General features: G+C 41.4%; 3 protein-coding genes and 2 long non-coding RNA genes across 5 annotated transcripts; 2 read left to right on the forward strand and 3 right to left on the reverse strand.

The window, feature by feature from the left end:
* Positions 1–99,495: 99,495 nt before the first annotated feature.
* LOC117518741 lies at positions 99,496–105,226 on the forward strand. Its single transcript, XM_034179960.1, has 3 exons — positions 99,496–100,310; positions 103,095–103,208; positions 105,037–105,226. Exons 1-3 carry the CDS (start codon positions 99,560–99,562, stop codon positions 105,132–105,134), a joined length of 963 nt encoding a protein of 320 aa, XP_034035851.1. The 5' UTR covers positions 99,496–99,559; the 3' UTR covers positions 105,135–105,226.
* Positions 105,227–113,133: 7,907 nt separating this feature from the next.
* psmd1 (proteasome 26S subunit, non-ATPase 1) lies at positions 113,134–226,665 on the forward strand. Its single transcript, XM_034179961.1, has 25 exons — positions 113,134–113,338; positions 114,774–114,817; positions 138,232–138,305; positions 141,210–141,379; positions 141,849–142,057; positions 142,355–142,498; positions 144,670–144,896; positions 149,473–149,533; positions 149,657–149,785; positions 150,741–150,829; positions 150,929–151,007; positions 151,109–151,282; positions 161,062–161,173; positions 161,468–161,664; positions 162,334–162,429; positions 164,445–164,509; positions 179,764–179,878; positions 188,306–188,422; positions 190,406–190,508; positions 213,190–213,359; positions 214,606–214,698; positions 215,036–215,122; positions 219,571–219,738; positions 224,717–224,873; positions 226,520–226,665. The coding sequence occupies exons 1-24, from the start codon at positions 113,323–113,325 to the stop codon at positions 224,861–224,863; spliced, it is 2,886 nt and encodes a 961-aa protein (XP_034035852.1). The 5' UTR covers positions 113,134–113,322; the 3' UTR covers positions 224,864–224,873; positions 226,520–226,665.
* Positions 165,480–167,548, reverse strand: LOC117518744. The gene is made up of 3 exons (XR_004563061.1): positions 167,210–167,548; positions 166,922–166,925; positions 165,480–165,777 (listed from the first exon to the last, which is right to left on the reverse strand). It is a non-coding gene; the product is annotated as an uncharacterized LOC117518744 (long non-coding RNA).
* On the reverse strand, positions 167,607–174,356 carry htr2b (5-hydroxytryptamine (serotonin) receptor 2B, G protein-coupled). Its single transcript, XM_034179962.1, has 4 exons — positions 173,688–174,356; positions 172,659–173,285; positions 169,374–169,574; positions 167,607–168,599 (listed from the first exon to the last, which is right to left on the reverse strand). Exons 2-4 carry the CDS (start codon positions 172,918–172,920, stop codon positions 167,644–167,646), a joined length of 1,419 nt encoding a protein of 472 aa, XP_034035853.1. The 5' UTR covers positions 172,921–173,285; positions 173,688–174,356; the 3' UTR covers positions 167,607–167,643.
* LOC117518746 lies at positions 213,545–229,028 on the reverse strand. Its single transcript, XR_004563062.1, has 3 exons — positions 228,952–229,028; positions 224,072–224,073; positions 213,545–213,556 (listed from the first exon to the last, which is right to left on the reverse strand). It is a non-coding gene; the product is annotated as an uncharacterized LOC117518746 (long non-coding RNA).
* Between the last annotated feature and the right edge of the window lie 41,887 nt (positions 229,029–270,915).

Here is a 270,915-nt window from a genome sequence, read left to right on the forward strand (position 1 = left end):
CTGCCACATTTCTCCATGTAATGTGGAGTTGTGTCAGGAAGGGCATCCGGCATAAAACTTGTGCCAAATCAATATGCAATATACCTTAAATTTGTTGTGGTGACCCCGTTTGAAAAGGAGGAAGTAGCCGAAGGGATTATCATGTTAAAAGTCAAGTGGCATCTGTGTACGTGGATGTGTACATGCATGCATAATTTTATTTAGTAAGTTCAATGTAAGTACATAATATAATTGTAAATACATTAAAAATACATGGATGCCACTAGAAAGTGAAAACACTTATTTATTGTGGTCCATTTAAAAAAATCAAATGACAAAATGGAAGTAACAAGAGCAATGTGAGATTTCTGACATCCGTCAATTTGGATGTGGCTCATCTTCAAAATTCAGTGGAGTTTTCCATGCCCTAAATCTAACTGTGGTGCAAATCTGGTGAGAATCTGTGAAGTAGTTTTGAGGTAATCTTGATCCAGAATCCGGATCTGGATCACCTCCAAAATTCAGTGGCGTCTCCTATGCCCTAATATCTATCTGTGGTGCAAATTTGGTGAGAATCCGTGAAGTTGTCTTTTTTTCTTTTTTTTTTTGTAATGTAATCCTTCAATGCCTATATAAAGGAAATCTTGATCCAGAATCCAGATCCAGATCACCTCCAAAATGTAATGGAGTCTTCCATATCTATCTGTGGTGAAAATTTTGTCAAAATCCGTGCAGTAGTTTTGACATAATCCTAACAGTCAGACAAATAAATAAATAAGTAGAAGCTGATGATTTTATTACTTCCTTGGTGGATGTAATAATAATAAAAATAATAATAATTATTATTATTATTATTGTTATTATTATTATAGTAGTGTGTATATGAAAACAAAAACCTAAACAATGTATAAATACATTTAGACAGTAAATTAACATTAAAAATTTATGCAATTAACAGGAAATAAGAGGGTTGAATCTGACAACCTAGCATTACCATAAAGATAAACTGTGTTTTGGTCTGTTTCATATATGGCAATAGCAGATGGCTACCCCACTGAGTGTGGTCTGCTTGAGGTTTCTTCCTATAGTCAAATAAACTTTAGAGAGCTTTCCTTATTACTGTCACCATCTGCTTGCTCATGGGGTGGGTAAGGCCTTGATTTTGCTCTTGGGTAGCATCATGAGATAACATGTTTTTATTTGGCACTGCATAAATAAAATGTACTGACATTGTATCCATGTAAAATCAGTTATTTAGATTATTGGTAATGTGCAAACAGGCAGCACCGTGGCTCATTGGTTAGTACTGTTGCATCACAGTGAGAAAGTTCCAGGTCTTGTTCCTTACTTGGTCCTTTCTGTGTGAGGTTTGTTTGGGTTTAGAAAATAAATGAATAATATTCAGAAATGGCCTTAATTGAAATACGGAACAAAACTTTTCTTAAGGGTTAATTGCTTTTTAACTAAGAATTAATAAAAAACCTCCGCATATGTTGAGAACAGACCACCTGTGAAAACTGGTCTACGTCTCAGCAGACGTCTTGAGAGTTCCTCATAAACTGTGATTTTCTTTTACAAGTTCCCCCCTTTCTCCCTGGTCTGGATCGTAAGAGAAATTAGTGAAGCCACTGGGCCTCTCTGCTTTATCAAGTCAATCTCTCAGTGTGGTGCTGTAAACTTTTCATCCTGACCCCTGTTTCGGCAGACTGAAAGCACTATGTTGGTAAAAGAATCATGAAAATGGAAATGTAGGGGGTAAGTATGGGTCAGCCAATAGGGCAGGCCTGAATGTCAAAGTGTCCCCCAGCAAGATGCTGAACCCCAAACCTGCTCAACCATAGGGCACATCAGCCTACATAAAACACCTGAACCTGGGAAAAACATGTGCAAAGGAAGGAAAGAATAAAGGAAAATTTGAAAGAAAGTTTTCCATGTGTGGGAAGCGTCTCTACGCGGTGTGTAGATTAGATTGATGTCCCCCTAAATTTAATATATACATTTTGGCAAGATCTGTTTCATGTTAATCATTTGAACGATTCCATCTGTTAATAGGTACTGTCAAGTCAACACTAGCTTGTTAACCAGAATTGGGAAAAAAAATCTACCAAAATACACATTTTAGCTTGTCATGTTATGTAGTTTCACAAAACTCTCCCCTGCCGCAATAGAAACTGTTCTTAACCCGCGCATGTGTAAGTCTCAGTTCGGTTTTACTCGCAGTCGATTTGTGGACCCCGAAAATTTACTGTATAATATACTGTTTTTTTTGTTTGTTTTGTTTTGTTTTGTTTTTTGTCAACTTCATTAATTAGTAGTTTCAGATAACGGGGCTCACCTGTACTACTACAGTATGTTTTAAGATAGTACAGCATGGAACAACTGCATTGCATTCATGTCATTACCTGGCTAGCAACTAGCCAGTGCCTCGATCATGACAATGGCGCTTTGTCCTACATTAGCTAGGTAGCAGGAGGCAGATAATATATTTTACTACTATTGCTACTATTAAAAATAATAATTATAGTCATCAGGTAATGTCAAGCTACTATTGAATCACTAAATAGTGTAACCATGACATTGTGATGTTATATATTTGTGTATGATTCACTCCACACCACACTGAAAAAACAATAGTTATAGCATGAGAATATTATGCAAACACTCAATACTCAAAGCCTTGAAGGAATATTGTCCAAAATTAGAAGAAAATCGAACAATATAGACTGGTTTGTTACTGGTGGCTCTGTGGCATGAGAGTTGAACTACCAATCTATAGAACTAGGTTTGATACCAAGAGTGTCTACTTTAGGGTACCTGTCTGTGTCCTTGGACAAGAATTTTGATTTTCTCTCTCTCTCTCTCTCTCTCTCTCTCTCGCTCTCTCTCTCTCTGTCTCTCTCTCTCTCTCCTAGTAGTAATGCTTGACAGTCTGAGCCTTTTGTTTTGGACCCCAAAATGCAAGGTTTGAAAGGGATCTGTCTCAAAAGTCCAAAGTGTGCCACAAGTGTAGACAAAAAGGGTGGCAGGGCTGGGTGCGGCTGGCACAAGAGGTGCGTGAATGAACTAGCAAGGAGTGGAAGAATGAGCCAGTGTTTCAAACTGCTCAGGAGTGGATAATTGATTGCAGGAGTGAGAAGTCAATGGTCAGCCACGCACAGCCAGTGACTCACAAGACAAACAGATAAGTGTGAAATCCTTACAGGTTTAGAACATCTTCCTCGCATGCTGGTGACCATGAGTTAGAACTCTGGGAAGGATACTACACAGATTATGTTGGTGCCATGACCCAGATGAGAGTAAGGATTTGTGTCTGTCCCACACAGAGGGACAGGCACAAAGCAGATTGCATAGGCAGAGCCTCTTAGGCCCTAGGAAGGTGGATGGGATGGTGTCAGATGGTGTGAACTCACCCATAAAAGGTAGCTTTTTTGAGGATGGTTGGCACTTGCATTTGCTACCACTGTCTCCAAGACACAGTGGCTAAAACATTTACACTCCTAGAATCTGTTAACTGTCACCAACAACAGGAAAATGAATAGCAAGGGAAAATCTAGTAATAGCAAAGCATCTTGAAAGCACACTGACTACCTTGAGAACTACAGTGTAGCTGGTATTTGCCAGAACTGGCCAACAATCCCGAATTTCAGTTTTAAACAAGAAGATGCCCACATTTCACATTACTTTCAATCTGTGGAGATGGACCGATTGGCAGACTGAATGGTTGTCATTCAGAACAAAAGACGGTTCTGTGGTGTGGTGGAGCCGGTGACTCGTGGCACTGGCTCATGCTCCCAGACCTGACCTGATCTGCAAACAATATACTGTACATATTGGCAGGTATCAGCATGACAACAGCATTAATGCATTAAGTTCATCAACCTGAGCTTTGACAGAATGGTGCCCACTAACACTGTCTTTGTACCAATTCTCTGACTTCTCTACAACAAATGTCAGTACCACAGACACTTGGCAGGCTAAAGTGGGCCACTTTCTTCTATAGAGGCCAGTGCACGACAAGCAAAAGAGAACCTTTATAAACTAAGCAAGATGTAATGCAGCTTTTTTATGCTCATTCTGGGCCTGTGATAGCTGCGGTAGCATGGATTTGTATCCCAGCTACACTGAAAGGGCTGCTGAATTGGACGGCGCTTTAAAGTGAAGCAAGAAAGCTCTGGAAAATCAGCCCTCAAAGGCACATTTCAACTGGAAAGCATTTCTTTTAAGCTGTCACTCCTTGGTAGTTGACAATCCTATTATGGCACCAACTTATTGTAATTAACAGGGTGACAGGTTATATGGGGGAAAACACATTTATCACACCATCTAAGGTCCAAAGAAGTTTGTTTGGGAGCAAATAAACTCCCAAGCAACCAGATCACACTTTGCATTGACATGTGACTGATTGTACCCAGAAGCCAGTTTTCCTTCTCTCTCTGTGCCTCCATCACTTCACTAGCAGGCACTACTTTAAAGAGACGTAATGGAAAATAGGTTTTATGGCTTTTCTTTTCTCCCATTTTTAGGGGTCAGAAAAACGGAGCCTTCAAAGAAAATCCCAAGGAGGTAATGATCCCTCACCTCATCAAACCCTTCTGCTAAAGTCTAAATACGTCTAACACTGAAATTGTGGCCAAAGCCTAATATAAATTCACTAGGAAAGGATTGTGAGGGGACAGTCCAAACGCTGCTGTTTATTTGCCTGAAAATAAGAGGATTTATCTCTTTCTTCTTCCCTCTCTCCACAACGCGAAGCGTTTGAAGGGGGAACAGATGAGGACTCCTGGATTGGTGCAGGATGCCAGTCAAATTCTGGACCAGTGATACAAAGGCCCCTGTGCTTTATGGGTAAGAAGAGGTTATTTTGCTGCTCTCCCTGGGGATGATGCAGAATGACCTTTGACCTCTGAGCTCATACTTGTTTTGGCATCACGATAATGGCTGAGCTGTTATTTAAATTTATTAATTTATTAATTTAATTTATTAATTTTCTTGTCGTCATATTTTCAGCAGGCTCTGGTATTATATGAGGCACTGTCGCCACTCAAGCAAACACGTTACCCTATGCCAGTCCTTCTCAAATAGTGGGGCACGGTGCAATGCCAGGGGAGGCGCGTGTGACCGCGGGGAACATGCTATTTTTTTCCAGTACTAGAAAAAGTGTAATTGCACATCCACTACAGTACGTGGCAGTGGCGCTCTCATTGTCAGAGTGTGCGCAGGGAGTATTGAAGACTCTAGCATAATGGAACACAGCTCTTATGTGGGTTTTTTTTTTTTCCTGAGTAAGTGTTCTGATCAGTTTGAATTCATTATTATTTATTGATCTTATCTGGGGTGGTGGCCAAGTGGTTAATGTGCTTGGTTTCAGTGCAGAAGGTTCTGGGTTCAAATCCCACCCCTGCCACATTTCTCCATGTAATGTGGAGTTGCGTCAGGAAGGGCATCCGGCGTAAATCCTGTGCCAATTCAACATGCAGGTCCACCTTGGATTTGCTGTGGCGAACCCGAGTGCAAACAAGGGAGCAGCCAAAGGGACTTACATTATTTATTGATCTTATTTAATTTTGTTTTCAGTATCAAATGGCAGTCGGTCAGAAATGTTTATAGTTTCAGGATTAATTTTTTTTTTTTTCATTTCAAGCAAAGTGATGCAATTTTTTTTCTGTTACAGACTAAAAAACAATGATAAAGTTATTCTTTGCTGAAAGTTGATCTAGAGTTCTTTCTTTTTTGTTTTCATTAATGTTAATAAGGATACAATGTTATGCAGAGGTGTACTTATAACAATTTTATGGACAAATTATCTTATTTATAGTCACGGCAGAGAGTGGTGTGGGGGGTGCGAAATGTTTTCTTCTTCATGGGGGGGGGGGGGGGGGGTAACAGAAAATAATTGAGAAGCACTGCCGTATGCAGACTTATGTCAAGACAGGGTCAACGTGCAACAGGACAGTCGTAGAAATCAGGCATAACACATATATAGCCATTACAACATTTTGATAGATCTAGTACTCAAACAGACATAGACGGAATAGGTTTGGAGGAGCTCACATGACCTAAATTCTTTTCTCGTCCCATTCTCCTTAAACATGTGAAGTTGCATTATGAGCGAAATCCAGTGTAAAATTTGTGTCAACCCAATGTGGCACCCCACACCAAAATACAAAGGCAATAGGGCAGCGCAGTCTTGTTTGAACCCTGTGTGATATCGCGGGATTTCACCACTTATGGGGACAGATGCTCCCGTCGTGTAATATATACACAGCATAACTTCACGTGGGAAAGGAAAATGGTGTACTGTTTTGTTTTTGGCTGCAGTCACCGAAGCAGTTGCGAAAGTGCAGTTTTTTTTCAGTTCCCAGTGGAGAAGGGAAGACGAGGTGAATGTGAGAGGTCGTGTCTGTAAGTGTTAGCCTGCACAGCTAGTCAGAGTAACTCCGCTCTCTCGCCTGCAAAACTGCCTCGACATGTTTGAGCTCCGGGTCATAAACAAACCACAACACATGCCCACTTTCAACCGCATTGTCACTTTTTCTTTGCATTTTCACTTTGCTTGTATGTAATTTGCCCAAAAACTCAGAGAAAGTACCATGTTTCTTTCCCAATAAGTAGAGAAATTACATCATATGCATCATATTTTACCCCTTCAGTGCCCGCCCTCAAACGAGACTGCGCTGCCCAATAGAAAAATATAGAATTGCCATCTCTGAAGTTACCTTTTAGGGGTTTTTCTCCTTAACATGTCAAAGTGTAGGGCTTGTAAGGTCAGAGGTCATACTCTACAGGTTGTATCTGTTACATCGCTTCGATTCTTTGATCTCTATTCTGGGCCTGTTCCCTGTGGACCTCTTTTGTTACAAATGAAAGTGCTGAAAAGGTCAAAATATAAAGAGCCAAACTCCTGACAGTCATATAGATACTCCTTCAGTGCCCCCCCCCCCCCCCCCCCCCAAGCAGCTGTGTATTACAATCATCACTCATCCTTTCAGAGTTTGTCTGTTGAGACTTTATAGCTGTGCAAAAAAGAAACTTGAGATCATAACTGTTCAGTGGAGATATTCCCTTATCCAAATTTTTCTGTGGTTCTGTCATTACGTTTAAGGCTGTATGTATCTTATTTTGTTTATATCTGCTGATTTGTTTCTTTTATTTGCACTTGAGGTGGGCTTCATAGATAATTGGCAAAGCTTCTGGGGAAAACCTGGTCTTGTTAGGAGAGACGGCATCCATCCCACTTTGGATGGAGCAGCTCTCATTTCTAGAAATCTGGCCAATTTTCTTAAATCCTCCAAACCGTGACTATCCAGGGTTGGGACCAGGAAGCAGAGTTGTAGTCTTACACACCTCTCTGCAGCTTCTCTCCCCCTGCCATCCCCTCATTACCCCATCCCCGTAGAGACGGTGCCTGCTCCCAGACCACCAATAACCAGCAAAAATCTATTTAAGCATAAAAATTCAAAAAGAAAAAATAATATAGCACCTTCAACTGCACCACAGACTAAAACAGTTAAATGTGGTCTATTAAACATTAGGTCTCTCTCTTCTAAGTCCCTGTTGGTAAATGATATAATAATTGATCAACATATTGATTTATTCTGCCTTACAGAAACCTGGTTACAGCAGGATGAATATGTTAGTTTAAATGAGTCAACACCCCCGAGTCACACTAACTGTCAGAATGCTCGTAGCACGGGCTGGGGCGGAGGATTAGCAGCAATCTTCCATTCCATCTTATTAATTAATCAAAAACCCAGACAGAGCTTTAATTCATTTGAAAGCTTGACTCTTAGTCTTGTCCATCCAAATTGGAAGTCCCAAAAACCAGTTTTATTTGTTATTATCTATCGTCCACCTGGTCGTTACTGTGAGTTTCTCTGTGAATTTTCAGACCTTTTGTCTGACTTAGTGCTTAGCTCAGATAAGATAATTATAGTGGGCGATTTTAACATCCACACAGATGCTGAGAATGACAGCCTCAACACTGCATTTAATCTATTATTAGACTCTATTGGCTTTGCTCAAAAAGTAAATGAGTCCACCCACCACTTTAATCATATCTTAGATCTTGTTCTGACTTATGGTATGGAAATAGAAGACTTAACAGTATTCCCTGAAAACTCCCTTCTGTCTGATCATTTCTTAATAACATTTACATTTACTCTGATGGACTACCCAGCAGTAGGGAATAAGTTTCATTACACTAGAAGTCTTTCAGAAAGCGCTGTAACTAGGTTTAAGGATATGATTCCTTCTTTATGTTCTGTAATGCCATATAACAACACAGTGCAGAGTAGCTACCTAAACTCTGTAAGGGAGATAGAGTATCTCGTCAATAGTTTTACATCCTCATTGAAGACAACTTTGGATGCTGTAGCTCCTCTGAAAAAGAGAGCTTTAAATCAGAAGTGTCTGACTCCGTGGTATAACTCACAAACTCGTAGCTTAAAGCAGATAACCCGTAAGTTGGAGAGGAAATGGCGTCTCACTAATTTAGAAGATCTTCACTTAGCCTGGAAAAAGAGTCTGTTGCTCTATAAAAAAGCCCTCCGTAAAGCTAGGACATCTTTCTACTCATCACTAATTGAAGAAAATAAGAACAACCCCAGGTTTCTTTTCAGCACTGTAGCCAGGCTGACAAAGAGTCAGAGCTCTATTGAGCTGAGTATTCCATTAACTTTAACTAGTAATGACTTCATGACTTTCTTTGCTAACAAAATTTTAACTATTAGAGAAAAAATTACTCATAACCATCCCAAAGACGTATCGTTATCTTTGGCTGCTTTCAGTGATGCCGGTATTTGGTTAGACTCTTTCTCTCCGATTGTTCTGTCTGAGTTATTTTCATTAGTTACTTCATCCAAACCATCAACATGTTTATTAGACCCCATTCCTACCAGGCTGCTCAAGGAAGCCCTACCATTATTTAATGCTTCGATCTTAAATATGATCAATCTATCTTTGTTAGTTGGCTATGTACCACAGGCTTTTAAGGTGGCAGTAATTAAACCATTACTTAAAAAGCCATCACTTGACCCAGCTATCTTAGCTAATTATAGGCCAATCTCCAACCTTCCTTTTCTCTCAAAAATTCTTGAAAGGGTAGTTGTAAAACAGCTAACTGATCATCTGCAGAGGAATGGTCTATTTGAAGAGTTTCAGTCAGGTTTTAGAATTCATCATAGTACAGAAACAGCATTAGTGAAGGTTACAAATGATCTTCTTATGGCCTCGGACAGTGGACTCATCTCTGTGCTTGTTCTGTTAGACCTCAGTGCTGCTTTTGATACTGTTGACCATAAAATTTTATTACAGAGATTAGAGCATGCCATAGGTATTAAAGGCACTGCGCTGCGGTGGTTTGAATCATATTTATCTAATAGATTACAATTTGTTCATGTAAATGGGGAATCTTCTTCACAGACTAAAGTTAATTATGGAGTTCCTCAAGGTTCTGTGCTAGGACCAATTTTATTCACTTTATACATGCTTCCCTTAGGCAGTATTATTAGACGGTATTGCTTAAATTTTCATTGTTATGCAGATGATACCCAGCTTTATCTATCCATGAAGCCAGAGGACACACACCAATTAGCTAAACTGCAGGATTGTCTTACAGACATAAAGACATGGATGACCTCTGATTTCCTGCTTTTAAACTCAGATAAAACTGAAGTTATTGTACTTGGCCCCACAAATCTTAGAAACATGGTGTCTAACCAGATCCTTACTCTGGATGGCATTACCCTGACCTCTAGTAATACTGTGAGAAATCTTGGAGTCATTTTTGATCAGGATATGTCATTCAAAGCGCATATTAAACAAATATGTAGGACTGCTTTTTTGCATTTACGCAATATCTCTAAAATTAGAAAGGTCTTGTCTCAGAGTGATGCTGAAAAACTAATTCATGCATTTATTTCCTCTAGGCTGGACTATTGTAATTCATTATTATCAGGTTGTCCTAAAAGTTCCCTAAAAAGCCTTCAGTTAATTCAAAATGCTGCAGCTAGAGTACTGACGGGGACTAGAAGGAGAGAGCATATCTCACCCATATTGGCCTCTCTTCATTGGCTTCCTGTTAATTCTAGAATAGAATTTAAAATTCTTCTTCTTACTTATAAGGTTTTGAATAATCAGGTCCCATCTTATCTTAGGGACCTCGTAGTACCATATCACCCCAATAGAGCGCTTCGCTCTCAGACTGCAGGCTTACTTGTAGTTCCTAGGGTTTGTAAGAGTAGAATGGGAGGCAGAGCCTTCAGCTTTCAGGCTCCTCTCCTGTGGAACCAGCTCCCAATTCAGATCAGGGAGACAGACACCCTCTCTACTTTTAAGATTAGGCTTAAAACTTTCCTTTTTGCTAAAGCTTATAGTTAGGGCTGGATCAGGTGACCCTGAACCATCCCTTAGTTATGCTGCTATAGACGTAGACTGCTGGGGGGTTCCCATGATGCACTGTTTCTTTCTCTTTTTGCTCTGTATGCACCACTCTGCATTTAATCATTAGTGATCGATCTCTGCTCCCCTCCACAGCATGTCTTTTTCCTGGTTCTCTCCCTCAGCCCCAACCAGTCCCAGCAGAAGACTGCCCCTCCCTGAGCCTGGTTCTGCTGGAGGTTTCTTCCTGTTAAAAGGGAGTTTTTCCTTCCCACTGTAGCCAAGTGCTTGCTCACAGGGGGTCGTTTTGACCGTTGGGGTTTTACATAATTATTGTATGGCCTTGCCTTACAATATAAAGCGCCTTGGGGCAACTGTTTGTTGTGATTTGGCGCTATATAAAAAAAATTGATTGATTGATTGATTGACTTGACATTTTAACTGGAAAGATTTATTGTTGTCTTAAAGTTTTATTATGTTTATAATGCTATAGAAATTGTATTATTACTATTATTATATTAGATAATGTTACGATAATGACCCTTTTGTAGCACTTTCATGATTGAACAGACAAATGGACGGAAGGACGGGAGAGTATAAAGATGCTAAAATAGTCAAGAAGTTTGAAAAATTTCATTGTATTTTAAAGGTGGTGTAGAGTTACACTGCTGTCACCTCTGTGTATATTTACTGGCCATTTAGTTCAAGGTCACACTCATAAAATTTGACATTGGTTTTTATCAAAATATTGTTACCTCCATCAACAAAGTTGGAGTAGGTTATGTTATCACCCCTGTTTCTTTGTGTGTTTTTTTTTTTTTTTTTTTTTTGTGAACAGCCTTGAGCCCACAATTTTTCATATATCATTATGAAATTTTTACTGAAGATTCATATCCTGATAGGCAAGAACTGATTAAATTTTCAGGGTCATAGGTCAAGGGGCAAAGTCAGAAAAAACTTGGAAAAATGAAAAATTCTATCTTTAACATTGTACGAATTTTCAAAAGTTCATATTTCTGTCAAAAAAGGATCAAATTTCTTTCAGATTTGAGTGCGCTATGTAGGATGGTATCCTTGACTGACAAAGTTTGATCCGGACAGATTAAAATTACAGATTTTGTGGCTATTTAAAATGAATGCCATATAATGTATATTTTACATTATATCTTAATCAAACATGCCCCAATCACTCTCATATTTGAAAGTGGGGTGCAGACTAGTACTCACCATCACCTGACAAAGTTTGACCCAGATCTGCTCTAGATTGTGGATATTTGAATTTAATATCAAAATGCCTATTTGGTGTACATTTTGCATTATATCTCAATCAAAAGGGCCTCAGTCACTCTCATTTGAGACAATAAGGTGCAAACTGGCACTATCAATGAATAGACCATTTGAGCCGCATCTGATCCATATTGTGGAAGCCCTTTTGATCTATATTTTGTATTATATTTTAGCTTATGAAAAGCAAACGAATTTGACCTTGAAAAAAAATTTTTCCAAGGTAAAAATTTGTGGAATTGGAAACTAGTGTTGGCAGTTTGTGTTCTGCAAGCGCGGTACTCTTGTCTTGCGTTGTTTTACTGCACCATTAAAAGATATTCACATAGAGATGAGAATCTTTTTAGAAGGTGATCATTGCTGTTTTAATCTACAACTAACACAAACCAGCAAGCATGGCCGATTTAGTAGTCCTCTGGACTGCCTGGAATGAAATATAGACATGGAACTTACTCTTGATGTTAACATTCTTTTGAAATACTCAGAATAAAATATTATAGCATTTTAAAGTTACACAGTAAATTAGCAGAGTTAAAATGATTTTCCACTGATAGAATTTATTTAACACTGAGAGAGCTAACAACAATATGATAAAACATATTTTACACTATGATAGAACTAATTTAACTGAGAAAGAGCACTACAGATGCAACATTTACTCTGAGAGTGCTGGTGGAGAAGTATAGAGAAGGCCAGAAGGAGTTACATTGTGTGTTTTTCTATTTTAAAACAGCTCCTCAGTTTTTTGACAGGTGGCCAAAAAACAGTTGTAGTATGATGTAAAAATTCTGGAGTGGCAGAGAAGTATGTGAGGTGGTGCTTGATATGCACAAGAGCAGTGTGACAGCAGTGAGACGTGCAGCAGGAGCAACAGATGCATTCAAGGTGGAGGTGGGATTACATCAAGGATCAGCTCTGAGTCCTTTCTTGTTTGCACTGTGATGGACAGATTGACGGATAAGATCCAATAGGATTCTCTATGGAGTATAATGATTGCAGATGACACTGGGATCTGCAGTGAGAGCACAGATCAGGTTGAGATGAGCCTTGAGAGTTGGAGCTATGCCCTGGAGAGATGGGGAAAGAAAGTCAGTAGGAGCAAGACAGAGTACATGCGTGTGAGTGATGGAGCATGGTGGAATAGCGTGGTTGCAAAGAGAAGTGTTGGTGAAGGTAGATAAGTTTAAATACTTGGGGTCAACTATCTAAAGTAATGGAGAGTGTGGTAGAGAGGTGAAGAAGAGAGTGCAGGCAGGATGGAGTGGTTGAAGAAAGGTGGCAAGAGTAATTTGTGATAGAAAGATATCTGTAAGACTGAAAGGGAAGGTTTAAAGGACAGTAGTGAAACCACCTATGTTGTAAGGCTTAGAGACAATCACGCTAACAAAATGACAGGAGGCAGAGCTGGAAGTGGCAGAGCTGAAGATGCAGTGATTTTCTTTGGGAGAGATGAGGATGGACAGGATTAGAAATGAGCATATCAGAATTACAGCACAGGTTGAACAGTTTGGAGGTGAGACTGACATGGTTTTGGCATCTACAGAGGAGGGAACCAGAGTAGGGAGAATGAAGCTGAGGATGAATGGAGCTACCAGGCAGGAGTAGATGAGGGAGGTTTATGAATGTTCTTAGGGAGGAGATGCAGGTGGTTGATGTGTCAGAGGAAGATGCACAAGACAGGTTGAGATATCTGCCATGGAGACCCCTATCAGGAGCAGCCAAAAGAAGAAGATTTTATTATATGGTAGAAATGATTTAACAATGTAAGTGAAGAGCTGGACAGTTGTTCCACAGCCAGGATGGAGCCTGCATTGTTCGTCTTCAATCTGATGTTTGACTATCAACCAAACCTCCTTTCCAGCACCTGGAGACTTTACCAGGGAGGCTGAGTAGTGTGATGCCCCTGTCGTTGGCACACATTCTCTGCTCCCCTTTTTAAAATCTCTCTCTTTTAGCATTGTCCCAGACCTCCATGCAACGTTTAAGAGACATCTCATCCAAGACAGTCCCTCCACACCCAGAGCCTTCAGCATTTCTGGATGGATCTCATCACCCCCCGGGGCTTTACCACTGTGGAGTTGTTTGACTACCTCTTCACTCTCACGGGGATCTTGGAGGGGGCCTGGGAGTATGCCTGTCCAGCCTACATCTGTTTTGTGATCTTGGAGAAGGCATATGATTGGGTACCCCAGGAGATACTGTGGGAGTATGGAGTGAGGGGGTCCCTTCTCAGGGCCATCCAATCTCTGTACTCACAAAGCGAGAGCTGTGTTCAGGTCCTCAGCAGTAAGTCAGACTCACCTTGTCACCAGTGCTGTTTGTGATATTCATGGACAGGATACTGAGGCATAGCCAGTGGGAGGAGGGTCTTCAGTTTGGTGACCTGAAGGTCTTATCATTGCTTTTTTCAGATGATATGGTCCTGTTGGCATCATCAGTCTGTGACCTCCAACACTCACTGGATCGGTTCGCAGCTGAGTGTAGAGCAGCACAGGGGCCATAGTTCTTAGCAGGAAACTGATGGATTGCCTACTCCAGGTAGCAAATGAGGTCTTGCCCCAAGTGAAGGAGTTCAAATACCTCGGGGTCTTGCTCAAGAGTGAGGGGACAATGGAGCATGAGATTGGCCAAAGAATCAGTGTAGCAGGGGCGGTATTGCATTCGCTCTACCATACTGTTTTGATGAAAAGAGAGTTGAGTAAAAAAGGCAAAGTTCTCGCTCTACTGGTCAATTTTCATTCTACTCTCACCTATGGTCATGAGGGTTGGGTAATGACCAAAAGGACTAGATCATGGGTACAAGCGGCCGAAATGGGCTTCCTTAGGAAGGTGGCTGGTGTCTCCCTTCGAGATAGGGTAAGAAGCTCAGTGATTCGTGGGGAGTTCGGAGTAGAGCCACTGCTCATTCGCATTGAAAGGACCCAGCTGAGGTGGTTCGGACAACTGGTAAGGATGCCCCCTGGGTGCCTCCCTAGGGAGGTGTTCCAGGCACATCCACCTTGGAGGAGAACCCGGGCAAGACCCAGGACTAGGTGGAGAGATTATATCTCGCACTGGCTTGAGAACACCTCAGGATCCCCCAGTCAGAGATGGATAATGTGGCCCGGGAAAGGGATGTTTGGGGTCCCCTACTGGAGCTGTTGCCCCTGCGACCCGATCCCCGATAAGCAGCTGAAGATGAATGAGTGAGTGAGTGAATGAGTGATTTAACAATATGGTAGAGCCAATTTAGCACATATCATAGAGTTGACAAAAAGATGGGACCATATTCACTCACCACAGAGTCAGTTTACATACATTGTGTATCACAGACACACCTGGAGTTTTTAGGAACTTATCCTAAACTGACCAGTTGGTGCCCTTTTCAAAAAAAAAAAGTTTTCAGGTGTTTTGTGAACGCAGTTTCAGAGTCCACCATATACTGTAGCTCACCAAGATGCTATAAAACATTATTCTGATCTGTTGTGTTGACCTCTGATGATAAACTAATGTGGCAAATTCTTGAACCGAAATGTCCAATGAGCCAATTGTAACACATGGATGGCAGATTATGCAGGAGATCATAGATTCTTACCATCTCCATGCCCTGTGTATGCTGCTGCGAAGGTGCCGTTGCACATGTATGTACAGTCACACATGAAATATGCAAACGTGCAGGTAATATTTCTCACTGGGAGACTCGTTGGCTCGATGCCGTCTCTGCGCCTGTGTAGTTGGGCTCAGTGATTTACATTGTGTGTGAAAGAGAGCGGCTGGCTTGTCTCAACGCAAAGCGCTGCGAGGGAGGGAGAAGTGGCCTGTAATGAATTGGTGTTAATGAGCTGTTAATTCTGCTGCAGCTCCAGTAACCTCGACTGCCTATCCTCAACGGGTAACACAAACATACTGTATAGTCACATACACACAACGCTCTTCATGCATTTGCCGAGATCCAAGTGCACATACAGACATCACGTCACCTGCAACAGGCGCGCAGTTTTTCTCACACGCACTCATTCATACAACTGCATACACACAATCCATTCTAACACATAGTCAATCAGCTGCTCACTCTGGGGTTAAACGGGCTCCTGGCTCACAGGTACTAAATCTCGCTCATGCTGACAACCACTTGTGGATGGTGCACATCCAAGCTGCCTGCTGAGCAGATCAGAGTCAAATAACATTTGTGAACAATTCTCAGTGTTGGTTTTTCCCTGTGCAGTGAGCCAGGTGAAAGAGGTTTAACATACTGGCTTTAACAAATAAGGTGAAGTGTCAAACTGAAAGGTTTTTTCTGACATTAATCTGTGATCTATCATATTTCCCTGTGTTCTAATCCCCACATGTCTAGCAGCTATGGTATGTATACTGAAACAAGTAAAACTGTATGTACTACGCAATGATATTTCGTTTGTGAGCTGCTATCTTTTAGTATTTTGGGTTTGATTTATTGTCAAATTATAATTTCATCAGGTTCTGATCATTAAATAAAAACTACTGCATGCAGAACAATTAACACCAACATCAGAATACTGCACTGGGTCTGTGTTTTGATCCCATTTTGTGGTATGTCATTTGTTCGTGTACTGTTGGTGTGTAGTTCTGTCTGTGTTCTTTGGTTTGGATTCCATTGTATTCACTCCCCTGTCCTTGTCTGGTATGTGTGTGTGCTCCCCGTCCCTATCTGTGTCCTGTTGTGTTTGGTCCCCTGCCTGGTTCTGTGTCTACATCATGTGTTTACTGTCTTCTGCGTGTGCTTCTTACGTATTCCGTGTGTGTGTTTCTCCCCTGCCAGTCATTCCTGTGGTTCCTCCTGGCAGTTTGTCCATTGTCCGTGCCTGTAGTCAGTCTGTTTTTTGTTTTTGTGAGTGGTCATTATGTTCCTCATGTCTTGAGTTCACCATGTCCTTGTGTTTTCTTGCTCATCAGTTTTCATTTTGTACTTCAGCAGGTGTACGTACCTTGTATTCTGTTCACTGTTGAATTCCACATTGATTTTGGACTTGTGTTCCTGGATTTAGTTTTTGGCTGTGGTTCAGTTCTTTCTGTAGGTGATTAATGAATGCCTCTTTTCATGTGTTAGTTTCATGTCAGTTTTGTCTCTGTTGCACTTACACACTTTTTTAGCTCCACATTGCTTTTCTGTTCTTGACTTAGGTTTTGGTTTTTGTACTTTGATTGCCTTTTTTCATGTGTTAGTTTGTCTTGTGAGTTTTCCCTTATGTTGCACTTTTTACACCTTTGAGTTCCATGGGTGTGTTTACTTTTGTGTTCTTAGGTTTATATTTTGGTTTTGTTACTTCCGCTGTTGTTTTTTGTTATCTCTGTTGTTATGTTTTAGTTCCACTTACCCTGAGATGTCTAAGTTCATTTCACCTTTTGGTTGTTTATTGACCTTTGACCTCATCACACACCTGTCCTCCATTTTGTTCATCAGCTGAGTTAGTATTTAAGCATGCAGCACCTGTGTCTTTGTTCATTGCTGGTTTTTTCATGTTGGTTTTGCGTTTGGTTCTTGCTATGATTTTTCATATGTGACTATTTTAAGTTCTTTGTACCTCCTGCGGGCAGCACGGTGGCTTAGTGGTTAGCACTGTTGCCTCACAACAAGAAGGTCATGGGATTGATTCCTTCCTGTGGCCTTTCTGTGTGAAGTTTGCATGTTCTCTCCGTGTTTGCGTAGGTTCTCTCAGGGTTCTCCGGCTTCTTCCCACATCCAAAAACATGCAGGTTAGGTGGATTGGAAACTTGTCCATAGGTGTGTGTGCATGCCAGTGTGAATGTATTTGTTTGTCTATATGCGGCCCTACGACAGACTGGCGTCCTGTCCACGGTGTACCCCGCCTCACGCCCTATGACTGCTGGGATAGGCTCCAACCTCCTCGTGACCCTTAATTGGAGTAAGCGGTTGAAGATGAGTGAGTGAGTGTACCTTCTGCTTCTGCTATGTTTAGTTTTAGTGTTTTGTTCATCCCTTGTTTCCTTCATGCTGAATTTTGTTGTGTGTTAGATTTTGTACTCTTGATCCCCTGTGGCTGTTTTTTTCCACTTCTTGTATGTGTCATCTTTGTGGTCTATCTCCTGTCAGTGTTTGGAGTCTCTTAGTCTTGGTCCTCATCCTCTGTCCTCCGTCCTGGGCTTCCTGGGTTTTGTTGTTTTTGTCATTATGTCTTCTGTATGTGTTCTGTGGTTTATCATGTTTAGTTTCCCTGTTTGGCACTGTGTACACTTTTGAGTTCCATATTAGTTTTGTGTAGTTGTCGTCTTGGTTTGTTATTTGATTATTGTGTTGAGTTTGTGTATCATTATCATGCTGTCTTTTAGTTCCACTATCCCCTGGACTGTGGTTTAGTTTTGTATCACCTTGTATGTGTTAGTTCTTTCTGTATTTCCATGTGGACATTGGTGACTCTTGCTTGCCTCTACTGGTGGTTGGCTCTCACTGCGGTATTGTATCACTTCCTGTTCCGGAGCACAGCGGTGTTTTGCTGTATCTGTTAGCTGTTTAATCTGCGCAGTTAGATTGATCTAGATAACTAGATTCCGATTTGTTTCAGTGTAATCTTCATGTGCCTTAACTAAAGCACTCCCTCTGCTGAATCACCTCTAAATTATTTACACATTATTCACTTTATGTGTTTTCAGGAATCCGCTAGCTTAGCGCAGCTACTAGCTCTTAGCCGATTTAGCATGATGGCTTCTCCTGTCTCTCCCGCACTTTTCTGCTTTGGGTGTGAAATGTTTAGTTATTCCTCAGCCTCCTTTAGCAGTAATGGTACTTGTAATAAGTGTAGCTTATTCGTAGTTTTGGAGGCCAGGCTGGGCGAATTGGAGACTCGGCTCCGCACCGTGGAAAATTCTACAGCTAGCCAGGCCCCTGTAGTCGGTGCGGCCCAAGGTAGCTTAGCCGCCGTTAGTTCCCTTCCAGCAGATCCTGAGCAGCCGGGAAAGCAGGCCGACTAGGTGACTGGGAGGAGGAAGCGTAGCCCTAAACAGAAGCCCTGTGTACACCGCCAACCCGTTCACATTTCTAACCGTTTTTCCCCCCTCGGTGACACACCCGCCGAGGATCAAACTCTGGTTATTGGCGACTCTGTTTTGAGAAATGTGAAGTTAGCGACACCAGCAACCATAGTCAATTGTCTTCCGGGGGCCAGAGCAGGCAACATTGAAGGAAATTTGAAACTGCTGGCTAAGGCTAAGCGTAAATTTGGTAAGATTGTAATTCACGTCGGCAGTAATGACACCCGGTTACACCAATTGGAGGTCACTAAAATTAATTTTGAATCGGTGTGTAACTTTGCAAAAACAATTTCGGACTCTGTAGTTTTCTCTGGGCCCCTCCCCAGTCGGACCGGGAGTGACATGTTTAGCCGCATGTTCTCCTTGAATTGCTGGCTGTCTGAGTGGTGTCCAAAAAATGAGGTGGGCTTCATAGATAATTGGCAAAGCTTCTGGGGAAAACCTGGTCTTGTTAGGAGAGACGGCATCCATCCCACTTTGGTTGGAGCAGCTCTCATTTCTAGAAATCTGGCCAATTTTCTTAAATCCTCCAAACCGTGACTATCCAGGGTTGGGACCAGGAAGCAGAGTTGTAGTCTTACACACCTCTCTGCAGCTTCTCTCCCCCTGCCATCCCCTCATTACCCCATCCCTGTAGAGACGGTGCCTGCTCCCAGACCACCAATAACCAGCAAAAATCTATTTAAGCATAAAAATTCAAAAAGAAAAAATAATATAGCACCTTCAACTGCACCACAGACTAAAACAGTTAAATGTGGTCTATTAAAAATTAGGTCTCTCTCTTCTAAGTCCCTGTTAGTAAATGATATAATAATTGATCAACATTTTGATTTATTCTGCCTTACAGAAACCTGCTTACAGCAGGATGAATATGTTAGTTTAAATGAGTCAACACCCCCGAGTCACACTAACTGCAAGAACGCTCGTAGCACGGGCCGAAGCAAAGGATTAGCAGCAATCTTCCACTCCAGCTTATTAATTAATCAAAAACCCAGACAGAGCTTTAATTCATTTGAAAGCATGACTCTTAGTCTTGTCCATCCAAATTGGAAGTCCCAAAAAACAGTTTTATTTGTTATTATCTATCGTCCACCTGGTCGTTACTGTGAGTTTCTCTGTGAATTTTCAGACCTTTTGTCTGACTTAGTGCTTAGCTCAGATAAGATAATTATAGTGGGCGATTTTAACATCCACACAGATGCTGAGAATGACAGCCTCAACACTGCATTTAATCTATTATTAGACTCAATTGGCTTTGCTCAAAATGTAAATGAGTCCACCCACCACTTTTATCATATCTTAGATCTTGTTCTGACTTATGGTATGGAAATTGTAGACTTAACAGTATTCCCTGAAAACTCCCTTCTGTCTGATCATTTCTTAATAACCTTTACATTTACTCTGATGGACTACCCAGCAGTGGGGAATAAGTTTCATTATACTAGAAGTCTTTCAGAAAGTGCTGTAACTAGGTTTAAGGATATGATTCCTTCTTTATGTTCTCTAATGCCATATACCAACACAGTGCAGAGTAGCTACCTAAACTCTGTGAGTGAGATAGATTATCTTGTCAATAGTTTTACATCCTCATTGAAGACAACTTTGGATGCTGTAGCTCCTCTGAAAAGAGAGCCTTAAATCAGAAGTGCCTGACTCCGTGGTATAACTCACAAATTCACAGCTTAAAGCAGATAACCCGTAAGATGGAGAGGAAATGGCATCTCACTAATTTAGAAGATCTTCACTTAGCCTGGAGAAGGAGTCTGTTGCTCTATAAAAAAGCCCTCCGTAAAGCTAGGACATCTTACTACTCATCACTAACTGAAGAAAATAAGAACAACCCCAGGTTTCTTTTCAGCACTGTAGCCAGGCTGACAAAGAGTCAGAGCTCTATTGAGCCGAGTATTCCTTTAACTTTAACTAGTAATGACTTCATGACTTTCTTTGCTAATAAAATTTTAACTATTAGAGAAAAAAATACTCATAACCATCCCAAGGACATATCGTTATCTTTGGCTGCTTTCAGTGATGCTGGTATTTGGTTAGACTCTTTCTCTCCGATTGTTCTGAGTTATTTTCATTAGTTACTTCATCCAAACCATCAACATGTTTATTAGACCCCATTCCTACCAGGCTGCTCAAGGAAGCCCTACCATTATTTAATGCTTCGATCTTAAATATGATCAATCTATCTTTGTTAGTTGGCTATGTACCACAGGCTTTTAAGGTGGCAGTAATTAAACCATTACTTAAAAAGCCATCACTTGACCCAGCTATCTTAGCTAATTATAGGCCAATCTCCAACCTTCCTTTTCTCTCAAAAATTCTTGAAAGGGTAGTTGTAAAACAGCTAACTGATCATCTGCAGAGGAATGGTCTATTTGAAGAGTTTCAGTCAGGTTTTAGAATTCATCATAGTACAGAAACAGCATTAGTGAAGGTTACAAATGATCTTCTTATGGCCTCGGACAGTGGACTCATCTCTGTGCTTGTTCTGTTAGACCTCAGTGCTGCTTTTGATACTGTTGACCATAAAATTTTATTACAGAGATTAGAGCATGCCATAGGTATTAAAGGCAGTGCGCTGCGGTGGTTTGAATCATATTTGTCTAATAGATTACAATTTGTTCATGTAAATGGGGAATCTTCTTCACAGACTAAAGTTAATTATGGAGTTCCACAAGGTTCTGTGCTAGGACCAATTTTATTCACTTTATACATGCTTCCCTTAGGCAGTATTATTAGACGGTATTGCTTAAATTTTCATTGTTACGCAGATGATACCCAGCTTTATCTATCCATGAAGCCAGAGGACACACACCAATTAGCTAAACTGCAGGATTGTCTTACAGACATAAAGACATGGATGACCTCTAATTTCCTGCTTTTAAACTCAGATAAAACTGAAGTTATTGTACTTGGCCCCACAAATCTTAGAAACATGGTGTCTAACCAGATCCTTACTCTGGATGGCATTACCCTGACCTCTAGTAATACTGTGAGAAATCTTGGAGTCATTTCTGATCAGGATATGTCATTCAAAGCGCATATTAAACAAATATGTAGGACTGCTTTTTTGCATTTACGCAATATCTCTAAAATCAGAAAGGTCTTGTCTCAGAGTGATGCTGAAAAACTAATTCATGCATTTATTTCCTCTAGGCTGGACTATTGTAATTCATTATTATCAGGTTGTCCTAAAAGTTCCCTAAAAAGCCTTCAGTTAATTCAAAATGCTGCAGCTAGAGTACTGACGGGGACTAGGAGAGAGCATATCTCACCCATATTGGCCTCTCTTCATTGGCTTCCTGTTAATGCTAGAATAGAATTTAAAATTCTTCTTCTTACTTATAAGGTTTTGAATAATCAGGTCCCATCTTATCTTAGGGACCTCGTAGTACCATATCACCCCAATAGAGCGCTTCGCTCTCAGACTGCAGGCTTACTTGTTGTTCCTAGGGTTTGTAAGAGTAGAATGGGAGGCAGAGCCTTCAGCTTTCAGGCTCCTCTCCTGTGGAACCAGCTCCCAATTCAGATCAGGGAGACAGACACCCTCTCTACTTTTAAGATTAGGCTTAAAACTTTCCTTTTTGCTAAAGCTTATAGTTAGGGCTGGATCAGGTGACCCTGAACCATCCCTTAGTTATGCTGCTATAGACGTAGACTGCTGGGGGGTTCCCATGATGCACTGTTTCTTTCTCTTTTTGCTCTGTATGCACCACTCTGCATTTAATCATTAGTGATCGATCTCTGCTCCCCTCCACAGCATGTCTTTTTCCTGGTTCTCTCCCTCAGCCCCAACCAGTCCCAGCAGAAGACTGCCCCTCCCTGAGCCTGGTTCTGCTGGAGGTTTCTTCCTGTTAAAAGGGAGTTTTTCCTTCCCACTGTGGCCAAGTGCTTGCTCACAGGGGGTCGTTTTGACCGTTGGGGTTTTACATAATTATTGTATGGCCTTGCCTTACAATATAAAGCGCCTTCGGGCAACTGTTTGTTGTGATTTGGCGCTATATAAAAAAAATTGATTGATTGATTGAACTTGTAACTGTGACCACGAACGTTAACACTTACCCTTATATCAACTTTTTTTGTGTTTACGGCAGGGGGGAACAATGAATTTTGCAATCTGTATACCTCATTGATTAATGCAAATGTTTGCTATGCCAAACTGTAACTGACACAGTGAAAACTTTGCATTCTTTTTTCTTAAGGCTACTTTCACACGTGTCACACCAGAGTATTGGTTTCATCTGACCAGAAATGCATCAGGAAGAGGAAAAGACATAAGTCTATAAGTCATGTTTATTATTGAAACATGGTGCTACTACTTCATATACAAAGAAGCAAAATTAATTGAATTGGCATATTATGTATTTATAACATGAACACCACATCAGCAAGCAGAAGCTAAAAGGCTAATTAATGTTATTGTACCTCGCACAAAGAACTCAAGAATAAATCGCATCTTGTCACCACTGAACAGACAAAAACATCAGGAACAAGCTAAATGTGTGCACATTTGCCTCACTAAATATAAATAAACCATTCAATTGAGCATACATTTTTTTTTTACATATTACAGTTAGCCTTGCCTTAACCTAGCCATCCTCCTCATTATTGTTCTGGCAATTTCCCAAAGTGCAAACAAGTGTAGCTGTTAGCATCTAGCTTAATGGTGCATTACCTCCACTTTCTACACCAGAGTGCAAGTTACATAGTAAGTACTGCATTCCAATTAGTACAGACAGTTGCCCAATTCCTGATCACCTTTTTAAAGTCCCGCTATATGGAGCCATAATGCAACTGAATGTCCTTTATTGGGTATTGTTGTATTGGGTATTTGGATGTTATCTAGCTGAAGAAGTCTGGATGGGGTAGCCCTTCTACTTAAAGTGTGAAGCAACATTATATGTGGTGCAAATATTTGCCAGAAATGAATCACTTTGCTGCTTCTGGATCACGACACTCTGTCACTTTGGGGGCATTCCTGACGTCTGGCTCAATCCCTTCTAATGCAGAATGATACACACTGTGCCCGAGAATGTGTTTTGAACACAAAATGATATAAATTATACTTATTAAATGAGAATTTACGTAGTTTTGAAAGGCACTGTTATGGGCCTTTCACATTGAACACGCTGGAAGCTTCACGCAATGCATACCAACGCTTTAACGCATCCGACGCGTCCGACGCATGACGTCAGACGCTTCGCTTCAGAAGCGGCAAGGGGGCGGAGATTGCTATGTCACACTCTGGCTGTTTCCACAACCTGAAAAAAGTTCCGCGATCGCCACCGTTGAACCACAAAAAAGCTTTAAAAAACAGCAGTAGAACGATTCTCCCATCACCCTGCTGGGAGAAGCTTTTTTCAGCTACTTTTCGGAGTGACGCCGACCGAGGGAGGACTGACGACTTGGTGGGATATCGATCGAACCGCGACAGCGGGCCGACCCGCATGGAGAAGCCGGCCTTCAGGCATCATTCCTGGGCAGACCGAGGCAGGCAGCCGGGGGGATGAAGCAGACCCACTCAGTCCGAAATCTTCCACTTTTTGGATATATGCGAAGTCCCAGTTTGCCAAACGGAGTTTAGTTTAGGTGAGAATATAAAAATAAAACGTGATGTTTACTGCACTGCTATGAAGGTTTAATGATCGGCTAATGTTAGCTTAGGCTTTTAGCACAGTTGATCTGAGTGAACACATTAATTTGTAAATGGTTCAGTCTTTTTTATTTTTACCAAATAAAGCTACAGCTTTAAATAACTTTTTTCGGGAGTTTTTTTTTTCTTTTTTTTTTTATATATAAACTGTTTAGTGTTTCTTTATATTTAAAGAAATATTTTTATTTGTCCCAATCAGGAACATTTGCTGTGCAGACAACCAAACTTCCACTGATGAGCTGAACACCATGAAGTCCAGTCAAAAGAAAACATCTCTGCTCTTCAAAATAGGACAAAAGTGTCTTCAGCAACACCACCAGAGTTCAAAGCTGCAGAAGAGACCTTCATCTGGTCCAGAGAATCCAGCAGAACATCACCTGCTTCTAAATAAAAGGCTCTTTCAACAACAACTATTTTATTATTTTTAAAAAGCTGTTTCATTTTATATTTTAACAATAAATGAAAGGATCATTAAAAATGTCCACGAATCAAAGTCAAAAGACATTTGCACAGGTAGAAGCTCTCCACTTATTGCGCTCAAATTCATATTTTAGAAATGACTCTGTCCTGATAACAACATTAAAGGCAATTACATATTTTGGCGAAATTACAAGTTGAAATGACCATTAAAAAAATTCATCATGAGGTTTATGTCACAGAAATCCTACTTTACAATCACACTGCAGTCATTGTTAAATTATTTCCTGTTGCATTTATAATAAACATTTGTATTTATTTACAGTCTCTGTTTTTCTGGTTGAAATGAGATATAAATAATCTACCAGACTTAAAAAAAAATGTACAAATTTCCATGTTATTTTGTTTAAAAAAAAATGTCCAAGGTTCCTTATGTTAAACAAGAAATGATCTAATCTGAAATAACAGGTGGTTTTAATTTACAGATGAAAGGTTTCTAAAGAACCATTTATTGATTTTATTTAGCTATTTTAATTACAAGTGTTCTGAACTTTTTTTTAACAGTAATCAGAAATTCTGAGGTAACAAACAACAAAAAAACATTTCCAAGGATTTTTCTTCTTAAAACTGCTCTATAAATGAACAGTCCTGTGACACGTTTCTGTTTTTGTAGAGATCAGTGGTTTCTGCCACTAGTCTTCCGTGTTTTGGCCCGACGCGTCATTCCTATTGGACAGTGCGAAGCTAAATCATGGCTTAGCGCATCGAAAGTTGGATTGGATTGAACTTTGACCGCATCAGCCTGCCGACAGGCTGCAATGCGCTCTCCCGTCAGAAGCGTCGCTTTCGCTCTGCTTTTGTCGCAATGCTTCTGACGCCTCTAAAAAGCAACGCGTCTCATTGAAAATAATGCTTTTTTGACCGATTTTTGACGCTTCTGACGCTTTCAGTGTGAAAGGCCCTTTATACATTTTTACGAGCAAAAAATGAAGTGTGGAGGTGAGATGACCCCCAAAGTACACATGGCTCACAACTACAGACACGAGGCTGCTGCTTCAGTGATCCACAACCAGCAAATTTTCACGTCAGAGATAAATGCGTGCAGCAATTAAACAGCAAGACATAACACACTGACATTTTCTACCCAAGTAAGTAAGTATTTTCTTGCAGGAATGAGTGAGTGAGAAAAAGCATGCACACCACCGAGACCGGATGTTTTGATTCCTCTGCTGATCACAAGGATGGCTGGATCCGGTCAAGCTTGTGGTCGTTTGTAGACAAATCAGTCTTTCCATTGGTACCAAGTATTAGGTTATTCACGCTGATTATGAGAAACAGCAGTGCAAATACTACAGCAGTGAGCCGGAACCGGTAATGATCCAGAACTGGGCAAGTGACTGTACACAGAAGCACTTAGTTACGTATGCAGATGGTACCATCTTGTGGCCAGAGATGATAATGCAGGTTTTTTATACACAAGTCACTCAGAAATTGTTGCAGGACCAGCCAAAGAAGTTTTCTTTTAAGTGTTTTATGCTCCAGAAAATATCATAAATTATCTCCCTTTACACATTTCTAATATACAAAGGAATAAAAAACATAATTCATGTGAAAATAGAAAATCTTAAAGGGTGCATGATTTTGGAGATATTTGTTAGAGTTATAAAGTATTTTGAATGTGTAAGCAAGGCCTTTTGTACTGTAGTAAGATCCCAAATGCAGTGCAGCTCTCTGCACCTGCACAGCCCTGTCTTTGAGCTTTGTGGGGATGCTGAGTTAGGTAATGCGTCGTCCCACTTCTTCAGCCTCACACATAGTGTTCAGAATAATAGTAATGCTATGTGACTAAAACGATTAATCCAGGTTTTGAGTATATTTCTTATTGTTACATGGGAAACAAGGTACCAGTAGATTCTCACAAATCCAACAAGACCAAGCATTCATGAAATGCACAGTAATTGCACAGGATTGCTAAAAAAGCAGTTTGAACATAATAGTTTTGAGTTTGCAGCGTCAACAGCAGATGCTACTATTATTGTGAACACCCCCTTTTCTACTTTTTTTTTTACTAATAGCCCAATTTCATAGCCTTAAGAGTGTGCATATCATGAATGCTTGATCTTGTTGGATTTGTGAGAATCTACTGAATCTACTGGTACCTTGTTTCCCATGTAACAATAAGAAATATACTCAAAACCTGGATTAATCTTTTTAGTCACATAGCACTACTATTATTCTGAACACTACTGTACGGCAGTGTTGCACAGTGTATTCCCTGTGCAAGAAGCCAAGTACAGATTAAGAGCTTGATACTTTAACTTACATGATGGCGTGCATGCATCTGCAAGCATTTTGCAGTTGTAACTCCTGCAAATGTGTGCTCCCCACTTTAAGTCTGTCAGAGGTAAGAGGGTAATTAAAGGAGGATGCTGCTAAGTGATTTTGGAGGCTTCACTGGAAGAAACAAGGCCGCGAGCAAGGTGCATTAATAGTACCACATAGCATGAGCACTTTACAGCTACCAGCTGGTCCAGGTGTTAGCCTGTGACCGTACATATACGCGCACTGCCTGCCTCATTAAGACTGACCTTAACAGCACAGCTCTGTGTGGTTGAGAGCAGACGCATTTTCTCTTTGCAGATTGTGGAAGCGCACATTAAAACGCTGACTTGCCTGGAAAGGGAGGATTGGTTTTGGTTGTCATGCTCAGGCATTCAAGTCACTATTTGTTGTGGCATATAAAATAACCCCAGAAACAGCTGGCATGTTTATAGTGTCTCTTCACAACGCTAGACAGAGTTTTACAGTCTGATGTTTACAGTCATCACAACCACCAAATTTGTGTTACTGAGCGAGCTACGTTTTACTGTGTTGTCTTTGTTCTCAAACATAGACTCACTGACACAGGCATCGGCCGCATTTTTACTACGTGATATTTGAAGTGGGCTGTGGTATATGGAAGACCACAGAGAAGCGGTTCTTGGTATGTCTTACAATAATTTGAGGAGCACGTGTGTGTGTGTGTGTGTGTGTGTGTGTGTGTGTGTGTGTGTGTGTGTGTGTGTGTGTGTGTGTGTGTGTGTGTGTGTGTGTGTGTGTGTGTGTGTGTGTGTGTGTGTGTGTGTGTGTGTGTGCGTGCATGTGTGAGTTGTATACAGAAATCTACAATTTTGATCCCATCTACACCAAATTTGGTGGGCGCCTTCTGGGCACATATAAAATATGTTTTATTGCTCATTTAACAGAATATTGACTTTTGGGGTTTTGACCTGTCTAATTTACAACAGTGTGTGTTCCTCTACTCATCTGAGGTACTTGTGCCAGTTTCCACCAAAGATGCTATGTGTATGTAGGTTGACCACAGAATTGCCCTTAACCCTCAAGTGACTGAGTGGTGTCATTTATGACCCCGGGAATATATTTTTGTGCACCATTTTTCTAAATTTAATCTGTAAAAAGTTTCCTACTATGAATTTGTCAATCTATTTGTCCTCCATTTGTTCATAGAATTTTGCAAGGATCGGCCAATCCGTGTGGCAAGTATAATCCAAACTTGTATGGGGTCACTTATGACCCAGGGAAGATCTATGAGATTTTGGACATTATAGATTTAGATGGTATTGTAATTTGGTGATTCTAATCAATATGTTTTGCAAGGAAGCATGGTCAACAGACCTAGGATAGCAAGATTTACAGCTGCACAAGCATTGAGACTGATTCTTGATGTCCAGAGTGAGGATGAAAAAGATGATGGACAAATATATTTCAGACCAACCAGACATCAGTCATTTGAGTGAAGGTCAAGGTTACTGGGGTGAAATGACAGATTGCCATAGTGATTATTGTGTTCATGCCCACAGGTACTGTTACCTTGTCATGCAAAAATAAAAATAAAAATTCTCTCCACCTTAAATAATTCTCTAAAGTAAACACCATAAAATCCAAGGGAGCCATTTGAACAAGAAGCAGACCAGTGAAATATTGATTACAGGTGTATTATTAATGCTTCATCACGAGGACAGGCTGTGATCAGGAATTACTGAGATGTGTTGACTGAGAGAGGTGGGGAAGTGAGGGGGGCAGGGGTGGGGGAGCCTCCACATGCAATAATTGTAATTTTCCCATAAGAAGCTTAACCAGCACCAGAAAGGAAGGGGTGTAGTACTACAAATAAGGAGCTCCGTTGGGGGAAGGAGTACTAGAGATTAGTGTGTTGGGCACCGCTTATCCTTCTCTCCTCCACTCCACCATCGTCCTGGCACTCTTCTCCCCACCCCCACTCAGGCCAACATTCACCTTAGGTCAGCCATATCTAATGTTAACAGGCAGCTCCGCAAACAAAGATACACCCCCACTTCAGTTCCCATTCCACCCCCAGGTCAGCTAATGAACATTATACACTGGTTCATTGGTTTTCTTGGTTTCCCAGGAATGTAATTCATAAAGTAATAGTTGGTGGTTTACTCTACATCAAATGGACTTGTTGGTTTTCAAGATGTTTCTCCATTTATCCAAGACTTTCTATTGGAAAACAAAGTCACTCTGTTCAACAAAAGCACACATAATAAGAGTATCTCTTGAGAGTCATTAAAGTCTACTTGTCTCTAGAGGATCGTTTGGTGTGCCTCCTCATGGGTGTCTGAAGTATCAATAAACGTCATGGGGAGTGTCAAAAGACCTGCATTATCATTTATAGAGAGACTGCATCTTAGACCTCGAAACAGCTGAAAGAACACTTTTCCAATTTCACATAGAAGAGGTCCTGTTGAGGCATCATCAGGCTGATGCTTATCCTCACATAAGGTATCATGAAGCAGCTCTCCTTGGATAGAACGCCAGACTATTGCAGGCTACAACCCCCAGCCAAGGTCAGTGCCCACTTACAGCTGGGTGGACTGGGACAATGCACATGAAGTGCTGACCAAAGACACAAACCGGTCGCCTGAGGAACATACCTGAAGCAAAACCTCAATCTATTTATTGGTAGATCATCTCCAATCCCACAGAGTGACTTGCTCTGTGGGATTGTCAAATCAATATGGAGATCATAAAGTTAGAAGTCCAATCTGGACATGGGCGAACTGCTGGGGCAACTCCAAACAACTCCAAACAAGAGCAGCCAAAAATCTGCTATGTCTATGAACAATATAATAACCTATGGACATTCTGTCACTTGCCAGGAGGTTAGTGGATATGCCTACCTTCACAAGCATCACTTAAGTTATGGATGGTTGGTGGTTTCTGGATTAACTGATGAACATTATGAGCAAATTAAAATTTGCTAACAGATAGACTGTGTGGCTGAAGATAGTACCAAAACGTTTCACTGGTTCTACAAATGAATGACGCTAATTCAAAATACCACTCAGGAGTATTTCATAACCTGTTTAGATCACTGTTCTGTTGTCCATATCAAAAAGAAGATGTCACTAAATGTGCAAATGCTAGACTTGTATGTGCCCACATAATTCTAATGCCAAAATGTTTTATTGGTTGTACAACTTATTGATAAGCATTGTTTGTAGCTATCTTAAAATACTGCTATGGAGTGTTGTATTTCAAACCTTTTATGAACATTGTACCAGTGTCTCTATGAAATGGAAGAATTCATGAGCTATGCTAAATTGGACCGCAGTACTTAGCCGACTGATTCAAAACAAATGCTTTGAAATGTTCCACTTGATTTGGTGTTCAAACATTGAACAAAGTGGTTCTTCATGCACTGCCGTTAATTAACACCAAATTCTATTCTACACCGTTAATTAACACCAAATTCTATTTGTACATAGCATAGTGTTAGGGATTATGGTTAGGTTTAGGGTTAGGTTTTAACTTAGGTTTAAAGTTGCTTCACTGGTGTATATGATGACCCCATTGCAGAGTACGAGATGCTGTGGTGTAAGTGGTAGAGCATTAGGCTTTTGAGCCAGTGGCACTAGTTCACATCACAATTATGTTTTGGGTTTTTGTACTTCAAGTATTATGTGAAGTATGTGAGCATTTTATATTCAGAGGCTGCAGTCAACTTATGGTCTGTACCTACACGACCAAGTGTTGGTGGTCGATATGAGGGAGATGATAAAAGTATAAAGTTCCATGAGATGCAATCCGTTTTTAATGTTTACTTTTCCAGTATGTCCTCAGACAATGAAGATGCTGAATGCACAAACCAAACATTAGCTTTGTCTTTCAGCCTAAATGCCCACAGGACTTGTGCTTTGATCCCAGCATGAATGTGCCTATTTGTGCCGCTGCTAAAACGACTAACAGGAAGTCCAGCTCGGGTTATACATTTGATGAGGCACCGAGTTTCTGGAAGTGGTTTTTCTTGAGGATTTAGATCTGAGAAGATCCAGTTAGCCGCAGACTGTCTTTGTTTGCCATTAACCCATTTTCTCTTTGATGGTTTTGAATGTGCATTTTATTTAAATGCAACTGTATACTTCTCCCAGCAAAGTTGAAAGCGGTTAATTATGTTGCCATATTATGATAATCTGACCACGGACACGTCACTAGAAACACATCAGAGGTATGCAACTGCTGAAGCAGCGTGGATCCACGTTATAATCCGACGAGTCCGAGTTCATGCTTTACTGTGCATTTTGGAAGACAGTGCGTAGAAACACCACCGTCACGTTGACTGGAGGTAAATGCATGTGTGGGCGTGCGTGGATGAGTGGACGGGGAATCTGAGACGTGCAGGAACACGACACAGTTCCTCCTGCGTGTCCTCACAAACAACACTGAAGCAGCATTAACGATAAGCACCTGGATTCCCACACGCTACCACTTAGGGCCAATTGGTGCTAACTGATAAATTGGGATGAATGAGAACTAGACTGCAAGTCCGGCTGAATGAACCCTTTTTTTCAGGATGTAAAAGAGAAGTGGGATGAAGAGATTCTTTATCCTGGCTGTGTGTTCATGTGAGAGCAGAAGGCACGTTTTGGAGAGAATGGGGAAACAGAGAGAGTGGGACACTGTCTTTCCCAGACAGTCTCTGAGAATCTGTCACACTCCCACGTGTCTGGGCTGGTGTGTGTATAGGTGTGTGTGGGCCACCGCTCCACTCCACATGTGTCCGTGTTCATCCCCTCTTCGCAACATCAACCCTTCGCTCCCTCAATCCGGGGCATGCTCCCCACCGACTTTGATGCTTTTTTTATGCGATACGTACAACAATAATCTTCTTCATCCTGCTTAAAGAGCAGCCATGAGAAGAAAAGCCCTGCTCTCGAGGCTTCGCTTCATCTTTTGCCCCGGCTCTTCAGCCACATGAAATCAGTTCACCCGCACTGCAGTACGGTTCAGCTGCAACTGAAAAGAAACAAGGGATAAATCCTTCTCATACGCCACAAAACAACACTGTAGGCTTTTCGGTGTGACTGCCCATAAGGAAAAGGCTCCTTTCTGTCCACGGCGGACACAGTCGATCCATCTGCTCCCCACAGATGTTGACAAAGTTTGTTGCGGGTTAAGATCGCTTCGAAAGACCATTGTTCTCCTTATATCTTCTCTGTTATTGAGTTTTTCCTCTCTGTCTAGATGGGGGCCAGAGGTAGAGAAGGGAGAAAGCGCTGAAAGACCTCCCGATGGCAGTCGGTGCTCCAGGGGGTCTTTCTGCCTGGAAAGACTCCACCAAAAGCTTTCATTGTGGTGTCCAGCAGGCAGCCGCCAATGGCTGTACGCTGGAAGTATTGTGCTGCTGGACAGACTTGAATCCCTCTCCAGAATGGGGTCAAAGGTTAGCCATCCTGCAGGCTGCTCCGTACCTGCCGTGCCCTTTCTCCCCCCCCCCCCCCCCACTCTTACAGACACCTACAAACAATGCAATCCAGTCAACATGCTACTAAACACACTGTAAAGGTGCGCTGACACTTGCACGACTTTAATGCACGCACTTGCACAACCTGTGTCGTGCACGAGAGTAAACTCATCTTTAATGGGTGTAGACTGAATGTAAGAGGGGCACCGGCGCGTGCAGTTTCACAAAGAGAATTTTGAAATGTTCAAAAAATCTTTCACGCATAAATGTCATGCAACGTGGTGCGATCTGCTCGCTGACACTATGTGCAGCTCGTCAAGTGGAGTAATGAAGTAAACAGAAGGAGTGGTTGCGTCAGCACACCACATCTCGTCTGAACAATTATAATGAGCTGTTAAATCTATCATAAACATACTTTTACATCTGCACACAAGAAGGAAAGAACACGCAACTGTTTAACCAAGCCATGACAATGGAAACATGACAAATAATTACCTTTTGAAATGGCTCCAAATGCTTTCTCCAGCTCATTCAGCCAATGCGCACAAATGGCTGCCGCTGGAGCACTCCTCTGTCATTCAGGAAGTGATTACAGTCCTTTTCAGCAGTCAGCTTGCAGAGAAAATGATTAGTCTGCTACGAAATAATGATTTTATATATGCAGCAGCCAGCGCAGAGTGCATGGCAGCCGGTGAAACAAAGCATGATGTCCAGCTGGGAACACAGCGGGTGGGATCATCATGACAACGTGCGTGCAAGTGCATGCATCAAAGTCGTGCAAGTGTCAGGGCACCTGATTTAGATGTGGCAGAGCAGAGAGACAGTGCACTCTTCATTGTTCAATGAATTGCTAATTTAATTAACAGGTTCGTGAGAGGGAATAACAAGCACCCAGGTCTCCTCACTGCGATCTCAGTACTTCACCTTGATAAACATCTTATCATCAGCACAAACAAAAAGCTTTGATGACATCTCACCTATCATCCTGGCTAATGTGGGCATGACTCATATGATAGTGAGTGTGTATACACACACACACACACACACACAGAGAGAGAGAGAGAGAGAGAGAGGTGAATGTGTGGCTGTGCTTGTGTGCATATGCTCGTAGTTTGGTTTTCGGAGACAATGGGATGCTGAAAGACCAATGTCAAGCATTTAGATGTGTGCTGAGCCAGATCCGGCCCCTATCTCCCTATCTTGACACCACCTGTGCATCCAGGGAATGCTTGTTCTCATGCCTCCATGCACCGTCAGCATTACAAACACAAACATCTCGCTCTGCTTATTGCACTGTCCTGTCAACAAACTATGGAATATGAAATTGGAATCCTTGACAGCCTCCATTACTCCAGTCAACAGAGCACAGAGGTCAGGTGATCACCTCTGTCTGTTTGCTGCATACAGACTAAAAGGTCCAATTATTGACAATCTGTAGTGAATTGTCTGAAGTACGTAGAGCAAGTGAAACTGATGTTTCCAGTTCCATTTTGCCTTCACACATTTCATCTCTCAGTTAATCATGAGTGTGTTTTGGGTGTAACATGAATTACACCAATCAGAGTGTCATCTGTCATTGCATTTAAGAGCTATGTACACTGGAACAGGCTTTCCTATTAAGTTTCACACAGCTCCCTGAGGTAAAGTGTCTCATTCCTAGAACACCTGCTCCTCCTCCATCTCCATCCAAATGTCCATCTATGTATCTCCTCTGCCATGGCCAGCACCGTGTATTTATGTGACTAAATTGTCCTCAAGCACCCAAAACAAACAGCACTGCACAACACAAAAAGCAGACAGAGTAAATAGACAGAGGCAGAAGACATCTAGCAGGTATTAATGCTTCGTATTTTTAAACTCTGACAAGGAGGTAATATTTTCACCAGTATATGTATGCCTGTTTGTTTGTCTGCCTGTTTGTTTGTCTGCAGATTTCAGGTAAATCTGCAGTGTAGATAATTATCCAATAATAACTGATTAAATTTTGGAGGTGACCCCAGGATATATTTTGCATATATTGGCATAGAGAAATTTAACTAAGGCATAGAGAAATTTAACTAAAAAGGTTGGGACAGCATGCTGATATTTCACGCTTTATTTTTGTGCTCCCGTCATGAAATGAGTCACATTTTCATGACACATTTTTTTAAGATTTGACTATTTCTAGCCCCCTCTCCCCCTTCCCCTAATCATAACCATAACCCCCAGTGCCCGCTTTACCCCACATGTCGTGCTCCCATCACAAAATTAATTTGTCACCAAAATTATCATGACTGTATCCCAAAACATAGATTAATTTACATTTTGAAATGCCATCACGAAATGGTGTGAGATTGGGTTGATAATGTCCTAGAAAATGAGGAATTTTATTTTGAATTTGATCTGGAACATATTTTCCACAACATATGAAATGTATTTTATTTTTCTTTTCTTTTCTTTATGGTAAAATGTTTGCTTTCACTTCAGTTTCATTTTAGCTTGATGACTGCAGTACAAGTCATAGGACCTCTAGTGAACTAGTAAAAAAAAGAATGCAACTTATTCTCTGGAAAACAGTGTAATAATGGAAGTCAATTATATATTACTGGTTTGCAGGAGTATGCACTCTCTAAGTGCCCTACTGTTTTAATATTTGTCAATTTGTAATTGTGGAAACAAAACAAAACTCTGTTCTAGCTGTCTGGATATCATATTAAACTTTTATTGGTAAATTTACTTTCGAGCTGCAAATTGTCTCACAAAACTTTACAAGGGGTTCTCCTCTTGATCTCTACCACTATCTTTTTACATTCCTTTATTTGTTAACCACACTTGACTGGCTAAACTGGAATGTGGAACTGCATAGTGATTTAGGTGAGCAGTGTTCACGATAGCAGATTGGTGCCGGTAGTCACCACTGATTGGTGCTGTCAGTGGTGATGTATGAGTGCAAAGCAGCATCTCTAACCCCAGATTAACAGTACCTTCACCCTTTCTTTGGGCGAGGCCAGCGCGCCTCTTAAACCCTGACCCCCTGTCCCCTCACGCCACCACAGGGGGTCCACCATCACTACTTTGGCCTTCGCACTCTGCAAGATGCCACATTGTCTTCCCTCTGGACCCATTGTTTGCGGTGCTAAATAATATGCCTTTTATGTTCCTCAGTTCTCACTCTCAGCCCTGATGGACTCCTAAAGTTGATACTTGAAGTGCACAGTTTGGGTGCTGTTCCACCAAGGAAGGCTGAACAGGTACACCTGCCCCCAGCTGGTAGAAATTTGTCTTCCTCTCTGGGTGTCTTTTAGGCCGTGTCAGCTACAAGGCCCCTGATGGGAGATTTGTTGGTATGATAACTCGATCAGACTTCAGGATGGATGATATGTTGGCACAAAGCCAGTCAGCAGACCCAAGGAGGCATTAGTTCATCTGCTTAACCTCGCATCAGCAGGCAGCAATTAGTGATAGTAATTGATGAACTCGTGGTGATACTACCAACCTGGTCTCACGGTAAGTCGTAATTCAGCAGCACGAAATATACATTAATCTATTGGTTTGTGATAATGTGACGAAAAGCGCCTCATTTTCGTCACGGCAGCACAAATTCATTCTAATTCATTCCGTGATGGCTGCACAAAATTAAAAGTGAAGTGGGGAGGGGGGTCGGGGTGGTTATGGTTAGGGTTTGGGGGAAGGAGTAGGGTTAGTAATAGTGAGTTAAAAAAAAAACTGTCACGAAAATTTGACTCATTTCGTGATGAGTGCACGAAAAAAAGGTGAGACTGGGTTGGATGCTACAAGCAAATTCAGTAAGGTATATCTTCTATTATACATTCAAAATATAAGGTAGAACTCTACTAGTGTATACTAAGGTACTATACAAATGGTGACTGGTTTGGAAAACCAGTCACCATTTGTTTTATTATAGATCTGTGTAGTTAATAAATTTATCTTTACAATTGTGTGAAAATTTTGCTAAGTCATTTTTTATTATTATACATCTGACTGAAATCCTTTGTTTTGATTGGCTGATTTGCGTGTAATAATTGCAGTACTTTTCACAATAAATCATCTGAAGTTAACAATAGCCACATTATTGACTGATTCTGCACCATTTCGGGCAACATTATGAGTGTGGACCAATTTTGTCATAACGGGGCAACGTTTCGTGCATGCGCAGGGGTGATGCGTTGCAGAAGACATCATGGCGGAGAGCAGAAGCTTTGCATCTGTGGATACTGATGGGATAAACGCAAAATTAATTATTTGTTTCTAGTAAAAATAACCAATAACCCGACCTTGGGCAACAATGATCCCTGACATTCCATTATGCTGCCCTCCAAACGAGTCACTGTTTGTATATTCTTTTTATTTTTGGTTATTTTTTACTAGAAACAAATAATTTATTAAAATTTACTAGAAACAAATAATTCATTTAAATTTCATTGTTCAAACTCAGGATTCCCCATAATGTCAATACCCTTATCCTTAAGGTACCTGGATATGCCGTACCGCAGTGAGTTCATGATACTGTGTTTCAACCTCTGGCCAGACTTGGAGCGCACTGATGCGTAGAACTGTCCCAGTTCATGGTCGAGTGTGGCAGTGGGAAGCGTCTTGAACTCGTCGGGTGAAACACCATGCAAATCTTTCCCGTCGTCCTTCGCTAAAAACTCCTTGAACAGTGCGGACCTTTTCTTGATACTTTTCGCGGTACTCTCACTGTCTTTCTTGGATAGAAGAGCATTTAACCCTTCAGTATCCATGGACGCAAACCTTCTGCTCTCCGCCATGATGTCGCCTGCGATACATCACCCCTGCGCATGCACGAAACATTGTCACCCCGTTATGACAAAATCGGTCCACAATCACTCATAATGTTGCCCGAAATGGTGCAGAATCAGTCAGTAATGTGGCTATTGTAACTTTGGATGATTTATTGTGAAAAGTATTTCTATTATTACACGCGAATCAGTCAATCAGAACAAAGGATTTCAGTCAGATGTATAATAAATCTAAATATCTTATAAAAAAAAAAAGTAGAGCCACTTAGGTGCCTGGTCTTGAGAACAAGGGATGGTATGTTGAAAAGCTTTTTTATCCCATGGGAACTTTCCCAACCCACCTAAGTGGCTCAGGAATATGGACAGCATGTATATAAGTGACATATGCTCAATCAGGGCAATAAACAACATATACAAGAAATATAGTTACTACATAATATTATAAGAGTTAGCTCCTGAAACCTAAGTGTTCATACAGGAGAAGATTGAAGTATACATCTACCTAGTCTGTAGACTTGTTGTAAAACTAAATTATAGCTAGTAGGCTAAGTATATATAAATCTGGTTGTTATTATAGAAACAGAAGCTATGATGTAATATGTCTTAGGTTTCTATCTAAAGTTCACCCTGCTAGCTAGGTTATGGATTGCTACTATAGGAAGACAAAATCCATACTCTACATGGTTTCTAATAGAAACCCCAAACTTAGATACTATCTATTGATATCTATTAAAGAACCCTTTAAACTGAAGAACCATTAAAAATCTACACCATATAAAATAAAAGTGCTAATCTAGAGAGTAGGCTAACTATAGCCAGATGAGCTACCGTTAATTTAGCCATTAACTAGCCTAGCGTACCTTGCTAGCCAACAAAGCCAAACAAAGCTGGTAACTGGCGTATAAAGCATAATAGCATTGCTTCATCCTACAATAACAGTCATAACAACAAATGCAAACAAAAGTATGTATTAACGTTAGCTTCCCAAAGAGAACAGACTATGTTGTTAGCTATGACATATCTTCTACGCTTCAGTCTTGTCTCCTTTGGGGTTGAGGTGCATCGAAATTAAGCAGCTGGAGTAGCTCTTACTTTGTGTATTCATCTTTTTGTACTTCAGGGCATAATTTCTCCAGCTGTTTACTGAAAGCACAAATGGTCTGTCCAAATATTTTGGTACTGAAGGTGAGACTGCCCACGGCCACTGCTATTTCATTTTGCTTGCCATTCAGAAGAGGGCATTCAATTCATACATAGAAGGCCTTTCAATACTTGACCTTTTTGATTGTAGATTTGCATCACAAAACTCGATCACACAGCTGAAGGTCCTCTAACATGTTCTGCTTTTACAATATTCACAGGAGGGAGGAAAATGTAATAAGGCTGTTACCTTGATAATGGGTCATCTCCATTGTTAACTCCTGTTTCATATCTGCACATTTTCTGTTCTTTATGAATCACAAAGACAAATTCTAATGGGATTTTTATTCATGTGTTCACTTTATATTTTATTCATGAAATTACTGGAAAGAGCTACCTTGAAGGTCCAGGAGAAAAATACGACAAGCGTTTCTCAATCCATGATGAAAGACTACTTTGTGTCAATGAACAACTGCCACACATTTGAGCACAAATGTGAAATAAGCAAAACTTCTCATTGAAAAAAAACATGATCTTTGTTGTATTTATGGCATATTTTGGGCTGTACCAAAGGTAAGATGCAACATTTTGTCAACATTTAACACAAATGTGCTTCAAACAAAAACATTTGCTTACTGTCATGTTTGCTAATGTTTCCTGTAGATTTTATTCCTCATTTTTATCTGACAAAGTCACAAGATTTTTCAATATAATGCCATCTACCAATATTTGTTTTGTTTCCAGTGGCCACAGAAAGCCTGCGATTAGCAACAAGTCTTCACAAGTAACTGGACAGACCTGTCTGCCGAATCAATCGATTGTAGCACTTGAGAAGCTGAGTGAGGTATCGGAGTGTCTGGGTGTGAGATGGTCGTGGATCAAGACTAAGATCTAGGCTTTCAGTGACACCCTAGACTCAGCCATCAGAAGTGTATCTGTTTGCAGCAATAGTATTGTTCTTGTAGAGTCGTTCAGTTACCTTAGCAGTGACATTTATGTCTCTGGGTCCTCTGCCTTTAAGATCGGGAGATGCCTGGGAGGAGATTATGGATTCACAAGGTTACTGGAAAGAGGTGTTTGTTAATCCCAGTATCTTTGCAGGAAATTGAAACTCCAGGTCTTTAGGGTGCTGGTGCTTCCAGTCTCACCTTACGGTTATCAGACTTGGATGCTAACTACTGACCAAAGGTAATAACCGGATTGGTTCCAGGTCCCTTATGAGGATCTTTTAGTATCAGAGGAACCAGATAAGACACTAAGCTATGCTAACAGGCACATCAGTCAAGATCGAGCTGGTGTGTGAGGTCCCAAAAGTGGACCATCCCTGGGCCAGATCATTTTGCCATTCGAGGAATTGTTGTAATCTGCCCAGGCCTTGAGTCAATTCTAATGACCTTTGACCTGGCATGAGGCATGCTATGTGCGTTTGGTCTGATGTCTTCAAGGCACTGTCATGTGAAGGTACCCCCCCCAGCTTCCATTTCTTCTTGTCAGTCTGTAAATGTCTCCTGTGTCTGGGCTCATTAGACCAGAAAAGTTGCTTACAGTGGATTGTTTGTTCTTGTAAACGTCTCAACCCTGAAGGAGAGACAGCCATAAGAAGGACCCAATTCCTGGAGGACACTGAGATCTCTCTCTGTTTTCAAAGACCTGCATCTACCAGTTAACTTGTGACCCAGTGACCTCTGACTCTCTGTGAATCCAAACAGCACAAAAGCTGCATCCATACTACATGTGACCTGAGGCTCAGGATCTTGTTTATGTGTATTTATGTGACTAAATTGTCCTCAAGCACCCAAAACAAACAGCATTGCACAACACAAAAAGCAGACAGAGTAAATAGACAGGCATATTAATAAAAATAAATAAATAAATAACAAGACTTAAAAAAAATTATGACATTCTTAGAATTAAAAGAAGGAATAATGATGTTTGACTTGTGTGGGGTAAGTGGAGAGTGCAGGCAGCCAAGGCCAATAGTCCACTCTGCTGTGCAGAGGCGGGTAACAAAACGCTTCAAGTAACACGAGATTCTTTCTTTTTTAAAGAAAGGTCATTTTTTAAAGAGGAGCAAGCACTTTTCATGTTCCTTTTTTAAGCCAGTATTTATACTGTTACTCAAGAGATTTTTGGGGGGGATGGGGCAGTAATCTTTTTACTTTAGTACACTTGGTGTGATGCCTTTGATACAATGTGTGTGTAAATCAGTCAGATGCAGCACACAGCATCTCCCCGGGTGGATGAAAAGAAGCACCAGTTGTTTCTGGACTGATACTGAAGTAGACAGAAGGCAGAAAAAGAGGCACCTAGAGGCAATCCATGGTCACATCTGACCACAGTTTTAGTCCAGATTGTGTGTGTGTGTGTGTGTGTGTGTGTGTGTGTGTGTGTGTGTGTGTGTGTGTGTGTGTGTGTGTGTGTGTGTGTGTGTATATATATATATATATATATATATATATATATATATATATATATATACACGTTCGGGTGCATTTGTTTTCAAATTGTAATATTTCTTAAATGTATTTTTGTATATATATTAATAATCTAATGATTATTATATACAATTTTAGAGAAAGAGACAAAAAGAAATAGATCACTGTGCCAAGGAGGGAATCTCTTTAGGGTCAGTGACCCTATGGCCTTGTTTAGAGTGTGTTTCATAAATGTTAAAAAATTAATATATTTGCAGTTTAGTTGAATAATAAATTGAATTTTGTCTCTTATTTGTTTTTGTCTATAAGCACATGCAATATCAATATCAGTGCTCAGATGACAGTAGCTTCTGGGAAAGGTGCAAGTTGCAATAAACTGTGATGCCAAGCGCTAAGGATACATGCTATTCAGTCACAGCAGATGAAACTTTTTTTACTACTGAGCAAACATCATTGTTAGACTTTTTTAGGTTCAGTGATTCCACGGCGTGTAGATGTTATGGCGTCAGTGACCCCATGGCCTTGGTGGAGGTTTGCACTCTCTGAGTGCTTCTAGTTTTCAGTGTACTGCAAGTCAATGCACACGATAGTTATAAAGGTCACATGTTTATTATGCGCGAAAGAAAAGTGAATGTTCTGTGCATCATACTTTAAAAAGAAAAGGAAGTGGTCAGCAGCTTTGTTTTAACATTGATATGAGTAGAAAAAAATGTCATTTTCAGGCATCCTGAAGGGTGTTTGAAGGTATTTTATCAACCAAACCTTAAAATAAATGTCTGATCCCATGTGGCACTACGATACTTTACATGAATTTAAATGTTTATCCCTCTTAAAATGTCTGTTTAAGCACATTTTGTTCATGTGATTGTGTGTATTTCAGACGGGAGCCATGTGAGAGGTGTTACGGAAATGTTTCTAGATACGATCTCAACAGATTTCTGTTGTTCTGTTGATTTATGGGACCCAAAGAGGCACAGTGGCTGTCAAAATGATGAGGTGTCATTTTGGATAAAACATTCTGCCAAACGGTGCAGTGTAAATGAGGTGACACTGCACGTGGTTTCATACTTCAGAAGTGCTGCTGATGTAAAATTTGTCAAACGGCCCAGAATTCCAAGAAACTCCCCTGCCTCTGTGGCTGTATGGTTTAAATCCACCACGCTCATGCCTGAAGCTCCTCCAGGCTTCTGAAGCAGCGACTGTGTCGGCCTACTGACGTTTAAGTGACACTTGAGACAGACCGTTAAATTGCGTAATATCTTTTGAAGGGAATTTTGCTGACATCTCTGGTTCGAGTTGTTTCGGTGAACAATTCAACAGCTAAAGTCTTAACAGATGGCACGGCGGCGTCCGTACATACCCATGATGTACTCTGCCACCTATGTGTCACGTCTCTCCAGAAGTAAGTCACATTTGCTCAGACGCAACAGCGAAATTTGTTGTGTTTTGACAAGCGGTGAATATGACGTCTGTCTCCACCACTCGCTGCGTCCCGCCACGTGCTGTGGAGCTGGTGATAGAGGTGATAACACACATCCCGTGATGCTTCAGTCATGAAGAGTCAGCTGAGCTTTTCTTCGGCCTTCACTCAGTCACTCATCTTCAGTCGCTTACTCCAATCAAGGGTCATGAAGGAGTGGGGGGGGCTGGGGCTAGAGTGCCTGGAGCCTATCTCAGCAGTCACAGGGCGCGAGGCAGGGTACATCCCGGACAGGGCGCCAGTCTGTCACAGAGCCATCTTGGAGTTTCAGAGGAGACAAATAAAAACCAGCAGTTTCAAGGTGAAGATGCTGCCCTCTTGTGATTTTATTTTTTACTGGTGTAGAGAAGTAGATTTAAATCAGAATTCTTGTACACTCCTGCCATCTAGAGGCCATGTTTAACTGTTAATGCTGTTCAAGAAACTATTTGGCTGAGGAGTCATAGAGCTCTAAAAAACATTTAACGTCCACACAGACTGCAGTTTCCTCTCTGAAAGTACTTTAATGTTGCATTTACAATATGCCAAACAAGTAAAGTTATCATTGTGATAATAACTAGAATGGCACTCCTGCCATCATCTTTAATCCTGATCAATTATCTTTGATGATGATCCCCGATCTTAATAATTGATATTTTATCATTTTACTGAGCTTTGATCCTTACCTCTGAACCTAGATTCCGATGGCTGCACTTTAGTCCTAATCGCACATCTTTGATCTTGCATCTGTGATCATGTTTCTGATCTTTGACCACTACACTTAGATTTTGATACAGAGCTTTGATATTGATGGTTGGTCTTTGATCCTGATCTATGATCTTTATCTTTGATCTTTGACCATGTTCCATGACCTTTAATCCACGTTTCTAAACTTCGATTCTGTATACTGATTACTTGAATTTTTAACAGATCTCTCATCTTTGACTATGAACTTTGTTCCTGACATTCGAGCTTAGATTATTGTGGATCAGGAAAAAAGGAATGATTAAAGGAATGATCTACCCCTATCCAGACTTCCTTGACTCAAGTTCTACATCTCATGTACTGGGCAGTACAACTAGAAAGAAACATTTTTTGAATTGATGATTTTTTTAGTCGAGAGGGAAAGAAGTATGTATCATTTCATTTTGGATAATTTAAATGAGATTGTTCAGGGCCCGACCCATCGGGAGGAGGCTCCGGGGAAGACAAAGGACACGCTGGAGGGACTACGTCTCTTGGCTGGCTTGGGAACGCCTTGGGGTTCCCCCGGAGGAGCTGGGGGAGGTGTGTTTGGATCGGGAGGTCTGGGTGGCTTTGCTTGAGCTGCTGCCCCCGCGACCCGACTCCGGATAAAGCGGAAGAAAATGAATGGATGGATAAATGAGGTTGTCTATTGACCCCTTAATAAATATAAATCAAAATATTGAACAATGCATTTATTTAAAAAATGTTGTTGTTGTTGTTGTTGTTATTATTATAAATGTATTCTTCAATATTTTTATATTTAGTAATGGGTGAACAGAAAATTGAACAAAATATTGAGAAACACCGTTATAATTTACTAAATATCAAAATATTGAACAATGCATTTATAAATAATAACAATGTTATTATGAATGTACTGTTCAATATTTTAATTTAAATTTAGTAAGGGGTCAACAGAAATTTTTACAAAATATTGAACAGTACGTTTATAATATTAATATTATTAAATCAAATTAATTTTATTTATATAGCGCCAAATCACAACAAACAGTTGCCCCAAGGCGCTTTATATTGTAAGGCAAGGCCATACAATAATTACGGAAAAACCCCAATGGTCAAAACGACCCCCTGTGAGCAAGCACTTGGCGACAGTGGGAAGGAAAAACTCCCTTTTAACAGGAAGAAACCTCCAGCAGAACCAGGCTCAGGGAGGGGCAGTCTTCTGCTGGGACTGGTTGGGGCTGAGGGAGAGAACCAGGAAAAAGACATGCTGTGGAGGGGAGCAGAGATCAATCACTAATGATTAAATGCAGAGTGGTGCATACAGAGCAAAAAGAGAAAGAAACACTCAGTGCATCATGGGAACCCCCCAGCAGTCTAAGTCTATAGCAGCATAACTAAGGGATGGTTCAGGGTCACCTGATCCAGCCCTAACTATAAGCTTTAGCAAAAAGGAAAGTTTTAAGCCTAATCTTAAAAGTAGAGAGGGTGTCTGTCTCCCTGATCTGAATTGGGAGCTGGTTCCACAGGAGACGAGCCTGAAAGCTGAAGGCTCTGCCTCCCATTCTACTCTTAAAAACACTAGGAACTACAAGTAAGCCTGCAGTCTGAGAGCGAAGCGCTCTATTGGGGTGATATGGTACTATGAGGTCCCTAAGATAAGATGGGACCTGATTATTCAAAACCTTATAAGTAAGAAGAAGAATTTTAAATTCTATTCTAGAATTAACAGGAAGCCAATGAAGAGAGGCCAATATGGGTGAGATATGCTCTCTCCTTCTAGTCCCTGTCAGCAAGGGCGTAGGTTTGGTCTCAGCTTTGATAGGGACAATACCACCCCCCCTGCCCACCACCACCACCCCCTAACCCACTCATACCGTTAGACACACAAGTACAGCATAATACATAACATATGAGGCTTGCCTCTACTGGTGGTTGGCTCTCACTGCGGTATTGTATCACTTCCTGTTCCGGAGCACAGCGGTGTTTTTCTGTATCTGTTAGCTGTTTAATCTGCGCAGTTAGATTGATCTAGTTATCTAGATTACGATTTGTTTCCCAGTGTAATCTTTACGTGCCTTAACTAAAGCACTCCTTCTGCTGAATCACCTCTAAATTATTTACACATTATTCACTTTGCGTGTTTTTAGGAATCCGCTAGCTTAGCGTAGCTACTAGCTCTTAGCCGATTTAGCATGGCGGCTTCTCCTGTCTCTCCCGCACTTTTCTGCTCTGGGTGTGAAATGTTTAGTTATTCCTCGGCCTCCTTTAGCAGTAACGGTACTTGTAATAAGTGTAGCTTATTCGTAGCTTTGGAGGCCAGGCTGGGCGAATTGGAGACTCGGCTCCGCACCGTGGAAAATTCTACAGCTAGCCAGGCCCCTGTAGTCGGTGCGGCCCAAGGTAGCTTAGCCGCCGTTAGTTCCCTTCCAGCAGATCCTGAGCAGCCGGGAAAGCAGGCCGACTAGGTGACTGGGAGGAGGAAGCGTAGCCCTAAACAGAAGCCCCGTGTACACCGCCAACCCGTTCACATTTCTAACCGTTTTTCCCCACTCGACGACACACCCGCCGAGGATCAAACTCTGGTTATTGGCGACTCTGTTTTGAGAAATGTGAAGTTAGCGACACCAGCAACCATAGTCAATTGTCTTCCGGGGGCCAGAGCAGGCGACATTGAAGGAAATTTGAAACTGCTGGCTAAGGCTAAGCGTAAATTTGGTAAGATTGTAATTCACGTCGGCAGTAATGACACCCGGTTACGCCAATCGGAGGTCACTAAAATTAACATTAAATCGGTGTGTAACTTTGCAAAAACAATGTCGGACTCTGTAGTTTTCTCTGGGCCCCTCCCCAATCAGACCGGGAGTGACATGTTTAGCCGCATGTTCTCCTTGAATTGCTGGCTGTCTGAGTGGTGTCCAAAAAATGAGGTGGGCTTCATAGATAATTGGCAAAGCTTCTGGGGAAAACCTGGTCTTGTTAGGAGAGACGGCATCCATCCCACTTTGGATGGAGCAGCTCTCATTTCTAGAAATCTGGCCAATTTTCTTAAATCCTCCAAACCGTGACTATCCAGGGTTGGGACCAGGAAGCAGAGTTGTAGTCTTACACACCTCTCTGCAGCTTCTCTCCCCCTGCCATCCCCTCATTACCCCATCCCCGTAGAGACGGTGCCTGCTCCCAGACTACCAATAACCAGCAAAAATCTATTTAAGCATAAAAATTCAAAAAGAAAAAATAATATAGCACCTTCAACTGCACCACAGACTAAAACAGTTAAATGTGGTCTATTAAACATTAGGTCTCTCTCTTCTAAGTCCCTGTTGGTAAATGATATAATAATTGATCAACATATTGATTTATTCTGCCTAACAGAAACCTGGTTACAGCAGGATGAATATGTTAGTTTAAATGAGTCAACACCCCCGAGTCACACTAACTGTCAGAATGCTCGTAGCACGGGCTGGGGCGGAGGATTAGCAGCAATCTTCCATTCCAGCTTATTAATTAATCAAAAACCCAGACAGAGCTTTAATTCATTTGAAAGCTTGTCTCTTAGTCTTGTCCATCCAAATTGGAAGTCCCAAAAACCAGTTTTATTTGTTATTATCTATCGTCCACCTGGTTGTTACTGTGAGTTTCTCTGTGAATTTTCAGACCTTTTGTCTGACTTAGTGCTTAGCTCAGATAAGATAATTATAGTGGGCGATTTTAACATCCACACAGATGCTGAGAATGACAGCCTCAACACTGCATTTAATCTATTATTAGACTCTATTGGCTTTGCTCAAAAAGTAAATGAGTCCACCCACCACTTTAATCATATCTTAGATCTTGTTCTGACTTATGGTATGGAAATAGAAGACTTAACAGTATTCCATGAAAACTCCCTTCTGTCTGATCATTTCTTAATAACATTTACATTTACTCTGATGGACTACCCAGCAGTGGGGAATAAGTTTCATTACACTAGAAGTCTTTCAGAAAGCGCTGTAACTAGGTTTTAGGATATGATTCCTTCTTTATGTTCTGTAATGCCATATAACAACACAGTGCAGAGTAGCTACCTAAACTCTGTAAGGGAGATAGAGTATCTCGTCAATAGTTTTACATCCTCATTGAAGACAACTTTGGATGCTGTAGCTCCTCTGAAAAAGAGAGCTTTAAATCAGAAGTGTCTGACTCCGTGGTATAACTCACAAACTCGTAGCTTAAAGCAGATAACCCGTAAGTTGGAGAGGAAATGGCATCTCACTAATTTAGAAGATCTTCACTTAGCCTGGAAAAAGAGTCTGTTGCTCTATAAAAAAGCCCTCCGTAAAGCTAGGACATCTTTCTACTCATCACTAATTGAAGAAAATAAGAACAACCCCAGGTTTCTTTTCAGCACTGTAGCCAGGCTGACAAAGAGTCAGAGCTCTATTGAGCTGAGTATTCCATTAACTTTAACTAGTAATGACTTCATGACTTTCTTTGCTAACAAAATTTTAACTATTAGAGAAAAAATTACTCATAACCATCCCAAAGACGTATCGTTATCTTTGGCTGCTTTCAGTGATGCCGGTATTTGGTTAGACTCTTTCTCTCGATTGTTCTGTCTGAGTTATTTTCATTAGTTACTTCATCCAAACCATCAACATGTTTATTAGACCCCATTCCTACCAGGCTGCTCAAGGAAGCCCTACCATTATTTAATGCTTCGATCTTAAATATGATCAATCTATCTTTGTTAGTTGGCTATGTACCACAGGCTTTTAAGGTGGCAGTAATTAAACCATTACTTAAAAAGCCATCACTTGACCCAGCTATCTTAGCTAATTATAGGCCAATCTCCAACCTTCCTTTTCTCTCAAAAATTCTTGAAAGGGTAGTTGTAAAACAGCTAACTGATCATCTGCAGAGGAATGGTCTATTTGAAGAGTTTCAGTCAGGTTTTAGAATTCATCATAGTACAGAAACAGCATTAGTGAAGGTTACAAATGATCTTATGGCCCCGGACAGTGGACTCATCTCTGTGCTTGTTCTGTTAGACCTCAGTGCTGCTTTTGATACTGTTGACCATAACATTTTATTACAGAGATTAGAGCATGCCATAGGTATTAAAGGCACTGCGCTGCGGTGGTTTGAATCATATTTGTCTAATAGATTACAATTTGTTCATGTAAATGGGGAATCTTCTTCACAGACTAAAGTTAATTATGGAGTTCCACAAGGTTCTGTGCTAGGACCAATTTTATTCACTTTATATATGCTTCCCTTAGGCAGTATTATTAGACGGTATTGCTTAAATTTTCATTGTTACGCAGATGATACCCAGCTTTATCTATCCATGAAGCCAGAGGACACACACCAATTAGCTAAACTGCAGGATTGTCTTACAGACATAAAGACATGGATGACCTCTAATTTCCTGCTTTTAAACTCAGATAAAACTGAAGTTATTGTACTTGGCCCCACAAATCTTAGAAACATGGTGTCTAACCAGATCCTTACTCTGGATGGCATTACCCTGACCTCTAGTAATACTGTGAGAAATCTTGGAGTCATTTTTGATCAGGATATGTCATTCAAAGCGCATATTAAACAAATATGTAGGACTGCTTTTTTGCATTTACGCAATATCTCTAAAATCAGAAAGGTCTTGTCTCAGAGTGATGCTGAAAAACTAATTCATGCATTTATTTCCTCTAGGCTGGACTATTGTAATTCATTATTATCAGGTTGTCCTAAAAGTTCCCTAAAAAGCCTTCAGTTAATTCAAAATGCTGCAGCTAGAGTACTGACGGGGACTAGAAGGAGAGAGCATATCTCACCCATATTGGCCTCTCTTCATTGGCTTCCTGTTAATTCTAGAATAGAATTTAAAATTCTTCTTCTTACTTATAAGGTTTTGAATAATCAGGTCCCATCTTATCTTAGGGACCTCGTAGTACCATATCACCCCAATAGAGCGCTTCGCTCTCAGACTGCAGGCTTACTTGTAGTTCCTAGGGTTTGTAAGAGTAGAATGGGAGGCAGAGCCTTCAGCTTTCAGGCTCCTCTCCTGTGGAACCAGCTCCCAATTCAGATCAGGGAGACAGACACCCTCTCTACTTTTAAGATTAGGCTTAAAACTTTCCTTTTTGCTAAAGCTTATAGTTAGGGCTGGATCAGGTGACCCTGAACCATCCCTTAGTTATGCTGCTATAGACGTAGACTGCTGGGGGGTTCCCATGATGCACTGTTTCTTTCTCTTTTTGCTCTGTATGCACCACTCTGCATTTAATCATTAGTGATCGATCTCTGCTCCCCTCCACAGCATGTCTTTTTCCTGGTTCTCTTCCTCAGCCCCAACCAGTCCCAGCAGAAGACTGCCCCTCCCTGAGCCTGGTTCTGCTGGAGGTTTCTTCCTGTTAAAAGGGAGTTTTTCCTTCCCACTGTAGCCAAGTGCTTGCTCACAGGGGGTCGTTTTGACCGTTGGGGTTTTACATAATTATTGTATGGCCTTGCCTTACAATATAAAGCGCCTTGGGGCAACTGTTTGTTGTGATTTGGCGCTATATAAAAAAATTGATTGATTGATTGATTGATATGACGACATAATGCTGAATAATTTAACACTTTATTTACATTATTAAGTGTGTAGGCAAACAAACAAATAGCTTAAATAACAAAACTGCACCCAAAATCACAAATCTATTCTATAGGCCTACACCTGAGAGAACAAGACAACAAAAAAAAAATACTTGTGGACCTAACAAAAAAAAAAAAAGTTTTTGCAACCAAGATGTATAATCTATTCTCTTCATCAATAATGCAGTTATAGGTATCTGGCAACCTAATTTGCCAAAAAAAAAAAAAAAAAAAAAAAGGGCTTTCCAATGATATATATGGTGTATTACGGTAAACGTAAGCCTGTGATGTCATAACGCAGAGGAAAAACACGGAAGCTTCACACTAGTGCGCCGCTGATTCTCATTACCGTAAGTTCTCATGTAAGCCCTCACTCTGAAAAATTTCAACACTGACAGCAAGCCAAGAACCCGTGCTTTCCAACAGTATGCTATATGTTGCATATATTACGGTAAAGTGCGTTCGGTGACTTTTGAAACGAGGGAAAAGTATGAAAAAGAGCGCAAAAGTGACAGAGACAGACAGCAAACATAAATGTAGTAATTTTTTGAGGAAAAGGCAGGGTGTTAGTGTCATTTGTTAAGTGTGGCGCACAGCTTTGTTCGCAAGCCCCCGCCCTTCTTGTTTTTCTGCACCGGAGCCACCCATCCTCTGCGCTCCTGGACCTCCCACTTTACAAATTAAGCACTGACTGCCACCACGAGATGCGCTTTGTTTACGTTCATGTGAGAAGAACGTGAGCCAATGAAATTGCAACATGGGTAACCCTGTCACTCTGGCACATCGAAAACACAAAACGTGACGACTAAAATTATAGTATCGAGTTCGCAAAAAAATATTGAATGATTTTGTTATATCAAAAAATGCTAAATATTGGTAGGGACTATTTTGCCATCCCAAAATATTGGTTGTGACTTGTCCCTATGGTCCATATGCAAACCTACGCCCCTGCCTGTCAGTACTCTAGCTGCAGCATTTTGAATTAACTGAAGGCTTTTCAGGGAACTTTTAGGACAACCTGATAATAATGAATTACAATAGTCCAGCCTAGAGGAAATAAATGCATGAATTAGTTTTTCAGCATCACTCTGAGACAAGACCTTTCTAATTTTAGAGATATTGCGTAAATGCAAAAAAGCAGTCCTACATATTTGTTTAATATGTGCATTGAATGACATATCCTGATCAAAAATGACTCCAAGATTTCTCACAGTATTACTAGAGGTCAGGGTAATGCCATCCAGAGTAAGGATCTGGTTAGACACCATGTTTCTAAGATTTGTGGGGCCAAGTACAATAACTTCAGTTTTATCTGAGTTTAAAAGCAGGAAATTAGAGGTCATCCATGTCTTTATGTCTGTAAGACAATCCTGCAGTTTAGCTAATTGGTGTGTGTCCTCTGGCTTCATGGATAGATAAAGCTGGGTATCATCTGCGTAACAATGAAAATTTAAGCAATGCCGTCTAATAATACTGCCTAAGGGAAACATGTATAAAGTGAATAAAATTGGTCCTAGCACAGAACCTTGTGGAACTCCATAATTAACCTTAGTCTGTGAAGAAGATTCCCCATTTACATGAACAAATTGTAATCTATTAGATAAATATGATTCAAACCACCGCAGCGCAGTGCCTTTAATACCTATGGCATGCTCTAATCTCTGTAATAAAATTTTATGGTCAACAGTATCAAAAGCAGCACTGAGGTCTAACAGAACAAGCACAGAGATGAGTCCACTGTCTGAGGCTATAAGAAGATCATTTGTAACCTTCACTAATGCTGTTTCTGTACTATGATGAATTCTAAAACCTGACTGAAACTCTTCAAATAGACCATTCCTCTGCAGATGATCAGTTAGCTGTTTTACAACTACCCTTTCAAGAATTTTTGAGAGAAAAGGAAGGTTGGAGATTGGCCTATAATTAGCTAAGATAGCTGGGTCAAGTGATGGTGTTGTGAAAGTGTTGTGACACGGACCCACAACAGGGGGCGTTAATGAACGGACAATGGATAAGCCAAAAGCATCTTGTGGTGGTGGGCCAGCAGTACCTCCTCTTCAGCGGCCCACACAACCCCCGGCCCTTTCGACGGACGTCAAGGAGCCAGCGTACCGTCCACGCGGGCTCCCCGTCGATGATCCGGGCAGGAGGCGGCGCTGGTCCCGGGGCACACAGTGGTGAGGTATGGCAGGGCTTGAGTCTTGACACATGAAACACGGGGTGTATCCGCAGTGAAGCTGGCAGCTTCAGCTTCACTGCGGCCGGACTGAGGACTTAGAGTATGGGAAATGGTCCGATGTACCTGTCCTTTAGTTTGTGGGATTCCACCTGCAGGGGGATGTCCTTAGTGGATAGCCAGACCTCCTGCCCGGGCTGGTATGCAGGGGCCGGGGAATGCCGGCGGTCTGCATGGGCCTTAGCCCTCGTCCGGGTTCTGAGCAGGGCAGAGAGGGCAGAGATGGTCACTCCAGGCCGTCGGGTGCGCGGAGGTCATGCAGCGGAGGGCCTGCTCCAGTTCCTGGTTCGTCCACTCTGCCTGCCCGTTCGTCTGGGGGTGGTACCCAGATGAGAGACTGACGGTGGCCCCCAGTTTCCTGCAGAAACTCCTCCAGACCTGGGAGGAGAACTGAGGACCACGATCCGAGACAATGTCTGATGGAATCCCATGCAGACGCACGACGTGGTGGACCAGGAGGTCTGCAGTCTCCTGGGCCATCGGGAGCTTCGGGAGGGCCACGAAGTGGGCCGCCTTGGAGAACCGGTCCACTATCGTTAAGATGGTGGTGTTGCCCTGGGACGGCGGGAGCCCATGACAAAGTCCAGGCCAATATGAGACCAGGGGCGACGAGGCACGGGCAGAGGCTGGAGGAGGCCTTGGGCCTTGTGGTGGTCGGCTTTGTCCCTGGCACAGGTGGTGCAGGCCTGGACATACTCCCGGACGTCGGCTTCCATAGACGCCCACCAGAAGCGCTGCCGGACCACTGCCACGGTCCTTCGCACACCTGGATGACAGGAGAACTTGGAACCGTGACAGAAGTCAAGGACCGCAGCCCTGGCCTCTGGTGGGACGTACAACTTGTCCTTCGGACCTGTCCCCGGGTCCGGGCTCCGTGTCAGGGCCTCCCGGACGGTCTTCTCCACGTCCCAGGTAAGGGTGGCCACGACAGTAGACTCTGGGATGATGGTGTCAGGGGGGTCTGACGGCTCGGTCCTGACCTCCTCTTCATGCACCCGGGACAGGGCGTCAGATCGTTGGTTTTTTGACAAACCGATGCAGGAAGTCCCGCAAGACGTCATTAACCAATGCTTGGAACGTCGCGGGCGCATTGGTGAGGCCGAAAGGCATGACCAGGTACTCAAAGTGACCTAACGGGGTGTTAAATGCCGTCTTCCACTCGTCTCCCTCCCAGATCCGAACCAGGTGATAAGCATTCCAAAGATCCAATTTCGTGAAAATTTGGGCTCCATGCAGGGGTGTGAACACTGAATCCAACAGAGGTAACGGGTATCGGTTGCGAACCGTGATCTCGTTCAGCCCTCTGTAATCAATGCATGGACGGAGTCCGTCGTCCTTCTTGCCCACAAAAAAGAAACCAGCACCCATCGGGGAGGTGGAGTTCCGGATCAACCCGGCAGCTAACGAGTCCCGGATGTAGGTCTCCATTGATTCGCGTTCTGGACGTGAGAGGTTGTACAGCCTGCTGGACGGGTACTCAGCGCCCGGTATCAAATCAATGGCACAATCGTACGGACGGTGCGGGGGCAGCGTGAGTGCCAGATCCTTGCTGAAGACGTCAGCAAGGTCGTGGTACTCGGCTGGCACCGCCGCTAGATTGGGGGGGACTAAAACCTCCTCCTTAGCTGTCACACCGGGTGGAACCGAGGATCCTAAACACTCCCGGTGGCAGGTTTCGCTCCACTGAACCACAACCCCAGACAGCCAATCAATCCGGGGATTGTGTTTTAACACCCATGGAAAACCCAAAATCACTCGGGAGGTAGAAGGTGTTACATAAAACACAATCTCCTCCCTGTGATTCCCAGACACCACCAATGTCACTGGCTGTGTCTGGTGTGTGATTAGTGGAAGAAGGGTGCTATCTAGTGCCCGCACCGACAATGGTGACAGTAAGGCCACTAGAGGGAGCCCAACCTCCTTTGCCCATCTGCTATCCATCAGATTCCCCTCCGACCCCGTGTCCACCAGTGCTGGGGCGTGAAGGGTTAGATCCCCACTCAGGATCGTGACTGGGATACGTGCAGATCGTCGGGGTCTCCCCACGTGGGTGTTATGACCCACCCTTAGCCCAGTCTCTAAGGACGAGTGCTGCTGTTTTGACCGTTTGGGGCATTCTCTCTGTGTGTGCTCGGTAGAGCTGCAGAGAAAACACTCTCCACGGATCAGCCTCCTTTGTCTCTGATCTGATCGCTTTTTGGCCCTGCTCGTTTCCATAACAACGTCAGCAGGGGGAGCTGTCGTCACGTGGAGAGCCCTGGCAGCGGAGCGTGGGGAAGTCGGCTCCCTTTCGGACCTGGGAGGAAGAGGGACGGCTTGTGCCTGACCACGCCCTTCGTCTCGCTCCCGTCGGTGTTCTGTTAATCGGTTGTCTAACCGTATAACCAGGTCGATAAGCCCATCTAAATCCCGCGGCTCGTCCTTCGTCACCAGGTGCTCCTTAAGGACCAGAGACAGTCTGTTTACAAAGGCGGCTCGCGCTGCCGCGATGCGGAAGTTGACTGCATACTTCGCTGCGCTCCGACGCCCCTGCCGTATCGACAGCAGCACGCTTGAAGCGGTCTCGCCTCTATGAGGGTGGTCGAACACCTGTCGGAACTCCCTCACAAACTCAGTGTAAACCGTTAGGAGCCGTGAATTCTGCTCCCAGAGCGCCGTAGCCCAGGCGCGTGCTTCTCCTCGAAGCAAATTTATAACATAAGCCACCCGGCTAGCGTCTGACGCGTACATGACGGGACGCTGTGAAAAGACGAGCGAGCACTGCATCAAGAAGTCCGCGCACGTCTCCACACAGCCTCCGTACGGCTCCGGAGGGCTTATGTATGCTTCAGGGGAAGGTGGGGGGGTTCGTTGAACGACCAGCGGAATGTCTGTCTCTGGCACACGGTCAGCAGGAGGAGGTGCTGCAGCAGCGCCCTGAGCATGCGCTTCCACCTGGGCGGTGAGAGCCTCCATCCTACGATTGAGAATAATGCTCTGCTCGTTAACTAAGTCCAACCGAGCGGTAAAGGCGGTTAAGATGTGCTGCAGCTCACCCAACACGCCTCCTGCTGGCGCCTGTGCACCTCGCTCTTCCATTGGCTGTTCAAGCGATGGTTGACGCCCCTCGGGATCCATGACGCTGGCCGAGAAATCCTGTTGTGAAAGTGTCGTGACACGGACCCACAACAGGGGGCGTTAATGAACGGACAATGGATAAGCCAAAAGTAACAATTTAATGTTGTGAATCGCACAACGACGTACAGACAATAACAATACGGTGGACTGTCAATTATACACCAGGTGACGTGTGGGCAGGCTCGACGATAGAAGACGCCTGGCGAGAGAAGAGCCGGATCCCACACAGCTTCCACCACCAACGGAGCTGAAGAACACCGGAGCCGCCAAGCCCTGCGCCCCAGGTGGCCGCTGTCTTCAGCAGTCAGACCCGGTACTGCTGGCAGAGAACAGAGACAGTCCTGATGAGTGTGAGTTCACACACTCAGTAATCCGACAGTCTGTATACAGTTAGGAGGGAAAACCTCCACCTCCAATCACACACTCGTGCAGCTCCTGAGATAACCACTTATCTGGGTGGGGTGGGAGGCGAAGCCGTCGCAGTCCACACCAAACGCCAACTCCGCAGACAGGGTATACGTCCCAGGAAAACGGCTGCAAAAAGAGATCAGACTAATACTTGAATTAAGGTTTAGCAGAGAATTACCTGAATGGTAGCTGATTTCTCGGCGGGGAGGTGGAGTTGCAGTCCGGCCTTTATGGTGGTGGTGATGAGTAGTGGATGAGTGACAGCTGGTACGGATGATGAGTGACAGCTGTCACTCCCGGTCGCTCCGACGCCCTCTCGTGCTTGAAGCCCGCACTTCAAGCAGGGCGTCATCTTGTGGTGGTGGGCCAGCAGTACCTCCTCTTCAGCGGCCCACACAACAGATGGCTTTTTAAGTAATGGTTTAATTACTGCCACCTTAAAAGCCTGTGGTACATAGCCAACTAATAAAGATAGATTGATCATATTTAAGATCGAAGCATTAATTAATGGTAGGGCTTCCTTGAGCAGCTTGGTAGGAATGGGGTCTAATAGACATGTTGATGGTTTGGAGGAAGTAACTAATGAAAATAACTCAGACAGAACAATCGGAGAGAAAGAGTCTAACCAAATACCGGCATCACTGAAAGCAGCCAAAGATAACGATACGTCTTTGGGATGGTTATGAGTAATGAATAAGTAAGTTATTAGAAATGTATTGTTCAATAGCTTGTTCTATATTTAATAAGGGGTCAACAGCCAATCTCATTTAAATTATCCAAACATTCTCATGCTGACAGAAATTATATATATACTTCGTTCCCTCTCAGCTAATGATCATTTCTCAATTAATTCGTTTATTTATTTTTTAGGTGTACTGCCTGGCACATGGCAATGCAAAACATGTCTCAATGACCACTCAAATACAACTTCATTAAAAATAAATAAATAAAAATTAATGCAACTACATTTTCAACAGGAGACATTTAAAAGACATTGTGCAGTTTCAAATGTAAAAACATGACACGGTATTTAATAAATAGAAATTAATTTATATATAATTATGAATTTAATAAATATAAAAATATTATTTATGATTGCATATATAGACGGTATCTAACAACTTTTAAATATCTTGTAATGTTTTAGGCATACGAGTATATTGAAAAGAAAACGTATTTCCTTTATTTAACAATTTAATACAAAAGAAAAACACATTATATTGTTAAACACTTGTAAAACTTAACAGTCACCTTCATTAAAATTTAATCCAAAGTTTGATCGGATGTTTTGTGACGATTAAAAAGTTATCAACAAAATGTACTGAAGCAGAATCACTTCAAATCCCTGCCTTGACTGCTGCGCCCTCTTCTGGACGAAATCTTTATTTACAGTCCTGGACTGAATTATTAGTACCCCTGAATTTTAAGCGTGTCCAGAAATAAATGCAAATGAGCCAGTGTTGGACAAATTAATGTGTAATATTGAATAAAATATCCAAAGTTAGTAAAAAAAAATCCTTCATATAGTAAACAAAAGATTATAGCCACACAAAGTACAACGTTATTAATTAACACTTTGTGATTCAGTTACAGTAATTCATGATTTTCACAGCCAGGTTTTTTTTTTTTAGTTAATAGGATGTATATATGAATATGAAGGCCAGGTTCAAAAATATTGTATATTGTATAGTATAGTATAGTGTGTGTGTGTGTGTGTGTGTGTGTGTGTGTGTGTGTGTGTGTGTGTGTGTGTGTGTGTGTGTGTGTGTGTGTGTGTGTGTGTGTGTGTGTGTGTGTGTGTGTGTGTCACTTTTAGTGCTTACTGCAGCGTGAACACTGTGGTAAGTCTCAAAAACTGAGTGACTGTGCAATAAGGAGATGAGCGAGGGAAGCCACCAAGACACCCATGGCATCATTTCTACTGCTGTGAGTGGAGAAACTGTGCACAGTGTAGCGTTTGACTGTTGTGTAACTGGTTTAATAGCTTCGTGGTACGGTGGCACAGAGAAGGTTTTTTTTTTTTTTTTTTTAAAAACAAGTCAGGAAATATCAGATGCATTTTCCCAGAAGTCACATGGGAGGCTCAGGCCTAGATTTGATTTGTTTTATTGTATAAAAATCCTGAAGTGTCGCACCACTGTACAGGTGATGATGCAACATGCAGTAACTGCAGAATTCACAGTTTCTCCACTCACAGCTGCAGAAGCACATAGTACCTCCAACAAGGTCGAATGTTGCTTAAAGCATATTCTAGATCCTGGATCCAAAATATGTTCCAGATCAAATTCAAAATAAAATCCCAAATTTTCTAGGATATTATCCATCAATTTTTATCAACATCTTCTCACAGCTTTTTGAGTTAAATGTTACTATGTGCCAAACATTCTAAATCTCAGTCCCAGACTATATATTCTAGAATCTAGATCATTTCCAAAATTGAATCGCTTTTTTTCCCCTGGAACATTAACTGTCTGCTCACCAGGTATCAGTGAATCCATTCATTACACAGTACAAAGGCAAAGCAGGGTTTTGTAATTGGTCCTGTGTGTTTATCTGTAAACAAGAAAAAACATCTGGAGGGGTTTTCACCAAACTTGCAGAGATTATCGCATGGGCAGATATCTCCAGATGATTAACTTTGTGAGAGGATCAGACAAAGTTCAAGGTCAACAAAAAATGGCCCAAAATCCCCCAACATATTTTCTGTTATATCTCAGCAACCAGTAGGGCTACAGAAAAGATCTGGGGCCTCATGTACAAAGGTTGCGTACGCACAAAAACATACCATATGTCCTCCACACAAACGTTCAGATGTATCAAAAGTGAAATGACCATGGAAATGTGCAGTGCGCCACACCAAGTTCATGGCTGGCATATGTACATTTCTACAGCTATTGTTCTTCTGCCGACACATAGAGGGGATGCAGCAAAACCATTAATAGTGTGGAAACAAGAAGTCATCAGAGTGATGTGCACATCAGAGACACACTGATGAACAATTAGCACACCTACATGTTGCAATTACATGGGTGGATATATACTCAACAAAAATATAAACGCAACGCTTTTGGTTTTGCTCCCATTTTGTATGAGATGAACTCAAAGATCTAAAACTTTTTCCACATACACAATATCACCATTTCCCTCAAATATTGTTCACAAACCAGTCTAAATCTGTGATAGTGAGCACTTCTCCGTTGCTGAGATAATCCATCCCACCTCACAGGTGTGCCATATCAAGATGCTGATTAGACACCATGATTAGTGCACAGGTGTGCCTTAGACTGCCCACAATAAAAGGCCACTCTGAAAGGTGCAGTTTTATCACACAGCACAATGCCACAGATGTCGCAAGATTTGAGGGAGCGTGCAATTGGCATGCTGACAGCAGGAATGTCAACCAGAGCTGTTGCTCGTGTATTGAATGTTCATGTCTCTACCATAAGCCATCTCCAAAGGCGTTTCAGAGAATTTGGCAGTACATCCAACCAGCCTCACAACCGCAGACCACGTGTAACCACACCAGCCCAGGACCTCCACATCCAGCATGTTCACCTCCAAGATCGTCTGAGACCGGCCACTCGGACAGCTGCTGAAACAATCGGTTTGCATAACCAAAGAATTTCTGCACAAACTGTCAGAAACCGTCTCAGGGAAGCTCATCTGCATGCTCGTCGTCCTCATCAGGGTCTCGACCTGACTCCAGTTCGTCGTCGTAACCGACTTGAGTGGGCAAATGCTCACATTCGCTGGTGTCTGGCACGTTGGAGAGGTGTTCTCTTCAACTCTATGCGAAGGAGATGTGTTGCACTGCATGAGGCAAATGGTGGTCACACCAGATACTGACTAGTCCCCCCCCCCCCCCAATAAAACAAAACTGCACCTTTCAGAGTGGCCTTTTATTGTGGACAGTCTAAGGCACACCTGTGCACTAATCATGGTGTCTAATCAGCATCTTGGTATGGCACACCTGTGAGGTAAGATGGATTATCTCAGCAAAGGAGAAGTGCTCACTATCACAGATTTAGACTGGTTTGTGAACAATATTTGAGGGAAATGGTGATATTGTGTATGTGGAATACGTTTTAGATTTTTGAGTTCATCTCATACAAAATGGGAGCAAAACCAAAAGTGTTGCGTTTATATTTTTGTTGAGTGTAAAAGCATGCACAAAGTGATGAGGAAAATGGTACTAAGTAACAGTGGCTGCATTAGTGTTGTCAGAGGACTTTGCAAATGGTGCAATCCAACGTGAGCGTGTATTCAGGGAACACGAGGAGTTACTTGCAAATGATGATAATTGGCTCATAAGGTGATTCCGATTACCAAGGCCAGTGTTACTGGAGTTGTGCGCAGAACTGCGGCCGGCCCCAGAGCGTAATACAATGAGGGGTTGTCTGTGCCCACACAGGCGTTGACCACGCTGGGGTTCCTGGCAACAGGGTCGTTCCAGCGGGATCTGGCCAATCAGACAGGAGTGTGCCAGTCAATCTTGAGCTGAGCCATGCCAGCTGTGTGGACATAGTAAGTAAGTAAGTAAGTAAGTAAACTTTATTTATATAGCACTTTTCGCAGACAGGGGTCACAAAGCGCTTTACAAGGTAAAACAATAAAAATATACAGTAAAAATACACACTCAGTACTAAAAGATTATTGGCCTTGAAAAGCCTGTTTAAAAAGTAGAGTCTTTAGTTGCTTTTTGAACATCTCAACAGAGTCCAGGGTTCGCAGGGACAGAGGGAGTTCGTTCCAGAGACGAGGCGCTACGGCTTTAAAAGATCGGTCTCCTCAAGTTTTAAAGCAGGTTCGAGGAACCATCAACAGGTTCTGACCTGAAGATCTGAGGCTGCGGGCTGAGGTGTAGGGCTGAATCAAGTCAGCAATGTAATCAGGAGCCTGACCATGTAGTGCTCTGAAAGTCAAGACCAAGATTTTAAAATTAATTCTGGAGGCAACAGGGAGCCAGTGGAGGGATTCAAAGATAGGCGTGGTGTGGGCTCTCCTGTTGGTGCGGGTCAGAAACCTCGCAGCAGAGTTCTGGATCATCCTAATGTCATCTGGTACATCATATTCCAACATTAAAGTGCAATTTGCAGCGAGAGCTGGTTTTCCTGATGTAATCTGAGCAATTAACTGCACACATATTGCTATAAAGGTTACCATGATGAATTTGTTCTTGGTAATAGGAAACCATTTCATTCCATCAATGTACAAACCATATGTGATGCGCAATTGTACTGGGTTGGGTTGGGAACAGGCTACAGGCTAGCACAATGCACAATGGCTGGCTGCCTAATGAGTATACAGGGTGGGCCAATAAAATGTTACCACTTTTGTAATCCAAATGTGAGGAGCGTGGATTGAACATGTCATCAATTATTGAACTGTGCAGAAAACAAGGGACAAAGTGGGAAACCTTTGATATCAAATGCTAATTTGATGCTTCTGTTACAAGTCTGTAAATAAAATTTTCGAATAAGTTCTCATGTCAAAAACTTGTGTACGATCAAAAAGTGGTAACATTTTATTGGCCCACCCTGTGTAGTGTAGTTGTGTAACTGTTCCGAACGTAAACCAGGGTGGGCACATTTGGGCATGTGCGCATTCAAATATGTTTTTTGTTATTATGAATGTGTTGTCTTTTTCTTGATGGTGAAACTAGAGCTGCAGAGCTTCTAAACAGGCCCCTGATTGTCTCCCTGTGTTCAGTATTTGTCAATAAACACATGTGTATAAAGTTGTGAATGTCACACACTATTGGCCAAGGCGCACCTCATTTCTTTTAACTTCAGTGCTTGTGCGCTGCTCTGAGCCCACAGCATTTACAGCCTCACACACACGCACCCACTAACTTTATTTCCGTTTCATGGTTATTCGATTTGACAGGGTACCTAATGAAATATCCCGGCATGTCTCCACATCATTTCCAGTCATCAGTAGCTCACACTCGGTATAATTTCTTTTCTGTGTTCATGTGGAATTATCGGACGGAGGGGAATCCCACGTCCCAGGGCCTGTTTACATGAATTTGCATGTGTGCTCAGTTCCATGTTCAGTGGGATGTACAAAGGGAACATGCTTGGATCCATGCGCACGCACACTTTGATACATCTGGATACTTTTGTGCATACGCCAGTTTCTGGGTTTTAGCGTACGCTGTGTTTCAGTAGTAAATCCATGAAAGTCTTTGTACATGAGGGTTGAATCAATACCAATACGGTCAACTCAGACACAACCCTGACACTCCATAAAGTTCAATTATAGAGTGTTATAATTAAACTTTATGAGTTAAAACTAACCCTGAAATGTTTAACTCTGAGACTTTAACACTCCTGTTTCTGTTGCATATTCTCTTTTTGGAGAGATTAACAATATCTTGCAATGGAATGATCATTTATATGTTTAGGGGAAGGGAGGTTTGTTTTGAAATAAATGCTGTAGCATCCCAATATTCTGCCTTAACTTTGCTCACCACTCCCTTTACTGGAGGTTTTTCTTGCAGACAATAGAGACAAAAGCTGAAATCTAACACTCATTTTTTTCCAGGACGACCTCTCGTTCTACTTCCCACAATTTTTGAAAAACATCCAGTATTTCAGATAATACTCTTTCACAGTCACCAAGATGAAAGCTTGGATTGGAGTTCTGTTAAGAAGCTTTGGTCAGTTACTTTATTTACTGCTAATTGGCACCATATTTGTTGGTAAGAAATTTACATTTTTAAATTAAAACCTATCCTTAAACCCATCAATGTTAAACCAGTTTGTTGGATAGTGTTGTGTGCTGTATTGTTGCATTGTTTTTGTTACGTTGAGATTATATAAGAGAGATTGGGTTTTAGAACCAACAGCAAATATTAAATATTAGTTATTTATTAATTATTTGTTTATTCTAAATTTTTATATTAGCAATGTAGCTGTACTTACACATCTGGCCAGGCTCACCTTTGATTTTGAAAGTCATTCTTGGAAATTTAAAGCAGAAATTACAGTATAAACAATTAAATAAAGATAAAAACTTATAACAGTGCGCAATTCCTTCATTATAAACCTGAATAAGTTGCCAGACCACAACAAATGGAAATAACAAGAGTACCTTCATTTTTAAGTTTATGTACTCAAAAACAAGATGTGACAAGAACAAAGGTTACCTAAACTCAAATGTATTGTTTAATTAAACATAACTCTGTTAATTGTTACATCAACTTATGAGCATAATAATGCAGCACCCTAAAACAACTGAAGCATCTTACACTGTAACACAAGGAAGCTCTCAGTTATTAAGCCAGAGACCTTCTGTGTTGAAGACAATCTGTTCAACTGTATGCACTAACGTATACATATATTTCATTGATTTTGTTTTCCCTAAAGTTCAAAATGTCTGACAAGGACAGACCCTTAATTTTGAAGTTCATTAGATGTTTTTTCATTAGATGTCCTTTTTGGTTTACTGAGGCAGACTCAAAGATGGTATTTTTGCTGGAATCAAACAACAAAAGAAAAATAGTGTGTATTATACAGACTGATGTGGAATAAGTACGGTTTTGGGACTTTGGTGCAGACTGTAAAGCATAAAACATGATGTTCTGAAAGTGGAAAGTTAAGGTGCCAATCTTCCAGTGTCTCTCAATTCAGAGGGTGCATCCTTTGAAAGCGGCTTTCTACGAAGTTCTGGCATTCCGAGAACATGTAAGCTGAACCAACCTTTCTGAAATGAGCCCATGGAGCATTTTGCGCTCATGTCATTAGCTTATCCCACTCCTATCTACTGTTGCATAGCAACCTTGACCAGGGTTGCCGAAAAGGGAGACTAAGAAGAAGGATTCTAGGGGCCAATGATTGACGGGCCCAGAGAGGCCCCTAATACAATTATAATACTGACAAAATAATATGACACTCAGTTACAAACTTACAATCACATATATTTTATTAACGTTGTATTGGTAACACTAAGTGTATTTGTTTTGGAAACATTTCTCACTGCTCATTACCCCCACCACTGTATTTACGTAAAATGGTTCAGTCCGCCTGCTCCCTCAGACTGCTACAGAAACTTTCACAGACAGCAAGTGCAGGAGGAGAGGCAGGACAATACTGTAAAGAGCAAAAAAAAAAAAAAAAGGTTAGAAAGAAGAAAAGGGTCAACAGCATATCACCCAGTTTTTCATAGGCAAGGTGGGTTTATGATGGAAAGTCCTGGAATGTTCGCCTGTTGTCTGTTCCTAACTTTGTCCATAAAGCGCCGGTCACAACCCACCGTGCGTTGCTTTTTCGCCGTACATTTTCTGCGGATGCCACGGCCACTACGTTTTTGTGAAAACGTACTGAGGCAGTAGCAAGAGGAGGGAGAGAGTACGTTCAACGCACGTCTCTAGGAGTGTAACGATAAAGAGAGTTGACAATAAAGCAGTGTGTGTGTGGGGTCGGCTTTTCTTTTTTTCTTTTCTTTTTGTGTGTTATGAGTGAGACCGGAGCGGCAGGTGTTTTTCAGCATCGGCGATGCATGAGCATGTCCAGCCTGTTCTTGAAAAGCAGAGGTGAGACGAAGTCACCATCAAGTCACTTTCAAGTCATGAATCAGCAAGTCCCAAGTCAAGTCTCAAGTCATAATGACCACCAATTGTTTGCAAGCTGACTTGAGACTTGACTTGGGACTTGCAAACTGATGACTTGAAAGTGACTTGATGGTGACTTCGTCTCACCTCTGGTGAAAAGTCACACAAGGTGTGAAATACTGATACAGGAATATATTCACTACACACTTGATTACCAGCATTTTAAATTTCAACTAAATTCTAATTTATATATGTATATCACAATCTTCAAGATCTGATACCTACAATTTAATTCCATAGTATGTGGTGAGTAGCCTACTGCCTCCGTACGGATTTGGTTAATTCAACAGTAATTGAATGAAAATGTGCTGCTTTGAATCTGGACTGAGACAGTACTCACAGCGTGTATCATCTGTACTGCTGGTGAATCCGCAGCCTGACCGCATCGAAAGTTCTGCATGCACTAAAACCTCTACGGCGTGTCTGCGTGCTCCTAAATTCGTACTGAGGCAATACTTACGACGTACAGATCTCCAAATTTAGCCCACGTTTTTGCAAGTAGACTGCACGCACGTGCAAGTACGGCGGGTTGTGACCACGGCTTAAGATAGCTCACTTTTCTCCCCATGTTAGCTCATATTTCTGAAGTAACTTTGGATTATTTAACTAAAAATGTTGTTTTAGTTAAATAATCAATGCAGGCAAACGTTTAGCAATCTGTTCTGGTCAAAAAAATGACTCATGTTCTGCACAGACACATCAGGAGCAGCAGCACGTCAGTCAGTCAGTCCCCCCCCACCCCACCTGAACAAGCCCAGGAACCCTTGAGGTGAGCAGCTGTGTGTTGAATTAATCGATTATTATGGAGAAAAAACATTAAAGAATAAAAATAATCATTCTGAAATTTTTAATAAAGCTGGTAGTCTATTTATTTGAGGATGACCTGCCAACCTCTGGCTTTGCAGTAGGAACAGAGAACATTTCTATTGCGTGCAGACTGGGTGATTGCTCTCAATCCAATCAGAGAAATGTTTACATTTTCTTGAAGCCAGGAGATTAAATGGCAACAACCAGCCTTATATATGTATTTTTGTCAGTCTAGAGTATCAGTCTTGCAGCAAATATTTGAATTTCAAGCCTCCGCTCCTCTTTCCATGAGAAAAATTCCTGTAACAGTGGAATGTGCCATTCATTTCCAAACTGGACGCTGTGTTTTATCCGGGACGTCGTCTGACTAGCAGAGGAATTGTGAAAAGACGTGGACATCAGCACTTTTTTGGCACATTGAGACAGACGTGCGGAGGAATTCCACGCGTCGCGGCGGTGCCGCATGGCGCAAAGCAACGCCGTGATGAAGCCTCACGAGACATGTTCTGGCATGTCCAGGCACATGTCGTGGTTCGTCTTTAGTCTTCTCGGGATGTCGTCTTTTAGATAACACAAACTAATTGCAAGTGATATGCTAGAAAAGGACACAACACTTTAGAATAATTCAGCCTTAAGCAAGATAAAATGCACAGAGTTTTTAAGTTTATTTAAGCCTTCGACACAGAGCTTAGACAAACTGAGTCCTCTAGAGAGACTGAATATGTGACAACCGCGCTCATCTATTTATTGGAGACCCGCGGGCATCGCTCCTCCTTCGACTTTTTTATTTATTTCATTCCCAAGACATGGTTTTCTATTGGAAGCATCCTCTAGTGAACCCTAAGCAGGTGTTAGGCCATTATTTCAATGTGACAAACGCTCCCATTAAAACGTGAAGGATTTACAACTGATTTTTTTAAAAGACCTTCAGCCACAGGTGCAGCTGGCCTGAGGCCCCCCGCACGTGGCCTCAGCCACAGGTGCAGCTGGCCCGAGGCCCCTCGCACGTGGCCTGCGGGAAAGCACCTAAGAGGCCTTGGAAAGCCCCTGACAGACTGAATGACTAATAGAGCCCTTTTTTTGGGTTGAACACCTGCTAGTTCAACCAGAGGACATACAGTTCAGATCAGGACACTTGATAGTTCATCATAGTTCAAATAAGGACCTAAAAATTCTTCTACAGTCCCTCCTCTGGGACTCGAAAGAGTCCCATTACATCAACTATACTGTTGGGTTGTTTACTGACAAGACATCCTCATTTGTGCATTGCAATAAAAAAGAAAAACACATCACTCGAATTACTGATAACTCTGGTGCGGATATAAATATAAGTGATACTTCACACGGTAAATATATTTAAGTTTAAGTGCAGGTGAACCTACCTACTAAGGCACAAGGTGATCAATTAGCTGGATTATATCAACGCAAGGTGACATTCAAACATTGAGTTTTGGTGTAATTCAAGGCACTTCAATGGCCACATAAAACAAGTTACAGCAACCTCTTAATCATGGCAAATCTTCTGGCATCTATTGTCTCACTCAACCAGAGGCTCCAACCCATTATACTTGGTTCTACATATTATTTTGTTAAAGCGTCACACATTTATTATTTAAATGCATCAAATAACCCCTACGTTACCACTATTTAGTCAACCAATCAAGAAACTATTCTAAGGTTAGCGCAGCTATGTCTAGTTAAATGATAAACACCATAAATGGTTTCCCTTCATGTCCGTCCTTAAGTCATTTGCCTTAGTCAATCATATAATGGTTTTCATTATAGGCCATTTCTCAACATTCTCCACTTTGTTTTTCTTCTTTTTCAGCTTGTTTTCTAATGCCCTTTTTGGCCAGACGCCAAATTTAGGCGATGCATGTCTCTTGAGGCATGCTATAATTTAAGAAAAAGGGGTCCCTATGGTGCATCTTTACTACTAAATCTACAAACACGCCGTGTAAGGGTCCCCTTTTTATAACTTTGCAATGTGATATCTAAGTGTACGCATTTAGCTTTATCTGTGTTACGCAGATGATGGTAAGGACAGACATTTACCCGACCTTCGTTACTAACATATATCCTTCTTTGTTTTTATTTACACTCAGATTTCTGAAACCAGTCCGCAATTCAAACTCAAGAACCAAGATCATAGTCCGTGTTCAGTGCCATTACGTCAGTCCGCGCTCCTCAGCATTTACTCAGCGTCTGAAGTTTTGGGAGAAGTTGGGGAATATGGGGAGGTTGGCCTTTCAGGGGTAGTGGGGGAAGGATCAGGAATTCTGGCTTTCAGACAGTTGTGCAGTTCTCTGATGGATCTTTCCAGCTCCTTGTGCTGCTTGGCCAGGTTGTACAGGGCCCCCAGAGAATTCTTGCCCACATTCAGGGTGGTGGTGGCCAGCCCTAGCTGTTCCCTTTCCATATGCTCCATCATGCTGGCTAGCATGTCCATACTAGACTGAAGACCACACAGTTGAGTATGGAGGCCCTCCTGAGCACAAGAGATGTTGGCATTGTCACGGTGTATCCTTAACAGGTATGCAGCTGTCTGACTCAGTTGTGGCATGATTTCCTCAAATAGCCCATGGGGAATGTGATTTGTGAGGGGCAGGAGCTGCTCCAAGATTTTTGGAACAGACTCTTGTGGAAGACGAAGCTCTCGAACCAAGATTGCCATGTCCTGTGGGGTGACCATGACCAGATTAAGGTTGTGCAGTCCAGGGGACAGGAAGTACAAGGGGGAAGGCATTTCGTGTGTGGGGGGAGTATTGCTGATGTCGCTCGGGCAAGTAGCTGGGACACTCTGGGCATTTAGCAGCCTGTACAAAGCTCCCCTCTGTCCTGGTCGGTGAGTTCGACTAAGGTCCACCCCTGCTGATCCTCCTCCAGAGGTACTGGGCTGATCGGAATATCTCTCCTGCCTTGGGGGTGGAAAGCTGGGGACAGGTCCTAGCAGTGAATTGGGTTTAGGATGCACTCGGGCGGTTGCTGCATATGGCCGACCTTGGCTGCCTCCCCTGGAGGGTATCATTGCCACTGGCACATGTGACTGTCTCCATGGCATCTGCGGAAGGGGTGTGTTCCTGAGTCCAAAGGGTCCTTCAGGTGATGGTGGAGTCCTTGGGCCGACTCTTGCTGCAGGCAGATTCTGTGAAGCCGTCATCGCCAGGTGCTGGAACGATGAAGATCCTTCTGTTGCCAACTGGTTTAGCTGCTGGATGGATGGCGGCTGTGGCGACCAATCATGGCTCGACCATCCCTCCTGTATATCCTCTTCTCCAAACAGTTCTGAGAGTCCAATCAGACTTGATAGAGGCAGATCAGGCATAGGTCCCTGATCAGGGGAGTCTGGTCTCTCAGCCATACTCCTGTGTCCTAGTAATATACATATACGTTCATTATTACAGCTCCATGTCATTCTGTCAGATATTGTCTATCCTATCCCTCATTTTTGTGGGTGCATGTGTGTGAATGTAAATGTGCGTGCATGTCTTCTTCCTCGTCTACAATATCACCAAGCACGGTCCATCCCAGTCCTCCCTATCTGGGGTATACGCCACAATATTAGGGAGCTGGGGGCTGTCGGGGAGGATAATTGGTATTTCATCCATTTCCATATATTCTGGTTCTCTGTCTGTTTCGTTTGTGCTTTCTTCCAGGGCTCGGATGGCTAACAGTGGGAGCTGTCCTACTGTGGATGAAATCAATTTATTGACCAGAAATTTTATCAAGGGAATACCACAACATATTACCAGCAAGACCGCCACCCCTGTTAGTGCCAAGACTACACCTATCTGGTATAACCAGTCTTTCCATGATATCCACCCTCTCCTTAGAGCCCCAAACAGTGAAAACAGTGGGCCAATATTCATTCCATTCCCTACAATGTATCCAGAATCGTCAGTTTCATTTCTCCCTCCTATGGAGTTACTTAACAGTTCCTGTTGCATCTCTTCAAGTGTGATTAAGAGCTCTGTCAAATTTCCGTCTTCCCCTGTACGCATGGGAATAGCTGTGCAACATTCGGTGGCTTTGATCATAATACAAACTCCTTGTTCATCAGCCATCATCATCTCGATAGCTAATCTATTTTGCATTGTCATTAGCGAGGTGGCGTGCAGTTGTTCGGTTAAGGCTCCTACTGCTGCCAATGTCCAGTTCAGGTATCTTTGCTGATTATACCACAAGTAATTAATCCACTGCACCTCCTGGAACCTAGAACGGATTTTTGGAGTAACCCTGAACAGAGCCAATGCCCATCCCCATTTATCCGCGTCTTCATCTGCTTTAACTCTGCTACTGTCTATGGCTTCTAACTGTCGGGGTATCCCTTCTGGTATCCCGTTTCTTACTGTGACGTTGTAGTCTGTTTTAAGTGTCATTATTCCTCTTTTCTTACGAAGTTTCTGTGGCATGGGTTGTATTGAATTTGGCATTTCAATTACTGTTATAGCTCCTGTGAGCATCACAGGAGCACAAAGGCCTTTCCAATTAGGGGACAGCGATGACAGGAGTTTCCTTCTTTGTCCGCATATCCAAAAGATGTCAGCTAAGGGTACCATTCCCTTAGCTAAATTTGGAGTAGATACCCATGAAGCATGGGTGAGATTCAGTCCAATTACAGACCCCCCTGTGGCCGGTACTATTTGTTCACACTGTATGCCTGCTACTGGCAGGGTGTGACAGACGGTAATGTTCCATGCTGTTTTGGCCGGTTTGTATTCTTGCTGCTTTTGCATACACTGTATGTGGTGTTTTGGCTGGGTCGTCCCTACCTGCCAATCGCTTATGTATTGTGCTACTAAGCCTTTAGCTATACAGAATGGGTGTATCATCCCTTTCTCTATTTTAATCATAGGTGGAACGGTTCCTTCTGTACTTAGAGGCACTGGACAAAGTTTACTGTCGGCAGCATATTTTTCATCACCTACTGCCATTTTCATAACACATTGTGTATAGCATTCTGCTTGGTCTGAGTTATGTTGGGGGCTCCTATAACAGTTGTTGATATCAGGTAGGGGTTTAGCCTGAGGTATCACACCTTTCCGGTGACAGGCTATGCAAGGCTTTTCACTGATCTGCCTAGCCGAAAATTTCAACCATTGGTAAAATAAATTGGTCTTCAACCCTTGTGTGCGGGCTAGGTCTGTACTGGGATCCCATCTCCCTAAGTGACTGCTTGTTTCTAGGCTTCTAATTGTCCTCTTTTTCCTTGGTTTGATTTTTACCCATTTTGTGGCTTCATGTACTGTAACAGTTACGTCTTGCTTGGTTTCCCTGCATCCTCTTTTATCACAAATTACCTCTATGTTGAGTGTTCCCTCCTCTTCACATTTGATGCTAATGGCTTCGCCTAATATGTAATCCCCCAGCTTTCCCTGTATTCCTATGTTCTTGTAGGCTTTTGATTTAATGTATACCAAATTATATGTTTTTCCTGTGTTTAGAATGCCTTGTTTAGCTGCTATTGCGGCCATGGCCACGGCACAGTCCGTTGTATGTTTTGGATGTCTATTTTCTCCCATACTGACCACCAGTAGTATTGTCAATCCCTTGAATAATTCCTTAATCATTGCTCTGATGACTGTTGAGATGTGCTACTAGATGTGCTACTGAGTGAGCCGTCACTAGATGAGCTGTCACTAGGGATGTGTGGTGTATCTGTGCTTTGTCTGGGTTGTACTTCCTGTGGTTCTTCTGTCGGTAAATCTACTAAGTTGCTGTCCGAGTCTGATGTCTCCTGTGGCCTGTCTATCTGTCGGTCTGTATTTCTGTCTGTCTGTTGGCCTGCGTCTCCAGTTGTTTCTGAGTCTGCATCTGAGTCTGTCGCTGCTCTATCTGGCAGGGATCCACTACTCTCTGAAGCTGTGCGTCGTCTTTGTTCAATCAGTCTCTGTGAGCGCCTTGGCCGGTGTTCGCCTGGCTGCAGGGAGGCGTGGCCTTCCCTCGGTGCTTCTTCTGGCTGCAGGGAGGCGTGGCCGTCCCTCGGTGCTGCTGTAGGGTCTCTGGCTTCTCTTGCTTCCCCCCTTGGCCCGGCGGCTCTGCCAAGACGAGCTTGCCGAGGCCGCAGGGGCGCTGGGCCACCAACCCTACAGCAGTGGTTTAAATGAAACCAAGTGTCCTTACCATCTACTTTGACTGCTGTACGTGAGGCAAGAATAACTTTAAAAGGACCTTCTCGGCGGGGCCTGTCCCACTTCTTTTTGAACACTTTGACGTAAACCAGATCACCAGGCTGGATGCTCTGATTTTCGAGTGGAATCTCTGCTTCTCTGTCTTCTGTAGCACCTTTGACCTGCAAAAAGATAGTTTTGTGTATTTGGGTTAACTGTCTCAGATAATTATGCCATTCGTCTTGTAGCTGCTCCAGCGATGGTCCTTCGTAGGGTCCTCTCAGGTATGGAATAGGCATCGGCCGACCTGTAAGAGCTTCAAATGGTGTCAAATGGGTTAGTCGGTTAGTTTGTGAGCGCATTGACAATAAAGCAAGCGGCAACGCATCCAGCCAGGTTAGTTTGCCATTGCTGTCTGCTATGATTTTTGCTAGTTTGTTCTTTAAAATGCCATTAGCCCGTTCCACCGCCCCATTTGATTGAGGGTGATAAACACACCCAAATTTCTGTTTGATACCCAATTGTTTGAATGTTTCTTGTGTAACCTTGGCTACAAAAGCCCTACCGTTGTCAGATGAGATAGTATCTGGAATGCCAAATCTTGGAAAGACATCTCGGCACAAGAATTTGGCTACCGTTTTATGGTCTTGATTTGCAGAGGCTACTGCCTCAATCCATCGGCTGAATCTGCATATCACTACCAAAACATATTCATTTAACTCGATTTTCAGCTCCCATGTCTATGAAATCCATCATAAGATGTCTGAATGGCCCATCAGGGACCGGAATGTGGGCTAAAGGGGCTGTGAATGATTTCCGGACATTGTACTGTGCACATACCTCACACTCATTCAACAAACGGTCCACTGTAGCTGCCATATATGGTGACCACCAGACAGCTTTTAGTTTGTTCATAATTTGGACTCGCGAACAATGATCGGGTCCGTGGGCCCAAATGATTGCATGTCGTAATAAATTGGTGGGTAACACAAAATGTCCATGACTACTGCTCCACAGCTTGTCCGCTGGCCCCTGACTGCATGTCTCAATAGCGCCTCGTTTAACCCACATTCGTTTTTCTTCTCCACTGGCCCTACTTTGAGCCACTATCAGTGCGTCAAGTGAAACCAGTGGGGCACAATCTCTGATGGTTAGCAGGGGAAACATATTTTCCCCTTGTGCTCCTTTGCGAGCTGCGTCATCTGCTAGGTTGTTACCTTGAGCTATGATGTTATTATTCTTTTGATGACCTGCACATTTAATGATGGCTACCTCAGACGGTAATTGGAGAGCTTGTAACAGTTGGGAAATCGCTTCTCCATGAGTGACAGGGGTGCCATCTGCTCTCAGGAATCCCCTTTGTTTCCAAATGTTTGCATGTACATGACATACGCCATAAGCGTAGGCTGAGTCTGTGTAGATATTAACACGTTGATCTTTAGCTATCTGGCAAGCCATAGTTAAGGCTTTGATTTCTGCCAGTTGGGCTGAACAAGGCTGATCAATTCCTTGGGACTCCAGTAATTCAAAGGTCTCGCCATCCGTGTTTAGTTTAACAATCCCCATACCTGCATGCAATCCCGTGGCATCCCGAAAGCATGAGCCATCCACGAACAGGGTTAGATCTGCATCTATGGCGTGATTATACAAATGTTCTCTGGCTCTCAAAAATTTCTCTGTCTCTGCCACACAGTTATGTGGAGTACCATCTAACGGTGTGGTCAATTTGGTGGCAGGATTCACCGTGTGACAATGTTGTATTGTTATTTCTGGGGCGGACAACACAACTTCATATCCAGTGCGTCTAGCTTGTGTTAAGACAAAACGTTGACTGGTTAGCAGGGCATGTAACTGATGCGACGTGTACAACGTTACTGCATGTCCCATGATTATGGATGATGCTTTTTGAAATGCAAAGGCAGCTGCTGCTAGACCCTGATAGCATGGTGGCAATCCTGTTTCAATGTTGTCAAGCTTTGTACTATAATAGGCCAATGGTTGTTTTCCTTCATTTGTTTCCTGCATTAGTACAGCACATGCATATCCAGCTTTTTCAGTAACATACAAATGGAAAGGTTTCCCATAATCTGGGTTACCTAACGCGGGAGCAGATTGCATGTCTGTTTTTAGGGCCTCAAAAGCTCCCGTTGCCTCATCTGTCCAGACAAGGAGAGCTGCATTGCTTGTTTGCCCCACTGCTCTAATCATGGCACGCAAAGGTGCAGTTTTTATAGCATAATCACAAATCCATGGCCGACTGTACCCTGCCATCCCAAGGAATGAAAGCATCTGTCCCACTGTTTGGGGTTTGGGAGCCTTGATTATAGCCTCCACTTGGCTTGGGGCTATACATCGCGTGGTCCCACACAACTGTCTTCCCAAGTATTCTACTTGTTGTTTGCAGAACTGCAATTTGTCCTTACTTACTTTATGACCTCCATCTGCCAATGCATGCAATACAATTAATGACTCTTTTTCACACTGTTCTTGAGTCTCTGATGCAATAAGGAGATCATCCATATATTGCACCAATGTACTGGGTATGTCAAGGTGCTGTAAATCTTCAGCCAGGACTTTGTTAAAGATGGCTGGGGACAGGTTCAGTCCCTGAGGTAGCCGTGTATACGTTAGCTGTTGTCCCAGAAATGTGAATGCAAACAAATGTTGTGAGTCTGGGTGCACAGGCACACTGAAATAGGCTGAACACAGATCGATTACCGTGTACCATTTTGCTCCAGCAGGGATGCTTGATAGTATAGTATGCGGATCAGGTACTATAGGTGCATCCATTTCTATTATTGCATTGATAGGACGCAGATCATGTACCAGCCGATACTCTTTGGTATTGTTTTTAGGGATAGGGTAGATAGGAGTATTGCATGGGCTTGCAGTTTTTATTAAAACTCCAGCTGCCATTACTCCCTTAATTACTGGTTTTATGCCTTCAATAGCCTGAGGTTTTAATGGATACTGCCTTTGGTGAGGCAGTTTTGCTCCCGGTTTTACTTTTATTTTTACTGGTAAGGCTGTTTTTACTAGTCCTACATCCGTTTTGCTTTTGGACCACACCACTGGTGGTATTTGCTCTAACAATTTCTCTTGTTGGGCCGATAACACCATCTGTCCCTCTGGTCTAGGATTGAGCTCCACTTTTTGAGCTATAGCCTCATCATTTACTTTTAAATTAATTCGTATAAACTGCTGGTCTTTTGACAGATGTACTTGTGGACTTTCCATGTTTTGCCATTCTTCAACTTCTGAGGCTGTCTTTACCATTGGACCTAGGTCATGGGATTCGTACTTTTCTGAGACTAAAAGGGTCACATGAGGCGTGGCATTCGGCACTTGATACCATTGTTGTTCATCTGAAGTTAGCTTGACAGAAGCTGCGGCCCCTTGGGGGCCTAAATAAATTTCTGCGGTGGTTATGTGAAACAGCCGTTGATTCATCAATGCATCCCAGCAGCATGCATAGTCAGCCTGTTCTTGTTTGGCATCGAACATCAGGGTGACATGTAAAGGTAAACTAGGTGTATATACTGCTGCATAGTGTTGTTCTGCCCAGGGCTTCCATTTTTCCCATTCCAGTTGGAGATTTGAATTTTCTGGTTGTAACTTCAGCCAGTATACCATGGGTTGCACAGGTCGGACCTTGTTTTCCATGTCCATAAGCACCATAATGGTGGCGAGTGCTTCGTCAGGAAAGTGTATTTGCAGTCCTTGATGGGTACACACTATCTGGGTTTGTAGCTTACATAAAATGTCTCTTCCCAGCAAATTCACAGGTGTATTTTGTGAGTATAACAGGGGTGCTTCAATTGTTTTTCCTGCAATCGTTACAGGAAGTGGGCGTGTAAAAGGTATTATTTGAGTTTTCCCAGAGAAGCCGATGGTCTTAATTACAGACCCAGAGAGGGGGAGATGAGCGCCCATTTTCCCTATGCAAGAGTATGTTGCCCCTGTATCCACCATGAAAGGGAAATCTCTGTTTTGTATATTAACGGTGACGGTTGGCTCTTCCTTAGGTATCATCGAAATAGCCAATGCCACCGTTTCCCCCTCTGTCTTCTCTAGGCCTCCCTATTGCCAATAGGCAGAGGGTCCAACCCAAGGTCGGGCCGGACAATTTCTCATTCGATGTCCAGGTTGTCCACAGCTCCAACACTCATTAGAGGGTTGATCCCCTATTGGGGGTGTTGGTCCCATAGGCGGTCCCGCTTGACTGTTCCTGGGAGCTGAGTTTTGGAATCTGCTTCCAAATGAAGGTTGGCGAGATCCTCTTCGCCACCCTCCTCTTTGACCTTGAAAGTTCCGTGACTCTCCTCTCCACCCATGACTGTAGGTGGGTCCATTTCCGGGTGTGCCAGTGCTATGGTAGTGATAGTGATGCTCCACTGGTGCCGAGACTTCTCCTGCAGCAGTGCTCCCTGCTGCTCCCTGGGGGCTCTGTGTGGCTGTTACCACAGGTGCCTGTATGGTGGCAGCAGTGTTTGCCGTAGGGCCTGTGTTTGCCGGCTCAGAAGGAACAGGGGTCATCATTGGTGCCTGGGTCTTTATTTTTTCTTTCTTGCCTTTGGTTAGTTCTCCCAACTGCATCTGCACCAATTTTTTCGTCAGGGATTTTGCTGCATCTTCTTCTTTTTGTTTTTCTTTCTTGTAGATTTCAAGATGGTGACAAATATGCTCAGAGTATAAAGCCCAATTCATTTTCGATAGTCCCACGACTCCATCTAGGGCTTTCTGAACCTCATCTGGTAGAGCCTTTTTTACAGTTATTTTAAACAGGATTTCAGTTGCTGGAGAATGGTTCCATGCATTTCCTGTTTCCTCCGCCCATCTCTTCTGGAATCGGTGCAGGAACTTCTTTGGGCACTCTTCAGGTGTCCACTCCTCATCATCCAATTTAGAGGGATCCAAGACCTCAGGGTACTTTCTTCTCAGTCCTTCCCACATGGAGTTTCTATAGCGATTAAAGGGGACTTCATCATGTTGATTAGTGCCCATCATTTGTGTTAGTCCAACCTTTCCTGCTAATTCTTCAGTGTCATGTTTTCCCATGACATGCATTAGCAAGCCTTTTATGTCACCTAAAGACAAGGTTACCCCTGCAGTGCCTTCTTCTAAGGCAGTTATCCATCTCCCAGCTCCTTGGGTGATGTCTGGCAGCCTGTTGGCCAGCCCCACCATGTCTGTCCAGCTCCATGGGGTATACACATGATGACCATTCCTGACCACCAGTGGGCATATGAGGTCTTCGTCCTCCTCTTCTTCTGTGGGGGCTCCATACTGTCTTCCAGATCGAGTGCGACTGACTGGTTCCAGGCAGTCTATCCAGTTGGTTATATCCTGTTCTAAAGCCGCTATGTCTTTGGCTACACATTGTTGTCTTTGCCTGAGTCGGGCCTCTTTTGCACTCTCAATGACGATCTCACCAGAAATTTTTCGGGTGGGTGGCTCTATAATGTGATTCCCTTGATTGGGCGTCGATTGTTGTAATATTCTTCTTTCCTCGGTGTCCCTATGTCTTTGTATTCTTTCCTTCGCTAGCCGAAGCTGCTCAGCTAGTTCTTCATTATCTCTTCTGGCCAGATCCAGTGTGTCACAGAAGCTCTTGTGCCACTCTTCGGAGCCTCTATAGCCTGTGAAGGTCCAGTCGGCTGACTTATGGTGGGAGGGGACGGTTTTCAGTGGACCTCGATGTACAGGCGGAGCCTTCAGGTCTCTCTCTTTATCCTCGTCTGCCTCCGTGTCACTGTTATTTGTGGCCCCCCTGCTGGTCGTGGTGAGCGACCACCTACTTTCGGACTTGGAGACCTTGTATGATCCATTTGACAGACTGAGGACCTGTCTCCTTGTGGCTCTCGAGCTTTTAGTGTCAGTGTGAATTTGCCCTCCACATCCATGCCTTGGTCCTCTTCATGAGTTCCTAATACAAATTGTCCAGCTGTCTTTCCCATATCATGACGTTTATATGGGGGTGGCTCTGCTTCCCAGCTCAGTGCACTGGCTTTAGTTTCTTTGGATCTTTCCTCTGTCATTTTTTCTCTTTTCTGCTGTAGCCTCTGCGCTTCCTGCTTGAACAAGGCCAAAACTTCTTTTTCTTCAGTGCGTTTTTTGTTGTTATTCACGTTCTTCTGCTGATCTTTAATTTCTTTTTTCTGTATTTCTACCGCAACTGCTTCACACATCACCGGATCAAATGATCCCACCAAAGGCCATTGCCTGCCCCCATGTGACCTTTTGTGCCACTTTCTCATACATTGGTTGGCCTTAGTGCGTTTTCCTGGATATTTTCTTAGTACTAAGTCTAGCGGGGTACTTTCCCGACCTTGACCTTGAGAGTTACCCATGTAACCCTGACAAACGCTATGTGAGGTGTTTCTATGGTGTTCTGGTAGTCCCTCAGGGGCTGTCCTGATCCAGACCAATAACTTGCCGGCTGTAACACCTGTTTTGTATTTTAAACCCTTAAAAGGATTAAATTTCCAACTGTTATGCCCGTCTTCTTTTTCTTTAACTAAATATGAAAATTTACCTGTTTCCCACCGAACCTTCCTTGGGACCACAGTCAGAGTCAACCTAGGAAACAGTTCTTCACCTGGATCGGTTGGCAGTGTTATTAAATGATTTAATGGTATGCTAATTTCTTTATTAAGATCAGCACAAAGCAGCTCCAGCCACGGGGTTAAACCCTGATGCCACAGATGTCTTATCAGCAGCTCCCAATTAATTAGAGGGAATTGTTCTTTCTTTTGCTTCAGATTGATTACCTTAGTAATCTGCCATAATTTCTGATTGATCTCTTGTTCGTCCTGCCAATGTTCTGCTCCTACACTGTCAAAATAGGTCCTTTCCAGCCAAAAATGTGTCCTGATTCCCTGGGTTTCGATGTCTCCGTCAGTCAAGTAATGTTCTGGGAGTATTATTTCATCATCACTTAAGTCTCCCATCAATGACTGTCCCAAGCATTGATCAGTCTGTCAGCTTTTTCACTATAATCTAAGCTTTAACTCTTTTGATTTATAACCAACTTTATTTCTTTACTCCTCTTACAACCCTAACACTTCCTAATGTCTTTGCTCCCGACTTTCTATTTTTCCTTCTAGTTTTTTTCACTTTCCACTTCTCTTTTTCGCTTCTCTCTTTTTCTGCTATGTTTGTTTATTAGTTTTCTTTCTTTGAAATAATATCTACCTTCTCTGTATTTACATAGCAGTCTCTTCTCCTGTCTTTTTCTTCACTGTCTCTGTTTCACACGTTCCCCTTTGCCTGTCATGCACCTCCCAAGTCCTCCTGTTGGGTCTAAACGCCTCCTCCTTCTCGTACTCTTTACATTAATCTTGTATGTCAGCCAGCCTGCAAGCCCTCACAGCTTTGCCTGCAACTCCCCGCTTACTCTCCGCTCTCCCACACACCAATATTCAAAAGCTTTATACACAAAAATTATTAAAAACAACTTTCTATATATCTCTATCTAGACTTCTGCCACCCTTTACTCCGCGGCTTTAAACAACCTTTTTATTCACTTAACACCAATGTGTTCTGTTTAAGTATGTATCTCTTCTTCACGTTAGACAGCTTCTCCGGCGCTGCCAGCAACTCATATATTATTTTTTAACAAGCCCTCTTTGAGCGTACAATATTTCATTTACTTCTACGCCTTACCGCGCCTCGCGTGCGTATCCTGTGCTTAATATATTATTTTTCACAAGCTCTTCTCTGAGCATACAATATTTCATTTACTTCTACGCCTTACCGCGCCTCGCGTGCGTATCCTGTGCCTTTCTGCACTTTCTTCTACTTTTTTCCCCACTTACTGAGCTCCTCGTGAGCTTAATGTGCCTTTGCACTGAAAATATTCTCTTTTTCTTTTCTTACAAAAAACTCATATTACTGTGTACTTAATTACTTATTCTTCTCCCACGCCCCACAAGCGTGTATTTGGTGCCTTACTGCTCTATTTTCTGCTTCATTAATTCTCATGTATTCTGCACTAACTCTCTATTTATTTTATTTTTTTTTATAATTTTTCTCTTTTCTTAAAAAATTACGTCCTTTATTGAGCTCTTTTACTTACTGTCAGCTGTGCTACTTTGCACTTTTCTCTTTAAATCTCTTTATCACGTACGGTATTTCTACTGCGCCCCCTCAGGCGCTTATCTTGTGCACGTATTCTCTGTTAAACTCTTTTTCTCACTTATTTCACTTCAGTCTCTGTTAAACTCTTTAAATAACCTCGTATTATCTTGTACCTATTTGTCAGTATACTCCCCTAAATTAACCCCTACAGCGCATGCTATCAGCCGGCACATTAATAACGAATTTCAACACCAATTATTCCCCAAGCATCCAGGTTAGTTCTCCATGCACTCTTTTCCGCACCAGAGTTCATGAACATTCCTGACCTTTCACTCACACAGACATTCTTTTTCCCGGGAACAGACACACCTTCTGAGCATTTTATCTACAAGGCCTGATAATTTTCAATCTTATCTTTTTTAGTCTCTTATCAATTTTCTTAGTCCAGGTTCTTTTGGGTAAGAGGCAATTAAAAAAATATCACCTGTCAACTTGGGCGGAAATCCCGACTCACTCCTCCAGATCGTGCAGAAGTTACAAAAGGTTTCTGCTTACCTTTTAGTCGTGATCACTGTTATTTACGGTCTGGAGGGATGAGCTGGACTGCCCCAGGCTGCCGGAATGCCCCTGGACCCTCCTGAAGCTGGCTCGCCAAGTTCTGTCGTGGTTCGTCTTTAGTCTTCTCGGGATGTCGTCTTTTAGATAACACAAACTAATTGCAAGTGATATGCTTGAAAAGGACACAACACTTTAGAATAATTCAGCCTTAAGCAAGATAAAATGCACAGAGTTTTTAAGTTTATTTAAGCCTTCGACACAGAGCTTAGACAAACTGAGTCCTCTAGAGAGACTGAATATGTGACAACCGCGCTCATCTATTTATTGGAGACCCGCGGGCATCGCTCCTCCTTCGACTTTTTTATTTATTTCATTCCCAAGACATGGTTTTCTATTGGAAGCGTCCTCTAGTGAACCCTAAGCAGGTGTTAGGCCATTATTTCAATGTGACAAACGCTCCCATTAAAACGTGAAGGATTTACAACTGATTTTTTTAAAAGACCTTCAGCCACAGGTGCAGCTGGCCTGAGGCCCCCCGCACGTGGCCTCAGCCACAGGTGCAGCTGGCCCGAGGCCCCTCGCAAAATAATAAGGTCGGATACTTTTCTAATAGACCTCGTATACTCAAAAATGTAATTAAAATGTGTAGTTTTATGAAAAAACAGTATCAAAACTCAGTCACACCACTCTCAACCGCAGTCCTAAAATGTCCTAACCCTAACCCTAAAATGGAACAAACAACCATAAGTTTACACACATGGCTGAAATGGGAGGTCAACGCCACCACATCACCTACCAATCAATACATCGTAGGGTGGAACATTAACGCCGCACAGCCGCAGTCAGTGACTGACAAAGAACGATATGCCATGAGCCACCGGCAATAACACTCCCATGACTCCCTGCAGGCAAAACAACGAAATAAACACCTAACATACAACTTCAGAAAACTGCAGCCTATTTGTCACCACAGGAACACGGATGTAAGAGACAGCAGATCATGGCACAAGGAACAGCCTCCAACAAGGGAGAGACAGACAGGTGCTCTCCACTTGCTTTTATGCAAGCCTTCTCCAGCAGTGATTGGGTGAAACCAGACACCAGCTGAAAGTCACCAGAGCCAATTACTTAATCCCACTTCATAAACATTACGTATTTATAATTGTGCATATTGTTTTTTTCCTTAATTCACCAACCATTCTGTCTTTGGAAAAAATGTGCAATAACTCTTGGGATTGTTTGGGCCATGAAGGTTACATCTGTTGTATCCTTCATTATGGGGTAGCTGCATTCCAAGAAGCCTTCAAAATGAGGCATCTTAGTTGCACCACCGACACATACGGTCAGTGAATGCACCCTTCAAAGGATGCATCCCCTGGATTGAGAGCCAGTAAGAGTGTCACTAAACCCCAACATGCAGAATCCCAGTTCTATTAAGAAGCAGTGCTAAATCTGCAATTCTAAAGGCCCCTTCACACATAGTGCGAAGTTTGGACGATGTTTGGACAAATACAGCGAAACAACACGAAACAGTTCAAATTTACGCACCACGAAACATCGCGCCGATGGGCAGGCTTGCACGATCCTGGTGCAAGAGCTTGTGCACGTGATAGTGTATTTTGAGCAGGAACAGTGCGAGGTGCACCCCATCGCAAGGCTTATGTGGAATAACTAAAAAATAAAACCAGCCGGTACCTATGGGACCACATCACATCGCTTATGTGGAATAAATAAAAAAATTTAAAATAAAAAAACATATCACCCACTGGACGCGAACCCGCACCTTCCAAAAGCTCTGATTACCAGTCAGCAACTTTACCAATGAGCTATGGAGCTGTCCTTTGAAAGCTGCCAGAATATGCCTCATATCAGGAAGGACATGGAAGTATTACAAAAAAAATTTAAATCACACACCATATAAAAACACAGCATTTATCAAGTGAGCAATACAAATATGATCTGTCTGTTCCTCAGGTGATGACCCATGGTCACAGACATACAGTCATGAAATGACATGAATGAGAAGCAGTGTGCTCTGATCTGACAGTCCGTTTCAACCTGGGGGGCTGTCAGTGTCTGCTCCATGTGCGCCATCGCTTGCTGCAGCTTGTCGCCACCACGGCGATATATGTTTTTATTTATGTCCATGTAAGTACAGCAATCAGACACACACGCCTCACAGTGGACAGTCGTTAGTCCATGTCTGTCCAAACAGAGTAGGTGTTGTCCAGCTGGGATGTCCAGAATGACATATCCCCACAGCTTCTTCTGTCAGAAGCCACGCCTCCTGTGAGTGGAGCGCACACACCCACGTGTCAGTGTGTGTTTGCAAAGTCACACTCGTGGGGAACTTAGACAAATTTCACAGCAGTATGACAGTGATTGCTTGCAGTCTGTTATTGTGCCAAGAGTGCGACTGGCCACACATTTTCTAAGTGTCATGTGATGCGAGCAGTGTTAGATGTTCGTGTGTGTCACCTCGAATTTGGCCGACACCTGCCGCAAGAGGGTGTAATGGATTCACACAGCGCACACGCTGTCTTTCAGCCGCTGGTGTGCGCAAATAGTTGTAGCAACAGGTGTACGAGGCGTTAGAGGCAGGAACGATTCCACACGTTTTGCATGAAATTCCTGCTTCCTGTGCACGTCGACTAAACTTGGCACTATGTGTGAAGGGGCCCTAAGGAATGTTTGAATATTGAATTTTTGTAATTAAAATTGTTAGCTTGAAACAACTCAAAATATGAATTAATTTCAAAATTTTAGCCTAAATCAAATGATGTATGTAACTGTGACTTCAAATGTTAATCAAAAATTACATAACGCCTAAATAGATCCTTGTTATTTGATTTGTGGGCTGTATGTCATGTGACATGGATCATTCATACCATTTGCCATTGTGTTCCATTTACCATGCAATTTTGCTTCTATTTAGCGTGCAATTTTGGTACTATACGTTTTGTGCTATTGAACGCCGCAACCACCACTCACTCACACTAGCGGTGACGGTGCTTAGCTTAAAAACAAACACTGGCCAGACACGGTGCCCAGACTCGCTGGGTAATGGATGGGAAGGCTGAATGCACTGAGGGAACTCAAGAGTGAGTTCTGGGGGCAGGCTCTGGCAGGCGCCATAGGACCAAGAAGGGCATAAGTCCCTTTTCACTTATTAATTATTAAAATATCAAATGACAAGGATCAATTTTAGGCATTATATAAAACAAATAATGAATGTTTTTTCCTTCGTGCAATGGAAAGAATATTTCGTGAAGGGAAAGGTGGAATGTTCTGTTCAATGAAGCGCACTCATAAACATTTATTATTTGTATTTTAGTTAATCAGTTACCTCAGATGTTTCAACTTATTTAGGTTTACAGTGTTGAATGCACTAAAAAAATAATGTGATATTCATCACATAACTGGAATTTGTTGTTTGGTACGTAAAACCTAAAGGTATTGTATATTTGATTTAATAAAGCTGCATAAAATTGATTAAACATCAACTTTTATGTTTGTTTGTATCATGTGAGATTACAGATAGCATTAGAGATTTTATGTCAGCATTTACTTTGTTCAAGCTTTACTAACAAAAATGTCTTAGGCTCGTACATCACTGTTTGCAATCACCTCCAGCACTTCAAAAGAACTACAACTCCAGCAGCATTCCTCCACAACAGGTTACCAATGTGTTTGGCCAAGTTACACTAAAACAGCATTCCATCACTTTAAGTACTCTGTCTCACTTTTTAAAGCCTAAAATTAAAATATCATGAGTAAATGTCTTGCATTTTGTCTCCACAGTCACGCTGTTGCAACTGCAGTATGCGACCAATGATACAGAACATATTAATCAAAGGAGAAGAAGCCCCAACACCACTGCAGACTACACTTTGCCTTCAAAGATCCTGACTGCCTCTCAACTCTCTGCCCTTAGAGATCTTGTTTCACAGAAGAAAATCACAGGTGATGAACCACATGGTGTAACTCCACTAGTACCAGACTGATAAAAATAAAAGTGCATATACACTTCTGATGGCCAAGTCCAGGAAGTCATTAAACATCTCAGTGGCATCCTGTGGGATATTGCAAACACAAATTAGTTGTTGATGTGGCGCATCAAAGTTCACCAGACTGTAATTGGTTTGTCCTAATTATATGCAGTTTTATTTAGTGAGTTATAACTTAATAGCATTTATTGTTTTTGTGTTATGATGTTAAATTGGAGGGGATGGACTCACCCATCTACTATATCACCTCACTCACTGCATTTTACAGGAAGCATGACTAGGCTTAATTAAAACACACTTTGGTATAATTGTTAACTTCCTTGACACACTTAACTATCCCATTACAGAAAACTCCACCCATCCTCTTCTTCCTGTAATTTGCACAGTAGGAAGTATTTGTGATGAGATATTTGTGTGATAAAACATCTACTGTAGGTACTGTTGCCTCATAGCAAGAAGGTTGTGGGATCACTTCCCACCTGGTCCTTTCTGTGTGGAGTTTGCATGTTCTTCCTGTGTTTGCGTGGGTTCTCTCCAGGTGCTCCAGCTTCCTCCCACTTCTAAAGAAATGCAGGTTAAATCTTCAACTTTAAATTGACTGTAGGTGTGAATGAGTGAGTTTGTCTGTCCAGTGCATCCGGAAAGTATTCACAGCACTTCACTTTTTCCACATTTTGTTATGTTGTGAATGAGTGAAGTTTTTTCACTCAAAATTCTAATCACAACACCCCATAATGACAACATAAAAAAAGTTTTTTATTTTTTATTTTTACAAATTTATTAAAAATTAAAAAAAAAAAAAAAGAAAGAAATCACTTGTACAGAAGTATTCACATGCTTTGCTCAGTACTTTGTTGATGCACCTTTGGCAGCAATTACAACCTCTAGTCTTCTTGAATATGATGCCACAATCTTGGTGTACCTATCTTAAGGCGGTTTTGCCCATTCCTCTTTGCAGCACCTCTCAAGCGCCATCAGGTTGAATGGGGAGCGTTGGTGCACAGACATTTTCAGATCTCTCCAGAGATAACTGGATTCAGGTCTGGGCTCTGGCTGGGCCACTCAAGGACATTCACAGAGTTGTCCTGAAGCCACTGCTTTGATATCTTGGCTGTGCACTTGGGGTCATTGTCCTGCTGAAAGATGAACTGTCACCCCAGTCTGAGGTCAAGAGCGCTCTGGAGCAGGTTTTCATCCAGGATGTCTCCGTACATTGGTGCATTCATCTTTCCCTCAATCCTGACTAGTCTCCCAGTTCCTGCTGCTGAAAAACATCCCCACAGCATGATGCTGCCACCATCATGCTTCACTGTAGGGATGGTGCCTGGTTTCCTCCAAACATGAGACCTGGCATTCACACCAAAGAGTTCAATCTTTGTCTCATCAGATGGGGGAATTTTGTTTCTCATGGTCTGAGAGTCCTCAGACCATGAGAAAGGCTCATTAAAAGTCTGCTAACGAGTCTTTCATTGGATTCAGGTGTGTTGAAGCAGGGAGACAACTAGGGCTCTCGAGGACCAAACTTGGCCACCCCTGATCTAGGGTTTCCGTTGTCGTATTTTGCTCTTCACAATGCGGCACACATTTTCAATGGGCGACAGGTCTGGACTGCAGGCAGGCCGGTCAACTGCCCGCACTCTTTTACTACAAAGCCACGCTGTCGTAACGTGCAGAATGTGGCTTGGCATTGTCTTGCTGAAATAAGCAGAGACGTCCCTGAAAAAGATATTGCTTGGATGGCAGCATGTGTTGCTCCAAAACCTGGATGTACCTTTCAGCATTGATGGTGCCATCACAGATGTGTAAGCTGCCCATGCCATGGGCACTAGTACACCCCATACCATCACAGATGCTGGCTTTTGAACATTGTGCTGGTAACAATCTGGATGGTCTCTCTCCTCTTTTGTCCGGAGGACACGATGTCCATGATTTCCAAAAACAATTTGAAACGTGGACTCATCAGACCACAGCACACTTTTCCACTTTGCGTCTGTCCATTTCAAATGAGCTCGGGCCCAGAGAAGGCGGCGACATTTCTGGATGTTGTTGATGTATGGTTTTCGCTTTGCATGGTAGAGTTTTAACTTGCACTTGTAGATATAGCGACAAACTGTGTTAACTGACAATGGTTTCCTGAAGTGTTCTTGAGCCCATGCAGTTAGATCCTTTACACAATGATGTTGGTTTTTATGCCGCCTGAGGGATCAAAGGTCACGGGCATTCAATGTTGGTTTTCAGCCTTGTCACTTATGTGGAGAAAGTTCTCCAGATTCTCTGAATCTTCTGATTATATTATGGACTGTAGATGATGGATTTCCTTGCAATTGAATGTTGAGAAACATTGTTCTTAAACTGTTGGACTATTTTTTCATGCAGTTGTTCACAAAGTGGTGATCCTCACTCCATCTTTGCTTGTGAACAGCTGAGCCTTTTGGGGATGCTCCTTTTACACCCAACCATGACACTCACCTGTTTCCAATTAACTTGTTCACCTGTGGAATGTTCCAAACAGGTGTTCTTTGAGCATTCATCAACTTTCCCAGTCTTTTGTTACTGCTGTCCCAACTTTTTTGAAATGTGTTGCAGGCATCCATTTCAAAATGAGCAAATATTTGCACAAAAACAAAAAAGTCTATCAGTTTGAACATTAAATATCTTGTCTTTGTGGTGTATTCAATTGAATATAGGTTGAAGAGGATTTGCAAATCATTGTATTCTGTTTTTATTTACATTTCACACAACGTCCCAACTTCATTGGAATTGGGGTTGTACATGTGATTTGTTATGTTTTTATATTTAATAGATTTTCAAAAATCTCAAACTTTTTCACATTGTCATTATGGATAGATAGATAGATAGATAGATAGATAGATAGATAGATAGATAGATAGATAGATAGATAGATAGTCATTACAAATATATATATATATATATATATATATATATATATATATATATATATATATATATATATATATATATATATATATATATATATATATATGAGGTCTGTTAGAAAAGTATCAGACCTTTTTATTTTTTTCAAAAATCATATGGATTTGAATCACATGTGATTGCATCAGCCAAGCTTGAACCTTCGTGCGCATGCGTGAATTTTTTCACGCCTGTCGGTTGCGTCATTCGCCTGTGAGCAAGCTTTGTGTGAGCAGTGGTCCACCCCTCTCGTCGGATTTTTATTGCGAATAAATGTCTGAATGATTTGGAGGTTTGCTGCATCAATTTTTTTCCAGAAACTGTGAGAGACCTCCAGGTGGACACCGTTCGGAAAATTAATATGGCTTTCAGGGATGATTTTATGGGGATTATACAGATTAAGGAGTGTTACTGCCGCTTTAAGGACAGCCCACAACTGCTGAGAGCGCGGCGCGCTCCCAGTACGATCGACATCGCTCAGACCCCGCTGAAACAACCAGATCATTTCCAACATGAAGGCTTTGTTGATCCGGGACCTCGTCTGACTTTCACAAAAAGGCAGAAGGAGTGAACATCAGCACTTTTTCGGCACATTCCACTGTTACAGGAGTTTTTTTCATGGAAAGAAAAGCGGAGGGACGCGCCACGGAGCCGTTCATTACGCGGCACAAAACCACCTCCGTGTTGGTCTCACAGGACGGCTTTGAGGTGGCTTTCAGATGGATTCCGGTTGCTTTTCAGTCATGTGATTATCCGATTGTGATTGTGCATGAGCTGGACATGCCCCAACATGTCCTGGAAGGCTTCATCACGGCGTTGCTTTGCACCATGTGGCTCCACCGTGACGCGCGGAACTCCTCCGCACGGAACTCCTCCGCACGTCTGTCTTAATGTGCTGAAAAAGTGCTGATGTCCACGTCTTTTCACAATTCTTGTGCTAGTCAGACGACATACCGGATCAAGACAGCGTCCAGTTTAGAAATGAATGGCACATTCCACTGTTACAGGAGTTTTTGTCATGGAAAGAGAGCGCGGTGGAGCCGCATGGCGCAAAGCAACGCCGTGATGAAGGCTTCCAGGACATGTTGGGGCATGTCCAGCTCATGCACAATCACAATTGGATAATCACACGACTGAAAAGCAACCGGAATCCATCTGAAAGCCACCTCAAAGCCGTCCTGTGAGACCAACACCGAGGTGGTTTTGTCCCACATAATGAACGGCTCCGTGGCGCGTCCCTCCGCTTTTCTTTCAATGAAAAAAACTCCTGTAACAGTGGAATGTGCCAAAAAAGTGCTGATGTCCACTCCTTCTGCCTTTCTGTGAAAGTCAGATGAGGTCCCGGATCAACAAAGCCTTCACGTTGGAAATGATCTGGTTGTTTCAGCGGGGTCTGAGCATGTCGATCGGCGCTGGGAGCGCGCCGCGCTCTCAGCAGTTGTAGGCTGTCCTTAAAGCGGCAGTAACACTCCTTAATCTGTATAATCCCCATAAATCATCCCTGAAAGCCATATTAATTTTCCGAATGGTGTCCACCTGGAGGTCTCTCACAGTTTCTGGAAAAAAATTGATGCAGCAAAGCTCCAAATCGTTCAGACATTTATTCGCAATAAAAATCCGACGAGAGGGGTGGACCAGTGCTCACACAAAGCCTGCTCACAGGCGAATGTCGCAACTGACAGGCATGAAAAAACTCATGCATGCGCACGAAGGTTCAAGCTTGTCTGATGCAATCACACGTGATTCAAATCCATATGGTTTTTGAAAAAAATAAAAAGGTCTGATACTTTTCTAACAGACCTCGTACATTTGATTGTTTATGTACGCTAAACTTTAAGACAGTCCGTCATCCGAACTGAGGCAATGTGAATGTGGGATGCTGCAGCAGAGTCCCGCGCAGCCACCAGCTCAGGGGGAGTGGCAGGGCGGAGGCAAGGGGGTGGTGGGAGTGTTGGAGATGGGGCGTGTGCCGTGTATGCAGATGAGATGAGTTCATATTAGTCAGATGAGTTTGTATCAGTTTCTGTCAGTGTGTGCATAATGTCTGGAATTGCTTTGACAACATCAGATTGTCAGGGAGGGCATAAGATAAGAGGGCAACCGAATGGTTCACCAAGGCCATAGAAATTCTTCTGGAGGAAAACAGCAGGGTGTTTTGACCTTCGAAGGCTGAGAAGCCTGCCATGTTTATGGTTAAGCAGAGAACACATTTACAGCTCCTCTAACCGACCAAATCCAATTTATGAGTATGCCCTGGTTTCCGACATCTTCCTTTGCAAGGCATACATCTGCTCTGAGATGTTATCCAACTTACATCTGAGTTCAAGGGTTAATGCAGTCTGAGAATGTATCGCCTTGCCCAACTCATTAATCATGACAGACAGGTGAGGGCTCGTGGTTTTGGTAGCAGCCGTCTTGCCAATTCTCCGGTAGGTCAGGGCAGCACATAAACCAATAAGTGCCAGCCCTCCCACAGTCAAACCAAATATAAGTAAATCTTCCACGTCCTCCACAGAGAGTGGTGCCAAGCACGCAACATGCCACTTCTCCCAGATGTCGAGAACATAACCCGCAAGGTAGGTTCCATCTGGGCAGGCGGGGTCCCCCAGCCCTGATTTCCTTGTTGAAAATGGTGTCAATAGCATTCAGAGACCAGCTGATCAATTCCATGGTTAATCCAAATATAGTTTGAAGAATTCACAGTCCGGTGAAGTAGGGACTTTGAAGGTTGAAGCAGAGATAGAGGAGAGAGGAGGAGATGCAACCGCCCTCACCAGAGTCCACAGGTAAAATTCTGGGGTATTGTGTGTAAAATTTTGAAAAAAAAATAAATAAACAAAGAAACAATTTAATCAATTTTGGAATAATGCTGTAACATAACAAAATGTGGAAAAACTGAAGTGCTGTGAATAGTTTCCAGATGCACCGGATGTGGCCCTGCAACAGACTGGTGTCCTATCTAGGGTGTACCCTGCCTCTTGCCCAATGGCAGCTGGGATAGACCCCTCCATTTGCTTGTGAAACAGAGGCTCATGCTATTGCTTGTCACAAGACAAGGCAAAGGAGCATGAATTCCCATCACCAAAGCAATGATAAATTGAAGCAAATCAAAATCTTCATTGGCCGCAGCACAGTGCTACAACTTCACCACTGTATGACACTAAATCCTTCACACTGTACCCATACTGTTGTCTTGTATATCTTGTATGCAGACAAAAGCCATCCATTTGTTCGCTGCTGGGGGAAAATGGTAGATTGTTAAAATAAAAAAGTGCTTATAAATATTATTTGAGAAGGTCTGAAAATTTTTTATTTATTTCAAAATAAATATTTGTAAGTGATCAAACACTTTCCCATCAGAGATAGGCGACTGACTATAGAAACTATCAATACACCTCATCACCACAGCTCATCTTATACCTATCATTTGATCTGAGCACAAAGATAATCACAGCAGTAATGACATCACCTGCCAGAGAAATTCATATAAGATTTTCACTTTTTTGCAGTTCGTTTAGGCCTCCGTGTCACTCTCACCGGTCCAAGTGATCTCCTTGATTCTCAGCACCTCTTTTCACGGTACAAAAAGGTCAGTATGAGAACTACTGTTGACCTTCACAATTTGAAGTCACTCTATCATCTGTGACAAACAAGTAATACACAAAATGTTTAAAGTGGGTCATACTGTGCACAATTTTTTCATCAAATTTCAAACAAATTCTGAAAACTCTATGTTCATGTGGAAACACAACGGGAGTAAGCAATAGTTAGAGCTGTAATCATTCATTACCCGTGGCCATCAAATATGGCCATCGGGTATTGCAAAGGCTTTGTGTCCGTCTCTCTGTCTGTGCTCAGCATAAGTCCAGTTCTATTACTGCCAGTCTTCAAATTTACAGGGAATATTCTAGGGACACAGACCTTGGACAAGTTCAAAGATGGCTAACCTTGACCTATTTAAGAGGTTAAAAAGTCACATTCTGTTTCAGTCTGTTCAGTTTTTGTTTTTGTTTTTTTTGAATGGCGGACATGACAGCCAATCAGAGTAAAGCTGCACTGTGACGTCACTGGCTGGTCTCTCCAAAATTGCTTCATTTTGTGTGTTTATATACATGTTTCTGTTTTATTATGTAAAAGGTAGCGAGAAATAAACACTTCTAAAGCTGCAAAGGCTGTTTTTGGAACCTAATAATACCGCTGAACTTATTTACAAGACATTTCGTGGACGTTAGCATGGTGATATCACAGGCTGGTAGCTAGCTGCCAAACTCTGTTTTGTTTGTGTGTAAATATATCGTCTTTGTCATATATTACGCGCGAAGTGATGCGAAGTGATGCCCAGCGGCGTGTAGCTTGCTCATGGTACAGGGAGTCCCAAACAGAAAGTGCCAAATTTTGAGTCCACAGTGAAGCAGTCAGTATCAAATGTTGAACACTTCCTGGATTGACAGACAAGATCTCATGGAATCTCGTGGGAATACAGTGGCAAGTTCACACTGAAACAGGAAGTGTCAAATTTTGAGCCCATAGTGAAACAGGAAATGTCAAGTGTTGAACACTTCCTGGATTGACAAGACAGGAGATCTTGTGGGATCTCACGGGAATTCGATGGCAAGTTCAGACTGAAATAGGAAGTGCCAAATTTTGAGACCACAGTAAAACAGAAAATGTCAAATGTGTTTAACTTTGGAAAGTTTTTGTTGGGAAAGTGTAGTGACACGGACCCACAACAGGGGGCGTAAATGAACAGACAATGGATGAACCAAAAGATAACAATTTACTGTTGTGAATGTGCACAATGGAATACAGACAATCACAGATTTAGAATCCAGTCAATATACAAAGGTGGCGTGTGGGCAGGCTCAAGGATAGAAGACGTCTTGTCCAGAGAAGAGCCAGGTCCCACACGATTTCCACTGCCGATGGATCTGGAGCACACTGGAGCCACCAAGTCCTGAATCCCCAGGTGGCCACCGTCTCCAGCTGTCAGACCTGGTACTGCTGGCAGGAAGCAGAAACAGTTTATGGTGGGTGAGTGCGCACCCAGCAAAACAGTCAGCAAACAGTTCAGTTCCTTTTGTGGGGAAATCTCCACCTCCAACACAGGAACAATAAACGTGCAGCGCATGAGTGACTACTTATCCGAGGAGCGAAGAGCGTCGTCTCCTCCACAAACCCAGCTTCCAGCTGCAGATTAGTCAACAGGTACGCCTGCAAAATATTCACAACAAAAGTGTGCGTACGGCACCAAAACTACGGCTGAGGGTTTTACCTGACGCGTAGAACGATATCTCGGCAGGGAGGTGGAGTTGCTGTCCGGCTTTTATGGATGGATGGAATGATGAGATGATGAGTGGCACCTGCCACTCCCGGCTGCTTCCTCGAGGCGGCTGCGCCCTCTCGTGCCTGAAGCCCGCACTTTAGGCAGGGCACCCTCTGGTGGTGGGCCAGCAGTACCTCCTCTTCAACGGCCCACACAACAGGACCCCCCCCTCAACGGGCGCCTCCTGGAACCCGACCAGGCTTGTCGGGATGTCGTGTGTAGAAGTCGGCCAGGAGGGCCGGGTCCAGGATGAAGCTCCTCTTCACCCAGGAGCGTTCTTCGGGTCCATACCCCTCCCAGTCCACCAAATACTGGAACCCCCGGCCCTTTTGACGGACATCCAGGAGCCTGAAGCTGGGAGTTTTAGCTTCACTGCGGCTGGGCTGAGGATCTTGAGGATCTTGAACGGTCCAATGTATCGGCCCTTCAACTTAGGGGACTCCACTTGTAAGGGGATGTCCTTTGTTGAAAGCCACATCTCCTGCCCAGGCTGATATGCAGGGGCCGGGGAACGCCGGCTGTCTGCATGGCCTTGGCCCTCGTCCGGGCCTTCAGCAGGGCAGAGCGGGCGGTGCGCCACACCCGATGGCATCTTTGTAGGTGGGCCTGGACCCAGGGGGCACCGACCTCTCCCTCCACCATTGGAAACAATGGGGGCCGGTACCCCTGTTGTTTTTTTGCTGTTGTATTTAATCCTCTGTAAGGTTTCTGTGTAACTTTTTGTTTGTCTCATTAAATAATTTGTCTCATTAAATTAATTTTTTAAATAATTTTCATTGTTACGCAGATGATACCCAGCTTTATCTATCCATGAAGCCAGAGGATACACACCAATTAGCTAAACTGCAGGATTGTCTTACAGACATAAAGACATGGATGACCTCTAATTTCCTGCTTTTAAACTCAGATAAAACTGAAGTTATTGTACTTGGCCCCACAAATCTTAGAAGCATGGTGTCTAACCAGATCGTTACTCTGGATGGCATTTCCCTGATCTCTAGTAATACTGTGAGAAATCTTGGAGTCATTTTTGATCAGGATATGTCATTCAAAGCGCATATTAAACAATTATGTAGGACTGCCTTTTTGCATTTACGCAATATCTCTAAATCAGAAAGGTCTTGTCTCAGAGTGATGCTGAAAAACTAATTCATGCATTTATTTCCTCTAGGCTGGACTATTGTAATTCATTATTATCAGGTTGTCCTAAAAGTTCCCTAAAAAGCCTTCAGTTGGTTCAGAATGCTGCAGCTAGAGTACTGACGGGGACTAGAAGGAGAGAGCATATCTCACCCGTGTTGGCCTCTCTTCATTGGCTTCCTGTTAATTCTAGAATAGAATTTAAAATTCTTCTTCTTACTTATAAGGTTTTGAATAATCAGGTCCCATCTTATCTTAGGGACCTCATAGTACCATATTACCCCATTAGAGCGCTTCGCTCTCAGACTGTAGGCTTACTTGTAGTTCCTAGGGTTTGTAAGAGTAGAATGGGAGGCAGAGCCTTCAGCTTTCAGGCTCCTCTCCTGTGGAACCAGCTCCCAATTCAGATCAGGGAGACAGATACCCTCTCTACTTTTAAGATTAGGCTTAAAACTTTCCTTTTCGCTAAGGCTTATAGTTAGGGCTGGATCGGGTGACCCTGGACCATCCCTTGGTTATGCTGCTTTAGACGTAGATTGTGGGGGGGTTCCCATGATGCACTGTTTCTTTCTCTTTTGCTCCGTATGCATCACTCTGCATTTAATCATTAGTGATCGATCTCTGCCCCCCTTCACGGCATGTCTTTTTCCTGGTTTTTTCCCTCAGCCCCAACCAGTCTCAGCAGAAGACTGCCCCTCCCTGAGCCTGGTTCTGCTGGAGGTTTCTTCCTGTTAAAAGGGAGTTTTTCCTTCCCACTGTTGCCAAGTGCTTGCTCATAGGGGGTCGTTTTGACCGTTGGGGTTTTTCATAATTATTGTATGGCCTTGCCTTACAATATGGAGCGCCTTGGGGCAACTGTTTGTTGTGATTTGGCGCTATATAAGAAAAAAGTTGATTGAGTTGATTGATATTGTGCAGCCCTACTTTCAACCAGCTGAACAGTTTGAATTTACATCTACATACAAAAAAATGTGTAAAGTGGCAGGGAGTTAAAAGGGGTGTAGTTGGAGGGTCTGGAGGCGAAGCTCCCAGGAAACTGAAGATTTTTAGCTATGCTAATGCTGTCCAGAATCATTATCATTTACTGAAAAAAAGCCTGAAGGACCTAAATTACATGGTGAGATGCTGAAGAACTTTGCTTGTTATGTCCGCGACATACATACGTATTATGTATATGTATATGTGTACTTTTTGGTTTGTGGCTTTTTACGACAGCATTGTCCGGTATTTGTCAACCATGGGCAGATTTTTTTGTGCCATTTCCGGCTTGTGGCTTCATCTACCATTGGTTTGTGGCTTTTTACAGCTTTTTACGACAATGTTGTCCAGTTTGTGGCTTTTTGCCCTATGGGCAGATTTTTTTGTACCATTTATAGATTGTTTTGTGCCATTTCCGGATTGTTTTGTGCCATTTCCAGTTTGTGCCTTCATCTACCATAGAGCGAGTTTTCTCATATTATGTAAAAGCTAGCGAGAAATAAACACTTCCAAAACTGAAAGTGCTGTTTTTGTAACCTGATAACACCTCTGGAGTCATTTACAAGACATTTTGCAGATGTCAGTGCGCATGCTAACGTCCGCTAACTCAAAGCTAACTTCCAATGGAGTTAAATTTGTCTCATTAATACCTGCAAATGAACAGGGTGATCTACAAATATTGCTTGATTTGCACACTTTCTGCTCTTAAAACATAAATATTGTTTTTGATTGATTGATAGAGGGACTTTATTGAATGTGTACAAATTGTACATTAAGACAAGAAGATATTAATAATTAATTAAACAACTGCAAATTTCCCTGTGGGAGGCTTCCCAGGGGATCAATAAAGTTGTATGGAATCTAATATAAAGAACACGATACTGATATGGCAGAGGGTATTCTAGAATTGTGTTATATTTTAAATTTTTGTGACATATGTCATGGAGGTCCGTATCTGGACTTGTAGTTGTTCTTTGACTCCTACAAACCAGCCTACAACCAAACTTTGTGTGACACTCCCACATACTTTGTGGGAGTGAATCGGCCCCCCATTCTGACAGACATGGTGATGAAGAGTTCCTTTTGTTTGATTGTTTGTGATACATCACCTCTGTGCCTATGGGGGATTATTTGTGTATTCATTTTTGGTACATTCTTTATTGTGCATGTAAGATGTTGATGCATGTAGACACAAGGGCTCCTCTCTGTCTCAAAACCACAGTGTTTACATGTTTCTCTTCATGTATTTATCACATTTGTCCATCTCAAGGCGCATGAACAGTTGTGAGTTTGTGCTAGACATCGGCATGACTATAATTTGCAAGTTTCCAGAGCCTCAGATTTCTCCTCCTGTTCATTACGTCGCTGACCTCGACCGCTGGGGCCTGTGATTTTTTTGTTTGGCTGGATGGTTGTTTTTGCTGACGTGTTGAGTCACAAGACTTTACCAGGTTGCAGTGGAATGTTATCTACAGGACATGCACATACAAAACAAAACATCAAAATTTCATAAGAGACGAAACTGAATTTCTGCAGTTCTATCATTTAAAGCTGAGAAAAGTTGCTGATGCACTGTTGTTGTTGAAGGCAATGGAGCTCATGTTCAGTCATACAAGTAAGGGTGGTCTCCCATTGGCAATTTTTAATATCAAATTGTGTATGTTTCTGACGCAAAAATTAGAATTAAGTACCCAATCGGGGCCTGAAAACAGGTTTTGTGAGCAGTCTGAAAGTTTTAAGCATTTTTTTTTTAAATTGTGATGTCCAGTTAAATTATGATCTACAAAATGTGAATAGTGGAATTTAACAGATGCAGAGCAGGGGACACTTGTGTAAAAGTAGATGAAACTAAACAACCAGCTACATTATGTGTTAATTGGGACCCACTGTTCTCTGGACAGAAGCCTCCTCCTCCTCTGCAACATGAAACCCATGAAAAGCATTTTACAGTCTTCAACAAAAGACATTTTTGACATGTTAATGAAGACATTTCAGGTTTTTCGATAAGTGTGGGTAAAATGGATGTTGAACTCAACTTGACAACTCAATCAACTTGTAAAGTTGAGTTCAACATCCACAACTGTAAGAGCTCTTTATGTTAAAGAGAGCTAGCAAGTGGACATGACTAAATGAGGCTGCAGTGCTTTAGAGTGCGTGGAATAGGAATCATACATGGTGTATTTGGCAATATTCAGTTACTACACTAAGGTAATATGAATTTTGACGATTATTTTTATAAAATTCAGGTCTGATTTTCTCAATTTTGAAATAGGAATGGAATGGAAATTAGCCGAGCAGCCAAGTGTGAAGCGTCCGTGATGAAAATCAGCACCTCCAAATCCGAGGCCATGGTTCTCAACCGGAAAAAAGGTGCTTTGCCCTCTTCAGGTCGGTGGAGTGTCCTTGCCTCAAGTGGAGGAGTTTAAGTATCTTGGGGTCTTGTTCACGAGTGAGGGACGGATGGAGCGTGAGATCGATAGACAGATCGGTGCAGCATCTGCAGTGATGAGGTTGCTGTATCGGACCGTCGTGGTGAAGAGAGAGCTGAGTAGGGGGACAAAGCTCTCGATTTACCGATCGATCTACGTTCCGATCCTCACCTATGGTCATGAGATTTGGCTCATGACCGAAAGAATGAGATCGCGAGTACAAGCGGCCGAGATGAGTTTCCTCCACAGGGTGGCTGGGCGCTCCTTTAGAAATAGGGTGAGGAGGTCGGTCACTCGGGAGGAGCTCGGAGTCGAGCCGCTGCTCCTCCACGTCAAAAGGAATCAGATGAGGTGGCTCGGGCATCTTTTCCGGATGCCCCCTGGACGGCTCGCTGGAGAGGTGTTCCGGGCACGTCCCATTGGGAGGAGGCCCCGGGGAAGACCCAGTACATGCTGAAGGGACTACATCTCTCGGCTGGCTTGGGAACGCCTTGGGGTTCCCCCGGAGGAGCTGGGGGAGGTGTGTGTGGATCGGGAGGTCTGGGCGGCTTTGCTTGAGCTGCTGCCCCCGCGACCCAACTCCAGATAAAGCGGAAGAAAATGGATGGATGGATGGATGGATGGATGGATGGATGGATGGATGGATGGATGGATGGATGGATGGATGGATGGAAATTAGGACCAAATATCAGAAATGGGTGACCTCCCTGAGACAGTATTTTCTGGTAGTTAAATTGTAAGATATGATCAACATCGTACTATAATCATACAATTTGAAAAATGTTTGTGTGTTTGTTCCACTATTCCTCTGAGGTGATGGGCCAATGGGGCAGTGCGGTCTCCTTTGAACCCCTGCGTGATATCACAGGATTTGACCACTTGTAGGGACAGCCTACCGTTGCACCACACAAACACAGCATCACTTCACAGGGAAAGATGGTGTACTGTTTTGTTTTCGCCTGCAATCACCGAAGCAGTCGCGAAAAGTGCAGTTTTTCTCATTTCTTTTATCGTGCCCCTGTTCTGTGGAATGATCTCCCTGCGTCAATAAAACAATCAGATTCTGTGGAGACTTTCAAGTCCAGACTTAAGACGCACTTATTTTCCCTTTCATATGGCTAGCATACTGGTACAGTTTTGTTTTACGCTTTTTACTCTTAATTCATGTTATTAGTAATTGGAGCTGGCCGCAGCCTCAACTTCACCTAAATTCTGGGTCTTTTAGTGAAGCTTAGGGCTAGCGGCCGGCGATCACCTTAGTATTTCTACTGTTTTTCTTGTTGATTAATGCTGGCAAATTATACAGTATTTCTTGTCTTTCTGATGCCTGATTCTGTTTTTTCTCTCTGTTTAAGGTGCAGCTCCATCCAGAGATGGGAGTTGTGTTCGTGTTGGCGATCCTCCTGTCCTGTGCGCCAATTGCATTTCTTGTATATTCGTCCATGAATTGTTCTGTGAATTATTTCTGTAATTTATGTTTTGTAGCACGGCCCAAGCAGAGGGTCACCCCTTTGAGTCTGGTCTGCTTGAGGTTTCTTCCTCAGAGGGAGTTTTTCCTTACCACTGTTGCTCTGGGGGTTGGTAAGGTTAAACCTTACCTGTGTGAAGTGCCTTGAGGCAACTCTGTTGTGATTTGGCGCTATATAAAGGAAAATAAATTGAAATTGAAAAATTGAAATTCCCAGTGGAGAAGGGAAGACGAGGCAAATGGGACAAGTTGTGTCTGTAGGTTTTGGCGCAATTTAATGTGAATAATGAGCCAGACGAGTGACTGGCCGATAGTGCTGCTGTCCCGGAAGTACCATATGTTCTTTCATTTTAACCCTTTATCGCCCACTCTTAAATGAGACTACAGTGCCCAATTTTCACCAAACTTGGCACACACATATGGAGGTGGGTTCTGGAATTACCCAGGCAAGATCAAATTTGGGACCAATGCCATGACTGTCTGTCTCTCAAACTCCTCCTAGGTCCTTTTACTGATTTCAACCAAACGTGGTTGGTCAGTGTCTGTTGTACCCAAAATTGTCATTCAAAACTAATTTTGGCAAGCTCGATTAATTAGATTTTCAATCCATTTCGTACAAAATGTGGCACACAGATGGATTCCAGAAGTACCCTGGTTAGGTCAGCCTGAGGTAAATCACTTGGGTGTAGGTCAAGCTAACTGGGGTCAAATGTCACATTGCCATCTTTATGCCCATGAGTACTATTACATAGTACATGGAATATCAGCAAAACCATAACTGTGGTCACTTTGGATATAAGAGAGGTCAGGAATTAAACAAGGTGATGAATATGTGTACTGCGGTGAGGGGCAAACATCAATAGATACACACTGCCAAAGTAATCTATGTCTGGACAGTCCAATGGTCAAAAACTGAACCCTCTCTGTTGGTTTTACTCACACTGTCTGGTTTATCATTTATTTGTCAGTAAGCAATAAGACAATCCCACCCACGCTGGCCTACTGCAGTGACAGCCTGTGATTTGGGCATTAATTCATTGACCCCAGTGGAATGTCAGACTGACAGCACCTTTTAATTAAGGTTCAGACCTGATTGGATTTTAGGATTATAGGTTTAGGAACTCAAGTGGCTGTTGATGCGGTTGAAGATTTAAGGTTGAAAAGAATATTTGTTCTCACAAAAAAGCGAGCATAGCTGAGCTCAACCTCTTGTGGCTGAGAATTTGGTCCTAATTACTGCTTTCTTTCTTTCTTTCTTTCTTTAAGCTGGCCATCTACAGTCTTCAAGAAAAGGGGGGACTGTTTTCCATGCGGGTACTGGGAGTAAAGCAAGTGACCTCCACACCCTGAGATTTTATCATCCACAGGCCTGTTTAATTATTTATTCAAGGAATGTGGAAGAAAACTCCAAATATAATAAAAGTCATATCACTGTGATTTTGATTCTGTTTGCGTGTTTAATTATCTCTTCTTTTACTTTCTGCTAGGTATGAGATAGATATCTGCATGGTGGTGTTTAGTTTATTGTGGATCTCACTGTTAAAAATTAACTTTACAATCACCGCTTTGATGTTGCTTGCGTCAGACTGCCCCGCCCATCAAACAGAGCAGCCAATAGAAAACACAGATTCAGGCCCTTTGTCCACACCCTCCCTAACCAGTGCTTCCTTTTGTCCATTGGACGGTTTCTCTACACCACACAAACACCGGTTTGACAACTCACTCCGATTTGCGCAGCCGTAAATGCGCAAATGATGGCAGACGCGGCGTGCATGGAGGACACGCTGGCCGAGGAAGAGAGGGAATTTGAGAATATGATCACGCTGATCGGAGGTAAAGAGAGGATCCTTTTGGTGAGCAATGCTGGCAAAAGTGAGGAAGAAGGTGGTGATGAAGCCGGAGTACTGCAAGAGTTCATCAGCGACGTGTTTCACGGCAGCGTCAGCGCGCGCCACGGTCCCTGTCCTTCAAATCCCGAGGAGACGCCGAGAGGAAAACCGGTTTGTTGCGAGTCCACATCTGTTAAATGTGACAAGGAAACGATGAGAACCGATCCGGAGAGAAAGCACGGGGAGGTGGAGATGCAACAAGCGCAGCCGCCGCGTAATGGGAACGGACGCAGAACCGCCGCGAGGAGCGCAAATACTTATAACCAAAAGCGAACGATAAACTCTGCTCTCATCGTCTTTATCTTCACACAGACATTTCTCAGCAAACACTTCAACAAGGTGTGCTTGAAAGAAATCTTGAAAGACGTCATAGCACGTGTGAAACGTGGGAGCAGCGCGCGTTGGCCAGCTCTGATTGGATTAATACGCACCAGAGTGGAGAGCGCAGAGACGCGTCAGTGCGCGCAGCTCCTGGAGCGGCTCATCCGCTCGGTTTTCAGCAAAAACTCTCCAGAAACTGTATGGGTGGGTACGTTTATTCCAAAGACAGAAGACACAGTGCTGAGCGTCAAGAAAAACGCCTGTAACGTTGTACTGTCGTCGCAAACAGCAGGTGTGTCTCCAACACCACAAGTTGTTTGATCACTGTAATCACAAAAAAATACACAGAGCGTTTTAATGTTTATTTTCTGACAACATGAAGTTAATCCATGCAATCAGCCAACTGGACAACCATAATGATGTTTAGTGAATGTTTCAGGTCACATGTCATGTTCTACACTTCATCTTTTAATTCAGTTCACATAATACAAAAATGAACATTATTCAAGCAATAAAATAATTCTGACTCCTTGAGATAAAGTCACACTTTCACACCTTCAGTGTTAATTCAACTCACATGTAAAAATTAACATTATTACAGCATTAAAATAGTTATGACTCCTTCTGAGTTAAAGTCACTCTTATCATCAGTCTTAACTTCCATTCGTATTAAAACTGTCCCTGAGTTTATATACAGTGAGGAAAATAAGTATTTGAACACCCTGCAATTTTGCAAGTTATCCCTCTTAGAAATCATGGAGGGGTCTGAAATTTTCATCTTAGGTGCATGTCCACTGTGAGAGACATACGCATAATCTAAAAAAAATAAAAAATCCGGAAATCACAATGTATGATTTTTTTTAAATATATATATATAATTTATTTGTATGTTACTGCTGCAAATAAGTATTTGAACACCTGTGAAAATCAATGTTAATATTTGGTACAGTAGCCTTTGTTTGCAATTACAGAGGTCAAACATTTCCTGTAGTTTTTCAGCAGGTTTGCACACAATGCAGCAGGGATTTGGTCCACTCCTCCATACAGATCTTCTCCAAATCTTTCAGGTTTGGAGTTTCAGCTCCCTCCAAAGATTTTCTATTGAGTTCAGGTCTGGAGACTGGCCAGGCCACTCCAGGACCTTGAAATGCTTCTTATGGAGCCCCTCCTTAGTTTCCCTGGCTGTGTGTTTTGGGTCATTGTCATGGTGGAAGACCCAGCCATGACCCATCTTCAATGCTCTTACTGAGGGAAGGAGGTTGTTTGCCAAAATCTCACATTACATGACCCCATCCATCCTCCCTTCCATACGGTGCAGTCGTCCTGTCCCCTTGGCAGAAGAGCACCCACAGACTATGATGTTTCCACCCCCATGCTTCACGGTTGGGATGGTTTTCTTGGGATTGTTCTCATCCTCTAAACATGGTAAGTAGAGTTGATTCCACAAAGCTCTATTCTGGTCTCATCTGACCACATGACCTTCTCCCATGTCTCCTCTGGATCATCCAGATGGTCACTGCTGAACTTCAAATGGGCCTGGACATGTGCTGGCTTGAGCAGGTGGACCTTGCTGCCCTGCAGGATTTTAAACCATGACAGCATCATGTGTTACTAATGTAATCTTTGTGACTGTGATCCCAGCTCTCTTCAGATCATTGACCAGGACCTCCTGTAGTTCTGAGCTATCTCAGAATCATCCTTACCCCACAAAGTGAGATCTTGCATGGAATCCCAGACCGAGGGAGATTGACAGTCATCTTGTGTTTCTTCCACTTTCTAATAAATAATCATAACAGTTGTTGTCTTCTACCAAGCTGCTTGCCTGTTGTCCTGTAGTCCATCCCAGCCTTGTGCAGGTCTACAGTTTTGTCCCTGGTATCCTTAGACAGCTCTTTGGTCTTGGCTATGGTGGACAGGTTGGAGTGTGATTGAGTGTGTGAACACGTGTCTTTTATACAGGTAACAAGTTCAAACAGGTGCAATTAAAACAGGTAAAGAGTGCAGAATAAGAGGACTTCTTAAAGAAAAATTAACAGGTCTGTGTGAGCCAGAATTCTTGCTGGTTGATAGGGGATCAAATACTTATTTGCAGCAGTAACATATACAAATAAGTTATTAAAAAAAAAAAATCATACATTGTGATTTCTGGATTTTTTTTTTTTTTTTTTTTAAGATTATGTCTCTCACAGTGGACATGCACCTAAGATGAAAATTTCAGACCCCTCCATGATTTCTAAGTGGGAAAACTTGCAAAATCGCAGGGTGATCAAATACTTATTTTCTTCACTGTAACTGTCACTGGTTTTGAGTTGAAGTTACACTTCAATACTATTAAAATATTAACTCTAATGGTGTCGATTTTCTGATATTCACAGTGTTCCTTCTTATGTTAGTGTTTTCCCCCCACCAATGCCTTTAAATGACAAATTGATTGGGCATTGATTCTAAGAATACAGAAGCACAGCTACTGTCACAATAACATAACACTTCTCACAGTATAACACCAACAATGCTGAAATAACATTTCACACATTAAATATCCCAGAACAAAATAGACTTTGCTAGAACTGCATTTAGTCCCACTACAGATACAGGTAAACTGTCAGGATGTTAAATAATCTCTATTGTCGCACAAATCACGTGTATTAGAAGTGAAAAACTTTGTCATATGGTTAATTTAACATGTATAAAAGTGTTTATTTGGAGTGAGCTCAAATGCAGTCCTGAGAGTGTCTATTTTATTTAGCAAAATTTACTGTGTAAGAGTTAAAAATCAACTCTGATGACGGCTTTGAGATTTTAACACTCACCTTTTTGCTGTGTTGGTGTTAACAATAGACTTGTTATTGAGTTTGTTAAGAAAACTACACCTGCATGTATTCAAACTACCTTAAACAATTTAGAGTAAATCCCTGCCAGAACATGGAGATTTATATTGTAGAAATAGTTTGTGACCCGTCACAAGGCCACTTTGTTTTAATGACAAACACATCATTGTTATAGTGATCAAATACTTTTTTATTTTACAAACTCACAATTTAAAAAAAAAAAAAAATACTTATTATTTCCTTTCCAGACAATGCTATCAATAGAGGATCCCTGCTCTCCTGGCCATTCCGATGCTTATTCTGGACCCAGAGAAGAGGAGCCAGAAATGAGGCCAACAGCAATTCAAATGTTCGTCAAAAAGGTAGAAGCATTATTATGTTGTTCAGGACTCGAGCAGGATTTACGCAATGCTGTTTCTCTTGTTCCTGTATTGCCGTGGGGGGGGGGGAATTCAGATCGATAAATACTTGAACGAGGAATTACTTTGCTATATGTACACCACAACATTGTGCTTGCAGTGTAGACTTTTATGGGGCGCATTTGTAAAATTAGAGGTGTTTTCTTAGCTGTTGGGGTGTTTTTTGTTTGTAATTATTAGCACAATTTTCTTAGTTTTTATCATAGTTTTTATTATTATTATTATTTTGAACATCACAAGCAAGATTGTCTTGTCAGACAAAATGCAGACACAGCTCCTACTTTGGTCATATAGAGAACGGCTCACGTGTCATGATGTTCAAGGACGGGATTTCAAGGAGCATTCAGGGGCCGGAGGTGACCTCAGAGTTGAGCTCTAGTGTTGTAGAGGTTAGTTTTCGCTGTGCGTTTAAAGGGCATCATTTTAAAAATTTGTATATACAGCAGCCTGTTTTTTTTTTTTGTTTTTTTTTAAATAATAATATTCCAACATCCAGATAGTTGAGGCGGATTGATCCAGATATCAATAACGTCAGTATAGATATTGATCGATACCAGTGTACTGAAATTGATACTTTAGTGTCAGTTTCTGTCTGTCTGGCTGAGTGCTGCTGCTTTCAAGTACCGCTCCTGTCGCAGGGCGGAGCAAGCATACTTTGCTCCTCCTCGCCCCTCGTGTTTTGATGTTCTGACATGTGACTCAGCTCCGCCGCCAACCTCTAACCAAAACCTCTGTTCTGCACAGGAGGACAGGGCCCACAGAGGGGCTTCTGGGAATATTTCTTTGAACTCAAGGTTTGGGGGTTGTTTGGTTAGTTCCACTTTATTTATTGTATTTTTACTTACTGTTTTTTTTTTTTCTCAAACTCAGGAAAGAAGTGCACTAAAGAGGAGCAATTTTGTTTTATTTTTTTGTATTGTATTTCCTGAACACACTTGAAATTCTACTTGTTCTATAACGTTTGTTGTGGAGTGATAATTTTGTACACTTTATCTAAGAAAAAATCCAGAAAAGAATCGCAGTGAAGGGAGAAATTTTGCTAAAGTTTTTTTTTTGTGTGTGTTGTAGTTTCTGAACACTCTACCTGGGGGAAAAAAGAAAATAATTTGTTTTAATTTGTTCTGGAGTGATACTTTTGTGCACTTTGTTTATTAAAGAAAAAATCCAGACATGACAATGCATGGGGAAAATTTGTTTTCTTATTGTTCTGTTGTTTCTTAATAAAAACTTATATTATGATAACAAAACATTTTCTCTTTGCCTATAAACTCTGCCCAAATTCTGTCCTGGGTTTTCACTAATGAATATTCCAAAGGGAAAAAAAATCACAAAAAGACTTGAAGGTCATAAAAATTCATTCAGATTTTACAATTTAATGATGCATCCACCTTAATTATTACAAAGTATCAATTATTACAAAGAGGAGAAATTCACATGTTACGTCAGCTCTTAAAAAACACACAAGATGGGTGCAAGTAGAGGAAAATGTTCATCAAACAGCGTGTGCAAGATAAGCAATAACACTACAGTGAATACCGGCCCTGTATTCACTTGGGAGCTGATCAATACCAAATCTTGCAATATTGCACACCACTGCATCCAGACGTGCAATAGCACAGGGGTTCACATAGTTTTTCTTGATGGTCAATTATCTCAATATAGGTTTATAGAGGGTGACAATATTTCAATCCCATATTGATAACAGAGAACTATCAGAATTCAGCTCTGTTGCATTGTAACAACAATTACATGTAAAACTTTTGTTTTTCAGATGACACAGGAAGCAGTGAGGAAGGTATTCCTCTGAAAACCAGTCATTCCTGTGCTGCAGCAATTGTGAATGAAGATTCAGGTGAAAAGGATGGCTAACTTCACTTGGCATCATGTTGCATCTGGTCACAAGAAAAACTGCCCTTGTGGTGCTTAAATGTCATGTTATTTATTAATTTGGTTTTTGGTGTTCTCAAGCAACTCTATCATTTACAAATTACATGTTCATAATTTTTCATAACTTAATTTTTTAGATTTTTGCAGTGTGCAGTGATCATTAACATGACTGTTTAGTTTTGTTTTTGTTGTTGTAGACTTCCATGATATGCGCTTGTCCATTGTTTTAGTACTGGATGAGATTGGAGTTTTGTTGAGAGCATAGTACAAAGTTTACACAGTATCAGATAAACACATCATTAAAATAACTTATGGTTTTGACATGATCATTGTATTTTTTTTCAAGCATTTGTATTTTGTGTAACTGTAACTGACTGAAGCCTGCTTTCTACCTTTTAATGTATTTATGTAGGCTCTGTTTCACCAGTCATACAGTATCAATATGTAAATAAAGATATTAAGGTTGCATTAACAAGTACGATTGTTTTTACTAGAGTAACAGTACTGATCAGTGGGAAACTAGGTTAAATGGACTGCATTTATATATCGCTTTTCCATCTGCATCAGACACTCAAAGCGCTTTACAATTATGGCTCACATTCACACTGACACACACACTGATGTCAGGATGCTGCCATGCAAGGCGCTCACTACACATTGGGAGCAACTTGGGGATTAAGGACCTTGCCCAAGGGACCTTAGTGATTTTCCAGTCAGGCTGATGATCCTCTGGTCTCAAGCCCAATGCTTAACCACTAGACCATCACCACCCCTCATTTCATTTGGACACTAGTGGGACAGTGGGCAGGTTTCTCTAACAGTTTAGATTTTGTTCATGTTCTCTGTGATTAGCAGGATCAGCACAGGATTAATGGATTAAGTGAATGTGTCTGTAAAATCTCTGTCAGTAACTTCATAAAAGCTACTGCATATTAAGCTTTGAAATTTTAGGCTTTGATGAATGCAAATGAGGACCAGTGATCCTCCTAGTTTGGGCCACGTTGGCCTTTTTGAACACGTAACGATAATAAGAGCAGTCTGTCAAGTTGCTCATTGCGGTGTCCTGGTGGCTACTAGAGGCTGCCGTTGCTTGTGTTAACGGAACCTCATTACCTACAATAAACTATAACAGATTGTCACCACCATGTGTGTCTGCCTGCTTGATGATATATTTAAAAACAAAAAAGTCTCTAGGTACAGAAGACATACCCCAAAACATGAATTATGCTGGTACAGCAAAAGAATTAAAGAAATACAAGAAATTTTTAGACACGAGGGAAGAATTTCAAGCCTTGTAGACCAGTTAGTATGTTAACCAGTTGGCCATAGCTGCATAAACTCGAGGAAAAACAATGGCATGGGAGTTGCCAAGTGATGATGATCAGCCAGTTACAGGCATTCTGTTTTCCATACCTGTAGCCACTGGCATTTAAAAATGGTCAGAATCGAATGTATTGCTAAGTAAGTTCTCACATACAAGGACTTTGATCTGGTGTCATTGGTGCATAGTAATAGTGCATAAACAACAATAAAAAGAAAAGGTAAAGAAAAAAACTTCTGTAAGAAGTAAAGGAGCCCTGAAAATGGATGGCGCTGGAGTGTTGGGCCCATACCTGGCCGTCACTGGTGACAGGGACCGTGAGGGCTATGCCGTGACAAGTAGAGGGTCACCGCGGTGCACATGGAAGCCCAGGGCGCGGGCCCAGGAGGAGCTGTCACAGGTGCAGATCTTGGTGGTAGTAGCAAATATTCAAACAAGAACTTTGAAGGCTGAAGTGGAGAAGGGTTCCATGTGAACAGCAGTTGAACATGGGTCAGTTGGTCCTAAGAGATGGGCGAACACCATTTGGAAGGGCGGGGCGATGGCCTACGTTGCCCCTGGCCGATCAAAAGGAAGTCAGGTTCAGATCCCGGAATCCGGAGTGGCGGACCATTTTCCTTCTATCAGCTGGGAGTAGAAGGTCTGCTTGGCAAGTTGGCCATCATGTTGCCCTAGAGCAGGGGTGCTCAGGTTCGGTCCTCGAGAGCTACCTTCCTGATACTCTTAGTTGTCTCCCTGCTCCAACACACCTGAATCCAATGAAAGGCGCCTTTCATTGGATTCAGGTGTGTTGGAGCAGGGAGACAACTAAGAGTATCAGGAAGGTAGCTCTCGAGGACCAAACTTGAGCACCCCGGCCTGCCCTATAGACACCTCTGTGTGGATTTGTTTAATGTGGGAATGTTGTTGCATGCCGACAAACACGTGGTCCTTGACAGATCCTTAGCCTAGTCAAATGGCTGGGAAATTGGAGATGATCGGGGTCTGAGGACCTACTGTAGCCTTCATATGCCTTCACAGCCATTGTGTTACAAGCCATCACCTCCTCCACTTGATTAGTGGGGCAGCATAGCAAAACAATTGTTCCTTTTGTGATAAAAGCATGGATTTTGGCACACATGTTCTAAATGAACTGATGTTTATTTTCACATATGGAGCCATCTTGGAGCTGACCTTTAATGAGCTTCATGGGTTAACATTTTAAAATGCTCCAATCATGTTGAAAACTATGCCACATTATTTGTCTGATCATAACGATTCCAAAAAGGTATAGTTTGGACTATCAGTGATTGAATGCTCTGGAGTTATGGGGTAAAAATGGCAAAAATGGTGACAAAGATCAGTTTCAGTTTGTGCACGAGTCAAAACTTAAAGTTGCTACAATTTTGGTAAAAATTGATGCAAATTATTGGTTGAAATAAAATTATTAATAAATGGAATAGTTTTGACTGTGATGAATGCTTGGTCTGCAAAGTAAAGGTCAAACAAGGTCAACGTCCATTGGATTATATGACGTATGACATATGTTACCCTGTAACATAACTAAGCATGACAGATGGTGCAAACTATTCCTTTTAAAAATGCTATTAACTCAACCAATAATTTGCATCAATTTTTACCAAAATTGGAGCAACTTTAACTTTTGACCCTTGTACAAACTGAAACTGACCTTTGTCACCATTTTTGCTGTTTTCATCCCATAACTCCATGGAATTCAGTCATAGATAGTCCAAACTATACCTTTTTGGAATTGTTATGATCAGGCAAATAATGTGGTATAGTTTTCAACATGATTGGAGCATTTTAAATTTTGACGCCTGTGTAATTCTTTATTGACCCCTGTAGAGTTAACGCTTTGCACTAAAAACAGCCACTTGGCGGCGATAGAGACACTTTGGTTTCCAGCGCTGCTGCTCTGTTGCATGTATAAAGTTTACGTGACAGACCAAGTAAATTTTGTGTACATCTGTCAAAGGGAGGCGTTAGACAAAACTAAAGGATAGTTACCCCATCCCCGTAGAGATGGTGCCTGCTCCCAGACCACCAATAACCAGCAATAATCTATTTAAGCATAAAAATTCAAAAAGAAAAAATAATATAGCACCTTCAACTGCACCACTGACTAAAACAGTTAAATGTGGTCTATTAAACATTAGGTCTCTCTCTTCTAAGTCCCTGTTGGTAAATGATATAATAATTGATCAACATATTGATTTATTCTGCCTAACAGAAACCTGGTTACAGCAGGATGAATATGTTAGTTTAAATGAGTCAACACCCCCGAGTCACACTAACTGTCAGAATGCTCGTAGCACGGGCTGGGGCGGAGGATTAGCAGCAATCTTCCATTCCAGCTTATTAATTAATCAAAAACCAAGACAGAGCTTTAATTCATTTGAAAGCTTGTCTCTTAGTCTTGTCCATCCAAATTGGAAGTCCCAAAAACCAGTTTTATTTGTTATTATCTATCGTCCACCTGGTCGTTACTGTGAGTTTCTCTGTGACTTTTCAGACCTTTTGTCTGACTTAGTGCTTAACTCAGATAAGATCATTATAGTGGGCGATTTTAACATCCACACAGATGCTGAGAATGACAGCCTCAACACTGCATTTAATCTATTATTAGACTCTATTGGCTTTGCTCAAAAAGTAAATGAGTCCACCCACCACTTTAATCATATCTTAGATCTTGTTCTGACTTATGGTATGGAAATAGAAGACTTAACAATATTCCCTGAAAACTCCCTTCTGTCTGATCATTTCTTAATAACATTTACATTTACTCTGATGGACTACCCAGCAGTGGGGAATAAGTTTCATTACACTAGAAGTCTTTCAGAAAGCGCTGTAACTAGGTTTAAGGATATGATTCCTTCTTTATGTTCTCTAATGCCATATACCAACACAGTGCAGAGTAGCTACCTAAACTCTGTAAGGGAGATAGAGTATCTCGTCAATAGTTTTACATCCTCATTGAGGACAACTTTGGATGCTGTAGCTCCTCTGAAAAAGAGAGCTTTAGATCAGAAGTGTCTGACTCCGTGGTATAACTCACAAACTCGTAGCTTAAAGCAGATAACCCGTAAGTTGGAGAGGAAATGGTGTCTCACTAATTTAGAAGATCTTCACTTAGCCTGGAAAAAGAGTCTGTTGCTCTATAAGAAAGCTCTCCGTAAAGCTAGGACATCTTCCTACTCATCACTAATTGAAGAAAATAAGAATAACCCCAGGTTTCTTTTCAGCACTGTAGCCAGGCTGACAAAGAGTCAGAGCTCTATTGAGCTGAATATTCCATTAACTTTAACTAGTAATGACTTCATGACTTTCTTTGCTAACAAAATTTTAACTATTAGAGAAAAAATTACTCATAACCATCCCAAAGACGTATCGTTATCTTTGGCTGCTTTCAGTGATGCCGGTATTTGGTTAGACTCTTTCTCTCCGATTGTTCTGTCTGAGTTATTTTCATTAGTTACTTCATCCAAACCATCAACATGTTTATTAGACCCCATTCCTACCAGGCTGCTCAAGGAAGCCCTACCATTATTTAATGCTTCGATCTTAAATATGATCAATCTATCTTTGTTAGTTGGCTATGTACCACAGGCTTTTAAGGTGGCAGTAATTAAACCATTACTTAAAAAGCCATCACTTGACCCAGCTATCTTAGCTAATTATAGGCCAATCTCCAACCTTCCTTTTCTCTCAAAAATTCTTGAAAGGGTAGTTGTAAAACAGCTAACTGATCATCTGCAGAGGAATGGTCTATTTGAAGAGTTTCAGTCAGGTTTTAGAATTCATCATAGTACAGAAACAGCATTAGTGAAGGTTACAAATGATCTTCTTATGGCCTCAGACAGTGGACTCATCTCTGTGCTTGTTCTGTTAGACCTCAGTGCTGCTTTTGATACTGTTGACCATAAAATTTTATTACAGAGATTAGAGCATGCCATAGGTATTAAAGGCACTGCGCTGCGGTGGTTTGAATCATATTTGTTTAATAGATTACAATTTGTTCAGCTTTCAGGCTCCTCTCCTGTGGAACCAGCTCCCAATTCAGATCAGGGAGACAGATACCCTCTCTACTTTTAAGATTAGGCTTAAAACTTTCCTTTTTGCTAAAGCTTATAGTTAGGGCTGGATCAGGTGACCCTAAACCATCCCTTAGTTGTGCTGCTATAGACGTAGACTGCTGGGGGGTTCCCATGATGCACTGTTTCTTTCTCTTTTTGCTCTGTATGCACCACTCTGCATTTAATCATTAGTGATCGATCTCTGCTCCCCTCCACAGCATGTCTTTTTCCTGGTTCTCTCCCTCGGCCCCAACCAGTCCCAGCAGAAGACTGCCCCTCCCTGAGCCTGGTTCTGCTGGAGGTTTCTTCCTGTTAAAAGGGAGTTTTTCCTTCCCACTGTAGCCAAGTGCTTGCTCACAGGGGGTCGTTTTGACCGTTGGGGTTTTACATAATTATTGTATGGCCTTGCCTTACAATATAAAGCGCCTTGGGGCAACTGTTTGTTGTGATTTGGCGCTATATAAAAAAAATTGATTGATTGATTGATTGATTGATTTGGTCTTGGATGGTTTTAATTACGAGGTCTATTAGAAAAGTATCCGACCTTATTATTTTTTCAAAAACCATATGGATTTGAATCACGTGTGATTACATCAGACATGCTTGAACCCTCGTGGGCATGCAAGAGTTTTTTCACGCCTGTCGGTTATGTCATTCGCCTGTGGGCAGTCTTTGAGTGAGGAGTCGTCCACACGCTCGTCGATTTTTTTCATTGTTTAGGAATGGCTCAGAGACTGTTGCTTTGTTTGATAAAAAATTTTTCAAAACTGTAAGGCACAACTGAGTGGACACCATTCAATAAATTCAGCTGGTTTTCGGTAAAAATTTTAAGGGCTGATGAGAGATTTTGGTCTGGTAGTGTCGCCGTAAGGACGGTCCACGGCGCCTGACGGCGATCTGCGCTTCGAGGCGGCAGCGTCTCGCCGTTTCAAGTTGAAAACTTCCACATTTCAGGCTCTGTTGACGCAGTAAGTCGTCAGAGAACAGAGAACTTTCAGAAGAAGTCGGCATGAGGAGTTTATTCGGACATTCCATTGTTAACGGTCATTTTGTAATGAAAGAACGTGCGGGCAGAGTCGCATGTCGGGCTGGACCCGGCCGCGGGGGGTCGCGGCAGGAAAAACACCTCCGTTGGAAACCTTAACGGACAAGTTGGAACATGCCCAAGCTCTTAAACAATTTCTCAGTTACTCACTTGTTGAAAGCCATCAAAAGCCGCCTGAATTTTACAAATGGTTTTCAACACGGAGGTGTTTTTCCTGTCGCGGCGCACACAGATTTGCGTCGTCGTCACGGAAACGACTCGGCGAATTTGCGCGCACGTTCTTTCATTACAAAATGACCTTTAACAGTGGAATGTCCACATAAACTCCTCATGCCGGCCTCTTCTGAATCTTCTCTGTTCTCTCACGACGTCCTGGGTCAACAGAACCTTAAATTAGGATGATTTCAGCTCGAAACAGCCAGACAACGTCGCCTGGGAGCGCTGCGCGACGTCCCGCTCCGTGGGAAGTCCTTACACCGACAGAAACACCCCATAATCTCTCATCAGCCGTTAAACTTTTCACAGAAAACCAGCTTAATTTCTCGAATAGTGTCCACTCGGATATTCCTCACAGGTCCAGAAAATTTTTTGATAAAGCAACGCGCGCCGTCTCGAGCAGCGTGTGAAACAAAGGAATTCAGCCGAGAGGGCGGGACCACATCTCACTCAAGGCCTGCCCACAGGGAAATGACGTCACCGACACGCGTGAAAAAACTCACGCATGCGCACGAGGGTTCAAGCATGATTGGTGTAATCGTATGTCATTCAAATCCATATAGTTAAAAAAAATAATAAAAGGGTCGGTTTATTATCTAAGAGACCTCGTATATATGGTTTTTACAGACACCCTCTCTACTTTTAAGATTAGGCTTAAAACTTTCCTTTTTGCTAAAGCTTATAGTTAGGGCTGGATCAGGTGACCCTGAACCATCCCTTAGTTATGCTGCTATAGACTTAGACTGCTGGGGGGTTCCCATGATGCACTGAGTGTTTCTTTCTCTTTTTGCTCTGTATGCACCACTCTGCATTTAATCATTAGTGATTGATCTCTGCTCCCCTCCACAGCATGTCTTTTTCCTGGTTCTCTCCCTCAGCCCCAACCAGTCCCAGCAGAAGACTGCCCCTCCCTGAGCCTGGTTCTGCTGGAGGTTTCTTCCTGTTAAAAGGGAGTTTTTCCTTCCCACTGTAGCCAAGTGCTTGCTCACAGGGGGTCGTTTTGACCGTTGAGGTTTTTACGTAATTATTGTATGGCCTTACCTTACAATATAAAGCGCCTTAGGGCAACTGTTTGTTGTGATTTGGCGCTATATAAATAAAATTGATTGATTGATTGATACATCCAGCTACTGGAGAGTGCCTTCGAGAATGCCGGTTTATAATTGGGAGTCTCATCTTAATACATTTCTATCTTTTTGAATATATTGTTAACTAGACCATCTGTACTTTAAAACCATCTTTACTTCTACGAGGTTGTTGGTTCGGATGAGAATAAATTAGACAATGTTATTTTTTTTTAATCAGGCGTTAAATTCGTTGTCCACACGGGCAGGTCCTTCAGGTGGGAGACTTTGCGGTGTTGGACAAAAAGAAGTTAGCAGCGGTAATCTTGGTTTTGCTGTAGTGTTTTTTCAACGTTTTAAATATTTTTCTTCGTCGTCTCAACAAAGACGATTCCCGAGTTATATTGTATCTCTAATATAGTGTAGCTGAGGAGGCATTAACTAGCCAATCATGATAACATCTGCTGGTAAGTGTAGAAGTTGTGCTTATTTTGCTAGCCGTAGCAACCATTGATTTAGCTGAGTCACAGAGCGGCAGTAAGCTTTTAAATAGCTCCAAACAGGAAAAAAAAAAAAAAATCTGTCTCCGAAGGTCTTCTTCTAATATGTTTTGTCCTTATGTCAGTTAAGTGTAGTTTTAATGTATTACCTTTATTTAGACGTGGCTTTTTTTTTTTTTTTTTTTTTTTTTGCTGATCGTAAAGTAATTGCACAATGACAGTGGACCTGTCAAATAAATGGAAACACATAGGAGCTCTTGTATACCTACATTATTTTTCGTCATTTCGTTATAAGTTTTGGATTAATGGCTCCCTCGTTGGTTGATAGCCTTGAAGAGTGAATAGCCATAGTATACAGACAAGAATGAACGTTGAGTGTGTTTACAGCAGGGACTTCCATTAGTCCATATTAATTTTTCATATTCATTTACACATCTTTCAGGCCATGTTATATCACTTTTTCTTCTGATACCTCCAGCACCTTCATCAGTTTCTTTGTTCTGTCAAAAATATATTTATTGCAGTAGCTGAAAATACAGTTGTTTGAACAATTTCAGGGAAAGTGTATTGCTAGATCACTGGGCAAATGAGTTAGAGCCATGTTTTAATTCTGAAAACATGCAGTGTTGTTTGGGAAGTGGCAGTTTGGCAAGCACAAAAGCCTCCAATTTGGTCCACTTTACAAAACTGTAAAAACATATGTAGTGCCAGTTGCTATTATAATAAGATAAACAAGACAGAATTCAAGCATTTTTCTGATGTAGTTGCTTTATGTTGTTTTCTTTATGCTGCTACTTCTTATTCCCTGCTGGCCAAAGGCCCGAAGGAGGATTATGTCTTGGCGATTTCCATCCGTCCATCGTAAAAAGGGTATAAACGTTCTGAAATCAACTCTCACATTTTAGCAGGAATTTCGTGAAACTTAGCACAAGTTCTTGTTATAGGTTGGTAATTTGCATATTATTTTGTTTGAGTTGGGCCCATTTTACCAGATTTATGGCCCTTGACTAGAAAATCTACACCCTTGTCAGTTTCAGGAGTGGGTGCCTGCATTCTGAAATGAACTCTGCTCACCTTTTAGGAGGAATTTTGTGAAACTTGGTACAATTCCTTGTTATAGGTTGGTAATATGCATATTGTAATATTGTACAAGATTGTCACATTTTGGCAGAGTTACAACTCTTGATTAACAAACCTGGACACTGCCAGTTCCATGAGTTGGTGTCTACATTCTGAAATTGACTATCACATACCTTGAAATGTCATAAGATTGTAGCAAGCACTTGGCATTTGCCAACAGGGAATATTGTGCTCTCAGAGCACTCTTGTTAAAATTATACATTGGCTTTTCCCCCAAGCAAATACTATAATGTTGTTTATTTTAAATATTAATGTGTTACAGCTGGAATAATTTCACTCCTTGATGAGGAGGAACCCCAGCTCAAGGTAAGAGACACACAGGTGGATGACAAATGAAAAGGAAAACCCAAACAAAGTGCCTTGGTAAAGTTTGGGTCACCACGTCAGGGCTCTGCTTTTAGCTCCAGTGGTCACTTGCCATGCCAGGCTAGTTGTGGGTCAAATCTACTTGTTGCATGGTAAGTAAACTAATTTAACCAAATAATCCAAGTGTTTCGTAATAAGTCATGACCTCGTGAAGCCACTCACCTCTCTTGAATATTCAGCTTTGCTTCATTCTCGTAGTCTCTGTCCAGCTCTTTAAACATTTCTGTGAAGAAAATAGACTGGTTATCAAATCAATCAATCACATGTACTTTATTGTTCTCACAGGGAAATTTTTATTGGGCATAATAGGCCAATGGTCCGTGTAATCAAGATCCCTTTGGATTTTTGAAACCATGACCTACATCTGGGGTGGGTGCAAAAATTCTGTCAAATAAAAAACCTGTGGTACCCCAAACAACATATTTATTTTGCAAGCATGAATTTTGAGCGTTGGTGAGAACCACTGGCCCAAAATGTCAACATGCATCAAGTAAAAGTAAGTCCCTTCGGCTGCTCCCTTGTTTTCATTCATGGTGGCCACAGCAGATCCAAGGTAGATCTGCATGTTGATTTGGCACAAGTTTTACACCGAATGCCCTTTGTGATGCAAATCAGGGGTTTGAACCGGAAACCTTACGCATTGAAACAAAGTGCACAAATGTGCATCAAGTATGTTATAAAAAAAATAAAAATAACAGCACAGAAAGCATGCATGTGTTTTGTGGACTTGGAGAAAGGTGGATGATCAGGTACCCCGGGAGATACTGTGGGAGGTGCTGCGAGAGGATGGAGTGAGGGGGTCCCTTCTCAGGGACTTACAAAGCGAGAGCTGCGTTCGGGTGTTTGGCAGTAAGTAGGACTCGTTTCCACCCCCGCCACGGCTGCCCCTTGTCACTAATCCTGTTTGTGATATTCATGGACAGGATATCAAGACGTAGTCGAGGGAGGAGCGTTTCCAGTTTGGTGGGCTCAGGGTCTCATTGCTGCTTTTTGCAGATGTGGTCCTGTTGGCTTCATTGGTTCCCTTCCAGCAGTTCCCTTCCAGCAGATCCCGAGCAGCCGGGAAAGCAGGCCGACTGGGTGACTGTGAAGAGGAAGCATAGCCCTAAACAGAAGCCCTGTGTACACCGCCAACCCGTTCACATTTCTAACCGCTTTTCCCCACTCGACGACACACCCGCCGAGGATCAAACTCTGGTTATTGGCAACTCTGTTTTGAGAAATGTGAAGTTAGCGACACCAGCAACCATAGTCAATTGTCTTCCGGGGGCCAGAGCAGGCGACATTGAAGGAAATTTGAAACTGCTGGCTAAGGCTAAGTGTAAATTTGGTAAGATTGTAATTCACGTCTGCAGTAATGACACCCGGTTACGCCAATCGGAGGTCACTAAAATTAACATTGAATCGGTGTGTAACTTTGCAAAAACAATGTCGGACTCTAGTTTTCTCTTGTCTCTGGGCATCCCAAAGACGTATCGTTATCTTTAGCTGCTTTCAGTGATGCCGGTATTTGGTTAGACTCTTTCTCTCCGATTGTTCTGTCTGAGTTATTTTCGTTAGTTACTTCCTCCAAACCATCAACATGTCTATTAGACCGCATTCCTACCAGGCTGCTCAAGGAAGCCCTACCATTAATTAATGCTTCGATCTTAAATATGATCAATCTATCTTTATTAGTTGGCTATGTACCACAGGCTTTTAAGGTGGCAGTAATTAAACCATTACTTAAAAAGCCATCACTTGACCCAGCTATCTTAGCTAATTATAGGCCAATCTCCAACCTTCCTTTTCTCTCAAAAATTCTTGAAAGGGTAGTTGTAAAACACCTAACTGATCATCTGCAGAGGAATGGTCTATTTGAAGAGTTTCTGTCAGGTTTTAGAATTCATCATAGTACAGAAACAGCATTAGTGAAGGTTACAAATGATCTTCTTATGGCCTCAGACAGTGGACTCATCTCTGTGCTTGTTCTGTTAGACCTCAGTGCTGCTTTTGATACTGTTGACCATAAAATTTTATTACAGACATTAGAACATGCCATAGGTATTAAAGGCACTGCGCTGCAGTGGTTTGAATCATATTTATCTAATAGATTACAATTTGTTCATGTAAATGGGGAATCTTCTTCACAGACTAAGGTTAATTATGGAGTTCCACAAGGTTCTGTGCTAGGACCAATTTTATTCACTTTACACGTTTCCCTTAGGCAGTATTATTAGACGGCATTGCTTAAATTTTCATTGTTACGCAGATGATACCCAGCTTTATCTATCCATGAAGCCAGAGGACACACACCAATTAGCTAAACTGCAGGATTGTCTTACAGACGTAAAGACATGGATGACCTCTAATTTCCTGCTTTTAAACTCAGATAAAACTGAAGTTATTGTACTTGGCCCCACAAATCTTAGAAACATGGTGTCTAACCAGATCCTAACCCGGAATGGTATTACCCTGACCTCTAGTAATACTGTGAGAAATCTTGGAGTCATTTTTGATCAGGATATGTCATTCAGTGCGCATATTAAACAAATATGTAGGACTGCTTTTTTGCATTTGCGGAATATCTCTAAAATTAGAAAGGTCTTGTCTCAGAGTGATGCTGAAAAACTAATTCATGCATTTATTTCCTCTAGGCTGGACTATTGTAATTCATTATTATCAGGTTGTCCTAAAAGTTCCCTGAAAAGCCTTCAGTTAATTCAAAATGCTGCAGCTAGAGTGCTAGCAGGGACTAGAAGGAGAGAGCATATCTCACCCATATTGGCCTCTCTTCATTGGCTTCCTGTTAATTCTGGAATAGAATTTAAAATTCTTCTTCTTACTTATAAGGTTTTTTGAATAATCAGGTCCCATCTTATCTTAGGGACCTCATAGTACCATATCCCTGAGCCTGGTTCTGCTGGAGGTTTCTTCCTGTTAAAAGGGAGTTTTTCCTTCCCACTGTTGCCAAGTGCTTGCTCACAGGGGGTCGTTTTGACCGTTGGGGTTTTTCCGTAATTATTGTATGGCCTTGCCTTACAATATAAGGTGCCTTGGGGCAACTGTTTGTTGTGATTTGGCGCTATATAAATAAAATTGATTGATTGATTGATTGGCTTGTGACCTCCAACACTCATTGGATCAGTTTGCAGCTGAGTGTGAAGCAGCTGGGATGAGGAACAGCGCCTCTAAATCTGAGGCCATGGTTCTCAGCAGGAAACTGATGGATTGCCTACTCCAGGTAGGGAATGCAGTCTTGCCCCACGTGAAGGAGTTCAAGGACCTTGGGGTCTTGTTCACGAGTGATGGGACAATGGAGCGGGAGATTGGCTGGAGAATCGGTGCAGCAGGGGCAGTATTGCATTCGCTCTACTGTACTGTTGTGACAAAAAGGGAGCAGAGCCAAAGGGCGAAGCTCCCAATCTACTGGTCCATCTTCATGTCTACTCTCACCTATGGTCCCGAGGGTTGGGTCATGACTGAAAGATCTAGATTGTGGGTACAAGCGGCCAAAATGGAGGGTGGCTGGTGTCTCCCTTAGAGAGAGGGTGAGAAGCTCGGTCATCCATGGGGAGCTTGGAGTAGAGCCACTGCTCCTTCGCATTGAAAGGAGCCAGCTGAGGTGGTTCTGGCATCTGGTAAGGATGACCCCTGGGCGCCTCCCTGGGGAGGTGCTCCAGGCATATCCAGTTGGGAGGAGACCCCGGGGAAGACCCAGGACTAAGTGGAGAGATTATATCTCCATACTGGCCTGGGAACACCTCGGGATCCCCCAGTCAGAGGTGGTCAATGTGGCCTGGGAAAGGGAAGTCTGGGGTCCCTTACTGGAGCTGTTGTCCCCGCAACCTGATCCTAGATAAGCGGTTGAAGATGAGTGAGGAGTGAGTGAGAAAGCATGCAGTTGACTTAAAAAAAAAAATACTTTCATCAGTATTTATGGATTTTATTATTAAATAAGCAAATAAAAATGTTGATCAGTTACTCCATTTCACCATCGCTGCTATCCTCATCAGAATCTTCTTCACTGCCATCATTGTTATCTAAAGTACTGCACACAGATGTCTGCATTTTTGCATTTAAATGATAAATGGACTACACTTATAGCGCTTTTCCATCTGCATCAGACGCTCAAAGCACTTTACAAATTATGCCTCACATTCACCCTGATGTCAGGGTGCTGCCATACAAGGCGCTCACTACACACCAGGAGCAACTAGGGATTAAGGACCTTGCACAAGGGCCTTTAGTGATTTTTTTTTTTTTTTTTTTTTTTTTTTTTTTTCCAGTAATGCTGGAATTTGAACCGAGGACCCTCTGGTCTCAAACCACTAGACCATCACCTCCCCATTTAGTTTATTTATTTAAATTTTTTTTTTTTTTTTTTTTTTTTTTTTTTACAATTACCAATGCAGTGCACAATTTCCATTACACATGCAATTACATTAAATTACAATTAGGGTTCTCGCCAGCCCAATTGAGCGTGTAGGGGGCCCCTACACTGTGATTTTGATCCCCTACGCTGAGACTCAACCGGGGGAGCCAGGGTTTTAGGCAGCGAGCCATCCATCTGTCATTTGGATGGTCAGTTTTCAAAAAAGATGGCAGAAAACAGTGGACAGCTTGCTCAAAGCCGTCTAAAATGCAGAGTTTTCTGAAGGAGCTGTCTGTGTGTGTGTGCGCAGTCAGCTGGCTGCAGAGTACGGGTTCCTGAACAGAGGCATGAGATGCTACATTCTGCTGAGAAATCGGTGCACAGGAGACGGTGAGCGCGGAGCAGAGAGGGAGGATTTAAATCCGAGTGTGAAACAACAGGTTAAGAAAAAAACATAAAACTGTGGAGCTGCGTATTTCTCGCTCCACTTTCTCTACCATCACGGTACTGACGGTACATCGTGTTCTGTGTGTGTGTGTGTGTGTGTGTGTGTGTGGTGTGTGTGTGTGTGTGTGTGTGTGTGTGTGTGTGTGTGTGTGTGTGTGTGTGTGTGTCAGCGACAGTTTTACCAAAATTCCTTTAAATAAAATCACCCATATGTGTGTTTTTAAAAAACAAAAAAAAAAAACCCTGTCCAGTGGTCCTTGTGCGGTCATGATATTGCAGTGAATGCCGCACGAGGCAAAAGATGTGCTCAGCTGCCGCCCGGCCCGACAAGACCCTCTCACGAACTGCCATTATTGCAGTGGTAGCGGGAAGTATAAAAATCACAAAAAAATCTCTTCAGTGTTTAAGATGAACACAAATCAGTGTAAAATGAAGCTGTACCGGTCTTCTTGAGAACTCTGACTTTTGCTTCCATTGCTGTCAGAATAAAAACTGTTGCTTTGAGACTTTAATTTTTTTCTGAATTTTCTGGACACATTTAAAGAAATCTTTTTGAACAGTTGAGCACAGCTAAAACACTTAGACACTCATCTTCTGATCAAGGACTCTGTCTGAACTCTCCAGGACGGGTGTAAAGATCACCTTTTGAAGAATTTCTGCACCTACTACTACTACTACTAATAATAATAATAATAATCTTAGCAATTCTTGTCCTACTTGTAATTTGTGTTGTGATAATGTTTGTTGCCGCCTGGCCTTATTCCACCAAAAGCTCTGCTGAAACAAGTTGGATTGCTGCCAAACTTGAACAAAGAATGTATTATTATCATGGCCTTTCAGATTGGATGTATTTGAGTTGAAGTTTTGTGCCACCGTCGAGTGCAGGCTAATTTCTTTATGTTGCGTATCTTCAAGGCTTCATCTTTGCTGCCATGATTGTTTTTGGTCATGCTAACGTTTTGTGGACCACAAGAGTTCAGCATTGTTGCCGATGTCATGTCTACTGCTTTAACAGAAAGAAGAAATCCCTGTCAGACAATTCTTTCTGGTGGCCACAGTCTGAAAATAAAATAAACTTAACACTTACCAATTCATAACAAAAGTAACACCACAACTTCTTTCTGTTTATTGGCGGATTGCAGACCATCTTCAGAGGTCCATACCTCCACCTACTTTTTCACAGTGTGTGGAATAATGACAGTAATTATTTAAATCTATACAGTACAAAAATGTGAAACAGTATAAACTAATCAAAATATCAATCAATCAATCAACTTTTTTTTTATATAGCGCCAAATCACAACAAACAGTTGCCCCAAGGCGCTCCACATTGTAAGGCAAGGCCATACAATAATTATGAAAAACCCCAACGGTCAAAACGACCCCCTATGAGCAAGCACTTGGCTACAGTGGGAAGGAAAAACTCCCTTTTAACAGGAAGAAAACCTCCAGCAGAACCAGGCTTCAGGGAGGGGCAGTCTTCTGCTGAGACTGGTTGGGGCTGAGGAAAGAACCAGGAAAAAAGACATGCTGTGGAGGGGGGCAGAGATCGATCACTAATGATTAAATGCAGAGGATGATGCATACGGAGCAAAAAGAGAAAGAACAGTGCATCATGGGAACCCCCCCCACAGTCTACGTCTAAAGCAGCATAACCAAGGGATGGTCCAGGGTCACCTGATCCAGCCCTAACTATAAGCCTTAGCGAAAAGGAAAGTTTTAAGCCTAATCTTAAAAGTAGAGAGGGTATCTGTCTCCCTGATCTGAATTGGGAGCTGGTTCCACAGGAGAGGAGCCTGAAAGCTGAAGGCTCTGACTCCCATTCTACTCTTACAAACCCTAGGAACTACAAGTAAGCCTGCAGTCTGATGAGCGAAGCGCTCTAATGGGTAATATGGTACTACGAGGTCCCTAAGATAAGATGGGACCTGATTATTCAAACCTTATAAGTAAGAAGAAGAATTTAAATTCTATTCTAGAAACCAACAGGAAGCCAATGAAGAGAGGCCAACACGGGTGAGATATGCCTCTCCTGCTAGTCCCGTCAGTACTCTAGCTGCAGCATTCTGAACCAACTGAAGGCTTTTTAGGGAACTTTTAGGACAACCTGATAATAATGAATTACAATAGTCCAGCCTAGAGGAAATAATGCATGAATTAGTTTTTCAGCATCACTCTGAGACAAGACCTTTCTGATTTAGAGATATTGCGTAAATGCAAAAAGGCAGGTCCTACATATTGTTTAATATGCGCTTTGAATGACATATCCTGATCAAAAATGACTCCAAGATTTCTCACAGTATTACTAGAGGTCAGGGAAATGCTATCCAGAGTAAAGATCTGGTTAGACACCATGCTTCTAAGATTTGTGGGGCCAAGTACAATAACTTCAGTTTTATCTGAGTTAAAAGCAGGAAATTAGAGGTCATCCATGTCTTTATGTCTGCAAGACATCCTGCAGTCCAGCCAATTGGTGTGTATCCTCTGGCTTCATGGATAGATAAAGCTGGGTATCATCCTGCGTAACATGAAAATTTAAGCAATACCGTCCAATAATACTGCCTAAGGGAAGCATGTATAAAGTGAATAAAATTGGTCCTAGCACAGAACCTTGTGGAACTCATAATTAACTTTAGTCTGTGAAGAAGATTCCCATTAACATGAACAAACTGTAATCTATTAGACAAATATGATTCAAACCACCGCAGCGCAGTGCCTTTAATACCTATGACATGCTCTAATCTCTGTAATAAATTTTATGGTCAACAGTATCAAAGCAGCACTGAGGTCCAACAGAACAAGCACAGAGATAAGTCCACTGTCCGAAGCCATAAGAAGATCATTTGTAACCTTCACTAATGCTGTTTCTGTACTATGATGAATTCTAAAACCTGACAGAAACTCTTCAAATAGACCATTCCTCTGCAGGTGATCAGTTAGCTGTTTTACAACTACCCTCTCAAGAATCTTTGAGAGAAAAGGAAGGTTGGAGATTGGCCTATAATTAGCTAAGATAGCTGGGTCAAGTGATGGCTTTTTTAAGTAATGGTTTAATTACTGCCACCTTAAAAGCCTGTGGTACATACCAACTAACAAAGATAGATTGATCATATTTAAGATTGAAGCATTAAATAATGGTAGGACTTCCTTGAGCAGCCTGGCAGGAATGGGGTCTAATAAACATGTTGATGGTTGGATGAAGTAACTAATGAAAATAACTCAGACAGAACAATCGGAGAGAAAGAGTCTAACCAAATACCGGCATCACTGAAAGCAGCCAAAGATAACGATACATCTTTGGGATGGTTATGAGTAATTTTTTTCTCTAATAGTCAAAATTTGTTAGCAAAGAAAGTCATGAAGTCATTACTAGTTAAAGTTAATGGAATACTCAGCTCAATAGAGCTCTGACTCTTTGTCATCCTGGCTACAGTGCTGAAAAGAAACCTGGGGTTGTTCTTATTTTCTTCAATTAGTGATGAGTAGAAAGATGTCCTAGCTTTACGGAGGGCTTTTTTATAGAGCAACAAACTCTTTTTCCAGGCTAAGTGAAGATCTTCTAAATTAGTGAGACGCCATTTCCTCTCCAACTTACGGGTTATCTGCTTTAAGCTACGAGTTTGAGTTATACCACGGAGTCAGAACTTCTGATTTAAAGCTCTCTTTTTCAGAGGAGCTACAGCATCCAAAGTTGTCTTCAATGAGGATGTAAAACTATTGACGAGATACTCTAACTCTCTTACAGAGTTTAGGTAGCTACTCTGCTCTGTGTTGGTATATGACATTAGAGAACATAAAGAAGGAATCATATCCTTAAACCTAGTTACAGCGCTTTCTGAAAGACTTCTAGTGTAATGAAACTTATTCCCCACTGCAGGGTAGTCCATCAGGGTAAATTTAAATGTTATTAAAAAATGATCAGACAGAAGGGAGTTTTCAGGGAATACTGTTAAGTCTTCTATTTCCATACCATAAGTCAGAACAAGATCTACGATATGATTAAAGTGGTGGGTGGACTCATTACTTTTTGAGCAAAGCCAGTAGAGTCTAATAATAGATTAATGCAGTGTTGAGGCTGTCATTCTCAGCATCTGTGTGGATGTTTAAAATCGCCCACTATAATTATCTTATCTGAGCTAAGCACTAAGTCAGACAAAAGGTCTGAAAATTCACAGAGAAACTCACAGTAACGGCCAGGTGGACGATAGATAATAACAAATAAAACTGTTTTTTGGGACTTCCAATTTGGATGGACAAGACTAAGAGACAAGCTTCAAATGAATTAAAGCTCTGTCTAGGTTTTGATTAATTAATAAGCTGGAATGGAAGATTGCTGCTAATCCTCCGCCCCGGCCCGTGCTACGAGCATTCTGACAGTTAGTGTGACTCGGGGGTGTTGACTCATTTAAACTAACATATTCATCCTGCTGTAACCAGGTTTCTGTTAGGCAGAATAAATCAATACGTTGATCATTATTATATCATTTACCAACAGGGACTTAGAAGAGAGAGACCTAATGTTTAATAGACCACATTTAACTGTTTTAGTCTGTGGTGCAATTGAAGGTGCTATATTATTTTTTCTTTTTGAATTTTTATGCTTAAATAGATTTTGCTGGTTATTGGTGGTCTGGGAGCAGGCACCGTCTCTACGGGGATGGGGTAATGAGGGGATGGCAGGGGGAGAGAAGCTGCAGAGAGGTGTATAAGACCACAGCTCTGCCTCCTGGTCCCAACGCTGGACAGTCACAGTTTGGAGGATCCAAGAAAATTGGCCTGATTTCTAGAAATGAGAGCTGCTCCATCCAAAGTGGGATGGATGCCGTCTCTCCCTAACAAGACCAGGTTTTCCCCAGAAGCTTTGCCAATTATTCTATGAAGCCCACCTCATTTTTTGGACACCACTCAGACAGCCAGCAATTCAAGGAGAACATGCGGCTAAACATGTCACTCCCGGTCTGATTGGGGAGGGGCCCAGAGAAAACAACAGAGTCCGACATTGTTTTTGCAAAGTTACACACCGATTTAATATTAATTTTAGTGACCTCCGATTGGCGTAACCGAGTGTCATTACTGCCGACGTGAATTACAATCTTACCAAATTTACGCTTAGCCTTAGCCAGCAATTTCAAATGTCCTTCGATGTCGCCTGCTCTGGCCCCCGGAAGACAATTGACAATGGTTGCTGGTGTCGCTAACTTCACATTTCTCAAAACAGAGTCGCCAATAACCAGAGTTTGATCCTCGGCGAGTGTATCGTCGAGTGGGGAAAAACGGTTAGAGATGTGAACGGGTTGACGGTGTACACGGGACTTCTGTTTAGGGCTACGCTTCCTCCTCAGTCACCCAGTCAGCCTGCTTTCCCGACTGCCCGGGATCTGCCAGGGGGGAACTAACGGCGGCTAAGCTACCTTGGTCCGCACCGACTACAGGGGCCTGACTAGCTGTAGAATTTTCCACGGTGCGGAGCCGAGTCTCCAATTCGCCCAGCCTGGCCTCCAAAGCTACGAATAAGCTGCCTTATTACAAGTACCGTTACTGCTAAAGGAGGCCGAGGAATAACTAAACATTTCACACCCAGAGCAGAAAAGTACGGGAGAGACAGGAGAAGCCGCCATGCTAAATCGGCTAAGAGCTAGTAGCTACGCAACCTAGCGGATTCCTAAAAACACACAAAGTGAATAATGTGTAAATAATTTAGAGGTGATTCAGCAGAAGGAGTGCCTTAATTAAGGCACCAAACAGGCCATGAAGCAGCACAGGTAACGCACGACAACAGCGAACGCACGACAACGGTGCTAAAATAAAATAAAAATCAACTAAACACGCTGTGGAGCAGCACAGGTAACGCACGACAACAGTGCTAAAAAAAATAAAAACGAAAGCGTTAGCAAGCTAGTTAGCTTGCCAACGCTGATGAAAGTTAGCTGATAAAAGTGCTCCGTCGCGATGTTTCGACCGTTAGAGGTCTTCCTTAGGCGTTGGAGCACAGTAAAAAAGTAAAAAGGTAAAAAAAAAAAAAGTCTTGAAAAAGACTTAGTTCAAAGTCCAAAGCAGCAGGTAGCAGTCTCTGTGTAAACAGTCCCAACAGAGAGCCAAAATTCTGATGCAACGTCTTCCTTGATATGCAATAAATACTTAGGAAACGGCACAAATAGTCATTTTAGCACAGTCACATTCACAACCTAAAATGACAGCATTGACAATCTGATTCCAGTAATGCGTTTACATTTTTTAAAGAGAAATACACTGACAGTTTTGTAACTACTTTTCATCCAGGTGAAGACAGATGCCTATAATAGTCATAATAACAACCCTTACCTTTGTGAAGCACCTTGGGGTGACATGTTGACATTTGGCATTATGTAAGTAAATGGTATTATTATTCTTATTATTGTTATTAATGAATATATTTTTAAGTAAGGCTGGTATGATTTAAATCACTGTAAAAAAAAAAAAAAAAAAAAAAAAAAAAAAAAACGTAAAAAAAAAGATCAAAAATTATTTTTTAGAGTGAGTTGCTTTCATTAAGACACTGAGTCCCAGGGCCGTATATAGGAATGTGAAAGGGGGGGGGGGTTCAAATCTTGAGTTGGGGGTCCAGTGGGCCGCAGGGCCCCCGGTGGGGTCGAGGAGCAACGCACTCGTGGGGGGCTCAGGGGGGCAAAGCCCCCCGAAGCAGAAGCTTTTTGAGGATTTTGAGGGGTAAAAAGCTACATAAATTTTATTTGAAACCCAAAATGTATCATTTTAGGAAATACATTTTTATATACAAATAGTCCTTCCTTGGGATTGGATCAGTTGCCATAAGAACCACCCAGGAAGAACCAAGATAACATTAATGGAAACTTTATACCTGCCTGTCGGTTGCGAATGACGTGAAAAAACTCACGCATGCGCACGAAGGTTCAAGCTTGGCTGATGCAAGCGCACATGATTCAAATCCATATAGTTTTTGCAAAAAATAAAAAAAAATTTCTAACAGACCTTGTATTTAGCAGTATTAATATTTGTGTTTACATTATGAATATGTACGTTATGTATTAAAATAGTGGTATTTAATTTGGCGACCTTGTTTAACTTGCGAAATTCGCATAATCAGAATCAGAAGAAGTTTATTGCCATTGCCAGTGAACAGGATTCACAGACTAGGAATTTGCTTCAGTACAATGTTGCAACATTAAGAAGAGATAAAATGCTAAGATAAAATATAAAATATGTGTCAAAATAAGATAAAATCTAAGATTAAAAAAAAAAAGAAATATGAGAGGCTGTGTGCCACAGAGAAACACAAAAAACAGTGCAGTGGGAGGAGTGCAATTAAAAACCAAAGTACACTGTCTAAAGTGACCCGTGATAAGATGATAAAGTGACAGAGTTAAGCTTAAGGTGACTGAGTTATGAGGAGTTCATGAGTCTAACGGCAGAGGGGAAGAAACTGTTCTTATGGCAGGAGGTTCTGGTCCGGATGGACTGTAGCCTCCTGCCCGAGGGGAGTGGTTTGAACAGACTGTGTGCAGGGTGAGAAGGGTCAGCTGTGATCCGACCTGCTCGGCCCAGAGTCCTGGAGACGTGTAGGTCGTGGAGAGATGGAAGGCTACAGCCGATCACCTTCTCAGCAGAGGCCACAATGCGCTGCAGTCTGTCTGTCCCTGGGTGTGGCCCCGGCGTACCACACCGTGATGGAGGAGCAGAGGATGGACTCGATGATGGCCGTGTAGAACTGCACCATCAGCTGGACAGGCAGCTTGGCCTTCTTCAGCTGCCGCAGGAAGTACATCCTCTGCTGGGCCTTCTTGATGAGGGAGCTGATGGTTGACTCCCACTTGAGGTCCTGGGTGATGATGGTGCCGAGGAAGCGGTGACAGACCACAGTGGTGATGGGGCTGTTGGTGAGGGCGGGGGGGCTGTGGCTTTCCTGAAGTCCACGATCATCTCCACTGTTTTCTGGGCGTTGAGCTCCAAGTTGTTGCTGCTGCACCAGGTCACCAGCCGGTCCACCTCCCTCCTGTAGGCAGACACATCCCCATCCGAAATGAGTCCGATGAGGTTGGTGTCGTCCGCAAACTTGATGAGCTTTACAGAGTCGTGGCTGGGGGTGCAGCAGTTACTGTACAGGGAGAAGAGCAGAGGGGAAAGGACACAGCCCTGTGGAGATCCTGTGCTGAGAACCGGAGTGTTCGAGACATTTTTTTCCCAGCCTCACACGCTGACTCCGGTCCGTCAGGAAGTCTGTGATCCACTTGCAGGTGGAGTTGGGCACGTGGAGCAGAGAAAGCTTGTGCTGTAGCAAAGCTGGAAGGATGGTGTTGAATGCAGAGCTGAAGTCCACAAGCAGGATCCTAGCGTAGGTTCCTGGGGAGTCCAGGTGCTGCAGGATGGAGTGCAGAGCCAGGTTTATGGCGTAATCTACAGACCTGTTGGCTCTGTAGGCAAACTGCAGGGGGTCCAGGAGGGGGTCGGTGATGGACTTCAGGTGGGATAAAACCAGGCATTTGAAGGTCTTCATGACTACAGACGTGAGAGCCACAGGCCTGTAGTCATTAAGTCCAGTGATGCGTGGTTTCTTGGGGACTGGAACTATGATCGAGGACTTGAAACAGACTGGAACATGGCATGACTCCAGGGAGGTGTTGAAGATCCCCGTGAAGACTGGGGCCAGCTCATCAGCGCAGTGTCTCAGGGTGGCAGGAGAGACACAGTCTGGGCCCGGGGCCTTACATGGATTCAGCCTTTTGAAATGTCTCCTCACGTCCTCCTCTTGGACCGAGAGGGCAACAGGGGGAGTGGGGAGGGCAGCAGTGAGAGGGGGGAGGTCCAGAGTGTTTCAATATCCAGTTGTGTGGGGGGTGGGGAGGTGTGAGTCCTTGTCTTCAAAGCGTGAATAGAAGACGTTCAGGTCGTTGGCCAGCTTGAGGTCGTCAATAGAACGAGGTGCTTTGGGCTTGTAGTTGGTGATCTCTTTCAACCCCCTCCACACAGAGGCCGAGTCGTTGGCAGAGAACCTTTGCTGCAGACGTGAACTGTACATGGATTTAGCCTTTGCCACCTCCTTGCTAAATCTGTACTTTTCACCTGTATAGCTGTCTCTGTCTCCTTCTCTGAAAGCCACCTCTTTCTGCTGACGTAGCTGCTGGAGTTTAGGTGTGAACCAGGGCTTGTCATTGTTATATCTCATCTTGGTACGCTATGGGATGATGCTGTCTTCACAGAAATGAATATATGACGTCACAGTGTCCGTGTAGTCATCTAGACTGTCTGTTGAAGCCTCAAACATATCCCAATCCGTGGTGGCCAAGCACGCGCGTAGCTCCTCTACAGCTTCATTGCTCCACACTTTAGACGTCCTCACAACAGGTTTAGAAAGTTTAAGTCTCTGTCTGTACGTGGGGATCAAGTGGACCATCACATGATCTGGGAGTCCCAAAGATGCACGGGCCACCGCACGGTAGGCGCCGCTCACTGTCGTGTAACAATGATCTAACGTGCTCCCTTCTCTGGTCGGGCATTTAACAAACTGTTTGTATTTTGGTAATTCCTGACTGAGATTCCCTTTGTTAAAATCACCGAGAATTATAATAAGAGAGTCCGGAAAGTCTCTCTCCACGCTCATAATCTGATCCGCAAGCGCACGCTCGGCCTCGTGCACGTCCGCGCTAGGTGGAATATACACAGAGCAAAGTATGAAAGAGTTAAACTCACGTGGAGAGTAGAACGGTCTGCATAATAAATCCCACGCGAATATTTGCACCTTTACAGTATTTGCAACAGGAAGGAGAAGCTCCCTTTATTTCTCAGCTTATACATACAAACATGTTTTTACAAACCATACAAGTGTAATTGTGTGTCTACATGGGTATTTACAAGCCTACTACTCTGTTTGATATCAGAGGAGGATAGGGACCAGGGAGCAAAAATTCTCAACCCCCATGAGAAGAGTTTATCTAGCAGTTTCCCCTTTCATCACTTAAGGGATTACTCTGGCGGAGGAAATTGAAACTTGAGGGTGTGTGATAATAGCTGTGTAACAGTTAGTGCTTGTTGCTTATTATCAATGAAAAGAAAATGCATAACGTTGATATCCAGATCAGAAAAAAATCCACAGAAAAAAATCAGCAGAATTCTCGCGTTCGTTTGAACCCCCCTGTATATACTGGCATGTGTCCAGAGACTGATACTGATATCACCCCCTACATTGCTAACCTTCCCCATATGACTCAGGATGTCTGAGTCAGAATGTTTGTCCTTCTGTTTGGTCAACAACTGGGAGGGATTTAAAAAAATCCCTTTACTTAAAAATAAATTAAACATAAAGGAGCAGTGCCCTGCGATAGGCTGGCGTCCTGTCCAGGTTGTACCCTGCCTTACACCCTGTGACTGCTGAGATATGCTTCAGCCCCCTGTGACCCTTAATTGGAGTAAGTGGGTATAAAAATGGATGGATAAAGGAGCAGTTTGGATTGCTGTGTTCTGTGCAAGTTCACTATGGAGGAAACTAAAAGTATCGGATTGGGACTGTATATTAGCAGATAATATGAAATTTACTTAGATTGGTGACTCTTCTGCAGAAATCAGGTGCAGCTTCTTTTCCTGCTATATATGCTACCATTATGCTCAATTTTTAAGAAATATAATCTTTCTTTTCATTGTTATGCTGATGTTCAGATCTGTCTGCCTTTAACATCAAAATCCAGTGACTCCGTACAGACATTGCTTGATTGTCTAATGGATGTTAAGTCCTGGATGACTGCAAATGTTTTGAATTTAAATGAAAACAAGACTGAAATCATAATGTTTGGATGTAGGCCATCAGACTTTTCTGCTGGGCCCCCTTACACCAAACATCTGGTCATCAGTGAAAAATCTTGGTGTAATATTTGATAACCGGCTGAAATTTGATCCCCAGGTTAGTTTGACTATGAAACACAGTTTTTGTTTTTTTCATTTGCAGATTTTATCGAAAGTAAAAGGGTACCTGCCACGTAACACACGACTGGATTCCTGTAACTCACTGTATTTTGGTCTGGACCACTCACTCTTGCACCGCCTGCAGCTGATACAAAATGTAGCTGGCTGTCTCCTCGCTGGCAAACACAAGGGTGAACACACATCCCCTGTCCCCATATACCTTCGCTGCACTGGCTCGCGGTTGCTTTTATAATAGATTTAAAAATGTTACTTGCTTTTAAAGCTCTTAATGGCCTAGACCCCAGTACTTGACTGAGCTCCTCCATTTCTATGCCCTTGCCAGAGCAATGAGATCTGCGAATCAACTGCTACTGGTGACCTCACAAATGAGGCTAAAAACTAAAGGTGACAGACTTTGTGGCAGTGGCCCCTCGGCTCTGGAACAACCTGCCCTGACACATCCGCTCTGTGGGTTTGATCAAGGTTTTAATTCTTCCTTTAAGACACACCTCTTCTCCCTGGCTTTTGATCAAGTTTAAGTGTACTTCTGGCAAAATTTTACAACCGCAATTCAAATGACATTGGGATGTTGTGTGAAATGTAAATAAAAACAGAATACAATGATGTGCAAATCCTCTTCAACCTATATTCAATTGAAAACACCATAAAGACAAGATATTTAATGTTGAAACTGATAAACTTTTTTGTTTTTGTGCAAATATTTGCTCATTTTGAAATGGATGCTTGCAACACATTTCAAAAAAGCTGGGACAGGGGCAACAAAAGAGTGGGAATGTTGATGAATGCTCAAAGCACACCTGTATGGAACATTCTACAGGTGAGCAAGTTAATTGGAAACAGGCGAGTGTCATGATTGGGTATAAAAGGAGCATCCCCAAAAGGCTCAGCCGTTCACAAGCAAAGATGGGGCGAGGTTCACCACTTTGTGACCAGTTGTGTGAAAAAAATAGTCCAGCAGTTTAAGAACAATGTTTCTCAGTGTTCAATTGCAAGGAATTTAGGGATTCCATCCTCTACAGTCCATAATATAATCAGAAGATTCAGAGAATCTGGAGAACTTTCTACACGTAAGCAGCAAGGCCGAAAACCAACATTGAATGCCTGTGACCTTTGATCCCTCAGGCGGCACTGCATTAAAAACCGACATCATTGTGTAAAGGATCTTACCACGATGGCTCAGGAACAAGTCTTCAGGAAGAAATCTGTGGGTCACAGAGCTTTCTCTTATCATGCCCCTGTTCTGTGGAATGAGCTCCCTGCGTCAATAAAACGAGAGTTACGACTGTAACTATGGTTCTATGAATTCCGGATGACCGCCAGAGGGCGGTGCTTTAGCACCTGGATAACTACATGTGCGCAGCACAGAGGTCAAGAATATATACCAACAAAGTCACACCATTAAATGTGACCTGGGTGACGTCACTGGTTGTCTTTATATACCAGACGCACCCAGCGCTCGCTTCTTTTCGGAATTAACTCGCAAGACTCTGAGTGACAAGCAACTCTGGCGGTCATCCGGAATTCATAGAACCGTAGTTACATTCGTAACTCTCGTTCTATTTCATTCCTCCTGACCACCAGAGGGCGGTGCTTTAGCACCTGGATGACTTAATACCAACAAGGTCACGAAGAGTCACACTCACCTCACATCAGCAGTGGGGAGTGGAGGCAGACAACACCGCCGAAGTCACCGCAGGAGGAGCAGCCACATTCAGTCTGTAATAGCGGGCGAAGGTACAGGACGAAGCCCACGTAGCAGCAGCACAAATATCACTCAAAGGGACACCTCTCAGTGCAGCCCAGGAGGTGGACACCCCTCTGGTGGAATGGCACGTAACCTTAGGAGGCTGAAGACCTCTGGACCTGTATACTTGTAAAATGGCATCCACGACCCAGTGCGAGAGTCACTGCTTTGAGACAGCACAGCCTCTTTTGTGATCACCGTAACACACAAACAGGGCATCCGTTTTCCAGATCCCGGAGTCGCACTAATGTACTGCTTCAACATTCGGACAGGACAGAGGGAACCTGAAACAGATAATCCTGGATCAGAATGCAGGACATACACAGCCAAGGAAACTGGCTGGTTAACATGAAAAGTCGAAATTCTCTTGGGTAAAAAGGACGGATTAGGCCACAGCGTAACCTCAGATCCGTCAGAATTCCATCGCAAACAGTCCCCAGCGACTGATAAGGGCATGGAGCTCTCCCACCCGCTTAGCCGAAGACAGTGCAAGTAGAAAGGCAGTCTTCACTGACACCCATTTAAGATCAGCACTTTCAACTGGTTCGAAAGGGGATAAGCTTAAACCTTCCAGGACTAGAGGAAGGTCCCATGAAGGTACGCGTGCAAGCCTTGGAGGCCGCAAACGTAGAGCACCTTTCAAAAAACGACACACTAAGAGGTGTGAACCCACTGACCGGCCATCAACGTAGACGTGCCGGGCAGAGATTGCAGCAACATAAACCTTCAAGGTAGCGACAGAAAGTCCTTTCTCCAGCAGTTCTTGTAAATATTTGAGGAGAATAGGCACAAATCCAAATCCTCCCAGGCCAGAATGGAGCAACCAGCAGCACCCTGTGGCTGCTCTGATCTATCCTGTGCAGTGTCAACATCAGCAGCGGGAGAGGAGGGAAGGCATAAAGGAGGCAATCCGGCCACGGGTGAGCCAGTGCATCCTGCCCCAGTGGACTGTCTGGTTCCAAGAGGGAGTACCATCGTGGGCAATGTGTCGAGGTGCTTGAAGCGAAAAGGTCCACTTCCGCTGCACCATATTTCTGCCAGATCATTTGGACCACAATCGGGTTCAGTCTCCACTCTCCCGGTGGTGGTTTCTGTCTGGAGAGTAAATCCGCTGCGCTGTTCTGTACACCGGCAGATGAACTGCTCTGACACTCTGAAGGCGAGGCAACGCCCATAAGAGAAGCTTCCGAGTTTCTGCCAATGAGTGATTGGACCTGGTGCCCCCCTGATGGTTTATGTGATAGACTGTTGACGTGTTGTTCGACCGGACAAGAGCATGTCTTCCTCTCAGGGCTGGGAGGAAATGCTTGAGAGCCAGTCGCACAGCGCGAAGCTCCAGCACGTTTATGTGTTGGAGTCTCTCCTGGGGACTCCAGACACCCCTCACCATCCTGTGATTCCACACGGCCCCCCAACCTTTGAGTGATGCATCTGTAACAACCACCTCTCGGCGAGAAGGAACAGAGCCTAGAGGGACACCCTTGCAGATGAAGTCCACATTCCACCAGGGTTTGAGGTGCAAAAGGCACTGGTTGGAGAGTCGTACAAGCTTGTGCTGATGCAACTTCGAGTTGAGGCCTAGGTTGTTGATCCAAATCTGTAGGGGACATAAGAACAGAAGTCCCAAAGGTACCACTAGCGACATTGCAGTCAATTTGCCCATCAACCGGAGCAGCAAACCAAAAGGCAGCGTCACAGCCCGTTGAATGTGTGAGACGAGACGAATTACATCGTCCACTCTCTGCAGGGATGGCGATGCAGTCATAGTCGGGGAGTTGATGGCAATGCCGATGAAGGTCGTTTGTTGACTGGGAACAAGAGAACTCTTTGCAAAGTTCACTGTGAGTCCTAAATGAGAGACATGGTTCAGTAGAAGAGCTGTGTCGTTGTGCGCCTGCTCCTGAGTCGGAGCGCAGACAAGCCAATCGTTTAAGTAGGGTAGGAGTCTTAATCCAAGAGCTTGCAGTGGGGCTAGTGCTGCAGCCATACATCTGGTAAATGTACGAGGGGCAAGAGACAGGCCAAAAGGAAGCACCCTGAATTGGTATGCCTGACCTTCGAAAGCAAAGCGGAGAAACTGCCTGTGATGAGACGCCACTGGCACATGGAAATAGGCGTCTTTTAAGTCAACACTTGTGAACCAGTCTCCTGGTGTGATAGCTTGAAGGACGTCTACTGTACGGAGCATGCGAAACTGCAGCACTTTGATATAACGATTCAGACGTCGGAGATCGAGGATAGGACGAAAGCCGCCATCCTTCTTTGGAACAAGGAAGTAAATTGAATAGAATCCCTGAGCTGGTCTGATCTGTGAACTGGCTCTATGGCCCCCTTCTCCAGGAGTTCCAAAATCTCCCGTTGTAGGGCAGCAGACTGCACCGAGTTGGAAACAACAGTCATCCTCACCCCATTGAACTTTGGAGGACGACATCCGAACTGAATTCTGTAACCTTCGAACAAGGTTGAAATGACCCATGGGTCTTGAACTTGAGCCTCCCAGTGGCTGAGTTGATTTCGTGAAAAACGGCTGGGGGCCAAACATTGGCAGTCAGACCCGACCACCTCTGCCTCGCATCCCTGAGGACCTCTGGGCGTGATTACTGGAAGCTCTGCGAAACCGTTCAGTTCTCGGGGGTCTGCCTGTAGGCTCACGAAAGGCAGGCTGCTGGGAGAGCTGGCCCTCAACTGCAAAAGCACGTGCAGCTCTGGGGGTCGGCGGAAGCCTGGATGTAGAGTGAAAAGCTGTAGCACGTCTGACTGGCTGAGGTCTGGAAGATGGTCAACAAACTGTTGCCGAGATTTACTAGCCTCAACAGCACGCTCTAAAGTTTGTTGGGCCGCAGGTCCAAATACTTGGCCTGGAAGAACCGACAGCGAACGGAGTGTGCCTCTGCAGGATTAGGTCATCAGTGACCCTACACTGAGGGCGTGGGCAGCGGGCATCAGCTGGAGCCACAACCAGGTTCGCAATAATGCTGTCAACGGCGGACATACGGTTCAGACCATACTGCGCTGAATCACACATAGAGCTAAGGGCTCTGCAGTCCTGTGATAGATGGGTCAATGATTTGGGGTCCGCCCAACATCGGTGGAGCTCCTCGATATATGGTTGTGAAACTGGAACGTTGAACTCAGGCTTCTGAGTGACTTTGAAAAAGGCACTTAAAGCGGTGGTTTCCGCAGGGGGATTGTCGACCCCAAGCCTGGATAAAGCCAACTGAACAGCTTGCTTGACAAAGGATAGTCCAGGTTCGGTTTGCGGCATGGACTCTGCCTCGGAGGTATGAGAGCCCACTAATGAATGGCTTGGAGAAAGACTCCTCTCATCCTCCACACAGTTTATATCACTTGTCATGTACAAGGAATCAGTTGCAGCAATAGACACGACATCGTCCTCCTGCTGAGTAACTACATTGGTCTGATCAGCCTCATTAGGGACAGCAGGAACTGTCACTGCATCCTTAGGCTGTAGATTCAGAAGCAAGGACTTAATCTGAGCAAACTCAGAAGTCAACGTTTCGACCTTTTCAACCAAAGCATGGTCATGAGTAACCTTCTTAGCAGAAGGGGCTCCTGCATGTGGGCGTTTATGGTGATTTGGGTCCTTCCTGGGGCTGGAGGCCAAAGTCGCACTAGATATTCCACTTTCCAATGCCGCAAGTCTAGCAGATCTCTCTGCCAGTGGCATGCTGGCACAATTAAGGCAGGCATCGCCAGTCAGGGCTTCCCTCAGGTGTCCGATCCCAAGACAGGAGGGGCAAAACATATGTCCATCATCTGGGCTCAAGGGAGCCAAACAGGTACTACAGCCATGCAACAAAGGCCCTGTCAACATTGTGGACTACGTGCAGATGGCTAACGCAAGCCCTGATGGTTACAAATGGAATGACAAAGCGTGAATCACACGCAGTGTAAATAGTAACACGAGGCACGGAGCGTGAAGCACTCACAGCCGTCGGCTTGACATGAGGCACGGAGCGTGAAGCACTCACAGCCGCAGACTCGACACGAGGCACGGAGCTTGAAACACTCAGTGTAAAAGCTAATACAAGGCCCGGAGTGTGAAACACTCACAGCCACAGTAATAACACGATGTTCACAGCCGAAAAAAACTCATAGCCCAAGTGCTAAGTCACTTAGAGCAACGACGACAACACTAGCTGCTAGCGGAGCTGTTAAACTTAGCAAATGGCGGCAGTGCAGACAAAGTACTTCAAGGAGTGGAAAACACTCACGGCAAGCTCAACACAGTACACTATACTGGTTCTGATAAACACACTACCACGTAGTTAACGGGGTTAGCGACACAACTAAACAAATAGTCAGCTTTCATCGAAACAACACAGCTAATGTGCACAGAGGAAAATATCCAGCAGGGCAGCGGCAAGGCGCGCACCCGGCGTTTAGGAAGGTGTACTTACGACAGGCGTCAAAGAATACAAAAAACGGTGAAGCCGTGTCTCGCAGCCTCTGGAGGACGTGTGCACTGCACGTAGCTCCAACTGAAGGTGGGTTGCGAGGCTACAAGCGAGAGCGGCAATCGCAGCTAAATGCGTTCTCAACCTCTAAGAATGCGAGAATGTAGAAAAGAAGCGAGCGCTGGGTGCGTCTGGTATATAAAGACAACCAGTGATGTCACCCAGGTCACATTCAATGGTGTGACTTTGTTGGTATATATTCTCAACCTCTGTGCTGCGCACATGTAGTTATCCAGGTGCTAAAGCACCGCCCTCTGGCGGTCAGGAGGAATGAAATAGAACAGTCAGATTCTGTGGAGGCTTTCAAGTCCAGACTTAAGATGCACTTATTTTCCCTTTCATATGGCTAGCATACTGGCATAGTATAGTTCTACGCTTTTCAGTATTTTAATTCATTTTATTAGGAAACGGAGCGGGCCACCGCCTCAACTTTACTTAAATTCTGGGTCTTTTAGTGAAGCTCAGGGCTAGTGGCCGACGATCACCTTAGTATCTCCTGTTTTTCTTATCGTTTATTGCTGAACAAATTATACTGTATTTCTTGTCTTTCTGATGCTTGATTCTGTTTTTTCTCTTCATTTAAGGTGCAGCTCTATCCAGAGATGGGTGTGGTAATTGTGCTGGAGACCCTCCTGTCCTGTGCACCAACAGCTTTTCCTGTATATTCGTTTTGTGAATTGTTCTGTACTTTGTCTGTAGCATGGCCCAAGCAAAGGGTCACCGTTTTGAGTCTGGTCTGCTTGAGGTTTCTTCCTCAGAGGGAGTTTTTCCTTACCACTGTTGCTCTGGGGGTTAGTAAGGTTAGACCTTACTTGTGTGAAGTGCCTTGAGGCAACTCTGTTGTGATTTGGCGCTATATAAATGAAAATAAATTGAAATTGAAATAAATTGAATGTGTACAGCACTTTGGTCAACCCCAGTTGAATGAATGAATGAATGAATGCTTTTTATTCAGCACGCATGCACAGACAAAATCTCTCATTTACAAAACAAGTCAAGAGAAAACAAAAATTAAAACATACAGAACAAAACTCAAACAATTTACCAATTTAGTGTGGCTGAAAGGCTGTGGGCAGAAGCAAAAGCTTATAAGGTCAACCCCAGTTGTTTCAAATGTGCTCTATAAATGAAGTTTGAGTTGCATTGAGATTATTTGGTTAAATAGTTTAATTGCCATTTGGCAAGTAAATCTGACCCCTAAATTGCCCGCCATGGCAAGTGACCTCTGGGGGCGAAGCAGGGGGAGCCCTGCATTTGTGTGCATGTATATCAAAAAAGAAATGAAAACTTCAGATTTCTAGATTTCATCACCTTGTTTTTTCAGCACAATTGACTATACTGAAATGGTAAATGTTATATACCAAATGTTAAGTAAAAATATTTTCATCTGTTTTATTTGTAGGAGTTTGCTCTTCATAAACTAGACTCCATTGTAAATGACTTCTGGGCTGAAATTTCAGGATCAGTGGACAAAATGTAAGTGACATTGATTTGGGAAAATAAAGGTTTTGGGAGACAGCTTTAGGATTCCAAATTGTCAGGAAAGAACTGTATTCATCACACAAAATTAAAATGTAACTAAATAACACTAAAAGTGGCTTTTATATATGTATATGTGTATATGTGTGTGTATATATATGTGTGTGTGTGTGTGTGTGGAAATGAAAAGCCAGACGAATTGACAGATTGTCTAAAATAACAGGCTTTTACTTTGAAGCCTTGAAGACATACGCAAAGTCAAAATCAATACAGCAGGATTTTGAACAAGTGTGTGCACACAGCAGTTCTGAAGGTTATCTTTTGTAACTTTTTCCATGAAAACTCTTGCTGAACAATGTATGCCACAGTTTCTGCTAGTAGGGAGGAAAGAGGGAGGACAGCAGGCAGAGATGGTGTTTTCCCAGCTGCAAGGTTACATGGAGGCATTTTTAATACAGAATTAGACAGTTTAGATGCAAAAGTTTGAGGCTATCTAATCTATCTATCTATCTAAAATGCAAATTATTTTTGGTTTATTTTAAATTATTTTACTTTTTACTATCTAATGTGTGTGTGGGCGTTGTTTATGAAGCACTTTGTTGTTCAAGTGCTATACAAATAAAATTATATATGCATGTATCACTAAAAGTTGTTTCCCTGTGATTACGAACCAAGTAACCACTTTTGGCACCATTTTTGTTTTGAGTGTATAATTGCTTGAGCAAGACACATTTTGTAATTTGCAGTGAAGATGTGGGAGATCAATGTTGAAGTCTGTATTTATAGTTTTGTGAAGTATATTTTGAGATCAGTATCTTGGTGCTACAAATGTTTGTAATGGTTTATAAAAAATTCAACCGCAAACCTTTGAACTGCAAGACACTAATTTAAATCAGAATAGGTGCTTCACCTAAGTTGATCAGATTCTTCAATTTGAATGAGAACTTTGTAGAGTTATTACATGATTTGATCATATCATTGTAATGTGATTCTGGGGGAAGTTAATTTTTAGCAGCATTGAATTGTTTCCCAGTCCTTCATAATCAACAGTGAGGGAAGCCGGGGCACAGTGGATCAGAAATGTTGTTTTGTGGCAGCATAAATACATTATGCATAGGTTTATGTCATTCTCTTGTGGATTTAATACAGCGAGTTATTGTTTATAACGCTGTGTTATTTATGTCTCCCCAAGTGTAATTTACAGGTGTTTAAAATTGATTTTTAAAATTTTTGATTCACTGTGCCCTGGACACTAATTCACGGGGTACAGTGAATCAGCTTAGAACAGGGGTGGCCAAGTTCGGTCCTCGAGAGCTACCTTTCTGACACTCTTAGTTGTCTCCCTGCTACAACACACCTGAATCCAATGAAAGGCTCATTAAAAGTCTGCTAATGAGTCTTTCATTGGATTCAGGTGTGTTGGAGCAGGGAGACAACTAAGAGTGTCAGGAAGGTAGCTCTCAAGGACCGAACTTGGCCACTCCTGGCTTAGAATATAATGAAAAAAATACATGATTATAAAGATTTCTTCAAAATTATTAAATACAGGGTGGGCCAATAAAATTTTACCACTTTTTTAATTCATACAATTTCCAAAATAACAAAGATTTCTTTTTCATTTTTAGGAATATCAATTCCTGAAAATGAAAAAGAAAATCAGAGAATCCCTCTTGAGATGGGTGGCGATGTCATCACAAGCGTCAATGTGCGTGTTGCAGCTGTAATCCAAAGAAAAACGTGGATTGAACATGTTATCAATTATTGAACTGTGTGGAAAACAAGAGACAAAGTGGGAAACCTTTGGTATCAAAGGTTAATTTGATGCTTCTGTTACAAGTCTGTAAATAAAATTTTCGAATAAGTTCTCATTTCAAAAACTTGTGTACAGTCAAAAAGTGGTAACATTTTATTGGCCCACCCTGTATATGCTGATGCATATACAAACTATAATCCAGCAAACCAGCTATGTAATGTGTGAGTGTCTTATATAGTGATATAAGTCCTTTCAAAACTATTATAAATACAACTGTCATAATTTCTGTTCAAATGTGAAAACAGTTGTTTATATACACAAATTATAGAAATAATTCATGGAAAAATAAATGTATAAGCTTCAACAAGTAATATTTGTCATCCACTTGATACTGGGGCTTAGTAAATCACATTCTAGACTGATTCACTGTGCCCCAGGTACATGTAACACACGAGTTATGTTATCAAATAGCTGATAGTCTGGAGAAGACAACACATGCTCATCAGTTGGACGGGGTAGTCTTCTAACTATGTAATAACAATTTTTTGAGTCACCATTCCTCTGTTGTGAGAAATAAATACAAAGACACTGATATCCACAAAATTTACTTTTGATAGGAAAAAACTGACTTCACTTGCCACTTAGTTTTACCCTTAATGTATCCAAAAACAAAACACTAATTTATAAGGGGGATGTCTTTATGCATAAAACTGACATAACTCTGCATATGTATGTATATATATGTATATGTATGTATGTATATATATATATATATATATATATATATATGTATGTATGTATGTAGTTTTGCAGATACAGCTACTGATTCATTGTGCCCCATGATTCACTGTGCCCCGGTTTCCCCTAATATCAGTATAGTGCAGTGTATCATAGGATCAAACCTGTAGAGGAGTCTAGGTAATACTGCAGGGATGATCATTTGTATCTTGCATGATTGTGTAGACGTGAGCAGAACTCAGAATATCCATTAGGGCGTATTGTGGCTACAGCCTGTTCTTTTGTTAAAAGAATAATAAAAAAGTAACCAGTTTTGGTTTAAAAAAATCTCTTTAATCTGTTGATTTGCAAAATATGTCTTGTAGCTGTGATTTTCCATTCTAATTTTGAAATATATTGTCTACAAACAGTGAGGTGTTGTATGAGGATGAAACATTTCGCAGCAGAGAATTTGCTGCTCTGGTGGCTTCTAAGGTTTTTTACCACCTTGGAGCTTTCGAAGAATCTCTGAACTATGCTCTTGGTGCTGGAGATCTCTTCAATGTCACAGATGACTCGGAGTATGTTGAGACCATAATTGGTAAGTGATTAAGAAAATAAGTTTTACTCTGGTAACACACATTAAAATTAGAAGAAAATAAATGGCTTGGTGCTATTTAGACGTGAACTAAATTAAAGGGCAACCTTTTGAAGGTGTTTTTTGAAGGTGTGGCTTTAGCTTGTCACTCGGGGCAAAAATTATTTTAATTGGTCCAATATTGATTTAGTGTGTAAACGCCATGGCATTATAATTGTTTGAAGCTAAAGCTTATTGTCTCAAGTGAAATGATGAACCCAAAAACATCTTAAAGTAGAGCACAGGTTGAGAATCCAGAGTTCCCCTTTAAGTTGATGTCACGCTTTACCTTTAATATTAAAAATGAATTGTAGTTTTCAAACAAAAGCAATGATATACAGCAATTATTGAATTTGATTTTGTCTTTAACTTTGCTGCTGCTCTCAGAAGTTAAACTGAGTCGTTTTCCTTCTTCATGTTTCTTTACTGCTAGCCAAGTGCATTGACCATTACACCAAGCTGCGAGTGGAAAACGCTGAGCTGCCGGAGGATGAGGAGAAGAAAACAATCGATCCTCGACTTGAGGGCATTGTTAACAAGATGTTCCTACGTTGCTTAGATGACCACAAGTACAAGCAGGCCATTGGTATTGCCTTGGAGACCAGGCGACTCGACATGTTTGAAAAGACTATTTTGGACTCGGTCAGCAGCTATTAAGATCTACATTTATTTATTAAATAACTTGAGGCTTGTTTGCAAAGAAAGAAAAGAAAAAACTGCTAACACATTTCACTAGGTCATGTACAGGTCTAGCATATTTGGTCTAATTATTCCCCTTTAACAGAACTTAAAACAGTCAGCAGTCCAAAGTACAGTTTATAAAAAAAAATCTTGGTGACATTGTCATTTACTTCACAGTGTGGTCCATAATTTGAATATGACATTCTTAGTGTTGTTTCCTCCTTGTTATAACTTTTTTTTTTCTTTCTCCTAATCCAGAATGATGTGAGCACACTCCTTGCCTACAGCCTAAAGGTGTGCATGTCCTTGATGCAGAATAAGAAGTTCCGTAATGAGGTGCTACGGGTGCTGGTTAAGCTGTACATGAACTTGGAGAAGCCTGATTTCATTAATGTCTGTCAGGTAATATTGAAAACCTACAAAAAAAAAAAAAGCTGTAATGCATTAACACCCATATCGACACCACTGCTCAAAATGATGTAAATTCAGTTTTAATTTAATTTATTTATACGAGGTCTGTCCATAAAGTATCGTACCTTCTTATTTTTTGTTTTTTAAACTATATGGATTTGATTCATATGTTTTCACGTCAGACAAGCTTGAACCCTTGTGCGCATGCGTGAGTTTTTCCACGCCTGTCGGTGACTTCATTTGCCTGTGAGCACGCCTTGGGGAAGGAGTGGTCCCGCCCCGTCATCGTATTTTCATTGTCTGGAAATGGCGGAATGATTTGGGGTTTTTTTCCATCAGAAATTTTTCAGAAGCTGTTAGAGACTGGCACCTGGAAACCATTCGAAAAATTTATCTGGCTTTTGGTGAAAATTTTAGGGGCTTCCCAGAGAATAAGGTGTGTTAGTACAGCTTTAAGGACCCCTTTAAGGACGCTCAGCGCGCCTCGCTCTGAGCTGCGACGACGCGGCACAAGCCACCGGACCATTTCTAAACGGATGGCTCTGTGGATACGAGACCGTCATGTGCTCTTTCTCTGGTTATCACAAGAGCTGGACATCAGCCATTTTCTGGCAGATTTCACTTTTAACAAGAGATTTTGTCATGGAAAGCCGTGCGGAGGCTTTGCGCGTCACGACCGATTCACTTTGGAAGCGAGACAAAGGAACACCTCCGTTTCGGCGTGTCAGAGGACAAGTTTGGACATGTCCAGCTTTCCACAATTTCACTGATACTTACTGGACTGGTAAGCATTGAAAATCTCTTGTTAAAAGTGAAATCTGCCAGAAAATGGCTGATGTCCAGCTCTTGTGATAACCAGAGAAAGAGCATACGACGGTCTCGTATCCACAGAGCCATCCGTTTAGAAATGGTCCGGTGGCTTGTGCCGCGTCGTCAGAGCGCGGCAAGCTGAGCGTCCTTAAAGGGGTCCTTAAAGCTGTACTAACGGACCTTATTCTCTGGGAAGCCCGTAAAATTTTCACCGAAAGCCAGATAAATTTTTCGAATGGTTTCCAGGTGCCAGTCTCTAACAGCTTCTGAAAAATTTCTGATGGAAAAAACCCCCTAAATCATTCCGCCATTTCCAGACAATGAAAATCCGACGACAGGGCAGGACCACTCCTTCCACAAGGCGTGCTCACAGGTGAATGACGTCACCGACAGGCGTGGAAAAACTCACGCATGCGCACAAGGGTTCAAGCTTGTCTGACGTGAAAACATATGAATCAAATCCATATAGTTAAAAAAATAAATAAATAAATAAAAAGGTACGATACTTTATGGACAGACCTCGTATAGTACCAAATCACAACAAACATGAATCCAAGATTCTTCATAAGAGTAATGTCTAACCTTAGCAACCCCCATGAGCAAGCATGTAGGCATTATTGGTAAGGAGAAAAAAAAACTCCCTCTGGCATTTTTGAGGAAGAAACCCCAAGCAGGTGAGCCTCAGAGGGATGACCAACTGCTTTGACCATACTAACCATTAGAAAAAAAATCAACAACATATATGAATATAGAAGTGCCTCCATTGCAAGTTCCAGAGGCAAAGTGCACTGGGCATCATGACCCACAGTTCATCATGAGTGGTACCCAACAACACCCAACAACCTTGGCCCAAACACCACATGTTCACCAAAGATGCCATCAGCAGCAACTCGAAAAAGAGACAGCAGAAATCAGTCAGCTGGAACAAACACACAGAACACTTAATTCTCAGCAGGAACTAACAGACAGGATGGTAACGCGATCACCAGCAGCTAGCCCTTTGCTTCACTAACAGTCCCAGATATTATATAGGATGAGAATGAGCTCCGCTTCCAAAAAATGCCAGAATTTTCCCTTATTTCTACCATTGTCTTATTTTAAAGTAACTAATGTCTTGACAACTGCATGCCCACATCAGAAAAAGGTGGGACAGTATGGAAAATAGAAATTACAAAACACAATAATTCTTACATTGACTTCTGTTTCATTGCAGACATTATGAACAGACAATATTTCATGTTTTTGTGGTCACCTTCATTTGTTATCATTTATTCCTATTTTAATATATGGGGAATTTATTTAGAAAATTAAACTTACTCTTGCAATCTCTCTCTTCCCCTCCCCTGTTCTAGTGCCTGATATTCCTGGATGACCCACAGGCTGTGAGTGACATTTTGGACAAGTTGGTGAAGGAAGACAACCTGCTGATGGCCTACCAAATCTGTTTTGACCTATATGAAAGTGCCAGCCAGCAGTTCCTCTCCTCTGTCATCCAGAATCTGAGGACTGTTGGCACACCTATCCCTGCAGTTCCTGGTTCTACAAACACAGGCACTGTGCCCACTGCCGAAAAAGACAGGTAGGTATAAACAGAAACAGAATGCACTGACCCTGTTGAAGCAAAATATATTACTTCAAAGCATACATGTTCTTCATTATCCACAAGTGGAAGTGTTGGGTCTGCTTTTGTTCACTCTGTGTTGCCAAGTTGAATCTGGTATGATCTATATATCAGCACCAGAGTTTTTTTTTTTTTTATTTGTTTGTTTATTTATTTTCATTTTGTGTGTGTGTTGGGGAAAATCTTGATTTACAAAAGGAAAGAATCTATTCAAAGTTGCTGTCTTTAAATCCACTATATTTATCTGCCGCTGGACGAGGGCCCAACGGGGGATTATGTCGTGCCAATGTTTGTTTGTCTGTCTATCTGTCCATCCTACTGTTCATCCCTCCCGAAAATGGTGTAATCATTCTAAAATCAACTTCCCTCACAATTTTAGGAGGAATTTCGTGAAGCATGCTACAAGTGCTTGTTATAGGTTTGTAATAAGCATATTATCATATTGTTCAAGTTGGGCTCATTTTACCAGCGTTATGGCCCTTGATTATCAAACAGGGTTCTCCCCAGGCAATGGAATAATGGTGCCGCGCCATCCAGCACCACTATACTGTGGCGTCATCTCGTGATGTTTTAGTGCAAGACTTGGTTGGAGTCTGACTGCGTGCAAACCCATTTTTGCGGGGAAATTTCAGATAAACAGCTTCGGTTCTTTATTTTGTCCTGTTTACAACCAGATGACACAAAACACAAGTGTTACAGGAAACCTGATTATATGTTTTCAAGGCCGCCTCGCACCGAAATCATAACATTTTCGAGTGTTTCGAACAGTGTTTCTTTGAGGAAAATGTCCCAGTGCACGCGCTTCACTGGAATGTATTTGCTAACATTAAACACAGAGACACAGATTGTGCAAAGTTTGCAATTGCAAATTTACAGAAGTGCGATGTTTTATGATGATTCGGTTTTAAGTGATAACTGTTAATTTTGATGCAGTCACGGTAAAAACAGCAGCCGCGTTCCACTATGAAAAAACCTAGTGTCGTGCACGTCTATTAATTATGAACGCAGCCTGTTGGAAACAGTCTACCAGAGGCTGAGCTTTGTGTATACTTGTGTTGTCATCAGTGTAACTGTGAAAATTCTAAGAAATACATCTGTGTGATCAAAGAGATCAGCCTGAAAAACATTGCATCAGTGCAGTGCACAACACTGCGTGCTGCTCTGTTACAGAACAGACTCACATCAAGACAGACTCTCAAAGTAAAATAAAAATAAAGACCACCAGCTCCACTGACAAGAACAAAATACAAAGGGGAAAAAACTGAACAGAACACTCACCTAGTTGTAGAATGTTTTCCAAGATCAAATATGTGAAGTCCACTCCACCAAAGAAGTCCCCATGTGCACAATCACCAGCTGGTGTCACGGATGTTTTCACAAAGTTTTCATGATTCTGGCATGTTAGATTGAAAGTGCATTATGTCCTGAAAATAATGTATTCAGACTTTTTTCCAATGTAAGAAATCCATCTGCATGTCCGGCCTACAAAAACAGTGTCGTGGAGACATTCCGTGTGCATGCTGACGGCTTGACGAAAATAGCATCCTGCAACACAGACTTCAAGGTCTGCGCATTTTAGGATCCAAAATCCGACAGACTCTTGAAAAAGTTAAGAGTTTCATGGTGGTGTGTTGCCTCTTCTCTGTACATCTTCTGTAAATCCGAACCTTCACTTTAGAATGAAAGCTAAGACACTTCATTATCGGACGAAGCAGTGTTCATTTCAGCCTGTCTGTTGGCCATTGGGATGTTTCTACTTTTCCTAAAATGTACATCATACGTAGAGAAATGCTAAGTTAAGACACACACCTTGTTGCACCTGCTAACTCTCGGAGAGAGCGGAACCATTAGCCACAAAACACGTCAGCGACCACTAATTATTCCTGCATGTGCACAGATAGACTTTCATGACTACTTTGATGTGGTGTTGCTAACTGGCACGTTAAATAATGCGTGGAATGCCCCTTTTTTTATTGTACTTGTTTGTGGCTTATTTTTTTAGATCTAAAGGTTCATATTTTTCCATTCCATTTTTCCATTCTTCTTGCAAGAAGGACGGCATTAGTACTTTTTAGTTTGTGTAAATTGGTTTCAGTATCAAATTTATATAGTGACTTGGGAATTCAAACTTTTCAAATTCCAAATTATGCAGGGGAAATGTGTGTGTGTGTGTTTTTTTTGTTTTGTTTTTTTTAAAGTGGAATTTCACACATTTTCAGTTGTCTTTCTGGTACATTAATTTTTCTTTCAAATACATTTATTGCACATTTGTAACATGTACAGTGGCCCCTCGTTTATCGCGGGAGTTACGTTCTAAAAATAACCCGCAATAGGCGAAATCTGCGAAGTACTCAGCATTATTTTTCACAATTATTATAGACGTTTTAAGGCTGTAAAACCCCTCACTACACACTTTATACACTTTTCTCAAACAGGCGTTAACATTTTGTCACTTTTCTCTCATGTGTAAACACTCTCAAAGATCAAACCTTCGTAGAAAAATAAGACCAACCTGTTTTCAGGCCCAAACATTTGTTTGAGAAATAAAAATAGAACGTTTTCCTATAAATAATTAGGATGGCTTTTAGAACTAACATTTAATTTTAACGATCAACCTACGAGGTTGGACACATAAGAAATAATAGTGACTGACCAGTATTTCAGTTCCTCTGACCGTGCCTCTTTGTCCTGGCGCCGCTCCGCTGTCTCGTCTTTTTCCACTGAGTGACACCTCGGTGCAGGTATCTTTTTCCGAGTGAAGAACACAGTTATGGGTACTTGTTGGCGCTCTTTTTTTTTTCTTCTGGGCAAGAAGATTCTTATAAACGGACTTGCAGAACACAATGCGCGTGCTCTCCCTTTGCAGTGCTGCGACCGGCCTGCTTGATGAGGATGCAGAACAACACAATGCACTGTTAAAAAACAAAAAAAAAAAAACATGTAAAATTGGACTAAAAACATCCGTGAAACTGCCAGGCAGCGAAAGGTCAGCCGCATTATAGCGAGGGACCACTGTATACAGTTTGTCAAATGAAACATAATTATTTTAGATTAATTTCACTAATCAACAATTCAGCACAGAGTCTGACCAGAAACAGTACTAAAAGATTTAAATTTTTGTGTTAGAACTTCAGGACACAAGGTCAGATAGGACCATGAGTGAAAGCATTGCGTGCCGATTGGATGATAGTTGCCAATAGCACCACTATACTAAAAATTTTTGTGGAGAATCCTGACAAATCTAGACTCAGTCAGTTTCATGAGTGGGTGCCTGCATTCTGAAATCAACTTCTGTCACACTTTTAGAGGAATTAATATGAAACTTGGTACAAGTCCTTGTTATAGGTTATATGCATATTATCATATTGTTCGACTTAATGCGCATCATAGAAAATTTCTCTTCATTTAGATTTTTCAGTGCAGAGTGTGAATCAACAGTTTAACTTTGAAAAGTAATATATTTATTTTTCTATCCCATGATTTATTAGTGGGCAGCACAGTGGCTTAGTGGTTAGCACTGTTGCCTCACAGCGAGAAGGTCATGGGTTCAATTTCCACCTGTGGAGTTTGTGTGTTCTCCCCGTGTTTGTGTGAGTTCTCTCCGAGTGCTCCAGCTTCCTCCCACATCCAAAGACACGCAGGTTAGGTGGATCAGACACTTCAAATTGTCCGTAGGTGTGCGTGCGAGTGTGAATGTTTGTTTGTCTGTATGTGCTCTATGAATGCTGGGATAGGCTCCAGCTCCCAGCGACCCTTAATTGGATTAAACGGTTGAAGATGAGTGAGTGAATGATTTATTAGCAAGAAATGTTTCTCTTGATTTCGGAAATAAATTCTTTGCTAATGTTAGCTCATTTTACAGTGCTAGAAGTTCAAATGGTTGATGTGTATTGACAAAACAAATGTTATCAGAATGTTCCAAGTACTTGTATTGTGCTATGAAGTTACCTCATATTTAATATTGTAGCTCTTCTGCTGTCAGCATATGAAGACCAGGGGAAATCTTACACATTTTGTATTTACAAGTTGTCCATACGAGGGGTAAAAAAGTGATGTTAGGGCGCTTGCTTCCCTCTGCCTAACATCTTGTATGCTGAACCATGAAGAGACTAACAGGAGGGTAAATCGACATCTGATGATGAATGATTGAGCATCACACGCAGGAGGAACCAGTCTTAGTTCAGGGTCTCACTCAGTGTCTCGATAGACTGACAAGGGACTGGAATTTGATCGCCTAGGGTTTATTTGGAACAGACAACTTGCGCCAGCTAACAAATTGTGATGTCTGTCATTGAAGGAAAGAATTTATATCTGCTTAAATAAACCATACACTGAAATGCTAAACTGTACACCTTAATAAACATTGACACACTTATTACATTATCTGGTCCATACAGTAAGTACTAATTGTGGGTTCACTGACTATATGGGTCTTGCCAGAGTACTAACTAGGCATCTGTTCTTTGGGTTCATGAAAACATGATATGGTTGCTTTGAAGTGATTAAACATTAGGACGTGTTCTGTGTCTTGCAGCGATGCAATGGAGACTGATGAGAAGGCCGGCAGCTCACCTGCTGGAAAGTCTGCAGAAATGGTACACTGTGTTGTGTTTCTAATGAAGCAGCAGAACTCAATACCAAAATTATGATCACTTTTTTAGCAGATGAACTTTTATTTGCTCATGAGACTATGCAAATGCTTTTCTGTGTTTATGCAGAAAGATGAGCCCAAAGACCAGAATGCCAAGATGATCAAAATCCTTAGTGGGGAGATGGCCATTGAGCTGCACCTGCAGTTTCTAATTCGAAATAACAACACAGATCTTATGATTCTCAAAAATACAAAGGTAGCAGAAGCTTGCATGGACTGACTTCTCATGAACTGGTGTTTAATTGTCACTGTGCAGTGAGTTATTAATGGCCAGTTTTTAATAACTACCTTACATATACACAAAGATCAGTTCTAGAATATAAGAATTTGTGTACTTTGTTCATTAAATGCCAATTAAATGCAAATTTCATATCATGAGTGACACATTGGCTATTAAGTCAAAGTGTTTAGCAATGATATTATTTCATAGTTTGCACTGGAATTGGATGATTTTATAGAAATTTTTTTAATTTTCTCATTAACCTTTAAATGCAAAGTAACTGGGTTAAGTACCATATTTCCTTGATTAAACGCCTGACCTTAAATATGGGCCTCCTTCATTTAAATAAGCACCGGTCTTGTTTGAAGGCCCGGTCACTTATGTTAGCTGCAAGACGTCTCTGCCTGGCTGATTATTGGTGTGAGCAATTGTGGGTCCAAATGGCAGCCTCCTGCTCCAGTGTACATGCTGACGTACAATATACTGGTAATTTGACTCCTGAGGGAGGGACTCCTTCTCCTAGTGATGTTAGAAAAGGGAAGTACAATTCCTACACCATTGAGACAAAGCTGTAAGCTGTTGCATTTGCCAAAAAAAAAAAAAAAAAATTCCAGCAAATTACTACCCCAGTTCTAGTGAAGTTGGGGCATTGTGTAAAATGTAAATAAAAACAGAATGCAATGATTTGCAAATCCTCTTCAACCTTTATTGAATTGAATACACCGCAAAGACAAGATATTTAATGTTCAAACTGATAAACGTTATTGTCTATAAACACCTGGGCTATTAATCAAGGAAATGCGGCACATAGCCTCCAAATTGTTTCCAGTTATGTTATAATCACACCAGGTAGTAAGCAATGTTATTAAAAATCAGGTGAATATTCTAGCACAAAAATCAATAAGCTTTTCTAATTTTATTTCTGCTCCAGGATGCAGTTCGAAATTCAGTGTGTCATACAGCCACAGTCATAGCTAATTCTTTCATGCACACTGGAACCACAAGTGACCAGTTCCTGAGGTACTTCAGTCATTCAGAGGAAGCAGTATTTCTTCTTTTAGACTGCACACAGAGATGTCAACATCAAATAGCATTCAAAGAACATTTTTGATCTTCCAGAGAAAACTTGGAATGGCTAGCAAGAGCCACCAACTGGGCAAAGTTCACAGCCACAGCTAGTTTGGGTGTCATCCATAAGGTAACAATTTCTCTGTGATGAAAGTATAAATTAAACCATAAACTGTAGGCTTTGTTCTATTCCAGGCACCCTTATTAAATTTTAATTTTTCCCCTTTTCAGGGTCATGAGAAAGAGGCACTGCAGTTAATGGCCACCTACTTGCCCAAAGACACCTCACCCGGATCAGCCTACCAAGAAGGTGGAGGGCTTTATGCATTGGGACTTATCCATGCCAACCATGGCGGGGATATTATAGACTATCTTCTCAGTCAGCTCAAGAATGCCAGCAATGATGTAAGTTATTCACATTTGAATGCTAGTTTGTTATTACTACAAATAAAAGATGTTCTAAACAGGTGTTAACAAAGTACTTGTTGATAAATTGAAGTAACTGGCCTTCCAGATACTGTTCTGCCAAATCATTGAATTTCTTGGCAAACTTCAGTGGGTTTGTTGGTGAAGGCAGTAGAGATCATAAGGAAGTTGGGGCATCAAGGAGAGGCACATTAGAAAGGCACATTATGGTAGATTTTGAAATGTTTTTGAAATGGCTGTTGTGAATACTTCCTCTTGGAAGAATGGGTAGCACAGGTTGACTTAAGACTGGAAGAAGGTGCACAAAGGTGGACTATATATCCTGTGTTGGAGATGCAACCCAAAAAAATGGGATAATGTAAGGTGGTGGCAGGGGGAGAGCATAGCTAGACAGCATCAAATGATGGTTTGTACAGTGACTTTGAAGGTGAGGAAGAGAGTGAGAACCAAATCAAGGATCTGGTGATGGAAGCTGAAGGAGGAAGACTGCTCTTTGAAATTCAGGGAAGATGTGACACAGGCACTGGCTGGACCTGAAGTGACTCTGGACAGCTAGGAAACTGGGAGTTGGGAGTGGAATGAAGAAGTACAGGAAAGTATAAGGGGAAAGAAGTTGATGAAAAGGAATGGGGGGTTGATAAAGAGAGTAGACAAGAGTACAAGGAGATGAGGTCCAAGGGAAAAAGATGTGGCAAAGGCTAAGGAAAGATCATATAGCAACCTGCATATGAAGTTGAACAATAAGCAAGGACAAAAGACTCCTACTGATTGGCTAGACAGAGGGGCTGAGGTAGAAAGGATGTGCAGAAGGTTAGGGTAATAAAGGATGCAGGTGGAAATGTACTGACAAACCAGGATAGTGTATTGATAAGGCAGAGGGAGTATTTTGAGGAGCCAAACAATGAAGAAAAAGAGTGAGAAGGATGGATGATGTGGATAGTAAATCAGGAAATGCTTAGGATTAGTAAGGATGGAATGAGAATAGCTATGAACTTGAACTGGCCTGCGTGGGACACCTGTCTGACAAGGAAAGACGTTGCATCAGAATTTTGGCTCTCTGTTGGGACTGTTTACACAGAGACTGCTACCTGCTGCTTTGGACTTTGAACTAAGTCTTTTTCAAGACTTTTTTTTTTTTTTTTTTTACCTTTTTACTTTTTTTTTTACTTTTTTACTGTGCTCCAACGCCTAAGGAAGACCTCTAACGGTCGAAACATCGCGACGGAGCACTTTTATCAGCTAACTTTCATCAGCGTTGGCAAGCTAACTAGCTTGCTAACGCTTTCGTTTTTATTTTTTTTTTTTTTTTAGCACTGTTGTCGTGCGTTACCTGTGCTGCTCCACAGCGTGTTTAGTCGATTTTTATTTTATTTTAGCACCGTTGTCGTGCGTTCGCTGTTGTCGTGCGTTACCTGTGCTGCTTCATGGCCTGTTTGGTGCCTTAATTAAGGCACTCCTTCTGCTGAATCACCTCTAAATTATTTACACATTATTCACTTTGTGTGTTTTTAGGAATCTGCTAGGTTGCGTAGCTACTAGCTCTTAGCCGATTTAGCATGGCGGCTTCTCCTGTCTCTCCCATACTTTTCTGCTCTGGGTGTGAAATGTTTAGTTATTCCTCGGCCTCCTTTAGCAGTAACGGTACTTGTAATAAGTGCAGCTTATTCGTAGCTTTGGAGGCCAGGCTGGGCAAATTGGAGACTCGGCTCCGCACCGTGGAAAATTCTACAGCTAGCCAGGCCCCTGTAGTCGGTGCGGACCAAGGTAGCTTAGCCGCCGTTAGTTCCCCCCTGGCAGATCCCGGGCAGTCGGGAAAGCAGGCTGACTGGGTGACTGTGAGGAGGAAGCGTAGCCCTAAACAGAAGCCCCGTGTACACCGTCAACCCGTTCACATCTCTAACTGTTTTTCCCCACTCGACGATGCACTCGCCGAGGATCAAACTCTGGTTATTGGCGACTCTGTTTTGAGAAATGTGAAGTTAGCGACACCAGCCACCATTGTCAATTGTCTTCCGGGGGCCAGAGCAGGCGACATCGAAGGACATTTGAAATTGCTGGCTAAGGCTAAGCGTAAATTTGGTAAGATTGTAATTCACGTCGGCAGTAATGACACTCGGTTACGCCAATCGGAGGTCACTAAAATTAACATTAAATCGGTGTGTAACTTTGCAAAAACAATGTCGGACTCTGTTGTTTTCTCTGGGCCCCTCCCCAATCAGACCGGGAGTGACATGTTTAGCCGCATGTTCTCCTTGAATTGCTGGCTGTCTGAGTGGTGTCTAAAAAATGAGGTGGGCTTCATAGATAATTGGCAAAGCTTCTGGGGAAAACCTGGTCTTGTTAGGAGAGACGGCATCCATCCCACTTTGGATGGAGCAGCTCTCATTTCTAGAAATCTGGCCAATTTTCTTGGATCCTCCAAACTGTGACTGTCCAGCGTTGCGACCAGGAGGCAGAGCTGTGGTCTTATACATCTCTCTGCAGCTTCTCTCCCCCTGCCATCCCCTCATTACCCCATCCCCATAGAGACGGTGCCTGCTCCCAGACCACCAATAACCAACAAAAATCTATTTAAGCATAAAAATTCAAAAAGAAAAAATAATATAGCACCTTCAATTGCACCACAGACTAAAACAGTTAAATGTGGTCTATTAAACATTAGGTCTCTCTCTTCTAAGTCCCTGTTGGTAAATGATATAATAATTGATCAACGTATTGATTTATTCTGCCTAACAGAAACCTGGTTACAGCAGGATGAATATGTTAGTTTAAATGAGTCAACACCCCCGAGTCACACTAACTGTCAGAATGCTCGTAGCACGGGCCGGGGCGGAGGATTAGCAGCAATCTTCCATTCCAGCTTATTAATTAATCAAAAACCTAGACAGAGCTTTAATTCATTTGAAAGCTTGTCTCTTAGTCTTGTCCATCCAAATTGGAAGTCCCAAAAAACAGTTTTATTTATTATCTATCGTCCACCTGGTCATTACTGTGAGTTTCTCTGTGAATTTTCAGACCTTTTGTCTGACTTAGTGCTTAGCTCAGATAAGATAATTATAGTGGGCGATTTTAACATCCACACAGATGCTGAGAATGACAGCCTCAACACTGCATTTAATCTATTATTAGACTCTATTGGCTTTGCTCAAAAAGTAAATGAGTCCACCCACCACTTTAATCATATCTTAGATCTTGTTCTGACTTATGGTATGGAAATAGAAGACTTAACAGTATTCCCTGAAAACTCCCTTCTGTCTGATCATTTTTTAATAACATTTACCCTGATGGACTACCCTGCAGTGGGGAATAAGTTTCATTACACTAGAAGTCTTTCAGAAAGCGCTGTAACTAGGTTTAAGGATATGATTCCTTCTTTATGTTCTCTAATGTCATATACCAACACAGAGCAGAGTAGCTACCTAAACTCTGCAAGGGAGATAGAGTATCTCGTCAATAGTTTTACATCCTCATTGAAGACAACTTTGGATGCTGTAGCTCCTCTGAAAAAGAGAGCTTTAAATCAGAAGTGTCTGACTCCGTGGTATAACTCACAAACTCGTAGCTTAAAGCAGATAACCCGTAAGTTGGAGAGGAAATGGCGTCTCACTAATTTAGAAGATCTTCACTTAGCCTGGAAAAAGAGTTTGTTGCTCTATAAAAAAGCCCTCCGTAAAGCTAGGACATCTTTCTACTTATCACTAATTGAAGAAAATAAGAACAACCCCAGGTTTCTTTTCAGCACTGTAGCCAGGCTGACAAAGAGTCAGAGCTCTATTGAGCTGAGTATTCCATTAACTTTAACTAGTAATGACTTCATGACTTTCTTTGCTAACAAAATTTTGACTATTAGAGAAAAAATTACTCATAACCATCCCAAAGATGTATCGTTATCTTTGGCTGCTTTCAGTGATGCCGGTATTTGGTTAGACTCTTTCTCTCCGATTGTTCTGTCTGAGTTATTTTCATTAGTTACTTCATCCAAACCATCAACATGTTTATTAGACCCCATTCCTGCCAGGCTGCTCAAGGAAGTCCTACCATTATATAATGCTTCAATCTTAAATATGATCAACTTATCTTTGTTAGTTGGCTATGTACCACAGGCTTTTAAGGTGGCAGTAATTAAACCATTACTTAAAAAGCCATCACTTGACCCAGCTATTTTAGCTAATTATAGGCCAATCTCCAACCTTCCTTTTCTCTCAAAGATTCTTGAGAGGGTAGTTGTAAAACAGCTAACTGATCACCTGCAGAGGAATGGTCTATTTGAAGAGTTTCAGTCAGGTTTTAGAATTCATCATAGTACAGAAACAGCATTAGTGAAGGTTACAAATGATCTTCTTATGGCTTCGGACAGTGGACTTATCTCTGTGCTTGTTCTGTTGGACCTCAGTGCTGCTTTTGATACTGTTGACCATAAAATTTTATTACAGAGATTAGAGCATGTCATAGGTATTAAAGGCACTGCGCTGCGGTGGTTTGAATCATATTTGTCTAATAGATTACAGTTTGTTCATGTAAATGGGGAATCTTCTTCACAGACTAAAGTTAATTATGGAGTTCCACAAGGTTCTGTGCTAGGACCAATTTTATTCACTTTATACATGCTTCCCTTAGGCAGTATTATTAGACGGTATTGCTTAAATTTTCATTGTTACGCAGATGATACCCAGCTTTATCTATCCATGAAGCCAGAGGATACACACCAATTAGCTAAACTGCAGGATTGTCTTACAGACATAAAGACATGGATGACCTCTAATTTCCTGCTTTTAAACTCAGATAAAACTGAAGTTATTGTACTTGGCCCCACAAATCTTAGAAGCATGGTGTCTAACCAGATCTTTACTCTGGATGGCATTTCCCTGACCTCTAGTAATACTGTGAGAAATCTTGGAGTCATTTTTGATCAGGATATGTCATTCAAAGCGCATATTAAACAAATATGTAGGACTGCCTTTTTGCATTTACGCAATATCTCTAAAATCAGAAAGGTCTTGTCTCAGAGTGATGCTGAAAAACTAATTCATGCATTTATTTCCTCTAGGCTGGACTATTGTAATTCATTATTATCAGGTTGTCCTAAAAGTTCCCTGAAAAGCCTTCAGTTGGTTCAGAATGCTGCAGCTAGAGTACTGACGGGGACTAGCAGGAGAGAGCATATCTCACCCGTGTTGGCCTCTCTTCATTGGCTTCCTGTTAATTCTAGAATAGAATTTAAAATTCTTCTTCTTACTTATAAGGTTTTGAATAATCAGGTCCCATCTTATCTTAGGGACCTCGTAGTACCATATTACCCCATTAGAGCGCTTCGCTCTCAGACTGCAGGCTTACTTGTAGTTCCTAGGGTTTGTAAGAGTAGAATGGGAGGCAGAGCCTTCAGCTTTCAGGCTCCTCTCCTGTGGAACCAGCTCCCAATTCAGATCAGGGAGACAGATACCCTCTCTACTTTTAAGATTAGGCTTAAAACTTTCCTTTTCGCTAAGGCTTATAGTTAGGGCTGGATCAGGTGACCCTGGACCATCCCTTGGTTATGCTGCTTTAGACATAGACTGTGGGGGGGTTCCCATGATGCACTGTTTCTTTCTCTTTTTGCGCCGTATGCATCACTCTGCATTTAATCATTAGTGATCGATCTCTGCCCCCCTCCACAGCATGTCTTTTTCCTGGTTCTTTCCCTCAGCCCCAACCAGTCTCAGCAGAAGACTGCCCCTCCCTGAGCCTGGTTCTGCTAGAGGTTTCTTCCTGTTAAAAGGGAGTTTTTCCTTCCCACTGTAGCCAAGTGCTTGCTCATAGGGGGTCGTTTTGACCGTTGGGGTTTTTCATAATTATTGTATGGCCTTGCCTTACAATATAGAGCGCCTTGGGGCAACTGTTTGTTGTGATTTGGCGCTATATAAAAAAAAAGTTGATTGATTGATGAGGAGAATGAAGAGTGTAAAAGCAGTTTGTCCAAATGGCATGGCAGTGGAGGCATGGAAAACCTTAAGAGAGATGATGGTGGAGTTTTTAACCAGATAGTTAAAACCTTGGAAAGTGAGAGGATGTCTGAGGATTGAAGAACAAGTGTACTGGTTCTGATTTATAAGAATAAGAGTGACACGCAGAACTGCAGTAAGGTTTCTAAAAGAAGTGAAGATCTGTGTGATTTATGCCAAGAAAGCACTACAGATGCAACGCTTGCACTGTGAGCTCTCATTGAGAACACCAGAAGGAGCTGCACTGTCTGTTGTGGATACAGGGAAGGATTTTTGTGAAAGAAATCTGGTGACATCTAGGCTTGAACCTCTTGTGCATCTTCTGGCAAACTTTGTTGAAAATTTTACTTAAATTTTTTTTAAAGAAAATCTTCCTCTATACCACTTCATCATGAAGCTGTATAATTGGTGATGCAACACGTAAAAGCTGCACTGTGCGCAGTTTGTCCAACCACAGCCACAGATGTCTGTAACTACCTGTGTGACACAGACATACAGTACCATACTTTATGTTTTTAAGGACTGATGTGAACAAAAGTCTAAGACATACTCAGTGACTTGGAAATGTTCATGTATCTATTCCCTAACTTGTCGAAAGAAAACTGGCTGTAAAAGTGGCTTAGCTGTTATACAAGGTGTCTGTTCTTGCGCAGATTGTTGTTTTGACTTTTATGTTTTTATTTCATTTATGCCATGTTCTAGAGATCAGTTTTCACTAGGGGTGTCACGATTTTGATATTTCATCGAAATCGATCGCAGTTACGTCATGGTCTCGAGCCTCGAAGTCAAAAAGGGGATCCACGATCCCGCCCCCTAAGCTACGCAAGCACGCATGCGACGCAGTACACTGTAGCCGACGCCGCTAGTTTGCTAACCTGCAGAGTATGTCACCATGGCAATTGCAGATAAGGCCGCCTTACTGAAGCTGGAAGCCGCTCCTGCTTCTCTTAAATCAGCAGTATGGAAATATTTTGCGTTTGCGGTGAGTTATGTCGACAGCGTTCGCGTTGTCGACAAGAAGACAACGGTGTGTAAAATGTGCTACACGTGTGTGCCTTACCCGGCTACGGATAACACAACGAACATGGCTGGACACATTCGCCGTCATCACAAAGATGTTGATTTGGCTGGAAAAACATCATCATTGGTCCAGCCAACTATTGACTCTTCGTTTGTAATGAAACTTGCACAGACCTCAGCTCGTGCTAAAGCAATAACTAACGTTATAGGGCTATCAGCAGCAGACCTGCAGCCTTATTCAGTGGTGGAAAACGCTGGGTTTAAACATTTAATTAGCGTACTTGAGCCGCGCTACAGTATTCCCAGCAGATCGCACGTTACAACCAAATTGTTGCCCTCCATGTATGAAGATGCTAAAGAAAAAGTTTTGAGGGGTCTAAGCACTGCGGAGTTAGTTGCCATAACAACAGATGGCTTGACCTCAAGAGCAACTGAGAGCTACATTACAGTGACAGCACACTACGTCAATAATGATTGGGAGATTGAAAGTCCAGTACTTCAAACTCGCCCTATCTGTGAATCACACACGTGATAATTTGGCAGAAGTGCTAAAGGAAGCAGTATTAGAATGGAAACTGGAGAAACTGAATACAACCATCCCTGTGACCACTGATAATGCCAAAAACATTGTCAATGCCTCAAATGCAGCTGGATTGTCACCGCATATAGGGTGTTTTGCACACACAGTAAACCTGGCATCCCAGAAGGGGTTGGGAGTAAACCAGATTTCTCGTCTTTTGAGCAAAGTCAGGAGAGTCGTCACCTTCTTTCATAAGAGCACGACTGCAGCAGTTGTCTTAAAGGCCAAACAAGAGATGCTCCAGCTTCCTCCTCACAAGCTGATTCAAGACGTCACTACAAGGTGGAACTCCAGCTATGACATGCTCAAACGCTACTTAGAGCAACAAGCTGCTGTTTATTCTGCACTCACAGAAAAAGATGTTAAAAAAGAATGCCAAAGATCTCATCACACTCTCTGCTCAAGATGTGACTGTTCTGGAGGATGTGGTTGAGGTTCTGAAGCCCATGAAAACAATCACAACTCTATTGAGCTCAGAACAGCAGCCCACTGTGTCTATGATCCTGCCACTCAAACACTCCATTCTCACAACAATGAAACATAGTGGCGCAGATTCACAGATTGTGAAGGATGTTAAATCTGCTATAACAACCAACATTGAAGGGAGGTATTCAGATCCCAGTCTTCAACAGTTCCTGAATGAGAGCACTGCCTTGGACCCTCGGTTCAAGTCTTTACCCCATCTGGATGACCCCTCTCGGAAAGAGATATTCAACAGTCTGGCTGAGAAAATCCTACAAGAGCATCCCACACAGGTATGTGACCATTTGAAATTCATATGATGAAATGTCAGCTATTAATAGTGATGCAAATTTATCTTGTAATTGAAATACTGATACATTTATAAATTTATATTCTTTTTAGACTCAGGCCTCAGGAAAAGTGACCAGCCAATACCATGCAGAGAACCCAGAAACTGCAGCATCCAGTGAAGGCAGCCCCCCAGCAAAGAGAATCACACTCAGTGAACTGTTTGGTGACTTTTATAGCACAGCCTCCACTACATCAACAACACCAAAATCATGGCCTGATGTTGTCAAGGAGGAGATTGAGCTATACAGGATGGCAAAAGTAATTTCTGTGGATGCAAATCCACTGAAATGGTGGAAAAACAATGAGCATCAGTACCCAAATTTGTCCAAGCTTTCCAAACATTATCTTGCTGTGCAAGCAACAAGTGTAGCAAGTGAGAGAGTGTTCTCCACAGCAGGGGACATTGTGACTGCTCATAGAGCAGCCCTTTCTCCAGAGAATGTGGACATTCTCATCTTCTTAAACAAAAACTTGAAAATATATAACTAACCGTTGTCTTGTCTAGCCACAAATATGTTAATAGTTTTGGTACCTTAAGGAGCATCTTTCTCTCCACATAGTTATATCTTTGTTAAAGAAAAATGACAGTTGTCATTCTCAGGGACCAAAAGTTTTATTTTTTTATGTTCAACTGTTATAGGATAGAGTTTAGTTTGTTATGGCTGTAATTGTTCTGTTACTTTGCACATGACTGTTACTGTATTTTTTATTATTTTGTTATGTTGCACATTGCTATTTTAATAGTGCACACTGCTGCTACCAAAAAAAGCCACTAGATGGCAGCTACCCTCTGTGACCTCTAATTTTTGTTATTATTGTTTGACTGAGAAGATTGTTACATTATATCTTAATTAAATTATTACAATTTTTACCATTAGTGCCTAATGTAATGTATTACAAAAAGTATCACTTTTACCAAGCCCACCTTTGATGAATCAAACCAATGACTGATCATAGACTAATCTAAAACTGGCGTAGGCCACTCTGTTGTAAGAAAAAGAAAATCGAGAATCGAATCGTGACCCTAAAATCAAAAATAAAATCGAATCGAGGATTTGGAGAATTGTGACACACCTGGTTTTCACCATAGGCTTTAAAGGGCATCATTTCAGAAAATTTTATACTATGAAGCCTAAATTATTATTGTTGTTCTTAAAAAAATTTTAATCTGTAAAAGCACAGGGATGACCAGCTTTGCAAAATACAAAATTGCAAAAGGCTTGATGTTTACAAAATTTATGAATTTGAAAAACTTGAGATAAATTATTTTAGCTGAAACTATATTTCACTGTGACATGAGCTTCTTGATTTTATTTTCTTTGTTGCATATTTCACGAGTTTTATTTATTTTTTATTTTTTCCTCCAGATTGTCCGTCATGGTGGCGCTCTGGGCCTTGGTTTAGCTGCCTTGGGTACAGCCAGACAGGATGTTTATGACTTGCTCAAGTCCAACCTGTACCAGGATGACGCAGTCACTGGTGTGTAGACCCCAACTGAGTCTGATAGCTCGGATTTGTCCTGAAGGAAGACTACTTTAAAATAGAAAGGACAAACATCCTAGTGTAGTTAGTTCTGACCTGTGTTGTGATATTTTGATTTGGATGCATGAAACATACTTAAACATACTTCAGTAGTGAAACGCAATATTAGAATGGCATATTTTAAATACAGGGGGATTTGAAAATAAATATAGAGGCAAGAATAGAAGTGCTATTTGCTTTTTCTTGTACAGTCAAAAACAGCCAAATATTTGCTCTCATATGACAATCCAGGTGAGGCTGCAGGCTTGGCTTTGGGTCTGGTCATGCTGGGCTCCAAGTCGGCCCAGGCCATCGAGGACATGGTAGGCTATGCTCAGGAGACGCAGCATGAGAAGATTTTGCGTGGTTTAGCTGTGGGTATCGCCCTTGTCATGTATGGACGGATGGAGGAAGCGGATGCCCTAATTGAGAGCCTCTGCAGAGACAAGGTAAGGTTTTTTTGGCCTGCCAGATCACACATCAAGTCAGAGTTGCTTCATTTTACAATAAGCTGGCATGAGTACAGTTTGTGGACAATATGGCTGATAACAGATGTTTGATATGTTTATTTACATAGTGCTTTTAATTGAAATACTCAAGTGCTTTCCAAATTAAAAATACAATATTGACTATAAGAAAGTGAAACAATGATACAAAAAAAAGATAAATAAAAAGAGACTATATGACACGTCCATACCATCCCATTGGGCAGTGCTTATCCCCTAAAATCATAACGTGGAGTGGTTGAGAGTCCACAACTCCCCTGGATGTCAGTCCTTCATATATTACTCCCCAGCCAAGTCCAGTACCATGTTATAGCTGGGTGAACTGGGACACTGCAGATGAAGCATCTTCTCCAGAGATGCAGACAAACCTGCAATCGAACCTTGGTCTACATGTCTAATGTGTGACATACTGAGTTGTGTATGTTCTCTTGCATTCCTGGATTTGTGTGCTTTTGTGTGTGTATATTCCATCTCATGTGAAAGTCGTCTTCTGTTCTCTGAGCCAGGAATCCTAAAAGTAGTTGTACGGGGCAATACCTCAAACTCTGTTGATTGTACATGTGCATGCAGAGACATCCTCAAAGCTCTGCTTTCTTTCACTGTCACCCATAGGACCCCATTCTGCGTCGCTCTGGAATGTACACGGTGGGCATGGCCTACTGTGGCTCTGGGAACAACAAGGCCATTCGACGTCTGCTCCATGTGGCTGTGAGTGTTTCCTGTTTGGCACTGATTATTTAACAGAGCAGGTTATTTTATTATACTGGAAATTAAGCAGATACGAAGGGCACAACTGGTTTCAGTCACAATTGAAGTTAATTTAATGTTATGATTAATGTTCTAAATATTCAAACAAATCCTGTTTCAAGTAAAATATTTCATGTGGAACATAGCTCATCAGTGTTTTGTAGTTTGTATTTTAAGTTAAGGTAGAATGAATTGATTCCAGTTCAGTCTCACATTAATATTAAAACCAAATTGTTTAAATTTATTACTGGGAGTAACATTTTAACCTCTTCAGAAATGTGTTATTGTTGCTGTATTAATTGATTTTAGCTTTATTTATATAATTTTTATGTTTATTTCTGCACTGGAATTCAACATTTTGATTCCACAATTTGGAGCTGTATTTTTGTAACTTTTGTGATTATATTGGTGTACTGTGCATCTGGAAAGTATCCAGTGCTTCACTTTTTTTTTTTTTTATGTTACAGCCTTATTCCAACATGGATGAAATTAATTTTTCCCCTCAAAATTACACCCACAATACCCCATAATGACAATGTGAAAAAAGTTTTTTGAAACTTTTGCAAATCTATTAAACACACACACAAATCAAAATGAAGAAATCACGTGTACATAAGTATTCACAGCCTTTGCCATGAAGCTCAAAATTGAACTCAGGTGCATCTTGTTTCCACTGATCATCCTTGAGATGTTTCTGCAGCTTAATTGGAGTTCATCTGGGGTAAATTCAGTTGATTAGACATGATTTGGAAAGTCACACACCTATCTACATATAAGGTCCCACAGTAGACAGTGCATGTCAGAACACAAACAAGCATGAAGTCAAATGAATTGTCTGAAGACCTGAGACAGGATTGTCTTGAGGCACAAATTTGGGGAAGGGTACAGAAATATTTCTGCTCCTTTGAAAGTCCCAATGAGCACAATGGCCTCCATTATCCATAAATGGAAGACATTTGCGTCCACCAGGACTCTTCCTAGAGCTGGCCGCACATCTAAACTGAGCGATCAAGGGAGAAGAGCCTTAGTCATGAAGGTGACCACGAACCCGATGGTCGGTCTGTCAGAGCTCCAGCATTCCTCTGTGGAGAGAGGAGAGCCTTCCAGAAGGACAACCATCTCTGTAGCAATCCAACAATCATACCTGTATGGTAGAGTGGCCAGACAGAAGCCACTCCTTAGTAAAAGGCACATGACAGCCTGCCTGGAGTTTGCCAAAAGGCACCTGAAGGACTGTAAGACCATGAGAAACAAAATCCTCTGGTTTGATGAGACAAAGATTGAACTCTTTGGGGTGAATGCCAGGAGGCATGTTTGGAGGACACCAGGCACCATCCCTACAGTGAAGCATGGTAGTGGCAGCATCATGCTGTGGAGATGTTTTTCAGTGGCAGGAACTGGGAGACTAGTCAGGATTGAGGGAAAGATGAATGCAGCAATGTACAGAGACATCCTGGATGAAAACCTCCAGAGCACTCTTGACCTCACTAGGGCGATGGTTCATCTTTCAGCAGGACCCTAAGCACACAGCCAAGATATCGAGTGGCTTCAGGACAACCCTGTGATTGTCCTTGAATGGCCCAGCCAGAGCCCAGACCTGAATCCAATTGAACATCTCAGATTTTTTTTTTATAAATTTGCAAAAATAAATACATTTTAAAAATTAAAAACTTCATGCTGTCATTATGGGGTGTTATAGGTAGAATTTTGGGGAAAAAAAATTAATTTACTGTATTATGGATCAAGGCTGTAACATAAAGTGTGTAAAAAGTGAAGCACTGTTAATGGTTTCTGGATGCACTGTATTTTTAAGGCGTGAAGAGCCACAATCTTCCTGCAGGGGGCAGTTACTGCACGCTGAAGTTTAAAGTACAGCTGAAGGAATATGGTTTTCAAAAAGTAGGCCACAATATATGAACAAAATAATTGGAGGATGTTCATTCTTGTTCACTTGATCACTTCTTATTTTGCTGCAGGTGAGCGACGTGAATGATGATGTCAGAAGGGCTGCTGTCGAGTCCATTGGCTTCATCTTATTCAGGTAGGATTCAGACTGAACCATTTGAATGATCAAACCCTGTCAGTTAAAGAAATCATCATAATGGCCATATGCCCTTTGAAGCCAGTGCGGCAAACCTTTACAATTGACTTGTGATCTACTCAGCAAACAGTCTTCATGTTGTTCCCCCCGTGAAGTCAAATGACCTACGAGGGGGAAGTTGGTCTTCTTTTCCTTCTTTTTCTCTCAAATTAATTGTAAACCTCAAATTTACAAACTAAGGCAGATGTAAAAATTTTTAACATCAAAATTGTATACAGAACAATGCAAAAGACAGATTTATACAGCAGTAAAATATGTAAAAAAACAAAACAAAAAAAACCTTAAAGTTTAAAATGACAAACAGAATATTTCATGAAAATAAAAAATAAAAATTTAAAAAGAACAAATTTAATATGAAGCCATTGGCTGATGCACGTCAGCATTGTCATCAATGCATGCAGTGAGCTTTGAAGGATCACATATCAAGTGAGGTGGTGGAAGGTTATGACTTAATATAACTTTGTTGTGCCTTCATCATGAAGCCACTTATACCAATTGATCAAAAATAATTTACTGCTCAATAAGAGCTTTTGATCAAAACTGTAGCCACATTCATAGCAAACATATTTTGTTTGAACTGATTATTGACCTTTGGCTGATCTGTTTCAAATGTTAATCATCCGAAGACGCGTTTCCAAGTAATATTCCCATCATTTATTTTGTTCATGTCCAGACACATGCACACCTAGGAGTGATTACAAAACACTGCTACGAAATGCAGTATAATAAAGTATATTGAGGTATTTCATTATTGAAGCAGTTTCATAGTGTTATCAAGTCATCTTTGATGTTGATTTTATTGATATTAGGGGTTTGCTATATATTTTAATTCCATTTTAATAACAATTGAAGATTTGTGGAATGTCAGTCTTTGTGTTGCTTTTACTTTAAGTGATGGGAAATTTGACCATGTGGTGTGTTTCTGTGTGCATTGTCCAGCACACTGGTGCCTCAGTGTTGAGGACTCTAGTGGCTGGGGAAGGCCATGAAGCTTTACTTCAGCTGTGGCAGATGGATGTTTATGTTCCAGCTGTTGGCATGGAATAGTTGGCTGCCTGAGTGGTTGCCATCCAGGACCCAAGGCAGGATCCATGGTGTGGTTGGTGCAGCAGCAGCGCATGGTGTCAGACTTGACTTTTATTCAGAAAATATTACAGCACAAATTAATGCTTGGACATAACCAATGACATGTTCATCTTCGTGCTCTACTTACAGTGATGAAAGCCTTCTGGAAATTACCGGAAATCTGTATTATTACTCACATGGTGAACGTTTCCGGGTCATTTTTGAAAACATACATCAGAATCCATTCACTCAGTTCCACGCCCAAAGAGTTGATGGCGGTAATGCACCCTGTTTGTTTGCAAGCCACCAATAATCTCCAAAGAAGGGTTATTTTGTTTTGGTTTTTGCGAGTTTAGTATTAAGTTATATTTTTTGGGTAAGGCGTTGTTGTTTTCCTAACGGTTTACTTTGTTGTGGACATTAAAAGTTATGAACTGCATTTTTCTTCCAGTAATCATACATTAAGTGGAGCTAATAGGTGAAGCTCTCAGCTGCTAAAAATGCTAACGCCGTTAGCATTTAAACTCTCATCTAGAAATGCTATCGGCGTTAGCATTTTTAGATGAGTTTGTCTGCGAGTCACAAGATTGAGTTTGAGCGGTGGACAAAAGTTTGATTGAGATGAGTGAGTGAAAATAATGTGACGTTAGTGCTCTGCTGAAGTTTATCAGCTAAATTAGCTTTTTAGCTGCAGCAGTTGAGCTGACTGTTTGACCTATTTTTATTTTTCCCCAAATAAAACTACACAGTTTTTAATTTACTGCCATAGCTACAAGGAAAGTCTCCAGTTTAAATAACTTAGATTTTTGTCTCCAGTTTAAATAACTTAGATTTTTTTAACTATCAAGTAATCAAAGAAATAGCAGTGCTGTTTCATATTTGTTTGTATTTTAAGAAATAAATATCTTGTTCCACATCAGAAACATTTAAAAATTGCTGAATGAATGAATGAATCTACCATTACTACATGCATACATTACTCTTCATGCTATTTTATTTGTCTAAAAATAAAGTTTTCAAATATAAGAAGTTTTTTAACTTCAATTGTACAATTAATCGGAATTTAATCTTGAAGTAAAAACACATTTGTAAGGATTTTAAGGTGGCCAAGAATTTGAAAACGGAGATCATCAGTAGGTCCAAACTCCAAATGGCTCCAAACTCAGAAATGAGTGGAGATTGAACAAGTTGATGCATTAAAGTGCCATAAATACTCCTATTGTTCCATTTGAATTGAAATTGAGAATTATTATTTTTAAATTCTTTGAATTGTCATTTACTGTGTACTTTTCTGAACCACAATGTATGCTTTTTGGATTAAAGGCTGGTAGCACATTACAAGTTGTGTGAAAAGACTGGGGTGGAAAGATTCACCTGACCCAACAAAAACTTTGCATTTTTTTTTTTTTTGGGGGGGGTCTGTAAATACACCTGAAAATGCACTAGAATGCATCTGAGATCTCAGTTTTTTTTTCTGAGGGAGAACCCCCAGACCCCCCGCCAGGACCTTTGGGCAAAACTTTTCAGTTTTTTTTTCTCCTTTCCACGGCCCACTTTCATCCCTGTACTTAGAACTAAAATCTTACCTGAGACAAAGTGTTTCACTCTCACTACAAGTCTGCGAGTGATCAGATGGTGTTGTTTTTTTTTTTTTTTTTTGTCTTTTTGAATGCCTGATTTTATTTTATTTTCTGTTTTTATTTATTTATTCATTCATTTATAATTTTGCATACCATAATCCTTTGGAGAAACAGTAGAATAACATTATCTTTCTCTTTCAAGAATTTGAACACAAGGGAATATTTGACCATGACTATTCTGGAAGTTGGTCTTCGTCATTTAACCCATGACATTGGTGTAAATCCTCCAGTTAACTGATGAGTACCCGCCATTAAATGATGCACCTCGTGACTACACAATGTTTTGCCTTACAGAGATTAAAAACAACAAAAATAAATCACCATACATCCAGTACTGTTCAAGTGTTTCTTTTAATTGGATTAATAGTTTTATAAAGAACTCACATGTTCCCCCTGTTTACCATTTTCATTTTCAGTCAGGAACAGTGTGTCTATTACAACACCACTGCATGTCTGTGCAGGTGCTTGCCTGCGCCGCAGTGGACTTCGGTAGCTCGCTGTTCCAATACCATTTTTCATTCCTCGTTTCACAAACAGTTTAGAGTTTTCTGTCATGGAAGGCCTGAAAGAAATCCGTGTCAGGGTTCGATCTGCATTTGATGTCCCTGGATGCCTCCCAAGCCCACAGCTAGTACAGTGTTTGTAGTTGCAGGTGATGTAACGTGTGAATGCTTGCCTGAAGGTTTTGTTGAACAGAGTGTAGACCAACGGATTTATACCTGATGACACATAACCGACCCAAACAAAGACCTCCATGAGTCGGGCTATTATTTTAACATCGCAGCTGGTGCACAGTACAGACGTGATATTGGTGATGAAGAAGGGGCACCACATGACTACAAACAGGAGAAAGACAATTCCTAGCACCTTTGAGGCGCGCTGCTCATTGCTGAGATTTTGCATCGATTTCTTGCCCATGCTGGACATTCTGCGAAATGGCACATTCTCTCCTGTATTATTTTCAGTGACCGTGTTTGGCTTTTCTTGCTTCCTGGGCGATTTGTTCTCCAGCATGATCTGTTGCTCAGCTGCAGATGGTGTTTGAGTTTGGTCAGGTTTAAAAACCACACAGACTGTTGGGCAAGTAAACCGTTGCTTCACCTTTGACCTCAGCAGATAAACTTTTTTGTGCAGTGCTTTGATGGTGAGTAGATAGATGACCATCATGATCATCAAAGGGATGAAAAATGCTGCCAAGGAGCCAAACATGATAAACTCCCGGAAGGTGTCTGTTTTCAGCAGGCAAGTGTGGTTGTTGTTGAAGGTGATGTTGTTTGGTAGATGGTGACTCCTGAGCCCTCTAATAGGAATTGGAATTGCTATACCTGGAATGACAGGAACGATTTATTGTTAAATAGCTTGACTTGGTCAGCATGCTCAATTTCAACACTTTCAGAACTTTAAATTTCATGGTTTCAACACCAGCTGCAGTGCTACAATTTACCCCACCTTTTCCCTCATCAAAAGGTATTAGTTTTATTTTTAATTTCACAGTTGTACTCTAGATAAAATGATTTGTGAAGGAACATGTTAATACTTAGAAGTAAGAAGACGAAGTCAAACCTCTGACTTGTGTTTACGTTAAGATGAAAAATATGTTGGCCAAATTGAGACTTAAGAGGTCAAAGTACAGTAATGCTTTGTTGAATCTGATTAAAGTTGTAAACTGTTTTTGTTTAAAGAACAGAAATGTTAAGGAAAATTAACTTATTGCTATTATGGTTTTAAAGTTTTTATGTCCTTAATGAGCATTCTATGTACAAAGATATGAGAAATGATTTCTGGCTATCAGTAGGATATTGTGAAATACCACAATGTATTTGGCTAAATATAGTGTGAAGTATGATTGGAGCCTGTCCCATCCTCTCAACCTATCTCATTTTATTCTCATATATAGAGTAGCTGTTTATACAACCTATACTTTTATTGCATCCGGCTTGTAACTCTGAGTTTTATGTTCTAGCTATGCCATTGTTTTTAAGAAAAAAAAATTGTTCTTAAGAAATCTTTTTGTCTCTTACATTTACTGTATACAGATCTCTACTGTGGTTTTGTAAAGTTTATCCGATTTGAAAGGAAATCTGAGAAAATATGCTTACAAATGGATATGAGCCACACGAGTGCTATCTTGGCCATCGCTTTAGCTCTGGATTTGTTCTGGCTGTGTTGGATGGGCTTCTTGATAGCAATATAGCGGTCCAGTGAAATGGCGCATAAGTGCATGATGGATGCAGTGGAAAATAACACATCCAGGAAGAGCCAGATAGGGCAGAGAAACTCTGGAAGAGGCCAGTCAGAATCTAAAGAGAGGATAAGAAAAATATTACATATTGTTTTGCACTTGTAGGTATGGATATATGATCTAAAAATTATCTGAAGATCAGTTACAACAGCAGCTCCCCACAAGCACTGCCTGCACCCCTGGGGTATATGGACTATCCTCTTGGGGCATATGAAAATTTTTTTGAAAGCTTAAAAATTGTGTGAACTACAGAAACACCTTATTTGTTTCCATTACTAATTTATACATCCGTGTGTGTGTGTGGGGGGGGGGGGGGGTCTGTATGCACCTGCGACTAATCATCTGCTTTTACCTATGGGTGGTAGCACACAGGCTTTGTCCAGTATGTACACAAGTCTGTGGTTAAAGCAGAGGGTAAGGAATTAATCCATTCATTGCTGTAAGAAATCATAACAATTGTAATGAAACTGCTATATTTTGTTACTGTAATCATTCACACATATTGAATTGTAATGGGACTTTAAAGAATAACAAATATTCGGTGCTATCAGAAAACTAACACTTAAGCTGTAAAAGAAAGTTCCTTTAACTGCTCCCTAGTTTACACTTGGGGTCGCCACAGTATATCGAAGATGAATCTGCGTGTTGAATTGGCACAAGTTTTATTGCTGGATGCCCTTTCTGACGCAACTCCACATTACATGTAGAAATGTGGCATGGGTGGGGTTTGAATGAATCTTCCCTGAACCTTTGCACTGAAACCAAGTGCACTAACCACTTGACCACCACCCTCCATTAGTACTTAAACTATACATTTTTAAAATATTGAAAATAGTCAATATTGACAATAAAGAAATGTGGTCAGATTGTGGGGCAATAAAATGTGGTTTATCCCTCCCCTGGAATTAAATTGGAACATTGGATATTTTAAAATAATGGGTTTTCTTGCTACGGCCCTGTATGGTTGCTTGTACCTCATTGGTCAGTTTGATGATATTTCGGGGTACAAATCTCACAATTTGTGGAATATTGAGTTATGTTTAGCATTTTCTTTTTTGCATTCCAGTGGACGTTCATTCCAAAATCAACTTTATCTTGCACACTACTTGCTATGGGACATGTACTACAGTGGCAAAGGATTAGAAGCAGCACTCATGCAAAAGATTGGTGTTTGTTTATCTCTGTGGGGAATGGCTTTACTGGAAAAAGGAGGGGTGACTGACTGTTTATGGTGCTAAAAGCTCTTTATGTAGATGTGCTTGAGTCTATGCACAACATTAGTGTTTATTTTCAGTTCCAGGCATAAAATTCACAAGTAGTTTGCCTGGCGATTGTCCCGTAACGATTAAGTTTGCAGAAGTCTGCATTGGAAAGGATTTTACATTTTCTTTTGTCTCACCACCCTTTTCATATTTGCTTAAAGTACTTTCCATCTTGGTTGTTCTGATTTCTGAGTCATACTTCTGGTGAGGTTTTTTATTTTGTTATATTTTTCAGCCCAGTACCGAGATCAAACCTACCCAATATTCACATCCTTACAGAAGATGAGAATGGAAATGCAATCAATATGCATATTTCACTGCTGCTACAAGCCTTGGGGGGATGAAAATGTTCACTCAGTCAGTGCTTTTGTGAGGCAACAACTTTCAAGTACATAGGAATCTGCACCATATCATTTCACTCTCTTCAGAGGATTCTTCTTAATTATTTTAGTTTTTATTATTCTGTCCATACTCTTGCTGTCATCATAGGCCACATTTAAAAATCAGTTTAGGGTGTTGCCTCCACGTTGACTTCACAGAGGTGTAACTGTAGGTTTGTTGCTTTTTCTGGATGTTTTTGGACCCTTTTACGGATATGGCTTATTAATTGTTTTTTGATTAATTACTTATCTCTAGGCACATACCCGTATGTTTTCTTGCCATTATAACTTCCTGGGTTACAGTTGAACTGTTGGTATCCATGCTACACTTTACACAAGCCCTGTATATGCACATTTTTGATGTCTCTGTGTTCAGTCCGGGCTTTAAAACAAATTTGGATATTTGCTACTTTTGTTATGGCCCAGTAAATTTTGTGTCTTATAATTAATGTCTTATATATTTTGCTTTACCTTGGTATGATTTGTTTGACAGCTTATCAATTTTTTGTTGTTGTTGTTTGTAACTATAAAAAGTACAGGCTTTGCTATCATGAGTGCAGTTGTTACATTGTAATCTTTCAGTTTTTCATACCATACCTCACCCAACCCCTGTGATAGGTTCTAGCCCCCCTGATCCTTAACTGGAATAAGTGGGGTTAGAAAATATATGGATAACCAGATTTCAATATTCGCGTTAGCTTTTCAAAAATAAAGATCTGTAGTGTTTAGCTTTTACTTTTTTCTGAAGCCAAGTACATGATGTGCATTTTTGCACACAAACAGTTCATCCACAGAAGTTGAGATTTAAAAAAAAAAAAAAGACATCAATCCTCTTTACTTCTATTTTGCGTATTTCTATGTTGATTTCCTCTCAGTATATTTAATGGCTTTCAGTCTCTACCTTTTTGTGACATGATTATATTATTCTTTTTCTTTAATTCAGTTTATTTGCTTATAATGTTGCAGCCAGTGCTCTTTATCAAAGCATTTTATCTAGTTCATCATGTCAAATATGTTTCATGTGCAGCTGTATTTAGACATCACTAGCTCAGTAATTAAAATAAGTTTTTGTGAGATTTTTTTTTTTTTCTTCCCTCATTTTCAAGATTTCTCACATCCCATTCAAGTTGTTTAGACCAAACTGTTCAACCGCTACTGCGGCGCTGCCAGAGCAAGTAGTATGTTTATTGTCCACTATCTGTCATTATATTTCATTGAAAATCATTTCTTTTGAGTTGGTCAAGTTTGTATATATATATTTTTTTTTTCTCAGAGTATTTGCTACCCATGCCATATTTAGCTTGTTTATTTATTACATACTTAGAGGATGATATGGGGGTTTTATTAAAAATTTTTAGCTGATTCAGTGACTCTCATACACGCATAGTTTTCAGAATGTATATAAAAGCCATTTAAAACTCTAACATGCATCCACACACACAAAAAAAACTAAATCAAAGCAAAACATCTTTCATCTTTTTGGGACTGTGGTAAACTTACTGTAGAGAACAGTGATCATGGCAATGGGCATCACTAGGAGTCCCACCAGTAGATCTGCCATGGCAAGTGACATCAGAAAGTAGTTGGTAGCATTTTGCAGTTTTCTTTCGAGGGACACTGCAAGAATGACCAGGATATTGCCTCCAATCGTAGGGATGATAAAAATGATGATGAGCAGGGCCGCCCATTTCAGCTGAATCTCAGGTGCCTCTCCTGTTTGCGAGTTGTTTTGTTGGAGTGCAGCCACCACTGGCTGAGACATGGCGCTGCAGAAGTTACAGCAGGTCTTAGTGTGGGTCGAGACTCTGACTTTTGTGGTGCTGCAGACTTGGTCAGCATGGTCACTGTATCCACCAGAGGAGGGCACACAGTAGCATAGGACAGTTCGGTGTCTGTGCACAGAATGCTTCCTCCCTTGTGCAGTGTGCAAACAAATCCCTATCGCTGACCATCAGTATAGGATTTTAGGAAAAGTATAATGACGAAAAAAAATTCAGGACTAACTTCAGTATGGGAAATTATTCCAGAACGGTTGGAACCTCCATGGAGAGATGCTGTGAATCTTCACTTTCTGTAGTTCTCACAGGCAGTCAGAATGCTTGTCATTTTTATTGTCCACAAAAACATCTGTTAAAGGAACAGCAGTAAGTTACTTTCTTGTTTCGTTGGCAAAATGAAGGTGTTATGAAGAGTTATTTATGGTACTAAATGAAGAGGGAACTTTTCTATGTGCAGAATATTACTGGATGGTGTTATCAATAATGTACTTATGATTCAATTTGTATGCATTATTTCCTTTACAACCATACCTTTTTAAAAATGTATGTTTAAAAAAACAAAACTAAAAAGCTTTATAGCAATTTACAGCCACCAGGGGCTCAACACATATTTAAACATATAGCCTTTATTTGCAGAACAAATGTATTTTACAACATTCCAATTAAGTTATCATAAATGGTAATGTCCACGGTTACACATGAACAGTGCATTACACAAAATTTAAACTGACTGGGGGAGTAATTTTCTTACCTGGTCTTGACAATAACCATTATGCCATTAAGTTGCTCTTTGATTTATTCTGTCGAGTTATTTTCAAAGCTGTTGCTTCCTTCTGTCGTCGCAAAAGCTGTATTTTGTACAGCTCAGTGTCCACCATGCTGCAGTCTTCACTCATTTCTTAGTAAAAATCTTCATCCATATCTTGCTCACATTTTTATGTGTCCACCCGGCCCAACTCTGAAAGAATTCCTTCCCTCAGAGGCAGATCCTTTATCTGTGTCGCTCTGAAGAAGTGGATGTGAAATTTCTTTTCCCTTCCACACGTTGGAGGAATGCCCAGTGCTGATTTGCATCACCGATCACGATCGTAGGTTTAAAACTTTCAGATGTTGTGGGTCCTTCTTCTCTTTCCCTCTTCCCAATGCTGTTTGTGTGTAGCCTCTAATCAGCTTGCACTCCTCCCATCTTGTTTACCCTTTGTCTCCCCTCTCTCCCCTTGGTCTTGCCCGTGAGTCAGACTGTTAAAAAAAAAAAACAGATGAATGTCTTTGTGCTGGCAGTATGCCTGTGGTTCTGGGAGGTAATTTCCTTCAACACAGCCGTACCACTGTTTACATTTGTCAATTTCTCTTCTCTCCTCCTTGTGAAGCAGTGATGGCAGAGGTAGTACATAGTTCATGGAGAGATCCTTCTCTCTGTTTAGCTGCTTGAAACAAATACTTGTACATGATTGCTTTTTTATTCTGTTTTATAAAGTCACATTTTTAGAATGACAAGCTAACATGAATGTAGGAATATTCTTCGAGCATATTTTATTTTTTGAAAATTTGTCAATATATTTCTTTCACAACCTCAAAAACGCAACCTTTGTTTTTTTTTGTTTTTTTTTGTTTTTTTTTTTTTTTTGCAATTAACAGAAGACACAAGACGTCATGAATTAGCTGTATGAGAAATGAACAATCTCTGGAGCATACAGTCACCAGGTGATTTAGTTAACTCCTCAAAAGGAAATGTGAGAATTAAAGCTGGTATCTTCCTGCCAGGATCTGTGTACTGCAGGTTTTTCCCAGAATGAACAAACTTGGCTGAACATTGATCTCTATCTTCGTAACTGCTGTAATGATTAAAACAAACATGATGAGCTGACAGATTTGTCTTCTTTGCCTGTCGTTCTGTCAGTATGACATTTATAAATGCATATTTTGCAAGATGCAAAAAAATATGAATGGGAATAGTCAGATTATGTTTCTGTGTAGGCTCTCAGTTGTCTAGGTGGTTTCCATAGTAGAAAAGCTTGAATCTTCGACTGGACTGGGTTGCTTGACGCGAGGACGTTTCGCTTCAAATCGCAGAAGCTTCCTCAGCTAAAATTCTTGCTCTGGTGGTCTGACTTCTGTCTTGACTCTTGTAGAGAAGAATAATCAAGAAGTCACAAAAGCTGGAGTTTTAAACCTAACCAGACCCCTCCTACCGAGCGGCAGACTGCTATAGGCTAGTGACTAAACAATAGCTCTGATCAGCACCTATTGTGCTCTAGTTAGCACCCTCCTAATGACAGGGCAGCTGTCCCTCTCCTGATGGCTCCCTTGACGACTCTGCTGATGACGTGAATGACTCATTACCATGAACAAAAGACTGAAACTGCTTTGACCTGAGCACCCCATTGTAAACAGGGGACAAAGCATGCCTCAGACCCCCTCCTCGGTTAAGGCTGGGTTTCAAACGTTTCACAAAGAATGCCTCCTTGATCCCTCTCTCAAACCATTTCTTCTCTCTGGCTAATATTTTAACTTCCTTGTCCTCAAACGTGTGGTTAGTGTCTTTAAGGTGGAGATGAACTGTAGACTGAGGTCCACTGGCACCCTCTCTGTGGTGCTGGTATAGCCTTTTGTGTAAAGGTTGCTTAGTCTCACCGATGTAATGTTCGTTACAGTTTTCCTGACATCTGATAGAATACACTACATTGCTCTGTTTGTAACTAGGGATCCTGTCCTTAGGGTGAACTAATTTCTGTCTCAAGGTGTTAACCGGTTTAAAGTAAACTGGGATTTTGTGCTGTCTGAAGATTCTCTGTAGTTTTTCCCCTACTATTATACTTTGGTCCTTTCAAGTAGAGACACATCCTCCAGCAGTCTCTGCCTCACAGCTGAGACGGCCTCAGCGGTGGGGATGCAGGTGAACAACGAAGTCACATCAAATGACACGATTGTTTCATCCGCCTCCAGCTGCAGGTCCTTGATCTTGTTCACAAAATCTTGTGTGTTCTCCACATGGTGGTCTGAGTTACCCACTAGAGGAGCCAAAATCCACTTGAGGTGCTTGACCAAATTGTATGTGATGGAATCTGTGCTACATACAATAGGCCTGAGTGGCACATCCTGTTTGTGGATTTTGGGCAGTCCATAGATGCACGGCGTGGCGTCCCCAGGGTACAGTCTGTAGTATGTCTGCCTGTCGATGAGTCCCTCTTTCTCCAGGTTTTGGAGGTAGTTAATGATTTTCTTCTTATAGCCGCTCGTGGGGTCTCTCTTCAGATGTTTGTATGTATTGGAGTCACTGAGCAAGTTGTTGATCTTGGCCTCGTAGTCCGATGTGTTCAGGACCACCGTGCATCTGCCTTCATCTATCAAGATTATTTTGGAGATCTAATATTTTAAAATGAAGCCTTCTAATTCTAAGACCCAAAATCCTCCTAAGGTAACTGTGCTGGATCTTTTCTGCTGTGTGACCTGCTTCTAGTGCCTTTTGCTTCATGCATTTGGGAATAACATTGTTTTGTTTGCATCTCAGGTTAAATCTTAAGTGGTTTCTAAAGTTAGCTATCTTTTTAGCAGTCTTTTCCAGCTTACGTACCAGTGCCAGGGCCTCATGCCCACAGTTGGTCGCAATGTTTCTTTGTAGGTTCTCAGTTGTCCAGGTGGTTTCCATAGTAGAGAAGCTTGAATCTTCGACTGGACTGGGTTGCTTGACGTGAGGACGTTTCGCTTCAAAATCGCAGAAGCTTCCTCAGCTAAAATTCTTGCTCTGGTGGTCTGACTTCTGTCTTGACTCTTGTAGAGAAGAATAATCAAGAAGTCACAAAAGCTGGAGTTTTAAACCTAACCAGACCCCTCCTACGGAGCGGCAGACTGCTATAGGCTAGTGACTAAACAATAGCTCTAATCAGCACCTATTGTGCTGTAGTTAGCGCCCTCCTAATGACAGGGCAGCTGTCCCTCTCCTGATGGCTCCCTTGACGACTCTGCTGATGACGTGAATGACTCATTACCATGAACAAAAGACTGAAACTGCTTTGACTTGAGTACCCCATTGTAAACAGCGGATAAAGCGTGCCTCAGACCCCCTCCCCGGTTAAGGCTGGGTTTCAAACGTTTCACAAAGAATGCCTCCTTGACCCCTCTCTCAAACCATTTCTTTCTCTCTGGCTAATATTTTAACTTCCTTGTCCTCAAACGTGTGGTTAGTGTCTTTAAGGTGGAGATAAACTGCAGACTGAGGTCCACTGCCGCCCTCTCTGCGGTGCTGGTATAGCCTTTTGTGTAAAGGTTGCTTAGTCTCACCGATGTAGTGTTCGTTATGGTTTTCCTGACATCTGATAGAATACACTACATTGCTCTGTTTGTAACTAGGGATCCTGTCCTTAGGGTGAACTAATTTCTGTCTCAAGGTGTTAACCGGTTTAAAGTAAACTGGGATTTTGTGCTGTCTGAAGATCCTCTGTAGTTTTTCCCCTACTCCTGCTAAATAAGGAAGAGACACTCCTCTTCTTCTTGTCTCTGTCTCCTGTCTATCTGGTCTCTTTGTTCTCTGGGACTTCTGCACTTTGTCCAGGGACCATCGTGGGTACCCACATACTGTGAGGGCTTTCCGGACAAGTTGTTGTTCTTTAGCCCTTCCCTCTGCAGTTGTGGGCACCTGTAGGGCTCTGTGTTGAAGCGTCCTGTTCACCTAATTTTAGCTGAGGAAGCTTCTGCGATTTGAAGCGAAAATTTGAAGCGATTTGAAGCGAAACGTCCTCGCGTCAAGCAACCCAGTCCAGTCGAAGATTCAAGCTTCTCTACAATAGTCAGATTAAACAGTATGTGGCTCCCTAGAAACCCTTGTCCTTAGCCAAAGAAGCAAACATGTATGATGATGGATTCAGAAATTAATGTGGACCAAAACAACATTTAAGCTCTTCACGCATTAAGAGTTAACTTTTTCATCTATTTGATACTGTCTCCATTGAGGATTTTGTGTTTTCATTACTGTTTTCTGTCTGTCAGTTAGTCAGCAGGATATCGCAAAAGGATCGAATTGATTTTCATGAAATTTGGTGGTGAGATGGACCTTGGATCTAGGAAGTACTAAATTATATGGGTCCAGGTCAAGGAGTAGACCTTACCTTTCATCTTTGAGCTTGACTCTGTCTGAGGTCTGATTCTGGTAGTTGATCCTGATAAAGAGGCAGATCTTGCCATTTATTTATTTGTTTGTTTGTTTGTTTTATTTTTAGTCCTACTTCCATGTAATCAGGATTGCTAATTATTTAAGGGTCCACCCTTTGATCCTGATCTTAGGTCCTGTGTACAGACTCTTAGAAATCAGCAATTAAGATCTAAGATGAGTTATCAGCATCAAAGATGGGGATGGGAATCGAAAACCAGTTCCAAATTTTTCAGTCCAACGGAATCATATGTCTCAAATGTTGTTACTTTCTCTAATCATTCATTCATTTCCTGTACCTGCTTATTCCAGTCAAGGGTCACGGGGATGCTGGAGCCTATACCAGCAGACATAAAGCAAGAGATGGGCTACACCCTGGACAGGACACCAGTCTGTCCAGGGCCACATATAGACAGTCATTCACACCCACACCTGCTGTCAATTTAAAGATACCAATTCACCTAAACGCCACACAGAAAGGTCTAGGTGGGAAGCAATACCAGAGCCTTCTTCCTGTGAGGCAGCAGTGCTAACTATGAATCCACCATGCCACCCTTCCTTTAATCAGTGCTCTTATGTTTTTCTGACACAAAACCGCATGCATTATGACATAGAGGCGTGATGATCAAGAGTTTAAAGCGGCGGCTTGTGAAGGATTTCTTGCTCTAATCTGTCAGACCAAAAAATAACTAAGGCCTCTTGAGTAAGGTCCTTAATCCCCCAGTTGCTCCCGGTGTGTAGCTGAGCATCTCGCTGTGTGTGGGTGTGTGGGTGTGTGTGTGGGGGGGGGCGGGGGGGGGGGGGGTGAAACATCACTGTAAAGTGCTTTGAGCATGAAAGTATTATATAAATGCAGTCCATTTACCATCAAATGTGACATCATGACCCCAAACGCTGCATGTAACAAAAAGACTGCTGCATTGACTCTGAAAATCTCTGTAGATCTCCATTTATCCACACAGAAAAGTGATAAGAGGAGGACCGATAGTGGCACAAATATCAACTTAAAAAAAATTCAAGAATTCACATTAGTAGTCAAATATGAGCTGTGGATCAAAATCACAGGTCACACACAGAATGTGTTCTGTTTCACTGAAACACTGGTGGAAGTATTTGCTTTCTGCCCTTCTCATAAGACCATTTTATCTTCTAGTGCTCTGTTCAAAAGTGATTTTGTTTGCTTTTCATGTTCCTAACTCTATCAGACATTAACATATTACATTTTTTTTTGTTATACAGAAATTGATGATTTACTACACTTTTTTACATGGAAACCAAAAACTCTATTGATTTTTCATGTTATGCAGGTTTTCCATTTTGTTGTTGATGGAAAGTAATTTTATTAAGATGACAGGAAATTCGTTGGATTACGTTATTTGAACAAATAACGGCAACTGGTTGTTCATTTTGTGTAAAACAAAGGATTTCTCATGTTACAGTTCAAGTTTCTTCCACATTTAAGCTAGTGAATGCAAAGAAAAGCACTCACTGGTGTCTTTACCAAGTTCAAGATCCCCCCCTTAAATTCCCCATCTTAAATGAGATGAAAACATTTTTTAAGATGAATAATGAAAATACTATCTTTATTTAGAGCAACGTGATGTTTGACACCAAATTTTTCCAAAGTTTATATTGCTTTGTCCTTTAACCTCACATTATTTTGCATTCTTTGTCTGTTCAGGACCCCCGAGCAGTGTCCTAGTGTGGTTTCGCTCCTGTCAGAAAGCTACAACCCTCATGTTCGCTGTGGGGCAGCAATGGCTCTGGGCATCTGTTGTGCTGGGACAGGTAACAAGGTGAGTACCCTCCTTCAGCCCAACCTGTATGTCTGTATTAAAGTTGTTGGAGGGTTTCCCGCCTCCCGGTAGTTTAATGTGGGGAGCAAACTCAGAAGACTGAAAGACTGACAGGATACAGACTTCAATTTTAGATGTCATTAAAAGATGCCTTCACTGAACAGGAAGTTGCTATGACAGCTTGCAAACTGCCCTCACCCCGCGCTTCTCCTGTCTCTTCTGCTTGCACTCGACCCACACCCAGATGGGTGGGTCGTTACCCTGAGCGTGGTTCAGTAAAGTTATGCAATTGGCTGAAAATTTTGCATTTGACATTTATGTGCGATGACTGCTTCTATTGTATATCTGAACTGGTATGTGTAAAAGTAAAACTGTTTTGTCTGTATAGCATGGTAAGCAAAAGAACAGTACGCATCGTGACATCCCAGAGGAGATAATGAAGTTATCAAATAGACCGAGGATGTCCATGAGACATACTGTCCAACAAAGTCATTTTCATAAATGCAGTATTTTTCACTGATGTCGTCTCACAGAGGTCTGGACCAAATACAGGCCAGGTAAAAAACAAAACAAACAAAAAACAAATTCAGGGGGAAGGGGGTGTGAACACAATTTTGTATATAAACATTGTCAAGATAAATTCAGCAACAATATATATTACATATTTTCACGGTAACATGTACATTGAGGATGTAACAGATGGTTTAACCATTATTAACCTAGTGTTTTGTATGCCCCCCACACTCATCCTGTATCTGTGTAGCATTGTCAAGTGTGTTCAGCCAGTCAACAGCTGGAAAATACAACTGTTGAGCCAGTAAAAACATTTTGTATTCCAGCAGGGATGAAACAATTCCTACAAAAACCCCAGTAGTTCAAGTAATAAAAATTCCCCACAATTTTTCTGCCTGAAGACCTTGTCTTCTATATTGGGAACTAAGGCTAGAGCCAGTCTGCTCTGTGAGCCTGATCCTGTCATATCTCAGAAGCTAGGTAGAGTGGGTCCTGGTTAGTACTTTGGTGGGAGACATCTTGACCAGGGGCTTTGTCCGTTTCTGTCAGGAAGGGCATCCAGCATAAAACTTATGCCAAATCCCAATGCGGATAAACTTCTTTCTTTACAAACAGCACCTCCGCTGGTTGACTACACAATCCTACCCAATACCCAGTCCATGCAAGCACTGAACAGAGTAGGGGCCAGAACACATCCATGAAAAATGCCAGAATTCACGCAACTCCACATTACATGGAGAAATGAGCAGGGGTAGGGTTTGAACCAAGAGCCCTCTGCACTATCTGCTTGGCCACCACCCCTCCACATTTATTCATTTATCATTAGAGTGTATTTTGTCTAGTGCTGTGATTCCTGGAAAATGCAGATTATAAATAATAATTATTAGTAGTAATGAACACATGATTATTAAGAATATATGTCAACCCTTGGAGTTATTATACTCCAGAAAATGTGGTAACAGTGACTGAATCCTAGTAAGAATTATCCTTGAAGTCCCTTTTCAAGCACAGAGACCAGTTTCATACCACAGTAGCTGTTGAAACCCAAGTGATAATCCTTTCCAGACAGGGACAAGTCCTCTTTTTTTTCCCAGCCAGTGACATTGATGTCACTTTGGTCAAATTAATTTATGAAATTGGTGTAGTGCTGTGCTGCCAATATCACAAAATCTTGCCACCTGACATAGACTAGATTTCCAGTCATAACTCCAATCAATCTTTCAGCTGCAAAATTGTACTTTTTTTTTTCCTTTATGTGGTCAGTACATCGTGATTAGAACTTTGACTTTTTCATGTTTTCAACACATCAAGAGATGTGTTGCTCAAATGGTCACAGTTGACATAAATGATCATTTTCTCAGGCACTACAGATATGTGATTCTTTCCATTGACACACAAGCAAATGCCAATGCCAGGGATTTTCATCCAAGGCGCGCTGACCTGTACACCAGAAAAAAACAAGCAGCAACACTCGAGTCTGAATTTTGGCACTAAAGGGGAAGTCTTTTATTTTATTTTATTTTATTTTTTAGTTCTTTGACTGGCTTGAGGCAGGCTTCAAAACACAGCACTTTACGTTAAAATGTCCAACATTAGAGCAGAAATATACATGTTTACTGCCTGGTACAAAAAATGGTTTTGGTCTGTATAGTTTCCACCTCCATGACAACTGTACGGGGGGGTGAATTTTTTTTTTCTGACCACTTAGTTTAAGATGTTTTAAGCAATAAAGTTTTGTGTAATTCTGGCTGCGGTTGCTTTGAGGGTCAGCAACTGAGTTCATTGTCTGTGATGGTAATTCCGAGTCCACTGGCAGCGGTCACTCGCTGTTTGTGTCTGTTTGGAGTATTTTATGACAAACACCTGGAATAATATGGCCTGTTGTGCAGTGAAACGTCCTAACGGATCATCTAAGACGTCTCTATTGCAATATTCACGCTGAGTGAAACTCTGGTGTTATTTAATGTTGTGTACTAACGATGTTGGGACTTTTAGCAGCTGTCGGTAGGTCCACTTAATGCGCGATTACTGAGGAAATGTGTGGCACATAGCTTTTGCTGTCCTCACCAAAGAAAACCGTTAGGAGAACCACCACAAAAATATGATTTAATAAACACCTGAAGTGAGGTTAGCTAAGGCTAACCTCACTTCAGGTCAGGTGAAGTTACCTGAAGTGACCTGAAGGTCACCTGAAGTGAGGTTAGCCTTAGCTCAGGTCAGGTTGTTTTCATCACACACTGATCCACCCACGCTCTGCTCCTTTATGCACTAAGGAATTTATCATGAATCTATGCGGATGGGGCTCTCAACATGGCGACGCATAGAAAAGGGGGTCATTTTGGCTGTTCTGGGTCTCTGTAGAAAACCAATGGATGGCATCACACAGGCTTTGTCCAGAATGTATACAGTCTATTGGAAAAACCTGGGGTTCAGTATCTTGCTCAAAAATACTGACACCCAAGCAGGAGTACCAGGCTGCTAATTATAAAAAAGACAAACTATGGGTGCTGCCAGTTCCTAATTCCTTTTGAGCTGATCAGGATCCACTGACTCAGCCCAGAAAGAGTTGTGGCTCATTCCATTTTCAAAATAAATAGGTAAAAAATGTACACCAAGATCCTCTGCTGAGGTGCATATGCAGAAATAGTAACTCAAATATAAAGAAAAAGTATAGCACACTCAAAATATTGATGTCCTGCTGCTGTTTTATTTCATAACGTTTCGGCCAAAGGCCTTCGTCAGATTGCAGCTTCAGTTGGACCAAGTGTTCAAAATTGTTTGTCAACCCAGGTGCTCAAAACCCCCTCCAATGAGTAGGAGGTCCCAAGAGTGATGACACCCAGTGATTTCAGCCCATTCTAAAAATCAGCAGACAAAATTATTAAATGTTCATAGGAAAAACATCAGCATAAACAATACATGATTACAAAAAACATCTTAAATAGAAGTCAGTGTTGAGTCCATGAGGAGTGAGAGTCTTCAAATGGTGGATCCAGAAGTGCTCAAAAGAAGAGATAGGATGATTGAACTCCACAACATTTTGTGGAGTTCAATCATCCTCTCTCTTCTTTAAGATATATTGGTATTGAACATGTAACTCTGCCACCAAGAGGTGGGAACCTGTAAGTGCTACTGTCAAAAAAAAGAGCACTTCTGGAGCCACCATTTGAAGACTCTCACTCCTCATGGACTCAACATTGACTTCGATTTAAGATGTTTTTTGTGATTATGTTTTTGTAATCATTAATTGTTTATGCTGATGTTTTTCCTATGAACATTTAATAATTTTGTCTTCTGATTTTTAGAATGGGCTGAAATCACTGGGTGTCATCACTCTTGGGACCTCCCACTCGTTGGAGGGGGTTTTGAGCACCTGGGTTGCCAAACAATTTTGAACACTTGGTCCAACTGAAGCTGCAATCTGACGAAGGCCTTTGGCCGAAACGTTATTATGAAATAAAACAGCAGCAGGACATCAATATTTTCAGTGTGCTATGCTTTTTCATCCATGAAACTCCAAAGTGAATATTTTGGACAAGGCCAAGCAAGTGAATATAGGGAGCATATGGTTTTTCAGAGTAAATCTTCAAGTACGTTAAACTTGTAGTGAGAGTAATGATGATGTGCCAATGAAGTGGGTCACCTGTGTAAAGGTAGTTTTTTGTTGGTTTGCTGCTAATTGGACCTGACACTAAATACCATCTGTTAAATCCACCGACAACCTGTCGGGAGCAGGATATAGTTGGCTGGTGTTTGCTTAGCATACAGCCCTTACTGTATCATCCCAGTGCACCATTGCTTCAGTCAGCTGAGCCAAGAGCACTGATGAAACTTGGTTTATTTTACATCCACTGTCATCATTCTGGTTTATTTCTCTTTCCTTGGTGGAGCAGGCTCCTTCCTCTGAGCCTGGCAGTGTGAGACTGCTCAGATGACTGTTCAGATGAAAACACAAAAGAGGGCAACAATTGAAAAAAAAATAAAGAGGTGGTGTCAGGGTTGATCAGTTCTATTGGGCATGCAGACGTGTTTGCCAGGTCAGGCAATCAGATCACACAGAGGCATTTGTGTCGACCATTTTTCCCATTTAATGCAAAACATATTTTGTTTCATGTGACTTGTTTATTTTGACAATTGTGTTCTGTTATTGTTAACATTGGTTTAATAGAAGAAGGGCCTTTACTGTCATTGTACATACATGCAGCAAAATTTGTCCAATGCATTTAACTCATCCTAAGTACAATTAGACATAAGCAGGACCATTAGGCAGCCAGACTTTAGCACCCGGGACTAACTCCAGATGTAGAGATGTTGCCTTGTTCAGGGGCAGAGAAAGGAGCAGACCCTAAATAAGCATGTTTTTGATTGTGGGAGGAAACTGAAGTACCCAGAGGAAGCCCATGCAGGCTGGGGGAGAACATGCAAACGCCACACGGAAAGGGTGAGAAGCTATCCCATGATCTTCTTGCTATGAGCAGGGATTAAAATTCCCAGTCACTATGATGGATTTCTGTTAATTGGGCTGCCAAAAGACGGGTTTTGTGCTGATGGCATCCTGACAAAAAAAAAAATCAAGGCTGGACGCAAGATATAAAATTATTCAAAATGTTCAAAAATGGATTTTTAGGAAGTCTTTTTGTTTGTTTGTGTGCTTTTGGCAGCAAGTCACTGTGTCTGTTCCGCACTCTGCTTCAGGAGGGGGGCAGTGTGTTTTGAGTGTAGATGTCTCAGCACAGTGACTACCGACACAGCAAGCAAAGTGTGGAGTTTTACTAACATATTTTTACACTTTTCTTTCAAAGTCTGCTTTTATTGTCTCTGTGAGTCCTTGCTGTGGTTAAACTAAAAGCACAGCTGCAGACCCATGACACAACAAACACTAATGCTTTTTCCCCAAAAATGCCTAAAATCTCTTTCTGAGGATGACATAACGTAAAATACGCTCATAAAACTTTCTTACATCTCAATCAGGTTGCGCTTTTCACATAAATACACAAATTCTTGATTGTTCCTGCTCAGAGACTGCAAACCAGGGGTGAATACAGATTGAAAGAGGGTGTTGTGGGGGGAGACGGCCCTCCACAACAGCCCTTGATTAAAGGTCCACTTTTGAAGACATTTTCCATACTGCTACTACTTATAATATTAATAATAATTATTATTATTCTAATAATTTTAACAACTAAAATGTTTCAATCAGTATTGCTCTGGGCCCAGGTTTTATTATAGTTCCAGACTAAGTTGAATTGATGATCCATATAAAAATAGTTTAGTTATTTAAATTTTCTGCATAACTAAAGTGGGATGTGAAGCAGCATCTTTTTTGTGTAGTGTCTAAGCTCAGCATTACTGGGTCTGTTTATGGTTCTAGCTTTTAAAATCAGGTCAGCTAGGATGATGGAAGCCAAAAATATGAAAATGATTGTGGTTAGTAATCTTATCAAACAAAAAAATTTAAATACAACACACATTACGCAGTACAGCCGGTCTGCTCTGTGTCAGCCTGATCTGTCAGGTCTCAGAAGCTAAGCAGTGCAGGATCCGGTTAGTACTTGGATGGGAGACCTCTTTGGAACACCAGCGGCTGTGTGTGTTTCTGCAGGTAAAACTGGAGTTGTCAGGAAGGGCACCCAGCATAAAACTTGTGCCAAATAACAATGCAGATCTGGCTGTATCCGCTGTGGCGACCCTGAACAAACCGGGAGCAGCCAAGTGGACAACAACAATATTACGCAGTACAACTAAACTGAGGGGGATTGGAGTGAGAAAATAGTGACGAAAAAACCCTCCAGAATGCATCCCTGGACATCAAAACCCCAAAATTTTCTGGAGTTATTCAGCGTCCCCCAGAACCTCTACCAGCAAAGGTCCACGTTCAACAAAAAAGGCACACCCCTCCCCCCATTTCAGATCCTGGCTACAGGCCTGAAATTTCAATCCATTATGAAAACAGTCCATACTTGCAGCCCTTCTTCATATTCACTGGCATGATGTACAATATTTACATGAATAAATGATTCACTTATGTAAATGTGTAATCAACATTTTGTGTGCATGTGTGTAGAATTATGGGGAGATAATTACACAAGAATGTCCTTCCAATTTTATAACATGGGAACTATTCTTTCAGTTTTGGCTCCAATTAGTAAAATTTGTTGCTACTATATGCTGGGTTTAGCCTTTAAAAATTTTTTAGGTTGAGGTACATGTGCCATTTTGGACTTGCCACAGTTGCTGCATCAGATGATGCCTTACCACTATCCCAGTCAGCAGTCTTATGTGGTGGGAGGTGCGATTGAACTTGATGAATTTTTAAAAACCTAAAAAACACGACGGGGAGATTTGTACAGGCTGGGGATCACCTGCAGACGTAGATACGGATGTAACCAGATTTTCCCAGGACAAAGTAATTTGATGTTCAGTGTCTTGTACAGACAGGATTAGCTGGGATTTATTCCACTGACATTGAAGTTGGGGAATGATCCATTTTTACCGACTGACTTCAATTAAAGGACCCGGGGGACTATCCCAGTGGTCATTGGTCGAGAGGCGGGGTCGCCAGTACGCCAGGACAGGACGCCAGTCTTTTCGTAGGCACACACATACACCTAATGGTATGTTCCACCTTTTTACCTCATGGAATATTTGTTTCATTGAAAGAATGTAAAAACATTCATTATTTGTTTTAGAAACCAACTAAAATAGATCCTTGTCATCTGATATTATATTCATTTGTATTGAACATGTGGTCCGCGATGCCGTGCACCGACTTTGTGTCCTTCCAAAAACATAAGACTGTGCACTTCCTCTGTGCAGTGAAAAAAATCACATCAGAAATTAGTCCAGCTTTTCATTCTAACTTCCTCCTAACAGTTCTTCGTGCCTCCAGACTGCTTACAGCGCAATGGATTAATTTTGTGTGTGCGTGTGTTTGAGGAACCTGCACTGTCAATTAGCTCCTTCAAATTGTCGTCCGTCAGCAAAACAAACTCCGCATGTTTCAGTAAACACTGCCCGCACTAGTGGGCGGGGTTTGCAGCATGCAATGGTACCGAATGGAATGACCAAATTGAACCAAATTTGCATGCAAAATGGAACAAAATTGCACTCTAAATGCAATGCAACACAAATGGGATGAATAATCCATGCCATGTTATATACAAAGCACCAATCAAATGACAAGGATCCACTCAGCCATTATATAATTCTAACTACTAAAGGTGCACTGACACTTGATGCATGCACTTTCACGCATGTTGTCGTGATGATCCCACCCGCTGTGTTCCCAGCTGGACGCCATGCTTTGTTCCACCGGCTGCCACGCGCTCTGCGCTGGATGCTGTGTATATAAAATAATTATTTCGTAGTGGATTAATCTTTTTCTCTGCAAGCTGGTTACTGAAAACGCCGGCGCCCCTCTCATGTACAGTCTACACCCGTTAACGACGAGTTTACTCTCCTGTACGGCACAGGTCGTGCAAGTGCATGCATCAAAGTTGTGCAAGTGTCGGCACACCTTAAGTGTGCTGCCCCAGCACTTCCAGTGGGGGGAGGGGATAACAATGCTTCATCACTCCGCAGCAATGCTTGGATGCTTAATTGTTAGTGGCTGGCGTCCAAATAATGTGAAGTACTGCAACATGCTCTGATCTCTACATTCAGCAGTGGTTCTTAACTTTGAAATGCAAAGGTTTTTTTTTTTGGTTTTTTTTCCCTCCCTTCAAAGGGGTTGCTTTTTTCCACTCAATCATTTTTTGTTATTGGCCATTCAGCAGCTGTTTATGTTGGACATCTTGCAACATTATTTAAGATGCATTTTACTTACAAGTTTGCAGAGTTTGGACATTCAAAATAACTATGCATCTTCAGTTACTGCACTTAAAATGATTAAACTTGCTATACCTCTTTCCTCAGGAGGCCATCAACTTGCTTGAGCCAATGACCAATGATCCAGTAAACTATGTGAGGCAGGGTGCACTCATTGCCTCTGCTCTCATTATGATCCAGCAAACTGAGGTCACCTGTCCTAAGGTAGGATTTTATTTTATTTTTTTAATTGCTTTCCAGAGCAATAAAACCTTGTAATTTTTTATTCTAGTTTATTGTACAGTTTCATAGGAGCAACATGTCTCGATGACTTTTAAAGATAATGTTTGAGATAACTTTGATAAAACCATTTGTTAGCTGAAGAGTGTCAGGTCAGGTCTAGGAGCGCATTAGTGCTGCATGTCAGGGAGCATCACCACATCTGCCCCACTGCACAACTGCCTTTGGTCCTTTATGGCAACCACATACACAGAAACCCGGCCCATCTCCACTTCTGGAAAGCAGACATCTGTCTGCCGCTGCCACATGAAATGTAGTTGTCCCCTTGGGCTTTTCCAGTTGGGGGTGTCCTCTGCACTGAGACACCTGTGCGCTGGTTTGTATCCAGAGAAGTGCGCCACATGGCCAGAATGTTGTAACTAATGGTCCCTCAAAGTGCAAGTAATACTTCTCGTCTGTCTTGCTAAGTAACTGTATTTTACAACAGGATACACAAGTTCCTTCAAAGACATCTAGTACTAAACATGCTCAGTCTTTGTCTTAGGTTATTGGATAAAGTCTAAGTCTCACAATTGTACAGTAAAACAGGAAACACCACGACCATGAAAATTTTATTTTCCTGCAAAGATGTCAGTGTTGTCAAACATGTCTGTACAGGGAGCTCCTGTTTCCATAAGTTCTTCACAGGCATCTCTCAAGCTCCAAGGCAGAGGACCCAGACATAAACGCCACTGCTGAGAAATCTTTCTTCAGCTTTAACAATTTTCACCATGTACAGATACAATTAATGATGGGCTAAGTCTAGTAAGTCACTGAAAACTTGAAACTTGTCTTGATCCAGGAAAATTTAAACTTCAGAGACTCCAACTCTTGACTCGGCTTCTCATTTTCAGTATTAACGTCATCCACAGATTCTGCAAAAACCACAGCGAGTAAGAAAAGAAAGTGAAAGACTTGCATGCAAGTAGATTGAAAGCAGCAAACATCGCAGATTTGTGAAGACATAAAGGAAAAACTGTCTTTATAGAGTTGGAAATGATTGGAGATACAGTAACTACATGCAGAGGCGCTTGGAGCAGCTGTCACTTTGTAGCAGACAGCTAAGAAATGCCAGACACATTTTAAAGACTCATTTTCTACAGTACAGCAGTCCTTAAAGCTCAGGCCAGTATGCAGCATTGAGTAAGAGGCACTTTTTCTAAACTCTGGAACATCCATGACTGTTTATGTAAGAACCGAGTCTTAATAATTTCCAGCTTTGCCTCACAGGTTTACACCATCTTAGGCCTTTAGTTTGAGTGTGGTATACTGATCCAGTCAGCTGATAACCACCCTGCACAGTGTTTATTCTGTCTCACTCACACGTACCGTTAGTGCTGGGACTCCCAGTTACTGCATCATCACCATGGGTGTGGCATCAGTGATTTGTCTTCTAACCATTTTGCCAATAGAATGCAATATAAGCTTCTCTCAAAATCTGTTTCAATTGTGATTTTCCAAGTCCAGTGTCTTTTAGGGGTAGCTATGGATTAAAAACTTAATTAAAATTTTTGTGATTTAGTAGTTACCAAGAAATGCTTTCAAAAATGCCTTTCACAAAACTTCCAGTCTAGCACTTCAACTGTGTAGGTACAGATTTGTACTCTGGCATTTCAGACACTTTTCTCCAAAGCTTTGTAATGTCACATACAAAATAATGTTGTGAACTTGAAGACAAGGAGCTGACCTCAGTGTCTGGATCAAATTTGGGCTTAATTTTCTTACTAAGCCAAAGTGCAGCACAGCCACTGATCTACTCCCCAACTCTTCAGCAAGTAGACAACTCACAGTTTCACCTAAGCAGCAGTGGCACTGAGAGCATCCTTGATGCTGTCGTACCGTAGATGATGACTATAAACTAACAATGATGAATTGTAGAGACTGCACATTAACATTTATTTTCCTGTTTTGTTTTCTTTCTTTTTAAAGGTTAATCAGTTCAGGCAACTTTATGCAAAGGTGATCAATGACAAACATGATGATGTTATGGCCAAATTTGGTGCCATCCTGGCCCAGGGAATCCTCGATGCAGGTCAGTTATTCAGAGATGGTATGCTTGCTCACTTACCTGTTTAGCCTGATACTTGGAGTTGAGGTTGAGATGCAAACCATACACCTCAAATGCTGCTTGTCCCCAGCGTTGTAGGAATGGGAGCTTAGCAGCTCAGGAGTCATTCTCTCCTATTTTTGTACATCACTGACAAAAATGACAATCATGACAACTCAAGGGTATTTACCCAGCTTTGTGACTGCGTGGCAAACCTGTTTTTACAGGACACCGGCAAAAGCCTGTTTTCATGCATCTAAAACTGGCAGGTATTCTTAAGTGATTATTTTACATGGAGATAGATTTCAAACATATATTTTCCTGTTTTTCAGCATGTTTTCACCAGCAAAAACAGTTTAAAACCTGTTTTGCTGGGATGGGTTTTGCCAGGTGGTGACCAAGTGGTTAGTGCCTTTGGCTTCTGTGCGGATGGTTCCCGCTTCAAACTCCACTCCTGTCACATTTCTCCATGTAATGTGGAATTGCGTCATGAAGGGCATCCGGTGTCAGACTTGTGCAAAATCAACAAGCAGATCCACCTTTGATCTGCTGTGGTGACCTCGAGTGAAAATGAGAAGGGAGTTATTTTTACAGACAGGGTTAAATCTTCAACCGATTTAACCGTCTGTCATTAAGCAAAAGATCAAAGCTGTATGTGTTTGTTGCTGCCTTCATCCTTCAGATGGAAAATGAGATTCTTATTTACTTTCAAAGAAAACAAGAAAACCGTGTGTGTGTGTGTCATTGTATATGTTGGGTGGACAGAAACTTAAACTGCCATTTCTCAGGATACATTTTGCATGTGAGGACGAAGCTTATCCGTATGAGGTAGCCATTAACTTCATGTAATTATTACAGTAAGTAATATTTGTCACACTCATTATGTTAATAGACACTTTCATGTCAGTGAACGAGTTTGATTTGGCTTTTATTTTTTGGGAGGGAGAGAAATCCGAGCTGATTGCTTCCCCTTGCGCAGTTATGATTTTTAGTCTGCAATATAATGTTTTGCATTCAGAATCCAGTCTAAAGCATAGTTTGCTGGTAGCATCACAGTCCTATTTGATTTTTATTGTTGTGTAACCTCCAGTCAAAACAACTGAACAAAAACACCTGCCTACTTTATAAAAAAAATCCTCCTCTACCTCAAAAGGGAAAATATCGCTGCAACACTATATGAATTGAAAAGCAGACAAATATTCAAATGCATAATAATTCTGTGCTTTTAATGTGTAAAAACAGTTTTAATAAACAAAATCCATTTCAGAATGTGAACAGTCGTGGGCTAAATGGCTACATAGCATAATTGTATGGGGTAAGATGAAATGCTCACAGTAAACCACTGACAACAGTGGTTCTCAAATTGGTCTTTAAAGACCACACAGGTTTTGCATACCACAGGAAGGTTTCCTGTGTTTTTTAACTTGCCCCATACAGTTACATTATGTAGCCCTTGAGCTGTGACCATGTTTGTATTGTAAGTCAATACTTGGTATATTCCAAAGCAATAGAACCACTGTCTGCACCACAAGGCTGGCTATTCTTATATCCAGGGTTTGATTTAAACAGTCTCCGGCTATAGAAAAAAACACAAGTATATAAAGGACTGGCATATTATACATACAGCCCCAATTCCAATGAAGTTGGGACTTTGTATGAAATGTAAATAAAACAGAATACAATGATTTGCAAATCCTCTTCAATCTATATTCAGTTGAATACACCACAAAGACAAGATATTTAATGTTCAAACTGATAGACTTTTTTGTTTTTGTGCTAAAATTTGCTCATTTTGAAATGGATGCCTGCAACACATTTAAAAAAAAAAAAGCTGGGACAGGGGCGGCAAAGGAGTGGGAAAGTTGATGAATGTTCAAAGAACACCTGTTTGCAACATTCCAAAGGTGAACAGGTTAATTGGAAACAGGTGAGTGTCATGATTGGGTATAAAAGGAACATCTCCAAAAGGCTCAGCCACTCACAAGCAAAGATGGGGTGAGGATCACCACTTTGTGAACAGTTGCATGAAAAAATACTCCACCAGTTTAAGAACAATGATTCTCAACGTTCAGCTGCGAGGAATTTAGGGATTCCATCATCTACAGTCCATAATATAATCAGAAAATTCAGAGAATCTGGAGAACGTTCTCCACATAAGCGGCAAGGCCGAAAACCAACATTGAATGCCCGTGACCTTCGATCCCTCAGGCGGCACTGCATTAAAAACTGACATTGTGTAAAGGATCTTTCCACGTGGGCTCAGGAACACTTCAGAAAACCATTTGTCAGTTAACACAGTTCGTTGCTACTTCTACAAGTGTAAGTTAAAACTCTACCATGCAAAGCGAAAGCCATACATCAACAACATCCAGAAACGCCGCCGCCTTCTCTGGGCCCGAGCTCATTTGAAATGGACAGATGCAAAGTGGAAAAGTGTGCTGTGGTTTGATGAGTCCACATTTCAAATTGTTTTTGGAAATCATAGACGTTGTGTCCTCCGGACAAAAGAGGAAAAAGACCATCCAGATTGTTGCCAGCATCTGTGATGGTATGGGGGTGTGTTAGTGCCCATGGCATGGGCAACTTACACATCTGTGATGGTGCCATCAATGCTGAAAGGTACTTCCAGGTTTTGGAGCAACACATGATGCCTTCCAAGCAACGTGTTTTTCAGGGACGTTCCTGTTTATTTCAGCAAGACAGTGCCAAGCCACATTCTGCACGTGTTACAACAGCGTGACTTCGTAGTAAAAGAGTGCAGGTACTAGACTGGCCTGCCTGTAGTCCAGACCTGTCGCCCATTGAAAATGTGTGGCACATTATGAAGCACAAAATAAGACATCAGAGACCCCAGACTGTTGAACAACTTAAGTCGTACATCAAGCAAGAATGGGAAAGAATTCCACCTACAAAGCTTCAACAATTAGTGTCCTCAGTTCACAAACACTTATTGAGTGTTGTTAGAAGGAAAGATGATGTAACACAGTGGTCAACATACCACTGTCCCGGCTTTTTTTGAAATGTGTTGCAGACATCCATTTCAAAATGTGCAAATATTTCCAAAATAAAAAAGTTTATCAGTTTGAACATTAAATATCGTCTATGTGGTGTATTCAGTTGAATATAGGCTGAAGAGGATTTGCAAATCATTGTATTCTATTTTATTTACATTTTACAGAACGTCCCAACTTCATTGGAATTGGGGTTGTATCATCCTGGATGCGAAATATCTCCACACATATGAGTGGTATTGCTACATAGATGTGTGTGGGATGATGATGATGCGTGTAAAGTCCACTGGTATGGATTCTGCTTATTCATCACTGCAAGAGCAACAAGCGGAGTTCTTAGCTACCTTACAGTGCCTGCTGCTCCAAGAGAGAAGTTGTTTCAAAGTGAGTGAAAAAGGGAGAGACAAAGTAGTGGGTCATGCCCCGCAGAAAAGAGTGTGACCATCTTAAACTTGAAACAAAACTGTAAATCAGACAAACAAAATGCTATTTTGTGATTGTTTTATAACAGTTCAAGTATAAAACGCAAACATCGACACACTGCAGCAAAAAAGTTTATTCCTGCTGTGATTCTGTGGCTGTATGAGTGTGTGTGTGCAAGACTGTGGACCACATTTGGCCTGCCTTTCTTTTGTTTTGGCCCACCCTGGCAATTGACAGTCTCTGGAATTAATAAATTACTGTTCAGAAAATTAAATAGATGTACCGTATTTACTCCATTAAATCCCCTGGGGGCCTGCAATTTTGGTGAAAGGGGGCATTTATTGATGATTGTTTACTTGCACATTAGGGTGGTCCTGTACATTATGCCAAAAATAAAAATGTAACTTAAAGTGCTTCCTGCAGAATTGTTGATCTTAATGAGAAACGGTTTTGTGCAAAATTTTATTTCAATATGACTATTCTAACCACTGCCGCACGCGGGGTGGAAATTGCAAAGGTTGAGCATATTAACACAAACCAGCAACAGTAATGTACCTGTTCACAAATGAAATACAAATTGAACAACAATCCTTTCTCCTTTAACAGACCATACAGGAGAGATAAAAAGTATTACTTGTCACTGTCCACCTATTTCCAATTTTCTTCGCCTCCAGGAACTGACGTCGATAACACTCAACAACTTGCAGCAGGTATTGGTGCTGCTGTTCATCCTTCGTTAGGATCTGATTGTAATCCTGGATAAGTGCAACTCCTCACTCAGCAAAATCATTGACAGCAGCAATGTTATCCAGGACCTACTGTGAAGACTGGGAATGATGGGTCATCCTCCCACTCTGAGAGGTCTTTGATGAGGAAGTCCATGTTGACTTTGAATGCCTCAAAAATGCGACCTGAGGCAGATGTAACAAAATCTGCCACTAATGTATCCAGTCCATAGCTCAAAGTGTCACTCGCACTTTACAAAAAACAGGGGCAGGGCAGCAGTGATTAATATTTTTCAACTCTCATGAAATTTCACCCAGTTTATTTTTACCTGTAATGGAAACAAAAAATGAAGAAGCACCTTGAAAAAGTTGAAGTTTTTTTCAGGACCACCCTAGTGCATGCTGTACACAGTACGGCCTTACGATATGTACGGACATGCATACTTCATGCAAGAGAAGCAGCGCAGACTCTAAAAGAATGTTTTTCTGCATGCAGTAGATGTTACACAATTACATAAAATGGCTCCACGCAAATGTTGCTACTCTGCAGCATTCAAGTTAAAAGTCGTGAATGAAGCGGAAGAGAAGGGGAAGCACCATGCCTTTTGGATTTTCCTAGTGAATAGGAAACGTGTCCGGTTGTGGTGTCGGAACAGGAATAAGCTTGCAACCCTGGCCAAAACAGCAAAGTGGCTGCCGGGTTGGGGGAGCTAAGTGTATTATCAGGACATTGAAGAGGAGCTGATAAAATGGTTCCAGGAAAGGAGAACGGCAGGTGATCTCAAACAGGGAAGAGTCTGAAATACGAGGCACTGTGGTTGCATAAGCAACGTGGAAACCAGAACAGACTTCATGAGATTTTGTGGCAATGAGGTAGGGCTATTTCATTTTCATTTCACTCTGTTCTCTCAGGAATTCCCAAATTCACTACATGCAATTTACTGAAAAATCCGGGGGGGGGGGGGGTGCTTTAATCGAGTAAATATGGTAAATTCATTGTGGTGAAGCTTTATTTTAGATGGGCTAAAATAATATACATACAAAAAAGACAGTCAAAATGCACCAGAAACCACCAAATAGTGCACTTTTATTTTGTCTTTATTGTTATCTTTTTTGATGGTCTGCAGCCACTGTGGGTTTCATGATGGATGTTTTCTGCTGGTGGTCTCAGAAAGTTGTTGGCAATATTTGCAAGAATCGTTCCTGCAGTAGACAGCAAGGAGATACCATGATTGTTTCCACAGTCTGACTTGTCTCCTTTCCGCTTGCAAATGGTCATCATTGAGTCTTTCAGGTCTGTAGATATTTCTTCTAGAGTACAGATTTTCATGATGAGTTGGTGTAGTTGGTATTTAAGAAAGGGACCTCCTTCTTTAAAGAACTCAGTGGGAATGTTGCGTTACCCAGGTGCTTTGTTGTTTTTCATGCCTTTTAAGGGCAACAAGAGTTTCTTTGAGAGTTGGGGTTTGGCCGAGTTCTTCAATGATGTCTTGTCTTTGTAAATGGCTCAACACTCTCTCTGGGTTGGTGTTCAAGAGGTCTGCAAAGTATTCTTTCCATCAAGCACTGGTGTCATCTTTGGTCTTCAGCAGGGTCAGGCCATCCTTGATTCATAGAGGTGATTGTTCTTGGGTGGAGGGGCTGTAGATTGCTTTGGTGGCATTGAATAAGCCTCTGCTGTCATTTCTGTTGGCAAGGGCTTGGATTTTGGCAGCCTTGTTGATCCACCACTCATTTTTCAGTTTGTGAGTTTCACTTTGCAGAGTCACTTTGCATTGTTGGAGTCGAGGTTTTTTCTCTTGTGAGGTCTCATCTTTCTGGAACTCCGGGAAAGATTTTCACTTTACTCAATGAGTTGTTGGAGGACCTGGGCTCCCAAGGTTTAGGGGCCCAGCAGGGAAAGAGTCCTTCATGTGGAATTCTTTCATCATGCATTGTTTATTTCTGGGTCTCCAAGCTTGGCGATGTTGAACCTTTTGGCACTTTGGCAGTGTCCGGTCCTCCTCTTCAATTTCAATTCACTTGATTTAATTTATATAGCGCCAAATCAAAACAAAGGTAGCTCAAGTCACTTCACATGAGTAAGGTCTAACCTTACCAACCCTTAAAGCAAACATGCGACAGCGGTAACGACAAAGTTCCTCTGATGATGTTGAGGAAAAAACCTCAAGCAGACCAGACTCAGACGGGTGACCCCTGCTTTGTAAAAACCCCTGGTTTTTACGAAGTTTTGTAAAACTTTCTTGGGGCGGATGTTCAGCTGGATCCTGGAGCAGATCAGACAATGATTTGTCCAACAGTCGTCTGCACCATTAATTCCCTAGGTGGATGGGTCATCTTGTGGATGAGATGATTTTGTCAGATAGAATAGTGTCCAGCTTGGCATAGAAGATCTCCTTCTTTTCATGGTCATCATCAAGTGTTGGTGCATAAGCACTTATGACTGTGGGATGGCGTTCACTCACAACTTTGAGATTGGAGATTGAGTGTCTTCAGCCATTCGCTGACACCCTCTGAGCGTTAAGACCGTTTTGGAAGGAGAGAACTTGATGACAAAACAGATGTCATGGATTTGCTGTTTCTTCTCAGGAAGCCCATTCCAGAAGAAAGTGTAGCGCCCTTGCTCCTCTCATAGCTGGCCATTTCCTGCATATGTTCCATGGACCAAATTTCATTAGTTGTGCTTTTTTTCTTCTACAGAGCTGGTCACCCTCTGAATGTGGTAGTCCAGACAGTTTAAGGTGAAACAGACTACGTTTAGGGTACCTTTTTTAGCCTACTCCCTGTTGAGGGTGAGCAGAGGAGATCCTAAATGGGCCTGCTCAGTCACAGATGCTACTGCTGAAAAACCCTCCTGCTTCTTCCAAGGGTCTGATGACTGAATCGCAGATTTGTCGCTCCCATGCTGGGTCAGACATGAGGGCTTACAGAATCACAATCCTGCCTCTGTCTGTCTCTGCAGATCACTGAAAGACTTGTGGGTGTAGGGCACACCATATAGAAATTCTCCATCCAGGGTCGATCTAGAGACACCTGTGAGTTAGTTTGTCTAATGTGGAAATGCCGTTGCACATCAACATAGACATGGTCCTTGAGAGATTTTTAACCTGGTCCAGTGGCTGGAAAATCCCAGAGATTGGGAAATCGGGATCTGAAGACCTGCTGCAGCCTTGACCCGCCTTAACAGTCTTTGGGTTTCAAGCCATCACCTCCTCCACCTGATCTGCCTTTGAGGACTTCTTGTTTCACAATAGCCCTGTTAACCATCTTGGGTTCAGGGTTTCTGTTCTATTCTGTAACAGCCACGGGGCACAGAAAATCCCTCCCATATTTCACCTTAACAGGCTATGCCCTACGTGATCCATTTCCCAGGGCTTGTGACATGGATGAGGGGTTAGATTTTGACACCCAAACACTCTGGATACTCCACTGACTAAAATAGTTTTTCTCCCAAGTGAAAGGATAAAGGCAAAACAACAAACAGGAAGTGTTTTTAAGGGGTTACATTGATTCTAGTATAATACAGTGGTATCTAAACACCAGCGGACATGTCAAGATTGTGGCAATGCCTACACCGTGAAAAGAACAGTTTACACAACATAATTCAGGTGATGAAACGAAGTCACTATCCAGTGAATGCTAGTGTGATAGAACTGTATGTCGACCCACCAAAACATCATGCAAGGTTTCAAGCGTGTAGTATTTCTACAAAGGTTAAAATAAATCTGGAAATTCAGGCAAGTCAGTACCATGTCTAACCAGAAGTGAGAGAGTTTAACAAAAAGAGTTGCGCTCTTTACACAAGTCCTGTTTGTTCTGGTGCAGTAGTCAAGCAGAGCATAAACAGTTTGCAGGAGGAACTCCCACATAGAATGACAAACTCAGAGTTTTGTCAGATCGTTTTTTTTACTTAAAGGAGCCTTACCCAGAAGGGTGCAGGAAAGAAAAGAAAAAAGTGCAAACGTTTCGGTCTCCCTGGACTTTCCTCAGTGCAAACCGAGTGTGACATAGGAGCTGTTCTTTTACAGAGTTCATCAGGTGTCATCAATTAGTGGCCAATTAGCCACATACCAATCACAGACTAAAACCAGTTACAAAAAAACTGATATTTACAAACATTACAAAGTACAATAGATTACAAAAAACAGGACATATCCAACTCTTCATTCCATTTGGATACAGAGTTTTCAAGTAGTAAATATATCTACATTCACATTGAAGTAAACATTTGTCAGTGCTGCCACCTCGTCTGCTTGGAGTAATCAAGTCAGTGCCACAAAAGTCCAAGTCTGTAATTGAATGATTGCCATCAGCAAAATGCCTAGCCACTGCAGATTTGGGATCTTCTCTGCGGATGGCGCTCTTGTGTTCATTAATCCTGCATCGTAACTGTCTGGTGGTTTTACCAACATATTGAATACCACATTTAGTGCACACCAAAAGGTAAACAACATTAGTTGATCTACATGTGATAAATTTTCTGATCCTATATTCCATTTTTGTAACAAAGCTAAAAAACACATTAACTTTACATTAACTCCTTAACATTAACTCCTCCATCACGGTGTGGTACGCAGGGGCCACAGCCAGGGACAGACACAGACTGCAGCGCATTGTGGCCTCTGCTGAGAAGGTGATCGGCTGTAGCCTTCCATCTCTCCACGACCTGCACGTCTCCAGGACTCTGGGCCGAGCAGGTCAGATCACAGCTGACCCTTCTCACCCTGCACACGGTCTATTCAAACCACTCCCCTTGGGCAGGAGGCTACGGTCCATCCGGACCAGAACCTCCTGCCATAAGAACAGTTTCTTCCCCTCTGCCGTTAGACTCATGAACACCTCATAACTCAGTCACCTTAAGCTTAACTCTCAATAGTTTTACATCCTCATTGAAGACAACTTTGGATGCTGTAGCTCCTCTGAAAAAGAGAGCTTTAAATCAGAAGTGTCTGACTCCGTGGTATAACTCACAAACTCGTATCTTAAAGCAGATAACCCGTAAGTTGGAGAGGAAATGGCGTCTCACTAATTTAGAAGATCTTCACTTAGCCTGGAAAAAGAGTTTGTTGCTCTATAAAAAAGCCCTCCGTAAAGCTAGGACATCTTTCTACTCATCAGTAATTGAAGAAAATAAGAACAACCCCAGGTTTCTTTTCAGCACTGTAGCCAGGCTGACAAAGAGTCAGAGCTCTATTGAGCTGAGTATTCCATTAACTTTAACTAGTAATGACTTCATGACTTTCTTTGCTAACAAAATTTTGACTATTAGAGAAAAAATTACTCATAACCATCCCAAAGATGTATCGTTATCTTTGGCTGCTTTCAGTGATGCCGGTATTTGGTTAGACTCTTTCTCTCCGATTGTTCTGTCTGAGTTATTTTCATTAGTTACTTCATCCAAACCATCAACATGTTTATTAGACCCCATTCCTGCCAGGCTGCTCAAGGAAGTCCTACCATTATTTAATGCTTCAATCTTAAATATGATCAACTTATCTTTGTTAGTTGGCTATGTACCACAGGCTTTTAAGGTGGCAGTAATTAAACCATTACTTAAAAAGCCATCACTTGACCCAGCTATTTTAGCTAATTATAGGCCAATCTCCAACCTTCCTTTTCTCTCAAAGATTCTTGAGAGGGTAGTTGTAAAACAGCTAACTGATCACCTGCAGAGGAATGGTCTATTTGAAGAGGTTCAGTCAGGTTTTAGAATTCATCATAGTACAGAAACAGCATTAGTGAAGGTTACAAATGATCTTCTTATGGCTTCGGACAGTGGACTTATCTCTGTGCTTGTTCTGTTGGACCTCAGTGCTGCTTTTGATACTGTTGACCATAAAATTTTATTACAGAGATTAGAGCATGTCATAGGTATTAAAGGCACTGCGCTGCGGTGGTTTGAATCATATTTGTCTAATAGATTACAGTTTGTTCATGTAAATGGGGAATCTTCTTCACAGACTAAAGTTAATTATGGAGTTCCACAAGGTTCTGTGCTAGGACCAATTTTATTCACTTTATACATGCTTCCCTTAGGCAGTATTATTAGACGGTATTGCTTAAATTTTCATTGTTACGCAGATGATACCCAGCTTTATCTATCCATGAAGTCAGAGGACACACACCAATTAGCTAAACTGCAGGATTGTCTTACAGACATAAAGACATGGATGACCTCTAATTTCCTGCTTTTAAACTCAGATAAAACTGAAGTTATTGTACTTGGCCCCACAAATCTTAGAAGCATGGTGTCTAACCAGATCTTTACTCTGGATGGCATTTCCCTGACCTCTAGTAATACTGTGAGAAATCTTGGAGTCATTTTTGATCAGGATATGTCATTCAAAGCGCATATTAAACAAATATGTAGGACTGCCTTTTTGCATTTACGCAATATCTCTAAAATCAGAAAGGTCTTGTCTGAGTGATGCTGAAAAACTAATTCATGCATTTATTTCCTCTAGGCTGGACTATTGTAATTCTTTATTATCAGGTTGTCCTAAAAGTTCCCTAAAAAGCCTTCAGTTAATTCAAAATGCTGCAGCTAGAGTACTGACGGGGACTAGCAGGAGAGAGCATATCTCACCCGTGTTGGCCTCTCTTCATTGGCTTCCTGTTAATTCTAGAATAGAATTTAAAATTCTTCTTCTTACTTATAAGGTTTTGAATAATCAGGTCCCATCTTATCTTAGGGACCTCGTAGTACCATATCACCCTAATAGAGCGCTTCGCTCTCAGACTGCAGGCTTACTTGTAGTTCCTAGGGTTTGTAAGAGTAGAATGGGAGGCAGAGCCTTCAGCTTTCAGGCTCCTCTCCTGTGGAACCAGCTCCCAATTCAGATCAGGGAGACAGATACCCTCTCTACTTTTAAGATTAGGCTTAAAACTTTCCTTTTTGCTAAGGCTTATAGTTAGGGCTGGATCGGGTGACCCTGGACTATCCCTTGGTTATGCTGCTTTAGACGTAGACTGCTGGGGGGTTCCCATGATGCACTGTTTCTTTCTCTTTTTGCTCTGTATGCATCACTCCGCATTTAATCATTAGTGATCGATCTCTGCCCCCCTCCACAGCATGTCTTTTTCCTGGTTCTTTCCCTCAGCCCCAACCAGTCTCAGCAGAAGACTGCCCCTCCCTGAGCCTGGTTCTGCTGGAGGTTTCTTCCTGTTAAGAGGGAGTTTTTCCTTCCCACTGTTGCCAAGTGCTTGCTCACAGGGGGTCGTTTTGACCGTTGGGGTTTTTCATAATTATTGTATGGCCTTGCCTTACAATATAAAGCGCCTTGGGGCAACTGTTTGTTGTGATTTGGCGCTATATAAAAAAAAGTTGATTGATTGATTGATTGATTAACTCTGTCACTTTATCATTTTATCACGGGTCACTTTAGACAGTGTACTTTGGTTTTTAATTGCACTCCTCCCACTGCACTGTTTTTTTTTCTGTTTTTCTGTTGCACACAGCCTTTCATATTTCATATTTCTTTTTTTATCTTATTTTGACACACATGTTATATTTTATCCTAGCATTTTATCTCTTCTTAATGTTGCACCATTGTACCAAAGCAAATTCCTAGTCTGTGAATCCTGTTCACTGGCAATGGCAATAAACTTCTTCTGATTCTGATTTTAGTGTTAGAGCAGGCAGCACAATTGTGACATGGAAAAAAAACAGTGGCATTGTACAAATGTTCCGTGCGGCTGGCCCCTCTATAAGTGTCTGCATGAACAAGACAATCCCAGATATTTTTTGCCCTGGAAAAGGAGAAAAGTGGCAGTGTATTGAAAATGTCTTTCCCAATGTCATCAGCAGACAAAATATGCCAATGTTTTTTAACCACATCACAAATAGCGTGGCCAAGTGGTGAATAGGTGGTGTTAAACACACACGAAAAGGTTTTCTGTTTTTTTTTTTTTGTTTTGTTTTTTTTTTCTTTTTTTTTTGTGTTGGTATTGTACAGAAGGTCATTTCTATTTAGCTCATTGACTCGTGCAAACGCCTCATCCAGAGTCTTTCTAGGGTATCCTCTTTCAATAAATTTTTTGAAGAGCTTGTGGGCCTCCACCTGAAAGTCCTCATTCCTTGTACAGATACGCCATACTCTAAGGAACTGGCTGTAAGGCAGTCCTTGTTTGAGGGGGGGGTAGGATGATGACTTGAATAGTGTAGCAGACTATTTCTGTCAGTGGGTTTTGTGAAAAGGCTGGTGTAAATGTCCACCCCATTAAACATTACCTTAGCATCTAGAAAGTTCACTTGATGATGATCATACTCAATATTGAATTCAATTGATTCAACACAGCTGTTCAAGTATTTTACAAAATTTTGGAGGTCCAAAAGAGGGCCTTTCCAAATTAGAAAAACATCGATAAATCTTTTCCAGAATACAGTGGAAGATGAAAAGGGATTATTGTTATATACGTATTGATGTTCAGGCCAGCCCATAAATAAATTTGCATAATCAGGTGCAAACGTTGCACCCATTGCTGCCCCATGAGTCTGAAGAAAGAATTCCATCCCATAAAGGAAATAATTCTTTGTTAGAACAATTTCAGACATGTCAACCAGCAAATCAGTCGGGGGGATATCTACTGGTCGGGTGTTAAGAAACCACCTGAGGGCAAGTAAGCCAGATGAGTGTGGAATGTTTGTATAAAGACTGACCACATCCATTGTGGCCAGAACAATCTCAACATTAGGGCATGCAACCTCAGTAAGTTGGATAATAAAATCACCAGTATCTTTCAGGTATGAGGGAAGCTTTTCAACTAATGGTCGTATATGGTAATCTACAAAGTTGGACAGAGGTTCAGTCAAAGAGCCAATACTTGCAATAATGGGCCGGCATTTAGGAAAACCTTCAAAAGCCTTGTGTACCTTAGGTAAACCATAGATCACAGGTTTGGTGGGAAAATCAGTAATAAGATATTTGTACTCTGCCTGACTCACATAACCAAATGACAACGCCTGTTTCAAAAACTGGTCAATATCCCTTTTAAAAAGTCGTGTGGGATCACATGGCAACTTCCGATAAAATTTACAGTCAGACAGCTGTCTTTTGATTTCATCATCATACATTTTACTGTCCATCATAACTACACCACCACCTTTGTCAGCTGGTTTCAGAATGACATTGTTTTTAGACAGGCTGGACAAAGCAATGCGTTCACCCACAGAACAATTGGATTTAAAGTGGTGTGTAGGTGACTGAAAAAGTTCTTCTACATTTTTCTCAACCAGCTTACAGAAGGTTTCAATGCTTGCAGAGTTCACTGCTGGACAAAAAGTGCTCTTGCATTTAAATACTGCATATGCATGTTCTTCATTAGAAGCACTCTCAACAGTCAAAGGCAAGTTAGTTCTCCCCTTGTGAAAAAAATATTTCAACTTGATGGAACGAAAAAATTTAAAGAGATCTACCTTTACTTGAAACCGGGACACACTGTGTGTACCTTTACACTGAAGCACAACACACCATAACCCTCTATTAGTGACCACCCATGCACTGGGTCTCTGGAACTAATCAGGCTAAGTTGCAATAGCACGTGGCAGTCCTCCCTCGCACGATTCTGCTCTCAGCCATATGGCTAGTTGGTTTCCCCTGGTGATGACTGTTTGTCAGAGTCTCTGTGTTTGTGTGTCTGTGCGTGCGTTTGTGGACACTGTGTGTGTGCGTGTGTGTGTGTGTGTGTGTGTGTGGTCTAAGAGCTGCACATCATTACATGAAGTGCTACATCCACATAGAACATGCCCAAGTTCACGTGTACACAAACCCATAATGCAGGCGAGAGCAGAAGCCCATTTTGTAGCACCAATAGCAAACCTGGTGTGCTGCCCCAGAAAGAAACCAGCTATGTTTACTCCCCTCCTGTCCAAATACACTATCAGGTTTTGCAATTTACACAAAGTAAAGCCTTTCTAAAGTTTACACACTCTTACACGGAGAAGAAAGTGTGCTTTATGCATGTTTGAAACATGACTGAGAAAAATTATAAAAGCTAATGATAGTTTTTACATTGAATTGTTCTCTATCTTGTGCCATCGTGTTTGTTGGTTAACTGTTGTGAACAGAATAGTCTTCATGATAATGACCACGAGTGAAGTCACACATGTAATCCAGCACATTAACTGTGACAAATAGTCCTGCTTGAGAATATTACACCAAATCTTGGAGCATTTAAATGCTGCTTAGTCAGATAGTGCACCATTCCTCTGTTGTCAGAAATGTTCTTGCCAGCATTATGTCACACACAGGAATGTAATAAAGTTTGGCCTAAACATTAATAATCTTGACATGCCTGTTAGATGTTTATGTTTAGGTGAACAATAAACATTGTCAACAATAACGATTTGGGATTTAGGTTATGAATGAACTGATCCCACAAAGTGTTTGCAGTGGCTTAGTGACTTAATGTCATTGTTAAATAAAAAATAAAATAAATAAATAATTAAGTATTCCGCTGGGTTTAAATTTTGTTTCATTTTTACCCGAGACCAACATATGGCCGTCGGGTATTGCAAAGACCTGGCATCCATCTGTCTGTGTTCAGCACAGAGGTGAGAGTAAGTCACTGTCAAGTCATTCTCAAGGCATCAGTCTGCAAGTCCCAAGTCAAGTCTCAAGTCAGCTTGCATACAGTTGGTGGTCATTATGACTTGAGACTTTATTTGGGACTTGCTGACTCAAGACTTGAGAGTGACTTGATGGTGACTTACTCCCACCTCTGGTTCAGCACAAGTCCAGTTCTATTACTGCCACAGTCTTCAAATTCACAGGGAACATTCTTGGGACACAGACCTTGGACAAGTTCAAAGATGGCTAACTTTGACATAATTTAAGAGGTATTTTGAGAGGTTAAAAAGTCACATTCTGTTTGAATCTGTTCTGCTTTGTTTTTGAGTGGCAGGTGATGAAAGCCAATCAGAGTAGAGCTGCACCATGATGCCAGTGGCTGGTCTCTTCACAACCACTTTGCTTTGTGTTTTTATGTGTGTCTGTCATATACTGTATAAAAGCTAGTGAGAAATAAACACTTCTAAAACTGAAAATGCAGTTTTTGGAGCCTAATAACACCTCTGGACTTATTTTGTGGATGTCAGCATGGTGATGTCACAGGCTGGTAGCTAGCTGCAAAACTCTTTCGGTTGTGTGTAAATATATCCTCTGTCATGTATTAAGTAAAATATAGCGAAAAGTAAACCCTTTGAAAACTGAAAATGCTCATTTTGTAACCATTTTGTTTGCGTGTATGCTAACCTTCGCTAACTCAAAGCTAACTTCCTTTGGACTTAAATTTATCTCATTAATACCAGCAAATGCACAGAAGGTGATCTACAAATATTCCTTGATTTGCAGTACTTCCGCTTTTGTCAAATGCTCATGTACACGCACACGCAAAGCCTCCTGCAGACGCTGTTAAAACATAAATATTGTTTTTGATTGACTGATTAATAGAGGGGCTTTATTGAACATGTGCAAATTGTATGTAAGACAACAGGATCTTAATTACTGCAAATTATAAAAGAACACAAGGCTCATACGGCTGAGGGTATTTTAGCATTGTTATTTATTTTACAGCAGTGGTTGGTAATTATGATTCTATGTGTATTGTAAAAACTTAAATTTAAATGTTAATAATCTAAATAAATACTTCTAATAATGATAATAGAGCGCAGTGACTCGGTTGATAAGGAGGATAATATGTAGAGCTCATATCCTGCTCATGCTACCTGTCTGTATCTTTGGACAAGTCAGTTAATCAGTGCTGTCCCAGTCCAGTTTTCTCGACTCTGGTCATACTTAATCCTCTGTGAATTTATTTTTAACTAGTTGCTCTAATTTTGTTGTGACATTTTTTGCATGTTTTGGTGCTTTTATTTTTTTAATCATAGAAACATTTTAAGGTGGTTGATATTGTCACATTACACCTTGAAGAAATCTAATTTGCCTTTACTTGAAGATTGAAATGAAGAGTTGGCATAAACAACAGACTGGGGGAACATCTTGTCAAGTGCTCTCGACCTCTTTTCAAGTTTTTAAGAGACTCTTAAGGCTCGTTTGACTCAAATGGCTGAGTCTGGTTCTGATGTCAAGATAAAACCCCATCTGCAGTGTTATTTTGGTGATCTCAGAGGCAAAGATATATATATATATATATATATATATATATATATATATATATATATATATATATATTCTCTTTTTTTGTGGAAGAGCCAGTCCCTATTAACCTGCTGTTTTAAAGGAAACATTTTTTTCTTAAAATACAAATGACAGAAGTGGTTGCCTCCTCTGTTCTCTTCCTCTCCTCCCTTTGGACTTTCCATTCTGACCGTTCCAGAAAACCTGAGGGAGATCTGTTATTCTTTGTGCTGCTCCATCGTGTACAGTTTATCACTGCCTGTCATACAACCCCTGGCAAAAATTATGGAATCACCGGCCTCGGAGGATGTTCATTCAGTTGTTTAATTTTGTAGAAAAAAAGCAGATCACAGACATGACACAAAACTAAAGTAATTTCAAATGGCAACTTTCTGGCTTTAAGAAACACTATAAGAAATCAAGAAAAAAAGATTGTGGCAGTCAGTAACGGTTACTTTTTTAGACCAAGCAGAGTAAAAAAATATGGACTCACTCTATTCTGAGGAATAAATTATGGAATCACCCTGTAAATTTTCATCCCCAAAACTAACACCTGCATCAAATCATGTCTGCTTGTTAGTCTGCATCTAAAAAGGAGTTATCACACCTTGGAGGGCTGTTGCACCAAGTGGACTGACATGAATCATGGCTCTAACACGAGAGATGTCAATTGAAACAGAGAGGATTATCAAACTCTTAAAAGAGGGTAAATCATCACGCAATGTTGCAGAAGATGTTGGTTGTTCACAGTCAGCTGTGTCTAAACTCTGGACCAAGTACAAACAACATGGGAAGGTTGTTAAAGGCAAACATACTGGTAGACCAAGGAAGACATCAAAGCGTCAAGACAGAAAACTTAAAGCAATATGTCTCAAAAATCGAAAATGCACAACAAAACAAATGAGGAACGAATGGGAGGAAACTGGAGTCAACGTCTGTGACCGAACTGTAAGAAACCGCCTAAAGGAAATGGGATTTACATACATACATATATTCACTTTGTGTGTTTTTAGGAATCCGCTAGCTTAGCGCAGCTACTAGCTCTTAGCCGGTTTAGCATGGCGGCTTCTCCTGTCTCTCCCGCGCTTTTCTGCTCTGGGTGTGAAATTTTTAGTTTATTCCTCGGCCTCCTTTAGCAGTAATGGTACTTGTAATAAGTGTAGCTTATTCGTAGCTTTGGAGGCCAGGCTGGGCGAATTGGAGACTCGGCTCTGCACCGTGGAAAATCCTACAGCTAGCCAGGCCCCTGTAGTCGGTGCGGACCAAGGTAGCTTAGCCGCCGTTAGTTTCCCTCTGGCAGATCCCAAGCAGCCGGGAAAGCAGGCCGACTGGGTGACTGTGAGGAGGAAGCGTAGCCCTAAACAGAAGCCCCGTGTACACCGCCAACCCGTTCACATTTCTAACCGTTTTTACCCACTCGACGACACACCCGCCGAGTGGGAAAAACGGGGGGGAAAACACACTTTGGCTGCTTTCAGTGATGCTGGTATTTGGTTAGACTCTTTCTCTCAGATTGTTCTGTCTGAGTTATTTTCATTAGTTACTTCATCCAAACCATCAACATGTCTATTAGACCCCATTCCTACCAGGCTGCTCAAGGAAGCCCTACCATTATTTAATGCTTCGATCTTAAATATGATCAATCTATCTTTATTAGTTGGCTATGTACCACAGGCTTTTAAGGTGGCAGTAATTAAACCATTACTTAAAAAGCCATCACTTGACCCAGCTATCTTAGCTAATTATAGACCAATCTCCAACCTTCCTTTTCTCTCAAAAATTCTTGAAAGGGTAGTTGTAAAACAGCTAACTGATCATCTGCAGAGGAGTGGTCTATTTGAAGAGTTTCAGTCAGGTTTTAGAATTCATTATAGTACAGAAACAGCATTAGTGAAGGTTACATATGATCTTCTTATGGCCTCAGACAGTGGACTCATCTCTGTGCTTGTTCTGTTAGACCTCAGTGCTGCTTTTGATACTGTTGTCCATACAATTTTATTACAGAGATTAGAGCATGCCATAGGTATTAAAGGCACTGCGCTGCGGTGGTTTGAATCATATTTATCTAATAGATTACAATTTGTTCATGTAAATGGGGAATCTTCTTCACAGACTAAGGTTAATTATGGAGTTCCACAAGGTTCTGTGCTAGGACCAATTTTATTCACTTTATACATGCTTCCCTTAGGCAGTATTATTAGACGGCATTGCTTAAATTTTCATTGTTACGCCGATGATACCCAGCTTTATCTATCCATGAAGCCAGAGGACACACACCAATTAGCTAAACTGCAGGATTGTCTTACAGACAAAGACATGGATGACCTCTAATTTCCTGCTTTTAAACTCAGATAAAACTGAAGTTATTGTACTTGGCCCCACAAATCTTAGAAACATGGTGTCTAACCAGATCCTTACTCTGGATGACATTATCCTGACCTCTAGTAATACTGTGAGAAATCTTGGAGTCATTTTTGATCAGGATATGTCATTCAAAGCGCATATTAAACAAATATGTAGGACTGCTTTTTTGCATTTACGCAATATCTCTAAAATTAGAAAGGTCTTGTCTCAGAGTGATGCTGAAAAACTAATTCATGCATTTATTTCCTCTAGGCTGGACTATTGTAATTCATTATTATCAGGTTGTCCTAAAAGTTCCCTGAAAAGCCTTCAGTTAATTCAAAATGCTGCAGCTAGAGTACTAACGGGGACTAGAAGGAGAGAGCATATCTCACCCATATTGGCCTCTCTTCATTGGCTTCCTGTTAATTCTAGAATAGAATTTAAAATTCTTCTTCTTACTTATAAGGTTTTGAATAATCAGGTCCCATCTTATCTTAGGGACCTCATAGTACCATATCACCCCAATAGAGCGCTTCGCTGTCAGACTGCAGGCTTACTTGTAGTTCCTAGGGTTTGTAAGAGTAGAATGGGAGGCAGAGCCTTCAGCTTTCAGGCTCCTCTCCTGTGGAACCAGCTCCCAATTCAGATCAGGGAGACAGACACCCTCTCTACTTTTAAGATTAGGCTTAAAACTTTCCTTTTTGCTAAAGCTTATAGTTGGGGCTGGATCAGGTGACCCTGAACCATCCCTTAGTTATGCTGCAATAGACTTAGACTGCTGGGGGGTTCCCATGATGCACTGAGTGTTTCTTTCTCTTTTTGCTCTGTATGCACCACTCTGCATTTAATCATTAGTGATTGATCTCTGCTCCCCTCCACAGCATGTCTTTTTCCTGGTTCTCTCCCTCAGCCCCAACCAGTCCCAGCAGAAAACTGCCCCTCCATGAGCCTGGTTCTGCTGGAGGTTTCTTCCTGTTAAAAGGGAGTTTTTCCTTCCCACTGTCGCCAAGTGCTTGCTCACAGGGGGTCGTTTTGACCGTTGGGGTTTTTATGTAATTATTGTATGGCCTCGCCTTACAATATAAGGCGCCTTGGGGCAACTGTTTGTTGTGATTTGGTGCTATATAAATAAAATTGATTGATTGATTGATACAGAAAAGCTAAACGAAAGCCATCATTAACACCTAAACAGAAAAAAACAAGGTTACAATGGGCTAAAGAAAAGCAATCGTGGACTGTGGATGACTGGATGAAAGTCATATTCAGTGATGAGTCTCGAATCTGCATTGGGCAAGGTGATGATGCTGGAACTTTTGTTTGGTGCCGTTCCAATGAGATTTATAAAGATGACTGCCTGAAGAGAACATGTAAATTTCCACAGTCATTAATGATATGGGACTGCATGTCAGGTAAAGGCACTGGGGAGATGGCTGTCATTACATCATCAATAAATGCACAAGTTTACGTTGATATTTTGGACACTTTTCTGATGTTTGAGGATGATATCATTTTTCAAGAAGATAATGCATCTTGCCATAGAGCAAAAACTGTGAAAACATTCCTTGCAAAAAGACACACAGGGTCAATTTCATGACATAGGGTCAATGTCAACGAGCAGATGTGATTTGATGCAGGTGTTAGTTTTGGGGATGGAAATTTACAGGGTGATTCCATAATTTATTCCTCAGAATTGAGTGAGTCCATATTTTTTTCCTCTGCTTGGTCTAAAAAAGTAACCGTTACTGACTGCCACAATCTTTTTTTCTTGATTTCTTATAGTGTTTCTTAAAGCCAGAAAGTTGCCATTTGAAATGACTTTAGTTTTGTGTCATGTCTGTGATATGCTTTTTTTTCTACAAAATTAAACAACAGAATGAACATCCTCCGAGGCCGGTGATTCCATAATTTTTGCCAGGGATTGTAGTCTTTATGCCCTTCCTGAGAGGTGCATAAACTAAAATTTTGGCATTTGCCATAGTAGAGTGTATCCTGAAAGCCACCCGGTGAGGGTTTTAGTGCCAGCTACCAATCTTTAAAGTGTAACCTGAAGGACATCAATACCTTCAGCGGGAGCAGACATTTACATTGGATCAATGGCCTGTAGGTCTTGGCATAATCCATGCTTATGCCAAACAAGACAAACAGTAGCCATTGATTCAGTCACACCACCCTAAACCACAACGTCTGTGCTTCCAATCCAGATATGGACCCAAGAGAAAGTGATGGCCTGGATCTGGGACCCAAGAGTCCTCAGGTCAAGAAGACAAGTGAAAACTGCTGCCCTCTACTTAAAGAATGTCTACTTTAAGTACCTGCCAGAATAAAACAAGCTGCCCTCTTTATCACTTGGAATTTTGTGATTTTGTGTGATGGATAAAAGAGTGTAGAGTAGACCAACACTGTACACGCATCTTTTTTCTCAACATTTTTATTCTACATGTTGTTGAAGTGGGCAGTGTGCCCCAGGGTTATACAGTTAAGGAGTTCAATATACTGCATAAAAATGCTTAAACACTTAACTGCAATTGGGGATTAAACATAACTAATATTGTTCCGCAACCAAAATCATTAAATTTATTGTGTATTGTGTTTTTGATTTGTTTTTAAGTATCTCTTACTTTAGCCCATGTTTCATAGACTTGCACAAAGAGGGAGCAGGATTAATGAGCTGCACAGCAACCAGCCAGGAGGGTTGGCTTTAGTTTGGCTGTCTCTTGGTCCATCTACATTTACAGTCTATTGCCGTCATGCTGACAGTGATAAAGCATTTTAGGGATTGGTACATTTTTAAGCAATTTTTGTAAATATAAAAATTTCACAATGAGCCATTTCTGCAGTAATTCTGGTAAGAAGCATGAATTATTTGTGCCACCAGCTCTTTGGCAGGGTTGATGGACTGCTTTTGAAGCAAGTGAATTAATTACCTAATCTCCTGTGTAGCTCACATTTAATTATTGGAGTCCATTCTTTAAACATGAATGCAGGATGTTACAGACAATGGATCCTGGGGTTAACAGGCAGGTTTGCATGACTTTGTAATTTAGATCCTGCTCAGGATTTACAGGTCAGGCAGGCTGAAGCCAAAGCGTAATTTTCTTTTGGGTGGTGACCATCCTGGTGTCTGCTCTTGTTGACCTCCCACTCCTTCATCTTCTGATTCTATTGTCAAACTGAAATGGTTCAAGGTTAAGTGTTACTTAAGGGATAAAACATCTTCAATCATTGCTGTCTTATTATCATTCAAACATCTTTTTTTTTGTGCCTTTTCTCTCTCTGATCTACTCAGACTTATAAAATAAATCTGGTTCTTTCAGTTTCTAGTGTTAAATTTGTATTTATTCTTAAGATACAAGCTTCAAAATCACACATTTACTGAGAGAGAATGACGTTTGCTTCAGCTGCATTCATACAAAATCCTTTTGGCAGGGCTGGATGGAGGATCTACAACTATTGTTTGAGCTTTATTAGATTATAACTGTGGCAAACTGTCAGAAAATGAAAGTTTAGTTGTCTGATTTAGTGCATTTCTGTGCAGAAACGCTCCGTCTGATGGACCCACTTCCCTCTAACTCACTCGACCAGCTCTTTTGCACTTGTTTTTGCACCTGAATTCGTACATACCCTTTACGCAGGGTTGTCTGGACTTGTGACAGTGTTGAGTTTTGCTAACTGTGCTTTATCTCTGCTTTAGCATATTTCTGTGGAAATGGTCTGTCTCTCACACTGACAATCTCACTGATTCCTAATCCATCACCAGTCCAGCATCCACTGACCATCCAGCAGGAGGCAGACACATCTGTGGGATATTAAATATGCAAAATAGTTTTTTTTAAATTTGGTGCATTAAAGGCTTTGTGGTTGTTAAAGGATGATGGCATTGCTTGTTTTTTAGTTTTATCATGTGTGTAATTTTGTTTTTCTTATTGTGAGACGCAACTTGGGTCATGACTCCAAGCTGGTAAATGACACGTTGTATTCCATGTTAGCAAAGTGGCATGTAATCCTTCTGTCCTTTGCTTTCTAGGTGGGCGAAATGTAACCATCTCTCTGCAGTCCAGAACTGGTCATACTCATATGCCATCAGTTGTGGGTCTGCTGGTCTTTACTCAGTTCTGGTTCTGGTTCCCCCTCTCCCATTTCCTGTCTTTGGCTTTTACACCCACAGCGATTATTGGCCTCAACAAGGATCTTAAGGTACTGAAACATATGGCTGTGGGATTGTGTCAAACGGAATGTGCATTGGAAAGTATTTCACCACTGATTATTTAGATCATCTTCATACATCTGCAGAACCAAACCTCTGTTATTTCCTGATAACAGCATGAGTCAGAGTGGATCATTTCAATGATTATATGCTGCTGAACAGTGAATAAAGTGCAGTTGTGCAATTTCTTGACTTCTTTTTGCACTTGACAGTAGTACACAGTTTTTAAAGGAGTCTTTCTAAGGATTATGTTTGTAAAGCTTTTATTAATAAGAGAATCTGTGAAACTATAATGGCTCAGATTGAGTTGACAGTTTTCAGCTGTAAATATTCATTTAGAATTGTGTTGAAGCAGCTGCAACTGGTGATTAAATATACAAACTTTGTATGACCTTATTTTTCAAATACATTTGACATGAATTATACTTTATACCACTTTGGTCTCAAAAGTGTCCCATCAGTAACATCTCTGTCACCGGCGTGCAGCCCGTTTATGACGAGGTCATCCTCTGTGTAGGCCTGTCTTAGCACACAGCCACATACACCAATTCCCAGGAATCAGTGTGTCATATTGGGTAACTGAAGCAGTTGGCACATTATGTGTCATCCATGCTCATCTTTACAAGGAGAATATAAGGGGTCAAATAGTACACACTGGATAAAGTACAGGAGGAAGGTAGATTTAATGTAATTAACACAACTATGCCGAAGCCAGTTAACACCTGTTTAAATCCACCACAACAGCCTTTCCGGGCTAGGCCTCCCATTGCTGGACGTAGTTGGTCATAGTCATGTTCTTCTTGTTGTTTTCTCAGCATGGCTTCCAGGACAATGCACAGGAGCGATCACAGTCAGTGAGCTTTGTCATGCCTGTTCTAATTCTGTCTGTGCTGCAGTCAAGCTAAGAGTCAATGTTCTGTGAAAAAATGCTCATGTGACCTATTGTTTTTCATTGCCAGGATGAGGTGATAGCACTTTGAGATTTATCTTTTTAATGTAAAGTGCTTTATAAATTACATTTATTATTATTATTATTATTATTATTATTAAAGCATTGAGTTCCAGTTTCAGTAATAGTGGGCTCATGGTAGAGCATTCAAGTGAACATTTGGTTGATTTTCGAGCACAGGAGTAACAAACAGTGTGTCATGAAGGGCCACGACTGTGCAGCTTTTCCTTGGAACCAATCACTTCAGCAGGTGGTTAGTTGGAGTTGACTCTTTTTGTCTTGCTCAGATGCCCAAGGTGCAGTACCGCTCCAACTGTAAGCCTTCCACCTTTGCCTACCCTCCAGCCTTGGAGGTTCCCAAGGAGAAGGAGAAGGAGAAGGTGAGAGTTAAACAGTAGATCAGCTTATTTTGCTTTCCTTAAATCTGAAAGGAATAGTAAAAGAGAGCTCACTTCATATTGATTTGTGAATAATTTATCCTCCTTCTCAGACCTACAACATTTTCTTGCCTTTTGTGTTTGTTGTTATCTGTAATGTGGTTGTACAATCCTGGATGTTCTTGGAAGCTGCAGTTAAAGAACAAGCAGCTGTTAATTTGTGGCCAAATAATTTTGTACATTTTTAAAGCCGTGTTTGTAGAAGAGCTCTGTGTCCACAATATTGTCTTTCACCATGGAAAGATCTTTCTCTTTCTTTGTTTCTCTCTCAAAATGGAAGGTATCCACTGCTGTTCTCTCCATCACAGCCAAAGCCAAGAAGAAGGAGAAGGAAAAGAAAGAGAAAGAGGAGGAGAAGATGGAAGTGGTGAGCAGAAATGCCCACTAACTGACATTTGTGCTAATGATTTGATTTTTATTTCCTTGTCACACTGTTCATTTTAACAAGGTTACGGGTACTTTAGAATTGTATCAGCTATAAAAACACCCATAATGCATCTCATCAAGCTGGGGCATAGTTTGGTGAAAGCAGCATCCAAAGGCCAATGGCTAAATTTAAATTTAGATGTTGTTTGTTACTTTGATGATGGTAGCTCCCATTATTGTTTGTTTTTGTGCCGATGGAGATCTTATGTGCGTATACCTACATTTGTATCACTGTTGTTTGATTGGCTGAATGTCACTGACTTGCAGCCTACGTAATGATACCAAAAAGAGTCGCAACCCACAGTAGCTTTCTAGTTGTCCTCATTTGGTCACATCTCACACTCCAGCTAATAAGAAACTAGCACGTGTACTTTCCTACTAGAGTTGCTAGAGTTGTAATTTTCTTTGCAGACTAAGTATTTAGCTGCTCAAATGTTGCATTCTGAACAGCTTCTTTTTTACTTTTTTTAATTCACTTCAGCTTCTCCCTTGTTTCATTCTGGGTCACCACAAGAAATCCAAGGTGGATGTACAGGTTGATTCGGCACAAGATTTACACCCTTCCTGATGCAACTCCACATTACATGGAGAATGGGCAGGGGTGGCCTTGAATGGTGAACCATCCGCACTGGAGAAAACCGCTTTAAAAATTGGCATCCAAATATGATTACTTGCTGTGACTTTCTTCATAATGTCTATTTATGCTGCCATTAAGACACCAAATTCTGCATGAGTTTAACCATTCCTGTGTGTGACATTCCGTATCTGTCAAACATACTTACTATTGCATATTATTAGTGGCAAATATTTTATTTCCAGTCATTTCCACAAAGAAAAAAGCATTTCAGTTCTTTTGAATAAGAACGGGCTTTATGTTACATGCATGGATACATGCAACAAACCTTGTTTTCTGCTTTTAAACAATCATAATTACAGTTAAATGCAATCCAACCACTAAACACAGAGATGCTGCCTTGGTCAGGGGCAGAAAATGGAGTACACTCTAATGTACGTGTTTTTCATGTGGTGGGGAGAAGCTGGAGTGTTCGGAGGAAACCTACACAGACACTGGGAGGACATGCAGAATCCACACAGAAAGGAACTGAGCATGGGTGGAATTGAACTGCAGACCTTCTTGCTGTGAGGCAAGAGTGCTAACCAGTGAGGCACCATGCTGCACTATTCTGCCTTTCAGAATAATGCATGCATATGTTTACTATATTTTGTCACCAAAAGGGCTTTTAAAAGGACTTCGGAAGGACTTTAAGTCTCTTCAGTTGGAATTGACGTCCAAGTGTTTTAGTTTTTTATTTATATTTTTAAGTTGAGTTCTATGTCTGCAGAGGAGCACTGATAGAGAGTACAACTTGTCTGGGTAGTGCAGTGATCACATGACCTGTCAGAGCGCACACTAACCCAAACCACAGACTATCTGCAAATATGTGGGCACTCTGTTCTTCATTAACCGGCTCCCACATTTCCCAAAGGTTCTGTCAGTCTGGAGCAGGGCTCTCAATTTCTTTCCATAAAAGGCCATGAAGGTGGACATTTTCATTTGAGATGCAGACGCTGCCAGCCTTCTTAACTGATTGACACCCCTTTGGGCAGAGTTCATCACTGGTGTCGCCTTGCTAATGGGATTAGTAGGGATGAAAAGCTGCACCTTCTTGACTCTGCATGGAGCCAGTTGCAGAACGCTGGTGTAGAGCCAGAAATTTTATTTATCCCCCCCACAAGGCATTGACACCTTGCTTAATCTGAATGGCTTCTGTAGCTTTCAGCCCTAATGTTGAGAGATTAGACTGGAAATATCCACCCTATTTGCATTTCAGACCTTTTATATCGCTGACTCTTGTTTTCTCAACCATTTTATGGCGCTGACTTTGGCTTTGATGGTTTCTTACATTTAGATTGGCATCTGTAGTTATAGTAGCCATTATTTGGACAAAAAAATATGTCACCACTAAAATATGTTTTCTTAAAGTTTTTAATAAAAAGTAAATCATAGGCTACTGATGGAGGAGGATGAACTTGTCGTGTGGCAATTTCTGAACAAACAGAATGTCACTGTAGTTTTACTCAAGTTAATGGAAATGATCAGTTTCATCTCTTAAAGTGGGCTGTGACATTAAGGTAGTTGGTTCTCTGTCCTCTGGAAAAGGAGTACTGTCATTACTTCAGCACAAGAAGTAGGGAGAAAGAAATTATACAAATTTAAAGTGACATAATAGTTACATTATTGCCGATGATGGTTAGGATAAAAAATAAATCATATTTCAAGTAATATTTCTCTCATCAGAAGAAAGTAAAAATGTATTTAACCCTATAAAGCTCACCCCATGAAATAATTGTCAGAAAATTCAAATTTTTTGAAGCAGGAGTCTTTATTGGACCGTTTAACAACCCCCCCCCCAAAAAAAGTTTTTGCATGTATGAGTTTTTATTTGTATCATATTTGCTACATTGGGCGTTCTACCATTTAAAAAAAAAACCTAAATTTTAAATCCAGAGCAAACATAACATTTAAAACCTATAAAATGCTTGAGTTTCTTAGGGAAATTGCTGTGGATCACTTGTTGCAGCGGCCATTTTGAATGTCTCATCTGAAGGCCCTCTGATGCATAAGATACTGACATCTGGTAGGTTGCCTGTGCACTACAAGTATCTCATTGTATACAGTGGGTTTTTTTGGGGGGAAAAAATCACACCGATGTAGACAGCTCAGAAAATCCTGTATCAAATGAGACACTTGGCATTATAGGATTGACTCATCACCGACAAATAATAAAGCAGCATAATTGGCATTTGCTAAACCAAAATGTAGTATTTTTCTTCAGTGGTAGCAGACCTCAGTTTGCCAGAAGGAGTTGTATTGTGTGTTTGTGGATTTAAAGAAAGCTTATGACAGGGTGTCAAGATAAGAGTTGTGGTATTGTATCAGGAAATCTGGAGTGGCAGAGAAGTATGTGAGTGTAGTGCAGGACATGTACAAGAATAGTATGACAGCTGTGAAATGTGCAGTTGGAATGACAGATTCATTCCAGGTGGAGGTGGGATTACACCAGGGATCAGCTCTGAGTCCTTTCTTGTTCGCCATGGTGATGGACAAGTTGATGGATGAGGTCAGTCAGGTCTCCATGGACTATGATGTTTGCAGAGATGACATTGTGATCTGTAGTGAGAGTAGAGAGCAAGTTGCATTTAGCCTGGAGATTCGGAGATACGCTCTGGAGAGAAGAGGAATGAAAGTCAGCAGGCGCAAGACTGAGTACATGTGTGTGAATGAGAGGGAGCCCAGTGGAATAGTGCAGTTACAAGGAGTAGAAGTGGTAAAGGTAGATGAGTTTAAATACTTGGGGTCAACTGCCAAAAGTAATGGAGAGTGTAGGCAGAGTGGAGTGGGTGGAGAAACGTGACAGGAGTAATTTGTGACCAAATAATATCAGCAAGAGTGAAGGGGAAAGTTTACAAGACGGTAGTGAGACCAGCTATGTTCTACGGCTTAGAGACGATGGCACTAACAAAAAGACACGAGGCAGAGCTGAAGGTGTTGTGATTCTCTGTGGGAGTGACGAGAATGGACAAGATTAGAAATGAAAATATCAGAGGGACAGCTCATGTGGGACGGTTTGGAGAGAAAGTCAGAGGCGAGATTGAAATGGTTTTGACATGTGCAGAGGAAGGACCCAGGGTATATAGGGAGAAGAATGCTGAGGATGGAGCCACCAGGCAGGAGGAGAAGAGGGAGGCCAAATAGGAGGTTTACGTATGTGCTGAGGGACGACATGCAGGTGGTTGGTGTGACAGAGGACAGGGTGAGATGGAAACGACTGATCTGCTGTGGCGACCCTTAACGGGAGCAGCAGAAAGAAGGGGGTAGCAAACCTGTTTAATGGCGATACTGTAATAAAAATGCTTTAAAATGGGGCAGTCAGTGAGCCTGATTTCAGTGTCTCCATCTTGAACGTGCACGTCTGCCGTTTACTGCATTTGCAGCACACAGTGTAAAAGCAGAGCCTGCTGGAAACACTCAGAGGATAAAACTCACATCCATAATTTTTCAGAACATCAACAGATGCGTTGGCCTGTGTGAAAACTGAAACTAGTTTTGTGAGTTTCATTGCCTTCCTTAATCATTCACTGACTTGTTTATGGGCTCCTCTGAAAGCGTGACAAAGCACTTGTTGCTGGATGGACTTGGGGCTGAATCACAGAAGAAAGTCTTGCAGCTCTTCAAGATTGTCAGACTTTGTCATGTGTCTTTAAAAGGTTGGAGTCCTGTTTGTCTGCAGCAGAGTCACATATATATATATATATTTATAGATATTGTTAATACTGTCACATTGTAGTTGTTCAAAAAATGTACTAATCCAGACTTTTGCCTTTCAGGAGGTTCAGGAGGCTGAAAAAGAGAAGAAGGATGAAGAAAAGGAGAAGGAGAAGAAAAAAGAGGCGGAGCCCAACTTCCAGCTCCTAGAGAACCCGGCCAGAGTGATGCCAGCTCAGCTCAAAGTCCTGACCATGCCTGAGACCTGCCGATACCAGCCCTTCAAACCGGTAACAGAACCCCTGCATCCTGTCTGTGTGTCAGATTACAAGCGTCCCCGTCGGCGTGTGCAACCTTAACAAAATGTCTGCAGTAGCCTTACATTCACACGGTTCAGGGAGCAGTTTGTTAAACATGGTCCTGTTTTATTTATTTTAATAACACCATCATACACAGGAAGTCTGCGCTGACCCTGAATTACAGCAGTACAAATTTAGATGTTCCACACAAAAGATGGTAATGCTGAACAATGTCGAAGCTTCTGAGGGATACCCCCCACTCCCACTCCCCTAGCCGCCGCCAAACTTGCTTAACTTTCTTTTGCCTTGTAAATCTTCCAAATCTATATCCAGGTTGTCATTTGATTTTCACCTCTGTGGAATATCTACAAGCCAACAAACTATCTTCAGGCCTGTAAAACAGTTCATGCGCGCGGCTTTCCGCAGTAAACGGCAGGACTCTGTGCAGTTACCCAATCAGCATCCACTCCAGCCCCATAAAGAGGGACCGCTGTTTGATTTTGTGTCCATCAAAATCATACAGTTTAATGCAGCAAGTGCTGCAATGGTGTTTTTTGCTTGTATAATTTATTTTTTAAATACACCACACATTCCATTTAAGGGGTTGTTTTCTGTTCACAGACGTGTTCAGGAAGTAGAGAGATTTTGCCGGCTTGAAGTCTGGACAGTGTCGACAGATGTAATAAAATACTATTAACCAAGTAGACTTGATATTAAAGTCATTTCTTTGGCTCATCAGTGGATCTGAACTTGAAATTACGAAATCCTTATTATAGCTTTTACTTCCATACATGCGCAGGCATTGGGAACACTGCACATTCTATATTCCAAATCAAAACATGAAGAACAAGAGCAAACAGAGATTTCTGACATCCACATATCTGGATCACCTCCATAATGTGGTGCAAATTTAGTGAGAATCCGTGAAGTAGTTTTAATGTAGTAAAGCCTATATGTATACCTTGTCACATTTTACAACAAAAATAAAGTACAAGAATCATATATCACCCAGAGACTACTTACAGACTCAAATTTAACACAATATTTTCTGCAGAGGTGTAAAACTCTGGCTTCAGAAAGTAAAAGCCCTCCCGTGTGTTGCGTCTACCTGTGCACCTAAAACAGATGATCTCAATAATTAGCTCATCAACCTGCCTGAAGAGCTGAACTTATTACAGTCATATCTCATGAGGGCTAGTTTACTAGTACAGGGCTGATTTGTTGTGATACTGTATGTGTTAAAAAGTGAAACTTGATCCAGAATCTGGATCTGGATCCAGATCACCTCCAAAATGTAATGGAGTCTTCCATGCCCTAATATCTATGTGTGGTGCAAATTTGGTGAGAATCTGTGAAGTGGTTTTGAAGTAATCCTTCAAAGCCTATGTAAAGTGAAACATGATCCCGGATCCAGATCACCTCCAAAATTCAGTGGAGTCTTCCATGGCCTAATACAGTAGTGTTCAGAATAGTAGTGCTATGTGACTAAAAAGATTAATCCAGGTTTTGAGTATATTTCTTATTGTTACATGGGAAACAAGGTACCAGTAGATTCAGTAGATTCTCACAAATCCAACAAGACCAAGCATTCATGATATGCACACTCTTAAGGCTATGAAATTGGGCTATTAGTAAAATAAAGTAGAAAAGGGGGTGTTCACAATAATAGTAGCATCTGCTGTTGATGCTACAAACTCAAAACTATTATGTTCAAACTGCTTTTTCAGCAATCCTGTGAATCACTAAACTAATATTTAGTTGTATAACCACAGTTTTTCATGATTTCTTCACATCTGCGAGGCATTAATGTTGTTGGTTTGGAACCAAGATTTTGCTTGTTTACTAGTGTGCTTGGGGTCATTGTCTTGTTGAAACACCCATTTCAAGGGCATGTCCTCTTCAGCATAAGGCAACATGACCTCTTCAAGTATTTTGACATAGCCAAACTGATCCATGATACCTGGTATGCAATATATAGGTCCAACACCATAGTAGGAGAAACATGCCCATATCATGATGCTTGCACCACCATGCTTCACTGTCTTCACTGTGAACTGTGGCTTGAATTCAGAGTTTGGGGGTCGTCTCACAAACTGTCTGCGGCCCTTGGACCCAAAAAGAACAATTTTACTCTAATCAGTCCACAAAATATTCCTCCATTTCTCTTTAGGCCAGTTGATGTATTCTTTAGCAAATTGTAACCTCTTCTGCACGTCTTTTATTTAACAGAGGGACTTTGAGGGGGATTCTTGCAAATAAATTAGCTTCACACATGCATCTTCTCTCACAGCACTTACAGGTAACTCCAGACTGTCTTTGATCATCCTGGGGCTGATCAATGGGTGAGCCTTTGCCATTCTGGTTATTCTTCTATCCATTTTGATGGTTGTTTTCCATTTTCTTCCACGCGTCTCTGTTTTTTTTGTCCATTTTAAAGCATTGGAGATCATTGTAGATGAACAGCCTATAATTTTTTGCACCTGCGTATGTTTTCCCCTCTCCAATCAACTTTTTAATCAAACTACGCTGTTCTTCTGAACAATGTCTTGAACGTCCCATTTTCCTCAGGCTTTCAAAGAGAAAAGCATGTTCAACAGGTGCTGACTTCATCCTTAAATAGGGGACACCTGATTCAGAACGGTTTGTTCCACAAAATTGACGAACTCACTGACTGAATGCCACACTACTATTATTGTGAACACCCCCTTTTCTACTTTTTTTTTTTTACTAATAGCTCAATTTCATAGCCTTAAGAGTGTGCATATCATGAATGCTTGGTCTTGTTGGATTTGTGAGAATCTACTGAATCTACTGGTACCTTGTTTCCCATGTAACAATAAGAAATATACTCAAAACCTGGATTAATCTTTTTAGTCAAATAGCACTACTATTATTCTGAACACTACTGTATATTGACGTCATGCCTCTTGCATCAGTGGTCTCTGATCACTCAATTATTAAGTTTACAGTTTTGCTGCCGTGTTTAGTGGAACAACAACCTTATTTATCATTGCGGCGACACATGAACTCCTCAACTACAACTGAAGCTAGACTGTCTGATATCTTAGCTTCATATTTGGAAAATGCCCAATCAGTAGACAGTCTTGTGGACAGTTTAAACTCTGCACTCAAAACTACACTCAACATGATTGCGCAACCTATATTAAAACCATGCACCCCCCCCCCAAAAAAAAACACTGTCACCTTGGTTCAATGATTACTTGTGTGACCTCAAGCATAAGGCTAGAGGTCTAGAACGGAAATGTGTAGTTCAAAATTAGAAGTATTCTACCTCGAGTGGTGTGATGCTATCTTAGACTATAAGTATGCACTACTCGCCAAAAAGCGGGCCTATTACTCTGATTTGATCAGCAAAAACAAGCATAACTCAAAGTTCTTGTTCGACACGGTGGCAACACTTATTCATGGACAACCACGTGTAAGTCACTCTCCTTTTACACCACAACATTTTTTAGATCGAGAAGAAAATAGATGGCATTAGGTTAAACATATCCCAGCATGCCTTAACCCAGCCACTGCACCCTGCTATTGAGGTGGGTGCCATCACTGAGGTTATACCTAGATTTACAGAATTTGATAGTATCTCACTGGATGTGATGACGAAACTTATAATGTCTACAAAAAGCACAACCTGCTTATTTGATCCCATACCAACAAAACTGTTTAAGGACCTGTGGCCCACTCTTGGGCCGAGTGTGCTGGAAATGATTAATCTCTCATTAACTTCTGGATCTGTTCCTAATTGTTTCAGATCTGCAGTGATTAAACCATTACTTAAGAAATCTAATCTTGGCCCTAGTATATTTGAAAAATATAGGCTGCTATCAAATCTATCATTTTGCTCTAAAATTCTGGAAAAAGTGGTTTCACGACAGCTTGTGGACTATCTTACTAAAAATAAACTTTCTGAGCCACTGTAGTCCATTTTTAGAAAATATCATTCCACAGAGATGGCTCTCACTAAAGTGATGAATGATCTTCTGCTTGCATGGATTCAGCCACCACATTGGTTCTGGTGCTGTTAGATCTCAGTGCTGCATTGGATACCGTGGATCACCAAATTCTACTCCATAGGCTGGAGAATCATTTTAGGATTACTGAAAATGCCCTTGCATGGTTGACATCATAACTGACCAGTCGGTCTCACACAGCACTGCTATTATTCCGAACACTACTGTATGTATCACCGTTGATGTAATCTTGCTAACAAACAGAGACCAATAAATAAATTAAACGTATAATTTTATTACTGTAATTTCCGGACCATAAGCTGCTACTTTTTTTTGCATTCTTTGAACACTACTGCTTTTACAATGATGCGCCTAATTTATGGATTTTTACAGGCTTTTTCATAAGTCAAAATACTTCAAGTGATGCTATCAATTGATTTCCTGAAAGCTGTGCTTCTCATGCAGTGAAAATTCACAGTGTAAATATAAGGTCTTACCTGTTTGGTTAAGTGAAGACAAGTCCCTCTCCGGCACTTTGCGCCGTCAAATCAGTTAGCAGAGCGTTTTGAACATGTTCAAAACACTCACCAGAGTGTGGTGAGTGTTTTGGTCATGTTCAAAACACTCACCACACTCTGAGTGCTGGCAGCCACGTTCCGCTGTGAGATGTGTTTGTGGCGAATGCTACACATGCCTCTAAACGCCACATAGTAGGAGGGGCAATAGTCTCCCTTCACTTCAGTGTACTTGGTCCACCAATGTTTAAGCTTCACTATCCCTTCACAGAAAGTGGTCACATCTCAAGCCTCCAGATATTTTTTGTTTCCCAATTAGGCAGCGAACATCTTGGAGCGTTCTGATTGGCAGTTGTAATTTGCTTTGCCAGTGCTTTTGACTGTTTCATTATAAGTGCTTCATCTGTTGACCAAAAGATATTTTGAAGCCCAAATGTCAGGACAGTAAATCGTCCACCGGTGACATTTCCTGTCTGTTTCCAGCTGCACACAGGTGGAATCATCATCATGAAGGACACTAGCGAGGAGGAGGAGGAGCTGGTGGAGCCCGTCTCAGCTCATGGCCCCAAAATCGAGGAGGAAGAGCAGGAACCTGAACCGCCTGAACCTTTCGAGTACATTGATGAGTAGAAATGTTGAGGTAAAAAGCAAAACCACACTACCTTTTGGATTCATCTGGTGCATCAAAGTTGACCAGTTTTAATCAGTTTATTATCATGTATAATAACTCAAAAACAAAATCTAAAATTATGTAGATCTCCAAATTAAAAGGCCGTATGGCCTTTTAATTTGGAGATCTACATGTTCAGAGTTATTGTGTTCAGACCTATCTGTTCTCTCTCGCACTGCATTTACTGGTGACGTCCTGGTTTTTCTGAAGGCTATGAACATTTATTAACCCCTCTACACAGCTATCACTTCTCACAATCTGACATGTCAGTGTGCTTGCAAGATCTGTAACCATCCTAAAATGTCTTATTCTGTAATCTCTCTCCAAAGATCCAGTAATGTAGCAGGTCTTAGATCTCTGTACCGCTTCAAGATACAGATTGCATTCATGAGCTGTTTACGTGACAGCAGGCCCTCCACTTTTTATTGAGACGCAGTTACTGTGGGGATGTGAAGGCAGACATGAAGTTTTTGCTTAAGTTGTTTTGGCAAAAAGAAAAAAGACCAGGGCTCCCTCCACCACCATTATGTAGGCTTGTTGTTCTGCACTAGTTACCTTTTAAATTCGAGGATTAAAAGAAAATCCCAACAGCTGCTGCAGACATCTTTGCTGTCAGCACAACGCGTAATGCAGCCGCTGAGAGTCCACTTTTCAGAAATGTGCTTCATGATCCCGTGTTTTCTGTAAAACCCGATGCTAGTCTTCATCTCTTTCTCTGTGAGTTTGTAATAACACACTGGTTTTGATATTCTGGAGATCCATTAGTGCATTTCAGAGGAGCTGACTTTAGTCTTCCACTGAGGGCTGATAATGGACGCTGCTGGTTTTTCCAAACCTGACCTACTTGATCCACCACTAACCCAGGAATGTAAACATGACTGGCAACTAGACACGCCAGCTCAGAGGGCAGACCCTGTCCCTGTAGACAGGGATGCTTAATGATCACTGGCTCCTTGTTGTGTTTGTGTTGGACACGCTGCCTCCCATGGAGGAGCAGAGTCGTGTGATGAGACCGATGAGGTGTAAGTGAGCAAATTAGGGTCTGTCTGCTCAGTATTTCATCCCTTTATGAGGTTCAAGTGCTGTGTGACACAGTAAACACTGCAGGGATCATTTTGAAGCTGATTTTTATGGCTTCCAGCTGTATGCCAGCACACTGACCATGAGGTCAGAGTGGCCGAGGTCCTGATGGATAGTCATCAGCATCCCTCCCCGTCCCCCCCAACAGCAGTGAGTCTAACTGGAGCGCCTTTAAGAAAATCAATGCTTACGCATTGTAGGGCTGCAACCAACGATTTGAGCTGTGTAGGGGACCTACACATCTCGATAAATCCTTAATAACCTTTCAGATTATTAAGGATTAATCTGATTATTTTTAAACAAATGTCAGATGTCAGTTAATTTCCCATTGGCCTAAAATAATCTTTTCTTTACTAATTTTCTGGACTGTGTGTCACCTCTGAGTATTAGTGGCAGGTGTTGGTCTGAGTAGTATGAAGGTTATTTCCTTTATTAAAGTGTTCTTTCAGTTTGATGTTCTGACTTTGTTTGTACATTGAGCTGTTTCACCACAAGTGCTAATTTTTTTTTTCTCCCCCCCCCCCCTTCTTCTTCAGGCATCAGATGACATGACGTCCCAGCAGGTCGTCCCCCATCAGTGACTGTCTCACGTCCGTATTCCTGTCTCACTTAGTGCTTTACACCCTTTGGAACAATTTTTTTTTTTCTTTGTCCGTACAATAAAAATGGTCTTTGTTGGAAACTATGACTGGCTATTTGTGTGTGTGCACAGTCACACATATAGACAGATGGACATTTACAATATGAATTTTGCATCTCATCACATTCATCATGTCATTAGGCCACAACCCCATTTATTTATTTATTTATTTATTTTAAACTAACCTCTGATGCTAATTAAAAAAAAAATTCTTTGTTGCTGAAGTCTGGCAAATATATATATATATTCAGTTTAAGAGAAATATCAAACCCAACAATATGAGCCCGAGTCCATCCAAACTTTCCACTGTGTAAACAAAATGAAATCTGCAGAAGGATTTACTTTATTTTCTTGCGGTTGTGGCGCTTGAACCCAGGATCACTTTTATCATCTTCATCCAGTTTCCCTGACCTAAGTATGCTTATATTTGGGAAATGAAGCGTCATTTGGAAAAATGGTCAGGAAATGATAGGCAGTTGTTTTCCACATGATAAAGATTGGAATGACAACCATTTGATTTTTGAAGTGTAGCACTGGCGGAAAACAGCTGTCAGAGCTGATTTGTTGCCTGCGGATTCCCCTCAATGAAACGGCATGTGTACATTTTGGCCAGACGTGCAGACTAATCAAACACAGTCTCTGATGTTTGTTCATGAACGACGTCATATCAACTTTATCTGCTGCATTTCTAAATCCTCACTCATCGAAGATGTAAAGGAGACTGGCCTGGAAGACTAAAACCTATCATCACTTGGGGGCGTGAAAACCTGCGATCGAAGTTTCAGCTGAAGAGCCGCACTCCTGGTTCAACACATTCTAAGTCTGGTTACTGCATGCACTGTTCACAATGGGAGGAATGCACTTAGTATTACAGGATCACATTCCTGATGGCGTGCTCGGTCCATGTTTTCCTAACAGACGCTTTGCCCCACCTCAATCTTTCCGTCCTCTTTTCCAGCAAAGACCACCGGAGATCTGATGGCGATGTTAGTCTGAGTAGATTGCCTGTGGCTCACATTTTAGAAACTTTTTTCTCTAAAGTGCTATGCAAAGCTCAAGTCTTCCTCCAAGCCACCACTGTCCATTTAGATGAACACAGTGAGTCCAATCAGTATATATAAGAAGAAGAAATGGCCAGACAAATTCATATTTTAAAGCATTCCCAAAGTTTAAACAGTTTGAAAGTCCAAAAAGATTTTATCATTACAATCTCAGCAGTGTGATATTTTCTGTGGTAACTTTTCTAGAAATTGCCAGGTTTCCGTATACTGGGAACAAATCTGTATTTTATCTGTAAATATTTACATAGATATGGTACGTTGGCCAACAACGGGCTGTAACTCGAATGTTAACCACTGATGCCTTCTGCAGTGCTTTAATTTCCAAGTTTCCTTTCAACGCTTCTGTTTTTTCCAACTTAAACTTTAGTTTTTGGTGCTTTCACCTGTTTTCCTACATTTAATTCACTTACGTGCAAATTTTGCACGTAAGTGAATGTGAGACATTAATGGACAGCAAGTTTTGAAGCATTCAGTTTGGAGTGTGAAAAAATTACTTAGAACATTGAGTTGGAATTAGGTGTTGTATGCCATCAACACATGGATCAACAACTGTGTAAGGAAACTGACTTTGGACTAAGGAAAAGAGTTGTGCTTGCTAGTTAGCCAGTTAGCTAACAGTGAGCAGCACTGACAGCAGTCCGGCCAGTAACAGCTACAATTCCTACACTCGAAAGAGAATGGGCAAAGAAAAAAAAACCTCTGACAATCAGCCGGGGCCGCTGTAGACCTCCAGCAGGGTCCAGGAGCAGCGCCTCTGGCGGGGGCCCACAGGTTTTGAGCATTTTAAAGGCAATTTGGGGCAACTAAGACCTATTTCATGAATCTCCATTTTATATTTTTTGCATGTTGGGGTATGTGGAAACCTGACTGTAATAAAAGATCTATCTGGCTAATAATGTCAGTCACCAGGAAAAACCCCACAGGCACATACAGCATAGTAACATTAAAAAGCACACTTCCTGAGCACCAGCTAGACCGCAGTCTATGAAATTCACCAAATTAAAAAAAAAAAATTGATGCTGGAAGATTTTAGCATGCAGGCAACGTATATCTTATCATCTTTTAATGGTTTATCTATTAAACAAATTGAAGGAAATCAACTGTAAAGCCTGAAAGAAGTTTCTGAAGTATTTTAGCCATAAAGTTGAGAGGGGAAAGTGTTTGCTTTTCTCTTTGAGAGACACTGGACTCATCCAGAGGATTTAGTCCTGCTATAACGGACTGATGCAGCAGGCGGCAGCAATAAGCATGCCTGCTGCCGTTATACGCCACAAAAGAAGAAGGGTTCGTTTGTTTTCTCCACACGGTCATGTTTTGAGAAAAAGCGTGTTGTGTCAAAATAAAAGGAAAATAAAGAATTTCACTTAGGTACGTACTTGCACAGTATAAATAACTACGCCACACTTAAAAAATTCAGTGATTGTAAAGACATTTTAGTTGCATGAATAGAATTATTGGACAAACACCTGAGCACAAGATATTCGGTAGCTGACCGGTGTCAGGAGCTCAGCACTCCCTCTTAAGCCCCTTTCACACTTGGCACAAACGTAAAGCTGTGTAATTGATGATTTTGCGCCATGCCGGCCATTGTGGATTACGACATGGTGGCTGCTGTGATACGCTACGTGCATTTGGCGAACAATTGCAGAAGCTTCAACAATGGTCAGCTTTTGTGCTGTCGTCGGTTGTTCAAACAGGTGATAAAAATGAGGCAGGTCACTCATTTTACAGGCTCCCAGCAGTTATTGTGCATCAAGCCGTGGAGTGTTATGAGCTTTCTAAGCGACCCAGAGAAACCTGGCTCAGCAGAATAGGCAGAGCAGATCTGATGGAAGCTTTAATATGGCCAGAACCAAACAGACCGCCTGTAAATCCACCAGAGGAAAAGCTCAGAGGAAGCAAATGGCTACCAAAGCTGCCCGGAAGAGCACTCCAGTTACCGGCGGTGTGAAGAAGCCTCACTGCTACAGGCCTGGCACTGTGACGCTGACAAGAGTTCCACCGCTACCAGAAATCCACCGAGTTGCTGATCCGCAAGCTGCCCTTCCAGCGCCTGGTGAGAGAAATCGCTCAGGACTTCAAGACTGACCTCCGCTTTCAGAGTTCTGCTGTGATGCTCTGCAGGAGGCCAGCGAGGCTGACCTGGCCAGCAGCTTGCGGATCAGCAACTTGGTGGATTTCTGGTAGCAGCGGCTCTCTCTCAGCACCACAGTGCCAGGCCTGTAACGGTAAGACTTGGTTCTGGCCATATTAAGCTTATGCTGTGAAACTGCTGGCCACTTCGTTACATCGTCATTATATTCACTATCCATTATAACATACGGATCCACTGAACCAACTGTTACACAACAATCATGATAAACAGCTTTATCTCAAGGGTTTAAAGCCTCGTAATAAACAAAAAAGCTCCCAGTCCTCACACCCCCTTCCATTCACATACCTACCTTCGCCCCCTACACATTTGATGCACCAGACAGCCAATAAACACAGATAACACTTGAACAGCTAAGACATTATAACACGAACACTACAGCAGTGTCGCTATACTGCTACGCCCTTACAAAGTCCCTCACCCTGAGCGATCACAAAAAAAAAACACTGAGGTGGCCTGAGTGCCTTTTCTGTCTCTGAGACCACCTCGGTGTGAACACCAGCGGCTGTGCCGCAGTCTTGGAACAACAAGCTGAGCAGTCATTGGGCCTGGGGCTGTTTCGTTCCCTGGGTAAGGTATTAAGGGACCCGGGCGCGGATGTGGATGTGCATACCCTCTGTATGGGGCCAGCCAGTCCCTGTCTCCACCTAGGTGGCAGCTGCACCCTATATACCACCTCACCCAGCTTCTCCAATACCTGACAAGGCTCCACCCAGTGACAGTCCAGCATAGGGCACAGCCCCTTCTTCCTCCCTGGACTAAGTAAGTAAGTAAACTTTATTTATATAGCACTTTTCACAGATCAGGGTCACAAAGTGCTTCACATGATAAAATCAATAAATACAAAATAACACATACATTTAAAAGAAAATCAAGCTAAAATGCAATTTTAAAAAGGTGAGTCTTAAGTTGCTTTTTTAAAAACATCGACAGTCTATCGAGCGAAGGGAGCAGGGAAGCTCATTCCAAAGGCGCGGCGCCACGGCTTTAAAAGATCTGTCCCCTCGAGTTTTAAAACAGGTACGGGGAACCATCAGCAGGTTCAGGTTGGAGGACTTCAGGCCCCTGGTGGACACATACGGTTGGATCAGTTCCTTGATGTATTCCGGACTATACATGCACACCTGGTCCCCAGTCTTAAAGTCCCTCCCTCTAGCCCTTAAGCCATATTTTCTTCATGCCTGCTTTCTGCAGCTGGTCATGGGCAAAAGCATGGGCTGAGTCCATCCTGTCCTGGAGCCTCCTGGCATATTCTGGACATGGTGGCACCGCTGATGAGTCTGGGGGTCTATTAAAAGTCATTTCTGCTAGTGTCAGTAGCTTTGGCCCAACATGAGCAGGGCAGGTGTGCATAAGGTGAAATCCTGCACAGCCGACCTGCAGGCCAATAAGACGAGGGAGGTGCATGTCCCAATCGTGACGATGTTTTGTGGTGAGGATGGTGAATTGTTTTTCCACGGTTCCGTTGAACCGCTCAATGAGTCCATCACTTTGAGGATGTAAGGGTGTGGTCAAAGGCTTTTGCATCCCCAGGCGTGTGCACGACTCTCTTCCTTGGTCACTATGAATGACCTCTGCTGTCCCAAACCTGCCCTCAACAAGGTCATCTGAAACAGTCCCCGCCCCCTGATATGGTATGGCATACGCCTCTGGCCAATTTGTGAAATAACCCCTGGCAGCTAGAACACAGCATTTACCTTTGTCTCTGCAAGGGAACGGCCCCATTATGTCCACTGCCACCCCTTCCATTGGCGTTCTCACTGTCAGTTGCTGAAGCTGGGCACGAGACTGATCTGGTGAACCTTTGTGTGCTGTACAGAGGTCACAGTGGCAGAAAAAGTCCTCAACATTGCTCCTGAGCCGATCCCAGTAGAACCCTTGTCGGAGTCTACAGAGGGTTTTTGAGACTCCAAAGTGTCCTTCCCCCGTAGCTCGATGAGAGGCCTTGAGCACTGACTCTATCAGTGTCCTAGGGACCACTACCTGCCACCTTAAGTCCCCTGTAGCTGACTCCTTCCAGGCTCTCTGAAACACTCCATCCTTCACCCAGAGAGGCCCAAACTTTTTGAACTGTCCTTTAGTGGCAGGTGAGCACCCAGTTACCTCATTCCACTGCAGTTTTTGACCCGACTCCACCCACTGCAGCACTGGTTGCAGATCAACATTCTGCTCCTGCTGTGCTCTCCATCTAGGTGAGTCAACAACCTGCACCTCTCTGCAGACCAGCCCATCTCCATCATGCATGGGGCCCCGTTCCCCCCAAAGCTTTTTCTCCTGGGCCTCTCTCTTGTCACAATATCGGCAGCCATTATGAGCACAGGGGTGCCGGAACATGACGTCAGCAATGGCATGGTGGGCTCCAGCCCTCTACTCCACTTTAAGACATATGGTGCCAGTTCTTCCAGCCAGCATGCAATCTGTCCTTCTGGCTCCTTGAAAGACATTAACCACTGGAGGGCTGCATGATCAGTTCGGACAGTGAAGGGCAGGCCACACAGGTTGTACTTGAAATGGCTTATCGCTCTCACAACAGCAAGAAGTTCTCAGTGTGTCACACAATAGCACTGTTCGGGTTTGCTGAGAGTTTTACTGAAATATGCCACCACTGTAACTCCCTCTGGTCCCACTTGGCTCAACACTGCTGCCATCCCAACATCGCTATTGTCCAAGACACAGACACTAGAAATGGCAGGTTGGGGTCTGGAGGGGTGAGGATGAGAGTCAAAGCCTTCTTCAAAGAGCTGAAGGTCTGCCTGCACTCTGGTGTCCACGAAAAATAACTGTCTTTCCTTTGCAGGTGGAACAGGGGCACAGCTATACAAGAGAAGCCATGCACAAACTGCCTGTAGTAGGATGTCAGCCCAATGAAGCTCTTCATCTCATGCAGGTTGGTGGGGACCACCCAATCCCTCACAGCCTGCACTTTCTCCTCCAGAGTGCCGATGCCCTCTACCCCCGGCTCTGTGACTCAAAAACTCCAGCTCTTTTCTCATTAAGCAGCACTTGTCTGGCGGAGCTTCAAACCTCCCGCTGATATAAAAGCTTGGGACTCTGACGAGGGCGGTCGCATCTCCTCCACTCTCCCTTATCTCTGTTCTCTGCCTTAACCTTCAAGTCCCTACTTCACCAGACTGTGAATTTTTCAAATTATATTGGATTCTGGATCTATTAGACTACTATTGGATTAACCATGGAATTGATCAGCTGGTCTCTGAACGCTGTTGACACCATTTTTTCTACAAGAAGGTCAGGACCGGGGGATCCTACCTGCCCAGATGGAACGTATCCTGCGGGCTATGTTCTCGACTCTTGGAGTTCCTGGCGTGTGGTATGCTTGGCACCTTTCTCCGTTGAGGACATCAAGGATTTATTCATTTTTGGTCTCATGGTAGCAGGGCTGGTACTTTTTGGCTTATGTGCTGCCCTGATCTACCGGAAAATTGGCAAGACGGTGGCATCAAGAACCACAGCCCCTCGCTTGTCCGTCATGATTAACAAGGTTGGCAAGGCAGTGCATTCTCAGACTGTGAATAAAGTATATCTAATCTAATATCCTCTGTAGAACCTGCTGCAGGGCCCCCAAGGCTGCCTGGAAGGAACTCCCATGGACCAGGATGTCGTCCAAGTAGACGAGACATTCCTATTGAGGAATGTCAGCCAACACCTTTTCCATCACCCGTACAAATGTGGCCAGGGCATTGCACAGGCCAAAGCAGAGGACTCAAAACTGCCACAACCCCTGCCAGTACAGAAAGCAGTCTTAGTGTGGCATGTTGGTTTGCAGTGTACCTTTAAGGTAGATGGTGGGCGGCGCTAACATGGCCTTGAAAGCCGGCGCGCCCACACTGTGCATGCATACACACACCACCTGGAGTGCGTTCTGGATGGCGGCAAGCTGTGCGCTCATGTGCGACTCTGTTTGGGCAAGTGCTATGCCAGACAGTGCACGTTCCAGGGCAGAGATTTGGTCTGTGTGGGGGATTCCTTCCTGGTTGTTGAGGCTGCATGCAGTCGGACACCCGCTGTGTGTTTGGGGCTCTTTACTGTGAGCCTGGGTTACGGGACCTTGTGAATTCCATCGTGGCTCTCTCCCCCTCCTCCTGCTGTCTGCGGGTGCACGCGCCTCCACCAGCAGGTAAGATACCAATCATACAGGCGGAGTTAATACAGTAATTGGTTGTTTATTCATACTCATGTTTCTCATTCAGGCATGTAGAACCACGGCTGAGCCGCCACTTATTAAAGGGGCCATTGTGTTGTTCATATTGGTTTGATGGATTTTCAACAGCTGTGGGCGTGTTGTTGCACCCTCTTAGTTGCACACCACTGGGACCGGATTCGCATCACTTGGCTGATATGTCTGTTTTAATTTGTGTATATTTGCCTGGTTATTTTGATGGTTTATTTGGTTTGTAGAATATGTGGTTTTCTTTAGTTCTGTTCTTGCCTTCAGTTTCTGTTTAGTTCACGTGAATCAGGGTCATAGGTGAATCGCTCATCCTGATAGGAAAGTGTAACATAGAAGCTCTGGGAAAATGCAATATAAGGAAATTGGTTGAGATGGAGATAAAGACCGTCACAGGTGAACTGTGCGATTTGTGACTTGTGCAATTAATGCAAGTGCGGGAATATATTGTATATAATTGTAAGTCTCCTTTTAAGCTGTGTAAATAAATCTACCTTTTTGATAACACACCTCTCTTTATTCCATGAACCTAGTGTAGCCTTTTTGGCATCATTTAAATTTGAGTTTTGAATGGTCCCGGGTAGCATTGTTGACCTTTTTTTAAATTAAATTAATTTTCTTGCAATCAGAATTAAAACCACTCTGCTTTGCCACACTTGGCGTTGTTGGCAGAATGGAATTACAATTGTATCTGCTCCGCTTGGTCACAGTTGGTGTCAGAAGTGGGATGGAATTGCAGTAGAGGTGTGATCATTTTGATAGTATTTATAAATTGTTCTCTTGTTTGTGATTTGTATTTGTATTCTTTAGATTTACGCTCATACCTCTGGTATTTTGTTATGGATAATCATAACTGAACAAAACAACGGCTTTCTTTTTCTTTTTTTAGGACCCAAAACTCAAAGTTAGTAAAATCCAATCTTTTCCTGCTTAAAGGTTGGGGTGTGTGTATCCGCAGCCAGTATGCGGGAGGTCTTTGTTGGTCTTTTCTTAAATTTAATTTCCTCACAATCAGAATTAAAACCACTCCACTGCCCACTGCTTAGGTCTAATGAGGAGAACCAGGGCGAGCCACACACCAAGTCCAGGGACCCGTCAATGCAGGGCAGTGTGTATGAGTCTTTCTTGGTGCACACCACACTGTTTAGTGGTCTGTATTTGACACAGAACCTCATCTTCTGACTCTTCTTATTGACCATCATGACCCCTGAGAACCATGGGGTGTCAAATTGATCAATGATGCCAGCCTTCAGTATTTGTTCAATTGCGCTGTCAGCAGCCACCTGGTGTACTAAGGGAAGGTGGCGGGGAATGCGTCTTGATGGATATGCATCACCAGTGTCAATTTCATGCTGTACCAGGTGTGTCAGGCCCACTTCCTCCTCCATCAGGGCAAAAATGTCCTTGTGTTCTAACAACACCTGCCACATCGCTTCCTGCTGCCTGATTTCTAAGTTATCACAGCTGCATTTCCGTACCCCTCTTACTGCTGCCAGTCTGTCTGCCTCACCTGCTGGGGCCTGCTGATACCGGGCAGGGGCTGTACATCAATTGGGGTATGGGGTGGGGAACAAGGGTGTAGGAGGAGGAGGTTGAAGTGGGGGGGGGGGGGGGAGTCCCTCCCATATTGTGCCTTTGTTGCTGTCAAAGTTGGTTTGTGTGGTATTGGAGTCTGTGTGGGGTAAACCATGTCAACCGTGGGACCCCCTGGAAAGGCCAGTGTGTTCTTCCTCAGATCTAACACACAGCACGCAGCCCAAAGGATGTCCTCTCTTAATATCCAGGGGTCCTGCACCGCTGCAATCCACACCTTACAGTCCACCAACAGACCACCCACCCATGTAGCCACCACCCCTCTTCCCAACATAGGGATAGCTCACCATTCACTGTGCGCAGCTTTACCGCAGTAGGTTCTAATTGTGTCCCTGCTGGGATCACGTCAGGTCTCATTAGTGTTGCAGTGGAGCCTGTGTCAACAAGGGCTATGCATGGAGACCCAGCCAGGGTGATGGAGACATGACAAAAATCTCCGACATAGGTCCAGTCCACCACCCTCACCAACTCAGCAGTCCCATCTGCTTCTGGGGGAAGTGGAGTCCTGTTTTCTTGTCTGTGTTGCTGAGCTTCATCCTCTGGAGACAAGGCATAGTGGGACACAGGGGTGTGTGTCATCCCTTCTACACAGACCCTGGGGCGTTTCCCTGAGCACCAGCCTGCTTGGGGCACCACATGCTGATATGGCCCGCCTGGCCACACACCCAACACACAGGAGGGCCTCAGCGAGGATGGTTGTTGCTGAGCGGTGATTGCAGTGATAGAGCGCAGATGAGTTTAGTCAACTCACCAGCCCATGCTGGCTTCTCTTGGTTTGGGTCCAATGTGGACACTCTCTGCAGTCCCTCCTACAACCTCCCTCTGCAAGGCCAGTTCCAATGTCTCCTGCAGAGTGCGGGGGTACGCCAATTGTGTCTCTGTGTGCAGCTCTCTGGGGTTATAGCCAGGATGGCCAGCTCAATTTGCACTTCAGTAAGCATGTGGGTGTATACTCTCCTTGCCAGGGTTTCAATGTCATTAGCCAATGCACGGAGTGGCTCTCCAGTCTGTTTCAGCCTGTTTGACAGCTCTGAATGCAGAACACCAGGCTGACCGCATTGTCCAAAACGCCACTGTAGGGTCCAAACTAAAGCCCCAAAGTCACCTCTTTCAGGTGGGCTATTTTGGAGCATAAAAATGGTTACTGTTGTCTGTAACCACGCCAACAACACTGCAACGCTCTCAGCTCTGAACATAAGAAAATAGCTGAACGGGTCCCCTTAAAATCAGTCCCCCCTGCCTTCACTGTGCATGCATCATTTCAGAGCGTCAGCAGCGATTCACTCATTATCGCCTCATTTCTGCCCAAAACTAACTTTAGAATCATTTAAGAGGTTTTACTTTGTCATCTGAATCTGATAGTTAATCACATTATTCCCTTTGATGGCTTTGGGTGTAGAGAGTCAGACTCAGGTGTGCTGCTGTCGTGCTCTGATCGGGCCCCCGTCTTTTACTATGAAATAATGCTGAATTTATGTGGAAAATATTGTAGTACAAAAGCTTCAGATATCTGTCACTGAGATAGATGATGACTGGAGTGCAGTTTGAAGCAGAAACAAGGTGTTAATTGGTGAATTGCTGCCGACGCTCCATGCGCAATGAAGGCAGGAGGGACCCATTTTTATGGGGGAGCCGTTCGGTCGGCAACACTGGTCCTCACACACTCTCCACCCCCCACCCCCCCGCGCTCCTCCAATCACATACCTGCCTTAGCCCCTTACACATTCGATGCACCAGATAAACAATAAACAGAGAACACTTTAACAGATAAAATATTACACCACAAACATTACGCTACATCAATCAATCAATCAATTTTTTTATATAGCGCCAAATCACAACAAACAGTTGCCCCAAGGCGCTTTATATTGTAAGGCAAGGCCATACAATAATTATGTAAAACCCCAACAGTCAAAACGACCCCCTGTGAGCAAGCACTTGGCTACAGTGGGAAGGAAAAACTCCCTTTTAACAGGAAGAAACCTCCAGCAGAACCAGGCTCAGGGAGGGGCAGTCTTCTGCTGGGACTGGTTGGGGCTGAGGGAGAGAACCAGGAAAAAGACATGCTGTGGAGGGGAGCAGAGATCGATCACTAATGATTAAATGCAGAGTGGTGCATACAGAGCAAAAAGAGAAAGAAACAGTGCATCATGGGAACCCCCCAGCAGTCTACGTCTATAGCAGCATAACTAAGGGATGGTTCAGGGTCACCTGATCCAGCCCTAACTATAAGCTTTAGCAAAAAGGAAAGTTTTAAGCCTAATCTTAAAAGTAGAGAGGGTGTCTGTCTCCCTGATCTGAATTGGGAGCTGGTTCCACAGGAGAGGAGCCTGAGATGTTCAATCAGATTCCTATGTTGTCTTTTGACCTCAACATTAGAGACATTACGAGGACTGCTTTCTTCCATTTGCGAAATATAGCAAAGATTTGTCCTATTCTGTCTATGGCTGATGCTGAGACTTTAATTCATGCATTTGTCTCTTCTAGACTGGATTATTGTAATGCTCTATTTTCTGGTTTACTGCAGTCCAGTATTAGGGGTCTTGAACTGGTTCAAAATGCTGCTGCCAGTCTTTTGACACAAAGCAGAAAGTTTGACCACATTACGCCCATTTTCGTGTCCCTGCACTAGCTTCCAGTTGCGGCAAGATCGGATTTTAAGGTTTTGTTATTAGTTTATAAAATTATTCATGGACTTGCACTTCCCTATCTGGCTGACCTGGTAAGCCCCTATGTACCAGCTTGGGCCCTGCGTTCTCAGGGTGCAGGACTTTTATGTGTTCCCAGGGTAAATAAAAATTCTGCCAGTCACAGAGCTTTCTCCTACCGTGCCCCAGGTCTGTGGAATGATCTCCCGGCACACATACGACAGTCGGATACTGTGGAGACTTTTAAATCACGTTTAAAGACTCATTTGTTTTCCTTGTTTTTTCATTAGTGCTATGATGTGTTTTTATTCTTGTCTTCTTTTATGGTTTTGTCTTTTTATTGCATTTTTTTAAATTTTTAATTCAGTTTTTTCTGTTTTTATTATGTTGTGTGAAGTGCCATGAGACAATCTCATTGTGAATTGGCACTATATAAATTAATAAATTTGAATTTGAATTTTAGATTCAGGATGGCCTCTGGCCGGGCCACTCAAGGACATTCACAGAGTTGTCCTGAAGCCACTCCTTTGAAAATCTTGGCTGTATGGTTAAGGTCATTGTCCTGCTGAAAGATGACCCCAATCTGAGGTCAAGAGCGCTCTGGAACAGGTTTTCATCAAGGGTGTCTCTGTACGTTGCTGCATTCATCTTTCCCTCATCCTGACTAGTCTCCCAGTTCCTGCCACTGAAAAACATCCCCACAGCATGATGCTGCCACCACGCTTCACTGTAGGTATGGTGTCTGCTTTCCTCTAAACATGACACCTGACATTCACACCAAAGAGTTCAATCTTTGTCTCACCAGACCAGAGAATATTGTCCTTCAGGTGCATTTGGGCAAACTCCAGGTGAACTGCCATGTACCTTTTACTAAGGAGTGGCTTCTGTCTGTCCACTCTATCATACAGGCCTGATTGGTGGATTGCTGCAGAGATGGTTGTCCTTCTGGAAGGTTCTCCTCTCTCCACAGAGGAATGTTGGATCTCTGACAGAGTGACCATTGGGTTCTTGGTCACCTCCCTGACTAAGGCCATTCTCCCCCACTTGCTCAGTTTAGATGGGTGGCCAGCTCTTCCTAGATCTGAACTTCTTACATTTACAGATGATGGAGGCCACTGTGCTCATTGGGACCTTCAAACCAACAAAAATGCTTCTGTACCCTCCCCCAGATTTGTGCCTCGAGACAACACTGTCTCGGAGGGCTACAGACAATTCCTTTGACTTCATGCTTGGTTTGTGCTCTGGCATGCACTATCAACTGTGGGACCTTATGTGTCGACAGGTGTGTGTCTTTCCAAATAATGTCCAATCAACAGAATTTACTCCAGGGGGACTCCAATTAAGCTGAAGAAACATCTCAAGTATGATCAGTGGAAACAGGATGCACCTGAGCTCAATTTTAAGCTTCAAAGGCAGTGAATACTTATGTACACATGATTTGTTTTTTTTTTTACTTTTTAACAAATTTACAAAAATCTAAAAAAAAAACAAAACAAAAAAACAACTCCCCCCCCTTCACATTGTCATTATGGGGTACTGTGTGTAGAATTTTATGGGGGGAAAATTAATTTCATCCATTTTGGAATACGGTTGTAACATACCTAACCAAATGTGGGAAAAGTGAAGCATTGTGAATATTTTCCAGATGTACTGTAAGCCCTGAGACTCACTGGTCCTTATCCCTGGATACTGTAGTGTGAAGCAGAAAGTCTGCGACTGCCCTTAGATACGGCATCAGTCAGTCACCAAACATACTGTGGTTCTGTTCGTCATTTTACCTTTGTCTTGGTCATATGACCTTTGCCCTGGAATGAAGGCCAAACTCAAGGTCAGCGAAGTTTGAAACTGATATGAATGTGTAACATTATATGTTATCGGGGATAAAGTGGTGCAGTTTTGCACAGACCGATCAGATATCAATACGGTCATGTATCACTGAATCAAAATTTTTTGCATCAATCTGTGTCAAACATAAGGTGCAGGTGAACTTTCTGAATGCTCATTCTGTTTGTCAGTAAATGTGCAACCTTTTGATGACCAAACCAACACCTCTAACCCCTAAACATGGTCAGGTGTTTTTAGGAAGTGTGAAGTCTAGGTTGCTTGATAAACAGTAGAGCAAGAAAACGGCATACAAAGCTACGGCATCACTTGACATCCTGACATACAGACATGCCGGCGGTGAATCTGTCAGTAAACCGACAAGCCAACCATCAACAGAGAAGCTCACTGCCAAAAAAAAAAGCGTACAGTCATCATCTACGAAGGCAGTGACTTGGTGAAAGGATGATGGCTGAGCAGCGCTGTCCAAGCAAACCAATGGACCCACCTGATAGCAGACCAGTGGATTGGAGCGATGCACCACAGAGGTTTGACTTGTGGTCTAGCGAGTGATGTGTCAGTGGTCCATGTTCAAGCTGTGGACAGGGCAGACTGCTCTGTTCCCCTCTGAGCACTGATTGAGGATGTCGTGGATTTTGGCCCACGCAACCTGCAGCTCGTAAATTAGCTTTCTATCTGTGATGACGAGATGATAAAAGAAACACAACTAACAATGGCTGATATAAACAGGTGCTGAGATCAAATTCCCAGCTGGCATCATGTGACGTGTTAACGTACCTGCACTCCACCAATTCAAACAGTCACCTTTGCACGTGTCAGGCCGGCTATAAATCATCACCAAGCTGCACACGAAGCTGAACACAATGTTCGGCTGCGGCTGAAGAAAATTCATGGTTTTGGACTTCAGCGTCTTGCTCAAGTTCCACCATCGGTAGCCAGGAATTGAACTACCACAGTCTGCAACTTATTCCAGTTTAAGAAAACAACAAAAACAAATGATGAAGTGCAGCTCATTGAAAGAATTGCAACATGAGCACCATTTTTTTTTTTTTTCTTTCTTGAGGTTTTTGGAGGTTTATTTGGTAATTTTTGTAGCTTTCTTTATTGTGTAACTTTGAAATTTACTTGCTTTTTCCTCATAATATCAGTTCAATTGAACTTTTTCTGTAGTTTTGATAGGTTCTTCCTCCCCTTTTTGAATTAGTCACCTTAAAACTTTCAGAAGTAAGTCCCTTTGAGTCTTCCTTTATGAACACTGTTGGTTGTTTTGCTAAAAAATCCCTTTAACATTGGCGTAGGAAGGAAAGAGTGAATGGGACAGCCATTTGTAGAGTTAAAAAAAAAATCAATCGCATCCTCAAAAAGGTAAGGAAATAAGGCTAGCAAACTACTTGGCCTTGCCAGCACATTAGTGGTACAACAAAGTGCGGCAGGATGGATGTAAACACGCAAAAACACACCAAGCTAGCCGGATGTGTGCAGTCTTAGAAGTTAGCACTAGTCAGCTTCATGATCTTCGGTCTTGCCATGTGAGTTTATATGTTGCAAACGTTTACGGTAAACTAGCCAAGGTGAACATGATATTTACGCTTTAGCCAAGCTAACATACAGGGCTCTTGTTTACTTTAATTAGCTTATAATGCGCCAAATCACAGCAAAAGCTGTCTCAAGGCGCCTTACATAAAACAAGTCAACATAAAATTGAATAATTAAAAATGAATAAAAAAATGAAAATACATAAATAAAAACAGAAGTAAAAGAATAAAACAAATAAAAAATAAAAACTATTCATAAGAAAGAGAATAAAAATAGGTTTTGAGTCTTGACTTAAAAATGTCCATGGACTCAAACTGCCTCTTGTTTAATATCTAACTTTATTGATCCATACATGCAAAAAATCGGACCTTAAATCTTTATTAGATGTTTACGGTCAAGTACTCCCATATGGAAAAGAAATCTAAAAAACTTACAAGAAGTTACATCAATTCCAGAAATAAATCTTTATGTTTGACGTGTGCTGTGTTTATAAGTCTGTTTGATATTACACATATCTACTAAGGATTCTGTATGTGGAATTACTGTCATATATTGTTCTTTTAAGTTCCCAATTTATATTAAGTTACATATTGTACAAATTTACTAAGGATCTTATATCTGGTTTGACTGTCACATGCATTACTTACAAGTTCCAGATAGAACAGATACAAACTTTATAAAAATGTAATTTATAAAACTTATGTATATCTTTTCCATATGGGCTACCAGTGGTTATACTCCCTATACTATGTAATATCACCAGAAAAATATATTCTAAACAATCACAAAATGCAATTTGATAAGAGTCAGCAAAATTATTCATTTATTTTGTCAGCTTGTGATATGACACGATGTTATGATGCCATTCAGGGGCATTCAATGTCAATTTATTTTACCTGTTTAGCAAAATAATTTTTATGTTATCTACAAATATAAAAGGCAATCTATGTATGTATGTGGCAGTTTTTCTTTGGGGTGAACTCTGCAATGTGTGGCCTGAGACACATCATGTTTGGTATGTGGGACCTTCACAGCAATTGGTATGTTTTAAGAAATACTCACATGAGCAGCGGTATATCTTCTTTAGAAGATCTGCAAGACATTGCCGATCTCATTAGCGTGAGCAAGGGAACCAGTGTATGGCCTTCACAGCCAACCAAAAATTAATTGTTGAGATGTCAACTTTGGAAAAAAAAAAAAAAAAAAAAAATCCTTTGAATGAATGGCACCATTTCAACAAAATATTGGCCTTTTGTCCACTTATAACGTATCTTTGTTTGACATGCAATTTACAACACTGTTCAGTGGAAATTCCCAATCCAATTTTTCTAAGAACCTTTAAAAAAAAAATATATATATATATATATATATAACACTGAATGGGGTTTGTAGTAAAATCAACAGATATCAGAATTGATGCATAAACAATTTTCTACATTATTTTTAAAGCCTAACACAGCCCAAAATAACACATCACTAGGACGTTGACCTGTGGGGAACCACTGGTTCTAGATGTGGTCATTTATACGATATACGTAGGAAAAGCTGCCTTTGGGGGAAAATCTGTTCACAGTTATGCTACATTTTCTAAGAATTCACATAGAACAATTTCTTGTATTTTATGAAAGTCTTTATTGAAGGTTTAATCTGTTCTCACTTGAATCCTCATGAAAAAATACATAATTATGCCAAAGGACAAAAGTAATTTCTTTCTGGATTTCAATTGATGTCCTGGATACACAAACACACAGAGGCCACTTGTATGGAATTAATAAGATCATCACATTAACAACTGAAAATTTTATACATTATTAGTTTGCTTTAAATCAAATCAATTTTATTTATATAGCGCCAAATCACAACAAACAGTTGCCCCAAGGTGCTTTAAGCTTTTTAAGATAAGATAAACATTGATCCCACAACGAGGAAAATCACTTGTTGCAGCAGCAAAAGTTGTACAGTACTCACTCACTCACTCATCTTCAACCGCTTTTCCGGGTTCGGGTCGCGGGGGCAACAGCTCCAGCAGGGGACCCCAGACTTCCCTTTCTTGGGCCACATTGACCACCTCTGACTGGGGGATCCCGAGGTGTTCCCAGGCCAGTGTGGAGATCTAATCTCTCCACCTTGTCTTGAAGGTGATTGAAGTATATTGTAATGTTTGCTGGTAAATGCATAATTACTGATGTGAACAGACTATGTACAAATATAAGTAAATATGTATAGATACAGTAAAACTATTGCACAGAATAAATTGCACAGATGTGCATGTAATAAAGCACAAAAAGTGTAAGTAGAAGTGGTTAATAGTGCAAAATCAGTAGGTGTTTATAGCACTAAAACCATTATGAGGTATTACGCAATCTAACCACAGTTGGAATAAATGACCACAGGGACATTTATGATATGTTGACCCATCCATCCATCCATTTTCTTCCGCTTTATCCGGAGTCGGGTCGCGGGGGCAGCAGCTCAAGCAAAGCCACCCAGACCTCCCGATCCACACACACCATGATATGTTGACCCATTTTCTTTATTTAGATGTTTGATCTGCAGCATATCCAACATACGAGGTCTATTAGAAAAGTATCCGACCTTATTATTTTTTTCAAAAACCATATGGATTTGAATCACGTGTGATTACATCAGACATGCTTGAATCCTCGTGGGCATGCGAGAGTTTTTTCACGCCTGTCGGTTACGTCATTTGCCTGTGGGCAGTCTTTGAGTGAGGAGTCGTCCACCCGCTCGTCGATTTTTTTCATTGTTTAGGAATGGCTCAGAGACTGTTGATAAAAATTTTTTCAAAACTGTAAGGCACAACTGAGTGGACACCATTCAATAAATTCAGCTGGTTTTCGGTAAAAATTTTAACGGCTGATGAGAGATTTTGGTCTGGTAGTGTCGCTTTAAGGACGGTCCACGGCGCCTGACGGCGATCTGCGCTTTGAGGCGGCAGCGTCTCGCCGTTTCAAGTTGAAAACTTCCACATTTCAGGCTCTGTTGACGCAGTAAGTCCTCAGAGAACAGAGAACTTTCAGAAGAAGTCGGCATGAGGAGTTTATTCGGACATTCCATTGTTAACGGTCATTTTGTAATGAAAGAACGTGCGGGCAGAGTCGCATGTCGGGCTGGACCCGACCGCGGGGGGTCGCGGCAGGAAAAACACCTCCGTTGGAAATCTTAACGGGCAAGTTGGAACATGCCCAAGCTGTTAAACAATTTCTCAGTTACTCACTTGTTGAAAGCCATTAAAAGCCGCCTGAATTCTACAAATGGTTTTCAACACAGAGGTGTTTTTCCTGTCGCGGCGCGCACAGATTTGCCAAGTCGTCATGGAAACGACTCGGCGAATTTGCGCGTACGTCTTTCATTAAAAAATGTCCTTAAACAGTGGAATGTCCGCATAAATTCCTCATGCCGGCCTCTTCTGAATCTTCTCTGTTCTCTCACGATGTCCCGGGTGAATTAAGCCTTAAATTAGGATGTTTTCAGCTCGAAACAGGCCGACGACAGCGCCTGGAAGCGCTGCAGGACGTCCCGCTCCGTGGGAAGTCCTTACACCGACAGAAACACCCCATAATCTCTCATCAGCCGTTAAACTTTTCACAGAAAACCAGCTTAATTTCTCGAATAATGTCCACTCGGATATTCCTCACAGGTCCAGAAAAAATTTTGATAAAGCAACGCGCGCCGTCTCGAGCAGCGTGTGAAACAAAGGAATTCAGCCGAGAGGGCGGGACCACATCTCACTCAAGGCCTGCCCACAGGGAAATGACGTCACCGACACGCGTGAAAAAACTCACGCATGCGCACGAGGGTTCAAGCATGATTGGTGTAATCGCATGTCATTCAAATCCATATAGTTAAAAAAAAAAATAAAAGGGTCGGTTTATTATCTAAGAGACCTCGTATTTTAATGTAGGATTTTAGGTTTTTAAATCACATGTAGTACCTGCAGATTTTGACAGTATACAAGATGCATTATGTTGATAGATTTAACACGGACATGTAGCTCCTGCCGTTGTTGAGGGGCACTGAAAGAACACCTGCTGACCATCTCAAGATTGGCCTGGAAGCTGCTGCACACTTGGACGAGTCAGTTAAAAAGTCACTTTTGAAGTCTCACTAAACAGGTTGAAGTTGTGAATATAGACATTCTGAACGTGTTCCGGTCACCACTTAAACCTGCCCAGTGAGCAGCTTCACTGGAGGTGTTGGCTGCTTTGCTCAGCGGTGTGGTTTATGAAAGCCAGCATTGGTAATCTACTATGACAGTAGAAAACGTCAGCTGACAGCAGTCAGATATTCTTCGGTTCACATCCTCACAAGCTTCAGAACAGCTGGACACCAGACCTCGCCCAGGAGCTGTAGGTTTCATTAGCTCAGGATGTGGAAATCTGTTGGAAAGACTGGGGCCATGCAGCACTTCAGGCCCTGGAGAGCAGTCACTCAGGAAAAAAAAAACAGGGTCTGCCCATTCTGGGAACGCGGGCTGGAGACATAAACTAAACAAACACTCATTCTGCAGAATGAAACTCGTTCTGAAAAAAAATGGTGCATGATGCAACACGTTACTGCTCAACGTGCAATACCACTTCCAGCACCCCCGTCCTGTTAGCGTGAGGATGGCGTGGTATGAATTCACGCCGTCCAACCATTCATCACCAGTACTCAGACTGCAGGCACGGCTGTTTGGATTCTGTACACGAGGTTGCTCCAAAAATGAAACCTGAGTCATGTTCAGAGGAATAAACATTGCCGGTGATGGTATTTGGAGGCCATGATTAAAATGGTGGAACACAGCGGTTTTCCGGCCAAGATTGTTGCATTTATTCACACATTAGCAGTTTAGAAACACAAAGCAGAACCCTGTCGGATGTCTCACTGCACTTGCGTCTTTTCACTCTGGAAATTAAACACTGCACGGCAACAGACAGCTGAGCGACGGACGCAAAGGGGAACATAGTTTTTTCTAAAAATCTGCATCAGTACTTCAGTTGGAAGCAAATAAAATTAGCAAAGACAAAATATATTCACTGAAATAAGCACAAGAACGTCTGTTGGAAGAAGATAAAATGTTCCTTTTGGGAAAATAAAGTTTCAGTCATCACCCGACTCAGACTTGCTGACATGAACATGTTGAGTTTGTAGCGGATGGCGTGGCTTTGACCACGGTTTGGCTCGCTAAGAGTTTGTTCACATGGCACTTTTATGAAGGGAAACGTCTCCAGTGGCGGCTCTTCATTTCTCCACAGGAGAGCAGACCGCAGAATTCTTGGGGGGAAAAAAGAAACCCAAGTGGATAACTCAAGGAGCAGGTCCACAAATTTGATGGGTTCTCATTCTATCGCGGGGCCACATAGACAAACTCACATCAATGGTTTACTCAGAATGACTTATGACATTATAAAGAACCAACAGTGATAAAAGCCCGTGCCAGTTTGTGGGAAAATGTGTGATGCACTCTGAACTTCTCATGACATCTACCAATGAAGCTGTTTGAAAGTGTAGGTGACAACAAAAAATGTGGACAAATAATAACTAAAAATGATGAAATGTTGATAATTTAAACTAGAAGCACTCGGAGAGCGCAAACCTCCAAGGCCATAAGGTCACTGACGTCACGTGACACGAGGGAATGAAAATAGCTATTTTTAAAATAAATATATTTCCTTCCTCCTTGAATAGTTAGTGTACTGTACGTTAGTACCGCAACATATTATTAAATATTAAAACCATTCACTAGTTTCAGTGAGATCATCTTCACAAAGTGATGAAAACTTATCCACATTTGGAAAAAGGAATTTGAAAATAAATTTGTTGTCCTGGCTGAAGAAAAGTCCATGATGGATCAAGCCTCTGCTGTGAATGAATTCTCCTTTTCTCCACCACGGCCCGCTTTGCTCTGCAAGTTGTAAGACTCACGGCTCCTCATCTGCTCATAACGTCTCAGTCAGCATGCGATGAAATTATTCCGTGATCCGCAAAACAAAATAAAATAATGTGTTAATACTCCGTATTGCCTCTGTGTGGAGAATCCGCACGACACAGTGTGTGTGCGCTCATCAATCTAAGTGTTCCACCTGCCAATCAAAAGGGTTCTGCTGGTGAAAATAAACTGTTCTGACACCGAAAACACCGTGTAGCTCCGACCCGAACCACTTGGTGGAAACAGGACCGTCAGTAGCCTGTAAAAATCCAAAAATTAATCCATAAATTACTGGGACTATTAAGTTAATTGTTCTCGTGCTGATGCCACTTCCAATCCGACATTCCGAAGTCCCTGGTTTTTAGTGGCGCAAAATTTAGTGGTTCAAAATCCAAATATTTATCTCTTCAGTAACAGCGCACCAGGAAAGGATAACTTTCAAACTGTTGTTTAGTTTTAGTCTTAAATACTAAAAAAAACATTACATATCACGTCACCTACAATTTAATTACATTTTAAAGACATTTGGTGAAGAGGACGGCCTTGAGCCTTGAGTGATTGGAAATTTCAACCAGATCCAGAACAATTTTGACTTATTAGAATTATTGTTACTATTAAATGAGGACTGGCCTTGGCTGAGGATGTAGCCTGCACTGGAACTGGTGTCCCATCCAGGGTAAGTCCTCAACTTTCATCTTCTTCATGCTACAGAATCCGGAGGTAAACACCAACACCAGTGGTCCTCAGGAACTATGTAGGACATACTACAGCAACACAGACTGTGACAGTAAGTGAGAACAGACTCACTGCTCACTCTGCTTGCACTGCAAATATGTAACAATTCATAATTTATCCATTACTGATATTTATTTATTTATTTATTTTAAAATGTTTTGATCGGGCCCAATAATTGCTTAAGTGAGCTTTGGACGTCCCTCAATTTCAAGTTAAAGCACTCGGAGCGGACGCACAAACAATCCGAAAGGCAGGTAGATTTATCCAAATCAGTAAATTATTATTATTATTATTACAAATGAGGTGACAGGCAGGTAGATGTATCATATCAGTAAATTATTATTATTAGTACAAAAAAGGCGATAGGCAGGTAGATTTACCCATATCAGTACGACGAAGAAGAGGAGGAGAACGTTTCCACAAACAGCGGGAGAAGAAGAAAACTAGAAGGGTGGAAATGAGAGTGGGGACTTTGAATGTTGGTAGTATGACTGGTAAAGGGAGAGAGCTGGCTGATATGATGAAGAGGAGAAAGGTAGACATATTGTGTGTGCAAGAGACCAAGTGGAAGGGAAGTAAGAGCAGGAGCATCGGTGGTGGGTACAAGTTGTTGTACCACGGTGAGGACAGGTTATTTTAAAGGAAGAGTATGTTAAAAGTGTATTGGAGGTTAAGCGAGTGTCTGACAGGGTGATGAGTGTGAAGTTGGAAATTGAAGGGGTGATGCTGAATATCATCAGTGTATATGCCCCACAGGTAGGTTGTGAGATGAAGGAGAAGGAAGATTTCTGGAGTGTGTTAGATGAGGTGGTGGAGAGTGTGCCCAAGCATGAAAGAGTGGTGATAGGAGCGGACTTCAATGGGCATGTTGGTGAAGGGAACAGAGGTAAAGAGGAAGTAATGGGGAGATATGGTATCAAGGATAGGAATGTGGAAGGACAGATGGTAGTTGATTTTGCAAAAAGGATGGAAATGGCTGTCGTGAATACCTACTTTAAGAAAAGGGAGGAGCACAGGGTAACATATAAGAGTAGAGGAAGGTGCACACAGGTGGACTACATTCTTTATAGGAGATGCAAGCTAAAAGAAAGCAGAGACTGTAAGGTGGTGGTCAGGAGAGAGTGTCGTTAGACAGCATAGGATGGTTGTTTGTAGGATGACTTTAGAGGTAAAGAAGAAGAGAGTGAGAGCTCAACAAAGGATCAGATGGTGGAAGCTGAAGGAGGAAGACTGTTGTGTGAAATTTAGCGAGCAGGTGAGAGAAGCAATTTTGGACAACTGGAAAAGTATTGCAGATGTGGTGAGGGAGACAGCTAGGACAGTACTGGGTATGACATCTAGACAGTGGAAGGAAGACAAGGAGACTTGGTGGTGGAATGAAGAGGTCCAGGAAAGCATAAGGAGAAAGAGCTTGGCGAAAAAGTTTTGGGATAGTCGGAGAGATGAAGAAAGTAGACAGGAGTACAAGCAGATGCGGAGTAAGGCGAAAAGAGAAGTGGCAAACGGGAAGGAAAAGGCATATGGTGAGCTGTACAAGAAGTTGAATAGTAAGGAAGGAGAAAAGGACTTGTACTGATTGGCCAGACAAAGGGACAGAGCTGGAAAGGATGTGCAGCAGGTTAGGGTGGTAAAGATCCACATGGTAATGTGCTGACAAGTGAGGAGTGTGTGCTGAGAAGGTGGAGGGAATATTTTGAAGAGCTGATGAATGAAGAAAATGAGCAAGAGAAAAGGCTGGATGATGTGGTGAGAGTAAGTCGTGAAGTACAAGATATTAGTAAGGAAGAAGTGAGGGCTGATATGAAGAGGATGAAGAGTGGAAAGGCAGATGGTCCAGATGACATTCCAGTGGAGGCATGAAAATGTCTAGGAGAGATGGCAGTGGAGTTTCTAACCAGATTGTTTAATAAAATCTTGGAAAGTGAAAGGATGCCCGAGGAGTGGAGACAAAGTGTGCTGGTTCCTATTTTCAAGAACAAGGGTGATGTGCAGAGCTACAGTAACTACAGAGGCATAAAGTTGATCAGCCACAGCATGAAGTTATGGGAAAGAGTAGCAGAAGCTAGGTTTAAAAAACAGATGATCTGTGAGCAACAATATGGTTTCATGCCGAGAAAGAGCACTACAGATGCAATGTTTGCTCTGAGAATACTGTTGGAGAAGTACAGAGAAGGACAGAAAGAGTTATATTGTGTGTTTGTGGATTTAGAAAAAGCTTATGATAGGGTGCCGAGAAGAGCTGTGGTATTGTATGAGGAAGTCTGGAGTGGCAGAGAAGTACGTTAGGGTAGTGCAGGACATGTACAAGAATAGTGTGACAGCTGTGAGATGCGCAGTAGGAATGACAGACTCATTCAAGGTGGAGGTGGGATTATACCAATGATCAGCTCTAGAGTCCTTTCTTGTTCGCAATGGTGATGGACAGGTTCACGGATGAGATCAGACAGGAGTCCCCATGGACTATGATGTTTGCAGATGACATTGTGATCTGTAGTGAGAGTAGAGAGCAAGCTGAGTCTAGTCTGGAGAGGTGGAGATATGCTTTGGAGAGAAGGGGAATGAAAGTCAGTAGAAGCAAGACTGAGTACATGTGTGAATGAGATGGAGCCCAGTGGAAGAGTGCAGTTACAAGGAGTAGAAGTGGTGAAAGTAGATGAGTTTAAATATTTGGGGTCAACTGTTCAAAGTAATGGAGAGTGTGGTAAAGAGGTGAAGAAGAGAGTGCAGGCAGGGTGGACTGTGTGGGTAAAGGTGGCAGGGGTGATTTGTGACCGAAGAATATCAGCAAGCGTGAAGGGGAAAGTTTACAAAACAGTAGTGGGACCAGCTATGTTGTACGGTTTAGAGACGGTGGCACTAACAAAAAGACACGAGGCAGAGCTGGAGGTGGCAGAGCTGTTATTGTTATTATTATTATTACAAATTATTATTATTATTACAAATGATTCGATAGGCAGGTAGATGTATCCATATCAGTAAATTATTATTATTAATAATTACTATTATTGCTACAAATGAGGCGATAGGCTGGCAGATTTATCCATATCAGTAATTTATTATTATTAATTATTGCTGCTATTATTATTACAAACAATGCAATAGGCAGGTAGAGGTATCCATATCAGTAATGTATTATCATTAATTATTGTCATTATTATTACTAACAATGCGATAGGCAGGTAGATGTATCCATATCAGTAATTTATTATTAATTATTGTTATTATTATTATTACTAACAATGCAAAAGGCAGGTAGATGTATCCATATCAGTAATTTATTATTATTATTATTATAAACGATGCAATAGGCAGGTAGATGTATCCATATCAGTAATTTATTATTAATTATTATTATTACAAATGGTGCGATAGGCAGGTAGATGTATCCATATCAGTAATTTATTATTATTAATTACTGTCATTATTATTATTACTAACAATATAAAAGGCATGCAGCTTTATCCATATCAGTAAATTATTATTAATTATTACAAATGATGCAGTAGGCAGGTAGATGTATCCATATCAGTAATTTATTATTATTAATTATTGTCATTATTATTACTAATGATGCAAAAGGCAGGTAGATGTATCCATATCAGTAATTTATTATTATTAATTATTGTCATTATTAATATTACTAACAATGCGTTAGCCAGGTAGATGTATCCATATCAGTAATTTATTATTATTATTATTACTAACAATGCATTAGCCAGGTAGATGTATCCATATCAGTAATTTATTATTATTATTATTATTATTATTACTAACAATATAAAAGGCAGGCAGCTTTATCCATATCAGTAAATTATTATTAATTATTATTATTACAAATGATGCAATAGGCAGGTAGATGTATCCATATCAGTAATTTATTATTATTATTACTAACAACGCGATAGGCAGGTAGATGTATCCATATCAGTAATTTATTATTATTATTAATCATTATTACTAACAATGCGATAGGCAGGTAGATGTATCCATATCAGTAATTTATTATTATTATTATTACTAACAATGCGATAGGCAGGTAGATGTATCCATATCAGTAATTTATTATTATTATTATTACTAACAATGCGATAGGCAGGTAGATGTATCCATATCAGTAATTTATTATTATTATTAATCATTATTACTAACAATGCGATAGGCAGGTAGATGTATCCATATCAGTAATTTATTATTATTATTAAGCATTATTACTAACAATGCGATAGGCAGGTAGATGTATCCATATCAGTAATTTATTATTATTACTAACAATGTGATAGGCAGGTAGATGTATCCATATCAGTAATTTATTATATATTATTAAGCATTATTACTAACAATGTGATAGGCAGGTAGATGTATCCATATCAGTAATTTATTATTATTATTATTAAGCATTATTACTAACAATGCGATAGGCAGGTAGATGTATCCATATCAGTAATTTATTATTATTACTAACAATGTGATAGGCAGGTAGATGTATCCATATCAGTAATTTATTATATATTAAGCATTATTACTAACAATGCGATAGGCAGGTAGATATATCCATATCAGTAATTTATTATTATTACTAACAATGTGATAGGCAGGTAGATGTATCCATATCAGTAATTTATTATTATTACTAACAATGCGATAGGCAGGTAGATGTATCCATATCAGTAATTTATTATATATTATTAAGCATTATTACTAACAATGCGATAGGCAGGTAGATGTATCCATATCAGTAATTTATTATTATTACTAACAATGCGATAGGCAGGTAGATGTATCCATATCAATAATTTATTATTATTATTATTAAGCATTATTACTAACAATGCGATAGGCAGGTAGATGTATCCATATCAGTAATTTATTATATATTATTAAGCATTATTACTAACAATGCGATAGGCAGGTAGATGTATCCATATCAGTAATTTATTATTATTACTAACAATGCGATAGGCAGGTAGATGTATCCATATCAATAATTTATTATTATTATTATTAAGCATTATTACTAACAATGCGATAGGCAGGTAGATGTATCCATATCAGTAATTTATCATTATTATTATTATTATTACAAATGATTCGATAGGCAGGTAGATGTATCCATATCAGTAATTTATTATTATATTATTAAGCATTATTACTAACAATGCGATAGGCAGGTAGATGTATCCATATCAGTAATTTATTATTATTACTAACAATGCGATAGGCAGGTAGATGTATCCATATCAGTAATTTATTATTATATTATTAAGCATTATTACTAACAATGCGATAGGCAGGTAGATGTATCCATATCAGTAATTTATTATTATATTATTAAGCATTATTACTAACAATGCGATAGGCAGGTAGATGTATCCATATCAGTAATTTATTATATATTATTAAGCATTATTACTAACAATGCGATAGGCAGGTAGATGTATCCATATCAGTAATTTATTATTATTACTAACAATGCGATAGGCAGGTAGATGTATCCATATCAGTAATTTATTATTATTACTAACAATGCGATAGGCAGGTAGATGTATCCATATCAGTAATTTATTATATATTATTAAGCATTATTACTAACAATGCGATAGGCAGGTAGATGTATCCATATCAGTAATTTATTATTACTACTAACAATGCGATAGGCAGGTAGATGTATCCATATCAATAATTTATTATTATTATTATTAAGCATTATTACTAACAATGCGATAGGCAGGTAGATGTATCCATATCAGTAATTTATTATTATTATTATTACAAATGATTGGATAGGCAGGTAGATGTATCCATATCAGTAATTTATTATTATATTATTAAGCATTATTACTAACAATGCGATAGGCAGGTAGATGTATCCATATCAGTAATTTATTATTATATTATTAAGCATTATTACTAACAATGCGACAGGCAGGTAGATGTATCCATATCACTAATTTATTATTATTACTAACAATGCGATAGGCAGGTAGATGTATCCATATCAGTAATTTATTATTATTACTACCAATGCGACAGGCAGGTAGATGTATCCATATCAGTAATTTATTATTATTATTATTATTAAGCATTATTACTAACAATGCGATAGGCAGGTAGATGTATCCATATCAGTAATTTATTATTATTACTAACAATGCGATAGGCAGGTAGATGTATCCATATCAGTAATTTATTATATATTATTAAGCATTATTACTAACAATGCGATAGGCAGGTAGATGTATCCATATCAGTAATTTATTATTATTACTAACAATGCGATAGGCAGGTAGATGTATCCATATCAATAATTTATTATTATTATTATTAAGCATTATTACTAACAATGCGATAGGCAGGTAGATGTATCCATATCAGTAATTTATTATTATTATTATTACAAATGATTGGATAGGCAGGTAGATGTATCCATATCAGTAATTTATTATTATATTATTAAGCATTATTACTAACAATGCGATAGGCAGGTAGATGTATCCATATCAGTAATTTATTATTATATTATTAAGCATTATTACTAACAATGCGACAGGCAGGTAGATGTATCCATATCAGTAATTTATTATTATTACTAACAATGCGATAGGCAGGTAGATGTATCCATATCAGTAATTTATTATTATTACTACCAATGCGACAGGCAGGTAGATGTATCCATATCAGTAATTTATTATTATATTATTAAGCATTATTACTAACAATGCGACAGGCAGGTAGATGTATCCATATCAGTAATTTATTATTATTACTAACAATGCGACAGGCAGGTAGATGTATCCATATCAGTAATTTATTATTATTACTAACAATGCGATAGGCAGGTAGATGTATCCATATCAGTAATTTATTATTATTATTATTACAAATGATTGGATAGGCAGGTAGATGTATCCATATCAGTAATTTATTATTATTACTAACAATGCGATAGGCAGGTAGATGTATCCATATCAATAATTTATTATTATTATTATTAAGCATTATTACTAACAATGCGATAGGCAGGTAGATGTATCCATATCAGTAATTTATTATTATTACTAACAATGCGATAGGCAGGTAGATGTATCCATATCAATAATTTATTATTATTATTATTAAGCATTATTACTAACAATGTGATAGGCAGGTAGATGTATCCATATCAGTAATTTATCATTATTATTATTATTATTACAAATGATTCGATAGGCAGGTAGATGTATCCATATCAGTAATTTATTATTATATTATTAAGCATTATTACTAACAATGCGATAGGCAGGCAGATGTATCCATATCAGTAATTTATTATTATATTATTAAGCATTATTACTAACAATGCGATAGGCAGGTAGATGTATCCATATCAGTAATTTATTATTATATTATTAAGCATTATTACTAACAATGCGATAGGCAGGTAGATGTATCCATATCAGTAATTTATTATTATATTATTAAGCATTATTACTAACAATGCGATAGGCAGGTAGATGTATCCATATCAGTAATTTATTATATATTATTAAGCATTATTACTAACAATGCGATAGGCAGGTAGATGTATCCATATCAGTAATTTATTATTATTACTAACAATGCGATAGGCAGGTAGATGTATCCATATCAGTAATTTATTATTATTACTAACAATGCGATAGGCAGGTAGATGTATCCATATCAGTAATTTATTATATATTATTAAGCATTATTACTAACAATGCGATAGGCAGGTAGATGTATCCATATCAGTAATTTATTATTATTACTAACAATGCGATAGGCAGGTAGATGTATCCATATCAATAATTTATTATTATTATTATTAAGCATTATTACTAACAATGCGATAGGCAGGTAGATGTATCCATATCAGTAATTTATTATTATTATTATTACAAATGATTGGATAGGCAGGTAGATGTATCCATATCAGTAATTTATTATTATATTATTAAGCATTATTACTAACAATGCGACAGGCAGGTAGATGTATCCATATCAGTAATTTATTATTATTACTAACAATGCGATAGGCAGGTAGATGTATCCATATCAGTAATTTATTATTATTACTAACAATGCGACAGGCAGGTAGATGTATCCATATCAGTAATTTATTATTATTATTATTATTAAGCATTATTACTAACAATGCGACAGGCAGGTAGATGTATCCATATCAGTAATTTATTATTATATTATTAAGCATTATTACTAACAATGCGATAGGCAGGTAGATGTATCCGTATCAGTAATTTATTATTATTACTAACAATGCGACAGGCAGGTAGATGTATCCATATCAGTAATTTATTATTATTATTATTATTATTAAGCATTATTACTAACAATGCGACAGGCAGGTAGATGTATCCATATCAGTAATTTATTATTATATTATTAAGCATTATTACTAACAATGCGACAGGCAGGTAGATGTATCCGTATCAGTAATTTATTATTATTACTAACAATGCGACAGGCAGGTAGATGTATCCATATCAGTAATTTATTATTATTATTATTAAGCATTATTACTAACAATGCGACAGGCAGGTAGATGTATCCATATCAGTAATTTATTATTATTATTATTATTAAGCATTATTACTAACAATGCGACAGGCAGGTAGATGTATCCATATCAGTAATTTATTATTATATTATTAAGCATTATTACTAACAATGCGACAGGCAGGTAGATGTATCCGTATCAGTAATTTATTATTATTACTAACAATGCGACAGGCAGGTAGATGTATCCATATCAGTAATTTATTATTATATTATTAAGCATTATTACTAACAATGCGATAGGCAGGTAGATGTATCCATATCAGTAATTTATTATTATTACTAACAATGCGACAGGCAGGTAGATGTATCCATATCAGTAATTTATTATTATTATTATTATTAAGCATTATTACTAACAATGCGACAGGCAGGTAGATGTATCCATATCAGTAATTTATTATTATATTATTAAGCATTATTACTAACAATGCGACAGGCAGGTAGATGTATCCGTATCAGTAATTTATTATTATTACTAACAATGCGATAGGCAGGTAGATGTATCCATATCAGTAATTTATTATTATTACTAACAATGCGATAGGCAGGTAGATGTATCCATATCAGTAATTTATTATTATTATTATTACAAATGATTGGATAGGCAGGTAGATGTATCCATATCAGTAATTTATTATTATATTATTAAGCATTATTACTAACAATGCGATAGGCAGGTAGATGTATCCATATCAGTAATTTATTATTATTACTAACAATGCGATAGGCAGGTAGATGTATCCATATCAGTAATTTATTATTATTATTAACAATGCGATAGGCAGGTAGATGTATCCATATCAGTAATTTATTATTATTATTATTACAAATGATTGGATAGACAGGTAGATGTATCCATATCAGTAATTTATTATTATTATTATTATTACAAATGATTGGATAGGCAGGTAGATGTATCCATATCAATAAAACTGCACAAGGATGATCACAGAAATGGACAAATTTGATTGCAGTCCTGGTTGCGACACTGTATAGGAGATGATGATCAACAGTTTCTACGTGCTGGTGTGCACGTCTGTGGTCCTTCCTCTTTCTCTGCTATAGAGTTTCTAACACTGTTATAACACTGAACTGCGAGGCAAAGCAACACATTTCAGAAGGCACCCTGTACTACGTTTACCTCGGGGAGTATTTATAATCGATGAAAAAGTATTGCGGTTTCAGGAAGTTTAAAGCAGACTAAACACACGTGCTGGCCTTCTGTACACACACACACACACACACACACACACACACACACACACACACACACACACACACACACACACACACACACACACACACACACACACACACACACACACACACACACACACACACACACACACACACACACACACACAGAACATTATAACTCATATGAAGTGGTGAACACAACCAGCTGCACAGATAAACAAGTCATAACTGCTCAAGGTGCAAGAGGATGGAGCAGTACATCCACAGAAGACAATCCAGACTGGCACTGAAGGACATTCAAAACTTTACGACGCTCAACAAGAACAGAAATGACAAACTAGAGGGGCACACAGTAAAGTGCATACCTATGTCAAAGCACAGACCTTAACCAGGCCTGTAAACCTGTAAGCTCCACACAGCCACCTGACTGATGTTCACCATCTCCACAGTTAACCAGATTTCTAAGAAACGGCACACAGTTCTTTTCAAATTCTATACAAGTTTATTAAAAAAAAAAAAAAAACTTTTTTAAAAACAAAACTGCAATGGTGGAGTGGGGGTGGGGGGGGACCCCTCGAGGCTGCAGTCAGAGAGCACACCTCTGCTGAGATCCACAGTTCACATCTCTGACATCTACCCATCTTCTATTTTGTTGTGAGCAGGTTATTCCTCTAACATTCTTTGATCCCACAGTTGTTGAGTTTTGAATTACTTGCATTTGTTTCTGCTCACTGACTCATGATCCTGATCTCTGTTCCCAATAATGAATCTGATCGCTGACTTTGGATCTTGATGACCAAGCTTTGATCTTGATCGTTGATCATGATCACTATCTTTCATTCTGGTCTTCGAAGCTATGATCCTGATTATTGGCTTTTGATCCTGCTCACTCACCTGTGATCCTAATGATAGATCATGATGCTCAAACTTTGATCCTGATCACAGATCTTTAATCTTTACCAAGGAGCTAATAATATTTTTTGTTGCTGCTTGTCTGTCTGTTCTGCTTTGATCCTATATCCAGGATCAAAGGATCAGACAGCTGAGTGCTGAATTAATCAGCAATCCTGATTTAGAATAAAAGAAGTCAGGATCTTAGATTAAAGAGTAATGACAGGATCACAATCAAAGCAATTTCAAAGCAAAGTGATCAAAGGCAAAATCCATCCACTGATATTTGTCCACATCAAATTTTGATCAACTTTTGCATGACCCGGTCTCCTCCTTTGCACAAATTACACCATAAATTACTCACAACCTTTTAAGATATCTTGACAAACTGCTTCAACATAAACCTCTTCAGAGGTAAACTATTCAGAGCTACACCAAAAATTTAACAGGTTCTTTCTTGACCTATAACTCACTCTCTCACAAATTAATTATTCTTTAATTTTCTGAATGAGTCTGGTGACAATCCAACCAACACATGTGAAAACTTAACCTGAGGTGAAAATCATCCATGCATTTACAAAAAAAAAAAAAAAAAAAATCTGTTTAGTCAGTCTCAACTGAAGTTAGCATGATGCAGGTTTAGTAAATTCTGAAAGGAAAAACAAGTACAAAGTTAAAAATGCCAAAAGATCATAAACTCACAGTCCCACATCAGTGGTCTTTAGAGAATTCTCATGGGTTTAAAAACAAAAAACAAACCCCTAACCCAATGAAGCAGTTATATAAGAAAAGAACTTACGAGTTGATTTTGCTAGCATTAGCTGTTTAAAGGTTTTACATGTAAAACCTTTATCCTGCAAAAAACGAGTGATCAAATAAAGCATGCCCCCTGCTGGACAAACTAGATACACTGCTGTTTTCTGCAGATAGCCCTGGACAGGAGTAACAAAGTTTAGAAAAACACAAAATGACACAGAACAGCAAAATGAAAGTCTTAAAAACCTTGTGCAGATGTTTTCACATTAGTAGAGGAATGCTGGACTGGTTCAGGTTCGATTTGGACCCTGAATCCAACATAATCACCGTAATATGATGAATACGCTGGATTCATATGCTGCCTTCAACATACCCGGAAGGTCAGATATTCCGACCTCTAGCTCAGGGAAACTGCCTTGAATTGTTGTATGGCTGGGGGGCCTGGCTGCCTTTTTGTTTCTGTCTTTTGTTTTTCCTTCCAGGTGGCTTGCATTTGGGACTGAGTGGCTGTGTAGCTGAGTTTATCAGGACCTCACCCTGATCACCTGCAGCTCGTCAGGACTCACAGCTGTGGTGCATCTACATGGATTGGAACATGGTGGCATTTAAGACTGGAGTACACAGTGTGTATTTGCCAGAGACTCGACCTTGTGACCAGACGGGTGAGATCGTCGTCTCGGGAGCCATCTCATCATCAGTGGATGCAGAGAACGTCCAGGTTTGATGCATGGTCTGTGAAAGAGGAGGGGGTGAGGTCTCACGCTCGTCAGCACACTTCCTGAGGTACGTTAGATTTTGGGACTAACATTTATACAGTCAGTAAATGTGGTGTCCCTCACACCTTATTATATTGAGCTGTATGTTGGTCGTTTAAATCAGCTTCCACTGCAGTGGAGTTTTGTGAACTGGATGTTCCATGCCTGCAGGGTGGGAAGCTGATTAGTAATTAAGCCAGGAAGTGTTTGCTGTTTGTGCACCTTTTGAGCGTTCTCTCTGTGTGTTGAGTGTGGACTCACATAATGATTCCTTCTTTCACAGACTCGGTTTGTCGCGGCCACCTGGGGGGTGTCGGCGGGGTCCTTGGGTCCGAACCAGTTCTGGCTCCGGACCGTTAGCGCTGCTGGGAGCGCACCGCAATCCACCACGCCAGAACGCGCACTTTTATATTTTTCACATCACTGTTATGTTCATTAAACTCTGTTATCCTTTGTACCGTGCTCTGCTTATTTTATACTGGGTCCTTCAAACGCTGGTTGGTTCTCCGGGCTGCGTCCGACACATAACATGAATGATCAGTTGGGCAGGAACGTTTGCTGGGAAACATGTGACCAACCAGAGATATCAGATTTGGTGTAACAGCCACGGCAGCTGCGTTTATGACATAGAGAGGTATAGAAATGGCTACAGGGCACACAAAATGTTTTAGGAGTCTGCTGGTTTAGTGTTATCACAGTTAATTTTCAGTTAGCATGTTAGCAGTTATTGAAGCTAACATTTAGGTTAGCTGTGCCTGGCACTGCTGTTTGATTGCTTTATAAATAACTGAATGTTTTAAAAAGCAAGCCAGATGTTTGTGATTGTGCAATGCAATTAAACTATTAAATTTTAATTTAGGTTGTGGCATGGTGTCACTATACACATAGTAATAATGCTGACTGGAATGACAGCTAAAAAAAAATAAAATAAAATCACAAATCTAAAAAGTAGAACGCAATGCTAAAATGCCCTCGGCCATATAAGCATGTACTCAAAAGAGTGTGTAGAAAGTATGTGACCTGTTGAACCCTTAGAATAGGTCAAGGTTAGCCATCTTTGAACTTGTCCAAGGTCTGTGTCCCAAAAATGCTCCCTGTGAATTTGACGACCGTGGCAGTAATAGTAATGACATTATGATGAGCCTAGACACACAGACGGCCATACCATTTGGCATTAAAAAGCCATATTCATTGGTAAAACAACTTGATAATGATTTTATCATATACCTATAAGTGATAAATGTTGTATGGTTTTCTGAAGGGTGTAAAAAGCCATATTCACTGGTGAACAACTTGATAACGATTTTATCATATACAGTGGTCCCTCGTTTATCGCGGGAGTTACGTTCTAAAAATAACCCGCGACAGGCGAAATCCGCAAAGTAGTCAGCGTTATTTTTTACAATTATTATAGATGTTTTAAGGCTGTAAAACCCCTCACTACACACTTTATACACTTTTCTCAAACAGGCATTAACATTTTCTCACTTTTCTCTCCTGTGTAAACACTCAAAGTTCAAACCTTAGTAGAAAAAAACAGAATGTTTTCCTATAAATAATTTTGATGGCCTTTAGAACTAACTAATTTAATTTTAAACGATCAACCTACAAGGTTGGACACGTAATAAATTATTAATAGTGACTCACGCTGCTCCGCTTTCCAGACTGGCTGATTAGTCGGGTGGTATGAAAAATATTACCCGTCTGCAAAAAGAGTGTATTGCTATTTATTCTTTAGTGTTTTATCCAATCATATTGGCGTATCATTTATAGGTATATGATAATTGTCCTGATTGATAACAGTCAATATATTGATGTATTCCATCTAAAATCAGCCCTGCTGCAATACCATACAGACACCCTCTATACACCCAAACAGGATGTATGATTAGTGTTGGATTGTGGGTGTGTTGGAACCCCATGTGTCTGTGAAGGTTAAGCAAACCATTATCACTGCAACACAAATTAATTCCTGTAATGACTTTAATGGTGCCAAGTCAAACAAAGTGGTAGAAAATAAACCTCGTGACAAAGCAAACCAAACACAACAAACATTCAGGAAATGATTTTGAGTCTGTTTTTTGGAGCAAACTGAAAATTTGAGACATTACAGGATGTAATATACATTTATATTGATACAGACAGGCAATATAAAATTGGCTAAAATGATCAGAGATAAAACAGCATATACAAAAGCTTATTTAATGATTCAAGTACCACTACTTTATACTTCAGTTCTCTGGAGTATTCATAAGTATATGTACAAAATGTAGAAGTTCTGTATCCCATGATGCACTGGAGAATGGATTTCTCTGCAGCGAATTATGTTTTACAATTTTATAAGATCCTACAATACTGCAGTTTTCCCCCGTAAAGCTTGAAAATTATAACTTCATTTATTCCTTTAATTTCAACTGCTTTTTACAGATTGGAGTCCAATTTAAATCAAATTAGTCTGCAAATGAACTAAATTGAACAACAATAGAGGCATTCATTGTGACTTCTTTTCCGGCAGCAGCACGCACAGTTCCGCTCACTCACTACCAGTAAATTAGCAAAGCTCACAATTTTGTTCACAGATTAGCAACTTTGGAGGCCATTAGCGGACCAGTTAAATGCAAAATGTAGTTACGCTAACATTTTGTTAAAAATTAAGTTTAATGGTCAAAAATGTGTGTAATACCTAAGAATCACGTTTATACAGACTTCTCCCAACAAAAATATGTCCAATGAAATATGGACTGATATCTGATGACAGTCGTCACATTTTATTTTCAAACATGGACACAAATCCTGTGGAAAATCTCTCATCTCCATTTGAATTTTACAAGTCGCATGAAAAGTGAAGTGCAACCGCAGCCTGAAATGCATGAAAATAAAATATCGGGATACATTTGCACACATATTTCTCACAACATATCAGCATTCAGAATCATATCAGCATCAGAATCATATCAGCATGAGACGCTTAAGACTGAGACAAGACTGATTTATGCTTCTGTGCTAGAAGGACACAAAGTACAGACCTCCCAAATGTCACTGGTGCATCGTGCAGCACCGGAGCACCAAAACAAACCAACAATTTTAACTGTTATATTTGAAGTTCTTCTTTAGCGCCACAATTAGAGGACAGTTCGGTCTATCTGTGCTAACAAATACAGGTAAAACCACATCCATTTGCACAGCAGTAAAACTACAAGAATCTGTCAGAGGGCAGTACAAATTCAACATCAGTCAATGCCCTCTGCAGGTGCTCAGATGTAATAAAAATGTACATAATAGAATTTACACAAACAATAGCACAGGAAATACAATGATATACGCATGCAGGTATTAGATTATCAAGCTTCCATTGTGGGTGAATCTCCCCTTCCTGATTTCTGTCTGCACATTAGATGAAATGGCGTGAAAACATTACAAGAGAACAGACATGTTTATATATCAGCACGCGCAGAAGCAGAAACATAAGTCTGTCTTTAAAGCTAGTGTGTCAGATTTAATGGTATTTATTAATAAAAATGTAATGCAGCATTAACTACCATCTGTTCATTAATATACAAATAATGAATGTTTATTAGTGCAATTGTACGAATATTTCATTAGTGAAAGATGGAATGTTCCAGTCAATGGAATGTTCCATTCAATGATGCTCATTGAATGGAACATTCCATCTTTCACTAATGAAATATTCGTACCATTGAAAGAATGAAAAAAAAGAAAAAACATTCATTATTTGTTTTATATAACACCTAAAAATTTGGTATTTTATTAATTTGTAAACAAGAGAAAAGGGACTTACATTCTGGTGTGCGTCACTGGTCCTTTGACGTCAAGATGTTCCAAATACGAATTCTAAATAGCAGTCCAATCCAATCCAAAATTGTTCTCAGTTAACTTGCAAAAGCAGTCAGCTACTTCAAAAACAATCCTGACAATGTAGTCCATAGCTGATGCCGTGCTTCCCTCATTCCAGCGAAAATTTGTGCCAGAAATTTGTCGAACTCTTCATTCAACAGCAGTTCTACTTTGGCTAGATACGTCCCAGTGAATATTACAAATGCCTCCAGATGGCTTACAGCATACTGGATTTGTTGTCTTTTGTGTTACAAGAATAAACAGCATTGATAAGCTGCTAAGTGTTGTTGTCGCTCCTGTGCACGCGATGATTGCAGCGTGCAATGGTACAAATCATATGGAACAAAAACTGCGCACTAAATGGAGCACAATAGCAAATGGGACGATTGATTCATGCCACGTGACATACAAACCACCAATCAAATGACAAGGATCTATTCAGGTGTTATATAATTAGGGAATAACCCTTTTGTGTCTGATGATGTGTCGGACGTTCATGCTGGGATATATGGTCGAAAATAGAGCTTTACCACAATGCGTAGCGGAGCCATTAAAAAGGAGTTTTATCAGCAACACGTTAGCAGAGTTGATAAAACAGATATTTTCGACCATATAACAGCAGGAACGTCCAACACATCAGACACAAGGGGGTTATTCCCATTCTAATCCAATTCCATCGTTTGCAGTTTATTTTTCCGTAGGTAATTCGCTAGGCTTACCGTGAAGGACCGAGCCGTCTCTCCAACAGCGGTTAGGGTTAGTGGCGTAATTAATCAAATGTGAAAATCCATCAAATCCATCAAACGTGAAACAGTAATTCTGTATCACAATCCACATCAATACTTTCATATGGGAGCTTAAATTCACCTATTTCTGCGGCAGCGCATGACTTTCTCTCACGCTGAGCTAACAGCTAGCAGAGTGTGCAGGGGGTGTTCTGACGAATTTCGAGTCTCGAAAGTTCCGTGTCCCGACAATACTGTGCATGTGCTGTTGTGCGTGGAAGGCAGGAATCACATTCAACAGTAATGACATCTCGTGAGAACACCAGTCAGGGAGCTTAATAATACATTTGTTCCGTTCCGCAGATATTATACGCCTGATTATATCACACGATTAACCAACCAGATTTGCAGAAAAAATGTAATTGGATTAGAATGTATAATTACCTGTAATAACAAATCAATGTTTTAATTAGATTAGAAGCCTTCATATCCACATGGGAACAGGCCCCTACATAGAGGACACCATGTCGCAATGCCATGTTGATTCAGTAGCCTAAGAGGGACATATTTATTTGCAGCAGGTTGAGAAGACTGAGGAAAAAAAGTGGTTGTTCTGTTGTACACTATCTACTGGTTGCTAGTAGCGCAAGGTAACAAGTGAGAGAACCCTTATTTTTCTCAAACTGGAGGATCATACACATTGTTTATCACAAAGCAGGTAAAAATTAGTCCCAATTCCAAAAGCAAAAAAAAAAAAAAAAAGTGGGGAGGGCGGTGACTAGTGAAGGCATAATGCAGTCTGCAACCACGCCATTAGATGACATTAAATCCTACAGACTGTAGCTTTAATGTACACAAGATGACAGAAACCATCAGAATTTGCTAACGACACTGAAAGCCTGATTGTCTCATGAAACATTAACATAAAAAACATCAACAAACTATGAGCTAGATACCATTACAGACTCCTATTTACATCTGTAGTAACTGTACAACACGTCAAAGTTTTACCATCAAACCTGGTAAACATCAGTGTGAGTTAAGATGTGTGCATGTTGTTGTTGTCCATAATAAGTGAAAATGTATTACATGTACACAAAGGAAACACTTTAATATCAAAGTGATCATGCTGCATTTGCCTCTAATCTGGGAAAGGGAATCATATTTTTAAGGTAATTTGTAAGAGGTTTATTTTGATGCAGCTGTCAGAGACGGTCTCTGAGAAAAAGAGATTTGGTATGAGGGGGAGAAACGGCACACGCTCAAGATCACCTGATACTCATTGATTAGCTGATGACTCACGACAGACCTGTCACACTGTCTGTCAGTACATCATGGTGAACATAGACGTGCACGTGCTGTAGAGAGATGCAGGGGAATATGGCTTCTGATTAAAACTCTACTGTTCATTTTGTTTTTTCTTTTGCTTTGAGGTCGAGCAATTTCCAACAGTGGGAGACTGCCCATATTTTTGTCCACTTGAGCGGACAGAAGACCCATTGTTCTACTGAGATGAGCGGCTTGCTGAAACAGCGTTACTTTTGCTGTCACAAGATTGGTCAAACTACATATACAAGTGTGCATTCACCACAGGGCCAGCATTCACGCTACGAGCACATCAAGCAGAATACAGCTATTAATCCCCGTATCCGCTTAATGTCCACCTCATATTTAATGAGCTGTCTCAGAGAAAATCATACGGGGGTGGTTGGATGACTGACTCCGATTTTGATGAACTTTTCACCATATACTCTTCAAGTAGATTCATTAGGAATGGCAAAGTTAGTTTTTTTCCATCAGTAGAGAAGCTTGAATCTTCGACTGGACTGGGTTACTTGACGCGAGGACGTTTCGCTTCTAATCGCAGAAGCTTCCTCAGCTAAAATTCTTACTCTGGTAGTCTGACTTCTGTCTTCTATAGCAGTTTTAATTTGAATTTCAATTTTGACATTCATTGGATTCTATGACGTATCAATCAATCAATCAATCAATTTTTTTTTATATAGCGCCAAATCACAACAAACAGTTGCCCCAAGGCGCTTTATATTGTAAGGCAAGGCCATACAATAATTATGTAAAACCCCAACGGTCAAAACGACCCCCTGTGAGCAAGCACTTGGCTACAGTGGGAAGGAAAAACTCCCTTTTAACAGGAAGAAACCTCCAGCAGAACCAGGCTCAGGGAGGGGCAGTCTTCTGCTGGGACTGGTTGGGGCTGAGGGAGAGAACCAGGAAAAAGACATGCTGTGGAGGGGAGCAGAGATCGATCACTAATGATTAAATGCAGAGTGGTGCATACAGAGCAAAAAGAGAAAGAAACAGTGCATCATGGGAACCCCCCAGCAGTCTACGTCTATAGCAGCATAACTAAGGGATGGTTCAGGGTCACCTGATCCAGCCCTAACTATAAGCTTTAGCAAAAAGGAAAGTTTTAAGCCTAATCTTAAAAGTAGAGAGGGTGTCTGTCTCCCTGATCTGAATTGGGAGCTGGTTCCACAGGAGAGGAGCCTGAAAGCTGAAGGCTCTGCCTCCCATTCTACTCTTACAAACCCTAGGAACTACAAGTAAGCCTGCAGTCTGAGAGCGAAGCGCTCTATTGGGGTGATATGGTACTACGAGGTCCCTAAGATAAGATGGGACCTGATTATTCAAAACCTTATAAGTAAGAAGAAGAATTTTAAATTCTATTCTAGAATTAACAGGAAGCCAATGAAGAGAGGCCAATATGGGTGAGATATGCTCTCTCCTTCTAGTCCCCGTCAGTACTCTAGCTGCAGCATTTTGAATTAACTGAAGGCTTTTTAGGGAACTTTTAGGACAACCTGATAATAATGAATTACAATAGTCCAGCCTAGAGGAAATAAATGCATGAATTAGTTTTTCAGCATCACTCTGAGACAAGACCTTTCTGATTTTAGAGATATTGCGTAAATGCAAAAAAGCAGTCCTACATATTTGTTTAATATGTGCTTTGAATGACATATCCTGATCAAAAATGACTCCAAGATTTCTCACAGTATTACTAGAGGTCAGGGTAATGCCATCCAGAGTAAGGATCTGGTTAGACACCATGTTTCTAAGATTTGTGGGGCCAAGTACAATAACTTCAGTTTTATCTGAGTTTAAAAGCAGGAAATTAGAGGTCATCCATGTCTTTATGTCTGTAAGACAATCCTGCAGTTTAGCTAATTGGTGTGTGTCCTCTGGCTTCATGGATAGATAAAGCTGGGTATCATCTGCGTAACAATGAAAATTTAAGCAATACCGTCTAATAATACTGCCTAAGGGAAGCATGTATAAAGTGAATAAAATTGGTCCTAGCACAGAACCTTGTGGAACTCCATAATTAACTTTAGTCTGTGAAGAAGATTCCCCATTTACATGAACAAATTGTAATCTATTAGACAAATATGATTCAAACCACCGCAGCGCAGTGCCTTTAATACCTATGGCATGCTCTAATCTCTGTAATAAAATTTTATGGTCAACAGTATCAAAAGCAGCACTGAGGTCTAACAGAACAAGCACAGAGATGAGTCCACTGTCCGAGGCCATAAGAAGATCATTTGTAACCTTCACTAATGCTGTTTCTGTACTATGATGAATTCTAAAACCTGACTGAAACTCTTCAAATAGACCATTCCTCTGCAGATGATCAGTTAGCTGTTTTACAACTACCCTTTCAAGAATTTCTGAGAGAAAAGGAAGGTTGGAGATTGGCCTATAATTAGCTAAGATAGCTGGGTCAAGTGATGGCTTTTTAAGTAATGGTTTAATTACTGCCACCTTAAAAGCCTGTGGTACATAGCCAACTAACAAAGATAGATTGATCATATTTAAGATCGAAGCATTAAATAATGGTAGGGCTTCCTTGAGCAGCCTGGTAGGAATGGGGTCTAATAAACATGTTGATGGTTTGGATGAAGTAACTAATGAAAATAACTCAGACAGAACAATCGGAGAGAAAGAGTCTAACCAAATACCGGCATCACTGAAAGCAGCCAAAGATAACGATACGTCTTTGGGATGGTTATAAGTAATTTTTTCTCTAATAGTTAAAATTTTGTTAGCAAAGAAAGTCATGAAGTCATTACTAGTTAAAGTTAATGGAATACTCAGCTCAATAGAGCTCTGACTCTTTGTCAGCCTGGCTACAGTGCTGAAAAGAAACCTGGGGTTGTTCTTATTTTCTTCAATTAGTGATGAGTAGCAAGATGTCCTAGCTTTACGGAGGGCTTTTTTATAGAGCAACAGACTCTTTTTCCAGGCTAAGTGAAGATCTTCTAAATTAGTGAGACGCCATTTCCTCTCCAACTTACGGGTTATCTGCTTTAAGCTACGAGTTTGTGAGTTATACCACGGAGTCAGTCACTTCTGATTTAAAGCTCTCTTTTTTAGAGGAGCTACAGCATCCAAAGTTGTCTTCAATGAGGATGTAAAACTATTGACGAGATACTCTATCTCACTTACAGAGTTTAGGTAGCTACTCTGCACTGTGTTGGTATATGGCATTAGAGAACATAAAGAAGGAATCATATCCTTAAACCTAGTTACAGTGCTTTCTGAAAGACTTCTAGTGTAATGAAACTTATTCCCCACTGCTGGGTAGTCCATCAGAGTAAATGTAAATGTTATTAAGAAATGATCAGACAGAAGGGAGTTTTCAGGGAATACTGTTAAGTCTTCTATTTCCATACCATAAGTCAGAACAAGATCTAAGATATGATTAAAGTGGTGGGTGGACTCATTTACTTTTTGAGCAAAGCCAATAGAGTCTAATAATAGATTAAATGCAGTGTTGAGGCTGTCATTCTCAGCATCTGTGTGGATGTTAAAATCGCCCACTATAATTATCTTATCTGAGCTAAGCACTAAGTCAGACAAAAGGTCTGAAAATTCACAGAGAAACTCACAGTAACGACCAGGTGGACGATAGATAATAACAAATAAAACTGGTTTTTGGGACTTCCAATTTGGATGGACAAGACTAAGAGTCAAGCTTTCAAATGAATTAAAGCTCTGTCTGGGTTTTTGATTAATTAATAAGCTGGAATGGAAGATTGCTGCTAATCCTCCGCCCCGGCCCGTGCTACGAGCATTCTGACAGTTAGTGTGACTCGGGGGTGTTGACTCATTTAAACTAACATATTCATCCTGCTGTAACCAGGTTTCTGTAAGGCAGAATTAATCAATATGTTGATCAATTATTATATCATTTACCAACAGGGACTTAGAAGAGAGAGACCTAATGTTTAATAGACCACATTAACTGTTTTAGTCTGTGGTGCAGTTGAAGGTGCTATATTATTTTTTCTTTTTGAATTTTTATGCTTAAATAGATTTTTGCTGGTTATTGGTAGTCTGGGAGCAGGCACCGTCTCTACGGGGATGGGGTAATGAGGGGATGGCAGGGGGAGAGAAGCTGCAGAGAGGTGTGTAAGACTACAACTCTGCTTCCTGGTCCCAACCCTGGATAGTCACGGTTTGGAGGATTTAAGAAAATTGGCCAGATTTCTAGAAATGAGAGCTGCTCCATCCAAAGTGGGATGGATGCCGTCTCTCCTAACAAGACCAGGTTTTCCCCAGAAGCTTTGCCAATTATCTATGAAGCCCACCTCATTTTTTGGACACCACTCAGACAGCCAGCAATTCAAGGAGAACATGCGGCTAAACATGTCACTCCCGGTCTGATTGGGGAGGGGCCCAGAGAAAACTACAGAGTCCGACATTGTTTTTGCAAAGTTACACACCGATTTAATGTTAATTTTAGTGACCTCCGATTGGCGTAACCGGGTGTCATTACTGCCGACGTGAATTACAATCTTACCAAATTTACGCTTAGCCTTAGCCA

The sequence above is a fragment of the Thalassophryne amazonica genome, chromosome 10, assembly GCF_902500255.1.
Source record: "Thalassophryne amazonica chromosome 10, fThaAma1.1, whole genome shotgun sequence".
In the NCBI taxonomy this organism is placed as follows: Eukaryota; Metazoa; Chordata; class Actinopteri; order Batrachoidiformes; family Batrachoididae; genus Thalassophryne; species Thalassophryne amazonica.

What these genes read in the sequence shown, in the direction of transcription:
- LOC117518741 (XM_034179960.1), top strand. Translation starts at nt 99,560, where the DNA reads ATGATGGCAGACGCGGCGTGCATGGAGGACACGCTGGCCGAGGAAGAG. An exon ending in ACTGTCGTCGCAAACAGCAG is followed by an intron (nt 100,311 to 103,094) that starts GTGTGTCTCCAA and finishes TTTCCTTTCCAG; the next exon opens with ACAATGCTATCAATAGAGGA. An exon ending in TTCAAATGTTCGTCAAAAAG is followed by an intron (nt 103,209 to 105,036) that starts GTAGAAGCATTA and finishes TTTGTTTTTCAG; the next exon opens with ATGACACAGGAAGCAGTGAG.
- psmd1 (XM_034179961.1), top strand. An exon ending in ATTTCATTAATGTCTGTCAG is followed by an intron (nt 142,499 to 144,669) that starts GTAATATTGAAA and finishes CCCCTGTTCTAG; the next exon opens with TGCCTGATATTCCTGGATGA. An exon ending in AGAGCCTCTGCAGAGACAAG is followed by an intron (nt 161,665 to 162,333) that starts GTAAGGTTTTTT and finishes TGTCACCCATAG; the next exon opens with GACCCCATTCTGCGTCGCTC.
- htr2b (XM_034179962.1), bottom strand. Translation starts at nt 172,920, where the DNA reads ATGTCTCAGCCAGTGGTGGCTGCACTCCAACAAAACAACTCGCAAACA. An exon ending in CATGATCACTGTTCTCTACA is followed by an intron (nt 169,575 to 172,658) that starts GTAAGTTTACCA and finishes TCCTCTCTTTAG; the next exon opens with ATTCTGACTGGCCTCTTCCA. An exon ending in CGTGTGGCTCATATCCATTT is followed by an intron (nt 168,600 to 169,373) that starts GTAAGCATATTT and finishes CTGTCATTCCAG; the next exon opens with GTATAGCAATTCCAATTCCT.